Source organism: Artibeus jamaicensis, unplaced genomic scaffold, assembly GCF_021234435.1.
Source record: "Artibeus jamaicensis isolate MK-2021 breed Jamaican fruit bat unplaced genomic scaffold, CSHL_Jam_final scaffold_1964, whole genome shotgun sequence".
Lineage (NCBI taxonomy): Eukaryota > Metazoa > Chordata > Mammalia > Chiroptera > Phyllostomidae > Artibeus > Artibeus jamaicensis.
This window is the reverse complement of record NW_026522030.1, coordinates 3,817,458-4,105,815: the sequence shown is the minus strand read 5'-3', so window position 1 is coordinate 4,105,815 and position 288,358 is coordinate 3,817,458. Positions and strand designations below refer to the sequence as shown.

At 40.7% G+C, this 288,358-nt stretch overlaps 1 protein-coding gene, 1 long non-coding RNA gene and 2 pseudogenes across 5 annotated transcripts; all 4 read left to right on the top strand.

The window, feature by feature from the left end:
* The first annotated feature begins 51,248 nt into the window (after positions 1–51,248).
* TLR4 (toll like receptor 4) lies at positions 51,249–66,977 on the top strand. Of its 4 annotated transcripts, none has more exons than XM_053656337.1 (4): positions 51,249–51,634; positions 54,591–54,649; positions 56,000–56,166; positions 59,376–66,977. In XM_053656337.1, the coding sequence occupies exons 1-4, from the start codon at positions 51,538–51,540 to the stop codon at positions 61,636–61,638; spliced, it is 2,586 nt and encodes an 861-aa protein (XP_053512312.1). In that variant the 5' UTR covers positions 51,249–51,537; the 3' UTR covers positions 61,639–66,977. The 4 variants fall into 4 exon arrangements, with proteins under 4 accessions (XP_053512312.1, XP_037010600.2, XP_037010602.2 ...); XM_037154706.2 differs by having other exon boundaries at positions 51,543–51,630; XM_037154705.2 differs by lacking the exon at positions 54,591–54,649 and having other exon boundaries at positions 51,249–51,630.
* A 28,260-nt stretch (positions 66,978–95,237) lies between these two features.
* On the top strand, positions 95,238–136,224 carry LOC119056323 (germ cell-less protein-like 1; annotated as a pseudogene).
* An 18,237-nt stretch (positions 136,225–154,461) lies between these two features.
* On the top strand, positions 154,462–155,017 carry LOC119056319 (ferritin light chain-like; annotated as a pseudogene).
* Positions 155,018–161,827: 6,810 nt separating this feature from the next.
* On the top strand, positions 161,828–239,490 carry LOC119056320 (uncharacterized). Its single transcript, XR_005083863.2, has 5 exons — positions 161,828–161,911; positions 171,788–171,870; positions 176,170–176,231; positions 235,385–235,419; positions 239,358–239,490. It is a non-coding gene; the product is annotated as an uncharacterized LOC119056320 (long non-coding RNA).
* The last annotated feature ends 48,868 nt before the right edge of the window (positions 239,491–288,358 follow it).

Sequence of the window (288,358 nt, the reverse complement as noted above, 5' to 3'; positions counted from 1 at the left end):
GCCTGTATTCAATCCCTGAATGACCGCATTGTTAGAATTTCATGCAGTCGAGTAGCACTTGGGGCCGGGTCCCCAGGCAGAGGAAACTCAGCCACAGAGCTGGGGAGGGGAGTTCAGATGCTACGGCTCTCTACGGAAATAACTGGAGATGTGCATTTGTCTGTTGATCACAGTGTTGTTTCAGTATTAAAAAGTCATTAAAACCCACAATCTACCAGCAGAGAACTGTAAATTAAATTGTGAAATATCTACATAATTAAATCTTATACAGCCAATAAAAAGCATTTCATGTCGGATGTTTGGCAAACTTGTCTGATCATGGGAGTCTCTGGGGCAATTTATAATTGCGTAGGCCCCACCCTAGACTTAATGAATCAAAATCTCCAGGAAAGCAGACTAGAAAGATGTGTTTTTATTGGGTGCCCCGGGTGATTTTTATAATCAGACAAATTTATGAAATTCTGTTAGAGAAAATGTATTTTTAATGTGAAAGGAAAAATATTATCAAATGATACGTTCCACTCTTTAACATTTTTATAAAAAAATTAAAGCAAAATAAAAGCTCTTTCTCAGTATTGCGATGACTTCTGCAGTGTTAAGAGCATGGCATTTAATGTTAGAAGACCAGGTCCAAATCTCAGGACTGCTATTGACTAGCTATGTATATCTCTAGGTAAGTACTGAAACCCACTGCGCCTCGGTGTCCTTGTCTTTAACTCAGGAAACCCCACCAGTCTGCGCTTGGTGTCTTTCTCCACCTTCATGTTCCACTACCATACCGTGGGAGAGCTGGTGGAAGGCAGGGACAAGTTCTAAGGAATGGTGCCGGCACCTGAGAGAACCTGAATCGTGGTTGCCTCCCTCCCTGGGGAAAGTCTGGAGCAGTGATAGGCAGGGAGAGTCAAGGAGGAACAGTGTGAGGATGGAAGAACCTTTGGGAAGAGGTCAGAGGCAGCAACATGAGAAGGGGGGCACTGAGCAGAGAAGGTGAAAATGCCGAGAGGCGCTATCGAAGCCACATCCCCAGGAGAGCGGAGCAGAGTATGCCTGCCATGGACAAGGAAGGTGGGCCCCTTTGGGAGTGTGTGTGTATGTGTGTAAAGGATGCTGAAGGTTCTGCAAATTTATTGATAAAGCACATGTCATCCCTTCAGCATCCCAAACCTCCAGCCTGGTGAAAGCCCATCTCTACATTCTGCAGAGAGCTTTTGTGGACCTTGGGATACTGACCCCATAGCTCCAAGCCTGCATTATCCTTCCAGCTTGAAATCCTAGGCAAAGAAAACATTTCTGTAGGTAATTCTGAAAAAGCCCTAGGGAGTGCTCTCATTAGCTGGGCTTGGGTCTTGTGCTTATCTTTGAACCAATCATAGTAGCCGGGGGGTAAGAGCTAGGGTGTCTCTAATTGGCCCAGCCTTATGGGAAGATGTTCAGCCCCCATGTTCAAGTTACATGCCCAACATTACCCAATAGGCCTCGATCACAATCTTTGCACCATTCTTTTGTATGCATCCAGGCTCACAAAGGTCCGTGAGAGAATTTAGAACTTTAGAATTAAGTCTGAAAGCGCCTTGGGCAGCTCTGAGAAAGACCCAGGTAAGTGCAAACCAATAACTAACAAATGCATTCACTCTGTACCATCTCATACACTAATAAACGGCCTCCTTTGGTCTGTCCATCCCCTCAGGGTCTGAGGGAGTTTGATTTGTATTGACTTTGTTTCCCACCACCCCCACCCCACCCCACCCCCGTAATTCTCCTCTCATTCAGAGCCAGGAATATTACAGACAGGTAGCCAAGTGCCAGAACAGCCTTAGGGAGACCTGCTGATTGAAGGGACCTTCTCAGGCCTCATAGCTGCACATGGAGTGTTGGGTGATCTTGGGCCAGTTGCTTAATCTCTCTGGTTTACTTGCTCCCTGCTTCTGAGGAAAAACTAACCCAATTTTTCCTTCTGCCTGCATGTAAGAGTCCAGAGGAGAGAACTCTTAGGTGGCAGGGGGTCTAGCTTTATGCCAGATGGACGATTCACCTACTCTTCAATGACAGTGGTTTTTTTTTTTTACCTATACTTACCTAGTTCTCTGATTCTCCCTTCCTTCTGCTGTCCTTGGGTAAGGAGCTGCTGGTTTGGGCTCATGAAATGTTTAGTGAAATAAATTTTCTCTGGGCTTATATATGTGGGTGGGAGTAGAAGGGTGAGAGAAAATTCATGAAAACCGAAGTAAAGGGAAATGCAATAAAGTCTTTGAAAAGTGTTCAAGCTTCATTTCAGACAGCAGGTTTAACCCCAGCACCAACAAGAGAGTTTATTTATGTCCAGGACTGCTAAGAAGATCTTCCTGTGATTGGATTGAGCATCTACTCTGTCATTCTCTGCTTAAAGAGACAAATTAACAGAGATAAGGCTCACATGAGAAAGAATCTTTCCGGATGTTCTACCACTTGAATAATTTATCCCAAGGTTACCGAAAACAAGTTTGATTTAAAATTTAAACAGTAAGTTGCTGCTTCCTAGAAACTGTGATTAGCTAATTCATTCACCAGGCGTTAACAGAGCAACCAGATGAAATCATTTACTCATTGAACAAACGTGTATGTATTGAGTGCCTTGCATGAGCACCCTTCTAGCCCCTGGGAACATGGGGAGGAACAAAATGAAGATGTGCCGTCCTTAAGGTGCTTGAATTCTAGTGAGAGTAGGTAAGTGTAAGCACTGAACAGATAATTGAAAGGATACTTTCACACAGCGGTAAGTGGTTTGCAGAAAATAAAACAGGTTAAAAGTGCCTGGATTTGGTGCTGGTGTAGCCATGGTGGTCATCTGATACCTTGCCAAAGAGATGGCTTTGAAATGAGAGTTGAAAGCTAAGGCATATTGAATTCTGAGAAAGAGCTGGGCAAGTGCAACCAAAAACTAATAAGTCATCTCAGTTTCTAGTCTATCTCTGTCATTAAAATAATATTCTCTCCTGGCCTGTCCTTCTCCCCAGAGCCTGGGTGAATTTGATTTTTATTAACTTTTTCTTTCATATCTAACCTCTCATTCAGAGCTAGATCAACATCTATCTATTGGTTTTTGTGGAAATCTGGGGCACAGCTTTCCGATCAGGGGGAAGCGTCAAAACAACAAGTGCAAAGCCCTACGATGGAAAGAAGTTTGCTTTCAGGAACAAAAGGAAGCCCAATGTGTGAGGGTACAGGTGAGAAGGGGTGAGGCTGGAGGCCGGAAAGGGGCCAGACTGTGCAGGACCCGATGATGCCTGACGCTGCGGCAGGGAGTGAGGATCTCATTGCAAGCTTGGGATGTTTCGCATGGGAGAGTAGAGTAATCTGATTTAGAAGCAGATTAGGCTGCTATGTGGGTACTGACTGCAAGACGAGAAGGACAGGAGTCTTGCACTTTAGAAAGCTCATTCTCTCATAGGGGAGATCAACATTTGAACAGATGATTGTTACAGTGGGATCATTCAAAATATGCTAAATGAATTTTCCAGAACAGAAAAAGGGGTGCACAATCCGATCCAATCTGTTTCCTGATAACTGGACCCTGCAAGGGGTCCAAACTTAAGTGGAACACCTGGACAGAGTGTGAGTGTGCAAAGTGATGGAGTAGCACAGGGGTAGGGGTGACAAGTTCTGCCTAGGGGGATGGACAATGGGACCCTAACAGACATGACATTCCTACTTTATCCTAAATAATAAATGGACTTTTGCCAGTTAGAGAGGAAAGGATGGACATGTCAGTCAGAGAAGGCAATGCTAACACAGACCCAGAGCCATGAAACGTTGGAACATCAGAAAAGGTGATGAGAAGGATCTTTCTACAAAACTAAATGAGTACAGAATGGCTGGAAGTGAGTCTGGGAGATAAACAGAGGTTGCTGTGTAGCAGGCTCCTTTGCCAGCTCCTGGACCTTATTTGAAGGCACTGGAGCACAACTGAAGATTTTTGAACCGACGAGTAACAGGTACTATATTGTATTTTTGAAGGATCATTCAGATGGTTCTGTGAACGCTAATTCAGTGGGATCATAGTAGAAAAGGGGAGCCTCATTTAAAATAGCTCAAAATAGGATGTGAGGGTGATCTGGCTATAACATCTGTCACCCCATTGATCGCCAGGGTTGATTTGGCTGATCTGGCTGGCTAGGCGGGTGTCCCCTTCCTCCCTCACCGATCCATGTGTGTTCCTCCCAAACCTGTGCTCTCGGTCCAAGAGGATGGCCTTCCCAACTAGAGGAGATGACCAGTCTTCGGTCAAGGGTATACAAGTAGCTGCTTTCCCCTGCTAGAACCTCCAAACAAGCTCTCAGAATAGCTTAGAAGAGAGGTAAGGAAACCATGAACTAGGACCCAGTCAAGGAAACTAGTGAAAGAGAGAGAATGCAGAAAATTTCATCTGGTACAAGTGCCATTGGTTAATAACCAGTGAGACATAAGTATTTTGCAGTGAGTAAGACCAGTGAGAAGACAATTGCTTTCTAGACTGAATGGCCTTTGCTCCCTAAAAGAGTCCAGGTTAATGGATATATGATTGCCAAATGTGAATAGTTCTCAGATGAGAGGTCAATCTTAGATGAAGAAGCATGCTTGAATACCTAAGTGCCCCTGCAGCTTTGGCTAATAGCATGTATTTGAAATTGGAGTTTCTGTTTCCCCTTAATAAATTATCACTGAGGTCAGTGTTCTCTGGGAACATCACATGTTTATACATTATTTTATGGTTTGTTAAATATTTTCATATTTTATTATTCTCAACCATCATGAGACTGGCAAGTTAAGGAGAGAAAGAACTGCCATGCTAATCTCATAAACAATGAAACTAAACCTCCAAGAGAGCGAGATTCGAATAAACGTATACAACCGTGTTGTGGTGGAGCAGTCCAATTCAGCACTGTAGATCATCCACTCTGTTATGCAGGCTTTCACAAGCAGGGAGGGGACTTGATCCCTGACAGCCTTAGAGGCATACATTTTGTACTTCCTCCTCTCTCACTCCCGACAGACTTCACAAACCCAATACAATACTCTTTCCTACTGAACTTGAGCCTGAGTCGCATAAAAGATGTTGCTCCAGACAGCCACTGGCAACTAATTAGGATTAGTTTTAAACTTATTCCCCCTCGTGGATCACACATCTCTAAGGTACCTTCTAGCTTTAAGTTCTGTGATTGTACCTTTATTATGATGATTTTAGGGACTCTATTTAATCCAACTAAAATTCATCGGAAGCTTGTATTACACTGAGCACCCTCTAGTTGTTGTACAAATAAAATATTTTCTAGAGTTTTGTACTCACAGTCTGATGGAAATGATAGGTAAATACATGAGTAACTTGGGTGAAGTCTAGTTCAGGAGCATAACAAAATGTTATGTGAGAACAAAGGAGGCAGAAGTTAATTTTCACTGGGGATAAAGATGGTTCTGTACAAAGACTAACCTGGAATCCCTAGGTATAGCGTGGCACCTGAGCAGAGCTTCAGGTAGAAGAAGTGAAAGAGGTGTTTTTAGTGCTGACCGCCACTTGAGAAATGGCAGTGAGGCATAGAGTGGAATGTGTCAGACTGGTAACTTCCTGAAGGCAGAGTATGGAAATCAGCTCTAGACCCCACTATGGGTAGGCAGATAACCTTGTATTGATTGAATCTTTTAAAATCTCAAGTTAAAAAAAGAAAATGATGCTCCTCCCCAGGAAGCTTGCAACTGAAAGAGAAAGGGAAGAAATATTTCAGATATTACAAAATCTGAGTCTAGTTCTGATCCTAACTGCAAACAAGATCTCTGGGTCAGAAGTTAAAAATAGGTTGCATTTTCCTAAGTGTCCATCAATAAACAAATAGATAAAGAAAATGTGGTATAAATCAACAATAGAATATCAGCCATAAAAAGGAATGAAGCCTTGCCATTTCCAACAACATGGGTAGACCTAGAGGTTATTATGCTAAGTGAAATCAGGCAAAGAAAGACAAATACCCTACGTGGAATCTAAAAAACAAAAACGGAAACAAACTCATAGGTACAGAGAACATTTTGGTGGTTACCAGATGAGAGGGAAGTTGGCGGGATGAGTGAAAACGGGAAGGAATTAAGAATTACAAATTGCCAGTCAACAAAACCAGTCATGGGGATGTAAAGTACAGCATCGGGAATATAGTCGATAATCTTGTGATAGCTATGTATGGTGTCAGGTGGGTACTAGACTTATCAGGGTGATCACTTTCTAGGTTATGTATAAATGTCTAATCACTAAGTTGCACAGCTAAAACTATAATAGTGTATAGTCAACTGTGATTGAAAAAAAAGTTTGCATCTTAACTGCCAGCTCTGTCCAGTGTGGAACAGTGTGTTGAGGAGATGCTTCAAGATATAAATGGCTTGATGGGCTTGCAAGTCGGCTGCGAGCAGAAGCTGAGAACATGGCAGTACCGGTGCCATATGTTTGCCATCCCCTGATGAGTCATCTCCTCGGTCCCTGTGAACTCCACGCTCCTAGGAGTCTACCACAACTTCTGCCCTCTAACTTGACCCAGAGACAGCAGGGCAATGAGATGAGGTAATCCATCTCATTTCAACAGGAAAAGAAGTGCATACAATATTGGCGAGAAGAAAGGAAAACTCCTGGCTACTCTCTTGTATTTGGAAATACATTTTGAAAAATGCATGGCCTTAGTACCCTCAGTTCCTGGCCATCGGCCATGGCAAAATCAGTTCCTTCTGGTCCATTACAAATTAAATAATCATAACCCTGTTTACCAGAAATACATATGCATAAGCCAGTGATTAGTATTACGGCTCTAAGCCTTTCACTAACTCTGAAGGCTTCACGGTGACTATTTCTCTTGAGACCATGAATATCCACGCTTCTGGCTCTGTGCTTCCAGGGTAATGATTCCTCAAGTGGTTGCACTGGGAATAGATATCGGTCTAACCTCATTCCCAGCTGATACTAGAATGTCTGATAGTATTTGTGGAGGGAAGAGTGCCAATAGGCCATTGTACTGAGCTACTCACTAAGCACACCAAACATGCTTTGGCCACTTCTAGGCACAGGACGAGGTCTCTCTGGATACCACTTGTGCTTTCCTGCTTTATTTTCCTGTGAAAATAAGAGGTTAGACTGGACTCTGTCTAACAATCTATGAAATAGGATGTGACCAACCACAGAATCGTGTTCGGGTTCCTGGCCACAGGAACAGGGTGATTGTGTCAGGTGGTATCCATTTGCATTACAGCTTGAGAGAGGCTTCTGAAGTCAGGCTGAGAGTCGGTGGCTAGTACTTGCTGTTCACTGCTCATGTCCGCCTTGTCATGCCTTCCCTGGCCGACCCTTGTTGTGTCCCGAGGGCCATCCTCCCCTTGTATCAGAGCTGGATTCTATTAGCTGGTAGTGTGACTTGCCCTTTAAGAGGCTTTGTCTGAAAGGTCTTCCACAGTTTACATCAGCCATCGACACATTTGGTTGCAGCCAGCTTGTGTCAGCAGGTAGAAAAGGCCAGTGCGATTGTGAATGAGGTTAGGTGATATTGGCCGAGCGCATCCATTCTGTGGCCATTTTGCTTGTCTCATTGCAATGTGTTTTGTTTCCAAATACGTTCTTCCAGGTATTTTTTGTGTGCCAAATCTGTGGAACCAAGTCCTGTGCCTGAGGGATAGTGGGGAAAGACTGAAACCATGGTGCATCTTGTCTCGCTTTGCACTCACTGGGTTGGCCAAAAACTCTGTTCAGTTTTTTTCCATGAAATAAAAGACATGTTTTTCATTTCAACAATAACTTTATTGATTTGCATATTTTGAGTATGTTGGCTATCTCCTGCATGGTATAATGCTGGTTGTTCTCAGTTAATGTCTCGGGTTGATCGCTATCAACTTCAACTGGTCCACCTGACCGTGGAGCATTGTCCAGAGAGAAATCTCCAGCATGAAACTTCGAGAACCACTTTCGATGCATTTGATCAGTCACAGCATCTTCTCCATACACTGCACAAATCTTTTTATTTACGTTTCATTTGCATTTTTATATTCTTGAAAAAATAAAGCATAGCATGCTGGAAATGTTGCATATTTTCTTCTATGTTCAATATTAAAATGGCCACACAAAAATTCACCAATTTTGATTAAAAAAGAAATAATGCAAGCTGGTATGACAGCTGTCCCAATTCAATCAAATAAAATCGATTCGAATGAAATTCAAGACAACTAAGCACTAGTAGAGCCATCGTATGAAAAAAAACCACACAGACTTTCTGGCCAACCCAATACACTTAAAGACACTAGTTATGCCACAGGTTTGTTTAAAACTATCCTGTCTTCTGCCTGAATAAGACCTCAGTGGTTTGTCTGAGCCAATCCTCCCTGAGCAGCTGGAAAAACCAAGGCCGAGAGAGAGAGGGAAAGTGATGTGCCCAAGGACACAAAGCTCATACAGGCAAAACCGGGCTCTGACTTCCGATGCAGGGCTTCTTAGCTGTATCCTCCATGGCCCTTGCATGGTGCTGGGAAGAGTAAAGACAAGGTCAGCAGGCAAGTCAGTGTGGGGTAGAGAAGGAATTAGCGCATCATTTATTTACAGTATTTCCCCCTGCGTTTGGTGTGCATTTAAAGACTTCCTACTATTTGCAAAGTGTGAAAAAACATGGACACTGCCATCTGCCAGTTCACTGCCTGGCAGGGGAAAGAGATGCACGCACATTTAATCTCCACGCAGTTTAGAATTTCGGTAAGTGCTGCGATCACAGGAAGTGAAACGAAACAGGTGCCTGACAGCTGGAGAAGTGAATTGTGCCTGGAGGCATGAGCACGTTTCTTGTGTGCCAGTGAGGGCTCCCACTCCCTGTGACCCTACAAATGACTGCCGACCACCACGTCCTGTCCTCCGCAGCCCTGCTCACCCACTGCAGACTCCTGCCTATGGCTTCTTCCGTGGAGTCGACTCACCCATCCCTGCCCTTCTTCCTTCCCCGCTGCCCCCCTTTCTCCCGGCCTTATTGTGTTTTCCCACAGAACCTCTGCCTTCTCAGGACCTGCCCAACACAGGGCAGCTTCACTCTTGTCATCTGTGCTTCCAGCCATGACTCAGGCTGAATTCGCATTAGGACCCACGTCTTCACCGTTTTGGCAGTTAGGGTCTCCACAGAGCCCCCACCCCAACGCTGCATCTAAATAAATCAAGCCTTTTATCCTCCCAGGCTTCTTGACCGTCCATCTGCCACATCCATAGTGATTGGGAACACGAAGGTGAGGCTGATCTTAGCCTTGGCCTCTAAGGACACATCTTTGCTCTTAATGATCTCCTCTAATTGTGCACTGCTGCCCTTCTGAGTCTCAGCCTTCTCTTGATTTCTTGGTTGTAGTTTCCATTAGCAAATTCTTTGAACAATTTTGGTATCTTCATTGTCTGTTATAGTATACATAGTACTTAGAGGAGATTGGGGGAGGCAGCCCATGGAGAGACTAGCAGATGGAGAGACGTGTAAAAGCCATCTAAATACCTTTTTCAGAATATGCCAGAACTCCTTACAGGAACAGGAAGGTATCCCATGTAGCATCTGTTAGAGGTCAGCCCTGGTTTTCCTCCACATCACAGACCCACTCAAGCCGTCAGTAGTGTTTCCAGTTTAAGTAGGTGCAGTGCTACCTTAGGCCACGCGATGGCAGTGCAGGGCCACAAAAGGGTTGAGCAGCCTCCAGCACTTTCAAAGGGCAGGTTTGAAAAAAGGCCAGGAAACAAGCGAGCCCCAGACCAGAGGCCAGGGCTGCTGGAATGGGCTTCTAGGGGACGGCAGCAGCCTTCAGAGCTGGGAAGGCGGGTGCCATCATTCTGAATCTCTGGTCTGCTTGGAATCCTTAGAAATAATGTGGATGCTTTCTGAGGTGTAGCCGGTGAAGAAAGAAGCCCCTTTGAGTTATACCCATATTTAAAAATAAGAGGATTGACTTATCATACTCCACCCTCAGTGTCTCCAAATGTTTTCTCCTCTGTGCAGATTGTGTCTGCGGTGGCTGAGTGGCAGTGGCTCGTTGCCACCACGGGTGAAGAAGGAACAGGATGATGGTGGCTGCCAGAGCCCCTGGGGAAACACGTGGTGGGGGAAGAGCACCGGCCGGCCCCCACCCTTTGGTCTGGGCTTGCCTCACTGGGGGCTCCTCCTCAGTGGTCTGCTCCTCTATGAGGGGAGTGTGTGATCGTGTGTGTGGGAGACGGCGTATGTGGCTGTGCGTGTGCGTATGTGACTGTATGTGAGGCTGTGTGCGTGAGATTGTGAGTGAGAGTTGTGGGTTCGATACTGTGAGGGTGTGTGTGCGTGTGTCCAGAGGTGATGGTACTAAAGGTGGCGATGCTGGCACAGGCCGAAGCTCAGGTCACTTCTTTGTGTGTGGAGTGTGGGACAGAGAAAGGGGGAGAGAATCAGAGGGAGATAGAGGGAGGGGGGCGAACAGATTCCCAGAGTATTCCCAGGCTTAGGGAAATGCTTTCATTAGACTCATCGGTAGAAAGTGAGTTTCCAATTAGATTCGTTAAAGCCTTGTTTTTCTCCGACTCCTAAACATCCACACCCCCCCATAGTCTCCCTGCATGTCTGGCTTGCTCTTTCCCTGTCTGAAGAGCCCCCTTCTCTCCTCAACTTCCATTACCCTCAGTTTCCCTCATCACTATCACTCTCCATTACTCTCGCACAGAAACTTGGTGGGAGAGTGAGGGAGTAGGGTTCGAACGTGCAGTCCTCCCAAGAAGGAAAAGAAAAGCATGCCGGGAGGGTCTGTGCTTCTGTGCGTGTGCTGTTGGGGGCAGAGGAGCGCACAGCAGTGTTGGCACAGCGGTGGCGGAAAGGCTAGACCTGCCCAAGCCCAGGACGCTGCCATCCAGGGGAGAGCCCGCCTTCCGGCTGCAGAGCAGAGAGCAGGGGTCCAGGTGCTGGACACAGGAGTGGGGGGGGGCTGACGAGATGGGTGTTCCCAGTGTGTGTGTGTGTGTGTGGAAATTGGAGCTATTCTTTTTTATTTTAAAAGAGCAGACGCTCTCATTTTTTGAAGTCACAATCAATTTCCAGACATCATTTATTTCTAAACATTACCAGTCAAATTCCCCCATTCCTTTCTGCTTTTAGAGTTTGAGTGAAATTGATTTGTGTTTTTAATGTGGAAGAAAAATAAATAACATGTCCCTTTGGCTTGGAAATTCCGGGCATGGGTTTTCTCCCTCCTTCTCTCTTTCTTTCTCTCCCCTCCGGTCTCTGGCTGTCTACCAGGGAGGGTCCCAGAGGTAGGGAGCCAAGGTAACCATTTCGATTTACTTTATTTTTCTTTTTACTATTGGTGATGCAACATGAGAAACATTTTCTCCAGATGCTGGTATTCATAAGTAGCATTTTCAAAGAGACGCAAGTAGGAGAGGCTGTGTGGGTGGGATTTGAGAGTGTGTGGTGGGTGTGTTTTTTTATTAGCTTTATTATTTACTAATCCTTTATTCAAGGACTGTGATGGGAGATCGACAAAACAACTCTCATCCCATAATCAATTATGGCCAGAAGATAATAAGCAGCTATTCAACGTTTCTTTGGTATCTGGGAGAGGAGGATGGCACCCACTGTCTCTGAAGCCAGGACCTTCCCTGGGTGGGCTGTTATAATTGGCTCTTTCAGTACAATAACCTCTGTGAGCTTGGCATAGATCCAGATAACAATAACAACGATAAAAACAATAATTTACTTGGGTGCTAGCTACTAGAATGTATGAAACAATGGCCTAAGCACGCCGAAACTGAATTCTCTGAAACTCTCTGCGAAGCACTTGTCACCACCCTCATTTCACTGAGGCTCAGACAGCCTGGGTTGAGCGCCCAGCCCTCCCACACGGTCCAGCCAGGTCCCGGGGCTGCCTCTCCCATTCTCCTCCCGCAGATGTGGAGGCCAAGGCCAAGTGAGATGGAACTCCCTCAGCCAGGAACGTGTTGGGATAGACACAGAGTGTCTAGAGATGATAGTAAGCAGACCCAAAGCACAGCATTTTTTAAAAAAATGTAGTAAGAACATGTCACATGAGATCTAGCCTTTTAACAAATTTTCAAGTGTAAGGTACTGTTTTGTTCACGACAGGCGCAGTGTGGTCCAGCAGGGTCTCTAGGACTTACCGTCTTCTATTAACTGAAACTTTACACTCACTGAACAGAAACTCCCGAACTTCCCCAGCCCCAGGCACACGCCACTGTACTCTCTTCTTTTACGGGGCTGATGATTTTGGGAATCTCACAGAACTAGAACCCAACAGTTTCTGTCCTGGGACTAGCCTATTTCCGCTAGTGTATCGTCATCAAGGACCCATCCATGTTGTGCCATGTGGCAGGGTCTCCTTCTTTTCTAAGACCTCACAGAATTAACAATAGAACTACCATATAACCCAGCAACTCTCACTCCTGGGTATTTATCCACAATAATTGAAACCAGGCTCTCAAAGAGGGGCCCACATTCTCACGTTTATTGCAGCACTGGTCACAACAACCGAGGCACAGAAAGGTCCTGAATGTCCATGGGCAGATGGGTGGATACAGAAGAATGCGGTGTTAACATGCAGTGAAATAGTACTCAGCTTTACAAATAGAATCCCGTTGGAAGCAATGTGTTTCCTCATGCTCTGACTTCACTCATATTAAATCAGAGGCCAAGGACCTACTACTCGACTTCTCTTAACCTTAGGTTCTTTGTCTAAGAAAAGGGAATGGTGGTGTCTGTCTCCTGAAAACATGATGTGAAACTATACCTGTAAGTGCTCCGCATGCGTGCAAATGGGCTGGTGGGGATTATGCCCGTGAGAACCTGTGGGGACCCCCATTCCCAGGTGCCCTTTAAACCATTATCAGACACAGGTGAGAGAGACTGGCTATTTATCTATTGCCACATAACAACTTATCTCAAAATGTAGCGGCTTGAACAATAACTCTAAGTTTCTATGGATCAGAATTTCAGGGACAGGGTTATCAGGGTGGCCCTGGCTCAGGCCTCGCAGGAGGTTGTAATCAAGGCATTGGCCTGGGTGCTGCCACTGTAGGGCCTGGCTGGAGCCTGGTTGGAGCCTCTTGGAGGGTCTGACACCACGAGGGCTCCGCTGGCGTGCCGGTGCTGACTGTTGCAGGAGACCTCAGCTCCCAGCCACGCGGATTTCTCCATGGGGCGCACGGAGTTCCCTCACAGCACGGTGGCTGCCTTCCCCTAGAGAGAGCGATTCAATGATGCCAGACAGCAAGGTGAAGGCCGAGGTGTCACTCACGGCTGGTCTTAGAAATCACACTTTGCTGTTTCCACAATCGCGGCTTCTCTACTAAGGAAGGAGCCCATGCAGAAGCACAAATGCAGGCAGGTAGGACCATGAGAGCCCACCCTGAAAACTGGCCCTGAAAACAGTTTTGCGCTGGAACCATTTTTAGGAAGGTTTCAGCCCTTGTCATTAGGTGGGCATGAGGAGGCAGCTACTGGCAAACAACCCTTCGGGACCCAGGGGTTCAACTTCCGAAAGCACTGCATGCAGCTCCCAGAGAAGGTGTGAAGCTGGCAAGGAAACTTTCACAGACTGATGCAGCAACAACCCAAAGAGGTTAAGTGACCCGCTGTTCTCCTAGTTTCGAATCTCGTTTCCTTCCGCTACCTTCCCCTGACCAACATTCAGGCTGGACGTTGCACCCCAACCTGTTACAAACTAGGAATTCAGCGTCCATCACCCGAGGTAGTGTTTCCCTGTCTGGGCTGGTCCTCGGCCACAAGGGAGCACTTGACAAATTGAAAGATGCTCGGGTGCATCGTGGAGAGATTTTGACTCAGGCTGGGGATGTAGGCTGGGAATCCAGGTGTTTAGTAATCATCCCAGGTGATTTTTAATAGCAAGGTGGCAAGGTCTCAGGTGCTTTATGCTCAAGAGCTGATGGAGTCATAAGAGACGAAGTCCCTCCCCCGTCACACCAGGAGCATGGGAAATTGCTCACAGCCCTGGGTCTTTGGACACACACCTTTGGTAGCTTCACACACACTTCAATTGCAGGCTCCCCTGCCTCTTGTCTTGCCTATGAGCCTTTCTGGACTTTGAATACTTCCCCCTCCTCTGCCAGCAGCAAATTAACAACCCACAGAAACATACAGAATGTTTGTAGGTTGTGTCTGTTTGGACAGGCTGGGTGTTCCCCAGGCGTTTGAAGATAATTTCTTGGTTAAATTATACTCTTTTTATTTTCATGTAAAAAAAAACCCCACAAATTGGCTTCTTTTCAGTTTCCTCCTCTCCTCCTCCTTATTTCCTGCTGTGGAAACAAATCTCCTACTTTTTTTTAAGCCCCCAATACACACATAATCAGTCTGCTTATAAACCAACATTTCTAGTCTAAATATTGCATAGAAGAAATGAGAGGCAGAAGCCTTTGTTTAAGCACGGAATATTTCCCTGGATTTATGCTGTTTAAGAGCGACCTCTGGAACATAAAGATGAGTCCTATCCACTCTGCAGAAAAATTGTAAATTTTGGTTCTGGCTCGCCATTCAATGCTTTATATTTACTGAGTCCCTACTGTCTATACTTTAAAAATTAAACAGATAAAACTGATGTAGATTTGGCCCTCATCTAGTCTAGCAGGGGAAAGGGAAGACAGACGTAATTTCAGAATAACGGAGAATAACAACAGTGTCTTAGGAGATGTGAATGTAAGTGTCAAAGAAGGTCCAAGGGCAGGAGAACATTCTAGGGGCAATTACAGGAGGCTCTGGAGCATGAGACTCTGGGGTCCCATCCTTGGGTTCAAATGCAAGCTCCACCTCATATTGGCTGTTTGATATGGAGCTAGTCCATCAACCTCTCATCCAATTGTCTCATCCATTAAGTGGGGATAATAATAGGACTCCCTCAGGGTTGATGTGACAATTCAGTAAGTGTAAAGCAGCCAGTCAGTGTCTGGTATGTAGCACGGACTCAAAAAAAGTTAATGGATACTAAGCCGGGCCTTGAAGGATGGGTGAGATTTGGACATGTATAGATGGAGGAAGGCAGGGAGAGCATTGTAGACTAAGGCAACGATAAGAGAAAAACAAAAGTTGGGGCAATTGTGAGGCATTTATGGGATTAAGGGAGGGGCCCCTCAGCTGAAAAACGGGGTGAGTGAGGAATGGAGGACGATGGAGCGGAAGGATGCCCCTCCCTTAGGTCTTGCCCGCTCCCCTGTGACGCTAATGTAGGAGAATGTTAATTGCACGGTTCTGGTGAAGAGTAATTGGTGGTAAGTGCAATTATTTCAACTTTTCTTTCGGGAAGAAATAGTTATACTAAGACAGTCATCGCTTATATCGTTCCATTTCATTTTGCTAAATATTTCATCTCAGCCGCTGTTTCTGGTAAAATGCCCTCCAGCCCGACAACAAAAATAGTTCAGCGCTACAAGGCATCGTTACCCCAGCAGCGTAGAGACTGCTTTTTACAGCATCTCGTGAGATTCACATTTGGTAAGGAAGGCCGTCTAATTCTTTTTTTCCGTCCTCATTTAGTTACGAGAAAATTGTCTCTCCACATGAAACAGATCATATCCAGTGAAAGTTTATCAAGCCTATCTTTTCCCAAATCAAGTCTGGTCCATCCCATGCAAATGGGCAAGGTCTCGGCCTGGGGGACTAGGATATTTCAAGGATCCCTCAGCCCAGGTGTGACCTAGAAAGCTAAGGAATTTCTTTCTGAGATGAAAAACATGGAAGGCCGGGATGAGAGCAACCAGCTGAGGACTGCAGAGAACAGAGAAGCCGCATCTGGTGGGACAGAGCAGGTGGGAGAGAACCCAGGGAAACAAAGATTTCTGATAAAGATGTTAAGTAAGGGCATATTGCTATGTATGGAACAAGTAGTAATGATGCTTCACTCTGTTTTCACAGGAAAACCTAAGGCGTTGTAAAGTCTTAACAAAGAGAAAATAGAGTAATATTGAGTGTGATTGAATATTGGGAGGAGACACAAAGCAGGGCGCAAAGACTGGTCCTGTGCGGGCAAGGAGGCACAAACATTGGCACTAAACAAAAACCCTTGGCATAGGTGTAGGTTCTTCCCTGAAAGAGATGAGGAGACTGGGGATTAGAGGGTTAAAGTGACTTGCCTGTGATCACATAGCTGATAAATCCCTCCGGGCTGTGGGATGCTAAAATCTGTGCCTTAGAAGTCTGTGTAACCCTGATCCCCAGCACAGAGGCCCTGGCACTCCAACTTTGTATTCTCTAAGCTGAGTACGAAGTCTGGCACAGACTAGATTTTCAGTGCTTGCTTATTGAGAGAATGTTTCAAGGACTCCCTTGTCTCCTACATGCAGCCTATACATGGGTGGTTTAATGAGAAAGCAATGAACTATTAATTAACACGAACTCTGATTGGTGGACTGTTGGGGCCATTGATGCTCAGAGGGTGCATGATTCTAAGGAAAATCTCATGAGTGAGTGGTCCCTCCCCAAGGTATGGCAGTGGCCTTCACAAGCAGTTGAAGGGGTCATAGTAATGAGGTCTAGCCATCTGCTCTAAAGCTGTTTCCATGTGTCAAGTGCACATGTGGTGTCGGTTGCCAGACCCTGGAACATACCAGACCAGAACATACCCTGGAACGTACGTCATAGTTGCACCTTCCAGGCAACTGGCTATCTTCACAAGCTGTGCACCTAATTAGACTCTGATAATCTGTATAAATTACCATTTGCTAGCGGTAAATATCACACACCAAGCCTTAAATAATACATTAGACTTAATTGAATAAATGCATATCTTATGGCCTTGATGCATATTTGCCATAATGAGATATCTTTTATACATAAACAGTATTTCTCATTAATCAAGTCAGGTAATTGTGCTATTGAAGCCCCAGGTTCTCTGAGAAAGGTTTCAGTGTTGGTCAGGTGACAGAAAAAAAAATGTTTTTCTTGACTGGATAAATGTCCCATCCTTAGGAATTCTCCCATCTTTGAATCCCTAGGTTTTTGCAGTGACATCAAGGTCTACACTCCTTTCCCACTCCCCAAATTTGGGTTTGAACCTCAAGTCTGCTATTTACTAACCCTGTGGCCTTGGATAAATCACTTTAATTGCTTATGCATAATTGTCCCTATTGGTCAGAGGTAAATAGTAGCATTCCTTGATGTGTTACAGGCAGAGTCTCCTACCAGGGGCGAGCACGTAGAAGGTGCTTGGTAAATGGAAGCTATTATCATTATGAAACATTCAGTAACAAACTGACCATCCATCACCTTGTTCAGTCATGACAAGAAATATGTGGAGAAGGCAGAACAGATATTATTTTGTCCAATTTCAAAAATGAGAGATACCTTTCTAGAGATTAATTGACTTATTTGCTTATCCATTCGACCACTATTGATCACACCATGCCAAGAGTTGCAGATACAAAGATTTAAAAAACAAAACTAAACAAAAACTAAAAATACCTGGCCCCAACTTGCCTTGATGCACTTACGGTGTAGTGGAGGTGGAAGAGTAGATATTAGGAAACTACCAATAATTATAATATCCCCATAATGAAAGTATACACAAAGTGGCAAAATCCAGGAAACAGCACCCAAGTCATTCTGTGAAAGGTCTTGAAAGATGGTCAGAGGTGGTGGAAATGTGGAGGGATGATTATTTGATGGTTGCTTGGGACTGAGGAATGCTTCAAAGTAGGCATTATTACAGTCCTAGCAGAGAGTTGGAGATGCCCGGCCAAGTATGGCTGGAGTAATGACCAGCAATTCAGTGTATCTGGAGTCCCGTTTCTCCCCGACAGAGCTGCTGGCCTGTGGGCTATTTGTGGGGTCTGCCCTCTGGAGGTTGTGCTGTGTATTGCAGGGTGTTTAGCCACATCCCTGACCTCTACTTACTAAATGCAGGTATATGCTCCACTCTCCCCGACCAGCTGTGACAACCAAATGGGTTTCCACACATTGCCAAAAACCCCTGAGGAGCAAACATCTCTTGTATCTGAGAACCGCAGACCTAGCATGCAGACTACAAAGGAAGGAGTCATGAAAGATGAGGCTGAAGTGACAGCCAAATCACTGCATGCTTCCCATGCCCTGATAAAGTAATTTCTCTGTTGCTTTCAGGTGATCAGGGACAATCACATTGTAAATATGTGGGGGGACCCTCTTGTTATAATTTACACAGAATGCACATTTCCCTACCTTCCCAGCCTGTGAATTTACTAACAGCAATAATTCACCCTGCAGCAGCTCCTGCATCCACCTGCTACCACACAATCTGCAAAATTTTTCTCCTCCGGAAAAAAAATCTCTCCTTCCCTCCTCTGTTAAATGTTTTGGTGCAGCTTTTGAGTCTCTGGAAATTTCTCACACACACTCATGAACACATTTTCTGCAGCCTCCACTGCTCTATGAGGAACTGTGGCTCCGCTGGACAGCAGAATCACACTCAGAAGGTCAAAAAGGGCATTGCTGGGATGACACCGTTGAAACCATGCCCTTCCTGGTCCAATCTTCAAGCACCACAGGGGACAGCAGGGTCCTGCCCCGCAAAACACATACCATCATCTTTACTTGCAATCCTCAAACACCATGATAGCAAAGCTATACATAGACCACGCCCACACATTAAAATTCCCTCTTTCTTGGCCACCTCTCTTACATCCTATTCACCATCACATAAAACCCTTCTCCATCCTATTTCTGTGCAGCGTCGCTTTGTGCTTCAGGAGAACATGTCTCCAGGGCAGCCCACGACCTCTTGTTCTTCTTTTCTGCACCTCTCTTGTTTCTGTGGTTCTTTCTCTATTTTCCATATCATAAAAATAAGAAGGACCCATAAAGCAATGACAAAGCAGTCCTTTGAGGGCAAGAATAAAGGGGTGAGCAAAGCCTGGATCTATTTGTGGGCAGCTGGGAGGGCAAGGCTAAGAAGTCTGGCCCCTCACAGATCTGTGGTAGCCTACAGGACCACACTGTGACTGATCGAGTGGGCACTGGTGGCTGTCCCCTTGATCACCATCTTCTGTGTGCCCCCTCCCCCCACTGTCTTTTCCAAGCAGCAGGGCTCTTCTGGGAGGAATTCCTGCTCCTCTGTACACCATGCACCACAGTCTCTCCTGATGATCTTCAGTTTCCTACTCATGGTTACAGTTGACCTGCCTGCCGAGTGTCACCATGCCACGACACTTGAGTCATCACAGAGCAAAAGCTTCTTGGCAGCGTGAGGTGAGTTCAAGGGGATATTTAACTCCCCTCCCTCTTTGTGGTATATGGTGTCAGGGAGGTCCTACAGCAGCGCACACTGTTCTGCCAGGCTTAACAGAATTAGCTGAATGAGAATCTGTATTGTTCACTTACAGCACTCACACCTTGCCAGCTGGCTGGCTAGGTGTGAGAAACAACCATAGTACTGTAACTAAAATCGTCATTCCCTTTGATGATTAGATTTCACTCTTGGGTCAGTTGACTCAGGTGTCCCTATCTTTCTGTAGAACAAATACACTGCCCACTGTCTCCCTCCCCTACCACCACCCCGTCCCTCCCATAGTGCTTCTTAGCACTTCGGTTACATTTGGGCCACCTGTTTGCCAGATGTGCCCACCAGGACTGGCCCCTGCCTGCAAGCACGTATTTTCACTGAAATATATTTTCTGATCTTCATTTTTATATCTCACTATCAGCTTGTGTGTTTTTCCTGGAACCCTTTGTGGAATGAGTTAGGCAATAAATAAAGACATGAATATACCCACACATTAGAGGACTGCATGAGGTGATATGGAAAGGAGATAAAAACCAAGTGTAAATAGCACCCTGAGTGAAAAGCTTGGCTGACCTGCTGGTCGGGAAAATAGGTGACGTGGGATTAGAGACATAGAACCTCTAATCAAATGTGAAAGTAGTCCACCATGGGGAACACACACAGGACCTTTACTGTTGATCTGACATTCCCAGAAAACGGGGCATCTTACTTCAGCGGTGGTTTTCAAAGCCTGAAGCTTAGTCCTTCTAGAGAACATGCTCTCCTTTTTAATCATTTTTATGGGAATCTCTCCAACCGGATGATTACAATCTTTCTGAGAGCTTCGGTGGCAATGGACAGATTTCCTTTTATCTCTGTGTGATGATTGGAATCCGGCTTGTGAGCACGCACTCTGACACCACGCCCCACCCACAGCCGGGCCACCATTTCCTCACTTGCAGCGCCTTCCGGAGGTTCCACGTGGTGAGTGCTTACAGGGCACCTGGCAGTACGCTTGATGGTCCCATCCGTTATCTCACTGGATTCTCACAAGGGACGTGCTGTTGAGACATGCAGAGTTTCTGCCCTTTCACCGAGTAGCTCCATGTATGGAGCTTCTTAAATCCCCGTGCCTGCATTTTATGACTTGTCTGTCTCCTTGCTTACTGTGTGCAAATCACCTTTTCCTCAGCTTCTAATTTTCTGCTTTTAATCTTCTACCTGTTAGGATACCTGAAAGCCACATTGCATGGGATTGCATATTAAGAAAGTTGGGGTCTAAATGAGAGTCTTTTGGTTGGATTGAATTAAAATGGGACACATGTCTTCAGATCGTACATGTATTGGGAGACCCCGCTGAGCTACTGAGGGGGGCCAGGATGAGAAGGCCCAGAGCCCCCAGCCAGCCATCTCTTTGTACTTACAGAGTTTATCTGGATGGGCTTTTATTTGATACCCTTTGCATGCACAGACTTCCAGTTACCGCAGGGAAAAATGCTCTTATTTTATATACGTTGATAAGGACAGATGGTGGGAAGGTAGTCATTGCTTATTAGAATTAAATGTTTGAGCATTTAATGAATCTTCTGGAAATTAATTTTAAACTTTCAACAACGTGCAACTCTAAGCACATGTCATTTGTTTGAACTTAATATAGTGGCCGAAAAAAATTTCTATGGATTTTTTTATATCTCTGCATGTATCTTAATAAGAGACTTTTGTTAGAATTTGCTTAAATCTTATGAAAACTGTACTTAGCTATAGCCTGATATGAATTGTTTATTGGATTCATTAGGGATTATAACTGAGAATAAGGTTTATTGGACTTAAATGTATATGTGAAGAAATAAAATATTAATGCTTCCTAATATCCATTAGGATCTCCTAGAATGACACCTGCTACATGGATGTGGCTGTTAGGTTAGGACACTGAGTTTTTGGTTTCAGCTTCTTTTGCACAGTTCTGTCCTTCCAGGTTGGCAGACATCATGGTGAACCAAAGAGAAAGAACTGTGATTGTTTTTATAGAGGCTTTGAGGATGGCAAAAGAACATTCACGCCATAGTGTGGCGGACCCTGGCCAGCAGAGTCCACCTGTTGTGACTGACGGTGAGAGTGAATGCACAGGCGACAACAATCCTGTGGAGAAAAAGGGGAAACAGCATGGCTACTCTCTCAAAGGGAGAGTGACTATGGATGACTCGGCCACTCCCTCAAGCAGAGAGCACCTCGACCCTTGCCTAGACAGGCTTTTATTGTTTTCCTCGGGTCTTACATCAGGGAAAGATTTATTATCTACCACATAGAATATTATTGTCTATGTTTTAGGTACAATCAAGAAAAGGAAAATAACATGCAGAGGGGAATGGCGATGAGCTGATTAGCTCTGTCTTTGAGAGAACTCATACAGGCTTTGGAAATTACCTTGAAGATAGACAATACGCATTTGTTGCTTTAGACCAGGGTGATGGAGTTTTAGCAATAGCAAGCCATGACAGTCTGTATGCATTTTCTAGTCCTGATTCCCACAGGAAAACTCGGTTTGAAGGTCTGGCTCCTGCCCACCACTTCGCTTCTGTAGGTTTTCCATACAGAGCTGAGTCACATTTGCCAGACCATAACAAACCGGCCCCCTACACAATAGTGTTATATGTGATGTTTACAGGTAAGGGCATATAAAATCATAAGACTTAGATGCTAGGATCTGGGTCATCTTTTTCTATTTGGACCTTAACCTGAAAACACTGTTCCCTCAATAAGCTATGACGCAGACACAATAATGTGATATTAAAAATACAGCTCTATTTTCAGTGTGGTGTCTTATCCTATACCTCTGGGGGATGGAAAACTCAGCATGTTATAAAAATAACAAAACATTGAGGAGGGGGGTCCACGGGTCAGGTCCAGTCTCTGCCTCTGTCACTGACTAACTTCACAGTTTCTATCAAGTGACTTCCAGTTCCATCTCCACCTTGGGGGGCGGGGGGTAGAAATGCCTGCCTCCCAGCACTGGGAGAGCTCCATGCGATGATATGTGTCTGAGAAAAGCATTTTGGAAACTTCAAAGTGCCGTGTGTGCTTTTTCTTCATATCACTTAGGATTCTTTCCCCCAAATGTCCTCTCTTTTCCCATTTGCACCTGGATGCAGGTTAGAGTTAAGCTATGAATCTCTGAAGGGAATGAGGAGTCCCCTACAGAATTCAGTGAGCCTTTAATGGGGCCTCTCTGGACTGAGCCGTCCACTTGCTTTTGTGTTTCTGGGTTGTCCTCAAGTAGATCATCTACAATCGCATGGATCCTCCCCGGCCATAAGTGAGAAGACTTTGTTTCTGCTTCCTCTCTTTGAAATAACCCAGTGCATGCAGTCTCTCAGACCTGCTAGCAGGGAGTCCGCCTTTTGGTCCTGTCCACCATGGGCCTACATCGCTGTTTCCACGGTTTCTCAGAATCTTTCTCTCTGTCCCTGGTGTGGTCACACTACACAGTAAGCACATTCTTCAGGAGGAAGGCAAAAAAGAACAGATCTATAAGTCTCTATATAGATATAGATGATACAGCTAGTTTGCTCAACATGTGCAAGGGTATTTCATGCTCCATCATAATTAGTCCTCAAAACTGACCTTGGAAAGAAGAGAGTACCATCCCATATCATAGCTGAGGGAGTTAAGGTTCCTAAATTATTTACTTAAACCTATGCTGATATAAGGGTCAGAGATGCACCTGAACTTTTCTCTCTGGTATCACAGTAGTGCTGGCTTTACTAGACCACAGAATTGCTAGGAGGCAGAGGGAAACTGCCTCATGTTTAGGATGGGACAGAATATCCCACTGAGGGCACACAAGACATGTATTACAGTATTTTCCATGCACTTGAGGAAATCAGATAATTTCTCTGGACCTCTTTTACCCATGTGTGCATTCTCCCAGCTTGCTGAGGATCAGATGGAATCATGAAAGCAAAGTGCTTGCCGGGCTGTCGAGTGCTATATCAGTATTATCCTGAGACCTTCCCACATTTGTCTGATGCTTAAGAGGGTACAGATGAGAACATTACTCAGCTATTACTTCCCAAAGGAGAACCAGCTACTTGTGTTCTTGGCAATAACTGGAACCAGTCAAATCTCTGTTAAAGTGGCCCCTCATTTATCAGACTTTCACTGGATTCATGGTATAACCCAGCTTCAGTGGCAGCCCTTCCTCCACTTTTAGTGCCCGTGTGTAGGAAGACGGGGCTCCGGCTTCCCATTTGTTAACTTCTTAGTCTGGGCTGGCCACCATGAGATGCCTCTTATACTTCCTTCAGGGCTACTATGAAGAGGAAACAAGATGGAATGGCTTAGCATGGAAGTATTATTACCCTCAAGATCATTCAAATCATGTGCAGTAATAATGTTAGAACTGGAAGGAAGAAGATGCAGATCCACTAGCCATTGTTTTGCTAATGTGTTTCCTTTTAAACTTTGTAAGAACCTCTGTGTGGCAGGCACAGGGCTAGGGGAGGCAAAAGTGGAACAGCAGAGTTCCTGCTCTTCAAGGGCTCAAAGTCTCGGGAAATAGCACATATTTAATATGTTTCATAAGTTGTTTAGTAAACCCTGAATAATTTTTAGAGGCCAGATCAAAGAAAACCAACTGGAGCATTCTAAGTTAGAAAAGCTTGTAGGTAGATTTTCTCCTCACTAACTCTGCACGCAGTTGAATAAACTCTTCTAAGGCGTGTATCCATGGTTAAGATTTTAGGCCAAGGTGTATGGTTACCTGTTGGCGTTATAATTGATGGTTTGTTGTGCATGTGTGTTTTGTGTACGTGTTGGGAGAAGACATGATGTGTAGTGTAGTGATGAGTATCTTGGCTTTGGAGTCAGCTTCATCTGCCTGTATCAAATATTTATATGGAGACTTGGGGAATTATTTAGTCCTGTAAAACTCTGTTTTCCTTCTCTGTAAATGGGAGTACAGATGGTCTCCAACTTACAGTGATCTTACCTAATGATTTTTCAACCTTACGATGGTGCAAAAGTGATACTAATAAATTCGTAGATGTCCAACACTTTATCATAAAGTAGGCTTTGTGTTGGGTGACTTTGCCCAACTGTAGGCTAATGTATGTGTTCTGAGCATGTTTAAGGCAGGCTAGGCTAAGCTATGGTGTTTGGTAGGTGACATGTGTTAAATGCATTTTTGACTCAAATGATATTTTCAACGTAGGATGGGTTTATTGGGATGCAACCCCCATCATCAGCAGAGGACCATCTGTACTGGTACCTACCTTATATGAAACTGAGAGGAGGATGAGAGGAAATAAAATGTATAAAACTGGTAGTGAGTATCCAGCACAAGGTAAGTGTTCAAAATCCTAGTTGTCGTGACCGTCTGCACATGTATACATGTCCCTGCAATAGCCTGGGAAGCCATCTGGCCCCATGCTGATTCCGACACATGGTATCTGTTTGATCCCAAGAAAGATGCTTTGTTTCTCCCAGTCTCTGTTACTTTCTCCATATAATGAAAATAATAATAACTATCCTTTGGGACTAGGGAGAGAATTGTCATTTATTTATACACTTTTTCATATATCTATGTCAAGCCCTTATTATGCACCAGGAAATGTTCTAGCTACTGGAAAATCAGCAGTAAGTAAGGTCATAACACACAAAATGTCTGGCAGATATCAGATGCAGTAAATAGAAGCTAGCCACATGCTACCAATAATTATAGCAGATCATCCATTGGTGTTCAGTGGAACTTGGTTATAATTATAGTTAGCATTGATATTACATAGGAAAAATTACCAAAATATATATGTCCTCCATTAGATATATTTATCAGCTTGTGCATATGTAATTTTCAAATACTGACAGTCTGAACAGCCCTTTTCAGGTTGGAGGGGCCACTGGGACCAGACATTTGAATTTTTAGACATTGGCATGTATTTCATCTTCCATGGGACCTTGCATTTGACCTCCACTTCAGCCTCTAATTTCCATTCAATATGAAGCCGAGTGGAAAATCAAGCCTTCGTCCCTGGAAATCCTTTTACTTCCACCTGCATTTACAAAAATGATAATGCCTTGTGATGAACTCCCTCTTCTCCCTGACTTCTCAAAATGTGTCTGAGGGACCAGCAATGATAATTTGGTTCTAAGCCCAACTCCCTCAATTTAAATGATTGTACAAGCAATTGTGAGTTTCATTTCCTTCCTAGGTCCATCTGCTTCCTGGTGTACTAGGTCTGTGTAATAGGTCTTGAGAAGCACTTCATTAGGCACTGAGGGGATGTATTGCTTGGTCTGTCTCAGTTGTCCATGAATGCCCTCATGCTTTAGCAGAGTGCTGGAACCACCCACAGGTCTGCTGTGTCCGAGTGTAAAGTGGCCTGCAAGTCACATGGCGTGAACATTCATTCCTTGACCCCTAAACTAGGTGCAAGTGCACAGAACACCCTGATCTGTTAATGATTTGTTCACTTGGTTCAGCTCAGGACAAGAGTCAAGTTCAAGCCCCTCCCACCAGCCTCACACCCCAACTGACCCGTGAAAGCAAGTGCATCTAGGCCAGTGGTTTTCCAACTACCCCTCTGTGGAGGTGACTGCAGGTTGGACTGCGTAGAGTCCTGAAGTTCTTTGTGCTATTTCAGGCTGAACAGCTGTGCTTATATGTGATATATATTTTGGTTCTCTGTAACTTTTTAAAGTATTTGTGGGTCCACTTTTTTTAATTTTGGGAAACAACATTTTAAGGTAATTGTTTCAATTCCTCCCCCTCTGAATTGTGTACTTCCCCTCTTAAATACAGTGATTTTAGGGACTCTCCAGAGCTCTTTGGTGTATTGTTTCTAACACAGAGTTAATGTCCACAGTGACTTGGATGAGGGTGGTATCCCTTGCCCTTAAGCTCTGTTATTGCCCTTCCAAGCAACTCTGTTACATAAAGCTTGACCCAGGGCTCGTTCAATTTTAATGTGCACACACCTCAGTTGGTTAGTTCATTAAAATGCCTATTCTGATTCTATAGATCCAGGGCAAGACCTGAGATTCCTTATTTCTGCCAATCACCCTGGTGATGTCGATGTTGCTGTTCTGTGGACCACCCTCAGTAGGCAGGGCCTAATAATTCTGATGCGTTCAGTATATGAATACAGCCTGGAGGGAGACAGATCCCTCCTTACTCCATCACTAGTTGATGAATCTCATCTCTGAGTTCAGGTTCAGATTCAGAGGACTGAGGAGAGCCAGGACAAGAGGGACAATTTGTCCTCTGGGTGGGATGGAGCTGACAGTGTAAAATTTTGTCACACTACTCAGGATGATACTCCAAACTTAGGGATTATTTATTTCTGGAATTGTCTATTCAATATTTCTGGATGAAAGTTGAAACCAGAAAGCAGAACCTTGGATCAAGGGAAACTACTGTGTAGCCATTTGGGGGGTCAGGGCTTTCCAATATGAGTTTTGGGGTGACACATTTAGTCCATAACAGAATCTTTGGTTTACTTTGTCTAATGAGGATACATGGATCAACAACTCCTAGACCTGTTCCCTGGATGTGGGTGAAGAAATTCTCAGTGAAAGTCACACTTTCAAGGCACTTTATTCAGTCAGTTTTCAGAGTATTATCTCAGCAAGCCCTGGGCAAGTGACTTAATCTCTCTGTGCCTCAGTTTTCTTATCTGTAACATGGGAATGGTACCATCTCGTATTGTAAGAAATAAGTATGTTAATATATATAAGGCACTTAGTCCTTGATATATAGTAACTACTCAAAGCTTTTAACTGGTATTATTATTATTGGCATATGGTTCCAAATGTTAAAATAGGGAACTGTGTTCTGCCTGTCTATGTAATTTCAGCAAGGACATAAAATTGAGTAAATGATTCCTCCATCAACTCACCCCCTAAAGATCTTGGGTTTCAACACCTGTGGCCCTCCAGGTGCTCTCTTTCTCTGCGTGTTACTGTAAGGTTAATTCCTAGAAGTAAGCACGCTCTGTTTTTATTTTCTCTCCTTCTTTTTTTTTTGGAAAAAGTATTACATTTAGTATGTTTTCCCTAACAGAAGTACATTCTATACCCAGCACTGGGTAATGATGTATAATATGGCTTGTTTGGGGCTTATTCAACTCAAGCATCTGCTACTGAGCTTTCAGGAATATCCTTTACATAATTAACAAAGTATTTGCAGTGTAATTCATTGAAATCATATCAAGGTAAGCAGACTTTAAGTTTTAATGAAGTTGATATTTCTCATTGTTGAAGTGAATGCAGTTGAGCAGCTCTCAAATTGCTACACTTTTCAGAGCTGGGGGAAATATGGCTTATTTACACAGAATGATTTTGATCAAGTTTAAAAGGTGAGGTTATAAACTCATGCAATTCTTGGTTTTAGGCTCCATCTTTCCTGTGGACTATTCTTCGCTTATCCAGGATTACTTCATATCTCTTTTAGATACTTCCTCGTACAAAAGCTCCCCTTTGTGTTTGTTAAATGAGTCGGGTCAGAACATTATTTCAAATCCTTGAACAGAGGCCCAGCTTCTCCTCTCCCCTCCATGTGTCTGCCTAGAAACACTTATTGTGACCTTGGAAGTTCAGGCATGTGTGGAATATCCTGACATATCTTTAAATTGAATGACCTCTGGGAAGCAAAATCACCTAAGACATTTAAAATCACAAAGTAAAAAAGGGGACTGGTTTACCATGGCATCAAGAGAGAAGCATTCAGGGTAAAATAACTTCTTATATACTATTAGAGGCAAAAGAGAAAATACGGACACCTTTCTTTAATTTTTTGCAAAGTGATCGTGTTTATCTTAGAGGGCATTATTTGGAGCACTGATTCTATAAGCTACATAACTCCATTCGTTCCACTGTCTGTTATTAGTGTGTGTATCATTATTAATAATAATAATTGCTATGGACTGCAGTGCATTCTGACACCAGTTCATGTATTTAAGCCTTAATCCCAAATGTGATGATATTTGGAGATGGGACCTTTGGGAGATAATTAGTTTAGATGAGGTCATCAGGACGGGGCTCTGCTTGCGGAGTCAGTGTGCCTCTAGGAAGATGCACTAGAAGGCTCTCTGTGTCTGTTTTTCTGTCCTCCATCAGGTGAGAACAGAGCAAGACAGTGGCCCTCTGCAACCCGAGGAGACAGTCTGTACCAGAAACCAATTGTGCTGAAAACCTGAATCTTGAACTTGCAGTGTCCACAACTCTGACAAAATTGATGTTGATTGTTTAAGCCATTCTATCTATGGCCTGTTCTGTGACAGGCTGAATTATTAAGACAGTATTGGTAGTAATTATCTTAATTTCCAGTACCCACTACATCAGTTTTCTCCTTCATTATATTTATTTTCCTTCCTCGGATTTTCTCCAATTTCTTTCTTGTCTCTTCCCCTTTTCACTTCAATATCCGTATTATTTCCCATCTGTGTCATTTTCTTCATTTATTCATTCACCTTTTATTCATTTTACTATTCCCTTAGTCTTCCTTTCATCAATTTCATTTCCATTCCCCCCTTTCCCATTATTATTTATTTATTTTTAAAGATTATTTATTTATTTATTTTTAGAGAGGGGAAGGGAGGGAGAAAGAGAGGGAGAGAAACATCACTGTGTGCTTGCCTCTTATGTGGCCTGCCCTGGGGACCTCGCCAGCAACCCAGGCATGTGCCCTGACTGGGAAATGAACCAGCGACCCTTTGGTTTGCAGCCCGTGTTCAATCCACTAAGTTACACCAGCCAGGGTGCATATTTATTTTTATTATTCCAATTTTTCCTCTCCACTTTTCTCTTTCCTATGATTTATTTTTTGGCTCACAGTCTTTCTCTTTTTTTACTTTTTCATTTTCCTCTCTTTTCTATTTCCTCTTTCTTTACTTTCTTCCGACTTTTCTTTCTCTTTTCCCCCTTTTCCTTTCATCCTCTCCTGCAAAGATACATCCAGGACTAGACGTGCTTTAAGTATAAGATGCAGCAGAGCAGGACGACAGGTGGTGAGCACCCAGCTCTGGGGAAAGCTCTTGTGACAACCTGACCCCCTTCCCTTACTTTTTTCCTTTATTTTTTTCCTCTTTGCATAAAGGTACCGGCATTATATATAATTTTTTTCTTTCCTTCAAGGAAGCTTTGCTGACATCCCTCAGGGGGAATGATAACAAGCCCAGGGTATTTTCCAGCCTGGCATTGAAAATTGTAGAGGCCAAAGGAAGTCATGGAAAACACAAAAGTCCCTGGATATAATCACCAATTATTTTATTGTTGTTGTCATGATAAAATAAAAGAATCTCCAATTTATTGAATCCTCATCTGTGCCAGTGGCATGCATCGTTTTATTTAATTTCTATGACAATCCTGTGAAGTAGGTGCTATTGGTATTCCTATTTTGCAAATGAGGAGTCTCATGGGCTCAGAATTGGGCCAAGGTAGCAGAGTGGGTGCACAGCATATCTGGGAACAGCACTTTCTTTGTTACAGGCATAGTTTTCATGCACACAATCCTAGGGGAAGGTTGGGAACAGGGGGCTTTTCTGGAGCTTCTAATCTTTGTGAGGCAGCATGATACAATAGAATTAATTATGCAGACCTAGTTTCAATCCTGGCTCCACCAGTTACTCATCATGGGCTCCAAATGTAAATTTTACTAACTGAATTGATGTGTGTTTTAAGGATTTATGTAATTTCTTAGGCAGAAAGGCAGAGAGGGAATTCTCCACACACAGAAGGAGATTGTAGGCAGAATTTAAAAGCAGGGAAGACACGAACATGGCATTTATAGGACGTGGAAAAGATTGCACTTTCCAGGCCGATTCCCACTTGCTGACTTAAGTCACTTATCTTTGTGAGCTGAAATTCTGTTATATGTGAAGTGTAGATCGTAGTTCTCTACACAGTGGGTACATATGTCCAACTTGGTGTCAGACGAAGTAAATTGAAAATGCAACATGTAAAATAAAAGAGAAACACTAGCAAAATTATGTCACATGTTGCAACACATGCCAGACTAGAGTGGATCGAAGAGTGTTTTTATTTTACTTTTTTTGTTGTTTCATTTTATTTGTTCTAGGGAGAGGGGAAAAGAGGGAAAAAGCAAGGGAGAAAATCGTTGATGTGAGAGAGAAACATTGATCAGTTGCTTCTTGCACAAGCCCCAACTAGTGACCGAACCCATAATCTGGGCATGTGTCCTGACCAGGAATTGAATCCACAACCTTTTAGTTTGTTGGATGATGATCCAACCAACTGAGACAAACAAGCCAGGGCCAAAGAGGGTTTTTTTTTAAAATTTTAATGTTTATTTTTACTTCATTATTTTTCAGTTTTTCTAGGTGGCCATATATTCCTATTTTATAGTGAGAAAATATTTTTATTTTAAAATATTAATGTCGCTTTAGAGATATTTGAAAAACATGATGGGTACTATATAAAATATTGATACTGGTATTACTCTGCTCTTCTTAGTCATCTCTATTCATAAAAAGACTAGAATGTGCCATGACTGATTGAAGATTAATTTTTCTTCAAAGTACTTAACATTTTATATTTTAATTCTTCTGAAAAACCATAATTGTATGTATAGCCACACATATGGAAATTTCTCCATCTTAATTTCACTACTAACTGCATTCTCAGACTTTTGGGGGACATTTACTGTGGAGAGGCATTCATTGCTTACACACTAAGAGGATGGGCCTGCATGAATTGGGGCGAAGCAGAGGTTCTTGAAGAAATGCTGTCTCACTGAGGAGAAAACTGGAGGCAGTTATGGTTGGGCATATGATAAAGATAGACACATGCAGAGAGAAATGAACACGATACATAGATAGGTTCTGGACAGGATGAACCAGAGGGGACAGACTACGAAATTTAAGGCATAAGGTTGGAATATTAGAGAGGAGAGGAAAATCGTTTAGTAGAGGGTTTAAGGATCAGAAGTAATCAATACACTAGGGACGGTTGAAATCCTGGAGACCAAATTCCAAGGCCTAATTTTGCTCCCTAGTTGATTTATTGAAAGCCAGCTCAACATATTTGAGAGTAAGAAATGAACGAGAACTTCAGAGGGGGAAGAAGAGAAAAAGGCTTTAGACTTTCTTAGAGACACAGGGGCCCTGGAAGCCAGCTTGTTAAGGACTTTTATATTCATTTTTTAAACAAATATTTTCCCAAGAGTCTATTTATAAACCAGTTCTTTCCATTTAAGCTCTGACACAGCTACTTAGGAGATTTCATTCTGAATCCTTTATAGCTTTATGTTTTTTATCATTAAAATTTGAGTATTACCACTTGACCTTTTTTCCTTAGAGAGTTATCCTTAGGATATTATTTTAAAAATAATTAAAGCACTTTGAATCTAGTAATATACTATCTAGAATGAGAGGTAATAGTTACATCTTCCTGTTAGAAAGAATTAGAGGCACCCACGCATTTCAAGCACACTCACATATACCTAATTAAAACATAAGGTAGGTTTAAAACCATGCACCAGCTCTGAAATGTTATCAATGATGAGGATGATGGTCATGATGACATTGATAACCAAGCTACTGGACTTCTTACTATTTTACAGGACTGGTTTGAGTTTGTTTGTTTGTTTGTTTGTTTTGCCATTTTATATCTATGAATGAACTTTATCTTGCCCAGAACTTAGCACAGTAGATATTACTGTCATTCCCACTCATCTGTAAGAAAGCAAAGACACTACAGGTTAAGAAACTTGTCTAAGACCTCAGAGCTAGTAAGGGTTGAAGAAAGATTTTAAGTCTAGGTAACCTGGATCTAGTGTTGCAAAAGTAGCATTAATAGAAAATATGAAAATGATAATATTGTATACAGAGTCACTTTAAAACTATCTTTTAAATTTCTAATTAAGTTTACTGTAGTTCTCTTTATTTGATAACACTGTATCAGCAGGACTTATTCATATTTTTTAATCATGGTTAGAGACTCCTGGGGAAAAAAACTGAAGGAAGAAAGTAGATTCACTGAAGGTAACTGAGTAAGACTTGGGAGTGGAAGTTGAGGGGAGCAAATGAGTTAATTAGCATGCTTATGGACATATAATCATGTATTAGGTAGGCAGTACTGCAATAATGCTGCATACAAACTATGCCCCAAATCTCACTGGTTTATAACAAATAAACATTCATTTCTTCCTCACATGTCTGCATGTCAAGTGGGATGCCCTGGTTCAGGCTATGAGTTGGTTCAGGTTCGCCCCATCTGTCTTTTATCCCAGTGCTTATGCTTAGGAAGTAGTACCTACAAGGGTATGATTTTCTTAGGGTGCAAAGCTGGAGTGCAGGAGACAAAGTAGAACAGGACACACTGATACAAAGCTCTGGTTGCTCTGCTGCCCTTGACATTCATACTTGTTTCCATGGTTAAGAAAGTCGCCTGGTCAAGCCCCCAGTCATTGGGGTAGAGAAGTATAATTTGTCCTCAGTGAATAATGACAGAGGTTGGGAGGGAAGGGAAACCATGATCCTGTATTACAACCATGATCCTAATAACAGAGAGGTCCTCTGAGGTCAAAACAACTAAACTCTACTTAGTAAGAGGCAATATGACTATCCCTACCGGATTGTGTGTGGAGATATCTTGGAAGTCAAACACCTTTCAGGCTAAGCGGGGGTAAGGAGAATGTTAAGAGAAAAGAAGTACGCTTAATGCACAAACACATCACTACTGGGTGGTACTTTTATTCCAGGATAGCTTTCTGCAGGATGGGTGTATATTTGAGTGGTCAAAAGAGGACATTTTCAATAGGACATTTACAAGTCAAGTTTTTATAACTCAAGCTGTGAATACATTTTTATTTCTACTTCCTGATGCTAATATGTGTAAAGCAGTGCCTGAAAGAGAAGGATGCTGTGAGAGTTTTGCTATGGTGATGATGGTGATGATAAAGATAACATCAAAATGGGGAGGCATGTCTGTTCTTTGTGTATATACTTTCTCCTGCTTTAACTCATAACGGGTTCTGGAGAATAACTCAGAATGCTTAGATCCTAATGAAGACTTTTCCTAGGTTGCAGGTCTTATAACCAGGAGAAAAAAGTAATAAATTCTGGTAATGCTGGACATTTTTAGTAATATAATTTTGCCTGAAGCATTAAGGGTGATTTACAAAGAGGTTTTGGGGATTTAATAAGAAGTGCGCAAGAAAGATTTGTTTATTCTCGACCCAGTTTTAACTGCCAAATATGGAAGAGCTTTTACTTAAAGGGACAAAGTTTGGGCGAAATTTGGCTTTTGTAATGTTAGCAAAAAAATACATCCAAGAGTGGCTCTATCTGGGAAGAGTGTTTCATGTGCAGTTACATAACAGGTAATCTTTGAATTAATTTATTCAAGCAGGGTGAAATCTGAAAAATGTGTACAAATCTTATAAATAATCAAATTAAGCAGCCACTGTCCCAAAATATTTAGCAAAGTACCTTTTCCTCTGAAACGTCTTCACATATTAAGAAAACAGAAGTTTTTTTTAGTGTTATTGCCTGTTATTTGTTTGTTTATTTATTTTATTGTTGTTCATGCACAGCTGTCTCTATTTTGTCAACACTACTTTTACCTCTACCCCCATCCCTCCATCCCTCCATCCCTCCATCCCTCCATCCTTCCCTGCTTTGGCCTTGTCCATGGGTCCTTTATACATGTTCCCTGATGACCATTTCTCTTCTTTCCCCTATTACATACTTTCTCTAAATTTTTTTAAAGGTCAAAGACCTAATAGTATCAGGGAAAATAATCCTGAGATGACAGGGATCTGTTCATCACGACCCCCTCCTTCTGTTTGGAACACTAGTGGAGAATCTGTTTGGAAAGAGAAAAATCCTTCTGACTTCCTATTGTCATTGGTTTGGGATTAAAGACAATATGTTCTGTTCTTCATGAGTGTGTTAATCACAAAAGAGTCCCAGAACTCTAGAATTCCATACTGACAACCCTTGAAGACCACCAGATACAGTGAGAGCTTATGTCACTTTCTCAAATTCATAGTGACAGAGTAGGGACCAAGGTCCCAGATGTTTTTATTCTGAGTCCAGTTTTCAGTGTTGGGCTAGATTTAACATAGTTTCCTTCAACTTACTTCTCTTTAACAAAAATCAAATTAATGTTTTCATTTTCCCTGTAAGCAAATTGGAAGGACTACATTAGTGGCTTTGCCAAAGGTGTCGTTGTCACACAATTACTTAGATCCACATTTTTAAGCAGTGTTTCATTTTTCCTTTCTGTTCTTTTGTGTATCAGATTCAAAGAATTAGAAGTCAAAGAAATCAAGGAAAATATAAGGAAAAAACTTTTGAGAATTCCACATATAACATGTTAAAAAACAGAGTCAGATTTCTCATTGGTCTCCATTCCACTTAAGAATAGTTATTTTTTGGAAGAGAAATTATTGCTGAATATTTTAGAAGATTAAGCTTTGAAAAATGTCCTATTTAAGAAGATGGAGTCATGTTCATTCTGATAAATACAAATCAATGAGGTTAGCAGAGAGGTATTCAACACATGCTTTCTGGTACATGAGTCAGCACTTTGAAGTTTGAATCTTAGAGATTCTTGATTTCAAATGTTGGCAAATATTCAACATTTGCTTCTCTTAATCTTTAGGATAAAACTTTTTGACATATTCTTTCTCCAGTCTCTCGCCCAATATGTTCATTATCTGAAACTAGACACTTAAAGAGTTCAGTTATAATCAGCCTTTCGACAAAGCTAGAAAAGGCCAGAGATATCATCTTGTTGCATCTTCAGATGGGTACATTGAACAGAGTGGTTAAACGACTTACTCAATAATTTGTTTCCAAGCTTCTGTTTTTGGTTTTTCCCTGGTTTTCTCAATGCCACAGAACCCTCTTAGTGACAGCTATTGCTAAAGACAAACTCATCGGTCCTCCCTCCTCCTTCCTTCAAAGATCAAAGAGAGTTTTGTTATCATTTATATATTATCTCTACATTGCCTGCCTCTTTATTAATCACCTGCATGGAATTTATTACTATTAATCATCAGATGTGTGCCTGAGTATTATCGGTAATTATCTTTGAATGTTCATTACCTGTCAGTTTAATTAGTTGTTTTCCCCTAGGAGTACAGACTGCTTTAGGTCCCTGACTCTCAGGTGTGTGTGTGAATGTGTTGATGTTGTACTTGAATCTCTCTGTGTGTACATTAATTATAGATGCCAATTACCATTGCATGAAATAAACTATATTTCAAACAAGTATTCCTAACCCTTGATCACTTATGAAATCACATACTTCTGTTGAACATGAAGGCTGAAAGTCAGGTATAATCTATGATCCTCTTTCATTTAATCTTATGTCTTCTACAATTCACTGGAGTCTTCTATAAAGTAATTGGTCTTACTTCTCCAGGAATAATCACTGGATGTACCTACAGGGGGTTGTTTGTTTGCTTATTTGTTTCATTTGATTCTTAAAGTATTAGAAGAGAATGAAACCAAAATGTTAATCCATTCCACTCTTCTCAGCTAATACCTGTCTACTCTTTTAAGGGTTAACTTCATAACAGAGGGCTATATACCTCATTTTTGCTTGGGTGGGAGTAGAAAGATAGTTTCTGTGTCTTAAGGATATTCAACACTGCAAAGGATGCTCAGAGTGTACCTGGAGGAGGAGAACAATTTAAATAAATGCTCAGCCTTCTCTGAGAAAGGTGTTTCACTGTCACAAAGAGTGCCTACTATCAAGGAACACACAGTCATATGGTTAGGAGAAGAAGAAGGGGATGAAAAGAAAGAAATGAACATTGGTTGAATGTCTACATGTACTGTTTTATTTTATCCTCCCAACAGTGGCTCTTATGTGTAATTCCCATTAACTCAGGCAATTTGCCCAAGGATGCTCAGATGATAAGTGATGGAATTGGAATTTAAACCAAGATCTGCTTGATTCTGAAATTCATACTCTTGTTACTACACATGCTGCCTTGAGATAAGACATGTGCATAAATAACATCAGATAATGAAAGAAATGCAAAACTTAGGAGAAAGAGAGGTAGTGTTCTTCTCAGGTGAGAAGAAGGTTCAGATACTTCTACATGGGTGGTGAGAAATCTCTGTGGAGATGACATGGGAACTCAAAATCATGAAGAATGGAAAAGACTATGCAAACCCAGGGTATGCTCTTGAAGTCTCATTCCTTAATGGAGTCTTAGGAGCCCAAAAAGGTGTCCCTTTTCAGTGGATTTCATGAAGGCCATGGCTCATTTCAGCATGAGTGCTTCAGACAACAGATGCATAGGCTTCTGCACAGATTTGCTGTCTTTCTGTTAGCTGGACATGTAGTGGAGGAAGTGCCCACACTTGCATACACACAGAGAACAGCCCCCAGCCCCAGCCGCATGATTATTTAATCTATTTGTTGTTCTAGGAAGATCATTCTCTCTTCCTTACTCCTGAAGACCTCTACTATTGACTATTTGAAAAGCGTTTAGCTTCCAAGGTTATCTCTATAAACAATTTATTCATTTAGTTAGCATTGATTTTTAGATGCATCCCCTCTATACCCAGGTCTGTCCTACTACTTTGGGATTTGCAGAAGAGTGTTTTGGGAGCTATAAGACATGGCCTCTCTTACCAAAGATCTTACAATTGACTTAAAGTATAAGTATAAGTTATATTTATTAACCTCACTATGTGTCTGGAACTATTCTAAGTACATTTTGTATGTGTCTCATTTCTTAGTTCATTGAAAATGTTCAGGTGTCTGATTCAAGTGAAAAGCTCCTTGCATCACAGTGCCAGGCAGATGAATTACTTGGTGGGGCTTATTATGAGTCAATGAATGTGGAAGCACTTTCTAAATATGAAATGCTATACAGACTTAAGAGAAGGGCTGGGAATTTCATATAGGGTAGATGTGTACTTTGGGAAACAGCTGCAGGTTAATGAAGACTTAAAAAGCAAGACAGCAGAGTACATCATTTTGATGGTAAGTCCTTATTTACAGATGAGATCATTCATTTTCTGAAAGGCCGAGTGATGTATTTGAGATCACAGTGTGAATGAATTAGGGAACCAATGTAAGTCTCCTGACACTAGATCTAATGCCCTTTCCTCTATCCCTAATGCCACTGGCTTAGTATACATCCAAGATAAAGAGAGTGCCAAACAGGAAGCGGTGGGGTGGACTAGACAGTCTCGGTTGTGGGTCACCATGAACATTTGATCTAACCCCCACCAACCATATCCAGAGAAAAAATTAGGGGCATGGACTACTTTAAGTTATAAATGAATAAAATAACCATGAACGGATAGTATCTTGCACATCTAGCTTACCTACTATATTCCAGGCATTAACTAGATGTTTTGCATATCATTTTGTTATCCTTTTGATGATTTCATAAGAAAAGTACTTTTATCCCCATTTTACAGATGGAGACAGACTGAGGCCCCAAAGTTACACAATTAGTAAATGTGAAGCAGGGATTCAAATTCAGATCCTCCTATATCCAAAAATGTGCTCTGTTTCCATTCTGCCACTATGCTTTTACTCAAGCAGAATAAATCTGCTATATGAATTGTTCTCCATTCCTCACCATTTATCAGCCCCAAATTTGACCCAAACCACTTATCTAAGGGGTAAGGAATGTTTCTCAACTGTTTGGGAATGAATCGTTTTCAGTGCAAGATGAAAACTTCCTTCCCTTCTCCTTAGAAGTAGATTCTTTTTTCAGTAGATAATGCCACATGACTTCCAAGCAGAGAAGCAATTCTAGATGAAACTTTCTGAAGGTCAGAAATTGACATGATGAGTCTATAACCGTGTCACATCTGTAGGAAGTATCTTCTCTTCTTGAGGGCAGTAGGATTCTGCTATCTTATTGGCATTTGGCAGAGACAGCTGCTGGCAAACTGTCATTAAGAAGCCTGGCTTCATTTGGAGGCGTCTTTATTGTAAACCCAGGAGTGATGCATTCTGCGATCTGTGAAAAATCCAATATGCTTCAATTTCTCTTGGATAGTTGGATATTAAAATTTTAATTCCCCATGAAGAAATTGGATGTCTTTTGTTGAATTATTTGTTACTGTAGTGTTATGTTTGTATTTGGAGCTGATCGTAGCTGACAACCTGTGATTCAATGAGGATAATATTTTGTGCAGTGAAGAAACTGAATTCCCTTCCTCCCAGAATTATCCAGTTCACCTTCTCATTTTCCTCTCTTCTTGTGCTGATATCAGCTGTTTAATTGTGATGTCGAGGTCCCTCACAACTCTGAGCGGCAATTGGAAACCAGATTTCTCCGTGGGGATGGGAAGTAGCAGCATTTGTGAGAGAGGCTAATCCAATTATCTAGGCTGAAATCTCTGGAGAGACAAGATTTTCTAAATTGTGATATTATGGCCAGTGTTCTCTCTTTGTTAAAAAAAAATAAACATTTGTAGTTATAGGCTCTTTGTTTGAGTTGGTTGTGTAATTGAAGAAGGAGGAGGAAAATGTCCTTTTGGAAGCTGAAGTAAAGTATGTAATATCTTATAGCTACATCTTCTCTTTAAATTTTTTCATTTAAAATAAAAATGGTCTTGCTTATATTAACTGGGAATCTTGACATTTATTAGCCTTTCTATTTTGTTTCATTATAGTCCTCTTTGCATAGCATACCAGAAACACTGAATGAGGCAGGGGGGACCCCCACCAATGAAATAATCGACATAGGTGCTTTGCTCCAGATGACACAGAAGGTTTCAGTGACGACACTGGGAAGAATAGAATCCCTGCCTCCCTGTGCTGCCTTTGCTTCATTCTCCACAAGGTTACTGAGTTGCTTTCTTCAGCTTGCCAACCTGGTAATGTGCTCATCTCATCACTTCTGACATTCATTTGTTGAATTCATTCATTCAATGTTATTTATTCTTTTGATGGAGCGAAGCCTGATTATGAGCATACTTTGTGACAATCTTACTCCATAACTTAAAAAAAATTATATATCTGTACTAAGGTCATTAATTGTTAGTTTGCCCTGGTTTACATAACAAGATAGAAACACATTGGAAGGATCTCTGTCAGAGAAGTAGATTGGGGAATAAGCAGGAGCCAAGATAGTCTGGAGGGAAGGAAAAAATGGTCATTTCCCCAAAGGGAGACAGGTAAGTTATTCAGAAAAATCAGAGAATGGAGAGAACAGGCCTCATGGCCGCTCTGGGAGGTAAGGGGTACATGGTGGAAGAGGTGACCTCTGAGCTTACCCTTCAAGGATAGGGAGGGATTCCATATTGAAATAGAAGTGGGGTAGGGCATATTTTTTTAATAAAAATTTAAGATCTTTTTTAGGACACTTGACACATGAACACATAAACTAGTTGGGTGGTGCTGGACGGTGAGTCAGTGGGTGACGAAGGGCTGAGTGAGTGATGTCAGCTGCTCCACACCCAGACTCATTAGGGCCCAGCCTGGGTCAGATGGGGCTGTTTGCCCTGTGCTTTTTCTATCCATTTTCCTGACTTCTTGCTGTCATTTTTCTCTCCACTATGTGCCTTTCTTACATCTCTTTCCTAGTTTTTATGCTCTAGTTACTCCCTCTCCATTGTTCTTCTGTTTGCCCGTTGCTCATGCTATGATAATTGGCCTTATTTTTAGAGTATTAACTTCAGTGTAAAAATTACCTACTTTTAAGTTCGCCTTCTGGCCTGACAGTATGAGGAGGTCTGCAGACATACTTCCCTTAGAAAGTGGTGAAAATTATTTTTTGAAAAATTTATTTTCTAGAAGTGGTCCAAAGAGCATAGAGCCTATAAGAAAATATTTACTTAAGAAAATGAAGGAATAGTGAGAATTTATATTACCTAAACCAAGGCTCCCTCACTTTCCACTCCCACCTCGGTGAGACAGAAATGGACCCCGGGTTGATGCTATCAATAATACAGGACTGCACCTTCCCCAAGCACCCAGTGGAGAAGCCATCTTTCCATGAGGAGCTGTGTGTCAGCATTACTCATCGTGTCCCCACCTATCTATTCTGAGGCTATGTGCTGTGTGTGTGTAGCCAAGTGGTGACTGCTCTTTTCTTTTGCTCAGCCTCTGTGAACAGGATGGAGGCGACTTTAGGCATGCCCCACTGAGAGTACTGAGAGGCTGGTCTCCCTTGTGCCAGCTTGTAAGGCAGTGCTTCCAAGCTGGGAGAAGCAAGACAAGGAGACCTGATGCTACTGTCACCACCATCCACTGGGCACTCTGCTCCCACATCTGGGAGCATCATTCAGAGAGAAGCTTGGCAACCTCCAGTTTCAGAGCCCTGGCTCAGAGTCTTGTGTAGGAGAAAGGTAAACCTTAAACAGATAACTACTAATCTCTTCCTAAAAGAGCTGACTTCATTTACAAAGGAGGGTGGAGAATTTCTCAAGAGCTATCTTAAAAAACAATAGAGTTTGTGACAAGCATGAATGACAATTGGGAACATATTGGTAAAATAATTATAAAAATGAACCAAATGGAAAATCTAGAGTTGAAAAGTATAATAACTGAAATGGGATAATCACTAGATTTCTGGTTGGATTGAAATGCTTAAAATTGATAAGATGACAATAACATCCAAATTGATCTATAGATTCAGTCCAATCCCAGACAGCATCCTATACAATTCTTACAAGGAAACTAGTGATCGATCCTCATGCCCTCAGATTTGGCAATGGATTCTTAGATGTAACATCAAAAGCACAAGCAAAAAAAAAAAAAAAGAAATCATAACTTTAACTTAAAGCATTGTGTTTCAAATAATACTATTAAGTGAAGAAAACCCAAAGAATGGGAGAAAATATTTGCAAATTATGTATCTGATGAAAGACTAGCACCCAGAATATATAGAGATCACTTCTATCTCTATAATACAAAGACAAATAATGTAATTAAAACATGGGTAAAGACCTTGAGTAGATATTTCTCTAGAGAAGATATATAAATGGCCAATAAGTACTTGAAAGGATGCCTGACATAATTAGTCACCAGGGAAATACAAGTCAAAACCACAAGGAGATACCACTTCACACTCGCTAGGATGAATATAATAAAAGAGACAGATGATAGCAGGTGTTGGTGAGGATGTGCAGGACCATCCTAGACTACTGGCAGGAGTGTTCAATGGTCACTTTAGACTACAGCTGGCAGTTCTCCAAAGATTAATAATACAGTTACCATATTACTCAGCAATTTCATGCCTACATATGTACCTAAGAAAACGGAAAACAATGTTCATCCAAAAACTTGTTCACAAATGTATACCAAGCTTAGTAAATATAGCCAAAAGATGTAAACAGACCAAATGTTTATCAACTAATAGACACATAACCAAATTGTGGTACATCCAACAATAGAACTTTACTGGACGATACAGAAAGAATACGCTTAACGCTGTTGACTGCACACTTTAAATGGGTGAGTTGTGTGCTGAATTTCAATAAAGCTATTTAGGCTCTGGTTATGGTTCAGTTAGCAGAGCTGTTCTCTGAAACATGAACTGGACCTCGATAATGCAATGGTGGTGACGGCAAGAATCACATCGATTTGTTGTTTTCAGAATTCCAAAACCCATTCTCTCTCCTTGTCTGTCTGTCTTTCCCGGGGTGTTCTGGGATGATTCTTCCTTCTTCCGTATTGAAGGATTTATTTCCCCATTGTCCAGTTTGCTGGTTTGTTAGGTAATATATGAACCTGAAATTTTTAAACAATCTGGATTTGAGTTCTGCCTCTGCCAGATTTCATTGTATGAAAGAGTATATTTGTATAACTAAGTTGTTTTTTAATTTAAAATTTTCAATTATAGTTTTTATTCAGTATTATTTTGTATGAGGTTCCAGTGTACAGCATAATGGTTAGACAATCATATACTTTACAAGGAGTTCCCTCTGATATTTCTAGCACCCAGCTTGCATGGATAATTAAGTTTTGGTTTTCACTTATAAAAGTGTAATTACTCATGGAAACAAGAGGTTTTCTCCTTGGAAACTTGACTAAAAAGAGACAAATGGTGGGGCATAGTCAAACCACTAGCAATTAGCCCAGTCAGACTCTCTGGAACCTGACTCAATTAGGACAGTATTCTTTGTCCTCACAATATGGATGGCATGGGTAGTGAAGTGAGGTGAGAGAAACAGACTTGCCCAGCATTCTCAGAGACAGACCCTGAATTGTGTACTTCCTTCTTTCTCTTTGATTCCTTGTAGCTCATTTTCCACTTTTCCTCTGTACCCCCCTTTTTTTCAGATCTTTTAGTTTGTTAAAGAAATTGGCTTCCATGCTTTGGCCACAGAACTCATCTCTTCATTTGCCATCTCGTTGGATTAACTGTCAAGCAGGAAGTCTCTTGTTTCCATGGGATTGATCTGCAGTGTATGGTGGCAGGTGAGACATAGCTACATTGACTTAAAGTCACATTTTAATTGGACTGCCCATAGTTCAAGTGCGCAGACTGAATCTCTACCCCTAACAATTTATTTCCCATTAATATTTCTCTGTACTCTACCCACACCATGACCAAGAAAGCTAAAACAGGCTTTCACATGGATGCCAGTCTCATTTCCCCACATGAAGGACAGAGCAATTCAATATACAGAACTCTGACTGTATCACTGCCTCCTGTGTAAAGAGAGCTTAAAGATGCTATAGATCAGCCCTGAGCAATCTACAACCATATGCTGGCCCTCGGCTTGGCCATATGGTTCTGAGTCTAATTCAAACTTATTTTAAGCACATTTAAAGGTAAAGGAGTTACATGGAAATGAGGGAACATCATGGAAATCAGCTACCAAGAGTAGAAGAAATTCTGGAATGGCCCATCTTCTAGCATGTGTTCTCCAGCTGGACTGGGGCAGAGGCAGAAGCAGAGAGGCTGGCGGGTGGTGTAAACAAAGCAAATGTCTGTTGAGAGGCCCCGGGCAGCTGGGCCAGTGAGCTTCACTGTGCAGCCCTGACTGCGGTCCCAGACGCTTTTAATATATGAAAATGGAGAGTGTATTCACTCCATTTAGCAGAGAATGAGAATTTTATTTTCTTAGCTGCATAATTTTTGAACTTCACATTGTGCTATATTGTCATGTCAAATAATTTTACTTTGGGGGAGTTATGCATCGTTTTTTTAATTTTTACTTTTAAAAACTTACCCTCCCTTCCTCCCTTCTTCCTTCCATCCCTTCCTCTTTCCTTGTCTTTCTCTCTCTGTACCTTCATTTCTACCAGTAGTTAACTTTTACTGCGGGCTGAAGTGCTATGCAGAATGCATATATGTGCAAAGTAAGGTTCCTGTCCTGGGGGAGTTCCTGGAGGGATATGAGTTATGATAAGATGCCTTTCCATAAAGATAAATATGTATAAAGACCAGGACAATATTCCTAAAGAAATTCGGAGAAAGACGAGGTAGATCACTGTGACCTGGTATGTGTGAGAATGTTGGCTTGGAGTAGGCGGCGCTGAAGAAGGAGCCAGACAACCACAGGCACAGCAGTTTTGAATGAAGCCGGAAGCCTTGGAAGACAAGATTTTCCCCCAAACATACTGACTCACCACCTCTTTTTCATACTCTGCTTCCAGTAGTCCTGGCTAAGGCGGTATGTGCTCCTTTAGTGAAGAAAATAGTTTGTGGGAATTAAACTGCAACATAGAAAGTAATAAGCGCTCCATCAACCAATTGCTTTGTATCTTTTCAAATAGCGGGAAATATAAATTAACTCAAAGATGTAAGATACTAAGAAATCAACGCAGAATAAGCTATCTGTGATTAGAAGCATACATTGGATGTTATTCTTCCTTGAACAACGAGAACTCCCCAGTGAGTATTAAGATAAATAAAACAATGGAAGTTGTCATGGTCTGAGCCTATGTTATCTTATTTTCTCCTTAAAAGAAGCATTGTATATAGAAGAAACTAAGGGCTTTCAAAGTTAAGTGACTTGGCTGAAGTCACAAAGCTAGACAGTGATAGAGTATTAAAAGTGGAGATTGCCAATTGAATGCTTAGCCCGTGCATTTCAGTTAATATTCCATATCTCATCACTGAGATTATTCTTTTATCATGCCATTCAGGAAGCATTCGACAGATATTTACTCTGAGCAGCCCTCAGGGCTGGGCAATATGGGAAACAAAGATGAGGAAGGTGTGGTCCCTTTAGCATGGGTCAAAAGGGCAGAGTCGAAATAGAAGCCTATTTATGTTTAGAATGCTAAACACACTTCTATGTTATCCAAAGCCCAATTCCTTTCCACAATGTCACAGTGAGCCTTTTGTTCTCTCTCTCTCTGCATCTTCCAGCTCCCTGGAGCCTAAACCTTCTAAGATCAAGGTGCTAGAAAATGTTTTTCTTTTCTTTTTCCAACTTTGATTCAAAGCAGGAAGGAGGCAAGTATTTATAGGAACATAAAATATAATATAATTGGCTGAAAAGACTTTCTCCTTCACCATGCAAGTATTAGTTCTCTTGGTCTACGTTTTTAATTTAATTTTTTTTTATTTTTTATCCCACAATGGTCACTCCACAAGGGTTTATTTGTCCCACATTCCTCTCCTTAGGGTTGGTAGATTACCCTTTCTTTTACCCATTGGCCAAGCAGGAAAAAATGAACAACTTATATTGCATCCTGTAGCTGACAGAGTGCCTGGACTTTGGAAGGAAGAGAAGCGTGAAGAACCCAGGGTCCACGGGGGTGGCAGAGCATGCAAGGACCAGTTTGGAGATGACACTGTCTGTGGTGGAAGGGGGGGGGCACATATGCAGGGCTTCTGTAGAGGCCGGGGATAAGGCTGGGGATCTGTGGAGGGTCTGTAGGTAAGCCAACCCCTCTGGGAATGGTGGTCTGGGGCCTGCATCTCCTCCAGCACTCTGTATTGGTTAAATTATGTCTCTTGAACCTGAAGGTGTTCACCGCATACTATTCAGAGCTCGGTGTCTGTTTGCCCAGTTTGCATATTTGTTCATCACTTTCCCATCTGATCATCTCTAGATTCCTGGATTCCTCCACTGTGGGAGACAGGAGAGGAGAGATACTCATAGAATTCTTAACCAGCCAGCTGACAAATGATATGTATTTACTCTTGTCCTTCCCCGCTTCCTTCCAGAGCTATGTGCCCTGGATTACACAAGCCTGTGCTGTCCAGAGGGATGTGCTGTGGTACGATCTGCAAGTCTGGCGCAGGATTGTATCAGATACGAGCTCTGAGTGCTTTGTCATAGGTTGCTGTCTATGAAAAAGGGCAGAGAGTCTTTTTCAACTTATTCTTCATCTTCTACAAAAGAATTTACAAAGAAGAGGAGAAATCTGGCTGACCAACAACCAAGGGAAAGGCTGATTATATGTTACTTACTTGTTCTTTATTATTCAATCAGTGTTCACGGAGCACAAGTTTATACCTGGTACTGACTAGGCACTGGAGCTACAGCTATAAATGTGACAAGTACGATCTGTCTTCGCTTGGATCTTATTAGACTATGAAATTATCAGTTGCTATTATCATCCAAAGTTATTGCCAGAGTCATGGATGTAAACTAACATGCTTTTCCCTCTTACCAGTTCCAAGCACTGTAATAGATGCAGAGTCTATTAGAGATAAACCTTATTTGGCTGCTGCCATCAAGGAGCTAAAAGCCTGGTGGGAGAGGCAGACAATCCCTCTCAGGCGTGGCAGGTGGTCACTGTGTGGACACTGAGGACAGAGTGACAATGTCAGTCTGGGAAAGGCTGGGGCAGGTGTCAAGAAGATGCAAAGTCTCTCCAATGGCCCACAATGCAGTTAGTGATGGAGACGGTCACCCGTGCCGGCTCCCACAGTGGCTTCCTTATCGGTTCTGCTAATCTCTGCTTCATGGTTAAGGAAACTCAGTGACGTTAACAATAAGTCACATCAGGAAATAATGATGCTCGGAAGTAAATAAAATAATTCAATGTTTTAAACATACCACTCTCTACATTACAGCATGCTTTTCCTGGATCTGAATGAACAAAGAATCACTGGGAAATTGGGGAAGTACAGAGACAGAAGAGAGGCAAGAGTCTCTTGGCCGTAACAAACCAGCCTCTGCCTCAGGGTCATGACTAAAGGGGACAAAGAGGTTTTTGTGCCCCAGGAAAAGGGTGGTGTTACTGCAACAAGGGCCTTCATCCTAATGCACTTGCTATGAGTCTCTGCTTCTCTATGTAGCTTAACTTGGGGCACAGGCAATCCCGAGGACTATTAGGAGGCACAGAAGGAAAAGAGAAGCCCTAGAATGATCACTTATCTTATGAGAGACTTACATTACTTATTACGGAAAGATGACGAGTGCTGTAAAGTACCAGCTACACGGTGAAAACAAATGCAGATATTTGTGGATTCATTCATCAACTATTTACTAAGCACCTATCCATGCACTCAATACCTGTGAACACTGAACAAACCCTCTACCCTCAAGGAGTTTCAATTCTACTGGTAAGAACAGACAATACGGACACGGCGAATTCAACATAACTTTAAATTAACACAGGAAATATCACACACATTTTGGGCTGGGAAGGAGTAGGCATTGCGTAGTCTGTTAGTCCCCGAGGGGGGCACTCACTTGCCCCAGGTACTAGGGGTATTAGGGAGAAAATTTCTGAGATGCACAGGGCAGTGTTTAACACGAGGACCCAGCCCCGGAGACAGGAAGTCTGGTCACATGGATTAGGAGAACCCTGTACCCTTTATGCCTCTGTTTGAGAGCAGCAATTCTACACTAGAGACCACAGGAGCATCAGTCCACGGCATGTTAATAGACACAACTGATAATGGGTATCCAAGGATCCAGGAGACTCACACTGGTCAAAACAGGCACCACTGAGATTCTATTTCCCTTTCTAGATGCAAAATGCACAGTAGCTGAGTCCATGCCCTACGGTGTCCTTAGGAAACGGATCTCTTTATTCTCTAACTGTTTGTTTTCCTTTTGTTTTTGAACAGAGCCTGTGCTTCCTCTTCCTCTTAGTGACATACTTTTCTTCACTGATTATAAGATGCCATTGCCTGTAAAAAGTGCCATTACTTAATTTGCCACTATTAATAAAAAAACAACCTCTGCCAATTATAATGGTAATATATTGTCATCTACAAGACACGTTAACATGTGAAAAAATGTGAGACTTAGAATTGGTGGATAGAATCAGACTTGGTTTTTAGATATGCCAGACTAAGGGGCCTCATCTCACTGAGCCAGGCTGTGTTGTGTTTGCATCCGCGTTACTTCCTTTTCATCATTTCATACATACTCCAGCCTACCTGGTCTGTGACGCAGAAAACCCACCGATTGATAAAAAGACTCGTGTTTCCTTCCGTCATATGAAATATAATTGGTGTTGTGAGGTGTTACCCATCAGTGACTCTGTGCTTTCATGCATGCATGTGTGTGCATATGTGTGTGCATGATTTTGGGGTGGGGGTAAGAGGCTTGAAACTCAGGATAGAGAGAGAGAGTGCCCTTGCTACTGGGCGTGGTCTTAGGACTAGCTCTGGCCAGTGGAGTGGGAGCACAGATGAGGCGTGCCAGTTCTGGACAGAGGTAGTTAATGTCTGTGTGTCTTGCCCATGCTCTTCTCCCACACAGTGCAGCAAACTTGGAGGCTGTGTGCTGAATGTGGCAGCAGAATGAAAGCAAAGGAGCCCTGGCTGGTGTAGCTTAGTGGTTTGACTGCCGGCCTGTGAACCAGAGGATCGGGGTTCAATTCCCAGTTGGGGCACATGCCTGGGTTGCAGGCCACTTCCCAGCAGGGGGTGCATGAGAGGCAACCATACATTGATATTTCTCTCCCTCTCTCCCTCCCTTCTCCTCTAAAGATAATAAAATAAAATCTTAGAAAGCAAAGGAGCCTAGACCCCTGAGTCCTTGTCAGAGCACCTCTAACATATCCTCACTGAGAATTTCATGAGCAACAAATAAAATTTTATTACATAAGTCACTCAAGTTTGGGGGTTGATACAGCAATTAGCCTAATCTAACACAGGTCAGTTTTGTTCTTTCATACTTTGTTACTGTACCTGCAGTACCTGCCAAATAATATTGAATACGTTTTCCAGAATGCTGGGGAAGGCAGGATTCTTCCACTGACTCAAGATGATTGGCCCTGAGTCGACCTTGCTCCACATGAAGAGGGTTTCTAGAAAATCAAGTTGCTTTCCATGCTCCCGGCCGAGTCTCTACACTGCCCCCAAGGTGTCATTGTGACTATAGTGCAGTGGACATTATGGGCTCAGGATGGTAGCCAATCCCTGGCGTCTTATCTCACTGTAACACTGCAGTGCTGGGTCCATCCACCAAAGCAAATAACAGGGCTGGAAGTTTCTCTTCTGTATGTGATACACAGCCCATCTTCTGGAAGAGGTACACAGAGCCAAGATATCTTTGATTCAGGTCAGTGAAAGACAGTGTGGTAATCCCATAGAAAAGGAACCCTCGTTACAAGGTACGAGCAGAAATTCTTTAATCCTGTACTACTATCTCATAAAACCCAGTGTAGGAGATTGTCTTAAACCCCTTGTCTTAGGTCTCATCTTGACTGTCAAAGGGTTTTCTTTCAAATTCAAGAAGAAAGAGGATTTGCACCATTACACATGTATATTACTCTATTCATTTAAGTGCTGTGTCCTCGTCACAAAGGCTAGTTATGTCTGGCCTGAAATAACACACTTTCTTCTTATGAAGTGGAGTGGGGTGTGTGTGTGTGTGTGTGTGTGTGTGTGTGTGTGTGTGTGTGTGTAGTGGGTTGGAGGTAGGCCAAGAAGCTTGAGGTATGGGCAGTGCACGGCCTCAGAATACTATTATGATATTATTATTATGGTAAGTCAGTGTGTGTTTTAGAAAGATTGCTTTAGTTTTAGGATAAAGGTGGATTGCTAGAGTTGAGACCCTGGAAGAGGTGAGTCTGGTCCCTGGGCAATCCATTAACAACAATGTAGTGCGCTAATCTAAGACAAGGAAGGGGTGTAATAAAAACAGAAATAAAGATGGGCCTTTTAGAATTGTCTTATAGAAAAAAATCTCTATAAAAAACATTCTTGGTAGAATGTTTTGTTTTAAAATGAAGGTCTTACTATCCGGGTGTGGTAAGATCTATAGCTCAAGTAATGATTAGAAATGAAAAGTTTGTTACTCGCAGTTCCCAAGAGGAGGGGGCACACCACACCCTGCAGAGCCACAGGGGGAAGCACCAGGGGTCCTCAGGAGGCAGAAGGAGAGAAGGTGAGGCCTGGGCAGGAGCCTGTGTTGTGGCTTTTGTGGGGAAGGCAAGGAAAGACAGAGTAAGCAGGTCTAAGATGCTACTTTGAATAATTTTAGCAGGCTCTGTGGTGGGGGTGGGGGCAGTTTAGGAGCTTTCTGTATTTGTCTGGGACCTGGCCCTCTGATGATAAGGGCAGAAGAATATTGCCTCCTAGAGCATTAAAGCCAAATAGAGGAAGTGGCTCAGCCATGGGCTTTGGATTGGTTAGTTTGCATATGAAAGCTGCACTCCAGGGAAATCACTGGCTATCTCTATGAACTTGCCAGCCCTGGGAGGGGCAGTCTATGCTCAGCAAACCCATGCCAGAGTATCAAGAATACAGAAAATAAGAGAAATAGAGTTAATGTAAATGTGATGAGAGAAAGGAGGAAGCCAAAGAGGTTTCCATCTTGGGTGACTATGTGGACGTGACATGGCATGACCTTTTCCAACAACTAAACTTTATTGAGCACCTACTGTGGGCCAGGCACTACTCTGAGACCCTAACGTGGTCTCAATGAACCCCTAAAGCAAAGTTTTGACATGGGGGCTCTTTTAGCTTAATTGTACAGCTGTGTTGAAGAAGCCTACAAGAGCTGGTGCTCAGTCCCCTATGACATGCTCCCTCGCAGCCTGATTTCAGATATTTGGAAGTGGGGTACCTGCAGGACATCTTGATAGAATTATCTAGAACACAATACCAGTAACGTCCCCATTTTAAATTGTGTTCTCATTTAATGGAGATCTACATTGTACTGCAACATCCCAGGCACTATCCTAAAAGCATGACAAATACATTTATTTAATCCCGTAACAGTCCTTGGAGGGACATATTTATTCCCATTTTATTCATATTTTTAATCATCACAATAGCTACCAATTTATGGGATATACAAATGAACCATGCCCTAGATTGGACATTTTATGTAAATTAACTTTATGCGATCATTGAAAACAAATATGATTACCTCCATTTTAAAGACCAAAAAACTAAGGCTTAGTGGCTTCTATCATTTGACTCCCGTCACATGGCTTTAAGTCGATGGATGAATTTCATAGATTTCAGCTTCTGTTGTGATTAAAACTATTATTCCATTGTTCAGACCAGAAATTAAGACTTGGTACTTCCCATGCCTTGTCCAATGACATAGGCCATAAATCACCCATCTTGGATTTGCCTTCCAGGACATTTGATTCTTCGATCTAATTGTGTCCCACCATTTGTGTACTTTCCCAACTCCGTTTCTCTGGAGCTTCACTTTGCATCAGTTTCACAAACAGGAATCCCGTCCCCAGGCTGGATGGACCTGTAGGCTGAACTCTGCACCCCCTTCCATTCATATGCTGAAGACTTAACCTCAGATGGTGGGTGTCTTTCCAGAGAGGGTCTTTAAAAAGGCAATTAAGGTACAGTAAGGTCATGTGGGTGGCCCTAATCCAGTAGGACTGGTGTGCTTATGGGAAGAGAAAATTAGAACACAGGAATGCACAGAGGGAAGACTGTGTGTTGGCTGTCTGTCTGTCTATCTATAAGCCAAGGAGCAAGCCTGAAAAGTAATCAACCTCTCTGACACCTCCGACTTCTTGCTGCCAGATCTTCGTGGAAACAATAAATTTCTGCTGTTTAATGTGCCGTCCTCCCAGTTTGTGATACTTTGTTAAGGCAGCCCTAGAAAAGGAATTCAGAAAGTCTCCACTCTTGAAACATTATAAGAAAGCCACCATCCTAAATAGTTACACAGACCGACCAGTCTGACTGCTTTCCTAGGTTCACTAATGCTGAGAAATCAGGTGATTTACTGGGATAACAGCCAGCTTCCTCTTGCTGTTCGTCCTGCCACTGGTCTGCAGACACTTGCTTCTTTTTCTAACTTCCCCTCCTGAGAAAGGGGAGAGAAATACTAGAGAAACAAAAGTCCAGACTGCTAAGGTTGCCACTCTCACTTCCTCTTGCCCCTAGCGCAGCGCTGCTTTGAATACAGGAATCGCTGTGGGGCACCAGAGTGAGGGAAAGAAGAGCCGCGAGGCTGAGGCTGCAGGGGGAAGGCAGTTACAGCTCATCGGGCTTTCGCAGAGCCGGTTCTGGTTGCAGAAAATGCCAGGATGATGTCTCCCACCCGCCTGGCTGGGACTCTGATCCCAGCCATGGCCTTTCTCTCCTGCCTGAGACCTGAGAGCTGGGACCCTCACGTGCAGGTACGTGTTCGGGGTTAGTTCATCTCCTGTGCACTTTGTCTTGTTTCTGAAAAACTGCCCTTTGCCCAGAACTTCTCCCTAGGTGAGTTTCATTTCTAAAAAGGAGTCAAATTACCTGAAAGATGCTAGAAGCCGCAGGACCAGATCATTCTGGTTGTAAGGCACTAACAGGCAGTACATACCCTGTCTTAGCTAAGATTTAAGGTCAGATAGGCCTGCTTAAATCACTGTTCTTAGGTTTCTGGGCTGTGTAACCTTGAAAAAGTTATAAAACCTCTCTGAGATGAGTTCTCCCATCTCTTCAAGAATGGTAATAATACCTACTTCAGCAGAGACTTGTCAGATGCCTGCTTCCTGTCATTTCTTTCTGCTGGTGGTCTGTGCTCAGCTTTAAGCAGTCACTTTGACTCTTTCAATGTCCGGGAGATTTTTTTTTTTGTATTTTAATAGAAAGAAACTTCCTAAGTGGATTTCATACTGAATCTAGTCATAGTTCTATCCAAAGGATGAAATGAAAGAGATTTAGAAAAGAAGAGAGATAAATAGAGAAAGGGAGAAATAAAGAGAGCATGGGGGAAAAAAGAAAAAGACATAAAATGTCAGCCAATGCAATGTTTTCTTTCTTTGTGAAACATCAATGAGCTGTTTTGCAATCACATTCACGATGGATCTTTTCTGTTTTCACAACCACTTTGGAATCAGTAACACGCAAAGAGTCAAAGGACTTGGGGTGTTGGTGGGGTCAGAAACTCAACAGAAGTATAACCAGCCAGAGTCCTGAAATGAAGGGCCTGGGGGACATAGTAGACTTTACTATGTAACGGAGGTGAATCTGTTATCTTGGAGTCCTCTGCTTCCCCAATTCCCTGCCCACAGCTCTATGCCTTGTCCCTCCTCTCTGTGACTCTCTTGCTGTTAGGCTGAGACCCTTCAGTCAGGGTCACCCCTGGATAAAATCACACCGATTTCTGGATACTCCCTTTTCTTCTGCCTTATCGTCTTTCTGTCTCCAAAGCCTGCCCATCCCCTCAGTGCCAACCTCAGTCTCGACTCCAACTGAGTCCTCAGTGTCCCTGGCCTGGACTCTTGAATGGTGTCTAGTCTCCTGAGTCCGTAGCCCCTTTCTCTAATCTACTCTGCATATTTTCTTTTGTCATTTATTTGTTGCTGTTATTTTTTCCTGACGCTTGGTTCTAACAAATTACCCTCTTTAAAAACACAATAACTCTCCATTGCTATCAGGGCACTTTTAAGTGGCTATCTTCTCCAGCTAGAAGGCTTTTCCCCTGCATCAGTGCTGCCCAATGGTGATATAGCCTGTGGGCCACATGATATTACTTAATTCAAATAATACGTTGAACTAAAACATAGTTTTTAAACCCCATATATTCAAACTATTTCGACATGTAATAGAAACTGTGAGTATTAATAAGATATTTTACGTTCTTTCTTTGGTACTTCCCTTAGTATATATTTTACATTTACCATCTCAGTTTAGACTATTCACGTTTCTCATGCTCAGTAGCCTTGGGTGACGGGCTAGTAGCTACCATGTAGGACAGGGCAGCCCTAGAAATTTTCATGACTCAATCCTTACTTCATTCAGATCTCTGTTCCGTGTCACCACCTCTGGGCAGTCCTCCTTGGTCACTGCATCTATGGCTCTCCACAACAATATTTGCCTCTAAACTTTCTAGCTGCTTTGTTTTTTATAATTTTATATACATATACATATATATGTGTATATATATGTATAGGTGTTTTATATATATGTATATGTATATATATAAATATATATATATATAAAATGGTGTGTGTACACACACATACACACACACAATGGTGCATATAAAGATACACACACACAGGGTCTGGCAGAAGTAACACCTGCTTGAGTGTGGTTTTATTACTGAGTTATTATTTACTATTATCAAAGACAGCAATTTGAACATTTCCCCCAAAATGTCATATGGTGTGCTTGAGTATGATATTGTTATGTTACAGAATTACATGCCTATGATTTTGTAATAAAAAGGGGCATTATTTGTGTTATATATATTTGCTCATTTGTTGATTTCTTTCCCTTTGAAATAGAATCTGTAAGAGGGCAAGGTTGTTGCTGGTTTTATTTATCACTACATCTCGGTTCTTAGCACACAGTAGTTGCACAATTTGTGTCAAAAGATTAAAAAGTATTTCCACAAGACAAAGTAAAAGGACCTCCTTATCCAGCCCTGGATTCCCCTCAGGAAGCCTGAGGGGGAGTCTAAGGGGGAGCCCTTCCCTCCACATGCCAGCTGGTATAAACCAGTTTTGCACTCCTCCTTTCTCACACTACTCTCCCTTCTCCCTCTTTTTGTGTATCCAAATCTTGCTCATCCTTTTAAGGCCCACCTTGAAATCATCTTTCTCAAAAGCCTTCTACTATCCCTGGATGCAAAGTTGGTCTCCCTTATTTTCTGAACCAGAATTCATCTCTATGTTTTCGGAGACAGAGGAAATATATTTTTTCTTTTTTTTTTAAGATTTTATTTATTTATCTTTAGAGGGGAAGGGAAGGAAAGAGGGAGAGAAATATCAATGTGTGGTTGCCTCTCGTGTGTCCCCTGCTGGGAACTGGCCTGCAACCCAGGCATGTGCCCTGACTGGGGAATCGAACCTCGATACTCTGGTTTGCAGGCCCTCACTCAATCCACTGAGCTACACCAGCCAGGGCCAGAGGAAATATTTTTCAAGCCTGGTTTATTGGTCCCTCCCAGTAGTGTGACTTGTGCTCCTGCCTTAACCCTTACTCCAGACTGTGAGTTCACTGAGGTCTGGAGCCATGTCACGTGGGTCTTCGTACTGCTCCAAACACTAAACACAAAATGCCTACAACTGGGATTTAAACAAACTTCCATTCAATCGGTTATTCATTCACTTACTGAACAAATATTTACTAAGCATCTACCACTTTCCAGGCACCATTCTGAGTGCTGAGGACATAGCAGAGAGCAAGACCATCAAACCTTACAACCGGGTAAGGGAGATGAACCACACATCTGGAACAATCCCGTGGACCACATAATGTTAGATGGTGGTATTTCCTATGAAGGAGGGTGAAAGAGGGTAAGAGAAGCGTGCCTGGCACCACCCTCTATGAGACAGTATAGTCTGGGAAGCTCTGATTAACAGTTAAACAGATGTGAATAAAGCAAGGACCTGCCCATGGGCCCTGTGAGACTTCATGCATATTCTCTTATCTCTCTGAATTCTTCTTTTAAAAGTTTGTTTGAAAATTAAGTTAAATCACATAACAACAAATACACTGGTATATAGTAAAGAATTAATAACAACTAATAATAGTAAATGTTCACATTTACTATCATTTACGCTGTAATTGGCTTTGAGATAATCTCTGTAAATACCTTATCTCATGTAATCCTTTTAATAGATTCTGTTGGCGTTAACAACAGAAAGTCAGAATTAGTTGGCTTAAGCAAGACATTTTGTTGGAGTAGCAATTCTCAACCTCTGTCCTCTTATAAACTAATTACTAAACTTCTGTGGCACACTGAAAAACACTTTTTGCTGATCGGTCAAAAATAGGTATAATTTTGATTCATTCACACTGGATGACTATTATGTTCTGTTGCCTTTTTTTTTTAAATTTGAGAATCTAAGGGAAAAGAAGTCAGTGCCCCCGACTAAATAGTCAGGTGTTGCCTGTTCAGAGAATTCAGAAATTAAATGGGACTTTAGAGAACAAGGCTTACAAAGTATTTGAGAAAATATAATAGAAACCAACACAGGAACCAAGGCAGCGTAAAGCACTTGACATTATTTACTAGGTTCTACCACTGGAGTCCACACACTCCAAAGAATTCTTTCCCATTTTTGTATCACCTGCTCAAATGTCACTAAGCCAAGGGACAGAAGCAATTGACAAAAATTGGGCTATGACTAAGGCCAGTCTGGACACTTTGACTGGCAGTCTCCCCAGACTGCATAAAATGGGGTGTTACTTAGAAAACAAAGTCTTGCCCTAAACCACATGGAGGAGCTGAGGTGAAATCCCATGCTTTTGGACTCCAGAGCCTCAGCTCTTCATCACTAGATTCTCTTGCTTCTTGCTAAATGCTGCTATTGTTGCAGCAGGGGTTAGAATATTGGATATATGGTAGGTGCTCTTCTTAGTCCAGAGTAAGATGTTTTATAAGTATGAAGTGAGTAGATAAATGGATGGATGGATGAGGAATGAATGAAAGAAGACTGACTGGATTAACTAGAGGCTTGTACTAGAGGCCTCTCAGACTATGGCCTAGGCGAGGGGAAAGTTCTGTTGCAGTGCATACTCTAAGATACTGCTTCTGATGTATGGTCATTGCAGGTGGCTCCTAACATCACTTACCAGTGCATGGAGCTGAAGTTCTACAAAATCCTTGATAACATCTCCACATCAGCCAAGACACTGGACCTGAGCTTTACCACCCTGAGGTGTTTAGGCAACTATAGCTTCTCTAGATTCCCAGAACTGCAGGTGCTGGATTTATCCAGGTAATGAATGAGTGTTTAGACACTGTACAAGGTAAAATGTTCGTTGTTCTATCATTTCATTCACTTATTCATTTATTTAATGGATGTCTTAATTGCTATACAACTTTGGGCAAGCTACCTGCTAACTACTCATTTTCACAGATTTTATCTGTGAAAATGAGTAGTTAAACCAGAGAGTTTCTAAGGATAAGCCTATCTTTGAATTTTCCTTTAAGTCAAGAGAGAAAATTGACTCAAACTCTTTCATCAGCAACTATTATGGACCACTTGCTATATGTTGAACACTCTGCTAGGAAACAAGAGTACACTGATATATAATTAACCCCAGCTATCAAAAAGGGCATATCCACTTGGAAGAGTTAATATGTTAAAATCCTGAGCATCATGCTGGGCACATGAGAGACATTCGACAAATATCACTGATTTTGAACCTTAGATAAGTGTGGCGATGTACAACAGTAGGTGATAAGCTATGTGTGAACTAGAGGCAACACAATGTGTTTTTCAGAAAGGGGTCTTTTTTGCACTGATTAGTCAAGACCAGTTTCATGAACTGAGTAGGATTAAAATAATGTCAGGAATATTGAAAGTGAAGTAGAGGATAGTGAATTAGGAAGTTACCAGTGACCCAAGGAGAAAGATGACAAGATCAAAGGAAAACATCTGCTGTTGGCAGTGAACAGTGACTAAGATTTTCTTTTCTGATGCAGGGACTCTATCATTCATTAGGACAGGTTCAGTTATTATCATTATTTGGGAAAGGGGGACTGAATCTTAAAATTGGTTAGCAGCCTTATTAAAAATAGTGAACTTCGTTTAGCTAGTGGACGAGATAATTGAACCATATTCTCTGTTAACAGTGTGTGAAAAAACAGAGAAGCATTTCATATACATCTTTTTATTATAGAAAGTCCTAATAAAAACTAACAGCATAGTATGAAAATACTCTTCTAGAGTAGATGCTCAAGAATGAGCATCTGATGTTTCATATTCCAACTTAATGATAAGTACATTGAAGGACACACTGGGCATTTTAAAGGCAGTGGTGTAGTTTATAGAGCCCTGTGGCGTCCGAAGACCTGAGCTAGGTCCTCGCTAACATTTACAGCCACGTGGCCTGAGGCACGTCACTTCACTTCCCTGAGTCTTAGTTTTCATATCGGTGGAGTAGGAATGATGAAACTTGCCCCATGGGATTAAATGTGATAATGAATGTTAATATGCTACACATATTAAAAACCTTAATAAAGGAGACTTTGTAAGTATAAAGCATTATTATCATTATAGCATTTCATTACTTTTTAAACTTCAGCTTTCTCACTAAGAATCTTGTTAAGAACTAACTGTACTGAGGTCAACAAACCAACCCTCCTCTTTTTTAAAATAAGTAGATTTTATCAAATTATGTCCCTTATAATTCATCTTTGATCCATCACCTACCCAAGAAATTTCCCTCAAAGCTTTAAATATGTGCTCAGAGAGAGACCAGCTTCCCCTCTGGCTAGCCGGTAAGATATTCTGAATTAAGGCAAGGACAAACAATACTGTAATAGATATTCTTCACCTATTCCTATTGCTTTACAACATTCACATACAGTAACTCAACTAGTTCTCTAAGGATGCTTTGCAATGGACCAAGAAGTCATTTTTTCTATCCTATTGACATATATTTTTCTTTTTATAGACTAGGAAACTGAGGCTTGGAGAGTTTAAGTAATTTATCTATGTTCATGTATCTTGTTGGCTGCAGAGCAGAGATTCAAGTTCACATCTCCTGCTTCCAAGTTCAATGCTTTCTTCATCTTAGTACTCTACTTCTCTAAAGTGGTGAGCACCCTGTGATGAGACAGAGACACAGCAGGATTCTGCTAGTCTTGTCTGATGCATAGAGTGATAACATACATAAGATTGTGGGCTATGAAATCATATAACTAAAACCAACTTGAGAAACAGTCGTGCTATTTGCCTCATTTTGAAATGTGGCAGAAGGGAAAAGGAACTCCCAAGCTCATGCAATCTGAAAGGACGAGCAGAGACACCAGAACCTACATTTCTCGGACCTGTCTTCCATCGTCCTTTCTACTGCACTCACTACACTCTATCCCGTCACCAAGCAATAATAAAAGCTTGAACTGAAATGCTTTTATTACCCATGAACCTCTTGAAGGGGACAGGGCAAGCAGGAACATTACAAATGTAATTTGGTTGGAATTGGAAAGGACTCATTTGCAAACCGTAACTAGCAGGCACTTGCTGGGCCAGGAAGAGTTGACCATAAGCTCCTCGTTTGCTGGCTGGACAACAGCTTTATGTCTTGGACACCTCGATGAACATTGTTTATAGCATGGCTTCCATCTCACTTGGGGTATATTCAAAATCCATTTTCTGGTTTGAAAGCCTTGGGCCTTATTGAAACCTCCTTTCTCCATAAGCCCATCTCATACCCCTCCCCATTTTTCTCTGTACTCCAGACAAAGAAGCAGTTTCTCATGGCTGCTCCCTGTATGGTGGCTGCCACCTAAGTCGAGGCTTTTGCATCTGCTCTTCTGTTTGCTTCCTCTCCTTCTTAACCCCGAGTCATCTCGCACATTTCCACTGAAGTGTTCTCAGAGAAGCCCGCTTTGATCCCCTTTGTCTGAGTCTGCTCTCTGGATGTAGCCTCTCTTAGCAGACTTTTCTTCCACAAAACTCACCCCATCACCTGTGATAACTACAACCTTTCATCAACACTGAGGGTATCTGTGGCACTTAGGTATATACCTTCTTATATCTTTGAAATGGACATTCATCAGTCATTTATTCTGCCTAATAAGTAACAACTATCTGTATCATCTGTACTGATCAGATGTGTGATCGGTAACCTGTGATAGGGAATACCTAAAAGCAATCCAAAGACTATTACGGACTCTATCAGCCATATGTTCTTTATGTGCTCCAGTTATTGATCTTTAACTGATTTCCTACTAACGGATGTGGTGTTTCTGCTTAACATGTGTACCTAGTGTGACAAAAAACAGATTGTCATTGTGGCTAGTATGATAATACCAAGGCTGTGAAGCTTCTTCTTTGTTCGTGCCCTCATTGGTTTGTTTGATGTCTTCGCCTACCACAGTCATATGTCATGTCAAACGTAGATGACTGGGGCTGTTTTTCCATTTGGGGCTTTCTAGTCATCATAAACATATTATCTGTATCTGTTTTTCCTGTAGGTGTGATATTGAGATGATTGCAGATAATGCATATCAAGGCCTAAACCATCTCTCCACCTTGATATTGACGGGAAACCCTATACGGAGTTTAGCCATGGGAGCCTTTTCTGGACTATCAAGTTTACAGACACTGGTGGCTGTGGAGACAAACCTGGCATCCCTAGAGGTCTTCCCCATTGGACACCTGAAAACTCTGAAGGAGCTTAATGTGGCTCACAATCATATCAATTCCTTCAAGTTACCTGAGTATTTTTCTAACCTGACTAACCTGGAGAACTTGGACCTTTCTAATAACAACATCCAAAATATTCATCATGAAGATGTGCAGGTTCTACATCAAATTCCCCCATTCAAACTCTCTCTAGATCTGTCCCTCAACCCTTTAGACTTTATCCAACCAGGTGCCTTTGAAAAAATTGAGCTCCGTGAACTGACTTTGAGAAGTAATTTTAATAGTACCAATGTAATGAAAACTTGTATTCAAGGTCTGGCTGGTTTAAAAGTCGATCGGTTGGTTCTGGGAGAATTTAAAAATGAAAGGATGATACCAGAGTTTGACAAATCTGCCCTGAAGGGACTATGCAATTTGACTATTGAAGAATTCCGAATAGCATTCTTCGATAATTTCCCAGAGGATGACCTTGGCTTTTTAAATTGTTTGGCAAATGTTTCTACAGTTTCTCTGGTGAATCTGCGTTTAGACAGGTTAGGAACTCCTCCTAAAGATTTCAAATGGAAAAACTTAAAATTGGCTAATTGTCATTTGAAACATTTTCCCATACTGGAGCTTGACTTTCTCAAAGAGTTTGTTTTCACTGACAACAAAGGTATATCCCTTTTTACTGATGTTCATCTACCAATCCTGGAGTTTCTAGATCTCAGTAGAAATGGCTTGAGCTTCAAGGGTTGCTGTCATCACAATGATTTTGGGACAACCAGACTGAAACACTTAGATTTGAGCTTCAACGATGTTATTACCATGAGTTCAAACTTCTTGGGCCTAGAGCAACTAGAATATCTGGATTTCCAGCATTCCAACTTGAAACAGGCCAGTGATTTTTCAGTATTCCTATCGCTCAGAAAACTCCTTTACCTTGATATTTCTTATACTAATACGCAAGTTGTCTTCCGTGGAATCTTTGATGGCTTGGTCAGCCTCCGAGTCTTGAAAATGGCTGGCAATAATTTTGAGAATTACTTCCTTCCAAACATCTTCACAGACTTGACAAACTTGACCTTCCTGGACCTCTCTAATTGTCAACTAGAACGAGTGTCCCAGGAGGCATTTGGCTCACTCCCTAAACTTCAGTTGCTAAATATGAGCCACAACAACTTCTTTTCCTTGGATGTACTTCCTTATAAACATCTCCCTCTCCAGATTCTGGATTACAGTTTTAATCATATAGTGGCTGCCAAGAGTCAAGAACTACAGTATTTACCAAGTAGCCTAGTTTCCTTAAATCTTACTCAGAATGAGTTTGCTTGTGTTTGTGAACACATGAGTTTCCTACAGTGGGTCTGGGACCGCAGAATTCTCTTGGGGGGAGCTGAGCAAATGATGTGTGTGAAGCCTTTAGAGATGCAGGGTATGTCTGTGCTCAGTTTTAGAAATGACACCTGTCAGATGAATAAGACTATTATTAGTGTGTCAGTTCTCTCTGTACTGGTGGTATCTGTTGTAGCAGTTCTGATCTATAAGTTCTATTTCCACCTGATGCTTCTGGTTGGCTGCAAGAAGTACAGCCGAGGTGAATGCACCTATGATGCCTTTGTTATCTACTCAAGCCAGGATGAGGACTGGGTGAGGAATGAGTTGGTCAAAAACTTGGAGGAGGGGGTGCCCCCCTTTCAGCTCTGCCTTCACTACAGAGACTTTATTCCTGGTGTAGCCATTGCCGCCAACATCATCCAGGAGGGTTTCCACAAAAGCCGCAAGGTTATCGTTGTTGTGTCCCAGCATTTCATCCAGAGCCGATGGTGCATCTTTGAGTATGAGATTGCCCAGACCTGGCAGTTTCTGAGCAGTCATGCCGGCATCATCTTCATTGTCCTGCAGAAGTTGGAGAAGTCCTTGCTCCGGCAGCAGGTGGAGCTATATCGCCTTCTCAGCAGGAACACTTACCTGGAGTGGGAGGACAGTGTCCTGGGGCGGCACATCTTCTGGAGACGACTCAGAAAAGCCTTGCTGGATGGTAAATCATGGAATCCAGAAGGAACGGAGGATGCAGAAAGCAGCCAACATGAAGCAACAACCTCCACTTGAGGAGCAAACGCTCCTCAGGTGCTTCTTGCCTGGGTGGACCCACTACTTGTTCAGCTGCAACATGGCAGGTGTTGCACTCAGGGCAGGTGATTCAGTGGTACACAAGATACACAGGCCTGCTGATCTCATGGGGTTCACAGTGCCAAGGGAATAAATACTGTGCTGAAATACAGACCCTCCAGGTGAATGTTTTAACCACCTCAGTTAAGGTGTTCATGATAGAGAAAGTCAACTCAACTCTTACCCCACATAACTGAATTATAACTAAGAGACTGGCCCCCATGACATCAGAAAAGGATGTAATTCTTCCCCTGAGCCTTTGGAATGGAAAGCACCTTATATTTTACACTGTGGCTACCTTAAAACACAGCAGTGGAGGTAGTTTCAACTAAGCTGGGCCTTTGCTCACTTTTCCCTTTTCTACTGAATACAATTTAAATAATATACGCTGATGATTCAGATCCTCCTTCCACTTCAAGTCAGTTTCCTTACAAAGGTTAAAACCTTGCACCAGTTCCCTAAGGAAATCCGAGTGACACATATTCACAAACATCCTGGTCAATTTTTTAGCATGTTCTATTTATTAACTAATAGTCCAGGGTATATTAGGTTTTTATAAATTCAGTTCTCATTTTACATGTCTTCCCTATAAACCTTGAATTTAATAAGGTTGTTAGAGACATGCTGGAAATAAACATTATTGAACCACTGTCTTTCAAGCAAATGTGTAAAATGCACTTTGTCATTTGATGTCATTCTAAATATATTACCTACTAAGGTATGACTGTCAGAAAGGTAGCATTAAAATAATTTGGTTGAAAGTGGCACTTATTGTAATGGGGGAGAGATGTCCGTCTTCCTGGTGTCATAATGAGCAATCTGGGCTGTCAGAAGGGCAGGATGGCCTCTGGAGCTCAGTGCTTCTGGTCAATCCCAGAAAAGCACGCACTGATGCAGCCAGGGTGACCACATGACAAGAGCTGAAGCCAAGGTTTCTTCTGCATCAAATGAGTATTGTTTGATGAGACAGTGAATCCCTCAGGGGACTGTGAGATGATTCAAGGTGGGAGCACACACTGTTCTTCCTGCTGGGTATCACTCTGTGACCACATTTATGAAAGAGTAGATATTCTCACCGAGACAATATGTTCCTGGGATTAAGGTGGGTCATGGTAAGGTGAGTTCTCAGAAGAGCTCTCACTCAGCTTTCTCAGAATGGTGCATCAAAGAAAGCAATGAGGACATTTGGAAAATACAGCTGTCAAAACTGGAAATATGGCCACATGCAGAAATGTGTCTGTCACTGAGTGTTTCAGTGTATATTTTGGTCTGAGCATGGCTGGAGTTGCTGAACATGCCTGGGTGTGTTTCTAGGTCTTAATGTGCTAGTGAAAGTAGTTGCATGTATTCATGCACATGCCTCTGTGTGTTCTTGGCTGTGTCTGTGTGTATGAAGAGGATCTGTGTTTGTGTGATCATGTCCGCGTGGACAAGAATGCTTATGTTGTAAGGGGGATATGCACACTGATGTGGAATTCTATAGCTGTTTGAGTTCTGTACTCCTGTGTGTGTGTGTGTGTGTGATTTGCTTAAACAGGTACCAGCGTTAGATTATGAGTAGCTTGAAGGCCTGTCTTTGTGTATGTCCAGGCCATACATGACATGTGCTCAGGCTCATATCAAAGTATATGTCTGCATATGTGTTTTAGTTTAAGCAAATATACGAGACTGCAAGGAGGAAAATCAAAATATGACTGGTATGTAGGTGTCTTTCCCATAAGCCCCTTCTCCCAGCTGGGAATTCTGAAAACTCAGAGTGAAGTTAGATGAGAAAGGAAAGAAATGATATGATAGAAACAGAAGGGGGAGAAAGAGGAAAGGTAGGCCCAGGGTCAGGCTTTTGAATTTATTTAAATTCTCTAGATTAAAGAGACATGAAGGGTAGAACAGAGAAATTAATATAATTAGGAAGCCTTAAATGTATATAATACCCTACAAAGTAGAACATATCTACACAGTTGTAACCACATTTGAATCTCTTATTATCCAGGTGAAATAGCAGGCTAAGAAGTAGTTTCCCCATTTTACTGATTTGAAACCTGATGTTCAAGGGAGTAAACGTACTGTCATTAGGCCACAGAATAAACGAGTGGCCGAGCCTGCACATGGGACTCTGGGTTTCTTGGGGCCATGCAATTTCCACTGCACCTTACTGCTTCACGCTTAATGCTGGCAAGTGAGAAGTGAAACCCTGGCCGTTCTCTGTGTGGTTGACACTTGTCAAGTGTTTTTCACCAAAACCATGAATCATTAGGCAAATGCATATGCATATATATATTATATAGACTGTATGATTTGTTTATAACACATTTCTTTCCATGAAGGACATGAAGGAGATTCAACCACAGTATACATGAACAATAAGTTTAATCAATAATAACTCAAAAATCTGGGTGAAGAACAAAAAGAGGAAAGAAAGACACCAAGAGTAAGCCTTTAGCATACTGTTTCCCATCCAAACTCCAGAGAGATAGTTTTAAACAGTGTGGCTTTTGGAGGAAGACAAAAGTCACATTTACTGTTTCCTACATGTGCTTTGGGCTTCTCTTCTCTGAAAATCTACTTAACTTAAATATACAAAGAGGGTAGGTAGACTATTACTCTGTAAAGCTGTTGTAAGTATTTAAAATAATATATGCATAATATAAGGTACATGATTTGTATGGGTGAGTGACCCTCTGGGACTTTACAAAGATTACATAAGGAAAATCACTAAGTGCTCTTTCCAATAACAGCATTTTAGCAATTGCTGTTTTCCCAACCTGTGTAACCACAGGAGGCCTGTGACTGTAATCGGACAGTTTCTTTCTGACTTGGCTTATACCCCTGGGGTTGTCAGAACCCCAGCCTCCTTGGGGACTATATAGCCTTTCTAGAAATAACCAACAGGATTCCGGAGGGTCTTACGAGAACTCAGAAGAATCCTCATAAGAATCGTAGAGCTCTGGGGGGACAGAGAACATGTCTGTTCATCCTTTGCTTTCCCAGCCCTAAGCTCGATGGTCTGTGGTCAGCATCTGTTTATTTGAAGAATTGATGAGTTAATGAAGAACCATATTTATAGGGAATGCTGTCCTCTCTGCTTCCCAGAAAAGTTCCCCAACTCCTACACCATTCTAGTTTTGGGGCTCTTGACTTCCTCTGCTGTTCCTTATTTCTGTTGTTATCTACCATTTTCTCAGTCACTTCTTCCATGTGGTTCCTTAATTCCAAGTATTTCAAAAGTTACTTTGCAGAGTGGAGAAGAGGACCTGCCTTATAATAGTTATCTTTAATGGTTATTTTTAGGTCCTCTTCTCCTGCTTTATGTAGGCCATCTAATTTAAATTCCCACACCATGCCTATGAGATGGGCACTAGTAATATCAGCACTTTTATCCAGTAGGAAACTGGGGTCTGGAGCTGTAAGTAACTTATTCAAAGTCACACAGGTAATAAATTTTAGAGTTTGCATTTAAACCCAGTACCTGATATTAAAGGCCAACTAACTATGTCAAAAAGTTTCTCTAATGCCTTCCCTCTATTTCATATACAGATTGGAATGTTACTTCTCCTTAGTTTTATTTTCTCATCATTATAGCCAGGGTTCAACATTAGAACCAGGTATGATGGTTAAACTGAAGGATGGGTGTAAGGCTAAAGGATGGCTGTAAGAGGCATTAGGTACTTGAAACCAACCATTTTCTCCAACAGTGATGGACTAAGCCTCTTCTACTTCAACTCTCTTTTCTGATGGAGTAAATTCTTTCTCCATGAGGCTCCAGTGCCGACAGGTCCATCCAGATAGTCCCAGCTCTTTTCTGTATATATACCAATGACCCACTGCTTTCATCTGGGATTCATTATTTTGTTAAAATTAGATCAATGTAATTCTTATTAAAATACAAATGAAATATTTCACAGATTTAGAACAAACATTTAAAAAAATTATATGGAACCATAAACAACCCCGAATAGCCACAGCAATTTTGAGAAAGAAGAACAAAGTCGGAGGTATCACAATACCTCATATCAAACTATATTACAAGGCCACAATAATCAAAACAGTCTGGCATTGGTATAAGAACAGATGCATAGACCAATGCAACAGAATAGAGAGCCCAGAAATAAACCCAAATCTCTATGGTCAATTTATATTTGAAAAAGGGGCAGGGGCATAAAGTGGAGTAAAAATAGCCTTTTCTACAAATGGTGTTGGGAGATCTGGACAACTTAATGTAAAAAAATGAAACTCCACCACCAACTTATACCATGTGCAAATATAAACTCGAGATAGATAAAAGGCTTAAATATAAGTCATGACATCATAAAAAGCCTTGAGGAGAACACAAGCAGGAAAATCTCAGATAATCCATGCAGCAATAGTATTACTGATATGTCCCTTAGAGCAAGGGGCATAAAAAAGAGAATAAACAAATAGGACTTTATCAAAAAATGTTCTGCATGTCTAAAGAAAACAGTAGTGAAGTGAAAAGGGAACCCACCATATGGGAAAATATATTTGCCAATGATACCTCAGACAAGGGTTTGATCTCCAAAATATATAAAGAACTCACAGGACTCTACTCTAGGAAGACAAACAACCCAATTAAAAAATGGGCAGAGGACCTGAACAGACACTTCTTCAAGGAGGACATACAGAAGGTCCAGTGACATACGAAAGGATGATCAATATCACTAGCCATCAGAGAGATGCTAATTAACACCACAATGAGACACCACTTCACACCAATGAGAATGGCCATCATAGACAAATCAACAAACAAGAAGTGCTGGCAAGATTGTGGAGAAAAGGGAACCCTAGTGCACTGTTGGTGGGAATGCAGACTGGTGCAGCCACTGTGGAAAACAGTATGAAACTTCCTCAGAAAACTAAAAATGGAACTGTGTTTTGACCCAGCAATTTCACTTCTGGGATTATACTCTAAGAACACTCAAACACCAATTCAAAAGAACCTGTGCACCCCAATGTTAATAAGAGCACAATTTACAATAGCCAAGTGCTGGAAGCAACCTAAGTGTTCATCAGTAAATAAGTGGATCAAAAAACTATGGTACATTTACATAATGGAATTCTATGCAGCAGAAAGAAAAAAGGAGCTCCTACCCTTCATGACAGCATGGATGGATCTGGAGAGCATTATGCTAAGTGAAATAAGCCAAGCAGTGAAAGACAAATACCATATGATCTCACCTCTAAGTGGAATCTAATCAACAAAAAAACCAAGCAAACAAAATATAACAAGAGACTTCGAAATAAAGAACAAACTGACAGTAACCAGAGAGGAGGTGCGAGGGGATAGTGGGGGGGAAGGGGGTAGGGTCCATTGAAGGAACATGTATAAAGGACCCATGGACGGAGCCAAAGTGGGGTAGGATTGAGGGTGGGAGGTAAGGATGGGTGGGGTGGGGGAAAGTGGTGAAGGAAAAATGGAGACAATAGTACTTGAACAACGCTTTTTGAAAAAAGAAAAAATTAGATTGGCGAGTATTGGTAGCTATGCCATTTTGCAGATGAAGAAACTGAGGGGCAAAGAGTGAAATCCCCAGTTGGAAGGGAGAGAGTTAGGATGTGAAGCCAAGCTGGCCCGATTCCCAGGGGTGCATTCTTTGCACCACAATAACAGCTGCCTTGGTGTCCTGGTTGCTCTACGAGGGATAGTCAGAGAAGTGACTGGAAAATAATCTAAACAATGTCAGTAACCCCCATGCCATTTAGAAATTGAAGGTTTAAAAGGCAATGTCTGCTATCTCCTTGATTTCTACAGAAATAGAGATGATACCTCCCTGTGACAGTGCTAAGTGACAATTCTGAGTGTAAATGGGCTTTTTGGCACAAATTGTCCTGTCCTAATAGTCTTGATTATAATTATAAAATAATGGGTTCTGAAAGACTGCAAGCAGTTCTGGGAATGGCAATAAGGGTTTAGAAACGACATGTTGTTTATGCGAGAAGTGTTTTGTTGAACATTAAACCCACGTTTAGTAGAAGGGAATGTGTTGTATGCTCTTAAGAAACTATTGCACTATATAATTAAATCAAAACCAGTCAGCTGCCAATTTGAGCTCTTGTCTCTCACTAACAACACCCCATCTCCCCTGAGCCATGCAAGACAGAGCTGACCTAAAATAACCCAGCCTGTTTCTTACTCCCTGCTCCTGAGAACTTTCTCCCTCCACCTTTCCAAGGCCCTGCTTGGAGACACATGCACAGGGCCCAAGTTCTTCCTAAGACTCAGTCTAATCTTTCTCTATAACTCTTTCTTGGTGGTCTTCCCACCTTCACAAAAAGGAATGAACAGTCTTTCTATTTAAGGGATTTCCTGGGATGCACTTTATAGAAAAAAGGAGTTAAAAAAAGAATTCTGTGACACAGTTTGAGATGCTCTGAACTTCTCACAAAATCCCCAGAGAAACTGTCTTGAACTTCATTTCTTAGATGGGTAACAAGTCCCTCTCCAAAGGTTAGAGAGTCATCTCTGTTTCAAGATCCTGAAGTTACTGCCTAATTTCTCTCTCTCTCTCTCTCTGTCTCATATATTCTATCTTCTTCTAGCCTCTTTCCTCAGCCTTCATTTGTACTCAGTCTTTTTTACCGAGGACTTCAGGCAGCTTGCATTTGAGATGGTTTCCATAAAACCATTAAAAGTGGAAATAATATATCAAGATGATAAAGCTTACCAACTCTGATTTTTAAAAAAGTGCTGGGCTTAAGAATCACTTGAGGACTTCAATTATACTGTATATGTCTGTCTGTCTTTTAAGATCAGTTTATGATCCTTATTGTTGGAAAATCTGATTTGGAATCAAAGGTTGAGTTTGAGGAATTTGTATTTTAAAATATTCCCCAAGTCATTTCAATGTACGGACAGACCTGGGAATGACAATTATAATAGAAAATAGAGGATAATACCCCACATTTGTTATGGTTACTAGTTTTGTCCTTGAGATTTATTGCTAAGAATCATAACAGATAAGACAAGGTCAACAGAATGGAATAGATAATCCTTATTGTGAAAGGAATGAAGAGACCCCATTGGTCAGATAATTTCTCTTTCTTTCACACTGTAAATTGCTTCTCAATCCCACTAGCTCAGACTCATTGGGATATCAGAGCTGGCCTGTGTGATGCTGAGCTTACAATATCCATTTATATGTTGTGACCATGGCAATTGTTTAGTTCTCCTAGTTCCTCCTAGTATGTTGCCAATTTCCCTTCTTCATGCTCCAGGATAGCTGAGACCTAGCATCAGTTTGTACCAGAGAAATGTCCTGGTCTGCCCTGGACTCCCTGTGAGGCATCTGCTGCCAAGGTTATATTTCTGATTTTCCATTTCAAAATAAAACCCGGCTGCATCTCTTTTGCAAACTGATTATGCAGCTTGCCATTGGCTATCAAGATTCCAATAACGGTTTTCTCTGGGAAACACCAGCATCTCCTGTGCAAAGGCGTCCTCGTCAGTCTCATCCCAGGGAACTATTTTTCAACATTGCTGGGGGGAGTTTGGGCAGTGAGCATTCGAAGTTGATATTCCGTGGCTCTGACCTCTAAGTCTGATGGGTCTTCTGGGGGTGTCTACTGCTCCCCAGTGGGAAACCCTGCCGTAGGAACTTTCTGCCTGCAAAGAACACTCATGGTAGTGGATGGCAGGCTGGTGAATCTAGCTGTTCTGCTCTCTGCTGGGTCTTGCTCAGTCCTCTGCACACATCATCTTTGGCTAGATGGGCTGCAGGCTCAGTGTCTTACCAGGTAGGAGAATTGAGCGTCGTCACTGTTACTGGAATATTAGCTGCTGAGATCAGGTGAGTGAGCAGAGGTGGTGGCCCTGTGTTCAGATCTTCTCTCTGAACTTAAGTCTCTTACTAAAAAATGGGACACTTGGACTGGATTGGCATCTTCCAAAATGTGGTATGTTGGTAAATGAGATGATCTATGTGGCTAACAGGGGAGCACATTAACATTAATAATTATGTATATATTTTATGGTTAATTTCTATTTATAACAGGTTTTATGAATCACAAGGAATAGGATTCCTTAAAATATGTATTTAAGTTTAAAATGTGGGCCTTTAAAAAAGCAGAGAACAAAATAAATAATCTAGGAAGTATGCAGATGTAAGGGTTTCAAAATGCCATGGGAAAAGGTTGCCTATTGAAAAGCAGTGGATCAAACAGCCACTGAGAGCCAGGCAAGCTCTGACGGTCTAGCACATCTGCCTCTCCAGGGCTGTTTCCTTATCTATAAATGTCCTTCTTGGCAACTGTAGTCTGTGCCACCTCTATCATTCAGATATTCCACCATCCTTAACACCTGGTTCTATCATCTAAAAACTCCTGTTACTGTGTGAAAATACAAGACTCAATAATTTAGAAGTGGTTTATTCGTTTATTTATAATTGCCCCAGTTCTCCCTCATTTCTGGAAGAGATTCAGCCATCAACCAAACTGAGTGGTAGGTGAAAGACCATGGAAGTAGGGGGTTAAGATCATTGGGTGGTGACGTGGCCACACCACTCTCAGTTTAGCTCCCTGATCTCTTGTCCCTCGGCCTCTGTGTCTTTGTTCAGGGGTGAATGGTTTATGGAGTCACTTCAATGACAGCTAGGGAAAGCAAATGGAGCAGAGGATTCAGCACAATTCACAAAAGTGCTGCATAAATGGGAGAAATTAATATGTACTGGATTGAAAATTACTTGAAGGAAGGGCCCCTCTCCCATTTCGCTATATAATCCCAAGCATGCCTCCTATTTTGCCTCCACATTTAAAAAACGTTTTCATTAATCCACACGTCATCTCTGTATGACTCCCTATATTCCAGCAATGTGTTACTTGGCTAATTTGAATTATCTTAAGGAGAAAACTACAGTGTGTATACATTCAAACACTTTCTTACACTATGTAATGCTTGCCCTTCTTCCCTACACTTCACATTTAAAGTAGTATCTCACGGGCCCCTGAAGAGTTCACTGTGGAGGCACTGTCCAAGCCCAGTTGCCTCTTGCCATCTGCGAATTCTTGCCAGTTGAGAGTGAATACTCTGCATAAATTTCACAATTGGCGATTGGTAATAGCAGAGACCTCTGCTTCCTTCTTTCTTCCTGCTCTCTTTCTTAAAATGCCATCTGCAATGATCCCTTCCATCACTGTGGGGCTGCTATCATCCCTCATCCATATGCCACCGCAAACAGCTACCAAAGACATACTCAGTGGCCAGGCTGCCAGACCTCCAGGCACTTCCCTTCTCAAGTGGCAAGGTCAAGTGCTCCCTTCCTGAGCTGTGGCATCTGCCTCTCAATCATTCTTCCTCCTTTGCCTGCTGCAGGGCCCTGTCTTTGCCCTTCACCCTTTTCTGGCTCCTGACACACTTTTGAAGTATACTCATCCAATTATCTGGGGTTCCATTCTGGTGCCATTCTAACCTGTCCAAATGTTGCTGAAATCTTCCCTTCTTCTGCACTTTCCTATTGGCACTACACTGGTTCTTGCTTAGGATGTTGTGTCCTTGTTTCTGCCTTGAACTGTCAGTATTCCACCATCCTTAGTTTTTGATGTTCTTTCTCGCTTTGCTCCTTTCCTTCCCTTCTTATCTGTAAACTCCATTAACTGCTTCTTCTGCATGTGGCAATGCCTATTGCATTCCCCAAAGAATGTGCCTTTTCTTCCAATGTATTGGGAAGAACACAAGCTTGGGAATCAGTCAGATCTGTGTTTTGATGCTAAGTTTTATAGTACCTGTCTTGTTTGCCTTGGCTGTAAAATGAGGACACTAATTGTCTACTTCTCAGATTGTTGGCAGTTTAATTAGTTGAAGTAAAGCTCTGGCCTTACTTTTTCTCCTTGTAAGTTCTCATCATTTTAATCCTTCTTCCATCCCACATTTATGGAAAAGCCACCCTGTTTTTAGCACACTGCATGATACATGAGGTTGCAAACACAAATAACAAAGATACGCTCCTAGATTCAATTTGGTGAGGGATGTGTCAACAAATAATCGGCACGCACGCGCGCGCGCGCACACACACACACACACACACACACACACACACACACAGTTATGTCAACATGAGATAGGGTTTGTTCTGCCCAGAAGCAGTCAAGGAAGGCTTTACGGAGGAGGTGCTATTTGAGCCAGAAATTTAAAAGAATAGCTCTGCAGGTGGACTGTGGTGGAGTATGAGGAAGAGAAATTCTTAGAAAAGGGAGTGGCATGAATGTAAAGGATAAATCTGGGAAACCATGGGCAGAAGTGTGCGGCCACAGCACAAGGTGTAGAAAGAGACAATATAGGAGAAGTAGCTATATGCCAAGAGTTCATTGGCATCAGTTGACCCTGGCAAAGTCATTTATCAAAACTGTCTCAGTTGGCTCAACTTTCAGTTAAGAATCACATATTTAATGAATTAATACAAGCAAAGTGCAAGGCATTTAGCAATCACTCAATCATCTCTTTTGTTAAGAGATGGGGAGGATACAATCAAAATAAAAACCCAGGTAACTTTTTTTCAAAAGAAATTTTAAATTTACTTTATTATTATTTTCCATCATCATTTAGTCCCTTTTGACCCCCTCCCCCCAGTAATCTCCACACTGTTGTCCATGTCCACAAGTCCTTTTTCCTTTTTGCTCAATCCCTGTACCCGCTAACCTCCCCTCCCAATGTCTGTCATGTGCCCTCCATCTGTGAGTCTGTCCCCATTTTCCTTGTTAGTTCAGTTTGTTAATCAGATTCTACATATGAATGAAAACATATGGTATTTGTCTTTCTCTGACTGGTTTATTTCCTTAGCATAATGTTTTCCAGGTCCATCCATACTGTTGCAAAGTGCAAAATTTTTCTTCTTTTTTATAGTCAAGTAGTATTCCATTGTGTGAATGTCCCATAGCTGTCTCATCCATTCATCTATTGGTGAACACTTGGGCTGCTTCCATATCTTGGTGACTGTATACCACTGCAATGAACATAGGGGTGCTTATGTTCTTTCTAATTAGTGTTTGGGGTTCCTTTTGATATATTTCCAGAAATGGGATTCCTGGGTCAAAAGGCAGATCCATTTTTAATTTTTTGTATCTACATACTGCTTTCCACAGAGGCTGCACCATTCTGCATTTCCACTAACAGTGCAAAGGGGTTCCCCTTTCTCCACAACCGTGTCAGCACTTGTTGTTTGTTGATTTATTGATGATGGCCATTCTGACGGGTATGAGATGGTATCTCATTGTGGTTCTGATTTGCATTTCTCTGATGAATAGTGACATCAGCATCTTTTCATATGTCTACTGGCTGTAAGTCCTCTTTGGAGGAGTGTCTATTCTTAGCCCATTTTTTTATTGGTTTTTCTTTTTTTTTGGTGTTGAGTTTTGTAAGTGCTTTATAAATTTTGAATATTAACTCCTTATCAGATGTATTGGCAAATATGTTCTCCCATTCTGTGGGTTGTCTTTTTATTTTGTTGATGTTTTCCTTTGCTGTGCAAAAATTTTTAGTTTGACATAGTCCCACCTTTTTAATTTTTTCTTTTGTTTCCTTTGGCTTGGGAAATATATCTGATAAACAATTTCTATGAGCCATATCTAACATTTTGCTGCCTATGTTTTCTTCTAGGATTTTTATGGTTCCAGAATGAATTGGGCCTTTAAGTCTGATTCATTTTGAATTTATTCTTGTGTGTGGCATAAGAAGGTGGTCTAGTTTCATTTTTCTGCATGTATCTGTCCAATGTTCCCAACACCATTTATTGAATAAATTCTCTTTAGCCTTTTGAATGTGCTTCTTTCCTCCAGCTAATATTGACCGACTATAAAGGTGTGGGTTTATTTCTGGGCTCTCTACTCTGTTCCACTGATCTATGTGTCTGTTTTTATGCCAGTGCCAGGCCATTTTGATGACTATGGCCTTGTAGTATAGTTTGATATTAGATAACATGATTCCTCCAACTTTGCTCTTCTTTCTCAGGATCGCTGTTGCAATGCGGGGCCTTTCGTGGCTCCATATACATTTTTGAAACATTTGTTCTAGTTCTGTGAAATACATCATTGGTATCTTTATAGGAAATGTGTTGAATCTGTAGATTGCTTTGGGTAGCATGGACATTTTAATGATGTTAATTCTTTCTATCTATAAATACAGTCTGTACTCCATTTATTTGTATCTTCTTCAGTTTCTTTCTTCAGTGCCTTATAATTGTCTGAGTACAGGTCTTTTATATCCTTGGTTAGGTTTATTCCTAGGTATTTCATTCTTTTTGAAGCAATTGTGAATGGGATTGTTTTCTTAATTTCTCTTCCTCAAAATCTGTTATTGGTATATAAAGATCCAACAGATTTCTGGATATTAATTTTGTTTTCTGCTACTTTGCTGAATTCATTGATCAGTTCTAGTAGTTCCTTGGTAAGGTCTTTGGAGTTTTCTATTTATGGTATCATGTCGTCTGCAAATAAAGACACTTTTACTTCTTCATTTTCAATTTGAATACCTTTTATTTCTCCCTCTTGCCTGATTGCTGTGACTAGGTCTTCCAGCACTATGTTGAATAAGAAAGGTAAAAGCAGACATCTCTGTCTTGTGCCTGATTTTAAGGGGAACACTGGTAATTTTTGCCAGTTGAGAATAATGTTGGCAGTGGGTTTGTTATATATGGCCTTTATTACGCTGAGGTATGTTCCCTCTATTCCCACTTTGTTGAGATTTTTTTTTATCATAAATGGGTGCTGGATTTTATCAAAAGCTTTTTCTGAATTTATTGATATGATTGTGTGGTTTTTATCCTTTATTTTGTCTATGTGGTAAATTACATTTATTGATTTGTGAATATTATATCACCCTTGCATTCCCAGAATAAATCCCACTTGATCTTCATATATGATCTTTTTAATGCATTGCTATATTCGGTTTGCTAATATTTTGTTGAGGATTTTAGTGTGTATGTTCATCAGGGATACTGGCCTATAATTTTCTTTCTTTGTAGTGTCTTTATCTGGCTTTGGGATTAGGATAATGCTGGCTTCATATAATAAATTTAGGGGCCTTTCCTCTTTTTGAATTTTATGAAATAGTTTGAGAAGGAGAAGTGTTAGTTCTTTTTGGAATGTTTAGTAAAATACAACTGTGAAACCACCCAGTCCAGAGCATTTGTTTGCTGGGTGTTTTTGATGACCGACTGCTTCAATTTCATTAGGTATAATCTGTCTATTCAGATTCTCTGATTCTTCCTGATTTAGTTTTGGAAGATTGCATGGTCCTGGGAATTTATCCATTTTATCCAGTTTGATGGCATGTAATTGTTCATGATATTTATTCACAACCCTCTGCATTTCTTTGGTGTCAGTTATTTTTCCTCTTTCATTTCTGAATTTATTTATTTGGGTCCTTCTCTTTTTTTCTTGATGAGTCTGGTTAGAATTTTGTCAGTCTTGTTTATTTTTTCAAAGAATAAGCTCTTGGATTCACTGATATTTTGTATCTTTTTTAGACTTTATTTCAGTTATTCCTGCTCTGATCTTACTTATTTCCTTCCTTCTACTCACTTTGGGCTTTGTTTGTTGTCCCTTTTCAAGTTCCTTTACATGTGAAGTTAGATTGTTTATTTGAGCTTTCTATCTTTTTTTTTCCAGTAAACCTCTAATGCTATGAATTTCCCTCTTAGGATTGCTTTCCCAGTGTCCTCATTTTCATTTGTTTCAAGGTATCTTTTGACTTCTTAGCTCATTGTTGACCCATTCATTGTTTAATTAAACATTATGTAGCTTTTATGTCTGTGTGTTTTTCAGTGTTCTTGTGATTGATTTCTGGTTTCATAGCATTGTGGTCAGAGAAGATGCTTGATATAATTTTAATCTTCTTAAATTTATTGAGACTTATTTTGTGTCCCAACATATGGTCTGTTCTAGAAAATGTTCTATGTGCACTTGAAAAGTATGTATATTCTTCTGCTTTGGGGTGAAATACCCTGAAGATATCAATCAAAGCCATTTGATCCAGTGGGTCATTTAAGGCTGCTATCTTCTTGTTGATTTTCTGCCTGGAAGATTTATCTATTGAAGTCAATGGGGTGTTAAAATCCCCAACTATGGCTGTATTCCTGTCAGTGTCTCTTTTTATGCCCATCAAGATTTGCTTTACATATTAGGTGCTCCTATGTTTGAGTGTATAAATGTTTACTAAGGTTATACCTTCTTGTTGGATTGTTCCCTTTATCATTATATCATGTTCTTTTTTGTCTCTTACTATAGCTTTGGTTTTAAAGTCTATTTTGTTGGATTTAAGTACTGCTATCCCAGCTTTTTTATCTTTCCCATTTGTATGAAATATCTTTTCCATCTCTTTACTTTTAGTCTGTGTGTATCTTTTGGTCTGAGATAGGTCTCTTGGAGGCAGCATATGTACGGATCTTGTTCTCTTATCCAGTTGCTACCCTAGGTCTTTTGGTCGGAGCATTTATGCCATTTACTTTTATGGTGATCATTGATAGATATGTATGTAGTGACATTTCATTGTTGGACTGCATTACTCTTGTTTTTGTTATTGTTGTTCTTTCTCTTTTTCTTCTTCTTCTAAAAGCAAGTCCTTCAACATTTGTTGCAGTGCTGGTTTGGTGTTAACAGACTCCTTTAACATTTTCTTGTCTGGGAAGCTCCTTATTTTTCCTTCGATTTTAAATGATAACCTGTCTGGGTAAAGTAACCTTAGTTGTAGGTGCATGCTTTTCATTGCCTTGAATATTTTACTCCACTCCCTTTTGGCCTGAAATGTTCCTGCTGAGTCATCAGATGACAGTCTATTTGTCGCTCATTTGTAGGTAACTACCTGTTTTTTCTTGCAGCTTTTAGGATTCTCTCGTCTTTAAGCCTTGTCATTTTAATTATGATGTGTCTCAGTACAGGCCTCTTTGGGTCCAACTTGTTTGGACCTTCCTGGATTTGTGTGGCTTTTCTTTCACCAGATTAGGGAAGTTTTTCGTCATTTCTTCAAATATGTTCTTCAAATCCCTTGCTCATTCTCTTCTTTTTCTGGTATTCCCAGGATGCAGATGTTGTTACACTTCATGTTGTCCAAAATGTTTCTTAAGCTCTTCTCATTTTTTTAATTCTTTTTTTTCTACTCTTCTTGGGTGTTTTTATCTATCTTGTCTTCTAAAACACTGATTCTAACCTACTGTTTATTCCTTCCAGTGTATTATTTATCTCATATATTGCATTTTTATTTCTGAATGATCCTTTTTTATGGTTTATATGTATTTTTCATGCTGTTGAGTATCTTTTTTTTCATGCTGTTGAGTACTCTAAACTCTATTTGATAAATAGCTTGCCTCCATTTCATCTAGTTCTTCTGAAGAATTCCCTTGTTCTTTCTCTTGGGGTCTGTTTTTTTGTCTTCTCCTTTGGCTGCTTTGAATATTTTGCCTCAGATGTTAAACTAATCAGCTGCTAAAACGGGTCAGTTGCTAATATAATCAAGTTGTGACCAGCAGCGGGGCTTAAGCATCCCAGGGTGGGGCAGAGTAATTCCTGTGGGGGTTGGTGCTCTGGACTCCCCTCAGGCCGCTGCCACTTGGAGGGATTTGCTCTGCCTGAGAAAGATGGCCCCTGCAGTTTGGGGAGTGACTCAGCACAGGGATCCTGATAGCTGTTCCTTCAGTTCTCTCCCCAGAGCCACCAATCCCAGATTCTCCTCAAGCATCTCTAGTCCTCTCTGCTTTCCCTCTGCTGGTGCCCAGGGCTGGTATCTGCAAATGAAATTTTGTGCATTGGCCCTTTAAGAGGCTTCTGTATCTCTGGCTATCTCTCCCTGGCAGACAGAAACCTTGCTGCTTTTCATAGCTGGATGTTATCTGGGTTTCTTTCCACTTCTGGTGCTACAGGCTGGGGAGGCCAGCTTGAGGTTTAGACCCCACACTTCTCAGAGGAAACCCCTGGCCACTGAAATATCCCTCTGGATCTTCAGCTGCCACTGAAATATCCCTCTGGATCTTCAGCTGCCACTGATGGGAGTCCAGCCAGCACTCTAGCGCCTGTTCTGTACTTCCTACCAATCACCTTGTGGTAGAGTGATTTCTTCCATCTGTCTGTGGTTCAGATAGTGTTCAGTTGGATATTCTGGATGATTTCTCTACAATTTAGTGGTAATTCCAGGTTGGTCCTGGGAGAAGGTTAGTGTAGCTTCCATTTACTCCTTCACCACCTTGGATCGACCCCAGGTAATTTTGTTGCAAAGGTGTTATGCATGCAGCCCAGGATGGCTATGAATGTGGCCCAACACAAAAATCATAAATTTACTTAAAATAAGATTTTGTTTTATTACATGTCACAATGTATTTCATGTGTGGCCCAAGACAACTCTTCTTCTTCCAGTGTAGCCCAGAGGCACCAAAAGGTTGGACATCCTTGCTTAAGACCATGGGGTGGTGGTACCTTAGGGGGACTTAAGAGGCCCAAGTTCTCATCCTCATGTTGCTATGAACTTGCTGTTATGCTGGGGAAGTTATAACTCAGACTCGAAGTAATGTGATTTGTTATTTGTTTTGCTTTGAAAACTTTCCGGGAATTGAAGTGACCCCACCCTCCCTTTCAAGAAGTAGGGAGGCATTCTGGCATATTACGACATCAGGGATGGAAAGTCACCCTGGTGGAGGGAATGCATCACTGACTGTAGAATGGCCATCAGTTGCATAACAGAGTTATGTAATTTTTCCTTCCCCTATTATTATGCCAAAGTGTCAACAGTTCATGACAGGGCAGTTTTGCTTTCCTGGAGTAGACATTTCAGTTCAATGGAATCCATCACCTAGCAATTAGCAGCTACAGAGACAGCAGCCAGAGGGCATTTATAGAATGCAAAGTTTTGTAACAGATGATGAAAGGTACACAGAGAAGAGATGACTGCCTCCTGCCCTCAAGGGGATGCCAGTTAAGCAGTAGAGACAGAATGTGAAGCACCAGAAAAAACACATCTTCGGAAGAACTCTGTATGACAGGCACGTTGGTCTGGCAGACTCGGGCCTGGGCTCCCCTGTGTCCCTCGGCTAGCTTCCTGTGATGACCAAAGTCACAGCATCAGTGAGAGGCCTGACATGGGTTTGAGCCAGATCTGACTGTCCCCACTACACACGGCTGCTGTGTATAAACAAGACACCACTGGAGTAGTGGTGGTAGTAGCAGTAGTGAGGTGCTGTGAATACTTCTACTGTTAATAATAATAGGAAAGGGCAGAGATGGAGGAAAGAGGGTAGGGAAACAAGGGAAGGATTAACTGGAGCAGCTCCACTTGAATCTTTCTTATTTGGGGGGTTTCTTGTTAAGTATTTAGCACTTGTGGTCATTGTGTTTGTGGGTGGTAATTTTAGAGGCTTTTGATCAACATTCTGTATCCAATGTAGGACTTCCTTCTATTACAATAAGACAATAAGAATAAAACCTATACTAATGAAAAATATTAATTCCATTGATACTAAACAAAGAAGTCTTTGAGCAGTTACCAGGTGCACTATGCTGGGTGTTTTACATGCACCAGTCACCCCGTTTAATGCACCCCAAAACCGTGGGAGGTAGAGGTCATCATCATCACTGGCAGAGAAGGAAACTGATGCTGAGGGAGATTGAACTGATTCTTTCAAATTGCTTTGCTAGTAATTTTCAGTTAATGAGATAGATGCAAGGCTGGAACCCATGCGTGTTTGATCCCAAAGGCTGGGCTCCCACAGTTTGCCCTCAAATATCTTTTATACATGACTGTTCAGATTATGCTCAAGACTCCAACAATAGGACTCATTACTCCCCCAAGGGTTTCATTTTACTGTTTGACAGTTTGTCAGCTCTGTTGACAGACAGATAGAAATATTTAAATGTAGCCCAAATCAGCCAAGTATGCGTGAGAGTTGGTTCATCATTTTTATGTGTGATATGGAAGAAGCATTGAGAGTTGTTGCTTCATAGGTGTTTGGCTGGGAAATAAAGGCTTATCCAGGAGGGCAGTTAGAGCCAGATTCTGCCCTTGACTCATCAGGAGCTCCGGGTCAGGCTGCAGCAGAAAGCCTGTGTTCTGGGGAAGGGGCACCGTTCTGGGAGGAGCCCCCTGTAGAGGCTTTTTTTTCTTGGCTTGGCTATTTGACCCTCCACAGGCACTGACTGAGCTTCTGGGAGGTAGGAAATGCTTAATGAAAAGACATAGAATTCCTTCCTCTGTGTTCATCTGTGGGAATGCGGTTCCATGGGAGTGTAGTTCATCTGTGTTGTTCACCAGTTTCTCTCTAATGCCATGGATGTGATGGAATGTGTTTACACGAAATGGGGTGAGGCGTGTAACACACTCAGCATAATGCCTGGCACATGGTTTCTGCACGGTCAGCTTCAGTAACTAGCTGCTGAGCAAATGCCGAGTGGGGCACCAGGAAGAAGTAGAATGCTGTTCTGACAGGCCTGGAAAGCTGGAGGGGGTAACTGAGAATCCCCATCTGCTAGCCTTTTGTCTTGTACAGTCTAATTGGTAAAATAGACATAATTCCAGAATCCTGCGAGTACTCATCTAAAAACCTTGCCAGGCCCTGACGGGGGGAGTGATATAAAAACCTTAACAAAGCATGGCCTCCACACTCAGGAGTGTCAAGGTCTAGCAGCGTCAACAGAGGAGAGCAGTGTGATGGGTACATTCCTAAAGCGTATGCAAAGTGTTCTGGGTCATCAGGTAGCCAACTGATAGGGCTTTCAAACTAATAGATGTGATTAATACATTTACTTCTTACGCAAACCCCATTTTGTAGGTAGGAAAGGAAAGGACAGAGCAGCTGACAACTCAGCCCTAGTTCATTACAAACCTGGGCACAGAGCATGATTTGAACTGGTCTGGAGCTAGACCCTAGCTCTCATCATGTCTCTACCTACCACTAGGAGATAGACTATAATATAATACTACTTGGAAAACATTTCCTGAGTGCCTGCCATGTTTTTGTTCCTGCTAGGGTTGAAAACAATGTTGGGGGGGGGGCGGAGCACTGTTCTTTCTTTCTTAAAAAAAATCCTCAACTGACTATTTATTGATTTTTAGGGAGAGAGAAAGGGCTGGGGGAGAGATGTAACAGTGAAACAGCAATTGGTTGCCTCCCATAAGTGCCCTGACTGGGGATCAATCCCACAACCTAGGTATGAGGTATGTGCCCTGACCGGGGTCAGATTGCAACCTTTTACTGTATGGGATGACATTCCATACAACTGAGCCATCTGGCCAGGGGGGAGAAAATTCACCATTTTTAATCTGTCAGAGTTAATTATTTAGCTGAAAGAGAGACATGTGATCTTGTGGGTATGATACATAGGAGATAAAGATCTCTGACTAATTGCGTGGAGTTTGGTGACAGACCTAAATGCTACATCTACTACTCAGAAGCTGTGTGACCAGGCAAGTTGCTTAACTTCTCTATTCTTAACTTTTATCACTGTGCCTGGTTAAATGATCATTATGCAGATACTTGCCTAAGAGAATTACAATGGGATAAAATAAATGGAACAGGATGTAATAAGCACACTCTCACATAGTAAGCCCTCGGTAAGTGATACCTATTATTATAATTATTTTCAATGATAAAAATATAATGAGATAAAGCAGAGAAAATGGTGAAAGGCAACAGAGGACCAGATCCTGAAGGACTTTGAAATTTCTTAAGGTTTTGGGAAATGGTAAAGCTTTTTACTGATATGAGATCGGGGATGAGATCAGGGATGAGGTCAGATATGAGCTTTGGCTCTGTTACTCAGGGGACAGTGTGGTGGATGGACCAAAGAGAGAAATACTGGAGTCAAAGAACAGGAAGTAGAACACGGAGGCCATACTCTCAACTGCTTCGATGGCTGTCAAAGAGATTCCTGATCTTGTCTCAGAAGAACCTAAGAGATCAAGGAACCTTAGAAAACTTGGCTCATTATAGCTCCACCCCAAAAAGCATGGAGTAGGACCTTCAGGACCAAAAGATAATCTGTTCATCTAGAGAGGGTAGCAACTGCGATGTCTCTTGTGGACTGACCCAACCACGTGGGCTCCACTCATTCATCTTAACAGCTCAGGTACTACATACTTAGAGAACTGTGGCTGACAACAGGCAGATGGTAATTTAATCTGAGCAAAGGCCCCAAGTGGAAGAGACAGGAAACCCGTCCGAATGTAAATATGCATGGCTTTGTTTTTTATTATTTTTCATCCCCTAGCAAAGGTTCATGTTCATCATGTCTCCAGTTGTGTTTGGCCAAACAGAGAGGGAAAAGAGACAATCTAGGCCAGTGCTTATAAAAGGAAAAAAAAAACCCTTTTCTGAAAAAAAATAAAAACCTATATATATAGTAGTCGCTTGGAGGGTTTGAAGAGGAGAGTGGTATTATCTGTAATTCCCATGCTATTGTTCACTTCCCAAAAGGTGACGAGTCATTCTCTCTTAGATCCTCTAAGGCTACTCTAGGATATATTAGCCAGAGGACAGTGGAACAGGCCTGCTTAGATTGTAATAAGTACTGGTGGGCTCTCGTGTGTGTGTGTGTGAGTGTGTGGGTGTGTGCGTGCGTGTGTGTTTCTTTCTCTTTTTTCCAACCTCTTCCTCTTCTTTATCTACATATTCTCTTTGCGTGTGTGTATGTTTCTCTTTTTTCTAACCCCTTCCTCTTCTTTATCCAACCATTCTCTTCACTTCCTCTGCAAATGACTGCTTTGCCACATTTTGCTTTGTGTTTCTGGGGTTTAATCAGATGCTTCAAGACTCCGGAGATTTAAAGATAGGCCAACTTTGGTCCGAATCCTGATTTGTACTACTTCCTAAGTCCAAGGCATTGAAATAGTCATAGAATCTTTCTTATCTTCAATGTGTTCCCATGTAAAGTGAGGATAAGAATACTTACCTTTTCAGGTTGGGGTGGGGGTGGTTAGGTAATTGAGGTAAATGGGGCATATACTAGGGTCTCTAGAAATGCCCCCACGGCTCTCACGGCCTTCAAATTCTCCCACTTTCCCGTGCCATGGGTTTCTCCCTGCATGCAAAGCTCTTGCAGGAGAGATTTCTTGCCTCCATTATTCTCATCTGCAATCCACCCACCACCCCGTCCCATGAGTGACAAACGAAAACTCATTTCTGATCTTGTCCCTTCCTAGAATAAGGAGTTTTAGGGTTCCCTAATACCCAATTTCTAGCTCCTCAAAACCCTTCTTCTTTTCAAGAGCCAGCTGAAACTCCATTTCTTTTTTTTTTAAAATATTTTATTTATTTATTTTTCGAGAGAGGGAAGGGAAGGAGAAAGAGTGGGAGAGAAATATCAATGTATGGTTGCCTCTCATGCATCCCCTGTTGGGAACTGGCCTGCAACCCAGGCATGTGCCCTGACTGGGAATCGAACCTCGATACTCTGGTTCACAGGCCCGCGCTCAATCCACTGAGCTATGCCAGCCAGGCTGAAACTCCATTTCTTTTGGGAAGACTTCTCTGACCACAGCAGTTCTCACTGACTGTCAATATTGAACTCCAGTAAGATTCCTGGCTTATAAGGCTCCCCCAGATATTCCCAAGCACATCCAAGATGCAAGGCTATGTGCTTACTAACACTTTATGTAGACTCTGCCTGACTCTGAGAGATCAGATGAAGGTGACAGATGGATGCTATTGGTGGACATAGATTCAGTATGAGACAACATTCTTGTGGGAACCTGATCTGATCCATGCTGGAAGGAACTTCCCTGTGAGCAGTGTGCCCGAGACCATGCTCAGCCTTGATTGTCAGAGGCCCTAAGTGCCAGTGCTGGGGTTGGTACGAGACAAACTTCCAAAGGTGTGGCCAGGCCTGCAACTGGATACAAAATGAACTTAGCTTTGACTTATAGACACAGAGCTAAGACGTAGTTCAACAGTCACCAATCCTGGCTGGTTGCAAACATCCTGAGGAGAAGGTGCCTTGGAAAGAAGAGAGGTGTATGAACTCCAGTCTCTAAGGACTTAGTGACACTTTTCTGAGTTAGGGACAGGGAATATATATTTAAATCTCCCTGGGCAATTTTGATAATCAAGCAGATTTAAGAAGCACTAACAGAGACCATCTGCCTTATCCCATGGGGAGAAAACGGAAAACTTCTTAATTCATTTTCAGTCTTCTACTCTGAGAGAAGTTGAAGCATCTCCTACACCTTGTGGTCAAATATTCCAGCATCTGAGAGAATAATTTCAGCTATTACCTAAAATGATCAGGAAAGGAGCACTGTTGCCATCCATCATTTCTATTCTCACCTGCATGTGAGTCGTACCAATTTTCCAGGCCCTGTCTCTGGCTCAGTATGGTCCTGGAAGCCAGCACGTAGCTAGTGATCTCCGTGTCCCCAGCATTGTGGGACTCGCTTGACCTACATCACTTCACAGAGTCCTGCTGACTTCCTCGGAGGAATATTGTTACCCTCGTTTTATAGGAAATTGCAACCGAGAAGTTAATCAACTGGCCTAAGATCCCACAGCTAGTAACTGGCAAAGCCAAAGTTTAAATCCCGAGGCATTTATTCTAGAAGCTACTCTCTTAAATATCACTATTGTGCTTCAGAATTTTAACATGTGTCTGAATATCTGTTGTCCAATTCCAGTTTTAAACATCTAGCTTCATACTTAAAAATCTTCCAAATAAATCTGTTACACTGTTTGAAGAAAATCATCTTGTCTCCACAAGTATGCTTTTGTTTGTCTCTTTGGGGGAAAGGAAAATTTATGAAAAAAACCTTATGTTTGTTCTTTTCTTATAAATGGCAACCATGCTTCTTCCCACCTAGATGAGGAACATTCCTGGCTGGTGCGTGCTGGTGCGTGTTTAGCGACCAGCCCCCCAGCGGCAGCGGGAGGGGAGTGGAAAGCTGGGCCAAGGCTTGCCGATTTGTGTGGCGTAAAGACATCCACTGTGGCTAGTTTCCAGACACCAGCGTGGTGTCGCTAAACATGCAGTTGTGAAGAGATGCTTATGATCAGCTCTCAGTTGCCAAAGCTCAGAAGTCATAACAGTTTTTTCCCCTCTAAATTTTAAAATGTCTTTCCTGCTCACACAAAAATCACATTGATTTCCCGGGTCCAGTTGATGTCTAAGTAAAATTGTAAAACCTGACATTTATGGAGAGATCTTTGTGTTCCAGGGACTATGAAGACAGTTTATATTATCTAACATTTCCATTGGCTGCGTTTTATTATTATTTAAAAAAATTTATTTACTTCTTTTTACTGTTGTTCAAGTACAGTTGTCTCTATTTCCCCCCTCACTTCCCCCCACCCCAGCCACTCCTACCTCCCGCCCTCAATCCTACCCCCTTTGGCTTTGTCCATGGGTCCTTTATACTTGCTCCTTTACTTGACCTTCCACCTTTGACCCCCATTATCCCCTCCTCCCTCTTCTTTAGTTACTGTGTCTCTGGTTATATTTTGCTTACTTGTTTATTTTGTTGATTAGGTTCCACTCAGAGGTGAAATCATACAGTATTTGTTTTTTACCACCTGGCTTATTTCACTTAGCATAATGCTCTCCAGTTCTATCCATGCTGTCATGAAGGGTAGGAGCTCCTTCTTTCTTTCTGCTGTGTAGTATTCCATCATGTAAATTTACCACAGTTTTTTGATCCACTCATTTACTGATGAGCACTTGGGTTGCTTCCAGCACTTGGCTATTTTAAATTGTGCTGCTATAAACATTGGGGTGCATAGGTTCTTCTGAACTGGTGTTTGAGTGTTCTTATAGTATAGTCCCAGCAGTGGAATTGCTGGGTCAAAAGGCAGTTACAGTTTTAATTTTCCAAGGAAATTCCATACTGTTTTCCACAGTGGCTGTACCAGGCTGCATTCCCACCAACAGTGCACTAGGGTTCCCTTTTCTCCACAACCTTGCCAGCTCTTCTTGTTTGTTGATTTGTTTATGATGGCCATTCTCATTGGTGTGAAGTGGTGTCTCATTGTGGTGTTAATCTGCATCTCTCTGATGGCTAGTGATGCTGAGCATCTTTTCATGTGTCTCTGGGCCCTCTGTATGTCCTTCTTAGAGAAATGTCTGTCCATTGGTTGTATTTTAACAGAAAAGTGTACATTAAGTAGAATTTCCAAACTTGTGTGGCTCTGCCCTGGTGACCAGTGCATCACCCACCAATCCTGATGGAAGCCGGCTGAAATAAGGGAAAAGCAGTGCATCCAGACAGAGAGACATCTCAATTGTAGTCCCAACTCTAGCACCACTAGAGGTGTGAGCTCAGTCAAGACACAATTTCTACCAGATCTGGACTATATAGCTAAATATGCTGACAAGGTAAGGCTGTTAAGAGAATTAAATAACAGACCATATGTAAAATACTGAGCACATTACAGGTGATCAATAAACGTTAGCTACTGACCTTTGCTCTTTTCATGAATTATTTATATTTTCTCAATCTAATCTACATTGCTTTCTTTCCTACGCTCAAATGATCTCCGCTTGTTTGTCACTCAGAGTCTACCCACTTTGTTTCCTATTTGTGTTATATGCCCTTTACCTTAAGTTGTGATTTCTGTGTATCTGCAATTCTATTTTCATCCTTCAGAGCTTCTTTTCTAAGCCTCTTAGCTTTTCCCCTTTGCGTTAATACATTGTTTCTCAGGCAGTAACTTCCTCAGTCATGCATTTCTCCTCCTAGTGGGATGTGCGTTGCATCACCAGCGGGACTCTTAGTCTCAACTCTTTTCTTTTTCCTCCATTAATTTCTCACAATTCCCCTCCCCATTCCTCCTCTGTGGATTTCAGACCAAGCCATTTTTACTGATGTGTGCTGTTTGCTTTCCTACGCAAGAGCAGCCTTCACTGTCCTCTTTATTTCTTACATCTCGTACATCCTTTGCTCCTGCCCACCCTTTCCCCAACTCCCAAGTGCTTTCTCTGCCTCAACCTCACATCCTTTGCCTTTATCATTCCCATTTCTTCCCAGAGGACCTCCAAATCCTTCTTCCATCCGCCCATTATTTGTCTTTGTCATTCATTTTCCCCTGAAACTCTTCTAGCTGGGTACTTTTTTTTCTTTCATGTTGCAAAGGACTCAGAGCAATTTGCATTGATACAAGTGTTATGCACCATAAGTGCAACACCGACTTTAGGGGCTGAGAGGCTGGATTCTTGTCCCTAACTTGGATGGAGAGGATGCGCCTGTCTCTACACTGAAAGCTCTTTAATAAATCTCGCACAGAGTGACAGGTTAGGTGGTGGAAAGAACACGGACCCGGACCTAGTTTCAGATTCCACGTGCCACCACGTCATCCATGTCATCCTCAGCAAAGGAATTCACCTCTCTAGGCTCCACTCTCCCATCAACAAAGTGGGGGAGCTGCACAGTATAGGGTCTAAGAATGAGGCTTTGGAGATTGACAGATGGATGTGCAGTTACTGGTTCATCTTGCTAGCTATGCATCTTAAGTCACCAACTTCCTCACCATGGCAAGCCCTTCTTTATTTATGAAACACATAATCTCAGAATGGAAGGGATGACTCAATAAGATCATGTGTGCAAACTACTTAACTCATTGCCTATGCCATTATACACACTCAGTACCGAGAGTCAACATTATGGGGACACTTCTACCTGTCTCAGAAGTGACAGGGCCTCTCACGCATGTCTGACTTTTCTCCTGCTGTTCCCTCCACTTGGAATGTGTCGTCCATGACTCTTTTGTTTTGCATCTTTTGATTCTGAACAGAATCAGTTACCCCCTCACTCTCTGTTCTCAGAGGACTTTGTCCATAGTTTCTTTGTAGGTCTAATCACCTTATTTTGTAGTTGTCAATTTACTTTCAGGTAAATATACTTCTTACACATTGGTTCAGACTGTGAGCTGCTAGAGAACTGTCTTTTTTTTTAATCTTTTTTTCAGCACCAGACACAATGCCTAGCAAATAGTAGGTATTCTCTCTATAATTATTAATAACTTGAAGAATGAAGACAGATGGCAGGTGTTCACGTTAAGTTTGTGATGAATGAATGAATGAATGAATGAATGAATACAAAGACCCAGTGTCCATAATCAGGCAATAGGCAGGGGCTTACGCCTGGGCCATCCAGGCTTTAACTTCGGCATGTAGGACCAGGTCCAACTTGGCCCAGCAGGCTGACTGACTGGCTGCTGAGGCCCTGAGGTGCTGAGTTGGACTTTTCACATTTCTATAGGCCAGGCTCAGAGCTTGTTCCCAAGTGTGCGGTAGGCTGAGGTGTCAGTACAGGGTTAAATGGCCCCAGACCAGAGCAAACAGGGCAGAAAGACAAGCAAGTCAGTAGAGTAATCTGGTAAATTTGGCTCTCTCTAGTAGTAATTCCCAGGCAATTTGGAGTTTTGACAACTTATAATGTTTCATTCTATTTCCTTGCACTTATTTTTGCATAGTTATGAAAATGACAGAGAGGAAAAAAAAGTAAAAATATAATGGTATTTTTTTAAACAAAAGTGAACTCGAATTGCAATACCTCTCCATCCACCATGCTTTGCTGACACTTTTGTGAATAATACCAACATTTTTCTGATTATTATGTATCAGTCATTTACCAAGTGGGCTGTGTCCTTCTGGGAGCATGATTTAATCTATGGAATAGAATGGCTCAACTATTCATTTAATAAGCATTTATTGAATACAAAGTACGATGGGGACACCGTGTGACATATCAAGAATAATGAAAAATGATGGCTTGGAAGAGAGTCTTGAAACAAAAGTCAAGGGCTTAGAATTCAGTTCTGTGACTCCACTCCTTATAGCTGTTGGGTGTACATTCCCTGAGCACCAGTTTCCACATTTCAGAAAACCGCAAGATAGGAGTTGCTTTCTAACACTCGCACAGAAGGGCATTCATGGCTGGGTTGTTTGTTTTTTTCCCCCCAGCAAGCAACATAAGCTTCATTCGGAGGAAATTAGTATAAATCAAGTGTAACATTCAAAAGTGGAAGCTGGGAATTATGAACCCTAAGACCATCCCCTCGTTCTGACTCTAGTACAAATTAGCTGTGTGATTGTAGTCAGTTCACCTCCCTTGTCTGGGCCTCGATTGCCTTATCTTGTAAAATGGGTTGGGCAGATGGGAGGAGGAGCTGTAAAGACCTGTTTGGCTCTGACAGCATTCTCCTGTGATGCCCTAAAAACCTGTGTCTCCCCCGCTGTATGACCATTCCTTCCACAGTGGAGTGTTCATGTGTCTCTTCCTGGAGGCATATCTGTTTGTGCCCCTCTGGTCCCCTTTTGTCCCTGGGCTGCCTGGAGCAGCAGAGGGGAAAACTGCATGTTTGGGTTTCACAGAGCTGATTCTTCACTTCCTGTAGCTGTTCAGTCATGAAAAGAAATGATTCAAAAGAGACTTGAAAGAGCAAGATCTTGCCATCCCATGAGCACGAACAATGACAGTGTCTGGAATTATTCAGCCCTGGAGCTGCTGAATAGAAGGGACAAACCAGGCAGTTATCATGACCTCGTCTCCAAGCCGACTAGGGAGATGTGGCCAACGAGTCACTGCAACCAGGGCTGGCATGTGGGGACAACAGGAGCCCGGGTCTCGCTGAAGAGACAGCTCTTGCTGACCCACTTTGAGCACAGCATCTCCTGACGCAGCACTGCAATCCGCAGCTTTAATAACTTGGTGACATATGAAGCAGTTTTGATGCAAAGTGGAGCTGACAGAACAGCGGAGGGGAGGCTCTGCTCCTCACTGAGCTGCGTGGGGAATCCACTCAAGGTGACTGCAACCTTTGCAACCCAGATGACAGTCCGAGCCGGCTCTTGCAAACAAGGGAGGCTGGTTTATTTTGCAGGATGGAAAACAAGGGAGTGGCAGACGGCGAGTGGGGCCAGTGTAAGAGAACTGGCTGGTACCGCCTGTCTCTTTTGCTTTGATATAAGCCTCTACTACTCCTGATAATCTCCCTAATCCCCTGCCTTAATCCAGGCCTCCTGGATTATTGTACTGCTGTGTAACATTCTTGGGGCACGTCCTGGCCACCCTTCTTGTTCACAGCCAATAGAGCAATCTTCTCTAAGCATATCAATGATCATGTCACTTTCTACTCAAACTCTTCCATGGGTCCTTATTCCTGCAACAGTATTGTTAACCCAAAATACAGTTCTTTGTGCTCAATCTGTGAGCTGCATTTTTAGCTTTTTCCACCCAGTTCTGCACATTTCTCATCACTGTTTACCACCACTACCTCTATCTTTCCAGATTCTACTTTCCTTTTTATAATTTATTAAATACGTGGCACTTTTCCTGTATTTAATACATTATTCCTCAATGTCATCATGTATACAGTCCATGTCCACTTGAATGCCTCCTGTGCTGGGGAACTCACTACGTCACAGGATAACCTTTTCTAATGTTGAACACCTTTAAAGCTCTGTAAGTCCTTCCTTGAGAAACACAAATTCTGGCCCATACCTTTCACTTGTTGCCCCTGTGCCTGCACTCTGAAGTCCCACAGAATATGTACTGTCCCAAGTCTCGCTTCTGAGAACTGAACTCAGTGAAACACCTCTTTTGAGCATCTTTTCTGTGTCCAAGTTCCAGAGTCCTTTACCTGTTTTTCGTACACTAAGGATTCTCCCACCCCAACCTCTTTTGTCTGGCCTTTTTGCACCTTTCTCATATATTCAAGTTTCCCCTTGAAATCAACAGGGAAATGTCATTGTGCATTTAAAGATTGGTAACAACAACAATAATAATAACTAGCAACTGTTCTCGGCATATGAAAATGGGTGCTTTGACCTAGGTCTTGCGTGGTTAATTATTCATTCTAATATTAATCAACTCATTATATATACAGGGCTCAGCACAAACAACACCTCTTTTTTATCACCCCAAAAATCTACTACTACAAAATCTATTATTGTGTTTCTGTAACAAAACAATATCACACTGAAGCGCACCACGTGACATTTTACGTGAAATGTTCAAATTGCTGTTCATCTCATGCAAGATTCATGTACCCTACCAACCACACTGAATGGTATTACTTCTACTGGACTATATATATATATATATATATATATATATATATATTTAATGACCTCAAATGTTCTTATGATTTCTTACCAGGGCAGTATATATGTAGAGGTCAAGTCTTGTGTACAGACTGCAGTTCAGATGTGGTTCCAAGAAGAGAGAGATTAGCGGGGCTTGAAATTGTCAGGACCATTTCCCTGGAGGTGGGGGGTCCTGAAGTGGGCCTGGGAGGAAGAACAGAACACATTATGGGTAGCAGAGAGGAGGGGAGATGGATATCTATATGCAAATGTGTCCACACACATACATCTGCTTCATATGCATTTAAACCTGAAATTGACTTTCACTTGCCTTCTATGTTGGTTTCCATGGTAACCCTGACCACTTATTTTTCTTTTAACCTCCTTTTCATTGTTTCAGGATGAGGTGAGCTGCGTGTGGGCTAACCAGTCAGGGGAAGACAGGAGATGTTAAAGCAATTATTTGGATTATTTTTTAAAAAAGAAAACCGCCAACTTTGCAATTTCATGCAAAGTGTCTCTGGTATATTTGCCCTGAAGGATGCTGTAGGGAGAAACTGGAGCCAGAATCTTTTTTGTTCCCTCCTCCCTGACTTCCATTATTACCGTGCGCTTACTGCTAATACAGCATCTAAACTTGCAATCTCGGTAACTATAGCAATAAAATGGGTGAGATTCCTTTCCATTAATGACTTGAATTGTTAGGACCTTGAGAGGAGCACAAGCGTTTGCTTGGGGTGGGGGGCGGGGCAACACATTCTGGGGAAAATAGTTATTTCAACTCCCTGTAGCTAATTGAAGACCTAGGTCTATCAGCCCACATTCCCACGAAGAATTGTTGCCATTCCTGTGAAAAAGGATGTAAACGCTGTACCTGGGGGTCACCACATCCCTCCAGAGCTTGCAAAACTGCCCTGTGCCCAGCCCGTGTAGCCAGGAGGGCAGGGCTGCACTGAGCTTAAAAGAGATGGCAGGCAAGAGGCACAGCAGGGGAATCTAATCCAGAGGCCGAGAAAGCAAACTTCCTCAGTAAAGGACCTAAAGTAGGTATTGCAGGCTTCGTGGGCCACAGTGTTGCAATCTCAGTAACAACTATTCAACGCTGCCTTTGCAGCTCAAAAGCAGACACTGACAAAGCATAAAGGAACGGACAGGTGTATTCCAATATGAGTTTATTTATGGACACTGAAAACTAAATTTTGAATGCTTTTTATAGGTCAGGGAATGGTATTTTTCTTTCAAGCTTTTCCTCCCACCATTAAAATGTCTAAAAACCAATCATGGTTCCCAGGGTCTGCAAAACCAGGTGGTGAGCTGAATTGCTCCCATAGATCTCAGTTCGCCATTTCTTATTTAATGCGTGCCACAAACAATGCATTCCACCCCAGGGGATTTTACTATGCCTACCAGTTTTAGTTTATCACTATTGTTATATGTAGCAGTAAATACTATTGTGATTTTTACCATTAATTGTGTCAAGTCCCATATTAAGTACTGTAAATATTTTATTCTATTTAATCATTACTAAAACCCACTTTAGAGCTGAGGGAAAAAAGGGCTCAGTAACTGAGTTCTTTAAGGTCATGTCACTCAGAAGAACAGTCGACAATGACATCCAGGGTCTGTGTTGCTCTTGGAGACACAATGTGGCTTTCTTCTCCTAGACACACTAGCCCTCTGACCTCGGAGAGTCTCTGGTCTACCAGGTTGTATCACACCCTACTCTCAGAGGGTGGGACCATTAAATCTATTAGAAGCACACCTTTGGGAACAAGGCCCAGGGACTTTCAAGAGCCATCTCACTGCAATGATACAGTATCCACGAGCATTCGCAGGGAATGGCCTTATACACTCTGGTTCCCCTGGTATCTCTTGAATGCCCTAGTCTCTGATTTGCTCTTTGCCTTGACATGTAAGGCCATGTCCACATGCACTGCCTCCTGACCCTTGCTGCACCCCTGAAAGAGTCCTTAGCATTCCAGAAAGCCTCCATCCACCCTTTCCATCTGTGCTTCCTACTTGTCTTCGCTGGCCTACCTCGGGGCTGACAGTTTAGCCCCATGGCCCATAGACTTCCCTCACTAGCCTGCTGTTCTCAAGCCCCCCAACCCATCCCCTCCAGGTCCTTTCAGAAGAGGTCTGGGAGTGTGGGAGGCTCAATAAGGAGAGAAGTGCCTGCCTAGGACGGGGTCATTGTTTTCTAATCCCCAAAGAAACAGGAGATTTTAATTACTTAGGACAGTCCTAGAGAGAAAAACTAGGAACAGTGAGTGGAATTTACAAAGTGGCCAAATTCTCTCTTGCAGATCTTGTTCTATGTAGCTGAACACATCCACTGCCATGGGGGGCTGCAGTGCAGGACTGGACTGGTGGGATGCAGATTTCTAGGCTTGAGTCTCTTTAATTGTCATCATCAGACCTAGCTGTCTCAGCCCTCCTTTGCAGCTGGAACAAAAGGACTCAATGACTTTGGGAAATGTATAGCTCAGCAACAGCTGGCCTTGATTTGTTGGCAGGTTGTGTGACCTTGGGAAAACTCAGTGCCCTTCTCCGAGTCCCAGTTTCCCATCTGTGCCATGTGAGTAGGAATCCTCGCTGGCTCCAGAGACTGCCGATCACAGCCCTTTCTGCTCTGCTCCCAAGGAACGGGCACATCTGTTTTTGGATCCATTACTTTGCAAACTTTTAAGGGATTCCCCCTGCTACCACCCTACCCCCTGCATCCCTAGGAACCTGCTGCAGCTTGTTCTTTGGAAAGAACATTAGCCAGGCCCTGTGCTGAGCAAATGCACTCAACTTCCCCCTATCTGATTTCTCTCTCTCTCTCTCTTTTCTTTTTTTTTCATTTGTCAGCAAAGGAGAAACCTCCCAGCCATTAATCAAACTCCTGGCTGCGGATAGCTTTAATTGCAGAAACCATTGCTGGACGAGGGATGCTCAACTTTTCCAGAGAAGACCTGCTGCCGAGCCCAGAAGAGAAACAATTAATTACCTGCTCCTCCTGTCCCCAGCAGAGATGCAGATGAACTAACAATATTGCTGCTGGCACCAAAGCCTCCCCTCCCAAGGTGGAGGAAAGCTAATGCAAACTCAGACAGCACGGAGAAAAGTAAAACGCCAAATAGAAGTTTAGTTACAAAGCTCTCGTGGAACCAGAATTTTGCCCCTTTGGGGTGGATGGTGACAAGTTGTAGACCCTGTTCAGGAGAGTGATTGGAGATGTTGATATGCCTGAAAATCATGTACCCTGAGGAAGGACCTAGTATATTGGAGAGGCCAATTTCAAAGAATAAAAAATTAAGGTGAGGAAGGGACAGGTGCACCTTAAAAAATAGCCAGGGTAAGAGCAATCACACTAATTTGGTATATTCATTCCAACGGATTGACTAGAATTGTAGGTGGAATTTACAGCTTCACACTAGAACATCCTTGGGACTTGGAACTGTTTGCCTATAGAAAGGGATCGCCTCCAAAGGTAGTTATTCTCTTGTCTCTAGAAGTTTCCAGAAACCATGGGGATGTTGTAAGACAATCTTTGTATTGGATGAGAGGTTTATTACATCTTCTTGTGATAGTTAACTGCCCTTTCTTTGGGTCATGCTTTACTGATACCTTGAGTTTCAAAATTTTCAATCTTATATTGTAGACAGAGTGGGCTAGTGGGGAGAGAACTAAGCTTGAGACGAGAGTCTGTTTGAAGTAAAGGCTTGCATTGGAGAGCTGTGGGAGCTAGCACTGGAATACTTAAAAAAAACAAGCAAACAAACTTCAGTTGCCACAGGGATATGACAGGGCGTTCTTTTTGGAACGTGGATCTTTCTCTGCATTCCCAATACTTAGCCAATGACTAGCACAGGGAAAATGTTGAAATCATGTTTAAAAACCCCTGGCTGAGTCAGGGTTAAATGTGCACTCCTGGTATAAGTTCAGGCTGGCAACATTGAGCAGTTATGGAAAGAATAAACCTGAGTAGACTGACCAGGGTCTAGAGCTTCGTTCTTATTTACTAGGTGAGTGAATTTGGGTGGGTTGCAGAAACTCTGAATGCCTCAGTTTCCTCACCTGTAGAATAAGGACACGTTCTTATACCTCATGGCACTGTCATAAACACTTAACAAGCCTATAAATGCAAAAGGCGTGTACCAGGGCTTGGAAGAAGTAGCAGAATTCAAAATTTAAGACGGTTAAAACAGAGTACGCACTGTTTTATGCACTTTGTATATGCTATTTATTTTACAATTTATAATAACTCTATTGCTTATGATACTAAGGAACAGAGAGGTTAAATGATGCACCCAAGGCAACACGGGGAGGAGGCCGTAGCACCGGGATTCTCAGCCAATGGTCTTGATCGCTTTTGGCCTCTGCTTCATAGGCACCAACCATCACTCTGAGCAACCTTTCTCCCAGTAAAGGGTACTTCCTGTTCTTTCCCCTCCTTGCTACCTCTGCTACCTGTACGTGCAAATACTACTTCTCTACTAAAGAATGAAATTTCAGAGCACGGAGACCTTGTTTGATTTCTTATTCCTTCTTCCGCTGAGGCTTGCATGGCCTTTGCGCTCACGGAGGCTGTTTACCCAGTTGGGCATCTACATCGAGGTTCGAATCTCTTTAGAGTATTGGGTTGGACTCCTATCTCAGCCAGTGTTTCCCCTGTTTCCTTCCTTATTTCATGTACGTATTTATGGTTCTATTGAATTATTTACTTGCAGGAAGAATGATGGGTTGAGAAACAGGGGCCCTGTGTGGATCCAGGCCTTGGCGCTAGAGGCTGTGTTACCTTGGGTAAATGACCCTAACCTGACCTCTCTGGGCTTCGATTTCCCATGTGATGGGAGCAAAGTGAAATCCATGTTTGAAGATTCATCGGTAATATGGGGAAGTGATTAACAGGACAGTTTTCACACTTACTTGGCTGTACATTCAAGAGGAAATATGTGGTTTATGGTAAGAAGCCACTGCAGTTCTCATTGGTGACATGCCCTTTTCATTCCCCTGGACTGGGCAGTTACCTCGATTGCTGGAAGCCCAAGGCTCCCATCTTTCACCCAAGTCTCTCTCACTGTTGTTAGAAGGTAATGGGTCAAGTATGGGGGTGGAGGGACACCTCTTAATGTCTTCAGTGTTTCCATCTCAATTACTTGAGATTTTTTTTAAAAAATTATCTTTCTTTTTCTTTGCTTGAAGTATTTTTCAGATGTTTTGGGATTTTGAAAAATTATTTCTTTTTTAAAATCTTGCTGCCCCTTCTTCTCTTGACGTCTATCAGGCTTTCTCAACAGCTTCACACGTGAAACTTTCAAGGAAGTGACCTTGAAAGAAGAACTGAAAACTGAGCCTGATACCCGGAAGTCCCAAGGGCAGCCTTGCCACAGGAACTACTCTTGGTGGACCTCATTAGTGCGGGCTCTTCCCGGCGGCGCCGTGCGGGCGGGCAAGGCCCGGGATCCTGGCTTGGAGGGCGCCTGGAGCCTGGTGCCTCGGTGGGGCAGCGCAGAACGGAGGGAGCGGAGCTGCAAGGGGACAGGGCGCGCTCACAGGGTCCCGGCTGCAGCTGGCACACTGCCTATTGTGCAGTTCGAACCAATAAGCAAATTCCACCTGAGCCTCCTTTCAAGACGCAGGCCGCTTTCAAAACAGGGCTTTGATAGGCTGGGTTCCCTTGGCTCTGCACTGGAGAACAGTTTCGGCTTGTCAGGGAGGCCGGGTGGCCCCCACGGGCCTGCCTCTGAGGCTCTCGCCTGCGTTTAGAGAAAGAATAAAAGGAAGAAGTCTGTCTGGTGGGTGTTCCTGTGCACCGTTCCCATCCCTTTATTTACCAAGGAAACATCGGACTCCTGCAGTTCCCACTGGTCATGGGGGGATGAATGGACTCTTTGAAGTGAGCACATTGAAAGTCTTTCTTTAGGATATATATAATTTCCTGTCTCTGACTCTCAGTCTCCGAACTCAGTGATACCGTTTGAGTTAAGCATCCATTTGGAGAAGGCAACGGTATACAGATTGCTGCAGAGTTAAATAGGATGGTTCAAACCCCGCTGGAGGTTTGGAAATCCAGTATGTGGTGGAGACGGGAGAGTCTTGACAGCCAAGCCCCTTTTCCTGTGTTGATCCCAGGCCTTTTGTCCTCCCGTTTGAGCCGTCTTCCCCATAACTGGGTGTGGTGGGGGAGGGGGGGAACGGGGGTGGGGGCGGTGGGAGGGGAGAATACAGTGGTGAAATGCAGTGAGAAAATGCCTGACACACTGTAGCCATCAGCCTGTTCCTCAGCAGCAGAAGGTAGCCCTTTGCCTTGTAGCTTATGTCAGTTCTTCCTGAAACAAAGGTCGAGATCTGGGGAGGGAGTTTGTTTGTTGTGTGTGTATGTTTCTCAGTGCACAGATCTACAGTGCTTTCCTTTGAACCAGATTGTTTCTGTGACGCCCTTCCTCAGTGTAAGTGCTTTAATAGTCTTCAAGGCTCTTTGATAAACCCAACTCGTTCGAACTCAGCCCTGTCCTAAGCAACATGCAGTTCTCGGCGTGAGGAGCGCGGTTCCAGCCCAGGACACCCAAAGCCATTCAGCAGATCGTGCTGGATTAAAAAAGAAGTGTTAGTTCTCCGCTCCAGGATACTTCTCTGTCTGAAGGACAATTACTTTCTCGGGGTTTCGCAGGAAGTGTATCAGTGAATCGCTGTAAACCTGGAAGAGCAGGCTGAAATCAACTTTCCCAGAAAAAACAACAATATCGATTCAATGCAACAGTCCCTGGGGCAGCCTTGTTATCTCCTTCTCACCGGAAAGCAGGAATTAAGAATCTCTGTGAATTCCCAAGGCAATCCAGAAAGTGGCAATTCCAGTACACAGCTAAAAAAAGGCTTGCTGACTCTGAGTGGATGTTCTTTCTGCACGTGGCGAATCACCATTCTCTTTACCCCGCCCCCTGTCCTCGCTCTTCCTGGTTAGAACTCTTATCTCTTAATTCCTTGCCTCAAACTTGTTGTGCCTGGGATGCTTTATCACCCTCTGACAGACGGTCCTGGGCAGACAGCCCACTCAGTACCCCGTGAATTGAACAGTTTCCATTCTTACACACAGGCTATGCTGTAGACCAAAACCCCGTTCCCTGTTTAGGAGGAGGAAACTGCTAATTATAGACACGCATGGCTTTGTGTTCCAAACAGACCCTGCACATGTCTTTATGTCTCGCCCAGCCCAGTAAAGAAAGGCTAGATTGTGTTTGAACGCCTTAAAAGGGAAACACTAATTGAGGCATAAAAGCGGGTGTCTTTGATCTTCCCGGGCCCTGTGGTTCTTCCATTACCTGGCTCCTGCTCCTGATGACACAGGTTGGAATGAAGCCTGCAGTGAGACTCGTGCCTCAGGCACCAAGCGGACGTCTCAGCTCTTCTACACCATTGAAAGCTCTGCCTGTGTGTCTGTTTACCTGTCACATTCATCCAAAGCAGCCCCACAGCTGGTGTCTGCAGTCATCACCCTGTTCGGTAATACGAGCCTGTGTCCTCTGCTCTCAAATATCCTGGTGAGAATTTTTGGGCCTCCTGTCTGTAACCCCTTTCTCATCATATGATTCTCCCATTTCCATCCTGAATTCTAGCCTCGACTGTATGATTCATTGACTCAACAGCTGGATTTCCCTCTTTTGCAGGATGCTTGACTCATTCATCATTCACTCTCTCAATTTCTCCTTTCCTCACTCACCCATGCATTTCTTCAAGTATTCACTCCTTTTTTTTTTTTTTCCCATTTTCAGTATTTAGCTGATTATGCCCAAGGAGACTAAATGCCTCATACACTGACAAGAATCACTGTAGAAATCTAAGGACCCCTGCATTGCAGGTACCAGTTTGAGTCAGTGAAAGGGATTGGAAGGGGCTGAAGCCGTAGCCTGAAATCCACGTGACACTGCATTTCTCAGAGAAGTGGTCATCAGGGTTGTTTGATGTTCTAACACCGTGTTTAATGAGAAAGTCAGCTTAGTATAATATAAAAATGTTAGGTTTGGGAGTGAAAGAAAGATCTGAGTTCAAATGTCAGTGTTGCTACTGAACAGCATATGACTCTGGGCAAGGTACCTAACTGCTCTGAGTCACTGTTCTCATGTATAAAAGGGAGGGTGCTGATATCTATCTTGCAGGGACATCATGGGGAAAGGGACAGCACAGGGAAGTACTCAGCACAGAGCCTGGCACGCCACTGTTGTGGGTGGTGGTGTTGTCACTGCTGGTGCTCATTTGTGGAGGGAGAGGTGGGTTTGGGCGCAGCTGGACAGCATTGTTTACGTTATCCTGTGTCTTCTGGGGAATCACAGAGATTCCAAAGCTGTCCTAATAGAAAACCTAGAAAATGGGCTTTCCTTGAGGATGCTGGTGCTTTTGATCTCCTTTCCACCAGCTCCTGTGGGGGTACAGGAAACCCACATGCGCAGGACAGCGACAGTGACACCTGGGAGAGTGGGAAACACAGGTGATGTGTATGTGTGATGGCAGCAAGACACTCTCAGATTGGTAATGTCTGAACTGCCTGCCTCCACTGTGGGCCCATCCCCTGTTTCAAACACTCATTCAATCGCTGTTCATTCATCTTCCTACTTTTAACTTCTTTCCCTTGGGTATGCTAAGCTCTGGACGAGCTTCTGGAGAGACCTGCCCTAAGTTGTCCCCTCACTACCATTGCATTTCCAAGGTAGTTTTCAAATAGTGTCATTTCCCCCCTCGCACCAACTCTGTACTACTCAGAAGCCATCCTGCTAGGAATTGCATATGTAAGACAAGTGAGGGGTCTGTTCTAGTTGAAGTGGGGGTCAGGTCATGGAGCCTGTCCATTCAGTCTTTCCCAGTGCTGTTCTCTCATCCTATGTAGATGTGCATGATTCTGGAAAACCCCTTTTAGTTCTGGAACAAAGAATTAAGACATACCTGGTGGTCAACAATGTGCAACTGTGTTTTATCCGAAGGGTGAAAAATTCACCATTTGTGCCAACATGGTCAAGTGCCTGGACTGCTAGGTAAATTTATCAACCACACAGACAGGTCAGTTTTGATGGAACGACTGGGTTACAGTTCACAGGGATGGTATTATGGCAGCACAGGGAAAGCACAGTGGAGGTTGCTTTTATACCTCTCACATCACTGAATGGTCAGACCGATGTGTAATGTTAGGAAAGCAACATCACCACGCAGTGCCATTCCCATTTCATGGACCAGAAACTGAAGCTCAGAGAGATTGCCCAGCTGAGAAGGGGCTGAGGTGTGAGTTCAGCTCTTCTGACTCTTTCCAGGTGTCCTGTGGTGTTTCCCTCCACCTCCATGAGAGTTGTATAAGCTGTGCTTTCTCAAGCATGGGGAGGATGCCAAGACCCCCAGAATGTACTCCCTGCTCATCAGATTGGATGCATTCTCTTCCTTTTCTGCTCATTATCTCCTTATCTTCATCTGTGGCTGACAGATGAGTGTGTCAGAAAGATAAATGTCCCCTCAGATCTTCTGAAAGAGATGCCTCATCTTGGGAGAAGAGCTTACAATATCCTTCCTGGATCCAACCGGACAGGAGGATGCAGAGGCTGCACCCTTCCCCTTTCTCAGCCTTCAAGGGTGAGGTTGCAAAAGGCAAAGCCAGCAGTGGCTGAGGGAAGAGCTCCCAGGGCCAGAGAAGTCACTTCCTTAGCCATCTACAACTTGAGTCAGGCAAGTGGGGGCAAGGAGAGGGGTTTGTTACCTGAGGCCACTTTCCTTACCTCTGCCTTGAAACTCACCTTTTGTTGGAAACCAGCCTGCCTGGTTTTAGGAGTTGTAACCACCCACCATGGATAAGGCTGAGTGAGCGACCTCCGGACTGTGAGCCACTAAGGAGACAAAGCTTATCTCTCTGGCAGAAATGCTGCTTCTGCTTCACCTATCTCTGGCCCCCAACGCTTGGTCGGTTAGTCAATGACAAGAATGACCCCTGAGAGGAGGGGCAACCTAAGCCCGATACAATCACTTGGGAGACCCTCAAGGAAGGACTCAGGGGGCTGCAGCAAAGAGGGGGTGATGGACCCTCGTCCCCTCCTCCCCCTGTCCCCAGCTTTGACGAAGCCTGAGTCCTCAGTCTGTCTGCATGAAGTCTCTGAGAATTTGTTGGCTACCCACCTCCACTGCCTGACTTAAGCCTGAAACAATGGCAGAAGGCAGTGCAGCCCTGTGCTGGAAAGGGCAGAGTCCCGGGGTGATTAGAGCTGAGAAAGGACAGGTAAAATCCTGTGAAGCCTACTTTGCTAAGAATGCTTTTAATTAAATGATAAAGGCCTGAGCAGAAAATGAGTTTGTTTTCCCAAAGTTCTGTAGCCTTTTAGCTGATAGACCCTGACTTAGAAGAAGCCCTAATAGTTCTTTGTATACTGTCTACTGTTACTGCCTAACAATGATTAATAAGTTGCACCTGAACTCCTGTGCAAAAAGAAAAACAAAAAACAATAAAAGCCTGTCTAGGCAAGGGTCAGGGTGCTCTCCTCTAGAGAGTGGCCTGCCCCTTTTCTTCCACAGGACTTGGTAGTCCATGTGAATTTGTCTTGATTCTTATCCATAACACCGTAGGCACTGCAGACCAGTGCACATGTCAACCTTTCAAGTGGGAAAAAATTGGTACCAGGAGGAGAGGATGATTATGGTTTCTCTGTGGTCTGCAAGGTCAGCCAGCACATCCAATGTTTGTAAGTATACACTGTGTGGATCGAGGCTTCTCCTTTGGTCTTGAACATACATGGAAACTCCCAAAGAAAAGGAGCCACTGGTGATGGAATTGCTTCTTGTCATTTGAGCAGCATTTTGCAGTTTTGAAAAAAGGCTTTCTTGTGTGTTATGTCATTTGATCATTGCAATAATTCTCTCAGGCAAGGCAGAGCTATTCATCCCATTTCAAAAAGGCAGAAACTGAGGCTCAAAGTAGCTATATGACTTGTATAAAATCACATGCTACAAAGAGGCAGAGGCAACATTTAAACCCAGATCTTCTGACTCGAATGCAGGAATATTACTATACTCATTGGGAATCCTGAGAAAAAAAGACATCTACTAAGAAAGGCTCCTGGTGACTAACTGGGCTCCAATGAAAACAAACAAACAACAACCAAAAAAAGTACCCCAGAGCTTCGCAGCCATTTTTACACAGGGCCCTCTCATGCAAACTGCACTTCAGGGAGAAGCTTGCACTGAACCACCTGCCTCTGCACTGAACTGCCTGTTTGCACCATGTTTCTGTCATCTGAGCCAACCCTTATAAAGGAGTTACTGGAGTTCTCTTGTATCCAACAGGATCAAGGCTTTCACCATCCAACCGGAGCTGTGCAGCACCAACCAATCAGAGCAGCTCCATTCTGATTAATCAGGAAAGTGCTGTTTGGACCAATAAAACTGCAAGGATTTGAAGTCCTCATTTGCATGAAGATAGATGAATCAGGGACCAGGAGCTATGCCTTCTTTCTATACATAAAAGTGAGCTCCCTTCTGGCCCTGAGAGTACACTTTCTTTTTCCACCAAAAATTGCATTTTCCCAGTGGAGCTTAAAAATGCCGGAACAGAGCAGAGCTCTCTAACATGAGAGGGGCCTGTTCCTGGGGCTGCCTCATGGCCATGCCATTTTCACAATTGAGGCATTTGGCACTGAATAAAGTTTCCTCCTTCACTGCACCCCATATTGGGGATTCCTGTTGGCATTGAATTGATGCCAACAATCATCTGTTGACATCATGAATGCTTGATTTTTTTTTAGCATATTTATCTCCATAGTGATGACATCTAAGTATGCCAAGGATAGAGCTCTGAGGTCAAGTTGCTTCCGTGTTATTTCATTGAAATGGTAATAGGACATTTCATGTAGCAATTTAGAAGAAATAAAAGGGCTCCTTGTCAAACTAATAACCATATTGCCAATATTTTGTTTTAGTTTAAGAGAGAAAAACACAGAAAACTGGTGTATGCATTTTGCAAAAGACCATGGTCACATTACACAGCACAGAACTTAAAATTTTGAGGGAAACTGTAAGACAGTCAAACTTGCTAATGCATTAGTTTCTCATATAACAATCAGATAAAAGAAAGAAGGCTTTCAAGAAAGTAATAGGTGGATTGAGACAGAGGAAGGATATATGAGAAGAGCCAAAGAGCTTAAAATAGTGAGGAATGGGGCTCATCAAGCTCACATGCTGTTTTCCTTACTTTTTAGAAGTGCACTCTGCCCTGGCTGGTGTAGCTCAGTGGATTGAGCGCAGGCCTGGGAACCGAAGTATCACTGGTTCAATTCCCAGTCAGGGCACATGCCTGGGTTACAGGCCATGTCCCTAGCAGGGGTTGCAGTGCTTGAGAAGCAACCACACATTGATGTTTCACTCCCCCTCTTTCTCCCTCCCTTCCCCTCTCTCTAAAAATGAATAAAAATATTTTTAAAAAATAAAAAAAAAGAAGTGCTCTCTGATCCTGTGGCGCTGCTTGAGTTCTGTAAGAATGCACGGCCCCCAGCTCCTCTCCTGTGCAGTCCCATGTATGTGTATTGGTACCAGATTAGTCTCAGAGCATGGCTCTGGGCACATCACTAATGTACTTGTACACTCTTATTGCTCCCCACCCATACTTTTCCATTGTCTGCTATATAAAGTCAAAGCATCTTAGCTAGGTATCTAAAGCATTTAACATCTTGTACTTAACTAACCTTTCTAACTTTATCTCCTAGAATGGCCACTCTTCTTTGAGCAAAACTGCTATGCATCTTTCCCCTGCTCTTCCCTGCTTCTGCCCTGCTTTGTTCACTCAGTCATTCCTATCTCCACATCACCACACCCTAGCCTACTCCTGCTTTTGCCTGCTTTCTTTACAAACCTATGCAGCCTCAGCCCCAACCTATCTGACACATCACAAAGTATGGAGATGCCAAACAGAGGTGAAAGCACTCTACATCCAAGTGGGTTGCCCCCTGTAGCCTAGCTATTGGGCTTCCGCATTTTCTTAAGAAGGAAACCCTCACTGTGGGCCCCAGATATCCTTGAGTCCCTTTCTAAATGATCTGTGCAGCTTGTCCTTACTGTAGGACTGATTTTTGCTTGGTATGTTATGGTGTTGCTTCTTCTTTCAGGAGAAAAGATTCCTTTTCTGAAATATCGGACTGCTGATTGATTAGTAATAATTGCTTGCTGACTCTCCCAATACCAACTTCTGTCTGAAAACCCTAGTAGCTAAGAAGGATACTGCACCTCTACACATTGCCTCTCCCTCATTTTTGCTTCTCTACCACTTGTTGGTTGCTAACCAACTCTCTGAATTCAGTGTCCCAAACTGCTGGACTGGAATTTTGCTCACAGTTATCATTAGCCCAAATGCTATCTCTTCCAAGAAGCCTTCTTTGATTTCCTCAATTTCAGCTGACTGTCTCTCCAAGGTAATTCTTTGGCAGGATTATCTCTTTAAAATATAATCACATGCAGTGGCGAGCTGGTAAATGCTTGTGGAGGAAATAAAGAGTCCTGCATGTACAGTGTTTGTCGGTTCCCGTGATGTACATATCCCCATGATGGTTGATTTCCAGCTACTTCCGCAGCTGGAAGAGATGTGTGCAGCAGGCTCTTGCCAGCTGGCATGAGCTGACCCTGACTGACAAACTCGGGTTTTGTGTGTCCTGGTCTACTTTCTCATTCTGTCCTTTATTCTGTCACAACCACTGGATGTCTCTGACTCTTGAATATAACATGTTCTCTTACACCTCTGGGCATTTGCTAATGCTATTTCTCTGCTAGTCACATGCCCTTGCCCAATGACCAGTGCCACCGAGTCCTTATTCTTTACTTGCTTAACTAATATGCATTGTCCCACCTCTGCTTAAGTATAATTTCGGCCTCTAGTTAAATATCACTTCCACCAGAAAGTCTTTCCTGCTCCCCTCAGACAGAGTCAGGTAATTCTATGTATCAACACCTCTCTGCATAGTTGAAATTTCCATTGTGCTTATTTTAGAGCTATCTTGCCACTAGACTGTAGGCTGTAAGTAGCAGATGTCATGCCTGTTTAGTTTCTCACAGCATACCCAGTCCCTAGCTCTATGACAGACATGTAGTAAACTCTCAGTGCATGGTTGTTGATTATGCCATCATCTTTTACTGGGTGATAAACTTTTATCAGCATGTTTCCACTGATGAGTTGGGGTATTTCTTTATACATATTAGACATCAAGGAACCAATTGTGTTTTCCTTTTTGCTTCATCAGACAAGGTACTCAAACTAATTTTGCGGCTTACGTTTAATAACCTTTATATGTTGCACATCTATATCTGGCTTCCAGTATCTTTTTACTCTGGCCAGGTTCCTCTATTTTTGCCTGTATTTATAGTTTTCAATTTCATTGCAAGTATTTTTGAAAGCTGCTTCAAATTTCCTGGGTTACAAAGTAGGATATTGACAAACACATAATTCCTCACTGTGGTCTGTTTCATCACTGACGAGAAACCCTCACTCTGCCCTGCAGCACAGCCTCACTTGAGGCCTTGCAATAGAAAGGAGCAGAGTGAAAGCTTTAGAAGGAAGGCTTTGAACAGACTGATGGTTGCCAGGAGGGAGGCAGGTTGGGGGACTGGGTGAAAAAGGTGAAGGGATTGAAAAGTACAAAGTGGTAAGTTACAAAATAGCCATGGGGATACAAACTTTAGCATAGGAAATACAGTAAATGATATTTTAATGATTATGTATGATACCAAGTAGGTACTTGTAATATTGGGGGACCACTTTGTAAAGTACTTGACTGTCCAATCACTATACTGTACACCTGAGATGAATACAAAATAACATCAAATGCAAAGGGTAATTGAAAAATAAAACTTGTTGATTTACATAAAAAGAAAATATAAATGTGCTGTTTTGTTAAATATGAGTTTATATATGATGGTTAATAAATAAAGAAAAAGAACTGAGGCGCTGGAATCATAGGGACCAGTGTTAGAATCCCAGTTCATCACCGTTTTGCAATGTGACACCAGGCAAATTAATTGGCCTACCTGATTTCAAGTTTCTCTATCTGTTACCTGGAGTTGATTCCTCACAAGGCAGTTTTGGAGATTAACTTAAATGACGTGTGTAAAGTGCTTACTACAGTTCATAGCATTTGTCCAGTGCTCCATGAATGACAGGTCTAATGACAAACAATGCTATTGTAGAAGACACGAGTCAGAGCAGAATCACAGCAGAGGTTTGGCGAGAGCCAGCTTATTTGCTTATCTTCTCCCATCCTTCAGAAATGCCGCCATCCCTTGCTTGTCTCCAAACATTACAAAAAATTCCAACGTTCCGACTCAGATCTACTAAGAGTGCATTACTGGTTCCCCCACGGATAGTGCCTGGTTGAAATCCCTCTTGTTCCATGTGCTGGTAGAGAAATTTTAATTTAGCACACTGAAGAAAATGCAATTTGGTGCACCTCATCAATTTATTGCCACCTCCATTTGTTCAATTTGTACAGAGAAAGAGAATTAAAGACACAGAAAGCACACTACAGTGTGTTTCAGATTGTACAGGACCCAAATGCAGTCTTATTTCGGCAGCAACCCTTGCACATTTATTTGCTTCATTACTGCCTGGCACGGGCCTCCGATAGTGGCCTCCACTATTTACCTGGAACACTATGTCAGCCTCTTGGGGGCCCTGGGAAATGGCACAAAGTGAACCCATTTTGCAACTTTCCCAACCTACACTTCTGATTGAATTCTGGAAAGTTGCTCTGGTCACCTAAAACTTTCTCATCAGTTTGGTGTGACTATTTTCAGCCTCATTTATCAAACATGTATTGAAGATATGCTCCATATGATATGTTATAATAAATAACATCTCACTGATGAGTGATGTGTATGAATCTTATATTTCAAGTACATTGATTTTTCTACATTCCCTTAAAATGCCTTGGCTTCCCACGCTCACTTGCCATTGCCTGTAAACTTTCTTTAGGTTGAAATGTCTTTCATCCTTCTCCAAGTCCAAAGCCGCAACTCCTTTTTTGTTCTGACTTAGCCAGTAATCAGAAACTGCCATTTGTTCATTTTCCCATTCATTCTTTTTTAGTGGACGTGTATTAAATGTTTACTATGTGCCATACACTGTGTTAAATGCTTGGATCACTAAATCCATTCAAGAGAGTGGTCCCGGACTTGAGGGCTTATGTTCTACTGGGTAGGAGAGATATTAGTAAATAAAATATTAAAGTATTTAATGTTTATGGAGGATCCACTATACATTAAACACATTACAAGTTCCTTGTGTTATTTAATCCTCAAAAAAGTTTGGAAAGTAAATACGATAATTCTCTTTTTATACCAAAAAATGAATTTTATAGGAGCTCTGTCATTTGACCAATGTTTAATCGATTGTAATGGCAAAACTGCAATATGTTTTTAAATCTCATGCTTTTCTCGATGCACTACCTTACACCCTGCAAGGCCAATCTGTATATATCATCTATTGCTGTGACAATCACTTTACTCAGGGGACTTCATGAAGTGTCAAAGGCCCGACATACACCACGCATTCACAGACAAGGCCTGGAGTTTTGGGAAACATAGGAGGCAGAAATATAACACCATCATCCAGTGGTAGAAGGAGAACTCACTTCAAGGATGGCCTGGGGTCAGATACTGGCTCAGATGCAGAAGTCAAGGCCAGGTAAGGGTAGGCACCAGACTCTGAAGACCTGCTCATGCCCCACTTAACCTTTGTAAGATGGAAACAGACATGAAGTAGGGAGACTGCATGGCAGTTCTGGAAGGAACTTATGTGGATGATGTCCTTTAGTCATAGGAGCTTTTTGGAAGTTCTGTGGCCTGCCTCTCACCACCCTGTGTCCTTGCCACAATCTTCTTTCAGCTCTTTGTGAGTTTGCAAGGTGCACTGCTCCTAAGCCTGCATCTACCAACCTTAAGGTTGCCAGACCAGTCTGTTGAGCCAGGCAAGGCCATTCAAGGTTTCTCCCAACAAGAAAGCTTAGCTGTATGGGAACCATAGTGACCTCCGTTATCATCATTTCATCCTGTGACTCTGGGCAACTCAATGTTTTCTCTCCCTCCTGAATTTTACTTTTTTCATTTAAAAATATGTGCATATAAATATGAAATATTTGAAAGTGATGGCTAACAGCAGTTGTCTCTTGAGAGAATACCTTGAGGGCTGGGGAATGAAAAATTCTTTCCCTTTTAATTGCATTTCAAATGATTTGCAGCTTAGCAAATTTGCATGTATGTGTATCGTATGTGTGCATGTGTGTGTATAGTTTGATCGCATTGTAGTTACCACATACTATGTCCTAGACACTTACTATAGGGTGTTGACTTATTAATCCAAGAATCTGTGTCCCCAGGAGCCAGTGGCTCTCAGAGGGCAAGGAGGGAGTCTTGTGTTTTCTTAGAGCCTAACACAGGGTCTGGCACATGGTTAAGTGTTAAATAAATGTTTGTCAAACTGCTTACTTTTAAAAATAAATAAATCTGTAAATAAAATACTGCACTAGACAAGACTCTTCTGAGGTAGGTCTCCAAAGTTAGGACTCTGTATGTTAAACACACACCCAAGGAGTTTCACATGCTGAGATGAGATTGTGTATCTGACCATCTTGCTCCTTAGTGTGGACTGTCAGAGGCTGTGGTCTGGGACCCGCAGCAATGAGAGTCAGTTTGGATCCTGGGTAGAAACAATTTTCTCCACCTCTCTGATTTTTGCTATGGGTCAGGTCTTCTAGGTTGAGGGCTCTCAGATGTTTGACCAATGATACAGGCAAAGTCAGGGGTGCATCTTGTTCTGGGAGAAGGCGAGCAGCACATGTGAAAGGGTAATGACTTCAGGGAAATTCTTACCCACTAAAGCCTTCCCTTTGGGTGCAGTGTGGGCGTTAGTGCTGTGGCGGGTGGCTTCCACCAAGCAGGCAGGCTGTCAGCTTCCAGGCCTTCTTCTCGTGACATCTACTCTGGCAGCCAGGAGCTGCGTCAGCATCTTCTCTTCTCTCTTGCATCTGTGCCGTGCAGTCTGAGGCAATGAGGAAGTGGAACGAGGGAGTGTATGCTGAGTTTAAGTGATGTCTTCGGGGCTTGAGCAAATGCAATTCTGTTTGAGCAGTTTGCTGGCAGTTTTGCAGCTTGTCCCCTTGAATTCAGGACCGAACGAAGTCATTAGGCCCTAATCAAAAGCAGCTAATCAGGAGTCAGTGGGAGATCTTCCAATTAATCGCGGCTGGAACCCAACAAGCTGAAGTACCCAAGGCTGGATGAATAAAAGTAATGAAATTAAATATCAGTGCTGTGCAGTGCTGCTCAACTTCGGGAACGAGATATGGGCTGCTCAGCCCTTCTGGCCATATGAGAAATAGAGACTCAATGCCCAAACATGGGTACGATGGGAAGGGGCTTTGGAGGTTGCCTGGAGTTCATGAGGGGTCAAGATGTGAGTGAGAAGAAGTGGGGGATATGAAAATGAAAGTGCAGGTGGATTTTTGTAAATGTGAGAACATGGTAATAATATGGTAGCATATAATATAATGACATGGGTTGAAATTACATGTGATAATATCTCTTTCATAGCACTTCAATAATTTACACTCAGGTTCTTTGTTGATGGATCACTCTCCCAGTCTGAACCGTAAAGACAGAGGGGTCGTTTCATGCAGTCTTTGTCTCATGTCCAGTATATCACCCGGCGCAGGGTAGCTACTAAATAAACACTTCAGAGAGTAATTTAAGGAATTCAAGGCAGAACAAAGATGTGAATGCAGGTTTTTCTTCCAGATTTTGTACTCTTTTTCCTACCCCACTCAGGCAGAAGGGTTCAGTGCCCTTATTCGAAATAAGAGTTGTTATGTGCTAGCAGTTTCTGACTCAGAAATGTTCAAATATTTCAAATTACACCTTTAGGGATTTTATAAAGAAAACTGTCAGGTGCACACTTCTAAGGTCACCGGTGGAGGAACCAGGGCCAGAGAGTGACAGGAACTTGCCTCAGGTCTCCAGCATTAAATTCACGGCGGATAAATGCCTGGAACTGAGGCCCTGACTGCAAGTGCAGTCCTTCCCCTCAGCGCTAGGGCCTTTGCTTCCATTCTTGACTGTCATCCTCCTTCTGTGAAAATCCTTTGTCCTCTGAGGTTCCTCATGCCCTTAGTCTGTCCAGATTGGGACCAATGAAAGATTTGCAAAAGTGTTTCTGGAATTCATGCTGGTGGCCAGGGCAGTGAGCCTGAGTGACGAGGCGGGTAGGAGCCAGCTCAGGCTGAGGGACTGTCTGCACTAGAAGGTCTGTCTGTCTGTGTCCCACTGATTTGTTTAGGGGAATTCCTGAGCTGATGCTCATCTGACTGAAGTCTGGGCTGTAAGACCAAGTGGGGGGAAAGTGTGGGCAGGAGAAAATTGTGGTCAGAAGTGTGTGTATGCGTGTGTTGAAGTGTGTATGTTTGTGCACAGGTGCATTTCTTTTGTTATATGCTATACCTAATTTTGTATGTACAAGTCGATGCTTGATTCTACCTTATTTTTTAAAAGTACATGCCTGGATTTGTCTGCAGAATGTGTATGTGTGAGGGATTCCTTTGGGTATGTATGTGTTTGTGAGGTGACTACAGCTTTCTGGAAGTTGCCATTGGTGTAGGGAACATTGAGGGGGGTGTTAGCATGTCTATATGTATTTTATTTTCATTTCTTTATACAACATTTTTCTAGATTTCTGTCTTACAGGTTTGGAGGTCTGAGAATCTGTAAGTGCCTAGGTGAATGGGTGTGTGTTCTTAGTGTGAGAAGGATGATTTATGTAAGAGTTTGAAAGTGTGCATTTAGAATTCGACAGCATCTGTGCCTTTGGGGTGTGTGTGTACATTTTAGAACTGTTGAATGTTTTTATGGGTGCTCACAGGGAGAAGGGGAATTCAGTGTGTTGCTATGTATTTGCATGTCTGTAGGTGTGTCTCCACGTGTGTTTGTTTGCATGACGTGTTTTGTTGGGGAGTGTATACTTAAAAGTGAAGGCAACTATAATTTATCACCCACATGGGACATGTTTGAGAATGAACATGTTTGACATGTGTGAGTGTGCATGTGTTTGAGTGATAATTACACCTAAAGAAGGGCAAATCCATGACTGGCTCTGATAATCCAGGATGTATGGACAGCCCATATGTATGTGTTTATGTGTGTGAGTATGAGAAAGTATGTCTCTGAATGGATACTGTGCCCATTTACTTACCTATGTTATTGGTGTCAGGAATTTATAAGAATAACAGAACAGTAGAAATCATTGAATTACTTAGGTCTTTCTCAGGTTGTAAACTTGTAATAGCAGCATTAATAGAATAAAGAGATAAGAGCAAGTCAGGGCCCCAAAAGTTTTTTTTAACCGGATCAATGAACTGAAAAGAGGCCATGCATATCTTGTGGTAACAAAAACCTACATGGTTAAAAAAGTGAGCAGTCAGTAGGGAGAAGAAACTGAACCACAATGTGCTAGCAAGTGTCTTTTATGTACAACATCCACTTTGCTGTGTCCTCTTTATGTCTCCTGCTTTGTTCCCCATGAGTAACTGTAGCTTGTGATAGCTAAGATAGCTGGGACCTTTTATCCTCTTACCTCGACAGTTTGGAAAAATAACCCAGTGTGACCTCCATCATGTAAGAGACAGAAAAAGGCTGGAAAGAGTCTCCTGCTTCATTTCAGGTGATTCAGAAAAGAAATCCCACGGATGCTCTTAGCATCCTCACTTCTATTCAGAGAGTGCTGTCCCTGAGTCCCTGGTTTATACATGCACCCCCCGGGGCTAGGAAATCCACTTGCTTAGTTCTCACTGGCTTTGCAGGGTGTAGTGGAGAGGATGAAATAGTGCTATTCCTTCAGTTCTACCACGTTGGTGTAGTAGTTTCTCAGCAGTTCTATGTCCCTTTTCCATGCACGTTCTATATTTTCATAGAAATGAAGAGAGCTCTTGCTTCTAAATGTTATAATCGCTCCTGTAGTGCTATTTGTGTGGTAGGTTAAACATGGCTATACATTCTTTGTCACCCTTCCATTGAAAGTGGAGTTTAATTGCCTCCGTTTGACTGTGGGCTGGCCTTAATGACTTAGTTGACCAAGAGAATGTGTCAGAAGTGACACTGTACAACTTCTGAGGCTACCTCATTAGAGCCTTGGCTCTGCTCAGCTCTCTTTCCTGTCTAGGAAACAAATCGCAACTCTGAGAAGCCCAAGCCAATGGAGAGGCCACTCTCTGTCTGGTCTGGTCAACAGCCTGAGCTGAGCATCTGGCCAACAGCCAGCATTCTTTCCCTGCACAAACACCACCCCAGCCTCAGCGCCAAACATTGAGTGCAGAAGCCATCCTATGTATGGATGCTCCAGTCAACGCCATGTGGCTCACAGACAACTGTCTGGCTGAACTCTGCCTGCAGTCCTGATGCACAGAGCAAAATGGTTGGCAGCACTAATTTTGAAGCATTTTCTCTCACAACAATAGAAAATTGGAAGCATAAATTGAGCCATTGCCATTTGTCAGAGAATGTTCTTAGGGATTCATATACCTTTACTTTATTTTATCTACTGAATAATCTAAGGACTTTGGAGCTTTTATTATTCCCATTATACATATGAGAAAGTTGAGGCAAAGAAACTGGCTTAGATCACAGACAGTAGGAGATGCATTCAGACAGAACGCTTTCTTAAATAACTCCCTCCTTTTTAGCTCTGTGCCTATGTTGTTATCAACCTGTAGGAATATATTCTTTGTTTTCCTTGGAGTAATTTCCCAACCACCACACTTCAACTGACAGATTTCTTCTTATTCTTCCAGGTCTAGCTCTATAATTATAACCACTTTGTACTCAAATCCATGTCAATTTCCCCTGGTGAATACACATGCATTACGCTTCCTTGTGCTAATGGCATGAAAACAAGAAAGTTACTCAACCTCCCTGAGGATCAATTTTCTTGTCTGTAAAATTGGTTACAATTATTTCCTTATAGGGTTGTTGTAAAGATCAAGTGGGGTGAGAGGTGCTAAAATGTATCATATATGGAGGACCAGAATACACACACTAACCATGATCTACTAACCTGAGCTTACAAGCCTAAAAGATGAGCTCTATAGTTAATCACCTTTCACTGTGTGTGTCTCTGGTACAGCAAGTGCATAAGGCTCTATTGTGCCCTTAAGGAGGTCATAGTTCAGTGGGGCAAAAGACAAGTAAAAGAACCAATATGTTAATGAGATTCATGGTAGGATAGATGGGGGCACAGAATCTTTGAACCTCAGGAAGGGGCCCTTAATCCCTTTGGGATGGCATGTCATAATAATTTTCTTGGAAATTAAGAGCCCTGCAGAATGAGAAGGTATTACTGAGGTTAAGAAAGATGAAAATTAAATATTCCACATAAAAAGGAGCTTGAGCAAAAATGTAAGAAAATCCGAGAGTAGGATGTAGAGGGGAACATGCAAGTAACTTGGTAACTTAGGGGCATTAAAGGGTCAGGGGGAGGCGACCTGGGATAGAGAGGCATGGGAGGCAGTTACAGAAAACCTCGAGTTCCTACATGAGAACTTTATACCAGAGTCTGTGAGAAGCTATCAAAGGCTTGGGGACAATGAGTGCAGATGGACCCATCTGCATTTTAGAACAATGACTGGGGGGGGGGGCGGTATTAGCCAGGGCAGGGCTTAAGACACAGAGACTGATGTGGAGGGTTTTACAATATTCTCAAAAAGGGCGATGATGATGTACTCCAGGGGCCTGGTAGTGGGCACTGGGCAGAGGCCAAAGCAACAGAAAGAAAGGGAGCTTAGTGACAGGTTATCCAAGCGGTGTGAATGGAATCTGAGTTAATACCTTGTTTTGGAGCTTGGGTGACTTCGTTTGTGGAGGCACCCCACAATCAGATAGAATTAAATGCAGGGGGGAAAGTTTCTTCCCACCCCCTGGGGAGGTGCTGTACGGTGGGCAGGGCAATGGGTGCCACGGTCTCCCTGGGTGAGTCCCAAGCCTGCAAGAGCAGAGATCTAAGCAGGCCATTCCAGTGTATCAACATCCGTGATGAAAACTGAACTCTAATTGTGCCAGACCTGCTCTGGCATAATAAGTGGGATTTTTAACATAATGCACTGCTGGAGTGAAGTTGTCAGAAAAGCTGGAGGTGAAGGAGGTAATCTGCGAGGATTCAGAGAAGAGAAGATTGAAGCCATTTTATGTGGCTGGAAATGAGTCATTTGTCAGCATTGCCACTGTGCTGTCAGCTCCTCAGGGAGAGATGACTGGGCACCCTAGGGGAGGGCTGGTGAAGGTGTCAACCTCCAGTCAGCAGGGGCCATGTGTGGGGTGAGAAGTGTCAGTCACATCACATCCTTGTCCTGACCTCGGTCAGAGGGGAACCAAGGTCATATCGGAGCATTTAACATCCTAACCAAGGAAACTTGCAACCTGCTTCTGTCAGGAGCAAACTGATATGCTCAGCATTATTAAAGACAGTTCAGAGCTTTAATTCCCCACAAGATTCGTACTTTAAAAGAACAGTGAGAGGGCAACACTTGAGGTGGGGGTGGGGGGAGGACTAAACTAACCAGTAAGAGTAGATTGTGACACATGGGATGAGACTTCTGAGAACAGTGAGATGAGGCTAGGTTCACTGAAAGAGGTCCATGTAGGTGAACACCCTTCTCTCTATTCAGCTGGCAAGTCTGGGGGCAAATCTCGGAGTTGAACAGCTTGACAGCCATTCCAATGAGTGACAGCCTGCTCCTGATATAGCAACTCTGCTTGTTAGGCCATTGTATCACATGTTAGACCCCCTTCCCCCATTGTGCCATTCTCTTGGGCATTATACTTGGGAACTTGAGCAGCAGTCTTCTCCAAGGTGGTCTTCCTGAGCTCACTTTTCTATTCTAATCCATTTTCCTTTATGCCGCCATAATGATCATTTCAATTGAATCTTCTTCCTGCTCATGGTGTCCTCCCAGGTGGTATGCTCTGTTCTCTACCAACCTATACAGTTTCAATCTCAAGACAGACACCTCCTGCACTCTAGCTGCGCTTGCTCTTTTTAATTTCTTGAACACGCTGAGGTAGTTCTTGCTCCCAAATTCTTTGCACAGCCTAGTCTTTCTTCTTGGATAATGTCTATTCATCCTTCATCTCAGCATAAACATTGCTTCTTCAGAGAGGTACTTACTGACTGTCCAGTTCGGCTGTGCCCAACCCTAAGCACATATTGTCTCTTCTATCTCATAACAGTTTTTCTTTCATAATGTTTATGGTTATTTCATTGTTATTGTTTATAGTGTGAGATCTCATCTTGATCCTGAACTCCAGAAGAGCAAGGGTAATACTTGCCTTTTTTGCTATTGCATCTACATGCCTGGAACAGTGCTTAACGGAAATGTTCCACAAGTATTTGTAGGGTGAATAAATGAAGGAAAGAATAAATATGGAGCCATTCAGTAATTCTTTAGGGGAAAAATTTTGGGACTCTAGGTATAAGGCAACATCACAAAAGAACCAAATGATGTATTGGCCAAGAGACAAGCAAGAAACCAAGGGACCTTGTCAAGAACTTTTGTGCCACTTTAGGCTCTGCCTCCTATCCACACTTTTTGTACCAGCCTCACTTTGAAGGACTGGAATTTCCAGAAGAGCTTATTAAAATGCAGATTACTGGCCCCACCCCATATTTCTTGAAACATCTTGGGTGGGATTTGAGAATTTGCACTTCTTAGATGTTACTGATGCTTTTGGTCTGGGAATCACACTTTTAGCAAGAGTGCATTAGACTATAAACTCTAAGGGGCAAGGGCTCTGCTCTTCGCATTTACTATCATTGCATATAGATTCTGTTATATAAAGGTGTGTATATATATATGTGTGTGTGTGCGTGTGTGTGATATAATATTTACATAGCACATGCTAAAATATTTATTAAATAAATGAATGAAAGAAACTTGGTGGGCACCTGTGCCCAATATCTGGTTCTAACCCAACTCTCTTTTCTTACCTATATCTAACCCATTTCAAATGATCAGCACCATCCCAGCCTCCACTCCAAACAACCACTTGACCATTTGACTTTCTCTAGGTAGCTCTTACGTTCTACCCATCCTCCCAGAGAAACAGAATTATTATTATTATTTTTTTCTTCTCCTTCTTCTTCTTCTTCTTCTTCTTCTTCTCCTTCTCCTTCTCCTTCTCCTTCTCCTTCTTCTTCTTCTTCTTCTTCTTCTTCCTTCTTCTTCTTCCTCCTTCTTCTTCCTCCTTCTTCTTCCTCCTCCTTCTTCTTCCTCCTCCTTCTTCTTCTTCTTCCTTCTTCTTCCTCCTCCTTCTTCTTCCTCCTCCTTCTTCCTCCTCCTCCTCCTCCTCCTTCTTCTTCTTCTTCTTCTTCTTCTTCTTCTTCTTCTTCTTCTTCTTTCTCCTTCTCCTCCTCCTCCTCCTCCTCCTCCTCCTTCTTCTTCTTCTTCTTTTTCTTTTTTTTGGTTTCTAAAACCCTGATGATACCCAATAAGCCACCAAAATTATAATAATGGCAGACCAATGTGTTACTTCTCCAAAGAGAAATTTTATTCTAATACCTGATTGAACATTTGTACCCAAGGAGCACTGATTAATAGTGGCAATTTATAAAATTATAGCTTGCCAGCTGAAATAAGCCTTCATATGTACTATTAAAAATATTTTATTTAGCAAACCATACAGCATTAAAAAGATTGTGGGGTAGGCAGTGGTAAGACAGCTTAACAGTAGAAATGAGTTCTTTGTACTTTAGAAATATCCATGTGTACTGCATTAAATGGTGTGTTAATTATTATAACATCTTATCTATCCTGCAAGGATTTTTATTGAAAAATATTTTGATATAGGAAGTAGATGTGTCCTTTATATCTGAAAAAAAGTGCATCCATACTTACATAAGCATGGATCTAGGTAAAGATACATGTTTATATCTTTTGTTTCCTCATAACATTGAAAAATTCCAGTTTTTCTTGCCTAACTACATTGAGTTCATATTAAATTTTAAGAATAATAATAAGAATTAAGTTTCATAGACACAGATAACAGTGTGGTGATTACCAGGGGGAAGGGGAATAGGAGAAGGTAGAAGCTGGTAAAGGGGGGATAAATAGTGATGGAAAGAGACTTGACTTGGGGTGGTGGATACACAATACAATATACAGGTGATGTATGATAGAATTGTACATCTGATACTTGTATAATTTTATTAACCAATGTTGCCCCAATAAATTCAATAAAAAATTTAAAAAATAATTGTTTTATTCAATGAAATAAAACCTATTACGGCAGCATTATCTGTTCTCATACATATTATATGTGTGATTTGCCTTATACTGATTAAATAAATATTTAGTAACATTTCTAAAGAATGACTTCTGCCAGAGCAAGCAGATATAAAGTGACTTTTTTTCATGGTTAAACAATTTCCCAGGTTGACTGAATTTAGAGTTATTTCCATGCTTTTCTCTAGATCTACCTACGTTTCCAGTTGAATAGTGTTAGAAATTGATGAAATGTTCTCCCCTATGTCACATATGCACACAAAGTTCAGTATCAGCACTGATACTCTCATCTACAGGCTCGGTTCTACTCAGGGAAAATCAAATATTTTCTCTCCTTTTCAGCCAGATAGACATCTCGCACAATGAGAAACAAGAAAGAAAACTAATGCACTGAACACATGGTATCCGCCAGGTGCTCTTTTTATATCAGTAATGATCCTCACACCAACACTGGGAAATAGACATCCTTGTTCTTTCCAGGATAATTAAGCAAAAGGCAAGGGAAAAGTGGAGGGAGGGGGGAGGAAGGGTCTAGGAGTGAAATCATATGCTAAAGGTAGCACATCTAGCAAATAGTAAAGAATGAATTCATTAAAGAAACAGATCCGTTTGTCATTAAAAACTTTCTGCTGTGTTTGAGCAGAGTCACTGCCTACAGTAGAACTTCTTTCGACTGCTGCCTGCCCATTTTGAAAATAACAACCAAGAAACTTGAGGAGGCAGACATAGTCTTCCATTTGTTTAACTCCAAGGGGGCTGTGTGGTATCATTTTCTCTACTGTAGTTCAAGTTAAGAATTTTATGCCACTTTCCCGAAACTTCTCTGGGGTCGTTTTATATAATTTTGAGAAGCAATGTGAGTCCCCTCTAATCCATGCATTCTATGATTCCACCAGCAGAAGTAAATGTCTTCATTCAGTTATTATGGAATTCTGAGACTTTCATCTAGCATTTAATATTTTAGAACCTGATATTTGATATTTTGCAACCAGGGATATTAGAATTGTTGGGAGAGATGTAGGAGGCTGACATTTTGTAACAAATTAGTGTCATTAGTTTGTTCGATCTCTGCTTTCCTCGCAAAATGAGAGACAGAGAGAGGAATTATTTAATTGGTATTTCCAACCAGTTATCTCTGAAGCTCAATTTCTCCTTTGTTAAAGAGGAATAAAACTGAATAAAACCACATTTGATGCCTCTTTCATATACTTGACCCTCTAATATGAAGATCAAATGAGAATGTAAAGACGAGTGCTTTAAAAAAAGTCCTCTAGTTAATATTACTGTTAGGGAAACAACAAAAACTGTAACAAAACTCTACAAATCCTTGAACTACTTGAAAAACATCTCTTTAGGTTAAAGCTCTTGTAAGACTATTATGAATATCATTTATGCTTTTCTTTTTTATGTTTATTGCTAACTTCCTAGTAAAGTCTAATTTATTTAGACATCTTCATATTTTAGAATCAGTACAGATTTTAACAAGTATCAGACTATTTTATAGGTATTATAGGCAATAAAAATTGAAAACAAAGCTACCAAAGGGAGTGGAAAAAAGATGGTTTAAACTATTCAAGAAATCAGAGATTATTTAAGAGTTCATAAAATCTATTTAGCCATATCAAATTCCTTGCCAAAAATACACAATCAAAAATATAAATCATTCTTATTTATATTCATTTCTTTATATCTCAGTAAATTTGCATGTGTCGAAATGGCATTTAAAAATGAACATAGTCTAAACCTCTCTTTTTCCAATATAAGGAGTTCGAAAACATCAGCAGACTATTTAGTTTTCCCATTTGTAAAAAAATGTAGGATTAGATCGGGAATAGAAAGACCACAGCAAGTTGGATCCAACACCAACTCCTTCCCCATGGCAGACATCACTAATGGATTACAGCACTTTCCCACTGAGCTAGGTAGTAGTCTCAGAATCATTCTCTCTTTACTGATCCCAGTAGTTGCCATCAATCAATTGGAACTGTGCCATTGTAAGATTAGATGATTTCTAAGATTTGTTGTTTAACTCCGATATATATAAATGCAATGAGTTTGTCTAATGCCTAAAACTCGTTGTTAAAACTCTGTTCATATGCTATGGAAAGTGATGACAAATTTAAATTGGCATTTCTCATTTACTTGTCTATCTTCCCTGTTCCCCGTTCTGTGAATGGTACCAGTGTCTCTCAGTAGGAGATGCCAACTAAATGAAACGACCCAGCAGGAAACCCTGTTTGGCAATTCTAACAAGGCTTGAAGAATTGGTTTCTTTATTAGAAACAACAAAAGTCTCCTTTCTGGTGAATATTGCAAGTTCCGGGCACTTGCATATTCTTACGGGATGCTTTACCTGAACAAAATATTGAAGCATAAGGAAAATACAAATGAAGAGCAAATACTTGGTAATGATGGGATTATCATTCACCTTGAGTATAGGAGATAAAAATTCCATTTCCTTCCAGTGTGTTATCTGCATTAATAGACTTTAGCTTTAGGAGTGGAAAGACTTTATCTTAAAAACGATGAGCTCCTACTATGTGCCTAGGTCTTTCATGTTTATTGTTTCACTTAAATTGCAATAATACTAGTTAACATATATTAAAACTTTCATATGTGTCAGGGACTGTTCTAAGCACTTTACATGAATTAACTCATTTAATTCCCACAAGAGCTCTATGCAGTAGGTACTATTAGTTTCTCTAACAAATGAGGAAATAAAACAAGGAGAGGTTAAGTAACTTGCCCAGTCATATAGTAGTAAGTGGTATAGCTTGTATTCAAATCCACAAAGTCTGGCTACAGAGACTGAGCTTATAACCACTGTATTATTCTGATTCATGATGTTCCAAAAAGTGGTTGTACTTATTTTTCTAATTAATAGGGGAACTCAAGAGTTAGAGATCTTAGCCTTAGTTGACAGGCTTAAGTAATTTATGCTTTTGGAATGCTATTATTTTAGGCATGGGAAAGCACAGCCAGGAGGTCCACAGGCAATTTAGCCTTTGTGCCCCAGGGGGTCTGCAAGTGATGGAGCTGGTATCTGAGCCTTTGTGTTATAGAGAGGGGCTGCAGATAAAGAATTGCTGATCAACAGGTAAAGAGGTACTAGGAAAATCACTGCTGGACTGCAACTCATCCAATTAACCTCTTTTCTAAACCCCTTACCTACTCTTTCTTCTCCTTATAAAAGGGTTGGCTTGAAATGAGATGTTAGGATGATTTTTGAGGGTACATAGCTTGCCATCTTCTCAGACCACCAGCCACCTGAATAAAGTACCCATAAAGATTCAATCCTTGTCTCTGCTTATTGGTTCTGGTAGTGACAGGCAACAGGAACACCAACTTTTCTGGTTTCACGATGAGTAAAACATACTCTAGAACCTCTTGCTTCTTGGTCAGAGAGTGGCATAGAATTGGACAACAGGGCAGGACCACCACTTTTAATCTGTGGTATCGCGTAATCTTTGCTACAATCCCACAACGTGGATGGAATTTCCCCCATTTAGCAGGTGTTCCCAGAGGATTGTAACTTGCAGCTGATCACACAGCTAGTAAATGATAGTTCCAAGCTTTGGACAAGGCAGCCTAACTCAAGAATGTACATGATCCCAAGTTCTCAAAGAACTGACAATCAAATCTAAAAGATGAAACCTGTCTTTCAGGTCTGGTGGACCAAAAATGTTGTGGGTCAGACAGCATGAACAGAGGGTAGGGGCCTCAAGGAAGCATCAGACTGGTGGGGCAGTTTTAAGAATGAAGTCGGACAGCTGGCTCTCTAAGAGCAAGTGGAGGGCAGGTTGAGGGGTTTTCAGTGAATGGTGACTGTTAACACCTGCTGTGAGGTGGGGAGGGATATTTGTATGTATCTGAGTCCTAGTTAACAATGGCTAGTAAGGAAATGGGCATTCAGTAGTCAGTCCCCTAAGAAGTGCTAATACTTGCTAGATAACAGAAAGAGGAATTGGTTGAAGATATATCTGATTAATAACTGCTTCATCAAATGCAATGACAATGTTCCTCAGGCAGAAACATCCTAGAATTTGTGTTTCCCTAACTCATTCTCATTTTCCTTTCCCTTCACTTCCCCTCCCTTCTATTCTCTCTGCCTCACTTTACTATCTCATAGTATTCTTGGAACCACTTTTTAGCCCTTCAAACTTTTTGTTCTTTAAGCAAAGCTTTTAAGAATTGTAATCCTTAGTTTATTTTTATTTCATCTCAGCCTTTTGACACCTTGGCAGTAAATTGCCCCTAAGTTTATTTCTGCCAAACTCCCCATCCCTGTAATTGGATTTATACTTGTCTGCTTTTCTGATACATTTAGCCACAGATAAAATGTATACATATATAGGTATACACATTCACTGCTTGCTCACAGTTTTGGGGTTTGGGGGTTGTTGGGTTTTGTTTCCCAATCATAAACATTGTTTCTATTCTACTGCCATCCTCTAGAGAAGACCAATAAAATTTGACTCATGAAGAGAGAAAGGAAAAAAAAATTCCAGGAGGCGAAAGTAATATGGGGAGAAAATGAAAGAGATTTAGTGCAGCTATCAACTGACTGTTGTGCTGTCTTTAAGAGTCTGTTGAAACAACATAATAAAAGGTAATAAAGGCTGGATTTATAGCTTACCTGGTGGAAATGGCTGCCTATTTGAAACTTGCCCACTCATAGCCCACTGTGGCTCTTTGTCTTGGGAGTGGGATAGATCTTTTTCCCCTGAAGTCATTTTTCCCCTTGGACTTAAGCAGCACAGGGTAACCCAGGGAGCATCCAGATCAGGTTGGCAGGTAAATGAAACATCCCTCTGGTCTTTTCCCTTTCCTTCTTTGTCCTAGAATTTAATGACTCAGCTTTGTTTCTTTTTAAAGCTATATTTGGTTCACATTGCCCTCAGTGATTCACTAAAATAGGCAAAGGGAACTTCGAACCTTGGAAATAGTCATGTCTGTTCCCAGGGGATCAGAGGCTTATTGCTTCCACTACCAGTTCAAATAAATCCCCATAAACTTCTAAATCAACACTAATCAGGCTCTTGAGAGAAGGTGGCACAGATTCCCTAGGTAGTTTGAGAAAATCAAGGATCAGGAGGACAATAGGAAGAGTAATGTCTGCTCACAGAAGAGTTGGGACCAAGTTCTAGGAGGCAGTTAAGAAAGGGGTTAGTCTTTTGAATCTGTAGTGCTCTCTGATGCTTGCTGGGTTATCAGAAGATTGAAGCTTATTCATTCATTCATCAAATATTTACTCAGTATTTACTTTGTTCCAGTGCCTGGCATATACAAATGAATAAGACCAGGACTCCTTCTCGAAGATCCCAGTCTAAGGAAGGAGATGCACTCACCTCAAGTGAAAGAGTACAACTGCATCGTTAAACCCCATAGTGTTGGTAAATATGTGCAAGTTTCAGGAAGTGCAAAAGGTAGGTAAGGACCACGTGAACTTGAAGAGTCTTGAAAGTTTTCTAAGAGTCTTGTCTGGCCCTTGACACCTGATTCATGTGTTTGCTTGGATGGATAAATGAATTAATAAACAAAGAGAGTAGGGAGGAAAGAAGAATCAAAAGTTACAAGTTTAAGATCTAACTACCACTCATCGTGTGATCTGGGATCCGTCTCCTTCCCACTCTGGGCCTCTGTGTCCTGAGACATTTCTCAGTCTCTAAGTTCTCTTCCACCTCTGACACTCTAAATTACAGTGAGAAGGGTTATACACACTCTTCCAGATCTGGGTTTGTGGTAGCAGGCCCAAGACTCCCTCTTGTCTCTCTAGAAAATAAGCCCCATCTTCTTCAGAATATGATTTTCTCACAACTTGTTTCTAGACTTGGTGTAGCTACGTGACTCTGAAGTTCTGACTCTCTGCAAGGTAGAAATGACAGACACCCCAGAATGGTAGCTGAGACTAAGAGGGAAACTAGAAAATTCTGGGGGGAAACACAGACACAGAGTCACTGGTGGGGGGGGGGGGGGGGGAGTGAGGGGAAGGGTGCCAGCAGCAATGCACTGAACCCTTGGAAGAGAGACTTCATTACTAAAGTATGAGTCGTGGTAATAGGCTGAATAAATCCCCAGAAGATCGGGACTAATGGTGTCTACTGGAGCCTGCTTCCTTCCATAAACACAGAGCTAATCATCAGGCCCAAACAGAGGGGCTGGGGAGCATGGACTAAAGGATCATTTAGTTCAGGGGTGTGTGTGCCCAGCCTCTCTGGGGACCTTGGCTCTGCCTCTTTGCTGGCTAGAGCTCCTCTGTCAGAGGCTGGCCAAGGCAAGGACAATCAGTCAGAGGGGAAAATATTCTTACAGGTGGGTCCACAGTCAGCATTCTGGAGGCAGGGAGTGACCACTGAGCCCTGACTTCACAGTGGGATTCCTGGGATCCTTCTTCTCCCATCTCTTTCTTCCCTGTCTCTCCTAATTATCTTCTTCCTCTTCAATCTTCTCTGACATTTTTTTCCTTCCAGTTTTCTCTTTTTCTTTCTCTTTCTTTTGTTTTGTCCTCTTTTCTTGCTGCTATCACTGCATTGTTCCCCCACCTTCTTATATAATTCTTTCTCATTTCCCTCCCCAGCCTTTCTCTCTTCTATCCCTTTTTCTCCCCATTTTTGACTTCTTCCTCGCCTCTCCCCCCCTTCGTAGTCATATTTCTTTTCTCTCTTCTACTCTCATTTTAGTTTTCATTTGTATATATTTCTTTTCCTATCTCCTGGCCCCTTTCTCTCACTTATCTTCCTGTTTCCTCCGTTTTTTTTTCCCCTCATTGCTTCTTCTTTCTTCGTTCTCCTTTTCATTTTCCTTTCCTTATCCAAGCTTGGCAGCAGATAACATGGGGCTTGGCAGACCAGATGACAGAGCCCCCTGCCTCATTGTCACCTTCCATGAACCTTCATGGCTAGATCCTCACAAAGACCTTCTGATGAAAATACATTTGAGGACATGAAAGCTCAAGAAAGCTACATGGTGGGCTAAGGTCACACAGCTAAGCAGATTTAGAATTTCATCCCAAATATGTCTGAAGTCATGTTTTTTTAACATAGAATTTGGAATTGGGGTGTGGATGGCAAGAAAACCAGTCTGAACTCATTGACAAGGTTACAGGTATCCTCCCAAGACCAAGGGGAAGGTTGTAGCAGTAAGCCTGTCAGCCCCACCTTCCTCCTCCCCAGGGACTGATTTATTTAACAGACATTAAGTGGCCACCATATGAAGGCATTATCCCTGGTGCTGAGGATACAGAACCAAGCGATGCTCCACATGGCACTTACATTCTCATGGGGGTGATAGTTGATAAACAAGTAATAAGGTACATGTATCACATAATGGGCTCTGATGTGGGTGTCAGTGGCTATTGGAATGTACTGGAAAGATTATGGAATTGATGAAAACAGACGGTGGAAATTGGAACAATTTTTGGAGCTCATAAAATCTTTGTGAAGGTTTTGTCTATGATTTAACTTGAACCTGATTTTTGCCTCACTCCCTCAGTATGGGGTACCATCAGCCCACAAAATTCTCATGCCAAATGCTCTCTGAGATATTCTTAGTTACTCGGAGACTCAAGAGGCTACTACTGCATGGCAATGGGCTGTAGTTGCTGTCACGCTCTGCCTTGTCATGGAGAATTTCAGCCCTCCCTGAGCATCACAAATAGAGCTGAGTTTTTCCCCCTTTCATTCAGCCCTGTTCTCTGTCTGCTGGTAGCTGGGTAGTGTCACAGGCTCAGTTAACCGTGTAATGGGCAGTAGCCATCTAGGGACCCTGCCATCTGGCAAAGAATGCCAGCTTTTAGTCACAATACCTTCAAAATGCCTAGGGCCCTGGTTCACTGTTAGGGGAGGGTAATTATGCCTGTTTCTTGGTTTGGCACAGAAAAGGGCCCAGAGAGGGGAGAGGAAGTATATGATGGCTGCCCCTGTGACTTTTGTCATACTTTACTCCGTGTCTAGGATGCCTATTGTCTCCATGTGCAAATCTCTCCTCTCTTTCAAAGCCCATTCCAAATGACATTTTCTTCTCCATGAAGCCTTCTTTAATAACACAATGATCTATCTACTCACCTTCTAAAACCTCATAGCAAAACAAGGCTATGAACAAGGTTGACCCGCCAGAACAAGGTTGATCTGGACTCACACCTAAGCTTTTGCCAAGCACTTCCCTAAAACTTAAACTTTGAGTATTTGTCACAGTTGTGTCTCCCATCCCACAGCCTCTTCTACAGTATGACTTTGCCATTTCTCCATTATAACCTGGAGTCTAATTTCTAAGTTAGTTGATGTTTGCTTTATAGACACCAAAAGATTACAGCAGAGTGGCATTGCCTGACTTCCAATGCTATGTCAGTAGAGCTCAGCTGCCATCAGAAGCTTAAGCTTCTGATGGAGAGGTCACAAGTAGGTGTCTCTGACAGACAGTCCCATCTGAGCCCAACCTCAGCTTACCCCAGCTCGGGCTCCAAACCTGTAGATAAAGAAATCTCTTGACAATTTTAGCCTCTAGCCATCTGACTCTTCTGTACTGCTCCAGACATCATGGAGCAGAGACCAGTGATCTCTGTCCTAATTCCTGACCCACAGGATCCATGAACAGAATAAAAGTGTTTTATGCTAGTATGATTGGGTGATCAGTTAGGCAGCGACAGAAAACAAGAACAAGGTTTCACTTTTCAAATCAGTAAGATGGGGTGATACTACCAACCTTAGAATGTATAGTAGCCCTCTTATCCACAGTTTTGCTTTCCATAGTTTCAGTTACCCAAGGGCAACGTGGACCAAAAACATCATCTGCAAAACACAGAAATACAATTCATGAGTTTTAAGTCTTGTGCTGGTCTGAGGAGCATGATTAAATCTGATATCCTACTCCAGTCCACTGACATCAGGAATCATTCCTTCATCCTCCACAGTGCATGCTACATGGCTCATAGCATATCCATACTACATGCTACATGGCTCTAAGTCACTTAGTAGCCATCTCAGTTACTAGATCAGTTATCAGAGAGGGAACACATTCTAATAACCTTTATTGCAGTATATTGTTATAATGTCCTATTTCATTGTTAGTTATTATTATGAATCTCTTTTTATGTCTAATCTATAAATTAATCTTCATCACAGGTATATACGTATAGAAAAAACCAAAGTATATATATGGTTTACATATGTATAGTATGTATATGCAGCTTCTGGCACCCACTGGGGGTCTTGGAATGTATCTCCTGTGGATAAAGGTAAAGAACTACAGTAGTTAAAAATTAGGTGAAATAATATATAAGAAGTACCTGTTGATGCATGACATGTACAAGACACATCATAAATATAATCTATCCTGCCTCCTTCTAACTATAGAATTTTCAACTGTCTACTTGCCTTACTAGAATTTTTGCTCCTCCATGGCAGAGGTTGAATCACACTCAAATTGTAAGCCATGTATTACTCTGCATTATACTGTTATGTATATATTCTGCATTTTAAGTGTACAGTTTTGGGCTAACAGATGAATAAATAAATGCAAATGACCTTGGATTAGGAGTGAGAAGCTTCATTTATATCTGTGTGATTTTGGTTGTATTTGCCTCCCTCTGGGGGTTATTTTCTTACATGTAAAATGAGAAGGTTTAGGGTGAAATGGGCATACAGTGGCCAATTAACAAAGATATGGTAACTTTCCTCCAATTCTTAAGAAGTTAGTATGGGGAAGAAGAGCATATTTCTTTGTTTGACTCTCAAATGGCGTGGTCAGGACCCCGGATGGAAAATATAGGCACAACAGAACGAAGAGCTACCTAAAGAGTCAGAAATGCTCAAAGGTTAAAGAGACGTCTCATGAACTGGGAACGCCCTGTCCCTGAAGGTGTTAGTGTGGGAAGTGACGTTTTCTTGCAGCCCTGCCATAGGCAGGAGACAAGCACTGGACTCACTGGATTTCATCTCCCACCTTCTTAACTATACAGGATAACTTCTCCAGCTGCAGAGGTGTTCAAATTTACAACACATCTTCTAAGTTTACGTTTTTTTTTTTCCTGTTTTTCCTAACTCGGTGGGTCTGTACTTGCTATAGCTGGGGATCTGGCAGGTAGAGCAGCCTGGAGTGTAGGTCACCTGGGGATAGCCTAGCTTGTTTATTTCAGTGATTCACGGGAAGGGAGTAGGAGTGGGGAAGCCAGGGGAGGAATACAGATCAGGGACTGAATTTTAAGTTCACTTCCAGAGATGATTACAGGGCCATGATTAATGGTCTATAAGAGCTCACCAAGGGAGTACTGAATGTAGAAAACTGGAAAAAAAAGAACTCTGGAAAGTGTGGGTACAGCGACTATTATCTAAGGGGTGTTGCTTAGAGGCCAGAAGTTGGGTTTGCTGTTCTTCACGGGTGCATCTACGTTTATCAGGTGAGAATGGGTTATGAAGCACAAACAGAGAACCTCCAAAGATTTTAGGATTAACACCACTAAAGTTTAATTCTCACTATGTGAAGTCCATGCTAATCTCTGGAGGAGATTAGCTCAGATACCCAGGCAGCTCTGGTTTTGTGACTCTATTTTCTCAACCTGAGGCTTTGACAAGGGAAGAAGGGAGAATGAGACTTTGACAGGGGAAAGGGGTACCAGAAGAGCTTACACCAGCAATGAAACGCTTTATGTCCTCAGAGGGCACATGTTATGTGCCTCATCTAATGGTAAAGGCCCAGGAAGGGCACAGAGGAGAGAAGGACCAGATATGTGTGTGCACTAGTAGTTTCTAATATAGGAGGGAAGAGAATGAAGAAAGAGGAAACTCACGAAGCATGAGGATGAAAGCAAAGTAAGTGATCTCACTGAGTTTCAGTTTACTCATCTCTTCAAGAAAGATAATCTTATCTACTCTACTAAGGATATTGTGAAGATTAAATAAGAAAGTGCACATATCTTTAACTGTAACTCTTTGCCAATGGCACAATAAAAAAAGACATAATACTGTTTTTATAATTGGTGGTTGTATTACTATGAAACCATAAAATGCCAGATTTTAAGGGTTATAAAAGACTGTCTGGTATCACTTTCTCTCCAGTATAAGAATTTTTGTTATAGTCGAAGATCCAAAACACGACTGACAATCAGAATCAGCTGAGAAGAAACACACATGCACAGTCGGACTGAAAAGGATTGGAGCAGTTATTCGCTCTTGTCCACCTCGGGGGCCTGCAGCTTTTACATGAGCCTCAAAGGAAGCACCAGGTAAGAAACTGGCAGGATGGCTGGACAGTTTCAATGCACCAGGTCAATTACAAGAAACAGCAGGCTAATAATAGTCATGGTTTTCCTGGATGTGGCTTTATTTTGATGTTGATCTTGTTGACCTGGTTTTGCCATCTCTGCTCCATTCCAGTTGTTTTTACCTCCTTTCATCCTCTGTATCTGCAGCATTCAGAGCTGTATCAGAAACACTCAAGCTGTCCATCAATGATGGTTTAGTTCACATATTCATTTAGGCACTCATCCATTTACTTATCCATTTATCCTTTTCTTTCCATTAAGTCATCCAGTCTCTTCTTCAGAAAACAAACATTTTTATCGGGCACCTGCTATTTCCTGGTCACTGTTTTGGGCACCAGAAATTTCAAGAAAAAAACTTTTAAATGTGCACAGTGTAGTAAGGGGCACAGGAAAGCAAATAAGTAATTATGTGATATAGTACAATGGGAGTAGAGAATTGAGAGTCTCAGCTAACCTGAGAATGGGGGCGGGTGGGTGGTGAAAGGAGGTATTTTGGAGCAGGTGGCAGTGAAACCAAGTTTTGGAGGAGAATGTGCTCAAGTGGGGAACACAAAAAGGGTATTCTAAGTAAAGGAAGAGCAAATACATAGGAAGCCCAGGATGGAAGAGCCAGGCACATTGCAACCTGCAGATACTCCAGGAGACTCTTGGTGAATGACTACATGATGCATTGAGTCAGCTCACCTAGCCTGGTGACCATCAGTGAACTAATTAATTTCTACATTGCAAATTAATTGCAACAATGAAATGCAATGATTTAAATAAAGAATCTAGCAGAGTACTTGACATACAATAGGCACTAGGAAAACAGGAATGCAACTCTCATTTCTTTACCACCGCATTATTTGCCTTCCTAGCCCCACAGGGTCCAGCAAAAAGTTTCTAGACTGCTCAGTTGAGCTTCCTTAAATTTAATTCAATTGCTTGCCAGTCTCTGGTTTAACTTCCTTTTCTTCCTATGAGGACACCGAAGGCCATTAACAGCAGTCTTTTCACAAAGCCTCCCTGTCTTCTGCTTGGGGAAACAGCTCCAGCTGTCTGCACTGCAGCCTATTTCTCTGCCTCCGGGGAAACCTCAACTCCTGTAACTGCTGCAATTAGAGGCTCCCACCCCCTCCACCAGAGGCACACCGCACCCTTAATTTGTACCCTCTTGGTTGTGAAGAGATGATCTTAGCAGCCTCTACAGCCACAGCTTGGTGAAGACAGAAGGGGGTTTGGAATATACTTTTGGTTTCGATAGCAGGGATCCCCCTATTACATCATAGCCCTGCTTCTTGTCTGCATGCATACTTGGGTTCAAGGCACAAAATCTTCCTTACTTGTTTTTCAGAAATCATGTGAATTGGGCAAGAAATAGAAATGTGCCTTTTTTGATTGATGAATATTGTGAGATTTAGAGAGAGGAAGCATTTGACTTTTATCAGGGGGTTGACCAGTAATACTGTCTCTCATAGCCATTGGATTCTTTCACAACCTGATTTTATTGCCTCCATGGGGAAAACAAGAGAAAGTAAAAGAAAAAAGATTTTCTTTCAAGATTACCTGTGTGTGTGTGTGTGTGTGTATGTATGTGCAAATGTGTTATTGATTCAAATTATATATTCAAATTAACTTTTAAAAATATTAGAAATATATGCATATTATAAAAAATGTATAAAACACAGGAAAGCATAAGGAAGAATATCACCATCCAAAGATATTTTTGGTTTATTCATCATGGACACATGTGTCTATATAAAACTCTTACAAAATCAGGATTCTAATGCTACACATATGCATGCATAGTTCTTATTTCACTTTGTAGTGTAAACATTTTCCTAAGTCATTACATATTCTTCAGACCCACAATTTGGTTTGACTCCATTCGGATTTGGATCTATATCACCTGCTCTCCTCCTTGCTATTCCACCTGAGGGAAAACAGGAAACCAAATAGGAACTGGGTTGAGAGGGATGCTCTATGTTCCAGCCCTAGTTCTGCCACTTAATAAGCTTCTCCCCTTAGCCGATATATGAAATGAGGATGATGTTGGCTTTTTACCAGCCACCAGCCTTGTTTGGAGGGTCATGTGAAACCATATGATGAGTTAGCCCAGGACTGCAGGATGCCTAGTGCTGCCTTAATTATTCTAAGGGTAAGAATTCCTATTGGCATTCTGAAACAGGGAAAACAGAACAAGTGATCTCCCAAACCCCCACAGCCCTTGGTTGGGGGATAAGGCGAGAGGACAATACAGTATTTAAGGTACTTTGCATACCTATGGCAAGCTGATGGTTAGCTGATAGCTGTGCTACTGCCCCCAGGCTATAGGTGTGTAGTGATTTTCACAATGTTTGGTGACTCCTGGGGTTTTGTCTTGTGCCTGCACTAGAGTCAGGGAGGTGGTTACCCCTATATCACTGAGTCACTCTTACCCTGACTAAAGGCAGCAGCCAAGAGAATATAAATCATACAGTAAACTGGCTAATGTGGATCACTGGGGAGAAGCTGCATAGAAGGTCACATAGGAAGCTCTGGGTCAGGATGTAAGCTGAGGGTGGGCAGATGGAAAGAGCCTGGTCTGCCATAAGGGTGGAGAGAATAAGTAGCAACCATGCTGGCCTGCAGTGAAGAGGGCAGCCATGTGAGGAAGATTCAATCACGCTGCTGGTAGTGAGAAAGGAGCCATCGAGGCAGAGTGAGTATAGAGAAGAAAGGGCCATCATGTAGCAGCTAGGCAGTCGGCAGTCAGGACTCCGTATGGTAAGGGAGAGAATGGCACACCGCTGCTCTGGCTGACTCCGAAGCAACCCAGGACCCTGCCTCGCAAGATGCTGACTTGCTGCTTCACAGCTCTGGATCCCCTCTGGACTCTTTGGACTTGGGATGTATAGAGAGACCATTATTTTGGGGCTTGTGCCTTTCCTGGACTTCGCCATGATGCAGTGTAACATGGCACAGGTATTCCTGGACTATATAGCATGGAGGCTGAGGACGACGTACCCCAGACCCTGAAGGAGAGAGCTGCTGTGAGAGGATGCAGACTTTGAAACCCACAGTGCACATTCCAGAGAGGATGGAGATCTGCTTTCACAGCCGGCATAAGCACAGATGAGGATATGAGGAACTGTTGGCCTTGGTTTTGGCTTGCAGCCTTTTGGGGCGCTGGGGAAGTGCTGGTCTCATGGGACAGCAGGGCTCTGAGCAGCAGTGCTCTCGGCAAATCCAATATTTTACCTCAGTAAATAAAAACCTGTTTCTCTCCACACTAATTGTTGGGTCATGCCTCAAGGCACCATGTGGATGGGCCCCTGTTTGCTCTGTTACAGTTTTACGTGGGCACATGCACAGAAACCTCCCAGGAGGGAGGTGTGTATCTTTTCTCCAGGCAGCTCTTGCATAGGCTCCAATTGTCCTCCTATATTGTCTGTCTTGATGAAAAATGACCAGTTATTATTTCCTACCTTTGGGTCTGGAAGGCCTAAAAGAAATCAGTAGCCATATAGAGTAGCTGCTGTTATAGTAACAGCCTTTTCATTGATGGGCTTCAAGTGTGAGGTGTTTGGTATTGATTGCTAGCATCTGTCCTTAGAGGCTGTGCCGTGGGAAAGCTATGATAACAACAGTGGGAATGGCACCACCAGGGGCTACAGCATCCTGAACCGTTTCCCTGAACCTGGCGGAAAGAATGTATCTGGGCTATAGAGGCATCTTGCTTTGCAGGATAAACATTCACCTACAAAAGGTGTTTGCAAAGGCGTAGCACTGCAAAGCAAGTGCTGCTTTCATACTGAATTGCTTTCTGACTTGAGAAATTTGAAACTGTCTTTCCAAATTTGATAGTCACTTGGCTCCTAATTCCCCTTCTTTTCATATTTTTGGTCATCTTTCTCTGCAATCAGCATTTAAATGCAAAAAGTACACTAATAATGAAGCATGTTTTATGTCTTAAATGCATCCTGTAATAAAAATACAACACATTTTTTATATTTATCTTCCCTTCTTTCCTTCTTTTCTGTATATGTCCCGCTTCCCCTCTTTCTTGCTTGCATTGTTTCTCCTTAGTTTTTCTTTTTTTAAAATATATTTTATTGATTATGCCATTATATTTGTTCTATTTCCCCCTTCATTCTCCTCCATCCTGCACGCCCCTCCCCCACCATTCCCCTTTAGTTTATGACCACATGTCTCACATTCTTTAGATTCTAGATTTCCCATACTATTCTTGCCCTTCCCCCTGTCTATTTTCTATCTACCATCTATGCTTCTTATTTTCTGTACCTTCTCCCCACTTCTCCTCCTCCCACTCCCCTGTTGCTAACCCTCCATATGATCTTCATTTCTATGGTTTGCTCCTGATCTAGTTGTCATCTTAGTTTGCTTTTGTTTTAGGTGTGGTTCTTAATAACTGTGAGTTTGTTGTCCTTTCACTGTTCATATTTTTTATCTCATTTTTCTTAGATAAGTCCCTTTAACATTTCATATAATAAGGGCTTGGTGATGATGAACTCCTTGAATATGACATTATCTGAGAAGCACTTTATCAGTCCTTCCATTCTAAATGAAAGCTTTGCTGGATAGAGCAATCTTGGGTGTAGGTCTTTGGATTTCATGACTTGGAATACCTCTTTCCAGCCCCTTCTTGCCTGTAAGGTCTCTTTTGAGAAATCCGCTGACAGTCTGATGGGAACTCCTTTGTAGGTGACAGTCTCCTTATCTCTTGCTGCTTCTAGGATTCTCTCCTTCATTTTAATCTTGGCTAATGTAATGATGATGTGCCTTGGTGTGTACCTTCTTGGGTCCAAGTTCTTTGGTACTCTCTGAGCTTCCTGGATTTCTTGGAAGTCTATTTCCTTTGTCAGACTGGGGAAGTTGTCCTTTATTATTTGTTCAAATAAGTTTTGCACTTGTGGCTGCTTCTCTTCCCCTTCTGGTACCCCTATAATTCAGATGTTGGAGCATTTAAAGATGTCCTAGAGGTTCCTAAGACTCTCCTCATTTTTTTGAATTCTTGTTTCTTCATATTTTTCTGTTTGGTTATTTTTTTCTTCTTTCTGGTCTACTCCCTTGGTTTGAGTCCCAGTTTCCTTTCCATTTCTATTGGTTTCCTGTGCATTTCCCTTCATTTCAATTAGTTTAGCCTTCATATGTTTCTCTAATTTGTGACTAAAATCAACCAGTTCTGTTAGCATCCTGATCACATGTTTTGAACTGTGCATCTGATAGGTTGGCTATTTCTCGGTCACGTAGAGTTATTGGCTCTGGGGCTTTGAGTTCTTTTTGAGCCATGTCTTGATCTGTATTCACTTGTAATGTATGAGGAGTGGAGCCTTAGGTGTTCACCAGGGCAGGGCCACCCAGCTCACTTGGTTGTGACGCTGTATGTGGGGGTGGGGTCAGAGATGGGCAATAGTGGTGCCCTCTGCTGCTTCCCACCACTGGGTCCTTCAGGGTTTGTCTCACTGCTCACTCCTTCACTAGTTTATCTGTGCCTGAATGTGTGACTGAGGTCAGCCTGCCACCTTGCGCCCTCACTGGGTCCGCCCGTTGCTACCCCACACCTGGGATCCTCCCACAGCTGCCTGTGTGCCTGGGTCAGGGAATCTTTCCTGCCCGACCCCGCTCCACTGCTGACTTCACCCCTCTTATTGGTCTGGCTGAATGGTTCATTATTGTCGGACTTCCGTATAGTTCAATTTTCTGTGGTTTGGCCAAATTTTTGTTGCTAAAACTTCCCCCTCCCTTAGTTTTTCTACCTTCAGAAAACAAAAATAAAAACAAAAACAGTATCTAGCACGTTTAAAATGACAAGATGTTAATCACTGTGGGAAATCAACCATTGATTATAAGCTTTGTTGTGAAAACAAGAGGCAAGGACCTGTGGTCTGGACATGTGGTGCAGAGTTGCACAGGGCGGGGATGGAGGTGGTAGTCTCAGCTGCAGTGGTTGGGCTGCACATGACAAAGTGGCCATGTATACACCTGGGCTGGGTGGGGACCAGTGGCCAGTCCATGGTGGGAGGCAGTTTGCATTCCCTGAAATTCCAAGGAGCCATGGCCCGTGGGCTCCCTGAATAGCCCTCCCATCAGGGTACTGCTCGGGGAATCCCAAGCCCAGCAGGAGCCAGGTTTAGGTGGTGGGGTTGCTTAGTCCACAGGCTAGAACCTGGTGGCTGCATAGCTGGGCTGGCCAGGGCTTCTGTTACTGCCTGGCAGCTGCAAGTGCAAGCAGAGCCCTGGGCCCCTCTGCTGTTGTCATCCCAACTCTCAGACAGACAAAAATGAGGAAGGGAATGAGCAACGGTGGCTCCTCAACACCCCACAAAGAAAAAAATCAAAGAGTACTTCCAAATATATTTATCAAACATTATTTTTGAATGATGAAAATAGTGACATTGAGATTTGCAAGCAAAATGAGCTAATAGATAAAATAGAAACAGACTCATAGGTACAGAGGACAGACTGATAGCTGTTAGCTGGGAGGGAGGTGGGAGGGCTGGGTGAAAAAAGTGAAAGGACTAAGCAAAAATAAACAAACAAGCAAGCAAAGAAGTAAATAAAACAAGCAAGCAAGAATGAAACGAAAAGCAACTCATAGACACAAACAGCAGTATGATGATTACCAGAGGGAGAGGAGGTGGAGGAAGGTGGAAGAGGGTAAAGCGGGGTACATGGTGATGGAGGGAGACTTGACTTTGGGTGTTGAACACACAACACAATACACAGATGATGTATGATAGAGTTGTACACCTGAAACCTGTATACTTCTATTAAACAATGTCACCCTAGTAAATTCAACAAAAATTAGTAAAATAAAATGAGTTGTGCTCTAGAAAAGTGGAGCTTACATGAAATGTATTCATGTCATTATGGTAACTTGTGTAGTATGTTCAGTGGTTTTTGGAAAGAATCCAGCATGGGTGTTATCAAACTGGAGATTCCTGACCAGAATATTGATGTTGAGGAATTGCAGGTTGCGTTTGGGTCACTGTATTGAGCTGATATCTTAATGAAGCCCAGGTGAGTTATTGCCATTTTGGTAGCAGCTTGGATGCTATAGTTGGATGGTTTGATACCAATGTGGGGAGATAATGAAGGAAACAATTAATGTGAAAATTGTAATATGTGGCTATTGCACATCAGAAGGGACCTATGCATTAGATTCTGTAAAGAAAAACATCTTAAATGGCTTCTAAACAATTTTATTACTCATCAGGATGTTGAACTTTTTAAAGAGGTCAGTATAAATGTCATGAGACAGCTCATTGGTTCATCTAACCTATTTGTGATGCAAGTGACGATGGATGTATCCACAGTTCTTAAGAAGTGGATATTCCTTCAATTCATGCCTTCTTGGAGTGGATTTTTAAAGTGTCTTCTGGCTGAAACAGATGTCTGGTTTTGTAAGAGGAGAGAAGATTTTGAAGGTATGGCCTCCCTTGAAGCTGAGCAAGGAAAACCATTTGTGTCAGTGTTCAGACATTTAAGGTTACAGTATATTATCTGTGATTTGGCATCTGCAAGAATTATTGAACACAATTCTCTAGGACCTTTAGAATGGCTGCCTTCTGTGTATAAATAGCAGTGGCTTGCTGTGCTCCCAGTAGAACAAGACAGCAAGGTGGGGCCTCAAGAAGTCAATAAAGAAGAACTAGTAGGAAGACACATGAGGTATGGTAGCAAGCCTTGACAAAGATGGTGAATACTGCAAGCGGTGGACAGATTTTAACTTCAGCTTTGCCCTGCTTGTAATGTCTACTAATCAATACATCACTTTCGAATGCAATACAATGAATCAGCCATGTAGTAGATCTGTCCCTTATAACCTGGAAGGAGCATAGCATTTAGATTATGTTGAGCCTCTTTTGATAGCAGTGGAAAACTAATATGTGGTAGAACAACTGGCTATCGAATACACTTGAAAAGGATCAGGAACAAGTAGTGACAAACTCGGACAGCAGGCTTCTGACCTTCTTTTTTATGTATCTGCTATAATTTCCTGTCTATAGCCCCAGAAAAGAAAAAAGGACAGAAAAGACTCATCACCCAGAAAATCAAGAAAACTGAAGCTCTTATCAGTTGGAAACTAGCACTTGGAAAAGTTTTTCAGCCAGCTCTCATTTAATGGTGCTGTGATGGTCACGTCTAAGGTGGCTAACAGTGGCAAAAGCCTTGTGAACTGTACATATGATACAGAAGACTGTTGCTATCATTATTACATTTTTTATGCATATACAAAAACAGATTTTTAGATGGATAATCTTTATTATTTTTTCCATTACCATTTAGTCCCCTTATACCCACCTTGCCCCAGCAATCACCACCCTGTATGTCCAGGAGTCCTTTCTCTTTTTTGCTCAATCCTTCCACCCCTAACCTCTCCCTCCACCACTAGCTGTCATCTGTTTTCTGAGTCTGTCTCCGAAAAACACATTTTTAAAGCCAAGAATATATCTGTCAATCCATTTCTGTTACAAAGATGTCAGTTCATGCTTTTAATTTAGCATCAGTAGAAAACTGCTATAGGTAAATTTCACATTTCTCTGCAACCAAAGTTAGATTTAATTTTTAGTTTACACTTTGATCCTACCTACTAGTAATGTATCTTAGAAAAGGTAGTGAGTGATAGACAGAAAGACAGAACCTTAATGTGTTACGACTTGATGAGACACTAGAACACCAGAAGGTGAGTTTCTCTCATCTTCCAGATGGAGGAACTTCAGCCCAGGGAAGCAGAGAGTTTGGTCCAAGGTCTCCTCATGACTCGCCTGTGTTTTTGATTCACTTTCCTGAGTTTCTGCACCTAAGCTTTAAACCCTCCCTCAGACTTACTGTCAACTTAACTAATCTCCGTGAAGCTCAGTTTTCTTATCCTAAAATAACACCTTTCAGGATGATTGTGAGCATTATGGGAAAACCAGGTGTTCAATGCACCTGATACCATCATGTTGGATACACACTCTCCTGTGCTACCCCCAAGGTAGCAATTTCCTTTGGGAAGCCACGGGGACTATTACGAATCACATGCCCTTCCTTAACTGTGTAGGTTCTCCTTTCTCTAAACCCAGATAGGTGAAGATACACTTTGGTTGGGTTGTTTGGGTGTTTGTCTCAAATGCTAATGATGACTCGCTCTGGCAGATAAACAAACAAACTCAGTGGTTGTCTCGGAATACTAGTCCTGTTAGTTAGCAAAAGGTCCTGTATGTCAACAGGACCTCCTGAGCAGGCACCTCATCCAGAGGACCCCAGAGGCACAGGTGTGACAAGTATTGGCCTCTCAAAGCCCAAGAATCAAGAACCATAGCTCCCTTCTCTAATCTATCAGATGGCCCACGGTCTTCTGATACTCATTCCCTTCCCAACTTTGGCCCCTGACTACCCATACATGTTTAAAACATGATGCTCAGAAAGAGAAAATAATTGTCCAGTGTCATAGAGCAAATCAGTGGTGAAGGCCGCAGAAGAAATCTAACTTTCTAGAACCCAAGGAAAGTGATTTGCTTTTCAGTCACAGACACTTCCGTGAAAAGAGCTAACCACCCCCGCTGTTCGGTGAGGTTGACCACCTCCCTGTTAAACTGTCTTAGGACTGTGTGGGTAAGATTTCATGTGTTTCTCTGTGAAAGTAAACATTCCACCAAAGAACGGATGAGGGTGTGTGACAGAAGCTGTGCGTCTGAAACAGAGCAAGACAGGAAGGCAGGGATGTAAGATGGGGACTGAGATGTAGGTTGAGTCAGAAAGAATACAATGAGAAACTGAAGTTTAGAGGAGGAGAGAGGTGGAAAGATGCGGAAACACAGATGCAGGAGTCAGAGAAGTGGCACAGAAAATTGTGAGGAAATAGAGCCAGACGCGTAGAGAACATGAGAGAAAAATGTACTATGTATGACTAGAGAAAGAACTAGCACAGATGATGTGGAGGCAGAAGACACGGAGAATGGGAGAAGCCAGCAGCCAGCAGCAGGGGGCATCAGAACTCCACGGATGTTCAAAGATAATCTAGGGAAAGAGTGCTGGAAGAGAGTGTGAGGAGCATGAGAAACAGGAGAGAGAAAAGGGATGAGAAACCCCTTTTGTAACTTTGACATTAGAACAGTGAATGGCTCTTCTTCAAGGATCCTGTGTGCAGCAGAATGGTTAACTACCCCAGGCATCTTTCTGCTTCATATTGGCACTACGAGTGTAGAAGTGGTTGTTATAACTGAATATCACAGCCTTCCCTGCCCCCCCCCCCCGGAAAAAAAAAATGTGTCAAAGGGACTAGGCCTCTTGTTGGGTCACCTGATTTGCATATTCATTTATAAATGGGATATCCAACTGGAACTAGCTAATCAAAACATTCCCCTCTAACTCACCTCCCTCAAAAAGAGAGTTAGTAAGAGCATACTTGGAAAGCTCACAGATAAGAAAGTGATTTTTTTAAAAAGTGAGCCTTGGGGAGAAAAATCCGAGGGATCAAAACACTGTTTTTTTGGTTTTGTCTCCCCTCTTGCCCAGTTCTTGTCTAAGTAGGTCTTATTTTTCCAGCCTTCTCTCTGCAGACCTCTCTTATCTGAGGTATCTTTCTCAATCTCTGACTACTTTCAATTTCAGTTTTAAAAAATTCCAGAGAAGGTTTCTGATTGCCTCAGAGATTGATCATGTATCCACCCTTTGAGCCAATCAGAGTCATCAAAGGAGGGGCACATTCGGATTGGCCCAAGCCTGAGTGACACACCCACACTTATGTAGGGCTGGAGATAAGGGAAGATGCACGGGGTAAAAGAATCTGCTGTAGAAGAAGGGATTGGAATCATGAACCCTGAAGCCCCACCAATGAAGGTCTACTAAGTACATCTTGAAGAAGTAGGTTGACTGTGTTAGCTCCTTTTCACCATCTGTCAAATGAAATCTGTCACCTGCCCTGCCCACCTCCAGGAGTCATTATGGTGGTCTGATTGAAATACAGACCAAATCATAACTCCTCCTACTGACAGGTGTGCAGATTAGGGTGCCAAGTAAAACAGATTGAATATGAGTCAGGAGACTTGGGTGGTAATTTGACTGACATAAATATAATAAGCAATATGAATATGAGTAAGTTCCTTATCTTGATGCATTTAAATATACCTAACTGTTAAATGTAGGGGTTTCCTGAGTCAGTGCATTTATTTTAACCTTTTTGTGGTTGTTAAACACCTCTGACTTTCACATCAAAGATAGGTGCCTTTACCGTCCCACTGCCTCAGTGTCAGAAAGTTTATGAATCCTCTACAAGCTTATCCTTAGGCCCCCACTATAAGAACCCCTAAATTATATCATGTTCAAGGTGACATCTGACTCTATTCAACTGAGTGAAAAAGGGGGCTTCATTCTTAGTGGAAAAGACAATTCTGCAAATCCAACAGATGTACATCCCTTTTGGGTTTAAATCCTGTTACCGGAAATATCATGTATATTTCTCATTATCTCCTTCCCCTGGATTACTCCTTCTCTTCCTTTTTTGCCTTTACCACCTCATCTTTCCTTCTCTACAGGTAGTCAAGTGTTGGTGTGATTGAAGTTTCTTTTCCATCTGTGTTAGCAGCAGAAAGTGTTGCTATCAGGGAAGTGGATAGGACATATATCATCTCTTATCTCCATCTCCAAGAACTTAAGTGATTTTGTTCCCCTAACCAAAATAAATCAAAGGCGAGGAGGAATTTTAATTGTAGTCACCAGGTGGTGAATTTAATACTTCCACGAGTCTCTGTGCTGACAGCATTGTCAGAGCTGCTCGCCTCTCTGGGCTGGAGGATAATGGGATTGCGAGAGTAGGGACAGAGGGAGAACTCTGCAGATTATAACAGCAGCTCCCTAATGGATGGAGACTGTCAGTCTGGGCCTGTTAAACATAAAGGCCAGAGAAACATTGCCTGTGTCAGGGTTGCTCCATCATGAACAGTTTCACCAGGGGACTCCTGGGGGCTGTTCACACAGGCATTGCCCACACAAGTCTGAGGCAGATGCTATGCATCAATAATTTTCCTCTGTTTTATCAGTCAGTTTGGAGGAGTGGACAGAACTCAAACTTGGACCTCAGAGAGATCTGGATTTACAGCTGCTCTCACTATTAATTGTTGAAGCTTTTCAATTAGTAAACATCTATCTATCTATCTAGTACCGATTACATGTCTGATGTCCTCTAGATAGTGGGGATTCGGCAGCAAAAAATAGTGATTCAGAGACAAGTTAAACTTAGCCTAGCAATCTGACTCCAGAGTATTTACCTAAGAAAGAGAAAACAGATTCACAAAGACTTGCACATGGATGGTCATAGCAGATTCATTCGTAATAGTCTGGAACTGACTGCAACCCAGATATCCATCCTAGGTCCATAGATAAACAAATGGTGGTATATTCATTACAGTGGAATACTATTTAGTAACACTAATATTCAGAAAAACATGAATGGAACTTAAAAACATGATTTTGAGCAAAGGAAAACAGATGCAAAAGAGCACATACTGTGTGATTCCATTTATATGAATTGTAGAAAAGGCAAGATTAGTCTATAGTTCTAGAAACTAGATCAGTCTGTTGCCTGGGATGGGGAAGGGGAAACAGAGAAATTTGGGGGACAGTAAAAATGTTCTACATCTGATTATAGTAGATTTGTCAAAACTCATCTAACTATACTTTAAAGAAAATACATTTAATTTCATGTGAAGTGTAATTCTGTAAGTTTGGGTAACAGAAATCTATTCCTAGTCCTCACAGAGCTGTGTTCTAGTATTGCAAAAAAGTAAATACATTGAAAATGTACCTGATAGCATAGCGAGTGGCAGTAGGCATTGAGTTGAAAAACGAAAGGACTTGGTGAGTGGCAGGAGAGGGAGGGTTGCTTTTTCTGTGGAGTGATCAGAGGAGACCTCTCTGGTAAGCTGACATCTGAGAAGACCTGGATGAAATGAAAATGTGAGCCATGTGAGGAAAGGTGTTTGGACCAAGAGAGGAGCAAGTGCAAAGGCCCTGCTACAGAGACATGTGTGTCCTAACCAATGAAAGGCAAAAACATGAAGTAGTTGGGTTGAGCAGAGTGGGCCGGATGGAGAGTAGTGAGGCTTGACTCAAGATCTTGGAGGTAGAAAATAATCAGGCACATCAGACCTTTGGGACCATTGTTTGACTTTAGCTTCCTTACTGTGATATAAAACCATGAGGATGTTTTGACTGGAGGACTGACCCAAGTTCACTGAAGTTCCAAAAGCTGCATAAGAGATGTGGTTAGGGAGACCATGTGGAAGGCCAGGCAAGTAATAATGGGACTTAAATGGAGGTGATGGGATATAGTCAGACTCTAGATGTATTATGAGGGTAGAACTAACTATAATTTTTAGAATAACTTGATATGGGGGGGTGAGATAGAGAGCCATCATGGGTGCCTTCTACAATGACCTAAACAACTGGAAGGATAGAGCAAGATTGTGTGACATTTGTCAAGACACTTGATTATTGTCATCTTCAGCTCTGCTTCACAGAGCTCCACAGTGGGGTCAGAGAGAATATAAGTGGAGTGACTAAGACAGGACGACTTCAATGTCTTCATATGTATTTGTGCTCCATTACTGAGTTGGAAGTGTCCTATTTTGTAGAGAACTTCCAATTGTATTGTTTCATGATTATAATTCCCAAATATCTGAGAGCATCATTGTATCCATTTTGCAGGACTAATTGGCACTTAGTGAGATGAAGTAACTTAATGTCAAATATTGTTGACTAGTGCTAGACCCTAGTGCAGGTCTCCTAAGGTCACATAAAGTAAACTCTGGTGTTCTGACTCCAAACTAGCTGCCTTGTCTGAATTTCCAAGGGCTTCTGTAGATGTTTAGTTGAATTTAAACAAACATTTCTCGAACATCAAACTTATCAAATATCAATACTAGGGAGAAAATAAATAAACTATTGTCATTGAACTCCATGCATCTCTCTTTATTTACTCTTCTTCAGAGGAAAATCATACAGATAGTAACTAAAAACACACTTAATATCTCTTGACCAAATAAATTAACATCCTCCATTTTTTCTGGCATAATATCATCTAATACTCACAGCCTCCCTATGAAGCAGATTTTATTATCCTTGTTTTATAAATGAGAACAAGGTTTTGAAAATTTAAGTAACATATAAGGTTAAACATCCAGTTATCAGAAGGATTGTTAGATTTGTTTGCTGGAAAACTGTTTACCTATCACACAGTGTTGCCTCTATCTATTCCCTGATTATCTTGTTACAAAGAGAGAAGAAAGAGGCTGTCCATGGCATCCTTAGGTGAAATGCCAGCCCAAGAATGCTGAAGAACTCAGTGGGTGATGAGTGTCTGAATCCCAAGAAGTTGTCAGGTCTGTGGCTGACCACAACCAGGTCAAGCTTTGGAGAAATGGGACATCCCGTGAATTCTGAGCCTGCAACACAGAGGCCGAGGGAGTTCCCATGGCCCGCCAAAAGTGAGAAGTTGCTGAGCTCAGATTTGGAGCTTTCTGCTGCCTTTGTGGAGACACCATTAGGCAAATGAGTTGGTCTGAGGGAGGCTGATAAGGCTCATGGACAGAACATGTGAGTCTTTCCAGAGAAGGTCTTTTGAGGCATTTACAGAACACTATAGCTGCTGGCGTGAGATAGAAAAGGCCTTGTAAAATAACCAAATGAGGGCCTCTTCCTTAATTCCTTAGAGCTGAATTTTATCAGGAAGGCCACTTGGGCTTAGAGAAGGCTGTAATCACTCATGGTAGGACATACATTCTCAGAGAGACTGCAGTTTGCTGAGCTGGTCTAAATATTCAGGATCTTGTATGAAGACATATTTCTCACTGTGCAGCCTAGCCTGCCTGTTCTGTTCTCACAGCTTCTTTTAAGTTTCATAAGCACCTGGACCACCTGAGAATTGTGCCTGCCAAAGACTATTCCTTTGTTCCAGATGGTTTGAACTTTAAGTGATCTCTGGAAATGATAACATTAGCTACTCCTGTCTCCATCATGCTAGCATTAACAAGTATGTAGCAAAGGCACATGATTACCTGCCCACCCTGACCTCTCAAGCCTGGTGGTTGAAAACCTTGGTGTCAAGAGGACTGACTCCTCAAACTTGTTCCTCTTTCTGAGCTCTTCTCTTGATCAGTGGAAGAACAATGGTTTTGGGACCAGAATACTCAAGTTCCAAACCTGGATCTTTTATTTAAACTTTAGGTAAGTCATGGTCTTTAATTAGGATTCAGTTTTCTTATTCTTGAAATGAAGACAGTGGCCTTATACAGAAGGGTCCATTAAAATAATAATTTTAAGGAGCTTCATGTAGTTCCTGGCATATACTTGTAACCCTAATAATATTGGATTCCTTTTAATTCTCAGATTTGCCAGATGCTCTCTCATTCTAAGGGAGAGCATCTCCCTTAGATGCTCTCCCCTTACTTCTGCACCATTGCTTCCTCTCTGCACCCTCAACACATCTCTTCATCTGGCTCTCATTTGTTCATCTTGCCTATATAAATTTAGACATTGTTTTCTGTGGAATATCTTGCTTGATTGTTCCCCTAAGTTTGGTTGAGAAGCTGCCAAAGTATTGTGATCTTCCTTATATAACTTTTATTAAAATGACAATATTCTTGGTCATCTTCTGTACTAGATATGAATCCATGAGAGCAAGGACTACTGTATCTGTTGTAAACTTATATTAAATGTATGTGTTTTCCAGAACTCTTTCCCATGTTTTATCAACTTTTGACTCTTCCAATTAAAAGAGCATCCCTATGGAGTTGTATTAAACTGATCATAAAAATAAAGAATTATGTTAAAAAAAGGTTAAGAAACTCACTCAAATTATACTAGCTATTAGATGCTTTGATTACCTAACACCAGCTATAATTCCATCCCACTTATGGGTAATTCCAAATAATAAAAGTAAGCATTCATTAAGAACATTTTTGAAGTGCCACACATTGTGTTAAGGGTTTATACTACAACCATACTATACAGGTATCATCACAATTTGTATATTACGGACACAGCTATTTAAAAAAAGTCACACGAGGGTACTTGGATAACAATAGGACCAGATTAAACTTGGTTCTATCAGACCCTGGAGCTCAAGTTCCCCGTCAGCAACTCACACTCTTTCAAAGCCTCAGTAAGTTCCACTGCAGCAACAGAGGTTTTGATTTTTACTCTTAGAAATGAACTCATTTTCTCTTATTTCACTCTCAACAGATAACAATTTCCTGTTCAATATCCTTATAAATAAAATCTATGACACTTGAATGTGGCTGCCAAGAAATTTGAAAGTTTTACTAGGAATTCCATGAAATGGGAAGGTTCTGAGTAATGAATGAATCACAGAGAATGACTTAGGTATCCAAACTTTTGGCATCCCTGGGCCACACTGGAAGAAGAAAAGTTGTCTTGGGCCACACATTAAATATACAAACACTAATGAAAACTGATGAAAAAAAGAAAGGTTTAAGTAAACTTATGATTTTGTGTTCAGCCGCAATCATAGCCATCCTGAGCTGCATATGACCTGTGGGCCAAGGGTTGAGTACCCCTCTCAAAGGCTAATTCTCACATTTTATTGCAAGTCTATATTCAAAGAAGGGGATAGCAAAGCATAACCAAGAATTCTTCAACTCTTGCACTCAAGAGATGTTTGGAGTGTTTGGAACTTGTGACCCAGGGGACAAAATCACTGGTTGTATGTGTGTGTCTATGTGTGTGTGCATTCTTATGTGAGGTATGTGAGTTGAGTTTAGTGATGGGAGAGAAGTTAGTCATGATAGCTGTCTTCACATATTAGAGACTGATAGATGGAGGATATGAAAAAGCAGGTCTTTTCTTAATATAAGGAAATACTTTAAATCAGTTGGAGCACCTACTTCACAATGGAATGGGTAGGATTCTGAAGTCGTGGTCATCCTATGGCTAGAAGTATTCAAGCAGAAATTACTAGAGATTCTCTATAGAGTGATCATATGTTACCAACCTGGGCTTCTTTTTACCTGAGAAGGTGTCACTTTGTGAATGCTAAGGGACCAAAAGTCACCCTATGCACACACTTAGTGACTTCTCAGGTTCCTTTAAATTTTAATATTCTGCTATTATATTAAGTTACTGACTTTGAATGATATTGTGGGTAAAAAAAAAATTTGAGGAAGAGTTGGCTAGATAGAAGTGAGAAATGACCTAAATTAAGAGTTTCATTGACCTTTAAACACATATTTGATTGACTGGTGCACTGGTAGGTTGATTGGGGGGTGTTTCATGACCTCACTCATGTCTAGCAGTCCTTTGGGGCCGTTAACCTAGGCACCTCGATTCTCCTCCATGAAACCTCCCCACCTGGCTACTTTAGGCTTCTGCACATGGAGGTTGGGTTATAAGAGATTGTGAGAGAAAGCTGAAAGCCTTCTTGAGACCTTCTTCAAAAATCACACAACATCTAGTCTTTTGGTCCAAGCATGTCACAGACTAGTGCATATTTAAAGGAGTTCAACATTCCCAAGTGACAGAGAAACAAACTCCACCTCCTGACGGGTAGATGGGCAGTGTCTCACTGCAAAGGTACATGTGTAGAGGGATTTGCACTGTATTTTTAAACACCCACACTGGAAAAGGGGACATTTCTTTTGCATGTTACCTATATTCCTGCTGATCTTGTACCAAAGTAATTATCACTATAATAGACCACTGATGTGTTTTTCCCCAGTTCCCAGAGTTCTTTAGTATCTACCATTTCTTTTTGATTGACATAGCATTATACCTTATTAAATGCTGACTTAGGGTGAATTGTTTCATACATTTGATCTTCAGGTTCCTCATTTATAAAATAGAGAAGTTAATCAGGATATGTTTTATGGTTATTGTATTGTTGTATGATTCTTGCTATGCCCAGTATGGCCAGTGTGATGAGATTTTAGTGACCTTTTATGTACCAACCATCAGGAAAGGAAAGTGCAGGTGATCATATCTCCTGAACCTCCAATCCTCAAAATAAGTATTAAGAACTATTTCAATGTATGAGTTGTGAATATAGTTTAGACTTTGAAATACTGGTTTTTAAAGAATATTGTGTTGGTTTATTATAAAAGAGTGGATTCTTAAGTTAAGATTATCCCAGAAAATCTAGCTGGTCTAATTACCATGTTGATTTTGGTGTCAATCAAAATCAGTCTGAGAACGCTGAGCTGCTGTTTAAATCTTAAAGCGTGCTTTCATGGTTTGTCTACTCACCTAGCACTAAAATTATTTAAAGAAATTTAAAATCCCTTAGGGAACTTGTTTAAATTTCTTAGGGACAGCAAAGAGTGGTGGGAGAGAATTATTATTTATCATACTGCTCCTCTGTCCCCAACATCTTACTTTATACAGTGGCTCACTAAATCTTCTCAGTGAAGCTGTTACAAATGCCTAGGCTTGTCACCACTTGCTCAAGAGTTCAGGTAGTTGGTATCAGATCACTGATTCAGACTTAGACTCCCTAACACCAAAGCCCTACATTCCCAGTAGTCAATGCTACTTCTCAGAAAAACAAAGGGCTTCAAGATGTTACTTTCTTGTAGAAGAGAAATCCTGGGAAATTGAGTATCAGGTGATGACTGTTAGGAGGTGGTAGACTGAAACCTTTGAAATCTACAGGAAGAAAAAAGTGAGTACCTAGTGATACATTCTGTTCTTCAACAGCTGAAGTAAGAGCAGGAAAGATAACAATAAAAGATCCCTTGAATTTTTTGCAGTGGCCTCATGGTATCTGCCACATTTTTTCCTTCTCTCTGCATCTTAGGAAAACAGAAGAGAAAGATCTTTTTGAACAGAGAGCTCCCCCAATTCTATTATTGGTCACATACATATTTCACTTCTTAAAACCTGCCGACAAACAGCGAGATGCGTTTTAGTGCCAGCCTACCATAAATTTATTTGCTTGTTAATGCAGCCTTCTCAGTTCATGTTTTTGCTAACTAGGAGCATTGAAATGTCAATCTGCCCTCAGGGATGTATCAAGCTCATGATCTGAAGTCGGTAACAAGATTAGAGTATGGACTGCTCAGGAACGCACGCTGCCTCCAGAGTCGAGGCATGCTGAAATGTTAATATCATAGAATCCTACACTAATAGAACAAGATTTGCAGAACCACAGACTGATAGAATCTGAGAGGTAGATGGAAACTTAGGGTTTATCCTGCCTTGTTTTGTGTTTTTTTCACACCCCCCACAGCTTTAATTTCCTTTTATATGGACAGATGAACCCCAAATCTGGCATTGACTTAACATAATAGCAAACGTCCTAGTTCACTGAAAGACAGAAAGAGGAGATTGGGTTAAGTGGCAGGATTCAATTTAACACTGAGAGGCTGTTGGTGCAAAACAAAGACATAAATATTTTTTGTTTGTGTCTGTAAGTGTATGTTTGCTTTTCTCTTCCTTATTTTGGCAGAAGGATCTTTCTTGCTTTTTATTTGGAGAATCATCCCTCCTCAACTCTCTGAGGATATTATATAGGAGAGCGAATCCAGTTTCCTGGTTCCCATCTGACAATTGTCTTATTTCATCTCTTTGGTCGTAGTATATGAGTAATTATGGCACCCTAGTTAGTCAAATGAGAGTGAACATTGGGCTTTGATAAAACATGTAAGAAAAAAAAAGTATTTTCTTTTCTCTGAAGATGCTGATCTAGTGAAATATTAGCCTGATATTGTAGTGACCTTCTGGTCACCTTGTAATGAAAGCCTGACTAAGGATGAAGCCTGACTACCAGAGAGGAAAGCAGAACTGAGATGCTAAGAGAAAAAAGCCTGATGAGGAGGAGACCCCCATACTCTGCAGCCCTCCGTAGTGAGGCAGGGATGTGTGACTAGTCAGGTTGACACTCTGTGAGCAGAAGTGACATACCCTCCAAGGAAGTGATGATTTGCATACCCAAAAGAGGAGGTAACTGAAAGTTAACATACAAACACCATGTAACCCCGCCACTCAAATTCCAGGTATCACGCAATACAAATGAAAGCATATGTCCATACAAAGACTTCTATGCAAATATTCATAACAGTAAAAAACTGGAAGCAACCCAAATGTTTATCGGTAAGTGAATAGATTAAAATTTTATACTCGGTTTATAAAATGGAACACTATCCAGCATTTAAAGGAATAAATAATTGATACACAATATGGGAGTGAATCTAAAAATAATTATGCTGATTTAGAGAATCTGGACAGAAAAGAATACCAGATGAATGATTCTATTTATAAAAAGTTCTACACAAGGCAAACCAAACAGTAGTAATAGAAAGTAAGGTTCATGGTCGTCTGAGGACAGAGGTGAGGGGCAAGGATTGAGTTAGGAAGACATTACAGAGATGTATGATTAACCTTTGGGAGGCAATGGACGATTACTGTCTTGATTGTGGCAATGGCAATTGTGGAGATGCATATGCCAAGATGTATCAAATTGTACAATTTAAATATGTGCAGTTTGCTGTAAGTCTATTACACTGCAATAAAACGGTTAGACAGAGGAGATGGAGCCTTTGTTAGCCTGAGTCCCCTAGCAGAGCAGAGGGCCCCTCCCACCAACAGCTAAGCCATATTTGCTATGTGTCTTCCTGCAATAAAGCTACATAACAAATCATTCCAAAATTCAGTGGATTGAACACTGACCACTTATAGTCACATTTAAAGATCTGTGGATTAATCACAACTTAGTTGGGTTAGACTGGACTCCAGGATCCAGGCTGAAGATTGGGTTTCAGTCTGTTCCATGTGCCTCTTATTCTCCTTACCGCAGCAGCTATTCAGGCCATGAGACGTGTTCTGTGAATCCCAGTCGGGAGCCAGCTACATGGGCAATAGCTCCTCAGCCATATTCCTTTCATGGTGCCTCACAGGAGTGTGAGAGCCCACGCTGAACTATGTGTGTGTGGCCTCTGCTCATGTGCTGTCTGCCAGTGTTGCACTGGCCAAACAAGTCATGGTTGAACCCAACTTCAGTGGGGTGGAGAATACACTCAATCGCAGTGGGAGGGGAAGGAAAGTGACTATTAATGGAATGATAATTGAAGCTATCACTGTTTGCTCGGTAAGCCAAAAAGCAATCCACTGAATGCTAAACCACTGAGCTATCTGGGGGTTCATTATCACATGAATTCCTTTCTATCCTCTGAATAACACCAGATGTGCCCTGTAATCCAATGCTGAATGGAAGTTTTAACTTTTACAGCCAATAAATGTATTTACTTGATTCCCTTTTGAGTTAGTTTTTTTTTAATTTGAGCCCAAAGTCTCTTAAGTATTATAGTTGCATAAAACAGTAACTAAGGAAGGAGCAGAGTTCAATAAAATAAATCACATGTGTCATTTATTTGAGCACCTGCTATGTGCCAGTCACTCCCCATAAATTATTTTATTTAAGCCTCATTATATGCAGCAAGGTTGGTATTATACACTAGTTTTTTGTTGAGAGGACTGAGATTCAACAGCTCAAAAAAAAAAAAAAAAGATGGAGTTGAGAAGTAAACGCAGGTCTGTCAAAACCAGGACATATTCTCTATCCAATTTACCATGATTTTTGCTCATGAGATGAAACAAAACATAGCACCCAAAGGCATTTACAATATTTCTCTGTCTCCAGACAAAACTGTAGCTAGTTTCTTTCCGAGAGATCAACATCTTTTCTTCGTTTAACTTTCTCCTACCACCTTTCTCAATTGTTATTGTCAGTGCTTAACTACCCTTGGACCTGAAAATGCTTTCTCGGTGTAAACAGTGTGCTTGTGCAGTGAATGGGCTTGCTGTTCAGTCTTCGAGCCCGATCTTCCATGTAGTGGCTGTGAGACACCGGAAAACCACATACACATTCAGTGTCTCAGTTGTTTGTTTTATAAAATCAGAGTACAGGCAGAGTTGATCTCCTGCCTGTCTGGTTTGACAGTTGAATATAATAAACTGAAAGTAGTTTCTAAATTGTAAAGTGCTTTAAAATATTATGTAGGATTAATATTGTCATCTTAATTAAAGTTACTAATAATGATTCAAAGAAACTAATGTGTCTTGGTAGACTTTTAATTGTTAGGACAGCTGGTTTTGTTCAGGGGGCACTTACGGATATAAGATGGCATTCTTGCCAAACAGTTCTTACTTTAGATAAGGATGCACACCGTCTCTGCCTTAATATACGACAGTAACTTCTGCTGTACCTGGTAGACTCGATACTGTATCTAGCCCTAAGGTCTCTAATTACCCGCAGCTCTCTCCAGCAATCTGTAGCCACTCCATGGTCACTAAAAGGTCTCCCCATAATGGCTGTGATGCTTTTTCTTTTCTGTAAGAGGTCTTTATTAACTCCTCTCCCTCTGCTGGGTCCTGAAGGCCAGGTAGGTGATTAATGGCCCCTGAATTATGATCTAGCTAGAAAGGCTGTTGGTGGAAATTTATACTCAGAGTGGTGAGCTAGAGTTCTTTCAACCCAGGTACTCCACATTCATTGCACAATTTAATTGTGAAGAGTAGTAGTTAATGAGAGCACAGGGGGAGAGGGTAAGACAGGAGCTGAGAGTCTGGGCTGAAGGCCAGTGCTCCCAGCAGTCAAGTTACATCTGGGAGGGATGAATCACAGAGTGGACAAATTGCAGCATTCCAAGGGGGTTTTCATCATCATTGTGTTTTATCAATAAGGAAACTAAGGAGCAAAGAGACTAATGAGTAAAGACAGTGGTAACGCCACCACCAACTGCCTTTTTGTTTTAGTGTGTTTCGTGAATCAAGCTCTAGATAGGAATCTTTACAAGCATTAAAGCACATGAAACTGACCTCAAAAATAATATGGGAAAATTAGATACTATCATCTTTATTTTACAGATGAGAAATTTGAGGCTCAGGAAGATCAAGTGAGTTGCCCAAGAATATGGAGCAGATCTTGGTTTTGGGATTATAAGCAGGGTCTGTCTAGACTTCAGTATCTCTGCTCCTTCCAGTGTATCCAGACATGCTTTTCCTATTACTCTTTTCTGCTACCACCAATATAGAGTTTGATGCATTCCAGGCACTATGTATACATCTTATCACTATTGTGCCCATTCTATGGATGAGGAAACTGAGATTTGGTATGGGTAAGCAATATTCCTCTTGCTGTCCTGTGGGGAGCAAGAGGCAGACCTGGGATGCTAACACAAGTCTGTCTGGCTCCAGGGATATTTATCTTAGCCCCTGCCATACCTAGCTCCAGCTGCCGCTAATATACAATATTATTACCATATACCCAATACTATGATTGAAAACTCATCTTTTAAGACCCAAGACTATTGAAATGCTGCCTGAAGATATTAGGATGAGATGAGTTGGGGGCAACAAGGGCAGCACATAAAAGGATGTCCATGCCTCTGTTACCACTGTGCCGATATACACAATTCAATGTCATGACAGAAAACTTATTTTGATAATTGACCATAACATTTATCAATTCATGGAATACACAGAAATCAACAGTTCAGAGTAAACTCACTTCCTGCATTGGATGAATCCTGGTGCTCAATAAAACCACATTGTCCTTCTAGCTGATTGGAAAATTGGATGAACCAGGCTGCCAAAATGCATGCAAACCTCTGAGCCTTGTTAAGCTACCATGAGTAAATTGCAAAAATAAAGTGTCTTTTTTACTTGCATATGAAAACAAGAAAATGAATGTATTTTGCATAATTGCTACAAAGGGCCCCAACTAGCCATTTCCATTTGCAATTTCATATTTCTATAAAGTTTTATTCATTTTCATCTGCAAATAAATTTCCTGTTTGTGAAGAGAACACTCATTGCTCTGACTGGTGCCAGATTGTTAGGAGGAGCCTCTACTCCCAGCAATGGCCTTTATGCTGACCAGGAGACCTCTGAGCTTGTCCGCTTGTGTTCTCTTTCCTAGCTGCCCCTGCCTATTATTGTAGCTATAATATTCTTTCTTCCCAATTGCCCAATTGCCTTACTTCCTCAATAGACACTACAAATGTGCTAACATTTATCTATTCAACAAATATGTCAGGAATACCTAGTACGTGCCAATAACTGTTCTAAATACCAAAAGTACAGCAATCACAGATCAGACAAGAATACTTGCATTACTGAATGAAAGATCCAGACGAATATTTGTGTTTGTTTAGAGTAGATGTTTGGGAGAAGCATAAGTAGTGTTAATACTCCATGACAGTGGAAAAAGCAAGCACGCAGGTCCTGATGTGAAAAACATCATGGAGCACTAATGAATTAGGGAGATGCATGGCTGGAATACAGTGGGCAAAGGAAGAGTGGTGGGAGGTGGGTTTGGACAGGCAGCAGGAACCAGAGACCTTGTGGCTCTTGTAAACTCTATCAGGTATATGAGAGACAGCATGTTTGCATGAAACAAACTAACTGAAAACTAAAGATCCATAGAACATTTCTTTGACAGGCAAGGGAGACCAAATTCCTTTGAAAGGTGTTTGGACATTAACTGGATTTCTAAATTCATATCACTTATACTGTTTATTCTCCAGTGTCTGTAAACTGTGGTGGGGATTTATGTGACTCAGGGTCTGTGAATGATCAAATCTGATCTTGAGCCAGTCAATGCTCATTAAAGGTCCAGGGAAAAGATACTTTTTTTCCCTGAGAGTAAAGAGAGGGAGCAAAGTGCACTCCTGATATTCTTCATTTAAAATCCCAAGGTGGTTCTAGGTGACTACTTTGCTTATGCCAAGAAATCACTACTGTGGTAAGAAAAGGAAATCCCAAGGAGAATATCAAGAAAGGGTACATATCAGAGCTAAAGTATTTTCTCCCTCAGACCAAGACCTCAGGTGTTTGAACTTATCAGCATATGAGATTTCCTTGGTTCTGTCAATTCTCCAGGTAGATGAAGATCAGGAAATCTTAACTGAGGCTTTTTATAAGAAAAGTAGATAGAAAAAAATGGAGGGGAGAAGAAAGAGGATAGATTAAAAAAACAATATTTGCTCTCAAGATCACAGAGAAAGGTACTTATCCTAGGCCTCAAAGGATGAAGTTAATCCAATAACTTTTTGGAAGGAGCTCTGGGTCCATTTTATACCTTGGTCTAACTTGCCCCTTTGCGATACTTGGACCTCACAGTTTTGGTTAAATCAGTAGATGAGGGAAGTTTCAAGTAGTAGATGATCATTTTCTAATGATTCACTCAAGCTTTCACCTGCCTTGATAACATAAATTCCCAGCGGTAGATACTGAGAATTTATGTTACTGAGGCAGTTGAAAGCTTGAGTGAATCATTAGAAAAATTAAAGATGAAGTCTTTATTTACACTCAGTTTTGTAGATCAATCCATTACAAAAAAAAAAGGTATCCAATTGTAGTATTGGTAAGACCAAGTACCATTTCTTTATTTTATTCTATTCTATTCTAATTTTATTTTATTTTATTTTTTAATATGGTATTCCACTGAGCCTTTTTTAAAAACAATTGTTCATTTATTTATTTTCAGAGAGAGGGGAAGGGAGGGAGAAAGAGAGGGAAAGAAACACTGGTGTGCAATAGATACATCAATTGTTTGACTTGTGCAAGCCCCCAGCTAAGGACCTGGCCTACAACCCAGGCATGTGCCATGACCAGGAATTGAACCAGTAACCTTTCTGTTCTCAGGCCAAGATTCAATCCACTGAGCCACACCAGCCAGGACATCATTTCTTTAACAACAGAATTGTTAGTTGATCATATCACTAAACACTGTAATGAGATAAGAAAACCTTTTTAATTTAATTTATTTTTAGAGAGAGGGGAAGGGAGACAGAAAGAGAAGAAGAGAAACATCAATGTGAGAGAGAGAAATCTATTGACCAGGGACTGAACCCACAACCCATCATGTGCCCTGACTGGGGATCAGACTAGTATCCCTTTGCTTTGTAGGATGACATCTAATCAACTGAGTCACACTGGTCAGGGTGGGAACAGAGAAACTTTTAACCAGTCTTGGGGCCTAAGATTTATGGAGTGCTGGAAGGGACATCAAGATAAAGTTTAATTAGCACCACCCTAGGTGGTACCCAAGTCTGTTTCTTGCTTCAATAGTGTTTGGACAGAACAGATCCAGCGACAATTCTTTCTTTAGCCTCTGGATACCCTTTAACCTCTTTTCCAATGGCCACCTTTGGAAGCATCTCAGCCATCCATTCTTGGCCTCTGATACCAGCCAACACAATATTTCTGAGCCTAACTCCTCATTCTCTAGCAACCATGAGCTCTCAATTTCTTCAGAATTATTCCACCAAGATGGAGGCCACCATCAACCACCTGGTCAACCTGCATCTGCAGGCCTTCTACACTTACCTCTGTCTGAACTTCTATTTTGACCAAGGCAATGTGATTCTGGAGGGCATGGGCTACTTATTCCTCCAGTTGGCTGAGGAGAAGCATGAGGGTGCTGAGCATCTCTTGAAGATGCAAAATCAGTGTGGTGGCCATGCCCTCTTTCAGGATGTGCTGAAGCCTTCCCAAGATGAGTGAGGTGAAACTCGGGGAACTATGGAAGCTGCTATGGGGTCCTGGACAGAACCTGAACCAGGCCTTTTAAAATCTGCATGCCCTGGGTTCTACCACCATGGATGCCCATCTCTGTGACTTCCTGGAGAACCACTTCCTGGATGAGCAGGTGAAACTCATCAAGAAAATGCGTGACCACCTGATTAACCTCCACAGGCTGGCCAGCCCTCAGGCTGGGCTGGGCAAGTATCTCTTCCAGAGGCTCACCTTCAGGCATGACTGGGAGCCTTTGGAGCCCAGAGGCCTTTGAGAGGCCCCTCTGCCTTCTCTTGGTGCCAGGCTTCTTCCTGAGCCTCTCCCTAGAACCACTAGGCATCCTTTTAACCACCCTGCAACCTAACCCATGCCGTGGACCCAATGGAAACTATAAAGCTTTTGGCAGAGAAAAAAAGATAATTTCTTTGAGTCCCCAAATCCTTTTAGCAGATTAATGTGTCAGAAGTGAATTATAACCTCACTGCTTCAGATTCCCTGGTCAGCGTTGTCTCAAAAGCACCATGTCCCTCCTTCCAAGAACGACTAGGACAGGAGGCATGTGGCATAGCATTTGGACATTTTCCAAATGGTTGGAAGCTTGGACAAGCTACATCAGTATGGAGCTGCTTACCTGGTGATGAATGTTGTTATTAGCATTCATGGCACTTACCATTGCTTGCTTATAAAGAAGGACAGTAATTTATGGCTGTGTTATGTGTCTGGATGGAACAGAGGAGGAAAACAAGTCCTGAAGATTTTGTTTTCTTTGGCTGTAGCTAATAGTAAAATTTCTCACTTCCATAGCTACCATTAGATTTCCCTCTAACTCATTTCTACTCTTTGCTCATTGCCCTTCTTCTCTCCCTCTCTCTCTCTGCCCTCCCCCTTATCAGCCTTGCTGGCTCTTTACCAGAGAGAAGATAAGGGAATAAGAAAGGAGAGTAATATTATTTAAGTATCTTTAATATACTAGGCACTGGGCTAAATACTTTTGTGCTTGTCTTTCCATTTAAGCTGCATAATAATGCTGATATGGGTAATTTACCCCTACTTAGAAATGAAGAAACTTGCCCAGAGTTCAGAGAGTTGGTGGGTAATAAAGCTAGAATTCAAATTTAGCTCTATCTGACTTCCAAAGTGGGCTCTTTCCATGTATCTTCATTGATATCACTCTTCTCCATCTGCCCAACTTTGTTCTTGCTTCTTGTCTTGGGTAATTCAAGCACATTCATGTAATAAACACTGAGATTCTATTATGTGCTAAAAAAACCAACAACTGAAGAACCCAATATATGAAAACAGAGTGCCCACTTTCAAGCAACTCACAGTTGGTATATACATGTATGCTTGAGGCTTGGGACTGATAAAGAATGTACATACATTAGTAAGCACCTCTTAAGAAAGAATGTTTGTTCATTCATTTATTCATTCATTCTGCAAATATTCACTAAATACCTATTCTACGCCAAGCATTATTCTGTGCCAGTGTTTATCAATCCTGCCTGCATATTGAAATAACCTAGTACATTTAGAAATCAAACAAACAAAGAAGTCAAAAAAACTCTCCCAAAAGCCAACAACAACAACAAAGTCAAAACCAAAGCTAATCCCTGGCCCATTCAACTTATATTTAAATGACACAAACTGGGGCCCTGCATCAGTACAATTTCGAAACCTTCTAGGGAATTGCAATGTGCAGCCAGGGTTGTGAAAACATTCTCCCAGGCCCTAGAGAGACAGCAGCAAACAAGCTGAAGAAGAAGCGCTCAGGGCACTCACGAGATATTTATCTCTCTACCCAGACGGAAGATGTGGTAGACAAATGGGAAGAGAGGAAGGTGAGGCTGGAATGTTCAGCTTGTACCTAAATCATCTTTCAGCCTTAAATTCAAGGCAGTTCAGATGATGTGAAGCAGGGAAATGACATACAGCCTGAGGCACCTTCATGTTCTACATTTTTGTGACATGGACTACATTTCTATGGACTAGATAGACGGATCTACCTTCCTAAGATTTTTGATTGGACTGACTGATGCAGAGATTGCTAGCCTTAACAGACTAACTTTTCTGAGACTAGGGGTGATTCATTTATTTAAGGTCAGTTCACCTGTAGGGAGGAGAAAAAATATCTCTCATAAGTTTATTAAGTGGTTGGGTTTCACACTAGACCAAGACAACGAAAGGACTGAATGAATGTATTTAAATGTCTTTCAGTTTTGTTTTTATTTGTACCATGAGTTTGTACCATGAGTCATGGCTTTGGAATCAGACACATGTTGATGTGAGTTCCAACTTCATCTTGACAAACTGGGCAACCCTGGACAAATGTCATTTCTCAGGGCCTCAGCAGCCTTATCTGTAAAGTGGGGTTTAAAGTAGTATGTACTTTCTGAAACTTCTGAGAAGGTGGAACGAGATAGTGTACCTACTACATTTCTGGCTTAGAGCAAATACCTACTTAATGCCGGCTGTCATTCTTATTATCTCAACTTTTGTTCTTACTGCACAACGTTGCATATAAGCAAATGTGTACAATAGGAGTGTGACCAAGTCTGTAAAAACAAGTGACTATGACAATGTGAAGAAACGAGACATATGCACTTAATATAGCTCAGTACCATTTACTACATGGGAAGCACTCTGCACATGCTAGACATACTAACCTCTCATAACTCTGAGAGGGTGCCTGCTTACATTTCATTACAGAAAAAATTTCAGAGAAAAATTTATAATTTATAATGAACCTTCATGTACACATCTCTCATCTTTATCAATTACCAACATTTTGTGACTATTTTTCTGGAATGTTTTAAGACTAATCCAGATTGTTATATCATTTTCCTTACAAATATTTTAGCATGCATTTCTACTGGATAAATGTGTGTATCTAGCTGTCTATCTGCCTACCTACCTACCACTGTGCTGTCGTTACACGTACCAAAATGAACAATAATTCCTTAATATCAAAGACTTATTTCATATTGAAAAGTCCTCAGTTGCTTCCAAGATATATTTTTATAGATACCAAGTGGTATGGATTTTATCTTCGATCTGTCTGTAGCTTCCTACACAATGTGACACAAATTCTCCATTTTTCAGCTCTTACATATCTGGAGCCAGCTCACTCCAAAGGGTGAGGGAGAAGAAGCTGATGTAAGATTTGTCTTCAGATCTTTGGAGGTGTGGTGGTACATGTGAAGTTTAAAAAAATACACACCCTTAGATCTAGGCCTTTTCATTCATTCATTCATTCATTCATTCATTCATTCATTCATTCATTCATTCCAGGCATTCTCTGGGCTGTCCCTGTGGGTTTCATTCAGCACTGCCCTGTGAGCTCTGAGTACAGAAGTGAATAAGCAAGTGCCTGTCCTCAAGGAATTTCTAGTGCAGTGTGTATACTGGGGGTGGGGAAGGAGTAAGAACAGTTCTAGCACAGTAAGAAGCACTGAGTTAGGGGGGATGTGGGGTGTTGTCAGAACATCTGCTCTGTCACAGGAAACTTCTAAGAGCCAGTTCTGCAGAGTCGCCACAGGTCCGTGGTAACTGGACAGGAAGAGGAGTGGAGGAAGGACCGTACAGGCAGAGGAGACCACATTTGCAAAATGTAGAGGAAGGAGAAACATGGGCTGACACAGTTTCCTGAAGTGGTTCAGTCCAGCTGGAACATCCAGGTGAGGAGGGAGAAAAGTGGAGGTTCAAGGCCAAAGAGGGTGGCAGGGCATAATGGGCCCCACAGGACATGTCTTAGAGTCCCTTCTTTTGAAGGCAATTGTTTGAAAGGCTATAAGGTGATATGGTCATGTCTGTACTAGAAAGCTTCCTCTGGTTGCTCTGTGGATCATGATGGCTGTTGAAGGAGGCTGGAAGCCGGGAAGTTAGGCAGTGGCCTTGACTGTGGCGACAAGCAGATGGAAAACCTCATCAAGTAGAGCACAGGGACTGAAGGTGTGGCCTTTGGGGCTCTAGAAACTTACCCTGCCTCCACTCCCGAGAGCAATGGGGTTCTGGAGGAATCATGGGATGGTGAACGCCTATTCGACAAGGGGGCAGAAGGTCTGGGCTTTGGGCCTGCCATCCTCACCCCGCTTTCTGAATGTGCCTTTGTGGGTATATCTCTTTACTTTGCTGCCCTTATTTGTTAAGTTGGACCATGATAGATAGCTCCGTTCCTTTCCAGAGAGTCCATGGGAGGGTTAAATGAGTCATACCACACTGAAGCAATTTGCAAACTCTACAGAACTTGGCAGTTTGGTATCACATTCCCGGGTCTCTGAACCCGCCTCAAAACACGAGTCGTATCTCTGTGGACCGCATATAGGATTGGGGCTCTGGCAGATTCCATTTCTAGAAGAAACTTTAACATTCCTCGAAGGAGCTTTAACTGCGCTAGCAAATTTAATCTCAAAATATTCTCGCAGGCGACACGTTGGTCTCCGCAGTTTTGCGGGCACATCGGTTTCTGATTAGAGTTACAGTCTGAGCGGGGAAGTGACTTTGGAAGAGACGTGCGTGCTGGCAGCGGATGGGGAAAAGGGTTAAGAGACAGGGAGGGTTTGCTGTAACTCACCCCTGCTCCGGTTGGGATTCTGAGTGAATATGAAAAGTAAGCAGAAACTCAATTAGTAACCCCTGAACTCGCCCCGTGTTATCTCTGAGAACACCCCTTCCTCCCATCCTATGCCTCCGAGTGAGAGCAGGCTTTCTGTCAAGCTATTGCAGAGAAGGATGCAGACCCAGAGGAAACAGGATGAAGCAACTCGAGGCTGCTTCTGCTTCCTCCAGCATCTTGAATTCAGGGTTTTCTGTGAGGATTAGGAAGTTCTAAATTCTGAGAGCTTAAAAGAAGATAATTATTTCTATTAAGTTCCTACTATGTGCCACACAGGCATTCCTTTAAAGGTCTTATTTATTTAAAAATTTTTTAATCCTCACCCAAGGACATTTTTTTTTCATTGGTTTTAGAGAGAGAGAGAGGGAGAGAGAGAGCAATATGGAAGCAAGGGGGAAATATCGGCCAGCTGCCTCCTGTATGCAACCAGACAGGGAATCACAATCACTGGGGACTGAACCCCAAACACTGGCATGTGCCCTGACTGGGAATCCAACCTGCAACCATTAGGCTATGGGATGACACTCCAAGCAACGGAGCCACCGGGGCCAGGGCTCAAAGTTGTATTAAGTGCTGGTATTATTGTCCCCATTTTATAAATAAGGAAACGGAAGTTCAGAAAGGTGAGCAAAGTATCAAGGACTTCTTGTGCTTTAAGTCATTCAGTTCTCAAACAATAATGTGAGGCAGCTACTACCTATCATTTTTTTCCTCGTCAAGTGCATTGCCGCTCTTCCCTGTGTCTCTTTCTGCAGTGTTTCTCCCTGCAGTGGGAGAAAACACTGTGGGAGGACTGTGTTTCTTCTTCATCGAAGGCAGGCTTGGCCATGTGGAAGGTGAGTGGAACTGACAGGTGTCATTGTTGAGTAGAAGCTTGAAGATTCGGAGTCTGCGTTGTCATTATCTCTTTTTTTCTGTGCTATTAGAAAAAGAGGGTCTTGGATTGAAACTGCCCAGTCGACCCAGGTCTTAAAGTAAAGGTAATACAGGGGGAAGTCAGCCATGTGTGGACATATTAAGAAGAATCCAGAGGGTTTAGGATCATTCGTTATACAGTGTAGCCTAGCTTAGAACAACTTAAGTACCATCTGAAGAAAATGAAGTTAAGGGAGGTTATCGAAGTGTGTAGCTATTAAGTGGTAAAGCTGAAACTTGAGGTCAATTATGTCCTATTCTAAATTGTCCACTTTTGACCACTGTATTACTCTTCCTTGACAGTTCTGTTTTCCTGAGATTTTCCTATATTTTATAGTGACTGCTTTAGAACAACAACAGGAGCAGCTAGCTTCAATAGACTGAAGAGTGGGAAGGTCCTTGGTGAGAAAGGGAAGTGAGTGAGAGCCATGATTAGTAATTTCAGAGAACAAACAATTCATCTGGGGATTTTGTTAAAATGCAGATACTGAGCTAGTATGTCTGGGCAGGACCTAAGATTCTGTATTTCAAACAAGGTTCCAGACGAAGATTATACTGCAGGTGCCTGCACCATTCTTTGAGTAGCAAGCCTTGGGGGTGCCAGTTATTCACTGCGTTGATGCTAGAAAGGTAAAATAAAATGGTATTACACAGTGGCTAAGAATGTGTAAACAGGACTGGGACTAGATTCAAGCAAGCTGGGTGATGAGGGGACAGAATTTAAGGAAGCAAAGGAGAGCAAGTGCCGAGTGTGGACTCTCAGGGCCCTGAGGGTGGGTTTAATCTGCCACGATTTGTTTCTAGGTTGATTCTAATAGTTGAACTTGAAACCTCAGTTAGCATGGAGCCAAAGAGTATGTTCATATGCTTGATTTTCACCTACACATAGGTTCTGATGTCATTGATTATTATAAGGCCATTCCAAGGAGGATGCTCTTCTGCTAGTACAAATATACTCTTTTCTAATCAGAAAAAGGCTCAAAATCATGTCATGCTTTGGGTAGCTTCTTTCTTGAAACAAATTATTAATTTTTGGTTTATGTGTTTATTTTCAGATTATCTTTTGTTCTTATGTTCTGTTCCTTTATTATTTTTTCAAGTTTTTCCAAGCTGGCAGTTATAGTATAGTATCTATGAAGTCAATGTCTTCTACCATCAATATCCCTCAACAATTTTATCCTAAAAAATTTGGCACTATTTTTCTAAACTGGATTGGACATTTCTGTAGTAAGATGTTTAATAAAACAATTATTTTTTTTCCTCTAAGTTGTAGCTAGATCTGAAAGCTAAGGTTAAACTATCCTGAGTCACTTATATTCTAAAGAGAAACCTAATAGAATGTGCACCAGCTTTGGGCACATTCTATTCCAGTGACCCCTAGCTCTTCCCTAGAAGCAGCAACCAATTCTACTATCAGACACCAGCAGCCCTTCTCCTTACCTCCACGTCTATAAAAGTGGGGTAGGCAAAGGGGATGGGGATCATAAGTTACCTGAGCCATCACTGGCCTTGTGAAAAGTCTGTCCTGATGAGTGGTTTTTCCTTTTCAGAAGGCAGGAAAAAGGAAATTCCCAACATCCCCCAAGCCAAGTAATGGGAACATGAAGAAAATAACCCATAAAGATTTGGAATACCTACAAGGTAAGACTGACATATTCCTTCCCTGATAGATAACACAGAACTTGCAGGAACACCTGGAGGTGGGAGAGGTTGTGAGGGACTCATGTCTGTAACACACTGGGCAGGTCAGTTCCTTCTTCAGCGGAAGGCTGCTGCATGCACACCCTAGGATGTGGCTTTCTTATTTCGTCTCATTAGTCAACAGACGCTTCTGATCCTGAAAGTTTTTCACTTCTCTCATCCCACACCGTTACTGTTCCCCCTTTCACTTCTCTTTCTTCCTTACATGTTAAGTTTTCTCTTTTAAACATTCTTTTACATTTATTATAATAGAAATCTCAGGGGAAGATGCCATGGACTAAATGCTTGGGTGTTCCCACATTTCACGTCTTGAAACCCTACCCACAAATGTAATGGTTTTTGGACGTGGAGCCTTTGGGAGATAATTAGGGTTAGATTAGGTCATGAGGTGGGGTCTCTAATGATGGAATTAATCCCCTCATAAAAGAGGAGGAGTCACAGGTTCTTTCTCTCTGTGTGCATAAACCAGGGAAAGACCACAGGAGGACATACCCAGCAAAAAGGCCCTCACCAAGAACCCAAACTTTCTGTCTCCCTGACCTCACAATCTTGGATGCACAGCCTCCAGAACTGTGAGAAATAAATATTTTCTGTCTAAGTCACCTAAGAGTTGATGATTTGTTATAGCAGTTGAAGCTGGTTGAAACAGAGAGGAGATTGGTGCAGGCTTTCTGTCCCCCATTTTCAATGGCATGTCTCTCGTAACATTAGGTTATGCATCTATCTTTTGAAGTTTACTTACACTACACATCAGTATTTGTGCATTGTTTACAAGAGAAGGAAAAGAATGGGCACACGCAGTTTACAGACCTGGTTTAAATCCTGGTTCTGTCACTTACTGGCTACACGATCCTGGGCCAATTTAACTGTTTTGCTTATCTGTGGTATGTCAATGACAACAGCAAGAAACATAATGGTGATAACAATGATAAACTCAACAACACCAGCATCTCAGCTGTTTTTTTTTTTTTATCATGAATAGGTATTGCATATTTACCACACCTAGTTCCGGCATTAATGAATTTCATGAGTGTATATGAAGCACCCACTGTGTGCCTGGCACTATCATGGGTACTGGAGATGCTACAATGAATAAGAGAGATATTGTCTGTGTCCTGATAGAGCTTATGGTCCAGCGCAGAAGGTGGCCAGCTTACAGCGCAGCCCATGGCCCAAATCTTGCCCTTGGTCTGTTTCTGCACAGTCTTTGAGCTAAGATTGGTGTTATGTTTTTAAAGTGTTGTTAAAAAAATTAAATGTGATAAAGACTTGTATGTGGCTTGCAAAACTTAAATTACTTACTACCTGGCCTTTTCTAAAAGACTTTTCCTATTCCTGGCCCAATGGAATATACATGAAGTATTCAGTACATGCTTTTCATATATCAGTTCTTAGTCAGACATTCCTTGTGTGAATTTCTGCGTAATCTATCTGTCCCTTCAATTCACCATATTCTTACTGCTGCCCTTGAAGTAAAACTCAACATTTTTCACACAGTTACAGGTCCTGAATGGGTGACCCATGTCCCTCTGCAGCCTTTTCTAATTATATCCTGTTTATACTCCTGCCACCCTGGATTTCTTTCTTTTTAGCAAACATTGCACATTTGCCTCAGCGCAGGGGACTGTTACTCTCCACTCCCCCCTATTCAGCTAGTTTACTTGCCACTTATTCTTCAGAATTTACCTTTAAAGTCATTCTTTTTGGGAAAATTTCCTTGACCTCTTCTTGGTAGATCAGCCTCCCCACTCCCTTTACTTGTTTTCATGGTTCCTGATGCTTATGGTATCTTTATATCAATATTTATGGTTGTTATTATTATTGCCATCCCCTCCACAAGTCAGTTTCATGAGGGCAGGGGTTACCTCTCTTTTGTTTACTGATTCATCTCCAGCAACTACCGTTCTCGTCTGGGGCCCAATAACGATTAGGTAAATACATGAAAGAAAGAATGAATGATTTGGTTTCATTTTTGTTGAAAAGAAATAGATCAGAAAGCTTACAGAATTCTTGCAACATGGGAGTGCTTTCTTTTCCCAGGGAAATTCACCCCCAAATGGAATTTCTGTGGCTCCATCTCATTCCTCCCATGTAATTAATGGAGGCCCAGTGAGCTGTTTGTGCTGATACATCATCTGCACTGCACAGCAAATGCATTTGTTACTGAGCTATCTGGGCCAAAGCTAATGAAACATTTGCAAATGTCCTGATTTACAAAGAGAAAATTGGTTCACCTGAATGACAAGCTTTGCACGCAAGGGAAGTGTTCTTTGCAATTTTCTAGTTGTGTTCTGGGAAGCCTCAGACTCCTAAGGAAACACACATCAGCAGTTTCCTCTAGAAGTCAAAAGCTAGAGGTCACCTTGGAGGCACTCCAATGTCCTGAGATCCACATTGTTCCATGCGATCCTCATGTGAGCTTCAGGATGCCTGGGAGCCCTCTGAAATTGTACACAAACTGCGTATTTGCATGTGTGCACTGTTCTAGAAAAATATTTTTTTAAGATTTTATTTATTTATTTTTAGAAAGAGGAGAAGGGAAGGAGAAAGAGAGTTAGAGAAACATCAGTGTGTGGTTGCCTCTCACACGCCCTCTACTGGGGTCCTTGGCCTGCAACCCAGACATGTGCTCTGACTGGGAATTGAACCAGCGACCCTTTGGTTTACAGGCCAGCACTCAATCCACTGAGCCACACCAGCCAGGGCTATAAAAAGATTTTTAAAGATTTAATAAGTTTTCAATGAAGCCTGTGTCAGACAAATAGTTAAGAGCTAGTGATCTAAGAAAACCCAGGGTTTCCTTAACTTTGATTTTTAATTTTTTTCAGAATATAAAGAATAGGGAGCAGAGATATAGCCGACCATAAATTCTAATGGGATCCTTTGTACCTCTAGTCCCAAACTTTCCTGATCCACTGTGCAGATAAGGAGACTGATTTGGATCAGGCTAAAGAGATGGCTTGCCCTGGCTTCACAGCAAGTGAGACACAAAACCAGGATAAATGCTCCGTCAGTCCAATGTTCTTTATACCACCATCCGCTTTCCACTAATATGTTAACCTTTCCATCCTGGTTTTATCTGTTTCCCTGCTCAACACCCAATTTTGTTCCCACTCAGTTATTCTTTCTCTCGGTCCCCTACCATCATTTTCTCAACACGAACTTTTAAAACTATTTATCAGTTGTGACCAGATTATCTCTAAGAAGAATTTTGGCTTCAATAAATGGTTGTTCAACAGGGTTGATGAATTAGAAATTGAAATACAATAGGGTAATATATTTATCGTTTCCTTTCCAAATGTATCTCTCAAGTGATAGTAAAGAAATAAATTATATAAATCAAGAACCGAAAGAATTGATGATAAGAAACAAGAGAATCGAAGAGGAATGAGTATTACATGGGAGACTTCAAATTTTAGAAATTGAAAATGGATACTAATTGAAATAAGCCTGTCTGAAAAGGCTGTATTTTGTATAATTCCAAGTAAGGGACACTATTTGGAAGAGGAAAAACTTTGGAGACAGTAAAAAGGTACATGGTTGCCAGGAACTGGGGGAGGGGAGGAAAGTGATAGGCAGAACATATTTTTAAGGCAGTAAAAACACTCTGCATGATACTCTAATGCATGATGTCATTGTGCATTTGCTTAAGCCCATAGGATGTATAACACCAAGAGTGAGCCCTCATATAATCTGTGGACTCTGGATGATAATGATGTGCCAATAAAGGTTCACCGATTTAAAAATTACAAGTGTCACTCCAGTGGGGGTTGTTGAAAATGGGGGAGGCTATGGATGTGTGGGGGCCGGGAATATATAAAATCCCTGTAACTACTGCTCAATTTTTCTGTAAACCTAAAACTGCTCTAAAAACTAAAGTTAAAAAAAGTGTGCCAACCATTTATGCATATACTGCTTGTCAGCTCCAAATGCGTCCATCCCAGCCTCCTCTGAGATAAGGAAGATGTGGGTCTTATAAATATTTCTCCTTTGCCAGTTGACATGATATTACATGTTGCCAGTACAGGAATCTGGAGAGACACTGGAGAATGAAGGGTTTTTCTTTCAGGTTCTAGTGCATGCCTTTCTCCCACCTCCCCACACGGTTTCTGCAGCACCCAGTTCTTGTAGAGCTTGGTAGTCAGTAAGGTCCAGCAGTACCTGGAACGTCCCCATGCCCCTCTTCTGTGGTTTTGTGCCATGTTCATAGGCAGAGAAACCCCTCTGCAGAGGGCTTCCCCCCTCCAGAGAACAGACTGCAGTGTGTGACCCCGATGAAGTGCCTCAGTGAACTTCTCTACTATCCACTGAACCACAGCACACCCTCTCCAGTAAGACCTGGATCTCACCCAGGGCCTAGAGGGGGGATTCTTCCTTGGTGGGCTGTCATAGCACTGGGGGTAGTGGTTTCTACCTACACCAGCTATTCCCACATACTCTAGAGTTATTTATACTTCTCACTAACCCATTCTCATTACTCCAATGCCATATTGTAATTTATAATTCTTTATATTAAACTTTCACTGTTAAAATTATTATGTCATTTCTGGCTCTTGATTGGATCTAATGGTTATGATTAAAGATAAAAGACAAGAAAATTAAAGAACCAATTCAGGTAGAATAATATATAGCTCATAGAAATTCTATTTTAAAAAAATTAAAATTTTTTGAATTAAAAGGCAAAAGAGTTTCTATATTGAAAGTTCCTAATAAGTGATCAGATATTTTAAGCTATAAAAGATCCCCCATAAGCCACATAATCATAAACTTTCACAACATGATCTTTGTCAAAGGCAAAAAGAAGATTCTAAAAATCTCCTCTTTGGCTGAAAAAGATCATCTATTTAAAAAAAACAATAAAAATCGGAACAATGATGTTCAGTTTATAGAATGTTGTAACAATAAAGCTAGGCCATTACTAACTCTAGTAACAATACAGTCCAGAAATATTCAAGAAAAGCAAGTTCCATGTTCATTTATATAAACAGAAAATGACAAATATTTTACTTAAATAAAAATTATATCATAAATATGTTTTATATAAGTGTAGAGATGCTAATGTCTTAAGCTGAGAAAACAATATTATTAGGAACAAAATCCTTAGATATCTTTCTACATACTACAAAATCATGCTAATGATTTTAAGAAATGAGGTTCCTTCGAGTATCAGGAATAGGGAGAAAATAGGGTGTGGAACTCTGGTCATCTTATGGTCATGAAATGTTTTGGTCATCTTTTCCAACTATGGGCATGTATATATTTTCACTGAATTGTAAAGTAAGAGGCAAAAATAAAACTTTCATTGGGGAGACAAATGAGATAACAAATAGAAGAAATCAGCCAAGTCTTTAGCAGGCAGTTATTATTTAATAAGATTGGTGAGTTGAAGAAGCAAGTTTTTGGGAAAATATCTATGACTTAGCATTAACTTACGACTATCATAACTTCAAGGAAGGTGGTAAAAGAACAGGTAAAATTTTGCTTGACATAAGGAACCATACCCATTCTTGAGGTTACACAAACTTTTTCTGGTATTCAATTTTAGATAGATGTTATGACATGGATGGTTCAAAAAGTCAATGAACAACACTTTAAATGATGTCTTAGACAAGATTTTGACTGGAAGAGGAAAATCAATCTTTGCAGGAGTATATTTCTCTTATATACTTGACTCACTACTAACAAATGCAACAGCAAATATCCCCCCTGGCATCCACATAATTACACAGATAATGCCATTAAAATCTTAATAAATATATACATATTTTAAAAGCTGTAAAAAACTATATTATGTGGATTAGTGTATATGGTTCTAAATTTAAAAATATTCTGAAAGTCTAATTAATAAAAGATTCAAAGATAGAATATTTGGAAGACTGGATCAATAACAGACTTTTCAACTATCTCCATTCCAGGACTGAGGTCAGTTGAAAGCATTTCGACATCATTTGCAGTCAGGTAATTGGCCTCTTTTCAACAGAGGCAAGGCATGGGCTGACCACATAACCACAAGCATGCCCAGGAATTCAGAGGTTGGATCGCCCAGAAACAAATGGCTCACCAAACCTTTAAAATATGCTATTGCTAAAACCAGTTTCATGCACCTACATTTCAAACAGAGCTCATACCCAAAGTCAGTGTGATATAATGTGATCAAGTTGCAGCAGCCAGTTCCAATGTGAGGCTGGCAGGAGTCTTATTATGAAGTAGCATTTGCATAGGAACCTATCCAGAGGACTCTGATCAAAACCCCCACATATATTTTTTTAGTGAGAGAGAGGGGACAGAGAGATGGACAGATAGAGAGATTAAACTCACAGATGGACAACAATGTTGAAGGACTGAGTGGACTCCATCCTCACTTGCGGTCCACAGCAAAGCAGAACATTGTATGACAGGTTTCGCATGGCCGATTAGCATCAGGAATGAAACTTCAAAGTGTGGCCTGGTAATCAGACCTCAGGATGACTCTGGTGAGAACTCTGCCCTAAATCTCAGAGACTTTAATCTCTCTCTCAGCTTCAACCACAATTAACTTGCCCAACCTCAGCTGCATCATTCCTCTTCCAATTTCAGTTTTTTTCCTCAGGTGGAATTATAATATAATACTGACTGATCTCACAGCAGTGTCTTGAGAGGCATACAAGATAATGTCAACAAAATGGTTTTGAAACAGTTGACAATTCTGTGCATATTTAGAATAATAGAATGGGTGTATAAAGTGTTTGTATAAAAATTTCAAATGTGGAGCAAAAATGAGAGTTTATTGGCTCATGTAACTGGGAAATTCAAGGGTACAGATGGCCCCAGGGAGCACTAGATACTTTAAAATTACCCAGAATCTGTTTATTCTTTATCTGTATTACCTGCATTACCCAAAAGTTTGACTTATTTTTTTATACCAGTGAGGTTTTCCATGCAATGGGTATTACCCTTTCATTTCCACTGCCTTAAGTACAAATTTAATTTCAGAGTGGAGGGGCCAAACAGCATGTATCTCTTGGCTTATGTTAAGCGAGTTTAGTTATGTAGAGGAAGAGAGATTTCTTGTTGGCATTTGCTTATAAATTTCAAGACAAGAACTCTAGTTAGACCAACTGGAATCACATAGCCATATTTGAGTCAGCAATTATGACCAAGAAGAGGGCTTCATAATTAGTCAGACCTGGTCATGTGACTGTCATGGACTATGCAGAGTAATAGATCTTCAGCTTTTCAAAGTAAGGAGGTGCTATTACCAGTGGAAGCAGCAAAGAGATATTGGGGGACAAATATCAGGTATCTATTATCTCAGTACTGCCAAAGGTCCCTGTGTACCCCCCTCTTATCTTGGTGATTATCACAAAAGAATGGAATTCTGTCTTTTCCAGATTGCATATGAGTATCTAATTTACTTTTGTATTCCCAGCACACAGGATTTAACATAGATCAGTTGCTCACTGATTGAAGGAATGAATAACTATTTTTTTGTTAAAACTGCAGAGGACTCTGCTATGCCAGTTCTTCTATGCATATGGGGAATCAACTCCTGTTTGTCTCCACCCCCAAATTCTCCCAGGCTCAAGAGTGCCACTTGGGAACTCCTTCTCTATACAATTTGTCAAATATTTAGTTGGGATCAATTATGAGCAAAGCCCTGTGCAAAGTTCTTCAGATGATTCAGAAGAGTGGTTTCCAGAATTACTTCTTGGTTTCCTAAATGGTGAATAAGAATCTCTGCCTCAAGAATCTTGCAGCCAAATTACAGCATTTGGTCATATAGATAATTCTTGGAAACAGGTGGCAGATACTGAAACAACCCATTTACATGATATATGCTATTGAAGTTCAGAGATGAGATAAACTAAGACCAACTGGAATCCATGGAAAAGCTAGAAGGTCAGGAGGGAGAGCAAGGTTCTTTTGAGAATGAGCAGGAAGGACCAATTACATTGGGTCTACTCTGATACAGACACTATGCTCAGTATCTTACAAACACTATCTTATTCTATCTTTATGAGCCCTTAAAAGTAGATATTGGTATCTGTACTTGGCAAGGCATAAAACTGAGGCTTGGGGAAGTTAACTAAATCAGTGAAACAATGCAAAAATTTCAGGGTTTATAACCATGCACTGATGTTTACAGTGGTGCAGCATTTCCTCCTATGATGTAGTTAATCATACACACATCACACCAGTCAGTGTTTCCAAGTAAAGATGACCCAACAGGATGTACAAATGATAAATTAGACATACATTAATACAGATAATTATAAAAATGTTAATAGGTGATGGGAATCGATTGTAGGTAATAGAGTACAAAGATGCATGGAAAATGAAGACACATGAAAATATAACTTAGATGGATAGATATGTACATATTCATATGGGGACAGTATCAGCCCTGTTTTTGTGAAAAGTCTGTTTGGCCATGTGTAATGTGCTCTGGTGCAGAGACAACTGAGTAGTTATGGGGAAGCCATGATCTGCTCCCATCTTCTCCACAGCTTCTCTGGCCCTGTGTCCTCATCTTTTCTAATCCTCAGTTTCATTGTCTGTAGAATGAGAATCATAAATGAAGCCCAGACTCCTCTCACAGGGTAGCTTTGAGAATCCTAAAAGGAGATTGTTGGGGAAGAACCTCAGAAATTGTAACATGCTCCATTTCCTTTTTGGGTTTGGCCTGAGGTGTTCTGCAGCTTCCTTTGAAAAGACAGTCACTCTCATCTCACATCTGGGAATAGGTTATTTTTGGAGAGGATGCGTATGCTTGGCTGCTGCCTGCCCATCACTGGATACGTGTTTTATAAGGTTTCACATTGCCTCTACCTTGCAGCTCAGCTTGTATAATCAAAAACCACTCTGATGCTTTCCATGTCAGCAAATGATTCTGTTCAATCTCTTGCACAATCTCCAAAGCTAAGCTCAGTAACAGACTGGTTTTTGATTTCAGATGATCTGCAGGCAAGATGAAAAATCAGTAGACTGTTTTCCACTCAAGATCAATACTTCTTTAACTTTCCTTTCCTCTGTCCTAGGGGACACATCTCTTCTCACCTCACTGGCTTCTGCCTTCCCACACTCCTTTTTGATTCTCCCCTCTCCCTACTACCTTACCTTTGGCACGGCTTGGTTACAATTCGGCATGTCTTCCTTTGGAGCTCCCCTGTTAATACCCATCACACCAGGTTCTGCTGGATGGCTTTACCCAAACACAGAGGCCCTTAAAACCAAGGATTTACTCTCCTACAGCCAGGAGACGAAGATTTGCGTCTTGCTGTGATGATGACCACCATGACCCAGAGAACTGATTTCACCCAAGTATTGATTTCCTTTTTTGCAAATTGGAGGCAACAATACCCACCCTGCTTTTATCCCCTGCAAACATGAAGCACTGAGAATGAAAAGGCCTTAGTTGTTAAATCCTATATTTGAAATTTTTAGTAGCAAGCAGTTTATTTAACTTTTTAATTTAAAAATGCATATGGAGTGCTTTTAACATGCTAAAAAGTAGTCTAAATTTTAAAAATACTATTCTAATAATTTAATCATAATGATAGCCTTTTAAGGTATATACTAGCAATATCCCCATATTATAGATGAAAAATTAGAGACAAAGAAGGTAAGGAAATTTGTCCCAAATTATGTATTTGGCAAGTTGTGGCACTTGGGTTCAGAAACTGTGATTTAATCACTTTGCTATGTTATGTAAGCAATTCAGTGATCCATTCATTATATGTCCTCTTTTGGATTACATCATGGTGTACTAATACAAGGATAGGCTAGGTTATTCCATGGTAATAAATGAGCACTAACAGAAGTTTATTTTTCACTCAGGCAGAGTGCAGTAAATGTCTAGACAAATTCTTCAGGGCAGCCATTGATTGTCTGATGACCCGGAGAACAAGAACCTGATGTTGGTGAGTTACTTACATCTGCCACCCCCACCATGGACTGCTATTCATTAGTTAAAAATAGTGAAATGGATGGGTAGATTACAATAAAAAATCCTGGTAAAGACAGAGTACTACTCAAAGGGGGAAAAAAGAACATGATATAAAATTTAGTTTTATTTAAAGTTAAAATATGTGCAATAAGACAAAACACATTATGCAAGAATATGCACACAGAAAAATATGCATTGAATATATTAAAATAGATGTACCTGTATTCATTTTCTATCTATCTACCTGGTGAAATGGAAGAGGAGAATAGATCCATAAGGAGTGTATATATGAGGTCTGTCTAGGAGATGTCTAGCCGTGTACTATGAAAAATAGAGACATTTATTGAAGAAGATACAAGATACAAGAAACATTGTATATAGGACAATGGCACCTCGGTCCCCTTCAAAGTAGGCACTTTAGGACCTCACACAGTTCTCCCAGTTACCATTAAGCTGCCCTGATATATTTTCCTGAATCTCATCAACAGTCTGAAATCTCTTCCCTTTCAAAGGTGATTTTAGTTCTGGGAAAAGCCAGAAGTCTTGGGGCAGTAAATCTGTGCTGTGGGGGGGGGGGCAAGTCACCTGGATGACTGACTGTTTTGCAAAAATACTGTGCATGAGACATAACACGTTAGCAGGCATGTTGTTGTGATGAAGCTGCCAATCACTAGTTGCCCATAGCTGCAGCCTTCTGAATCATCTGAATAGTTTCCGTGGAGGAATGTTCAAGCTTAATGCAAAATTTGATACAGATTTGTGGCTTTATGTCCTTATTCATTTTAAATGTAACAGTCACACAGTACACATGCTCATTCATTGGCGTCTACCGCTCCCACTGACTGGTACAGTGAAGTCATCATTGTTCATGCATGGACATTCCAGTCCACTGTCCTTGATTGCCAGGTTATATCAATGTCACACAAACCATTCTGGTTATATTAACAATTGCTAGACTTTTTAGGACAGACCTTGTATGTTACAAAAAATACAAGCAAAGGACTTGCATAGATAGATGGTGACCATCAGTCATGAAATGAGAAGTAGGTTAGCTTAATTCTCTAAAGCAGAGTGTGGCACACTGTAGCCCCTGGGCCAAATCTCACCCGCCCCTTTGTTTTACAAATAATGCTATACTGGAACATTCACTTGTTCTCATATTTTGTATGGCTGCTTTTGCAATACAATAGCAGACCTGACTAGTTGCAGCAGGTACAGACTACCTCACAAAGCCAAAAATATTTACTGTCTGTTTACAGAAAAAAAATTTGCACTCTAGAGAACAGTGAAGAAAGAACATATCTTTATCCTTATGAGTTTAGTCAAGTTCAGAGTTCAGTCAAGAAAATGGCACCCACTCTGTGTATTTTATGTAAGAATGACTGACTATGAAAATTGAGGGTTTACCCAGCCACTGAGAGCTAAGGGAACAAAGGTGAAGGAGTCATCCCAGAAGAACTCCTCCTGAAATGCAGAAGTGGTTGTTCTCAAACATTTTTCAGGATGCTACTGTGGTTTGCAAAAATCTCTGGGAAGCTCCTGCCCTCCCTCCTAGTATGCATTAGTGAGAGCACATGGCTTCCGAGAGCCTTTTGGCGAGCCACCATAAACCTCATGACATCCCCACGTACCTGCATGCAACTATCCCAGATGGTAATATCTTCCTTTTGCATTCTGCTTTCCAAATTTAGTGTCTCTCCCACTCCCATCGTCAAAGTTCAAGTGAGAATCATGTTGTGCAAGGGAGTCCTAGGAAATGCAGTTTGGCTTTTCCTCCTCAATGCAAAGGAGACTTAGAAGGAGGGGGTGGTAGTTATTGACAGTCAGTGGAACCTTGCTCTTTCATTTCCACTACCCTGAGTTTGGCAGGAGGACAAGAAATAGTTATTTGTTCTAATGATCCTTTGTTCCAGAATACTTTAACTCGAGACTTACAGACTTCGAGGAAGACAATGCTTAGTCTTAAGAGGGTTAGAATAGATTCTCATATCCTGCCCCCATCAGTGTAAGCGTGTGTGTGTCAGTGTGTTCTGTGTGTGTGTGTGTGTGTTTCTAGGAAGACATACTCATCATTATTAGTGCCAATTGAAAAGTTCCAGGATCCCTCAGAGGGGTTTAGACCATTGTGACCACTGGCTGCTCCTTATATGCAGAGGGCTTTGTGTTTTTCATGTACTTCAGAACTCTGCACAGTGTCTGTTACAGAGTAAGCTTTCCATGAATGTTGGTGAAATCAGTAATTAACAAACACATAAAACACTCTTCTCAGTGAAAATAGACAATATGTACCACTAATTAATTTTTAATCCAGTACCCATAGTTAATAACATACTCAAGTGTGACATCAAACCCTTTCAAATGTGTTTCAGCCAAATTTATCTCAGCACCTGGTGCTGAGAGAGATTTGGCTATTGTATAGATAACACAAGTAATGCTGTCATTCCCGATAGGAAAATGCAAGAGCCAACAATAGGAAGGAGGAAGGGAGCAAGCCAGGGGAGCAGGCTCTGGCCCCTGTGCTCTGCTCACAGGGTCATGTTTTCATAGCTTCATTCCATCTGGCCAATGGGAGCTTTTTCTCCCATTGGCATCCTGACCCCTGGCTACATCTCCCCTCCCTCTGGGTCGAGATGCCTCTGCTACTTCAATACCTGGCGAATCCTAAAAACTGAGAAATGACTATCAATGCATGATCTCCTTAAGCCACACCATGCTAAAAGAATCCCCTTAGCATTACTAGAATTTAGAACGTAGGGGCTCAAGTCCTAACACCGACCTTCCTATTTGTGTCAGCTTTGGAGAATCACTTGACATGTCTGCATTTTAGTTTCCCACTCTCTAAGATGGGAGTGATGACGGGTATTCTAGCAAATAGGCAGACAGATACAAAATCATCCTGTATAGTATTACATGTCAATAAAATGTAGACTGTTAATAAGTTTATTTATCACGCACACAACAGGATCCTCAGACTTGCCAGAGCCTTTTAACTCTGGGCTTAAATGAGTTAGTCAACAGCTAATTCTGAGACCCAAAATGTCAATAGTTACTAAATAGTAAGCCGAAACTAACATCTCCCCCACAAGACTGTAACTCACGCCAACATTTTTTCATGAGTTCAATAGCCTCTGATTAGCTGGCTTTGCCTCTATTTTTTTCTCCTTATTTCCTGGGTTTATGCAACTTCCATTGCCAGCTAAAACCGAAATCCCTGAAAATCTGAATTGAGTGTGCCAAGCACAATTCTGACAGCCCTAAACAAACTCAGGGTTTAGTTAAGGCCCCTCTGAGCTAAGTGCTCATCCTCTGGGATTCCAAAAAGTCCCTAGACAATCATTTCCTCTGCCTCCTGGGTTCTCCAAATCTGCTGTCCTTGAAATATAATTAGATAGTCAGCCAGGCCAGAGAGTATGCAGAGAGCCCATGGCTATTCAAAGAGGTAATTTGCTCATTCTTCCTGCTTAGTCCATCTCTTTCCAGATCTCAGTTTTCTCTTCTATTAAATGGGGATGATGGTTACCAAGCTGATGACCTTGGAGGCAATTAAGAAAAAAATGAGTAGCTTTGTCTGGGGCACTAGAAAATGCTTCATAAATATTCCACTTCAGTTGGAATTTAAGAGATAAGAAAGAAATGACCACTAGTGAAGGTGGGAAAGATTTTGCCATATTTTTATATTCTGCTAAAGGTAGATCAAATAACACTACCTGAGAAGGTCAACAAAAGAAATAGCAGAAATCAAGGCATGAGAAGGTGAACATTTAAAGCACATTCAAAGAAGAGAGAAGACTTTGATATGCTTGCGTTTTCTAGTGATACAAGAAGGCAATGGGAAATAAGACTGGAATATTGTGAACACTCTAAACTATAAAGGGTCTTGAATATCATGGTAGGGGGATGGATTTTATACTGACCCAGAGAACTCTTTTTAAAGAGCCTTAAAGACTTTGACTTTTTTTTAAAGCTTTTTTAGAGCTTAAACATATTTGTATATGTAAGTATATCTAGTCTTTAGAAAATTACTTCATCAGCTGTGTGAAAGATGCAATATAACAGCATCCCGCAAAGTGCATTCTGAAGGCACAAACTCAACTGGTTGTTAAAAGCTGTCACACATATATAACTAGACACTCAAGTCCACAGATATCACACATAGGAATCCTACAACACATGTTGAAAGAACAAATGAGTTGGGATTAACAAATTTTAGGTTCGAGCAAACTAATTAAGGTTTTTGTTATCAATTTTGTTTCCTTTGCCCATTTAACCATAGAGCTTCCTAGGACATCTGATACACTGATATGCTTCATGTATCTCCAGAAGGAGAAAGAATAGGTGAGTTTTCATAATTTTATTTGTTATAAAACTTCTTTCATCATGCAAGCCATGGGGACCAGCGCTCTAATATGGAAAACACTGTGGGGAGCATTAGATTAAAAAGAGAGATTGTAGGCAGTGAGCCCTTGCAAGGAGCGATTTAGATAACTCAAGAAAGCAGGCACAGCACCTGAACTACAATAGTGCCAGATGGGTTGGAGAGGAAGAAAGGCTTAGGGGACGCACTGTGAAAGAAACATGGACAAGACTTAATGATTAAACTGATGTCAGGAAAGAAGAAGATGAAGAATCAAAATGATTTCTGGGTTTTTAATCAGGGAAATTGTGGCCCTCTGCTATTTATATAACTTGACCCTGAAGTAATTTATGAAAATCCATTAGAATTGAGGTGTTGCTTTTATCTTTGCTTTCAAGAGGTACCCCAAAGTGGGAAAAGTGAAAATTCTTTGAAATTGTCACTCGCCTGCATGATTTGGTATAGGTATGTATGTGTGCATCTGTCTACCTATCTTATATATTTATATGTATATAGTTAAAGATCTATGTATATGTTAGACATTTTAACACAAATATTTTCTACAATATGCACACAAATGAATAAAGTCATTGTGACATCTTTGTTTATAATTTAAATAAATGTTAGAAAAAATTGTTAATAAATGCCAGGAAAATTGTTAAACACATCTGAATATATTAATACAACATAATACTGTGTGAAGCCATCATAAGTCATGTCTTAAAGAAGAAAAACCTCCCACTGTATAACATAAGTGTCAAAAAGAAGGGAGGTTATAAAGCAGAATATACTGGCAATTTTGTTAAGAAAAATTTGTTGGCCTTACATGCATAGAAAAACAATCATATAGAAACATAGCAATATTTTAACAGTAGTTTTATTCAGACAGGGGAATTAATGGTAACTTGGTTTTGCCTACATATATTAAATTTCCCAAATGCCTATGTGGTACTGATTAAATAAAAAATATTTGTATTTTCAGTGAGATATATTTTTAGCAGAATATAATCATGATTATTATTATTGCAGAAATGATACAGTAGTTTTGCCACTCACTTTTCTATCCTTCTTTCTGTTGGAAGAAGTTATTGAGAGGATGTGACCGCTGGTTATACTGTGAGCTGGACCTGGGCAATTGGAGGCTATTTGTGTCCTCACCTGCCCTTGGAATGTTCATTCTGTCCACTGTTCCCATAGCAGGAGCCATTTCAAGGACACAACCTTGAAAGAGCAATGTGCTATTGGAACCACCTAGTTGGTATACGTGGCTGAATCCTGTTAAGGCCTCTATATAAACTTTTAGGGTTCTGGTGGGTGGATGCAGAGATCTACTAGTCTTGTGGCTGCTCAAGACAAGCCTAGTGTATAAGTTCACTTTCTTATTAAAACTTTTACCTACAAATCTGGAACAGTCTTCCTCTTTCTTTGGTCTCTCCTTGCACTCCATGTATGGAGGCCAGTTTTCCTCAGAAAACTCCTAATGTTGCAAAACAATTTGTTTCATTCATCCTTCCACCCTTTCCATCCATCTACCCATCTCTGTAATCCAGAAACACTGAGGATATGCAGCATGTGCCAAGTTATTTTCTAGGCTGCTGGGTTAGACCATGTCCTATAGACACGCCAGCCACAAAGTCAGTGGGGGAGGGCCAGCATCAACCAGTTCAGTATATTTTTGGTCCCCAGTCTTTGCTGAAGGCAGGAAGCATATCAAGTGCAAAAGAAGAGCCATTTGTTTCTCAAGATACTTGTCAAAATCAGAGCTAACTATGCAGAGCGAGGAAATACCCATGGATAAATCCTTCACATGCATCTGGAGTAGCTGGGGAAGGGTTGGGAAGGGTGAAACCTAATGTCTTTAGGAAGTTGAGAAGTGACATATGGACAGTCACAAGAAATTGGGATAAATAACAAAACTGAGGGCTGTGGGAACCTAAGAGAAATGACTACAACTTGAAAAGTCAATAAAGTCTTTAGAAATTGAAACTCTCCAAAGGTGAAGAAAATATGATGATTTGAAAATAGGGGGCTGTAGATGGAGCTAGCAACATGGCTGTGGAACTCTTCTTCTGTGTGCAGGCAAGTTTGTGTGTAGGTATGTGCCTTTGAGATGGGGTCGTGGGGAGACATTGTGGACAGCTTCAAATTAATGGGTTAGAAGCTACTAATCTGGGTATGGTGAGGTCATATAGAGATATCATAAATCACGAAGGCACTGAGTAAAACTTGTTTTGAAGGGCCCTGAGATCTTGGGGAATTTGAAACTTGGAAGTATATCATTTTGAAAGATTAGCATTCCTTTTTCTTTCTTCTATGAAACGTTGAAGAAGTTTATTCTCTTAGACTATTCCCTTGTTCCAAGTTATTAGACAAAAGGGCTTTATTATGACACACACAGAGCAAACCCCACCTCTACCCCTTTAAATTGGGGGATTTGTAGAGCTACTCCACGACAGCACATCCGACAATAAGCTTTGAGCTTAGTTGAGAATGGTGCGGGCCATGCCGAAGCAGAGATTCAACTTCAGTCCTTCAATACACACACACACACACACACACACACACACACACACACACACACACAGCCAGACCCTTATCTGGGTCTAAGCCTTGATGGTTAGAGGGGTTTTGCCAGAAATGAATGCAATGTCTTAACAAAATATTAGTGAACCAAGTGATCTAGGCTTAAGCAGAGATGTTCAAAGACATAGTTTTCACAGAGTAGAAGGTAGCTACTATTCAGCTCCACCCAGAGGATAAGACTCTTTAGAGAAACATTGGGTATTAGCACCCTAGGCCTGGGCTTAGTGGCTTCTAAGGGGCATGACAAATATGGCAGATTCATAGGCTATAGGCACTAACAAGAGAGAAAAGATATGGGCCTCTTTGTGGTGATGGTGGCTGCCAGACTGATTTGTGAACACATGTTAAGTCCTCTGAGAACTCCCCAAAATTATTAAGAAAGGGTGAAGGGCAATCAGAGTAGGTAGCATGAGTCACTGAGAAGGCAACTGAGCCCCTGTAATTTGAGCATAAATGTCAGTGCAATTACTATTGTCCTCCTAGGCTAAGGAAGACCCTGATTTATGAGCTCTGTATCTAGAGAAGGAACAAAACCAAAGCTGAACTTCTGTTCATTATTTGCCCCCACAGATGCATGCATTCCCACATCCTAAATATGGCTCTTTTTCTACCATCTGCTCCTTTGCACTTGACAATAAGGCCAAGTTAGGGGAGATCACAGAATATTAATTCTCTTTTCTTTCCACAACCAAGCCTTTTTATTATCCTAGCAAGTAAGACTAGTTCTTTTACTTTTTAAAATTAGTTTCTCATTCAGCTTTGCATAGGCCTTGGGGATTGAGAAATGGAAAAAAAAGAAGTGGGATTAAAATATAGGTCAGCTAGTAAGTTATTTACAAACACCTGTTACAGAACAGGGGGATGCTCAGCGGAATCCTTGGAGAGGGCCTAAAAGATAGACATAAAGAAGGACAATTACTTTCTGTGCGAGAGTCTCCTCTTTGGGGGTCAAAGCTACACTCCCGAGATGCTGAAGCAGATCTTTATTTTTTCCTAAAACTCAACAGACAGCATCTTCAGAACCTAATTTGATTTTGATTGATTTTTGAAACTTGAAACACTTCTAAACTAATTTTCAGTATATTACTCTTGTCAACGCTTAAAGATTTTGTCAGGAAGAATTTGCTGAACAGACACAGTAATTTTGTTTCTCACTCTGGCATATCACCCCTAAAGAGGAAACCCGGGGAGGGGGTGGCTCTGTTACTACAGCTGCTGCTATTAGAATATCCATTGCAATTACTTTGCTGCTATTTGGGGGGACTTCTCAAGTAGTTCATGCTGTACCCATGAGAGCTGCAAGTATTTAAATAAGAATTACATGGAACCATTGACTCCTCTTAGGTCAGACCTGGGATATAGATGAGGGAATCGAGGGCTGAGGAGAAGAGATTCATCCAAGGTCACAGAGCAATTTAGTGGCCGACTTGTGATCGAAGAGCGTCTTCACCTCTTTAGCCTGTTTCTGTCCCTGTTCTATCAAGAAGCACAGAAGTCAGGTCCGCTCTGCATTGGTCATTGTTAGGAGATTTTAGTGAATAAATACATCAGCAATAACTTCAATGGCAGAAGGGGTATCAAACTGAGGTCAAGTCACCAATCAATAGGCAGTAAAAGCCACTCTGAAAGCCCAGCACAATGCTCCTTTACAAAGTGCTGTGTTAACAGTGTCTTCCTTTTTGGTCAAGGCAGTAAGCAGATCTATCGGGGGCCACTGGAAATAGCAGCAGCATTACAAAATAATAACCTCTGCTCATGTCAACATTATGCCGGAAGGGGTGTCAAAGAGTGGTTTTCTTTTATTGCTTTTGCCACCCAGGGCATGTGGATGTGGACAGATGGACGAGCTCATTCTAACAAATAAGCAGCGGGGACAAACTGTGCGGGCTCAAGCTGGTGATCTTTGTTTGACAAGCAGGCACCTGTGATTGTCTGCGTAAAAATATCAGCAGAGGCAAAGCAAAGCATTATTCAGGAGGGGAGAGGAATTAATAGTGATTCCCCCCAAATATAAACATGCTAAGCCTCAGCCTCATAGGAATGACAGCAAAGTGTCTGTGTGGTAGCATTTGGGGAAACGTGAGAGATTTCTGGGGTGGAATTCATTGCAGAAGCATTTTGGAAAATGTGGGAAATGAATTGAACATTACAATGTAGAGTTTAGGTGAAACAGGGGTCCTCTGAGCATTGTCCAGGGACCTGGATCAACAGCATCATCAAGGAACTTGCTAGAACTGTACATCCTTGGGCCACACCCTCTCTGTCCTACTGGATCAGGAATTCCGGGTCTGGGTCCCAGTCATCTGCATTTTAAAAAGCCCAATAGGTGATGGTGATGGCCATTCAAGTGTGAGGACAATGGAAGCAGGGAATACGGTGTAAAGAAGGTTAACAGAAGTTTGGGTCAGTTCTTCTGCCAGCAACTCTGCTGTGGCTGTGAGAATCCAGCAGCTAAGATGTAGTGATTATTACACTGCACTTTCCTGTCACAAGGCTCCCAAGTACTTGTCAGCTACTGCCTTTTGTCATTGTTATCCCTTGCAAAGTATTACTGGTGCACAAATAGTTCACTTTTATAGTCAAAACAACTAAGGATTAAAGAGGTATATGCTTGTCCAAACCACAGGAGAGGAAATAGAAGCCCCAGTTTCTGAGATTTAATCAATACTCTTTCACCCACACCACACTGTCATTACATTTCTTTCCTGTTGATGAGAAGTATTTTGGAATCTTCTAAATGTTCAGGGTTTCTCTAGCATGTAGCTGGTACCTTGCAGGCCATTTCTGAAGACTGATAGTGACATCTGGAATCCTCTTTTGAGAATAATTCTGAGCATGCTTCTGGAGTCAGTGTGGAAGAGCGCTGTGGCGGAGTAAAGATGTCTGCTGTGGGCATCAAACGGAAGATGGAAGCTTATGTGCAATACCTATGAACATCCCCTGCTTTCAAAATGGTCTTGGTCTGGCTCTTACTCTATTCTTCACTTGCGTTACGACCCAAGAAGTACAACCTACAAAGTAGTCAGATTTGCTTAGGAGAATTATTAAACAGGGAGGACCTGATGAAGAAAGAAATGCTTATTCTTATTCACCTCCCTATCATTTCAATAGTCATTGTGGTTCATGCTAATTCCAACCAGCATTCTCCAGTTTAAAGAGAAACTATCAAAATAGTTGGCCTTGGCTGTGTGGCTCGGTGGCTTGAGCACTGGCCTGCGAATCAAAGGGTCACTGGTTCAATTCCCAGTCAGGGCTCAGGCCTGGGTTGCATGCCAGGTCCCCAGTAGAAGACATGTGAAAAGCAACCACACATTGATGTTTCTCTTTCTCTCTTTCTCCCTCCCCTCTCCTCTCTAAAAATAAATATAATACATTTTTAAGTAAAAAAAAAAAGCTCACACTCTGCCTTCATTATAAATACACACCACTGCCCTAGAAATCCATGCCTCTAAACTGCTGGACATGTTCTTAATGGCACATTTTTTTTTTCATGGTAAGTTTCTTGGAAAGATTTCTCTGTGCTTGGTCTGCCAATCCTCTCAAATTTCCCTGATACTGTTCTCTTAGGAATGAAGGGAAGCTTTCCATTTTTCTGGCTTTGTCCTCTTAACCTCTGTTGACCCCTCTAAAAAAAATCCAACCACAAAGCAAACAAGCAGACAAAGACCATACAATCAACCAACCAAACATTTCTAAAGCATCAAGTGCTTGGAAACATCTGATTTTACTGCTGGGTGTGAGTCACTTGCAAGGTCAGGCTCCATTCTTAATTGCTCCCAGTTGCCGCTTCGTGCTGAACCCACAGACCAAACCTTTGTCCAAATCCTGTGTGATGGAGCAATATTTTCATTTCCTATAATGCTAGCAATGAACATTAGCTTTCCCTTTGGCTCTTGCTGATTTCTAGGGATTTCAACAGCAATTTGGAGAGAGGCCTCTCCCCTTGGTTTCCAGCCCCAGTTGGCTTCCTTGGCACTGCTCTCCAATGGTCCCCCTACCCTTTGCTAATATCATATCTACAATCATTACACATTTTGCTGTGATTTTAATTAGAGGACATGTGGTATCTTTTAATATTCTTCTGCACATTGAGGCTCCTGAGCACTTGTTACTAACCAATGCCTCAATATAATTTAGAAGCTGTGGCTTCATAAGCAAGTCCTCCAATCTTTTGATATTAAATTTGCAAATTAATCTCTGCTGTATGCATCACTGGTGATTATCTTGGCCTAAATTATGCATCCTTCTTAAAGTTGGAAAACAACAACCCTTCCCATCTGACAGTGGATCTATATTCATCTATCCTTATCTCTAAGGAGAGGTTTGTTTTTAACCCTCTGTAGTCAGAAACGGGGATCTCTGGGACTCCTGCCTTTTTGCCATCCCACACAAGGTTATAAAAAGAGCAAAACTAATCCTGCAGGTCTCCACTTAGTCCCTCTGGTGGCTTCCCATTGTCTCTAGGAAAAACCCAACCACCCATTTAGCTTTCCAAAAATAGTTTAAATACCAAGTGAGAGTTATGTAATTATAACTCTATTATTAGAAAATATGTTTAGGATTATCTCATAATTTCATCCTGTGTTAGTCCTCAAAGGGGGACTGTATGGTATAGTGGGATGTACACAGTCCCTGAAATCTCAGGGACTCTGATGCAATTCCAGGACTCAATATTTACTGCTTGTCACATTCCTAGAAAACTTCTTCCCTTTCCTATACCTCAAATTTCATTGTCGGTACTCATGGAGTTGCTATGATAGCACATACTAGGTTCTCAAAAGGCAAACTTCCATTCCCCTACTTTTCAGGGCAATCCTCAAGTCTTAAAGGACTAAATTTAAGTATGGACTACCAGGCAATGTAAGTTAAGATAGTGGGAGTATTTGCAGTTTTATTTTTGGAAGTGGGGTTGGAAGGAGCAAATAATCTTTGTAGACTGAGCGTGAAGAAAGAAATCATGAAATTAGATCATATATCCAGTATTTCCATATGTGGTTCTGTGGGCTCTTCTTATTGGGAATGGGATCTGTTCTCTTCATTTAATTTGAACCCCTTGGCTCTGGCTTAAAAGTGGGCTGCACAAGTTAATTATGATTCTTCTCTCAGCACTTGTGCTAAAGTGGTCAAATGAAGCCAGTGACCCACCAAATGATCTGGCAATCTTCCAGCAAAAAAAAAAATATCTAATATTTGATGTTGGAAACTATCTATGACAGCACAACAATCAATAAATGGTGGAAATCTGGATCAATCAAGTCTCCAGAAAATTATGGTCTGTCTGCCTTGGCCGATGTGGCTTAGTTGGTTGGGCATCATCCTGCACAGCAAAAGGTCACTGGTTCGATTCCCAGTCAGAGCACATGCCAGGGCTGTGGATTCAGTCTCCAGTTGGGGTGCATTCAAAAAGCAACAGATCGATGTTTTTTTGCTTACATTGCTATTTCTGCTCCTGTCTTTCTCCCTACCTACCCCTCTCTCTATAAATAAATAAAATCTTTAAAAATATATGGTTTATCCTAAAGCTCAGAAAACTCAGACTGAACTATAACCACAAGGTGGGGACTAAGAATTCAAACTAAAATAATGCCTTGTCTCGGTGTTTGACATTACTGGGAACAGGCATACTTTCATCTTTCTGGGCTAAACTACTCTAGGTGAATGCATACATACCTGTTTTCTTTGCTAAATAATGCTGATGATAAACAAACATAATTTAACTGCTCTAGGAAATACCTGCTCCTGGAAGATAAGACTTTGAACCAACTGACAGCTTACTTATCAAGATTAATATCCTAACCATGAAGAATTACTTTAAGACCCTCACCTCACTATGCCCATCAGTATGGGACTATTATGTCACAATCTCTGCCCAATCCCAACTAATTTCCATTTTACAGCACTTACCTTAAATTCACTCACTACAACCATATATATATATGGTTGGGTGTATAATATATATATAAAATTTGGAAACATTACTGAGACCTGCAGTAAACATAATAATAAACTTAGCTTTGCTTGACTCTTTGGTTGTCTTTTGGAGAATCTGCAGTGGACTCCATTAAGTATTTTATTACAAGACTAATTATGTTTAACTCTTTAAAACTTTGTTTTCTACTTTTTCATCTTTTTAGTTATTTCCCCAGGAAAAAAATGAATTGTTGAACACTAGGAACTATCCTAAGTACTGAAAACAGACTGTCCTGGTCTTCATGGAATATCTGTTCCAGTAAGGAAAGGAATATATATATATATATATTAAGATGACAAAAGTAATGATACCATTACAGTTGTAATAAGTGTGTTACAGGGAAGTTTTTGAGTGTTGAGATAGTATGTTGAGGGGGATTTCTTTAAGCTTTGTGTGGGGGTATGTTTTGAAGAGCAGGAACAGCAATCCTGAGCAGGTGGCATTTGAAACAAAAAGAAATTCAAGTGGAGAAATGCCACTGACAGAAATGATAGCATGTCCAATGACTCAGTGTCATAAGGACCTTTATTTAGGGTAGGGACACAGTGAAGGTCAGTCCAGTGAAACCATAGGTAGCAGCAAGGAGGTTCACTAGAGTTAGGCTGGTATTCATCAGACTTGTCATATATGAGAAGTATTTACATTTGTAAGTTAGTTGGTGTAAGCTGTTTCATCAATTCCAGCAAGTCTCTGACTCTAAGACATGCAGCATCTCACATCTAACATCTGAAGATTTGTCCATGTTAACATCTTTTTCTGTTCTCTCTTCTGCAGCCATCTGCTTCCTCTCACTACTTTTACCTTCTCTTATTTTACTAAACTTTTCACCCCCCCTTCTGTGCTTTTTCTGTTCCCCTTGCTATGCTTTATCTAGGACAGGGCACCTGCAGCCAATATTCTATGGTATTTGGGGCCTCTTAAGGGCTGGAAGAGTTCTTGCCTCCCTGGCATTAAGTCCCTTGAAAATAGGTCTTAAAAAGACATAGTCAATAAAGTCTTTCTATGCCTTAAGTAACATAATGCATTATTGACTCCTCCAGACATAGAGTCCCCACTGCTGCCAGCTGTAATGAAGGAACTTTTCCTAGTTCACCAGAGTTAATGGGCCTCTGGCCTTGCTCAACTTATTTCTGGAGCAGTTTACTTCCTGGGGAAGTGTGATTGCCTCAACTGCATCCCAAGTTGGGAGGTGTGGTTTTTGCCCCAGGACCACAAAGAGAGTGTATGTTTGTTCATAGAATGATTGTTGCAGTTTGGAATTTGTTAGATGTTCATGCCATTGGGCAATACAATTCATGTTCTTCATACCATACCTCCGTGTTTTCTATTACAAAATGTAATGTAGGATTCAAAATGTTATTAAACCCATATATGCAACTAATTCTCATTCATAATCCCAGTGTAAACAGATAAAAGCAAAGCAGCTCTGCTGGAAGCAGGGGTGGGACGGAGAGCCAACATACTGGACACCAACAGTGCTGCTCACTCCCCAAAATCAATGAAGGACGGTAGGACGAAACAAACCAGCTTGACTGGGGGTTGGGGCAACATGGTCAACAATGGAAGCCAAAAGCAATAAACTCTTAGACATTATCAACAAAATAATGCAGACTTTCTTCTAGAGGCACATCCCAGCTTGTCAGAACAAAAGGCAAGTCTCCCATGGCCATGAATTAGAAAGGAACTACAATTGAGGGTAGAAATGCATGGGCTTAACGCTGTACCTGAGAGTGAGGGTAGTCCCTAAACCAGACACTGAAGGGTTTAACACACATTTAGACAGATGACCTTGAGCTCACCAGGAGGCAAGATGAGAACTGTTTCTTGGACCCATTAAAGTGGAGCTCCCCCATGGAAAGAAGAGAGTATGTAAAACAATTGTTCACATAGTATAAATTCATAATGTATGAAAACATGTAAAGTTTAAAAACTTGTGCCTCTGTCTCTAGTCTCTGGGTGAAAAAAAATTCTTGAGGAATCTGTGAAATCAAAATCATAACCCTACTTCATTTTTAGTTGTAGGGTTTTAATTTATATATATCATTATGATTTGTGAGGTAATGAGCTTTGCTATTAACATACTAATGACCCCAGGTCAATGGTCCTTTTTTGGGGCACCTGAAAAATTTCACACATTTCCTCCATAGAAAGATATGCTCTCAATTCAGGCTGTACAGGAAGAGGAGCTTAAAATCACAAATCAGAAAACATGAAAGGAAATGATCCAGAATGAGCAAGAGGCAACAGATGAGGGGAACAGCTGATATCACTACCATTTCAATTAATAGAACCATATGATGTTGTAAACTATAAAATATTTTTAAATAAAGACATACAGAGTGAATTAAACCATAAAACATCACTCAAATACAATGGAAATTAGCAGGTAGATAAAAATAAATGTTAATATAGTAATTGGATAGCAAATCCTTGTCACAGTGGCAGGAGAGCAGTTTAGACTAGCCAAAGGGAGACTTGACCATGACCTGGGCTCCTCGTCTATAAGCTATGAACCAAGCTTTGTTATGCAGTCTCAGTTTCTCCCACGTGCTTGAAAATAACTGGGGCCAAGGAGACCAAGATGAGAACAAGCACTACTTACTGCATACATTCTTGTAGACCTGCTCTAAATTATCCTCTTAACAGAACAGTCTGCAAATTTTTTGATGTTAGAAGGTGTCCATAACTTCACAGAAACAAATGCCCACATGCTAATAAACTCTGAAATGGCAAGATGTGTCCTAGATCAAGTAAGACTTGGTCTTTTGTTTTAGTATTTCTCACTTTGGAACAAAACATCTTCTTGTTTATAACCTGTTCTGTCACCTCTTTAATGGACAGAAGGTGAATTAACATCAGGATGGACAAACTCCATGGACAAACCCCAAATTTCCCATTCTAGGATAGCAATGTGATCATGAAAAAACTACTAAACTCTGCCGAATTTCATACTTTCCTGAAAACTAAGTCTCCTAAGCCAACAGAATAACAAATATTCTGCATTATTTTATTTAATCTTAATAATCTTCATAATTTAGCACCTTTTCTTTTTTGCTTTATAGATAAGAAAAGCTAGGCCTGTAGAGGCCAAGTGAATTATCCAAATATGAGCAGATTTAGAAAAAAATGCAACACAGATTAAATTTAAAAATTAAATTAAATTTAAAAAACAAATATGAGCAAATTTTAGGCTTTAACACCAACATCAAAACTCATGTGCTCAATCATTATACTACTTTATATGTCTTTCCTTGAATTTTGAATCATGATTAATGCTTTGCTCAGATTTAAGGTTGAAATTCTGAGCACCTGCATTGGAGTTATAAGACCAGCTGCCAAATAAATTTGATGATGTGTGTCTTTGCTTTGTTTTATTTTTACCTAATCTAGTAGTAAAGAACAGAAACTAACAGGAAAATCCAAACCTACCAACTCCTACTAGGGTCAGCTGTTCTGCTAAAACACAGCTGTTTGAAACTCTCAATTCAAATGTAAACCAAGGTTCAACTTATGGCAAGAATGTATCTCTCTCCAGACTCATCCGAGACAGCCTCAGCTACACAAAACAGTGGCTGTGATGAAGGACACTGAGAGTTCATCACTGATATAGGAACAATAGGACAAGAAGGACATGGGGATTATAGACAGCAACTTAATAGTCAGTGTAAATATAAGGGTAAGTAGCAGAGAGAAAACAGAAAGCATTGTGGAGTGTTGTATGGAAGGCATACTGGGTGCAGAGAGTGCTCCACTGAAGGGGAAATAATGAAAACAAACTCCGAGGAATCTCCCCCCCTCTCCCTACCTCCCTTCTTCTCTCTCTTTCTCTCTACCCCCTTCCCCTGCCCCCCGGCCCCAGCAAACCTTTTCAGGATCTCTGTCTTCACTCTACTATATCTCTAGGACTGAATCCAGGAAGAATAAAACATCCACGACTTTACCACTCTATAGTCTTCCAGGTCTTTCTTTTGAAAAAATTTTTCGTTGTTAGCCCTGGCTGGTGTGGCTCAGTGGATTGAGCACTGGCCTGTGAACCAAAGGGCCCCCAGTTTGATTTCCAGTCAGGGCACATGCTTAGGTTGCAGGCCAAGTCCCCAGTTGGGGGCATGCAAGAGGCAATCACACATCAATGTTCTCTATCTCTTTCTCCCTCTCTTCCTTGCTCTCTAAAAATAAAAAAAATCTTTAAAAATTCTTAAAAAAATAAAAATTTCCATGATTACCACTAATTTCATCATGATAATCACTGCTTATTTCATTCAGCTACTTGCCTTCTGTACTTGTCTGGTATGGAGCTCATTTCTTTAGATGCATTAGTATATGTGAACCTAATAATTCTACAAAGGTAACTGTTATTGTTTTCCTTTTACAAATAAGAAAAGTGCATTGAAAGATGTTACCTTACAAGTGGAAGGACAAGAATTGGAAAATGCGTCCTTCTTTCTATGGCTCGTGCTATTAACCAATAGGCTATACCACCTGTCTACATCAATAGATATCAAATAACCTTACAAAGATAAGCTTACAAAGATAACAAAAAGGGTGCTATGGTAAATCATTTTGAGAAATGCCAGGCTAATACAATTAAACTGCTGAATATCATAATATGCATGTTAAATTTCCCAAAGAAAGATTGCATATAAAAAGTACTACCCCAATTTTTAATTTGACTAGTGGGTCTTTTTTCATAGCACATCTCATAAGACAAGTGCTCTGCAAACACAGATTGGAAGATGCCTTCATAGACTGATATTTCATTGCAGTAAATTCCACTTAATTGTAATTACCAAAATGTAGGTGCTCATAGTGGGCAAAATCAAGCAATCAGCCCCTTTATAGAATATTATTTTGGCCAGACTTCTTTCTGTCTGCATATGTTGTAAGTTTCACTGAACATCTGGAAGAGATGTGTCTCGTGTCACTCCACGTTGTGTGGGGAATGTTAATGACACTCACACTCTTCTTTCCAAGAAACTTCATGACTCTTTCTCACTTTTTTTCCTTGAACGCCACAGGAACATTTTATTTAACCAGAGACATTTAACAGAGCCACTCATTCAGAGTCCTTTTCTTGAACTCAACTTTCAAAACTAAAATGTGTGAAAAAGTTACTAAAAAAAAAAAGAACAAAATTTAACTCAATAACTTTTATCAAAAATGAGAAAAAATTACCAAGCCTCTCACAAGTGTCTAGCCATTTGTAAAGTAGTTTTCCTGATCTGAACAATTGATATTTATAATTTCTTTCTGTCTGCACTCCTCTCAGTCTATCAGCAATTATCATCATGGAGATAATCAATAATGAAATGAAATGGGAGAAAGATTGATTGAATGTGGAAAATGGAGAGATGTTCCTTGACAGGTATGGAGAAATGTTGGGAACTGCCCTGCCTGGTTTCAGGAGCTGTAACTCCGCCATGGCTAAGGCTGAGTGAGCGACCTTTGGACCATAAGCCACTAAGGAGACAAAGCTTATCTCCCTGGCAGGAGCACCGCTTTTGATCTTTTTTTTCATAACTGGCCTCCAGTGCTTGGTTGGTTAGCCAATGACGGGTAAGATTCCTCAAGAGAGAATTGACCTAAGACAGGCATGATCACATGGAAGCCCGAGGGAAGGATTTGGGGGACTATGGAGAAAGGGGGTGATGGACCTTTGCCCCTCGGCTTTGATGAAGCCTGACTCCCCCTGAGTCCATAGGAAGTCTCAGAAAATTCCTTGGCTATCTGCCTCCTCTGCCTGACTTAAGCCTGAAAACAATGACAGAGGGTGGTGCAGCCCTGTGCTGGAAAGGGCAGGCTCCCCAGGTAATCAAGCCTGAGAAAGGATATATAAAATCCTGTGAAACCTGCTTTGCTAAGAATGTTCTTAGTTAAATGATAAAGGCCTGAGCAGAAAATGAGTTTGTTTCCCAAAGTTTTGTAGCCTTTTAACTGATAGACCCTAACTCAGAAGAATCCCTAATAGTTTGTATGCTATCTATCTGCCTGGCAATGATTAATAAGCTATACCTGTATTTCTGAGCAAATTAAACCCAATAAAAGCCTATCTGGGCAAGGAGCAGCATGGTGTCCCCTTGGAAGGGTGGCCAAGACGCTCTGAAGTTCTCCACCCTTGAGGGAGTAGCCGTGAGGTCTCTTTTCCTCCACAGGACTCGGTAGTCCATGTGAATTTGTCTTATATTCATCCATGATGCTGCAGGCACCTCGAGCCAGTGCATGCATCAGAGAAAGAGGTCCAAAATATTAAAGAGAAGTGAAGGTGTAATCTTTGTTTAACATTAAACCCAGGATATAGCCCTTGGGATTTCCCAGCTTTATAATAGTATATGTTTGTGGACTAGAATGGAAAAAGGGAGAATTCTAGTCACACTGCCTTTTGAGGCTTCAAAGTTCTTACAAATAACACAGTGAATCCTGGACCCTAAGATCACAAAACACATGAGTGAAAGTGTGCCTGAAGATTACCCAAATACAATGATTTTACACATGATGTTCCTTGGAGCAATAGGAGAAAAGCAAAAGAACCTATAGAGATAAAAGCTTCAAGCCCACATCCTTTACGTCAATGAAAGCAGCCCCATGTTTTTTATTGGGGGAAAGTTAGCATTTAATGAAGGTGAGACTTCTAGTCATCACAGTGTTTGGAGTTCTTTCTATTATCTCCATGATCTATATCTAACACCTGAAATAATAAAAAATAATTCTTTATTTTGGTGAGTACAGAGACGTGGTCTAAACAGAGGCTGAGGGAGAATGAAAGAGAGACTCAGAGGAGGTGGGGTTTGGCCACAGGAAGCAGAAGCTCCAGAGACTCACCGGCAACTATGCATTGCACTAGCAGGTACAGGGGCAGCACAGTGGGCATTTTAACTCTTGGGTGTGGATGCCACGTACACACTGGAGAGAAGGGAATTGATATGGGTTGAGGAGTCACCAGGTTCTGTGAACCCTCCTCTCTCCAGGCTTTAGAACCAGCAGTAATGATCAGGGGGACCATTTTTTCCAGGTGGGAGACAAGGCAGAACTTTCTGGAGAGATCAGTGGAAGAAGCCCTTCTCCTGCTACTACATTTCACCTATTTCTTAATCTTGTTGGGAAGAGCCAAGGAAAGACCTTAGTAAATGTTTCTACCCTTAGAAGAGTCTGCTATTGTCCTGAAGTTACACTCAACTGTAAAATAAGCTTAGAGACAAGAATGATAAGATATGTGAACACTAGCCCTAAGGTGGGGAAACAATAAAAAGAGAAAGACAGAGCTAATAAAAAAGTAGAAAAATTGTAATAAGCATAAGTAACATTCCAATGAAAAAGGAAGGTGGGGATTTCCTGATGCAAGAGAATATGTAAAAGAAGAAAATCTTAGTATTGAAATGGGAATCATTATATAATGGAAATAATAATAGGAACAATGGAACGAAGGGACTCAACAGTAGAATAGACAGGGTCAAGGAGCAATTGGTGACCGGACAGATCAAGCTGTAGAAATCTCCAGGAACTGTATCTCTGTCACACGAGATGCACCCCTACCTACACCCTTTTGAGAAAAGGCTCAAAGTCCAGGTGCTGGGGTGTACTTGCCTGACAGTCTTCAGGTGTTGGCTTTATTAGTGGCTATCTTGGCTTTTAAGTCAAGGTCATATTATTTTCAGGGGAGCCCCCAGCCAATGATCTAGCAAAACAAGTGAGGTGGACTCTTGTAATAAGCCATCTTTGTTCTGCAGTTCTCATTTGAGCTGGTAGGGACTTCAGGTAATTTTAGTATTCTGACAGCTCCCCACAACCCAATCCTGCCACTCCCTTTTGAGATCAGTAAATATTTGTACTCCTGATTTCAGCACAACATGTGATTCCTGGGAAGCCAAAGCTGCCACAGCACCAGAAAGGTAGAAAGAGATACAATGTGTAAAAGAGAAGTTAAATAGCATGGAGTATGGACACGCAGGTGTGGTAGTCAGAAAATGTAAATATGGTACAAAATATATTTAAAAATAAGAATTGTATATACAACTAAATTATAATTTGAATCTGAGAGGAAATAACACTTAGAGGGAAGACTTAGGAAGTCACTAGCAAAAATGTTCTAAAGAATCATTAACACCTGTATGTAAAGAATATTGAATACAGAAGGAAATAATGCTAGGTGATATGAGTAAAGAAAATAACACCTTGGTGTCTGGATTAAATGTGAAAAATATACGTATTTACATATTTTGTGTAACAATCTGGAGTTAATATTCCAATGTTACCAACCAAGTGGTGGGGGTTGGAGACGAGAGAACAATTACGTTCCATGTCTCAAATACATGGGAGCTATAGATGCTGATTAGCCTTGGATGTTGCTAGGAAAAAAGTAAAATGTCTAGTAAAAACTTAGGAAAACCATTAAAACAGTAGAAACACAACATGCAACTTCCAAACTAAAAGAGGGAAAAGTAAAAAGAATACATTGTCAATTTAACAGAAGCAGAAAAGGGAGAATTAAAAACAGAAGTGGATAAAGAAAGAAGATAAACAAATGCACTGAAATAGAGAACAGGGGGACAGCGACCAGAGGGGAGAGGGGAGGGAATTTAAGGGGAAAAATGGGAGGGATTTAAAGGAACAAATATAAAGGACACAGGGGCAATAACTAAGGGGGGTGGAAATGGGAGGGAGGTGGGGTGCATGGGGGAGGGGTGGGCTGGGATGGGAGAAATAAATAGAAAACTGTACTTGAAAAGTAACTAAATAAAAATTAAATAAAAGAGAACAATCTAACAATAGCCAGAGGGGAGGGGGGAGGGGACAGTGGGGAGAAGGGTTTTCAGGAACTACTATAAAGGACACATGGATAAAACCAAGGGGGAGGGTGGAAGCAAGGGAGGGAGGTGGGTTTGGGGGGGGGAGGGGGGAGAAAATATAGATAACTGTAATTGAACAACGATAGAATAATTTAAATTAAAAAAGAAAAATAAAAAATAAGGAAAATAATAATAATAATAGCCAATAATATGCTACTTACAAAAGATAGTTCTTTTAAAATAATAAGGAAAAATATATGCAGGACATATAAGTTGAAAAAATTTGAACTGAAGTGTTAAAACCAGATATATAAAAATGTAAGGCTAAAAATGGGGAAAAGAGAATGTCTCATATTAACAAACCTAACAATACATCAAGAAGGTGAAACATTTATGAACTTTGTCTTCACCTTACAATATGGACAGTTAAGGTCCAAATGTAGTTTCAGCAAATTCCATATAATTGTACGTTAAAGTGACCGTATTCTCTGATAAAAGAAATAAAATTAGAAATAAAAGAAAAAGGTTGGTTGGTAAAAATCTCAGTATCATGAACAAATATTCTAGTTATAGAAAAAAATGACTGTTCTTCGGGAACTTTCAAGAGCAATGATCTGACTGTATGTCAGGGCAATTTTAGAACTCTAGACACTAACGTGGTTTAGACAAGGCCGTGTGATGAAGATCGGAACCCAGGTGTGCAGCCCCAAACAAGGCAGCAAAGTCCAGCTGCTGGCATCTTTGTCAGCAAAAGGCAACTGGAGAAAATGATTTTTAAAACTATACATTATATATGGTAAAACATAAAATGGCATTACCTGTATTTTGCTGTGTATAATGTGCACTCTTTTGCCCAAATTTTTGAGGGAAAAATAAGGATGCACATTATACATGGGTTAGACTAATTCTGTGTCTATATAAATGTTTTTAATTCTTTTACTTATGCTTCTGTGTTAAAAGTATAACTATAGAAAGCAATAATGGTATCTGTATGCAAAATAATACCCTGAGATACAATAATCATTTTTGTTTCTAAATATAAATAAATAAATAATTGAATTAAAAATTAAAATGAAAGGTTTTTTTTCCCTGAAAGTTTGGGCCAAAAACATGGGTGCACATCATACACAGCAAAATATGGTAAACAAGCAAATAAAACCCAAACAGAGAAGATCCAATTTAGCCATCAGTGCTGTGTTTCTAACATAGAATAAGGGTCTCTGATTTCAAACTGAGTGTCAAGAAGGCTGGAAGGAAATTAAACCCTGTGGTAAAAAAAATCACCGAATTTTGTGGGATAATCCCAGATACCAGAGAGTGGCTATGAAACTGGAATGCTCACATTTAAGTTAAAGGACCATGGTACTGGTATGCAATGCTGCAGAAGCAGACTTTTTTCTGTTAGGTTTCTTCTTGGTAAGTCATACCAGTAAATTCTCATTCTACTTTTTTCCTTCATGGATACCTTTTTGTCATATAAGGCTTGAATTTGTAGAGCTGTGGCCTAGGGTGGTCAACAGTGCCACATGTTCTAAAAGGCAAAATAAATAAAGGATACAAAAAAATGACCAGTGGGGAACTACTGTTATCTCGGAGAGGGAATCAGCATCATAAGCCATGCCTTGGGGCATTAGAGGAAGTAGGTGCAGAGAATGTACAGGCAACTTGCTATATTCTTTGTTGGAAAAGTTACCCTGAAGAGGGGATAAGTAGATAGGATAATAAGTTATAATGAAGTCAGAGGGAGCCTTTTGAAAGGAATGAAATGACTTCTGTATCTCTGAAGGATGAGGAAAAAATATACTAGGTAGATCAGTTTAATGTGGAAGCATCTGAAGAAGGGAGGCGCCGGTAAAGCTGTAGAGAGGCCCTATGAGAATGTGCGAGACGAGACATAAGAGAGAACCATGTGTGGGAATCAATAACAGCATGGCCACGCCAATTGTTGACTAAGGCCGAGAGAACCTGGCTGCCTGTAGGGTTGGGTAGTAAAGCAACTATGAACACCAGGTACTTATAGGACCTCACCATCCACCATGATCATCACTGACACTGATAACTGAGGATATGGGGGGACATGACGACTCGCTGGTTGTTGCTGACGTCCTACACTAGTATCACCGGGAGGGGATCTGAACACTGTGCATGTGTGTGCACATGTGGACACACACACAAAGAATAAAAACACAGTGGTGTTTTGATTTTCTGGAAGTGGAAAACATGAAAACTACCCTAACATTTTCTTCCTGTCTTGGGGAAAAAATAGAAATAAACAAACAAAAAACAGAAGGAGTTTTATTTCTAAAACAGCAGCCCACTAGCCTCTGTGTATGGAGTGAGAATAAGTGGACGGCAGACAAGTGGAACTCTGGGAAAAGGGGTGTTAAATGAGATGATACTGCATGAGATTTTAAGATGTTTAGTAGTCTAGTCTCATTACACCCACTAGCTTTGACAAGTTGCTTATTGTCTCTGTACTTCAGTTTCCTCACTTGAAATACAGGAGATGGGCCAGACTCATCTCTGAAGTCCCTTGAAGCTCATTCTAATTCCTGCTGTACTTCGTCATAATTATGTAGCTTTGGATGCATTTAGACCTATTATGAAACCATTTTGCACTTCACATTACACACACACACACACACATGCACACACATTTTATTTTGGGTCAATTCAGCATCAATATCTGATGAAGATGTCTTTTTGTCAATCAATTAATGAGTGTATTTTATGCCAGGCACTGTGCTAAGAACTTTACCTACATTTTTAGCTCCTCTTTTATTCTGACGATAACCCCATGAGACCTTTTAAGATTGATATTACTATGCTTCTTGTTAAGGATGAAAAACTAAAGCTCAGTTGCAATCTGCTGTGTAGGGAAGACCCAAAATTCAAAAACTGGGTCCTCCTGGTCCCAAAATTCATCTTCCGAACTGCTCGCTGTGTTAGTCAGTCAGGTCACAAAACTGGGCGAAATGCAATTCTTTTTGGTGGCTTATGTTACAGCTCTAACTTAAGACAACTCAGTAACCCAGACCTTTTCCTTACTCAATTATAAAAGTCTTGTGGTGGTGTGTTAGTGAAGGTGAATAGAAAAAAAATATGGAAATCCTCATTGAAACATTTTACTGACAATCCAGTTTGAAGTGTGTTTTCCAGACACCTGTAGTAGATAAACATATCCATTCCTCTTAAATGAGAATATCTATTGAAAAAATAGCGTGAATGTGATCATTGAACGGGATGAAAATTGTGCACCAAATGGGCTCAAATTTATATAGATAAACACATTCAGCAATTTCATGGAAAATTGCTTCCAAAATTACATCACTAGAAGGGACCTCAATTAATAATGCTCCTTGAGGCCACATAGATTCCTTCAGAACCTTTTGCTACGTGCAATTATATGCACTAGAAAGCATCCGGCTTTCTAGAGGTAGGCTTAGTTAATGAAAACATAGGGGAATTTTTTAATAATGACTCTAAGATTGCCATGGCCACAGTAGATACTTCCAACAAACCAAGGAAGATAAGTTTCCAGTGAGAGAATGTGACCCAAATCTATAAAATTATGATAGGGATAATGAATATAAATATTTAAACAGCCTTTTACTGTTTACCAAATGTACCCAATTCCATAAACTCTTGAAATCTTCAAAGCAACTCTGAGAGGTGGAAGAAATGTCTTTATCCTTAGTTTGTGGCAATAAGAAAGAAAATCAAGTCTCAGAGATGGTGATTGATTTGGTCAAGGGCAGGGCCCTTGATAGGGCCCATAGTGTTGCTGGGACTAAAACTTTTCTAATTATGAGAGGAAGGGAAATAGGCTTTTTAAAATATTTATTGTGGATTATGAGCTGGATCAGGATTTTACATGTTATTTCATCCAATGCTTTAAATTATAATACTAATGAACTCTTGCCATGAGGAGAGAAAGACAGAGAGAAAAAGAGTGTGAAAAGGAGAGCAAGAGAGAGAGAGAGTTTTCCAAGGTCACACATTCATTATCTAATGAATATTTATGAATTGCCATGAGGTATTCTTGGCTCACTGATTATGGTGGTGGATGAGATAGACAAGGGTTAGTAAATGTAGAGACAGAATTTGAACCCAATTCATGTGAACACCCAGCCTTTTTCTTTTTCCCTCATTGACCCACAGAGATTTTTACTATCTTCCATTAACTTTGTTAAATAAAATTACATCATATACTGTGAAGGAGCACAGATAGATATCCGCTTTTCTATTGTTTACTGTCTCCAGGTTGATGGCATTCTTCCTGGGCCTGGGAAGCCTACTTGTGCTTTCTTCCCTTTGGATTAATTGAGGGAACATACCACCTGCACCCTGCACAGTTCAAGTGGGAGACACATGCAACAAAGATGGAGCAAGAACACTGCTATCCAGAAAGAACTAGGAAGAAAGAGACCTTGGGGTTAGACTGGGTGTCGGTCTCCTTGAACTTCCTTGATGATAATGTGCCTTTTTCCAGTCAGAGCCCTCCAAATCTTAAGGTACCATTAGAAACAGAATTCAAGAAACTTAAGGGGGAAAAAAGAGTCTTGTATATTTCTGCCTCATTGACTCTCCATCTCATTTCCAATCTCATCTAAAAACGTCTTTTTCTCTCCTGACCGCATCTCCTAATTGCCCTCTCCCACAGCTATTATTTAACTGAAATATATGTGATCACTTTTAACAAGGGTATTTAACTTCATGGGGTTCTTGAGATGTTGTTCTTAATAGGTTTAGGTTGAAAATGTAAGTGGCTGAGGTTCTTAAGCGGGAAAGGTTCTTACAAAAGCCCCTGTCAATCTCTTATCTAGGAAAGAGTTCCCTAGTCTTTTAAATCTGTGACCATGAGGAGATGAGCTGAATTTTTATTTTCTTATTTTATTTCGATTGTGTTTTTTTTTCATTGACATTTAGTCCCTTTACTTCCTCCTCTGTCCAGCAATCACCACACTGTGATGGCTGGGGAGAGTGGGGTGTAGCTTATATCATGAAATAAAGTTGTTTTATTTGAGTTTCCAAATGTACATTTGTAATATTTAGTATTTATTTTCAACCTAAACTGTGTTTTTATGCCCTTTATCCCCTCAACAGTATATTTATAGCCCCCTCCAAACCCAGTTTCAAGTCTTGGCTTTAGTGCTTTGCACCGCTGTGAACCTTCAGATGCTACTTGGATACTTGCACTTTCAGTTTCCTCATCTTCAAAATGGGTATTGTGTACTTATCTTGAGGGGTCTCCCAGCATTAAATAAAATTCTGTCTAGAACACTGCGTGCATAATAAAAAGAATCAGCTCATGACAGCTTTTACTGAGTGGAGGGGCATGTGTCATTCTGGGCTGACTTGAAATCAGAGAGGCTCTTGTCACAACAGAATGCAAACTCCATGAACAAGAAGCTGTCTAATGAATGCTCTATCCCCAGCACCTAGAATAGTGCCAGGCAATCAAACCATCTGTGAATAAATAAATGTTTTTTTACCATTACACAGTTGCTTCACAACATACAAAATGTTTGCAAATCTGTGATCTCATTTGACCCCCTCAACAGTATTATGCGCCCGTATGGTAAAATATTCTATTAATACCTGGACAATCAAAAAAGTTTATAAAAAGGACTTGGGAACATGGACAACAGTGTGGTGATTGCTGGGTGGAATATAAGGGAACTAAATGGTAATGGAAAAAATACAATAAAGATTAAATTAAAAACTGAGTTTATTTACTACAAATCTTGTTGCCTTAAGATTCTGCCTAGAGATCCATGCATGAGGTTGTCGTCCTTTTTCTCACTACCCACAGACAGTGAGTGATCAAATCCTAGTAGTTCTGCCTCCAAGTTTTCTATCTTACAATATCACTGTTGCCGCTGACATAGGTCAAATGGTTGGTATTCATCTCAACTGCTATAGCAGGTTTTGTTGTTTGCCTTCTAGATACCACTGCCATTCACTCACTGGCTCATTCTGCAAATATGTGTAGAGTATCCACACTGAGAAAGCCATTCAGTTAGGTCCCCACAGGAAGTGCTAAACCAGATATGCCCTTTGTATTTATGCATCTTCTTATATTTACTGGATCTTCTTAGGACACCAAACTGGCTCTTTCTATTGTTGAGTGACTACACCATCCCATTCAGGTGTGTCCAGTCTGCAGCCTGTGGGCTGCATGCAGCCCAGGATGGCCATGAATGTAGCCCAACACAATATTGTAAATTTACTTAAAATATTATGAGATTTATTTTTGTGATTACATGACACAGTGTATTTAATGTGTGGCCCAAGACAACTCTTCTTCTAGGGTGGCACAAAGACATCAAAAGGTTAGATACCCCTGGCAGGATTCCTTCACATGGCATTCATAGTCCTTCACTCTCAACTATCACTTCCTCTCTCCAACCTCATCTCCTTAACAATCTATTAGACTTTCCACCATGTATCTTGACACAGAACACTCAATGCCCTATTCAGATTTGAGTTTTTTTAATTGCAAGAATATGCTATGCTTTTCCGTGCTCCTAAACTTAGTGTTTTCTCTACCTGGAGTGTTCTGCTCAAGCCACTCTTGCCACTTCTCTATCAAAAGTAACCTTAATGCTAATATCCACACTGAGGATTTCTCTCTGAAAAGCACAGTGCTAAGCATTGTACTGTGTGTGGGTGTATTGACATACAGCCACACAGATAATTTCATCTTGTTTAATTCTTAAAAGACCATTTTATGTATGAGATAATTAAATGGAAAATAGGAAGTTAATTAACTCACCCAAGGTCACAGTGCTAGCCAGTGGCAGAGTATCATTCCAAACCCTGTCTGATTCTATAGCTCATGTTCTTAACTGCTCTGCTTTGTAAGTCAGCTTCTAGTGATTCTTCAAGACCTAGTCTAAAAGCACTTAATCTATGAACTAGATCCTGACTTGTGTAATGGGAGAAGAGGGCAATTATGTCCTTGATATTTATTTTACACATATCTCTATGGTGGCAACTTTTGAATTTATTTTCTATAAACAGCCCCCCTCATTATGTTTAGAAGTCTACCTTTGCTGTTAGCTCCTTTAACATCACTGATTTAGACTTATTTATTCTTATATTTCCTGAGTTTATTATAGTATCCAGTCAATAATAGGTACTCAATAAGTGTATGATAAATAAAAGATTGAGCACTTGTAGGAGCATAGTGTCAATAATAGAGAAATAAGTGGGAGAGGTAGGTGGCAGTAGTTAATGAAGGTTCTGCCCACCAGATAGGTCATCATGCATAGGTTTGTCTTGATTTGAGAGAAAAACCAATAAAAAATTATTAAGATAGTACAGATGAAACATAAAAACAAACCCCCAAATTGTGCTTTCTGCATTTTACATTTTTCATCCAACTGTTTTGGTATTGGCATGAACCCTCAGAGCTGCAGGTCAGGGCTAAGTTCACTGGGGTTTAACTGAAAAGTGCATAGGCTTATTTTGGGAATGCTCTAGGGAGCAGCTAACCAAGAGACCTCTGCCATGAACTTAAAAGATAGCTGTATAAGGATATAAAAAATAAAACCCACTGTGTTTTGTAGCAATGTGCCTTTCATTTTCCTTGACTGGATTCGATATGTGTGTGTGTATATGTATGTATGTATGTATGTATGTATGTGTGTGTATATATATGTTAGTTTAAGATATATATATGTATATATATATTAGTTTAAGATGAAGAATGAATATGGCATACACTGATTTGATCTAAAGGCTGGTTTAGGAGCAATATGAAAAATACACAGTCCATCAGCAGTAGACTGATGATACTATTGGCCCCAACTCTTTGGTCGTCAAATCTGTACCTTTGCCCTATAGCTTTATAGGGCCTTCCACTCTGATTCTGGAGCAGACCACATGACTGGGCAGGTCATTAATTATTATGGTTTGCTCTGGGTTGTCTTGGCTTTAGTATTAAAGATCTTGCATTTTGGGAAGCTACTCAGTCTCAGGGAAATTCCTTAGTCAGATAAACCAGGACAGCTGGTCACCCTACGGGTCAACAGGATGTGACACATGCAGAGGCTAGGAGAGAACATGCCAGGTGGGCTGGACCTCTCTTTCGTGCCTCCTCTATCACCATGGAAACACTCTGTGCACCCATAGGAAGTACCAAACCAGATATACTCTTTGCATTTATGCATCTTCTTATACTCTACTGGATTTCCTTAGGACACCTAACTGACTCTTTCTATTGTCAAGTGATTACAGCATCCCATTCAGGGGTGCCCAGGATAACCTGATAACATGACAAAGAATGAGAAACAAATGAGGGAAAGCCAGGTCATTGCAATTAGCCCCAACTGTGATAGCCTAGGTCTGCACCAACCAAAGGACTCTTTAGCCCTGCGAATAGCACAGAGATATACCAAACGTGGGTCCAAGGCACAGAGACACTTAAACATGTGAATATAAGCAGAATAATGAGTGTAAGAATTCTGACTTCACATACCTGAAGGGTGTCATTAGAAAAGAGAGTAGGTTCCTTTTTTTTCTATGCTAAATGTATGAAATTTGACCAGTGTGTAGATTCTATGGGAAGATAAATGTAGATAAAATTACATTTCTTTATGAGGAAGAAACTTTTAGCAATTACAGCTGTTTAAAGCTGTCCCAAGTTGGCTCCCTGGTGAAATAATGAGTTGACCATCAGTCGCTGATGCTGAGGCTGGAAAGTGAAGTGACAAGGCTGTCGTAAATTATTCAACTCAGCTGATACTTATTGAAGGTCTCAAGTATGCTGAGCATTAAACCAACCTCTGGGTTCTCAGCACAGGGCCCTGTGCTCACATCACAGGCCCATAATGCTGGCCCTGGTTGGGGGTAAGATATTCCAGAGGGAGGAACTAGTATATGCAAAAGCACGGAGATGCAGAGGCCTGATGTGTTTGGGGTCTTATTAGACTGTGGTGTGTGTACCTGGTTATGGCGTTTGCATGGGTTTGTAGGTGTTACCAAGGGGATGAGCAACAAAACTGAAGTGGTAGTGTGTGGGCTTGTGTTATGTCAGTTTAGCTAGGCTAGTACTGACTCTCTGTGGGTTCCCTTTCCTGACTAGTTCAGTGTTACTGTGGGCAATAGCAGTCATTTCAGATAACACGTGAGAGGAGGAAGTGAGTAGGAACCATAGTCTGTATAGACTTGGAAGGTCTGTGCAGGATACCAGAGGCTGTCGCAGGTCATCCACATTGTTGCTTATCTCCCAGTTTACCCTGAGCGGCAGCCCTGCAGCTCCTTCAGCTGCTATTATATGTCTTTCTTAAGCATCTTCAGAAGCTTAAGGATACCAGGATCTCCTGGTGCCATCAAATTTGGAAGACTGGAGGCACTGAGAGCACAACACAGATTCCACTTCTTCCCTGTGGATTCCAGTTTGTCTTGGTGGTTTCAGTTTGTCCTCTCTCTACTTATCTTTCTCGGCTACCTGACACACAAAGAGCACTTTAGACCACAGCACCAGATTTCAAAGAAACAGCCATCCACAGATGTTACAGCCAGAGCCCAGAACTGTGCTAGGTCAACTTCCTGTAATAAATCCCTGATTCACAATTATCCCCAGTGCATCTTCTTCTCTGCTCAAACCCTGATGGGTACTGAGGGGCCCTACAAGGTAAACTGTATAAACAGGCCTTTCAGGAAGTAGCCAACACATGGTGAGAAGCCTGGGCTATGGATTCAGACATAACTTGAGTGTGTTATGTCTGAGTGTGTGAAATCCAGTTCCTTGCTGCCACTTTAGTGGTTGTATACCCTTAGTTTGTGTGATAGGAAGCCTCCAAGCTAGCCTCATTGGACTCCACCTGCTGGTACATATGCCCTGATGCAGTCCCCTCCCATATCACATCAGTGCGTATGAGCAACAGAATACTGCACAAGTGATGGTAAGGCACATCTAAGTCAAGGTCATGTAAGACACTGCAGGTTCTGCCTCTTTTTCCTGGTTTACTCACTGTAGAGGTAGCCTGCCACCATGTGAAGAAATACCCATATGGTGAAGTCAGTCTCTTGCTAGCAACCACATGACTGAATTTCCAAGTCAATCCTCCAGTTCCAACTGAGTGTTCAGATGGCTTCAGTCCTGAGCAATAATTTCATTGCAAACTCGTAAGACATTCTGAGCCTGAATCACCCACCTAAGCTGCTCCTAGATTCCTGACCCTGAGAAACTGTTTGAGACCATATTTATTATTTTAAACTGCTAAATGCGGGGGTAATTTGTTATGTAGTAATGAGTAAGCAATACAATAAATAACCATTTAATTTCCTCAAAAGTAAAATGAGGATAACAATAATACCTACCACATTGGGCTGTTGTCAAGATCAAGGGCAAAAATATACATAAAGCATTTAGTGCTTTCGTTTTGCATGTGATAAATGCATAACTAAATGCTGTTCCTGCTGCTCCTGCTGTTCGTGTTATTGTTGTTACTGTGATCTCCTCCAGACTTGGCATTCTGTGAGTTCTTCACTTCAGGCAACAGTGGCAGGTACAACGTTCAGCGAGGAGGTGATATTGGATTTAAAAACCTACCCCTGAATAAATTAACAGTATCTGCCACACAAAAATGACTGGGGCTGGGTAGTATAGCAGGGGTGTGCATGGTGGAAAACAGCTCTCTACTGGGGCTCTGTCAGTGCTGGTTTTCTGAGTGCAGGGAGGACAGACTCTTACCCCAAAGGAAGAGTCATCCCTTGGATTTAGAGAGCAGCTGACTACATGAGCTTATGCAGGTCCACCAGAGGCCCAAGGGCTGGATAATATTAAAGGTTGGGAATTAAAATCTGATGCCTGCCTGCTTGGGAAATTAACTCAGTTGGTGATGGAGAGTTATTGGAAAATTACAAGAAGCATGGACACCTTCCCAAGACTTGATGGTGCAAACAAATTGAGTGGCATTTAACATAACTAATTGTTAATGAAATGGAGTATTAATTGTGTTATGTTAATCCCTTCCCTTCAGCAGTAGCTGCTTGCTTCCACTAAGAGTATTTGCATAGGAATAATAAAACACTAGGGCTTAAAGGGTTTTTCTAGGTGAGTGCAGCCCTCTACTTGTATAAATGAGTAAACAGAATGGGGAAAGGTTATAGGTATACAGAAAAATAATAGTACTGAATTTCTATCTTATTCTTTCCTGAAGGTGTCCTGAGGTGGGGGGAGGGGAGAAGAAAAGTGGAGTTTCTTTGATTTCCTAAACAGTGTCATTCAGTAGTAATGAGCACAAATGATGAAATCATGCAGGACTGGATCAAATTTCACCTTCAGTGCTTGCTTACTGTGTGACTTTGGATGAGCTGACTTGCACTGAATGAATTATTGATTTTCTCTAATCCTCAGTTTTCCCGTCTGTAAAATGAAAATATCAACATGCATTTTTGTCTTAGGCATGAGGATTCAAGAAATGCTTTGCCCATGGGATGTGCCCCCTGAACTGCCATTTTAACATTCTTTATTTTTATGCAGATTCTGAATGTTATGGTCTGTCTGTAACACCAGGCAGAAATAGAGTAGGTGCATATGGTTGAGGATGTCTACCCAAATTACGAGCTTTTCTTTACAAAATGCTTAAAATTTTTCAGTGGATTAATTCTAATTGCAAGATATCAAGTAACAACTTTTGCTACAATGGATGTCATATTCTCACTTTACAATCCCTGCGGGCAAGGCCACCTTAATTGTTTTCTCCTGGTTGATTTAACAAACACCCCCTACCAGGAAAATCCTTAGCAGGAAAGGGGTATCCATTAATAGAGATCAAAGGCCACCCCCTATAATTAGTAACATGCATCCTGAATGTTATTTTGAGCATATGATCCTAAATAATATGAGCATTAACTCCCCCTTGGTTTTCTGAGTCCCACCACCTTTACTTTGCTTTTAGACATTTGGTGACAGAACTTCCCCCTCAAGAGCTGGGGTACCTTCACCCCATTAATGTTCCCCCATTTGGATTTTTTCTTTGGGAAATAACTAAAACTCAGGCTTGGTCAGCTTGTGAAGACCGGAGGTATCTAGTAAAATGGAATAAGAAATGCCACAGAAGGCAGGCAGAACATGAAATGAGGCAGACAGTATTACAGAGGGGAGCTGGATCATAGGGAAAATTTAAGCCACTTGGAAGGGTTAGTGAGAAGTCTGGATGCAGTGCAAAGCAACCGAGTCCTGGATTCTTTGCTAAAGCAGGAGCTCTAAAACTGGGAAGCAAATGAGATAGTGCATGGGAATATGGACAATTCACGTAATGGTCCAAAATAGGGTTAGCCATGACTGTCTTACACCATTGCTTTTAGCTACTCCTCTTGAGAAAAAGACTCAAGCTGACATTGTTGAAGTGCAATATATATTAGGAATATTATTTACATGACCTCAGTTTATTCACCAGACAACTTGAAATAGGCATTGCTCTTCGCATCATCTGGTAAATAAAATTAAAGCTCAAAATGCAACCAGACAATCGTGGTTTGATTCCCAGTCAGGGCACATGCCTGGGTTGCAGGCCGGTTTCCTGCAGGCCAGCTCCCAGCAGGAGACGCAGGAAAGGCAACCACACATTGATGTTTCCCTCCCTCTCTCCTTCCCTTCCCCTCTAAAGATAAATAAATAAAATCTTTTAAAAAAAAGCTCAAAATGCTTGGTTCCCCATAGTTCCATAATGAGTAAATATGGAAGCAAGATTTGACTGTTGGACCTCTATCTGCATAAGTATAAAGCCTGGACTCTATCCACTATGCAAGACTAGGCTTGGAGTGAAACTAGAATTGCAGATAAGAATTGAGTAGCTCTACTCTAATACCCACGTATAGTTGGTGAATCGAATGAGATCCAGGAGAGTCATCTTGTAGCATGTTAACAAGCCTGTCTTTAGATGGAAGATGACAATGCCATTCTTCTTTGGTTAATCCTCTAATACTGTGATGGCCAGACTCTCCATCATCACTCTGCAACTTGGTAAATCATATTTGAAATGAAAGCTCCAAGTGCATGCAAGATTTGTACTTTTGAGGAAAAATGGACTACCTTCATTTGAGTAGGATCCATACATTTTTTGTCCACACACTTTTCCCATGAAGATAATGAAGTGGTGAAGAGTATTTAGAAAGATTTTGAACATAGATCATGTGAGGACAGTTTAACTTTAATCTCATCTGGCAAGTGGCTAGACAGATACTTGATCATTTTCAATAGGCCTGAGATTGAATCCTGGTTTTTCTGCTACCCATCATTGAGATTTGGGGCCCAGTCTCATTTCCCTCTACTTTCTCACCTTCTTCTTTAAAAGGTGGCACATACTTTCTTTGCTTCATACCCTAGAGTCACTGTGATATAGAATGAGGTATGTACCAAGTAATGTAAACTCCCTCTGCACATGTAGAGGCAGACAAATTTCCTTTAGGAATAATGGCCAAGGTCACCATTTGCCTAGAACTAGAGGATGCCTACAAAAAGGGAAATCAGTTTTGACACTACATCTTTAGTCAAGAGAACAGCGACGCTGGCCTGTGAGCAAAGCAGCACGCTGAAGTCAAGGTCTCTGGGCTGCTTCTCATCTCTCGTACTCTTCAGCAATGTGACCCTAGGCAATTATTCCTTCACCTCTCTGGGGGAGATAATCTAAAATCTAGTAGACTGGTTTTCATCCTTGGCTGCAAATTAGACTCTCCTGGGCGCTTAAAAAACCTGATACTCTGGAGGCACCTCAGATTAATTAAACCAGAATCCCTGAAGATAGGCACAAGCATTGGCATTTGTAAAACTCTCTGGGTGATTCCACAACATAACTATATTTGAGAACCATTAATCACCTGATGGTTTTAAGTCAGGCTTTTCAGCATTGAATATTATAGTATTTTGAGAGAACCTCTGGTCACCTCCAGGTTGGTCCCTCTCCAGTTCCTTCATAGTTAGGTTAGGTCATCAAGAATCACACATACCAGGTGCATTCATTTCCTGGGGCCACTATAACAAACTACCACAGACCGAGTGGCTTAAACAACAGAAGTGTATTTTCTTACAGATCTGGAAGCTAGATGTCTGAGATTAAAGTGTCAGCATGTTTGATTTTTTTCAGAGGACTGTGAGGGAGAATCTGTCCCAGACCCTTCCCTTAGCTCCTGATGGCTGGTTGGCAATCCTTCATGTTCCTTAACTTGGAGAACAATTGCCCCAATCTATGCCTTCCTCTTCATATGGCATTATCCTTATGCATATACCAGGGGTGACCCACCCAACCCAGAATTTATTTATAAAAATTGTATATTTATTCTTATATGTTTAAACTTCCATCACCTTCAAAGTACTCTCCATTTGATGCAATACACCTATTGAGACTTTTTTCCACTGTTCAAAACAGTTTTTGAACACATCAATTTTGATGCCTTTTAGTGCTTCTGCTGGTTTTTGTTTCCTCTTCCACATGGGCAAAATGTTTTCCTTTGAGGAATTCTTTCATCCAAAAAAACAAACAAAATTTGCTGGAGTGAGATCAGGTGAATAAGGAGGGTGAAGCACAGGGGTCATGCCATTTGGGTCAAAAACTGCTGAATACTCAATGCGGTGTGGGCAGGTATGCTCATAAATCACCCATAATGAAATGGAAAAATATGTTTATTCTTAAAAAAATTCACTGAAGCTGAAAGCAGCCTCTTACAACAATGCCTGTTGGTACATTGATTCAGATAGGTGCCTAGAACACTAACCTAATGGGGGAAGCCTATATGTACCACAAGGGGCCTTCCCTCCAGGTTTTTGGGGCCCCACCTCATATATCTGTGCCCAAATTTCCCCTTTTTATAAGGATGTCAGTAATTAAATTAAGGGCTCACCCTACTTCAGTATGACCACATCTTAAAGTTTACAGTGACTCTATTTCAAAATAAGTTCACAAGATGAGAGCTTCTGAAAGTGATAACTTTAGCGTGCTTATTTTAGAAGGACACCATTTAATCCAAAACACCAGTATCTGGATTTCAGCAATTAGGAAAGACATGGTTTGTGGCCTGTTCTGAAGGAGGACTCATCATCAAGCACAACACAGAACATTCTTACTCTCTTTCTGAGCTCCAACCCCCACCCTTGCGAAGTTCTTAGAATTCTATGCTCCTAACTGTCCCCTCATATGTCCTCCAATGACCCCTCACCAACCAGGGAGACCCTGGCCCCTTCATTTGCCAGCTTAAGAATTTTCCTTTAAGCATCTCAGCCTCCTGCCAACCACCTCTAGTTATTAAAATGCAGCTCAAGATGTCTCACTCTGGCTGTTACATTATCATTTCTCGTTAGAGACTCCTCCAGGGCTGAGACATCCCTGCACTAACTTTATAATTACAAAGTCAATTTCTAAACAGACATTTGCAAATAAGTCAATTTAAATACCGAGATTTGCAAACAATAATTAAGCAGTAGCTTCTTTTTTAATATCTCTATATATAATTAATGCCTGTGGGCTTTTCATTTCACCTTGCAAGTGGGTAGTTTGCAATTGTTTGTTGAGCTAAAAGTGTTCTCTGAAAGCAAATCAAAGCACTGGGGAGATTTTGAAAGTGATTGAAGAAAGGGTTTTTCTTCTTCCTCCTTCATCCCTGTATCACCTGATTGGCTGTACTTTTCATCAGCTGGGATTATGATAGGGGAGGGAAGCTGGAGAGGAATCATTTTCTGCAGTCAAAACAATAATACAGGGTACTGGTCCAGCGACCCAGTAGCTAACATGGCTTCTTAAGCTGCGTAGTCAGGAAGTGTCTCCATGTGAGAATCCTCACTACCTGTGACTTCAGACCTTCTACACAGAGAGCTTTCTGTGGCTCAGTTTTCATAGTGCTTCTTTCTGGTTTAAGAAATATGCAATGGATCCCTGGCACCCGTATGATATGTCTTGACCCTTGCATTCACAGTCATTCACAATATGGCCTAGTCTCTCTTTTAACTAGTTTTTAAGGTTTATGAAACCCTACTAGATGCTAGGAAAAATTCTAGGTAATGAGGTCACACTGGTAAATAAGATGTGGTCTATTTCTCATTCCAATGGGGGCCACAACACTAAAAAATAAAATTTATGGATGATCAATGTTACAAATGGGAAACTAGGAAAGCTAGACTGGTCTGGAGACTCATGAAAGCCATTTTAAGAAAGTGATATCTTGCTATCTCAAGGATGAGTAGGCATTGACGATAGTAGGTTGAGGAGGAAGGTTATTCTAGGTAAAGTAAAAGTCTGGTAGATCTCATAAATATGAGAGAACTCAAGGACTCACTGAAAAACAAAAGGTGGGCCTGAGTGGTAGCTAAGTAAGGAGAGGTAGGGAATGAGGTGTAAGATGAGTATAGACAGAGAAGTGTAAACTAGAATCTTGAAGGCCTCGTAGACCAGATTAGGAAGTTCTGGCTTTGCCCTAAGGATCACAGAGAGCCACAGAAGCATTTGAACAAGTGATAGAACCAGTTTGGCTTATGCTGACCTGGCTGTGTCCTCAAATTGTACCAGAAAAGGCTTCATTAATAGTTGGGTAACTCAGAAACTCTTCATTTGAGTCTGTCTTCCCAAACTGTCCTTTGATGAAGATGTTCTTCCCAATATTCCCAATGCAGTTAAATACCTCAATTTCAAAATCTCATTCAGAAGTCACAGGTTCTGGGAAATGTCTTAAATCCCACTATCACTGACAACTTTTATCAATGATATGCATATATTGACGCAACTCTGTAGTTCATCTCATCATATGCATATAAGTAATAAAAGTTTTTTAAAAGGTTTTATGTATTTATTTTTTTGAGAGAGAGGGGAAGGCAATGAGAAAGAGAGGGAGAGAAACATTGCTCCGTGTGAGATACATCAATTGGTTGCCTCTTGCAAACCCCCAGCTGAGGCCCTGGCCCACAACTGAGGCATGTGCCCTGACTGGGAATCGAACCAGAGACCTTTTGTTTCACACACTAGAGGCTCAATCCATTGAGCCACACCAGCCAGCTTTTTTTAAAAAAATTGTATTCAAGTTAGTGTATATATATCAGCAAGATATTAGCAAATATAAACACAAATAGCTTCAGAGTTTCATCCTCAATTTGGCCAATATCACAAGAACTTTTTAGTGAGAGTCTCCCAAGTTGCTGTAGCAAGTGCTACGGTGTTTTGCCTTCAGAATGTTCTCAAGCATAGTCATGATTTCCCTCAGTCTGTTGGCAATCCCAGTCAATTTACGGGAAAAGAAGTTCTGTAGAGCTTCTCCTGAGGTAGAGGGCAGCTGACTAGATCAGCATTCTCCAGAAAAGCAGACCAGACTTAAGATTCCAGAGTTTATGAGGGGGTCAGAATCCCTGATAGCTTCTACCAAGGTTCTGACAGTCTCACCTTAAACTACAAAGAGAAGAACCCTACTGTCCCTTAAGGCCTGTTTCATAGTCTGCCTCAGAAAGAAATGCCTTTCTCTTTTTCCAAGTCCACTTAATAGTAGAAAAGCAGATTCAGATCAGGCCCAGAGTGTGGGCCCTGCAGAAGTCAGCTGTACTCCACTAAGTGCAAAGCCAACTTGGGGATATTAAGGGTATGTCCAATTGAGGGACCTCCACTTCCTCTTCGAGTCTTCTTTTTGATCAAACCAGTTACCACCAGTAGTAAGTGACCTCCGGTGGCTGCATATTTCCCAATTCAGAATATTAACTAACAGATTATGAATAATCCATATGGTCCTTTCAAATGAGGACTTTGTCTTTTTAGGTGATATGTTTTGGAGCTTTGGTATTTTTTTCTCATGGTCTTTCATCTTAGGAGACCCATCATCTTGCTGACATGGATGGATTGAACAGACTGTGGACAAATAGTTCCCTAAAATCCTTAACTTTCCAGTGTGGCAGTGAATGTTGGGTGTTCTTCCCCAGTTTCGATCCTCATACCCATTAATTTCAACTGATGTCTCCTGTTGTAGGTACAACTGTCTATATGGTAATCACACATTGGTTCTGATTAAAATTATTCTGAAGTTTATTTTATAATCTGGGTAAACTTAAAAAAAAAAACAGTAATCTTATTACTACCTCAGACCAATTAAATCAGGCTCTTTGGGAGTAAGCACTGGCCTGAGTATTTTTTACATCTCCTAAGATGATTCAATGTTCAGAATGGGAACTACTGCTCTAGATCACCATTCATTGAAAACTAGCTTGATTCTAATTCAAGCTCCTGTGATTAATCCAAATGAGGATCTAATGGAGACAGAAGCAGACAGACAAACTAAAGACCTAACTTTGGTGACCTCTTGTCTTGGTCAACCAATAAAAGATTAAAAGAAGCACTCAACACAACAAGGGAAGGGCAGAAATACCTATCACTCCAGTTTGCTATTGTTTTTGGCAGCTTTGATCCAACCCTCCTGCATCTGAAGAGCAGAGACTTATGTAATCCTTCTGGCATAGTTCCTGGTCTTCCTCCCCTCATCTTTCTCTTTCCTCATGGTCATTCTTTTCCATCTACTTTTCTGGTTTCCTTCCCCTGCTTCCATAGAGTCCAACAGTGCCAGAAAGGGGACAGAAAGTATGGGTAGGTCACTGTGGTCATGGTATGCCATAGGAAGGGTCACTTTATTTTTCTGGGTTTCTTTATTTCCCTACTTAGTTGGTCAGTTTAGAAAGGATGATTGCTCCTTCCCAATACTAACATTTTATGTCACATTCTCTTACATCTCTGATGTTCTTCTCTATTCTTCTTCCTTATTCTTTACTTCCTTTTTTCTATGAGCTTTTGGAAGTTAAATTTTGAATAAATAGAAGATAGTCATTTCAGTTCCCTTTGTATCTGCTGTTGATCCAACTGTAAAGGCTTTGAACAAAGCAGAAAGCTGTGGTGAAGAAAAGTCAACACTCATAGCTAAGCGAAAACGTTCCCATTCAGTTTGTTTCCTGGGGCTCCATTTATACTGCCTTCCCCATTGGGTGTGGACTTCCATTTTTCTACACCTTTGAATTCCTCTCACCCGCCATCTGCCAGCTCTGATTTCTCTTATACCATGAACATTTTTTTGATCATGACATTTGAACCTTATACTATTTAAATAGTTCCTTAACTCTTTGTTTGGCATTGTGTGTTTGTGACACTATCTGAGCCTTGTGAATATTGATTATAAGATAAAAGGAGAATAAAATTCCCTTTTCCCTCCTCTTTTCACTCCTTGGGGTATCAAGCTCAGTTTTAAGCACAGATTGTGCACTTAAAATAAAATTTGAGAACACTACACATTTTTCAACTGAGAAATAATCCATTCCAACCCCCAGAATTTACATACAGGGATACTAAGTCTCACAGACAAGAAAATGACCTCCAGTGGATTAATGGTGGAGCCTGGCTAAAAGCTAGGCCTCCTCAGTCTGTTTCATTTTCTATATTGTTTGTTGTTTGATTTATTTCTTCAGTACCTAAGCATTCCCAAGATCCTCAAAAGTATGGGTCACCTAACCTATTGTACTTCCACTTTTGTATAGCTTTGAAAATGTGTATGTTTTCAAGACATATTCCTGATGCCCTTTTACAGGTCAGTTTTAAATTACTGTTAGTTTATTTGTCCACATAGGTGTGTGTCTCCTTTGTTCAGGAGGCAATAATAATATAAGAGAAGACACTTTCGGGCTGAAGCCTGAAGATCTGCTTTCATTTCCCTGTTCATTTTTCACTACTTCACTTCTCTGAACATACATTTCCTCATCCATAAAGGACAGCATAAATATCCCTGTTTAACTAATACTGTATGGTTTGGGTAAGGTAATGTTTGCCCTTTTTTAACTGTGGTGAGCTACAGGAATATCAAATATGGCTTTTCCCAGTATTGTTAATAAACAACAATAAAGTATAAAAATATGAACACCAGTTAGGGGATAGCAGCATCCTAATTTTGCTACTTTAGACTTTACTAAGCAGGCAAAAAGCCATCATCGATATTGGTGACAATTACATATACCTTCTTTCTTCTTATGTGTGTGTGAGACCCATAACTTAAAACACTTGCTGTTCAGCACAAAAACAAATAGCAAAGCAACACTGGCTGTGATGTATTTCAACAGCATAACTTAGACTTGCTGCCATTCTGTTAAATTATGAATATCTATCACTAGATGAAGTCAATGCTTTTATTGAGAACTGCAAACAGGTTGGGGTTGCTGAAGAAAAGTAATCAATGGAAGATGCAGTTGTTATGGCGATTAACAATGGGTATCCTTAATACAGGTTTAGGGATGCTGATGCAGCTAAAATGTTTGTGTTTGGTCACGGTGGAGACGGTGACGGATTGTGGAGCCTTGGCCTTGAGCCTTGATGTAATCCAATTCTAAATAAATCATAAATCTAAGTGCAGACTGGTAAAGCAGAAAGAATACCAATTCAGGCAAAGCAGTAACACGCAGGCAGTGGTGGACAGGATTGATTATGGGGTGTGAAGTAGGGATGGATGACAGGAGGAGGACCGTGACCGGCCTGCAGGGATGCACTTCTTCCCTTCTATCCTTAGCCAACCCCCCACTGAGCTGCCAGACCTCAGTGGTGCGAATGAGAGGTCACTGCTAAGTTAGCCACAAGGCCAGGCATTGTGCTGCCTCCTAAATTTTCCCAGATGACAAGATTTTTTGTTATTATGAAAGGTGCTGAATTGCTAATGTTTGGGCTAGTTTCATGAGTCCCTCACTTGGAATAACCCAAAAGTCAGCTTGAACATTGCTGATATGCCTGAAGTTTGCTCAGAATGAGAAGATGCTATAGTTAAAGAACTTGGAAATGAAATAACCATTTACTTGTGTGGAGGCATATAGGGAACAAAGGCAATTATAAATAGGATATGTTGACATTCTTCCTCATTCTCTGCTTTCCAAGAGAAAGAGGCAATGTGTGAAGGGTGAAATGGAGAATAAGAATGCTAGTTTTATGTACAATGGAAAGGACAAGATTACTTTTTTTTCAGGAAAAAAAGGATCTAGAAGGGTGTAGGGATTGAGAACAATTTAAACATCGTGGGTTGGGTGAGTATGAAAGAAGATTTAAGTTAAGTTCAGTGAGAGGAGGAATATTTAGCAATTGTTGAAAAGTCAGAGGATTATATCTCAATCAATTTTGTTTTATTTTATAAATCAAGTTCCCCATTTGAAGAATTGTAAGTGGCTGCACTATAAAACATAAATTTCTTTTCAAATTTCTTGGATGTCAGACTGGAATCCCTTACAAATACAGCCCTATACTGAAGTGGAGTAGCCTAACATTATTTCATTTTACCCTGGAGGGCACATTGGGATTTGAAATAAAAGGCACAATATTCAGATTCAACTCAGATTACATGATTGCCCTGCAACTGAGCAAAGAGTGTACTTTCTCCATGGCTGCCTAACTAAAGAACCTAGGGAACACGGGATCGATGTCATCCAATATGAGCAACCGTGGTACTGGGGATGTCTCCTCATTGCCAGCAGGATACTGTGGATGCCTCTTTGAGATCATTATTTTGGCATTTTTGGAATGTAAGTTAAAAGAGGGTGTTCCCTAAACTGGGTGAATCTAAAAAAGATTATTGTGCAGCACCAGGTACAAAGACAGAATTAGACATGCAAAAGATTTATTGGGAGAGAAATACCTACACAAGATAAAGGGGAGGGGACAGGGGAAGGCAGATGTGATGCCAGGAGAGAGGAAGGAAAGCAAATTATGTAATAACAGTCTCAGACTGCAGTTGTTTAAGGAGGTGTCAGGAAGGACCAAAGTCACCCATTAAAGGTATCCTCCATCCCACAGGAATGGACTGGCAGCATACTTTCATTGTGCTCAGTCATTGGCTGCAAGCATCCCACAGGAAGTGTGGTCTCAGAGGTGATGGGTACAGTGGGGCCATTACTGGGGATTTCAGTCAACTAGGGTCCTCATGGCAAGAGATTTGGGTCATACATTTCCATGGCTACCACAGTGAATTTTTGGCTAGATGCAATCGTTGTTTTAACCTGGCTCCTATGAATGTTTAATACCGTAAAGAATTATGAACTTATTACAAAAGGGAGAGGTAGTCAGTGGCAGACATAATGGACTAATTCAAGCCTTTATCCTCAGCCAAATTTTTAAGATAAAATCCCTGAGAATTAAGTGCCAGCTCTGGGGCATTCCATCAAGCACGCTTTGGAACCAATATTACAAGCCACAATATGATAATATTTTATGTGAATTTGAATTCTGCAAATTAGAAATACCATCATATAAAATATCAATAAGTCTCACTTTATGCACAATACTTAACACTATGTGATTCGCTTAAATTAAAAACAATTCATCAAGAATTTCATAATTTTAAAGTGGGCTCAGTGAATTATAAACTGTGTCTTTGGTAGGGCCACAGGACAGCATGATTGCGGCTGTTAAACAGGGCCACTGGCCACCGTGTGTCAGGGTCCGTCTTTAATTACATGGTGGTTATCCAGTTATGGTCCTCGTACAAAAAAATTTATGAATCTTCTTTTACTCCAAGAAATTTGACAATGTGCAGGGATAACTAGAATCGCAATGAGAAATGAAGAAACACAAGTGAAACATCAAGTTGTGGATAAAACTTGCAGTGAACTAAGAGGGGAAGGAAGGAGAAATGGTGGCAATTAAGTGAGTCTATAGGGTCCAGAATTAAGATTTATTTATGCACTCTGTGCACTCTCTTTTGATGGTGGATTGCCTGACTAAGCCTCCTAGGAAGAGTGAAGAGGTGCTGGAATGTTTGTGTCTAGTGGACAGGTGACTGTTGACAGGGAAGAGACTGAGGACCCGCAAACTCTTTCAGACAGGAGAGACTTCTACTGCTGATAATTGGGCAGCAGGTGGTGGAAGGCTGCCTGTAGGATTAGAAACTCCTAGATTAGATCAGTGCAGTAGCAAGTTATAGCCAAGAGTTACAAAATTATTTCAGACTTCACCACCTATACGAGATGGTTGAACTCTTGCTGTTAGTCAATCTAATTAGAGGAAAGGTGTAAAGAGGAAGGAGGAAAATGGTGGTCACTGTGTCTTCCTGGGAACAAATCAGATAGCAGAACTCAGACCCGAACTCCAGATAATGTATAAGACTCCAGAGGCACTAGTACCCCCTGAATTTAAACACCCCCAAAGTGTGACCCAAGTAGGCATGGATAAGTGGTTTCAATTCCATCAGCTGATGCTTCAGAAATAGCCAGAAGCTGCATTTCCTAAATTTCTTCCACTATGAAAAAAATGATCCCAGTGGAAAATGTTCATTAGCATACCACAGACCCAAGAATGGAAGAGAAATGGTCAGAGACAAACCGAAGATTAACACCAACTGACCCACTAAAACTATGGGACAACAAACTTGATGGATAGTCTCTTCTTGGGATGAATAGAATCACAACTGGGAGGTAACTGCATCCCCAAACCATATGATTACTACTCTGCCCTTGACCAAGATCCTCACCTCTAGATTTGTTAGACAAATTAAATGGATATGGTCAGTGTTTGGCCCTCAAAAGATCCCACTGGATCTTCTAGGAGAATGAGAAGAAAGATCGGAATAGAGGGATTCAGGCTGTGGATGAGAATGTTCTATGGGTGGTACATAGAGACATGTTTCTTTCTTTGAGGAGGTTCCTAAAAATTTCACTGATGTTTGTAATAAAATGTGAGTATTTGGAGCCTCCCTTATTTTCTGCCTTCTTAGAGAGTGATGCTCAAGGTTAATGGGTGAAATGAAGAACTTGGGGACGAGGAGAGATCAAAGGGCAGAATTTGAAACAGCAAAGGGCAGAGAGGTATTCCTAGGATAAAATGAGAGAGCCATGGGAGAGGGGCAAAGTTTAGCATGGGTTAGAGTTTGAGGCTTTTGAAAAGAGAGAACCTTTAGGGGCAGCTGTCATTCATGGTAAATACAAAAAAATACATTACAAAAAATTAGTTTAAGTTGTTTTTCTTTCTTTGATATTGTGCTTTGCATCTATTTTTGTTTATTAAATATTTAAACATCCTTTTAAATTTTCAAATATTTGCCCATGTGAAATCAGAGTTTCTTCTGAATGGGATACTGCAGCGAGTCAGGCCCTAGAATATTGCTGCTTTATCTTGGTTATTCTAGGATAGTGTATAGTTGAGCATCTATCTTTTTTCCAATGAGAATCACTTAAAGTATAAATTATCCAAATGCCATCCTTAACTGGAAATGTTCATTCTAAATTAAGGGAGAGTCAAAATATTAGAAAAGCAAGTCAGCTGTATAAAGATTTAGAAACAGGATTAAAATGGAAATAACAGGGGTTACCAGGGACTTAAAATCAGAGCCTCAGGATTAGAAAGGGCATTGTAAAATCATTCGGTTCAACCACCCAGCCAGTCACAATTCGCCTCTGTAGTGAGTGTGACAGATGGCCACCAAGCCTTTGCTGGAACCCTTCCAGAGGGGGAGACATGTGCACCACGGCAGCCAATTCTATGTTTGGACAGATCTTATTATTATAATGTTTCTTGTATTTAACCCAAATTTGCTCTTGTGACATAATTATTGGTCTTTGTTCTACCCTCTGGGTGCAATAGAACATGGCTGAGAAGACAGGCCCTACTGTTTACTAGCTATTACTAGTAGCTATTACTAGCTATTACTTTGGGCATATTCTTAACATGAATAATAATCAATTTCTTCACTTACATGACAGACAGGCTAACTCCTAAATTGTAGGTTTAGTTTGAGGATTGACATGATAGCATGTAGAGTGGATTCAATACAGTGCCTTATACATAATATGTTCCAAAAATATTTTTTAAAAACTATATCAATGTTACTAATTAAAATGTTACCAGAAAGTCAATATTTATGTCACAGGATCCCTATGTAAAGGAAAATTTACCTTTCTGGCCTTATGTTGCTTCAAGTAATGATTCTCTAACTTGGAATGAGTCTCTGACCCTTTAAGTCCTGATTGTGTCTATGGCCTTGGCTTAGCAATCTGGTTCTGACCACAGGAGTTTGAGACTTCTTTTCTTTGTTTTGCATATTCTGCCACTCCAATTCTAATTTCTGTGCACCTAATTCAAGCCTAGTAAATGGACAACTCTTGTTTTGCTTCACACTGTGTTTGTTGGGGCATGAACAGTTCTGGGGTGATCAATGAGAAGGACTGAGGCCTTTCATTTGATGTACACATCAAGAATGCTATACCAGGGGTGTCCAACCCATGGCCCATGGGCTGCACGCAGCCTGGGATGGCTATGTATGTGGCCTAACAGATAATCATAAATTTACTTAAAACATTACTTCATTTTATTGCTAAGTTTTTTACTAAGTATTGTTACTTAGATGTGTACATTTTCTATATTAGTGATCACAAAATTGGGACCTGCTCAACAATTTTAAGAGATTATTGAAAGGTCCACTGCATAATTAGGGTTAATATGTGAAGACTTTTTTGTATCTGTGATGGTGGATATCACAAAAATTATGCATGAACATTTTGGGGCTCATCAGTTTTTGTTAATGTTTGTATGTTTAATATGTGGCTCAAGACAACTCTTTTTCCAGTTTGGCCCAGAGACACCAAAAGGTTGGACACCCCTACTACATTCTTTATGTTCTGCACAGCTCAAAATTGTGCATATTTAAATCCAGTGAGGGCACTGGCTTGTTTTCCTGGGTGGCAGCTAGGGCTTAGATGCTTCTGGGAAAAAAAATTAGACGTCATCCGTATGGCCCATGCATTTATTTCCACCTAAACAACTACCTGAGGTGATTTTGTCACGTAATAGACAAAGCTCAGATTCCTCTGCAATAAAGGAGTCCCTGAGACTCTTGCAGGAAGTATTGCCATTAAACAGCCTCCAACTTTCTATTTCTTTAGAGTCTGCCTCAACTGCAGACAGCCACCTTACTAAGGCCATGCCCTTCGTAGGGCAGCCAACATGTAGTGACTGACCTAGATCAGGGTGTAAAGGCCTTGCCATTTTAACCCAATGTGGGCAAAGCTTGCTCCAAGATTCCCTGCCATGATACAGACACTTGGTTAGACCTGCATCATAATGTACCTTCTTCCTCTGCCCCATTCTGCTTCCACGCTTTTTCTTTCACAGGTGTTATTGTGTAAGATCATGTTCCCCAAACTCTGTCTTAGCATCTTTAGTGACAAGGGTTAAATAAATAGATGAGGTTGGCTGTTTAAAGTTTTGTTTCTTTTAGAATTTATCCAGAAGAAGGAGGGGGCAAGAGAGATGGCACATGTTCCTTTCATCTTGTGAAAGAAGGGGATATGAACTAAGGGAAAGAGTTAAAATTGGAAGCTGTGGCACTCGAGCAAAACTCGGAAAGCTCTGGGGTAGCTCTGCTTTGAAGCTCATCTGATGAACTCTGAGTTGTGGATGGGTCCTTTTGCCCTTAGCCCACACTTGACCAAGGTCCAGCTCAGATAATCACCAGGTCAGGATAGCTATACCAACTGAAGTGGGGGCACTCAGAAGACACCTTCAAAAAAAGGGAGAATAAGTGGACATTCTCTTAAGCCCATGTGAAACATCACCTCTCCAGTAATGAAGGGGCTGGAGAATACAGCAGAATAGGCTCAGAATAATCGGGATCTCAGTACCAAGATTCATGCTGTCATATATGTACACATTGATTGGTGAGGTGTGCGGTATTTGGGTTGCAATTATAGGAATTGATGTGCTGTGTAAATAAGCTGCATAAACAAAAGCAAGTAAGAATAAGAACAAGAACAAACCAATAGGCAGAATAAGTATATAAATGCCAAGAATTTAATTGTTTTAATTCACTCCAGGGGTTAGCAGTTTTCAACAACTCCCTGACATTTTTCTGAGATCATCCTACCTTCCAGAAATCTTTACAGCTCTGTACATATTGCTTCAAATTGACTTACCTGAGGCTTAGAATAAGGCAAAAATGAAGTTCAAAAGAAGACATCTATGAGACTCAGAAGAATGAAATTAAAGATCTATGGATTTCCAATCATTACATACAGATTCTCTGGTGTGATATAAATTGTCAGCGTTACCACGTGTAGTCTTATTTCAAGCATTACGAAACAATTTCTCCTCTGGAGTCAGGAATCATTACTAAATACTACAATAATGGCACAGACACTGAAGAAAATGGTACATATATTTTGCAAAGCCTGCTTAAGTAAGCTTCAAGGACATAGAAATAAATGCATTGTGATCTTTTCTCTGCACAGGGCCTAATATATTTAGATTTTCATTAAGATGGGTTGAAACACAAAATGTCTTCAGTTGTCCAGGAATTGTAATTAAGCACTTCCAAAGATTCCTACTTAATCAATGCTATTGCCCCCCATATTTGGTTAATTAAACTGTCAGCCTCTTCTGTGATCTGGGGTATGTGGATACTTTGGGCCAGCAACATCAGAGCACTCAAACTCAAGGTCATGTTCCCTCTACAATAGCCTCCTCATTTTAGCTGTAAACTCTCATATTCTCTGTGAAATGCACATTTAGCCAAGAGCCACACTTTAAAATATACACCTTGAAATTAAAGGTAAAGAATGCTTAAGTAGTAATATGCTTATTTTTAAAAAATAAAGTTTTTGGAATTAGAAAGACCTAACTTTGAATTACTTCTCTATCAGGTGAGAGCTAACCTTGGGGTTATTTCTCAGTTTTTTCCTCCATCACATAGATCTACTTTTAATTGAAACTTCAAGTATTGTTGTGGGAAATTATAGCTGATGTTTGTGTAGCACCAGATACCTAGTAGATGTGTAATAATTAGTTGTAATCGTTTTCATTTTCATTATTGCTCTTTTTGTTATTTTCATCTAGATTGCAGTCAAATATCAAAAGGGTCTCCTAATTCCATGAATATGATGTGATCTCATGATACTCAAAGAATTGACATGTCTATGTTTTTTAAGTGTGTTATCAAGGTGGAAATCACATGATTTGTCTGGCCAAGATAGACAGGGTGGTCTGCAAAGCTCTTTCTGTTCTGCTGCTCAGCCTCTCCTTGAATAGAAATACATGGATACTGCCTGACTACCTTCACTGTAAGGACCCTGGACCTTTGAGCCACTTCGGGAGGTGCTATCATTTGCACATCTACCCAGGTGGTGACAGTGGTACAAGCAAGCTTTCCTTTCTATCTGCCACTACTCCTATCACTGAGTGGGGAAAAAGCAGTTCATTTGACCATTTCTTCATTCATTATATTTCCTGGGGCCTTTAACTGCTCAGTACCCTGTTAGTTTGGGAGCGGGGATGCACCCATTATCAAGACATAGTACTCACCCTCGAAGACCAGACAAATAAAGGTGGGAGACAACAGGATTTGACAAACAAGAATGTGTTTAAGAGATTTGAAATTATAAACACCTGCCATCTAATTCTGATTTTGCTTTGCTTTGTTTGACTTAGCTCCTTAATTTGGGTAGGTCATTTGATGGCCACCATATTTACACTTCCTTTCTCTGAAATGGGAAGAGCACTTACCAGTCAGTGGTCACCAGGAAGACCTCCTGAACTAATATAAAGAAATGCTTAGGGCAGTGTTTTTACATGTATAAGAGGGTCGAATGTGTTGATATCAGTAGTAATCAAGAGAAGGGATTATGATCAGAGTAATTATTATTTGTATTATTATCCATTCAAAGTGTCTGAAGCAGACAGCACAGGGATGGGGCAGCGTATTGAAAACGGAGGTAGGAAAAGTTTGCAAAGTCCAGATTATGAAGGGTTCTGCAGAGCAAGAGGTTGGCAATGGAGGCTCATTTCAGAATTTTGTAAAGAGAAGTTTGAAACAAGAGAAAACAACTCAGCCCTTCACTTCTGAAAGATTGCTTGCCCCTGGGGTGGAATTTTAAGTGTCTACAAGGCCAGGATTGGTCCATTTGTGTGAGCCACAGGTGCCCCCTCCTTCATGTGTCATGAAAAATTAAAATGTGGACAGTTCAGTCAACAGAGTGTCTGTGAAATTAATGAACCCCTTCACCTTCAACACCTGGTAATTATATCTTTCAATTAAACCAACTCTCTAGCTGTCTATGATGTTATAAATTAATGCACAGCCTTACAGCTTTCTAGGCAGCCAGATTTTTTTCAGGCCACAAACTTAACAGGCCAGAGATAAAGGGTGAGGTAAGGAGAGGCAAGTGAAGGGCCTCATTCAGTTCTCTTTGCTTGTTACAGAGAGACTCCAGTCTCTCCCTTCTCAGCTTGGCTACCAGAACCAAAAATGTGCTTTTTTGTAAAATCCATAATCAGTTTGGACTGTATGTATCTCATGAGTCACTGAAAAGGGAGAATTGAACTAATGAAGCATGTTGTAGAATCTAGTTCATATAAATTCATTCCTTCATCAAATTTCTGAAAGCAAGGAAATTTCTAGAGTAAGAAGATATGTTCTTTGAGGCATGAGTCATTTCTGTCATAAAAAATAGACTATGGTTTCAAAAACATTCAGTTCACATATATATATTCGTTAATTGTTTCTTTAGCAGACAATTTAGCAGTTTTAAATATGTGCAGAGTACTGAACATTATGATAAGGATGATATGGGAAGATTTAAGAGGATATAGTAGAGGTTTTTCAACTGAGCTGGGGCTCAATGACTCACTCCAAGAAGCGACATTTGCACCAGAACCCACAGCACTGAGAGATCGAGGGCAAAGGTATTAGGAAGAGGATTCAGTTGTTAGGCAGGGGAACATGAGAAACTCATGCAACAGAGTTCAGTAGAGCTGAAGCAGAGAGTAAGACAGAGAAGTGACATGATAAAAGAAGAAAGTGCCGCGCTATGTACTGTCTTGTAATGATGCTTAGGAGTTTTGGATTTTGTCTTAAAAGCTAAGAGAAGTCATGTATATTTTTCAAAGTGTTCTCATGACCATGGGTCATGATATTTTTCATTATCTCTACATGATCACTCTAGTTCCAACCTAAGGAAGTGTCTCAAAAGCAATGAGAAGTAAATAGGAAGACAAGTTTGAAGATTCTTGTGGAAATCCAAGAGGACAAGAATAGGGACAATGGAGCTTAGAAATGTAGAAACTGATAAAATAGGTAATTAATTGGATGTGTGTGGTAAGAAAAGGGAAATTTCAAAAATTAAAATAAGTCAGACAAAGAATGACAAATGCTATATGATCTCACTTGTATGTAAAATCTTAAAAAATGAACTTAGAGAAACAGAGAATAGATTGGTGGTTGCTAGAGGCAGGGATTTGGGCTAGGGAAATGCGTAATAGCTGTCAAAAAGTACAAATTTCCGGGAATAAGATAACGAGTCCTGGTAACGTAATGTACATCATGGTGACTATAGTTAACAATACTGCGTTGTACGTTTGAAATTTGCAGAGAGTAAATTGTAACAGTTCTCATCACAAGAAAACAATTCTAACTATTCGAGGTGAATGACATTAACCAAACCTATTGTGCTAATAATTTTACAATATACTATATACATACCAAATCATGATATTGCTTAAACTTAAGCAATGCTATATGACAGTTATATCTGAATAAAACTGGACATTATTTTTAAATTCATTTTCTTCAAATTTCTTAACTGATTATTGTTTATTTGGGGACACTAAAACAGACACCTAGCCACAGGCATTAATTAGCATGGATTCTATGAGCTTGTACATGAGCTTCCTTACATATGAGGGACTCTATTGTCAAAGGACCTATTAATAAAATAATAGGGAGGAAGATACAAAAAAAAAAGACAGAACTCCTTATTAGCTCAGTCACTAGGGGCTGAGCACATTGACTTCTACAGTTTTGTAGCACAAAGATGCCATTCTTCTGAACAGGGAACACTAGAGTTATATGTTGGTGTACTTATATCTAGTATACACGGGAGCAGGAAAAAAAATTAAGTGTTTTCTTCCCCCATTCTCTGACAAAGGCCTACTTACCGCCCCTAGGCAGAATGGCTTTGGAAGATGCTGAACAGGCCACTCAGATGTCCTCGCATCACTTATTACAGCCTCCTCAAAGTCACCATAGCCATAGGGGCTGCCTAGGAAACTTGTCCCATGGAGGACCCCCTGGCCCTCTCCCAAGCCACCATACCACCTGACCTATAGATGATCACTGTGCAGTGTCCCACTTTTCTATTTAAATCAACTTCTAGGTTTTCCATCCTAGATTCACAGCTTTCCTCACAGCTTTCCTTATCCCCATATGGTGTGTGTATATTCCCTCACACATCCTTACTTTCTACCTTTCCCCAAACACCTAAACCCTTCATTGTAATTTGTAAATTTTGACTGTAGATTGAAATTTATGATCAGTTTCCCACAGATGCCCTATGTCCTCAGCCTCTTCTTGTTCTGACTAAAACTTGGCTTTGCCTCAAAGAGACTGCTTCTCCAGAGGCTTTCTCTAGTGACAGCTGTTTTTCCTCCCACAGCCCATGAACCCCTGAGTTAAAGGTTTTTGTTCCCTATCTACCAAGACATTTCCTCTCCTCCTCTTCTCCTCTGTTCCTCTAATGTCCATGACACACAGCTCTATCACCAGTCACTTGCTGATGTCATCTACTGACCTTTCAGTCACTTCCGTTTATTTGGGAAAGACCCCAACACCTGCCTTGCTGTGTTTCTCTCTAACATACTCTTTCGACATTCTTGGGGATCTCAGTATCCATGTTTGTGGGCTTCCTGTATTTTCATCTCTCAGTCCCTCGACTTTCTTACTCTCGATAATCTATTCAACATCTTATTCATTCATTCTAGACCTAGCCATCACATCACTCATTTTTATTGTTATTCGGTTACAGTTGTTCCCACCCCCATTACTCTCCCCTGCTTTACTCTGCCCCCCCCCACCTTTCCACATTAAATTTAAATTAATTGAACATAATGACTATTAACTTGCTGGCTTGAGTTACTGAGTAGTTGCACATTTTAGCTCCTGTTCCTGAAAAGGGGTCCCAAAAGTAGAGGTAATGGAGCTCCTTAAAAGGCAGGTGGCTGTCACTTACTGCAGGTTTTTCAAATGGATCATGGGGGCAAAGTTCCTGGATATCCTTCAAATTGAACCCAAGCATCAGAACCTCTTTAGTCTTCTGTCTAGGAATATAGAAATATGTGAATAACCCAATGGGCTGATACAGAAAATATAAATAGTATTTTCATAATCCTTAGTTCTTTCTCCTACTCTGAACAATGCCCTAAATTCTGATTTAGAGATAAGAAAATAGAGGTTAAAGAGTTAAAGGGAATTGATATAAACAATCTGGGTCTTCTTAATTTCACTCTCCTACTTCTTCCACATAAACATGGAATTTTATCATTGGCGTAGATATTTAGGGAGCACCTACTATGTGTGTTGTTCTGCTATGACCTGTAAAGTATAGTCTTGTCAAAGGCATGATTTCATCTATTGATTAGTCTTCAAAGCTCTGGTGGACAAATGTGCCCTCGAGAGGGAATACATTGGAACAATTGATTGTTTCTTTCTTACCCCCCAGTAAAGTGGAACAAGCAGGTCTTCATGGATTGAGACTTTTCAGAAAGCAAGATGTATGGCCCTACAATTCTATCTGCAGGGCACAGTGACACGATTTGCTCTTATTGCTGGGACACTCCAGTGGCTGTGTTTTTTTCTGGAATTTATGGACTGGCACAGTGATCTCTAGGTTATTGACTCCCAACATCATTCTCGCTGTCTCCAGACTCCCTTTTTCATTACCACTTACTCTCCAGCACTGTCTGAGCCCTAGGTTCTATATCTGGCCTCTGGCTCAGAAAAAGACTGCACTGACCCAAGGACTATGATCTCTTGAATGTCCCTGTCAATTTAAATGGAAAACTCAATAGAAGTTTTCACTGGGCATTTTCTAACCCAACACTTACCGGAGCAAAGTGTGGTCATCCAGATCCAGGACCTATGTTCTAACTACTTAATCAAGATTAAATATGATGAAAAGAAACAGAAAGTGATCTGGATAAATGAGAACATGTGAAAAATCTTCAATATTCTTTAAACTCAAAGGCTTTGAAGTCAGCTATATTTGGGTTCAAATTCCACTTCTTAACCTGAAGACTATAGAAAATTTATCTCATTTCTCTAACTTTCAGCTTTCCTCTATAAAATAGAATTGATAAAGGAGACTGATTACAATAAGGTATTAGAAACATCTGACATAATATCTAGCTCATACCTAGCATAACGAAGGGAAGTTGTTCTTTTCCTGTTTACCCACACGTTAACTTAATGATCTCTGTTATCCAATGTTAACTCCTATTTACTCTTAAAAATCACTTTATGGATTATAGTAATTACAATGGTTTAATTATAACCTCCTATTGACTTTTCTATAGTTTAACAATAAAAATATAATTGGCTAACATTTATAATGCACGAGCTCTGGGCCTTACACTGCAGTACATGTATCCCATGCATTCATCACTAGTAATGATTACAACAATCAGAGGATGGTAACTGCTATTATCCCCCACCCATCTTTTAAAAGATGAGGAAACTGGGTCTTGGAGACGGCCAGCAAATTAACCAAGGTTTAAAAAATCCAGAAAATGAGATTGAAAACTATAGCTGTTTGACTGAGCAAATTTATACTATACATACTTATTAGTTTTTTAATGCACTTCACAACAATATGCTTTTCTATAACATTTTCCTATGACTAGTACTTTTCCCTTAATTCAGACTTTTTTTTTAAGATGGAGATTCCACATCCTTCAGTGCAAATCAATAAGCATTCTGGAGAACACCTTGACGAGATTATTTGAGGGCACAACTTCTCTATCTTTCATAAGCTGGAGGAAATGCCTATATGAAAGGATTATGGTTACTTTTTCTGTCGCCCCTAAGAAAAGACTAGATCTGTATTTATTTGAGGATGATATTAGAACCTAGTTACCTTGCAGGACACGTGTTGCGTGCAGCCACAGGTTTCAGAAGCAGATGGCATGTGCTAAACTGTGTATGTAGGAATTAGCTCTGGGAATAGCTTCTGTTGAGGGTATAAAGAAATTAGGAGTTGAGTCAAATTAAAACTGGGCAGAAGGCCTATGCAAAGTGGTGTTCTTATGCCTCCTTTTCCTGCTGTTTGTGAATGTGTGTGTGTACTGAATACACATGTGCAGACACACACACACCGGCACATAACATCTCTATCCATATGTCTCACAAATCCACTCTGTACTCAGACAAGTCAAAACCAGTTTTCCTTGGCGTTGAAGACACTAGACAAATAGACAGATCTGTAGGGTCTCGGTCCCATTTGAATATACCTGATAAATGTAAGACCTTGAGAAATTCATTTAACATTTCCCATTCTTAAGACTGTACTCTCTGAAAGCAAACCACTGTACAGCCCACACTTGAGGAGTTGGGGGGTATGTTCTACCACCTCAAAAGCAGAGTATTTACATACATTATTTTAAATTCTTCTGCATATAAGAGTTGTCTATTATCTCCTATTTATTTATCTATTCAGTCATTTATTTATATTGGTATGAGTTCAGGAACATCTATTTTGTACTTTGGGTTGTACTCCAGTATTACTTAACTTGGTTGTTGTTCAGGTGGTTCCAGCTCTGATCTTTGGGAGTTTTTCAGTTAGTTCCTGCATCCTTTTGACATAGACCCAACAACCCAACATTTTTTTTTTTTTTGGAGGTAAAGATGTCCATACTTTCTGGTAGTATATTTGCCTTCATTTCTTTTTTCAATAATGCTTTCTTTTTCTTTCTGTAGATCCAATTTTCTGACCAACCTTTTCTTTCTCTCTGAAGAACTTATTTTAACTTTACTTGGAGTGTTAGTCCACTGGCACTCAATTCTCTGTTTTTATTTATCTAGGAATACCTTCATTTCTTTTTCACTCTTGAAGGAGAATTTATAGATATACAAACCTAAGTACCTGCTATTGTTGTTGTCTTTTCTTTAAGCACTTTAAGTATTTCACTCTGCTCTTCCTGCTTGCATGGTTTCTGACAAGCAGTTTATGATAATTGTTATCTTTGTAACTCTATGGTGCTTTTTTCCTCTGGCTTCTTTGAGGATTTTCTCTTTGTCTTTGATTTTCTGCAGGTTGAGTATTGCATCATTTACAATTAGAAATATCTATTAGTATTACATTGTTGTCTTAATTGCTGACACAGTGCTCCTAAGATATTTGAAATTTCCTAAATGATGAGAGTGGTAAAAGCATCTTTCTTATGTAAATGAGGTAATTTTGAATATCCTTTGGTTACCTAAAGGTGGGGGCTAGTTGCCAGGAGAGACAACAATGTGATTAGAGGGTTGGAACTTCCCATCCCACCCCTGGACTTTCAGGGACACCAGAGGGACTTGAGATTGAGTTTAGTCACCAAAGGCCTGTGATTTAATCAATCATGCCTATGTAATGACGCCTCCATAAAAACCAAAAGGATAGGATTCAGACAGCTTCCAGGATGACGAACACAGAGGATTTTGGGAAGAGCGATGTGTTCAGAGAGGGCATGGGAGTTCCATGCCCCTCCCCCATACCATGCCCCATGCATCTCTTCCATCTGGCTGTTCCTGAGTTATATACCCTTTAATAATAAACTGGTAATTTATTAAGTACAATGCTTCTTAGAGTTCTGTGAGCTGCTCTAGCAAATTAATCAGCTGAAGGTGGAGGTCATGAGAGCCTCTGATTTATAATCAGTCAGTCAGCAAGCTTGAAACTGAAGTCTGAAGTCTAAAGGAGCAGTGTGGGGACCTCCAATCTCTAGCTAGTTGATCAAAAGCACAGGAGGCCACAGTTTGCAATTCACATCTGAAGTAGTGGGTAGGCGGTGGTCTTCTATGACTGAGCTGTTATCTGTGGAATCTGATGCTATCTCAGAGTAGGTAGTGAGAACTGAGCTGAGTTATAGAATACCTGGCTTGTGTCCCCAAATTGCTTGGTGGCAGGGGCAGGGGGGACACATTGGAATTGGTACCAGAATCTCTCTCTAAATATGCTATATCTAGAGGTGTGGGTGTTTGGATATTTATTCCACTTTGTTTTCTCTGAGCTTCCTGAATGTGTAGTTTCCTACCTATAATGAATTTCAAAAATTTCTCAGACACCATTACTTCGAATAGTTTTTGTACTTTGTTCTCCTTATTTTTTTCTTTCTGCTAATCTAATTATCCATGTTACAGTCCTTTTGAAATTGTCTGAGTTCTGTGAGCTCCTCTGTGTCCTGTTAGGGTTGTTTTTGTTGCTATTGTTTTGGTTTTCTTTGTCCTATTTGCTATTCAGTTTGGGAAGGGTTTTTTTTTTTTTTCCAACCAGATTCAAACTTATTGATTCTTTCCTCAGCTATACTGAGTGTATTAATGAATCCATCACAGACATTCTCCATTTATGTTACAATGTTTTTTGATTTCTAGCATTTTTTTAGATTCTTTCTTAGAGTTTTTACTTTTTTATTCCATTACATACTTGATCTTGCATTTTGTCTACTCTTGTTATTAGAACTCTTAAAATATTAATTGTAGTTATTTTAAAATCCCTACCTGATAATTCTAATATCTGTATTATACTTGAGTTTAATTACAATGCTTGCTACATCTCTTCAGAACTGTGTTCATTCTTGACTTTTAACCAGACCTTTAACTTTTGTTTAAAGCTGAACATGTATCAGATAAAAGAAACTTAGGTCAGTAGACCTTTCACGTGAAGATTTATGACAAGTGAAATTAGGCTCTGTTTAAGGTTTTCTGTAGGTATAGTCCCTGGAGGTTTCCAATTCTTTTATTGTCTTTTTTATTTTCATTTTTTGTTTCCCCTGAAGACGTTTGGCTCCTCCACATACTTTTCCTCTGAGAAAACCTTTGTCTTGTCGCTCTTTCTGCTGTACTCCATGGATACTAGTCTGGAGACCTGCTTGAGTGATTTTAGGGTATAGATGAGGGAAAGTTTTATATAATCTTCTGATTAAAACTCCATATTTTAGTAAGACCGTACATTGGACACATGACCTTCACAAGTGTGTGTCCACAGGTATAGCTTTTTCTTCCCCTCCATTGCTCCATATTGTCTACTCCAGGAGAAGCATTTCCAATAGATTTTCATGAGGCCTTGCCCCCTGACAATGTTTTTTATTTCACCATCTTATGAGACAGAAAGGCTACAGAGGCATGGGTGGGAGCGTTAGCATAGGTAGCTAGATATTAATACAGAAAGGGAGCAAAGGGAAAGACATTAAGATGCCTAATCTACTAGGAATCTGCAGCTTCACACACTCCCCAGGGGATTGTAGCACTGCCCAGTCAAGGGAATTAACACCCCTCTCTTCCCAGTGTAGGGAGGAAGGACCAGCTTTCCAGTCTTCCCAGAGAACTGGGAAGTACTGGACCAGAGTAACTGGTCCATTGGCCTAGACCGTGGGGGAAAGGAATACACAGCCAGAGAAATTCCTCTGCTGGACACATTCACAGTAGGAGCCAAGATGGCAAAGGAGCAGGTGCTTCTACTGTGAGGCATGCACAGTAACAGATAAGATGGTGATCTTAAAGGCCTGTCTGTCTAGTCTGGGAACAGAATCAGATTGGCTAAGGGACACAGAACCCTGAAGATCTAGGAAATGAATTGGTTAGGAGGAGAAACCAGCAGAAATCTGTGAAAGATTAAGTTGATTGATTAGTTTGAAAAAGTGCCTGGTCCTTCCCAAGCTCGAGATTCTCTCTCTCTCTTGGCAACATGTGCTCACCCTGTTTGTTCTCACACTCTCTCTCCATAGCAGCCATATGGCCCTAGCAACCACATGGCCAAGCAGCCCCATGGACTCCAAGTGCAGGCTCCAAGCCTGAGCCTGGGTACAGCAATGCAGCACCAGCCACAGTGCAGCCGAGAGCAGAAGCTAAGCCAGCCAGACAGGGACAGAAACATGGACTGAACCAGTGGCACGAAAAGTCTGGACATTGGCCCTGTTTCTGGGCCCGATGAAGACCAGGCTGAACTTCTCTCTCCACCGAACCTGGGGCAGTCCTTTGATTTTGCTCCCACAAGAAACCTCACCATTAAACGTTATCCTTCCATAGGTGGGTCCCTGGATTGCTCTCCCGTGCCAACTCCACGAAAAAGCTTCATTTCCACCAGCAATAGGAGGAATACTTTTCCCCCAACTGTGGTCAGGTTCTCACAAAAATTTTTTCTTCTTTTCCAAGACTGGGTCTTTGTTGTGGAGAAAACTTATTGTATTTCACAGTGTTTAATCTTCCTCCCCACCCGTTGGAGCCTTGAGGGACTCTCCAATTTTCACCCAGAGAACCGGATGGGGTTCACAAAGAAGAAGACTGAATGGGGCGGGGGGATGACCCTAACTATAGTAATCACCTTCTCGTACTTGTGCTCAACCGCACTGTTTTCAGATGCTCATCAAAATGACCACCTAGGTGTTCCTGCCAGCTTGTGGCTCCAGCAGCTTCTGCTCCAAGTAAGCAAGCCTGGGTTACCTCTCTCTGTATATAGACTCATTCCCTCCAGTTTTCAGGACCGAGATTTACCCTGCAACCTTCATTCTCTGCTGATTCCAAGTAATCAAAGTGTTTGATTTTTAGTGTGTCCAGGTTTATTGTATTATAATAAGAGGGTTGTGTTCAAACAAACTTTCATGGATAAAAGCTTTTCTGAAAGAAAGGATTTATTGTGCCAAATGCCAGCCGGAAAAGGACCAGGTCCTGGGGCAGGAGGTCTGAACCTTGAACAGCAGGGCTAGATGGAAAAGACAAACATATTCACAGTGTCCGGGGTTTGATGAGGGTCTTTTATACATACAGTTTGGCAAAGAATGATGCAAGTTGTTTTGGAAGAACTTACATTGGACAAAGGGGGTGGGAGAAGGTGAAGGAATCCTTGCTCTGGTATAGGGGCGTGGCCAAAGGAAGAAGTGTTTGCTGCTTTGGACTGGTGCTGGGCAAGAGTTTAGAACGTTCACACGTAAGCAGGAAGCAGAGGTCCCTGAGGACTGGGGGTGCTTGATGGTCAGCTACTCAGCTATTCTCTATAGCTAATCACAGAAATAACCACCAGAAAGTTAATTCAAATTTTCAACACACTTTCAGGAGTGTAAGCAGTCTTTGTTGGTTTTTCCCTGCAGTTATTAACTGATTAACCTCTCTTGTCTCTTCCTTCCACCCTCTTCTGGGCTGTAGCAACTTAATGTAGGACATCTCAGAATTCTCTCCCTGTCAGTGGACTTTCAAGCTCTTTATGCGCAGGAGTTAAAATCAAACGTCTCCTCTTATTAGGGTTTTAAATTACATGTTAGGGAAGGGAACTTTTATATTTTTAAGGAGGTGCTGTGTTGGGTCTGTGACTTCATTATTGCTGTTATTTATCCCTGTCCCTGTCTGTTGCTACCAATGGTGTGTAATTTCAATGAGGTTTGATTAGAAGAAGAGTATTTTAATTGCATATCTATCCCTGATATCGAACATGAAACTTAGTGCATGCTTGATAAATGAATGAACTAGATCCAGAGAAAGAAAAGTATTATTAAACTAAAACTCCTGACTTTTCTTGTCAGGAAAATGCAAATCTTTAGCATCAAAAAGCTTTCAGTGAGATACTGACTGGAGTACTAATAACAATGATGCAAATAGTTGCCCTTTCTGAGCATTTACTATGTGAAAATCATAGTACAAGTGTTGTAACACATTAACTCAATTAGTACTAACAAAACCCTCATCACACACTTGAGGAAAGTGAAGTCCAGAGAAGTTAATTGAACTGCCTTATATTTTACAGCCAGTTAAATAACAGAGCCAGATTTCAATCCCAGCTCTGACTTTCTTACAAACTCTGTCCTTAACCATTAACCTTTACAACAGTTTTTCTGCTACCAGTTGGTAGTGGTAAATGCATAATAATAAGCCACTGAAAGAATAATAATTGGACCAGCCGAAGACTTTATGACCAAAGAACTAGATTAGAATTAGGCTGTACCCTGTAACAGATCTGTAAAACTACAAAGTACGCTTCAACTTGTTGACTCTCAAAGTTTCATCAGGGGAAAAAAATAAAGAAAATAACACTTTTTATGTTCTTACTAGGGTTAAATGTAATTTCTTGCATTCAATTGGTGGCTGTTTTCTTTTCTTCTTTGCAGTGGCTTAAAGAAAATTGAACTCAGTGAGACTGTCTGACTTCTCTTTAAATATTTCATGTCCTTATTTTTTTCCCATGAACTTTGTTTAGTCTCTGGATTGAACAAACTCTATTGGGTTGGCTAAAGGATAAAGAAATTAAATTTTTTATGCTAAACCTATATTGATCCAATATCTTCATCAGCTAATCTGGAAGCAACTTCCTGGCCCTTGAGGCCCATAATTATGAGCCACAGGGTTTGTTCTTAATTAGAACATTGTGATCATAGAACCAGCTCTGACTGGCCCTGTTTATAACAAGATACTTAGTTGTGTTCCAGAGGCAACAGGACAAACCCACAAGTCCTGTAGCTGAAGCAAGTGCAGAGGAGAGAATTTCTACCTGCATCTGTACCCAGAGCCAAAGTCTGTCACCCGCCCCCCCCATGAAACCAAAGGACTGGAACATACTGGAAGCTGGATGCCAGAACCATTTCAGGATGATCCAGTGCTGAAGCCCCTCACCACATCTTACCATAAGTGGCCAAGTCTCAGAGCCATTCTCTGGGAACTGGCCCTGACAACCTTGAATGTCACCCTGGGTCAGGGATTGGAGCTCTGCCTTCGGTTTCCTTGCCAGTCAGCCTCACAATAAAGCTTCTTCTTTTCTGAAAAGCCAGTGGTATTGGCTTCCTATGTATGCATGTTGAACAGACAGCCCTTGGCAATAAAATCTTGATAACAGAATGTGGATATTCTTTCCTCATTGTGCAGAAAGGGTAAAGATTTTTAAGGAACTTTAATAAATAGGCAGGATAATTAATGCTAGCTTTTATAATAAACAGTTCCAAACCTTTAGGAACTTAACACAACAAAAGTTTTATTTCCTGCTCACAGTACGTCCAGCATGTCAGGTTAGCATAGGGACTTAGGGGAGGGGGCTCTGATCCATAGCATCGCTTAGAAACCGAGGGCTGACAGAGGGACTGTGCCCTTCAGTTATCTTCTGCACTTGGCACCAGGGACTGACCTGGGCACTCACAGCCATCCAGCTGCTGGGGAACGAGACAAAGCTGGGGCCATGCAGAATCTTCTCCTTTTATGGGTAAACCTGAGTAGGTCCATATTTAATCACAAGGCCTCAATTAACCACAGGCAAAGTTGGGAAATGTAGTTTTGCATGTGGCCAAAAGGAAAATGAAGCAGGTTTGGTAAACTCCTAGCATTGTCTGTATGTACCTCAAGAATCAAATGGGATAATCTCTATAAAACACCTTGCATTGCCTGGCACATAATAAAACTTCAAAAAATGGTTGCTATTACCACCACTCAGATTTTAATTTGCTAGAATATAACACACATTCATGGAATTCAGGTAATTACAGAATGGAACATTTTGTTCTGTGTCGACCCATTTGATTATAAGAACAGCAATGCCATATTACATTTGTATTACATTTTATTGTTTATGAAGCAGTTATACAGATATGAACTCATATTGTTTTCATTTGTTCTTCTCAGTATTCTATGAAATAGATAAATAATATTTCTATTTTAAATATGATAAAATGTGCTCAGAGAGTGGCATTATTGCCAAGATACTACAGCTAATAAGTGATAGAGACAGGATTCAAATCAGGAGTTTTATTTCTCTAAGGTCAAGGTTTATTTCATTAAACATGCTCCCCAAATCACTAAAATCTAAAACTGTTTTCTATTGTTGCAGGTTTGAATATGATGCCACCAAAATCTGGGCTGTCTGTAAGTTCCCAAGTTTGTCCTTTCTTGTGATCATGAAGTTCTTAATAGTACATTTCTTATTTCAAGAGAATGCAAAGTTCTAACAAAATTAACTGCTCATTTACCTTTCAAATCTGGGCTACTTTGAAAAGATCATGTCCAGAAAGGAAAAAAAAAAAAGAACATGAGAGGAACTGGGAACAGTGGTAACTAACTTGTGGTATACTGTGTATTTGTACGGAGTAGAATAAAAGATCAAGAAAAGACTTTGATATTGCATTTAAGTAATTTGAAGGTCTTCGGGAAGGGTGCAGTTCTGCCCTCCCCATAGTTACAATCAATTTTACATCCCAGATCTATGAATCATTTAGGAATGTGTTTTCCTCCTCTAAATCCCACTGCTTAGTACAGTGCCTGGCACGAACCAGAGACTCAGAAACTATTGGCAGATGGGCTGAGTTACTTCCAATGTATGGAATTTGTTGGACTTGGCCCACCTGCAAATGCCAGCTCCATGTAAAGAAGAGCAAAAGGTGCTTCATGTTAATGGGAAAGAGTAGCTTATGAGGCAGTGAGCTCTCCTCCGAAAGTAAGTAAATGCATGTCCATTATTCCTGCATGAAGTGGGGAATTGCTAATGAATTTGTATGACCCTTTCAACTATACGATTCTCTCAGCACTTGACACAAACAGTGTCATTTTATGAAAGACACATGGATGGCAACGTGGAGTGTGATCTTTCATGTACCCACACCTGAAGTGCTCAGTACAATATCCGACAAACTTCTCTTGAGGAAAGCAGATCTTCCATCAGATCTTCCCAGCCTGTCTTATTAGCTTACATTCTATCTTTGGGCTCCATTTCCTCTTTCTCACCATATATGGTCTCATTTCCCCCAGGAAGTTATCTAATTATTTTTTTATGTCTCAAGTGTTTCTCTATATATTTCTTGGTCTTAAAGTTATCTTCCGTTAGGTCTTCCCACATCAAAATGCTGTGTGACAAAATGATTTTACATTCAATTTTGAATTAATATTTTCTAATTTCTCATGTTCACACTCTCAGTACTCCTACTACTGCATTCTCACATAGATGAAAATAAAATTTTCTTTTGATATAGCTAAATCATTGCCAAATAACATGCACTTTCCCTGGCCACATATCACCATTAATAATAATCTACAGGGGTCCGATTGTAGTTATGTAACATTTTCCAAATAGCTTCCACATGTATTACTTCCTCTCAGTAGTCCTGTGAGTTTTAATAGCATTTTAATTAGTTCCATTTGACAGACAAGAAGACTGGAGCAGAGTGAGGTTAAACGACCAACCCAAAGTCACCTTGCTAATTACGGGAAATTGCAGGAATAGAATCCACTCATTATTTCTGTCCCTGTGCTTTCTCCAGACGCATGCCACTTTGCTTTCTTTTTATCTCCAGGCTACCTGGTGACATGACTTGTCTCTGCTTACTCTCTCGTAAAGATTTTCCTGTATTTTCTTTCCGCTGTCATCCTTTGAGTTGGGAAACATTACATATTGACAGCATAATGACAGGTGAATGGAAACACAGAGACAAACTTGACGCCCTGCATAAGAATCTGTGCATTTCTATTACAAAGCTTGGCTTTAGTGAAAACAGTTTTTCCGTCCTCACTAAATGGTGGGTGAAATTTCCAGCCTAGGGATCTGGACTACTGCCTCAGAGTGGTGGGAAGAGATAAAATGGGCAGGCCCTAGACAACGAAGGGCCCGTTGGGGAAGATGATCCTCAGATGTGCCCCACAGTTAGCTCTTACCTGTGTCCTGGACTTCTCAAGCTAACATAGGTACCTACCCTTAGTGTATAGCTGTAACTCAGGCTGTGTATCCTTAGAAGGATGCAAACACCTATACTGAAGAACAGGATCTAACCCCAAAATACACAGGTTCTTTAGTGTCCAGGGATGGCGCTGGTGATCAGACCACCAGCTGTAATATGTAATAAATAACACAGCTGACAAAAGGTTTGTTCTCAGTAAGACCCACTGCACTGTCCACGGAGCTGGTGGAACATCAGCCCTGCCCTTTGACCTGTGGTCTTGAATTCTATTCATTGATGAAACCACAACTAACTTCTCTACTGATTCTGTCCTGACACTTGCTTATAACGGTTCCTGAAATGTACAAATAAATTAAACCCTTTGTGATTCCACCAACTGTGACAAAACCATTAATTTAGTTTCTGATTCAAATCTTCTCTGTCTAGACATGCCCTTTGTTGTAAACTTGAGGTACTTTACACGCCACTTCAGACTCAATTTAAGCCTATCTCTTAATTGAGACATTTTCTCATTTGGAGAACAATCACCGGGTATCTAGGTATCTACTGTGAGTCAAACATCCTGCCAGGGGCTGGAGGGCTCAGCCCCACCCACCCCGTCTGTATGCAAAGCAGAGCACAGCACAATCCAGGTTAGCTTTTGTTGTGCTGCCTAAGATTCTCCCCAATGGCTTATACTTGGAAATTCAAAACTAAACTTCTCTAGGCTGAGAGAAGCTTTTATGGGACTTCTCTGGCCTCTTCTCTGTACTTCCACATAAGGTTCTCTTTTGAAATTAGCATGAGGTGGGACCATGGAGATGAGAACACAGAACATGGACTCACACAAATAGTGACCTAGGTATTGGTTCTGGATCGGCCCCTCATTATCCTTGTAACCTTTGGCAATTTTGGGTTCTGGTGCTTCAATTTCCTCCTTTGTAAAATAGCTATGTAATACTCACTCTGAAATGTTTCGTGACAGTTTCATGTGGTAATTAATGGAAATGGCACAGTGCAAAGTCTGGCATATAGTAAGTGCTCAACAAATGCTAAAACGTTATATATGACTCCTTTATTATTTTTCTCTTTACTTCAGGTAGCCACAGCCACTCTAATATTTATGGTATACATTCATCATGTATATTATTATTTCCCCTGCATTTTACAATTATAATCGTATTTCCCTCTTCTGATGGGGGACCCATAAATTTTCTATTCAAGCATTTCCTTCCAATATACTTTCATATATTTATTTACCTATATGCAATTCTGAAACAAATATATGGTTTGCAGAGTGGCTACATGACATTTAAATTAAGGCAAATCATATTATGCTTTAAATATTGTTTTCACTTTTTCCCTTATTTTGGGGAACAAACTACATCTATTATATGTGTATTTCATTGCATAATACACTGCATAGTATAAATCTTAGATATTTGTTTTATTTAATTAATTTGCTTTCTTATTAATAGACCATAGATCGTACCCAACTTTCTACTCCCAAATGTGAAAGAGGCAGTGTACAATGGAATACATAGCTCTTTGTGTACTTATAAAAGCTTTACGGCTGCACAATTGGTGCATTTTAGAGTATGGACAAACTAATGGGGCACATGGAACATGACCTTTTTCTCCAAAATGACTTATTATGCTGTCCTGTCATCAGTTCATGACGGTTTCCATTTTGACTTATACTCATAAGCATATGGGATCACTTTGTATAATTATTGCCATTCTGATTGTGTAAAATCCTGTCTTATTACTGTTATAATTTACATTATTCTGACCAGTATGGGGGTGGAGCATCTTTTCCAAGAAAGTAGTCTTTCCATTTTTTCCTCATGTGCTATTCAAGTAATTAGTGCCTTTTTCTTTTGAGTTTCATAGCCTTTCCCTGCTCTTTTGTGGGAATTCTAATTAATTCTTTGTCAGTTATTAATTTGGCAATTATCTTCTCTGAGTTTAGCACCTGTCTGTTCACTTTGTCTATGCTATTTTTGGTTAAACAATTATATTTAATTTTGATGTATTAAAATCCATCAATGTTTTCTTTATGGTTTATGATTTTAGGTTTTAATTTTGGAAATTTTTCCTTAAAGTCATAAAGATATACACGTTTTGAACTTTTATTACTTTATCCTTCCCAATTAGGAATGCCATCCACCTAGAGGTCATCCTTGTATAGGGTGTGATACAGAGTCACACTGACTTTCTACATTGTTAACATCGTCAGCATTGTGCTCCCTGGTTGTGGAAGGAGGTACAGGGCAGACGGAATGGATGTACAGGCTACAGGTAAAGTTTCTTAGTTTGACTTAATCAGCTCTAACTGTAGATCAGTGATGATACCCAGATAGCTTTCATAATCCTGGAGGTGTTTTTATAATTTTTAGTACTTTTATATCCCTTACCCATCAGTTGGATTAAAAGTGCTTTGAACTGAAGCTCAAAAATCTGGTTTGCTGCATCATCCTGGCCGCTAGTTATTTTTTCTTTTCTTTTCCTTTTTTTTTCCCCCTCCCCTCCCCTCCCCTCCCCTCCCCTCCCCTCCCCTCCCCTCCCTCCCTCCCCTCCCCTCCCCTCCCCTCCCCTCCCCTCCCCTTTCCTTTTCTGTGTGTCCTAATTGAAAACACATTTATGATGCAGGATAATGGAGCAGATGAGAACACAGACTTTTAGAATCAGAAAAATAAGGACAAAGATTTTAATTCTGATTCAGTCCCTCATTATTTCTGTAAACTTTGCCAAGTATGTCTCTTAGGCCTCAATTTACTCATCTGCAAAGTAGCCATGAAATTATTATAATGGTTTTGGACAGCTGGATAGGCTTCATTTACTTATGATTGGACTTATACTTTTGTTATCTGGGGCCATATTAGAATTTTTAAAAATTATTATTTGCCTCAGCAGGCACCGCAATGCCTGGTTTACAGTAGGTTCACAAATATTTATTGAATCATAAGGAATAGGCCCAGATTCTAGATTATATTTCACTTTTTAAAATTTCAGATTTTCCATTTAGTACTAAGACCAGTGTACATGCATAAAACCTAAACTATGTATAACAGATACTGTTCCACATTCTTTCCATGATTATTCTCTTCTTAGAACAACCCTCAGACGCAGGTGTCAATAGTAGCTCCATTTGACAAACGAGGAAACTAAGGCAAAGAGCTTAGATAACTTGCCCAAAGTTTCATACCTAGTACATGGCAAAGCCCATAATCTACCTGACGCTTTGGCCCCCAAGTTGTATGTTCACAGTGATGGCATGTGGCTGCATTTTTTAGGGTCTTGAAAACATCTACAAGATTACTGAGAGCCTTTTCATTGAGTTTGGATACCAACTCTGTCTCCCACTAACTATAGGGTCATAAACAGGTGCATCAACATTACTAAGCCTTGGTTTTATTTTCTGCAAAACAGAAAAAGAAATCACCCAGTTTTATGTAGCTCTTGTGAAGGCTAAATAAGATAATCCACAGGAGGCCCTTAGTACAATGCTTGTATTGTAACGTACTAGCATTATTACACCAGCAAAATGCTAGTATTATTACTCTACATACATTTTATTTTGCCTCTCCTTGACAGGGCTAAGTAAACTACTTCACTTTTTGTACTTAAAAATTACAAGGTACATTCAAAATATAGCACAATAAATTAATTACTTTGTAGACATTTCAGATCTGCTAAATGATGTATTTCAAAAAATATTCCTATACCATCATCTCCACTCTGAACATATCGATAACTAATTTGTTGATATGTAAATATATTTGTACCGCTAAAACTTTGTAAAGAAGGGGAGTAAACTAGGTTCTCTTTTTGTGTTTTTCTGCCTCTGACCATCTGCAAGCCTGTAATGTGGACACCCAGATCAGGTGAGTTTGTAAGACATTTCCAGGGTTAAGTAGCACTGGTCGTGGGCTAGTTTTAATTCCGTTTTTATTGTTATAAGAGTAGATCTCAATATCTCTCCATCCTGCCTTTTCTCTTCTTCCCCTCAACCCGGACCAAGGGCATCTTGCCCTCTTTGGAGGCCCAGGCTTCCTGCGACTGGTTTAATGGCTTGGTGCAAGCAAAGAGCAAGTTATTGAATGTGAAGTGTCTGTCAGACACTAAAAGCCTGTGAATTAGTGTTGCCTGCCCCTGCCTGTCAGGCAGCATACTTTTATCAAGAAAATAGCTTATCCTTGTGAAAAGGGCTGACCTGCCACTAATCCGCTCTGCTACACTCAATGTCCTATCTGTCCCATGCAAGCCTTGCTCAGGTCCTGTGCCATAGTTCTGTTCCTCACAAGTGAGAGGAGGTTATGAAAGGGAAGGTTATACTTGATTTTTAAACTGATTTGTAGGAAAGAACATCCTTAGCATGCTTTTACTCAGGAATCGTGACCCTCCCCACCTCTCTGACCTCCTCCCTGCCTCCTTCATCAGCTCTGTGTCAGGACCTTGGCACCTCTGTGTTCTCCCTGGAGGGGCGGAGGAACACATTGGCTGTTATGCTTTGTGACATTCTATCTCCTTGAGATGGGAGGCTCTGCAAGTCATTTGTACTCAAAACTGTGACTTCAGCTCATCGCAGGATGAGATTTTTATTTTGTGTAAAGAAATTTCAGGGATTATTGAGTCCTTCGACAAGGTGCTATTTGGGGAGGAGAATATTGATTATTTGAGGGATGATCAGTTATCACACCATTGCCTGAAATCATGTAAATTGTAGAACAAGAGTTAGTGTTTTCCCAAGCATTATCCTATCATTTTTTCATTGTCATCTCACCCAATCTTTTTGTTTCCTGAGAAAAGCTTGAAAAAATGTGCTCTCTCTATTTTGTAGATTTATAAACTGAAGCTCAGAGAGGTGATGTGACTCGGTTCATGAATGACAGGTGCAAGGACCTGATGCCAAATCTTCAGCTACCCATCCTGGTGCTTTTTGCTTCTCCAGTGTGGCACACTTGACACATGTTTCTGCAAGTGTATGGTCCCTGTGCCCCTGAAGCTTCCTGTGTACCAGACCATTGCTCCAAGGGAAGTAGGAATCAGACCTGCTAGAAACAAATATCTTAAGCTTTCCCTCTGGAGGATGGTTTGTGCTTCTGGAGGCAGGATACCACATTTAAGAATTACCTATTTCCTAAGGAAGATCTCAAGTGTAGATGTTTCTCTTAAGTAGAAGAAACAGTAAGACTAGACATGAAAAAGTGTTATTGCTGGACAAGGTGACGGATTGGTCCATGGAGTTAGAGACCTCTAAAAGCAAAGTGGGCAGAGCCACCCACTCACAAAGGCCTGCAAGGTGCACCTTTAGTATAACAGGGAAGTGATGTAAAGGCAACAAACACCATGCATTGAACTCATGTTATGTTTCAGCAACAGCAAGCTACTCCTTAGTGTTAGGTCACACAGTGATGGCATAAATCCTTTTCACAAGACGCACCCCAGAAAGTCAGCAGGGCACTGAGGGAATCCATTCTAACATGGTCAAAGGCCAAGAGGGAGATTTTACTTCTTCTGATCTGCTTCTGTTACTAATATTAGACAAATGCTGGTAGGGCTGCTACATTTGAAGGGCTGCCAATCTTTGCCCTTTGTCAGAGAATTACTATAGTCTACTTCTCCTGCGTGCAAGAACTTAGCACTGGTTCTCACTCCTATTCAACAACACACTGGATGGACTTCCTGTTTAAAATGCAGACTTGGACCCCATTTCCAGACATTCTATTTCAGTTTTACACTGTATTTTTCACAAGTGGCCCAGGTGATTTTGATGCAGACAGTTCACATTCCACAGACTGAGAAAAAATGCTTTAGTATCTTGACCTTGAATAAAGTGACATATTTTAGTGGCAGGTGGGGAGAAGCTTAGTAAACATATGAAATATTATTATTTATCTAGCAGTTTACGAAGTACTTTTATACACATTATCTCATGTAATGCTCACATCAACTGCGTATGGTATGGTAAAATGGATAGTTTTATCTCTATTTTGTTTTCCCAGTGATAACTCAGAAAGATTAAATATTATGCCCAAAGCTACCCAACCACTGAGGACTGAAGATAAGACAAGAATGCAGGTGTTCTTTCTCTAAAGCCAGTCAGTGGTTCTCAATATTGGTTCTATGTTTAAAGTCACCTAGTGAGCCTTTAAAATATGCTTGTACTCAGGCTTAAACCAAAGCAGAATAACTGGATTAAGAACATGTTTTACTCAAGTTTGATGGTTTCTAAAAATCTTCCTCCAAATGATTTTACAACAGAGGTGAGAACCACTGGAGTTTTGGTGATAGCCCCACCCATGGGGATAATGTGTCCAATATTCCACAGCAGGGATCGCCTCCGAAAGGAGAGGCCAGATGAACAGACCTCAGCTCTGATTAACGCTCAGCATAATGAAGTGACTTGGAGCTCTGCAGACAGTTGTTGACACAGCCCTCCTCTGGGCTCTTTCTGAGAACTTTATTAGCTGTAATTAATGCAGCTGCTTCTCTGAATCAGAGAACTTCCCTGTCTCAGAAAAATTCCCTGCTAGTGAGTAGCAGTGAATATCCCCTTTTCTGGACCTTCTCTCTGTACCTATATAATGACCCCTGCACAGTAGAAGCTGGAGGGGCCTCTATCTTTTCACTTCTTGGGAAATTTGATCATCAGTGGCATTTCTATTCCTTGCCTTCTCTTCCAACCTTGTCAGAACAGAGCCATCATGGTGAAAGGTCCATGTGGCAGTGAGCTGTTCTTTCAACTTTTCTCCATACAAATCTGTCTTTTCTAATTATCAAAACAATATGTGTGAATATTTTAAAATATAGAAAATTCTGCCCTGGCTGGTTTAGCTCAGTGGATCGAGTGCAGGCCTGCCAACCAAAAGATTGTGGTTCAATTCCCAGTCAGGGCACATGCCTGGGTTGCAGGCCAGTTCCCAGCAGGGGACACACACAAGAAGCAACCATACATTGATATTTCTCTCCTTCTCTCTCCTTCCCTTCCCTTCTAAAGATAAGTAAATAAAAATTTAAAAATAATAATAAATAAAAAAATATAAAAAATTCTGACATAGAGAATTAAGGTAAAAATTGCTCCCCATAAACCCATACTTTTATATGTTATATACTGCTATATAAGCAGCCTTTTATAACTCCCTCTCATGGCGTGTATATAAAACAAAGTGCCACAAAGTACTGGTGACAACAGTTTTGATCCTGTCAACACTATGCTAGCCATTTAATCATTGCTCAGAAAACATTTATTGCATTCCTTAATACACATGCATACTTTCCAGTAGCCTATGTCTCCACTTATCAAAAATCCTTAAACAAATCTTCCTGCACTTACATATAGGTCTACATCATTCTCTAAAAACAAAACCTTATAAATCTATTGACAGGGACAGCCAGCGGACTTAAGGGTAAGTGGATTTTAAAAGCAATGTCTTCCTCTCCATTTGTCCCTTTAAGACGACCTTCCAGAAAGGTTCTACAGGAAGTTATTCCTGTTTCTTTAAAGTTCAGCTAGTGGCCACAAGTCTAGAGAATAAGAAAACTAAAACTTTAGGCATTTGTAACACCATTCTTTTTTAAATTTTTAAAATATATTTTATTCATTATGTTATTATATTTGTCCCATTTTCCCCTTCATTCCCTTCCACTCTGCACACCCCCTCCAACCCACATTCCCTCCCTTTATTTAGCTCATGTCCCTGTGTCATACATATAAGTTCTTTAGTTTCTACATTTCTCGTACTATTCTTACCCTCCCCCTGTGTATTTCTACCTACCATCTAGGCTACTTATTCTCTGTACCTTTTCCCTCTCTCTTCTCCTCCCACTCCCCTGTTGCCAACCCTCCATGGGATCTCTATTTCTGTGTTTCTGTTCCTGTTCTAGTTGTTTGCTTAGTTTATTTTTGTTTTTGCTTTAGGTGTGGTTGTTAATAATTATGAGTTTGCTGTCATTTTACTGTACATGCTTTTTATCTTCTTTTTCTTAGGTAAGTCCCTTTAAGATTTCATATAATAAGGGCTTAGTGATGATGAACTCCTTTAACTTGGCCTTATCTGGGAAGTACTTTATCTGCCCTTCCATTCTAAATGAAAGCTTTGCTGGATAGAGCAATCTTGGATGTAGGTCCTTGCCTTTCATGACTTGGAATACTTCTCTCCAGCCCCTTCTTGCCTATAAAATCTCTTTTGAGAAATCAGATGACAGTCTTATAGGCACTTCTTTGTAGATAACTGTCTCCTTTTCTCTTGCTGCTTTTAAGATTTTATCCTTATGTTTCATCTTGGGTAATGTACTTATGATGTACCTTGGTTTGTTCCTCCTTGGGTCCAACTTCTTTGGGACTCTCTGAGCTTCCTGGACTTTCTGGAAGTCTATTTCCTTTGCCGGAATGGGGAAGTTCTCCTTTATTATTTGTTCAGATAAGTTTTGCACTTCTTGCTCTTCCTCTTTGCGTTCTGGTATCTCTATAATTTGGTTGTTGGAATGTTTAAAGATGTCCTGGAGGTTCCTAAGCCTCTCCTCATTTCTTTGAATTTTTTTCTTCATTCTTTTCTGGTTGGATGTTCCTTTCTTCCTTTTGGTCCGCTCTATTAATTTGAGTTCTAGTTTTCTTCCCTGAACTATTGGTTCCCTGTACATTTTCCTTTATTTCACTTAGCATAGCCTTCATTTTTTCATCTAATTTGTGACCAAATACAACCAATTTTGTGAGCATCCTGATTACCAGTGTTTTGAACTGTGCATCTGATAGGTTGGCTATCTCTTCATCACTGAGTTGTATTTGTTCTGGAGCTTTGATCTGTTCTTTCATTTGGGCCATTTTTTTTTTTGTCTTGATGCACCTGTTATGTATAAGGGGCAGAGCCTTAGGTGTTTACCAGGGCAGGGCAACCCAGTCACTGGGTTGTGATGCTATATGTGGGGCAAAGGTCCAAGAGGGAACACTGACACTTGCTCTGCTCTCTGCTGGATTTCAGTCACTTCCCCCGCTTCCCCCAAGCAAACTGGGCCTTTCTGGTGCTGATTCCCGAGTGGGTGGGCTTGTGTTTGTTCTAAGACCCTGTTCTAAATCCCTGTGGGTCTCTTCAATGGCTGTGAGGCTGGGAGTTTCTCCCAGCACCTCAACCCCCACAGGTGTTTTCACTTGGTGTTTTGAGGATTTATTTCCCCACACTGGCACCCTGGGTTGTGCAATCTGTCTCACTCCCCAGTTTCACCTGGTTTATTTGTGTGGGAATGTGGGACCACCCGGTCTGCCAGCCATTTTGTGCACCATCTCATCCACAGTCCACTGCCTCACTGGGTCTGCCCACTGCCACCTTGTGCGCCCAGGGGTCTGCTAGCCACCACTTTGCTGAGACCACTCTCTGCCCTGCTGCCCAACTCTGCCCCTCCTACCAGTCTGGGTGAATATGTCTACTTTAACTTCTTGGTTGTCAGACTTCCATACAGTTCAATTTTCTGTTGGTACTGGGGTTTTTTTGTTTCTAAATTGTTGTTCTTATTTTGGTTTTGTGAGGAGGCACAGTTTGTCTACCTATGCCTCCATCTTGGCCAGAAGTCTTGTAACACCATTCTTAAAAAAAATATTTCCACTGCTCTGAATCCTCTCTGAGTATATGAAGGAAAGTATTCAGTGACAGGGAGATAAATACATTGCATTTTTTCATGAAAGTTAAATTCAGTTATTATGCCCATTAGATGATGGTTTCAATCTGAATAGACTGGAGAAGGGATCTACTAAGTGCTGTGTGACCTTAAACAACATACTTAAGTCTCAGAACAATTCATAAATGAAGCAGCAATCGTTTCAGTGGGGTATAAATATGAAAATCTCCCACGATGCAGTTCTCTAGTCTCTGTGTCTTCAGGCCTTGGGGCAGAGTGTTAGAGAAGTAACTTCTATAGTGTGATGACCTGTGCTCATATGCCTTCTTCTAAACCTTTTTCTGATAAGATTGAGTAATTTACTTTAATTCTCCAGATCTTTATTTTTTACTTATCAGGAAAATTGTGGCATGATAATACATACCTCTAAAGTGTGTTTCAAAGCTTCAATTGCTTGAGGCACCTAAAACCCTAAATGAGGGTAGAGCAGATTCTGAAGCTGTCAATAAATGGGAGGCATTTAATCCATGTGATAAAAAAAAATGTGCATCCTAGGGCATTGCACTTGAAACTAGAAGGGCTGAGTTGGAGTCAGAGTTTTATCACTTACCAGATGTGTGGTCTTCAGCAGGTTACTCTGTTGAGAACCAAAAAGAGCCGAGGAAAATTCTGAATCCTTATTTTTTCTCTTCTGTACAGTGGCATTAATAGAGTATGCTCTTTTTACTTGCAGATATAGTGGGGAAGCTCAGAACTGAAACACAAAATATATGCCAAAGTTGCTTGCACCTATCAGTCTTCCTGAATGTGAAGGATTTAGAATCATATTTCCAATACAACCATTGATGATTTATTCCAGATCTGCAGTTCCAGGATCCCCTGGTTCTAAGATGTAATGATGGAATATTTAAGCTCACCTGTGCTTATGTGTGTGAGAGCACCTGTGCATCAGGGAGCCCGAGGAGCTAGAAGGATATGGTGGCTACAGATGGGGCTAACTTCAGGATCCTGTCACTTGCTAGCTATATAAATGCAGACAATCATCTAAAATTCCTCAGTGTAAGTTTCTTCCTCTGGAAAGAAAATGATCATAGCAAATGGCTTCATGCTACTGTGTAAGGCTGTCATCATCCGAGTACCCAGCAAGCACTAAAAAGGTACCATTTATTGAGCACAAACTATTTGCCAGACACTAGGTTAAGTGCTTGTATATACTCTCATTTAATAACTCATAACACTCAATGAAGCAGGTTATATTTCACATTTTTCAGATGAGAACAGTGGGGCTGAAAAGAGAAATGACTTGTGCTGGTTCATAAAGCTGGTGAGCAGACATCGATGAGAGTAATCCCAGGCAAATCCCAGGAATCTCTGTCACTGTGCTTCTAAATAATGTTCTAAATGCAAATTCTCCTTTAACCACCCACTTGTAAAATAAAGCCTATTTCAAAACTCCTTTACCCATGTTCTTTTTCATGCTATAGACAGTATAATTCATGTGTATATATGTATTGCATGTATGTGTACATACATGTACACATACACAAAGATACACATTCACAAGGACAAGCCTACTCATAGTTAACTGCACATAATAAATAGCCATGTGCAGCAATGGATCGGACATAATATGTAATACCTAGAAATGGTTAGTCAGAACAAGAGTTGTCAGCCTATGAATAAAACATGATGACAAAGTCTATGGAATTACTGAAGATGATAAAGATAATAATTTCAATTAAGGAAGTTCTTACTGAGTTTCCTGCTCAGGACCTTGCTTAACATAGATTTTCCATAAATATTTATTTATTTAATTACTAGATTTTATATCTTGAATCACATTTAAGACTACTGAGCTTAAGGGCAGAGAAGCTATTGAAATAATTCTTGAAAAGAATTTATGATCTTTTATGACTTCCAGAATATTTATTTCATTTGTTCTTTCTCCCCCAAATCACTTAATTTCCATGATATAAAAGTTAACTTATGGTTGGGGAGGCAGGTAGAAGGGGGTAGTACATTCATTGGCCTTGGCCATTAGAGAGAAACTAAGTTTAAATAAGAAAAACCATAAATTCCCCAAACTTTAAAAGTATTTCAGTCATCTTCAGGTTAGAAAAACAAAATAAGTTTACTAAAATGTCACAGGATTGATAAACATGTAATTAGCCTTCAGAGTTCTGAAAACATCAACTTACTTAAACCCTCTTCTTGTAGGGTCCTTAAATATTCTTGAGTAATAGCTGTTATGATTGTAGAATGTTACAACTAGATGCTAGAATTGAAGGTAAGCTAACATACCCACCCATGTGTAAGAGGAAAAAAAAATAGGATGCATAAGCATCTAAAGGTTTTTTTCCACTAGGCAATAGAAAAATATGAGTTGATCAATATCTACCACTCTTTCAATATCATATTTGATTAAAAGGAGCCATTTTGACAGGAGCTGACCCCAAAACATAAGCAGAAGGCAGCTTATTTTTTCTCCACAGCCTATTTTAGTACATGAACACATACATTCCTCACTGCTTGTATGTAATTTGGAGCACATACATATTTTTCCTATATATTTTTTAAAGAATATAAAGTAGTCCTTTGGTAACTTTCACCTTCAGAAATAATCTTGTTTCTGTGATTAAAGTCTGGGGCTCAGTGCAATAATCCCAAAGCTGTCACCTCTTAGCTAACTTAGAGCTTCTCACCCTGCAGGCTGCCAGAGTTTTTATCCCAGATGTCTGTAGTGGGACAAGAGGATTGTGGTCAACTAAGTCCTTTTTCCTTCATCCCCTCTCCCACTTGAAGACCTTGGCTTCTGACACCTCTAAGGTGGGCTTCATTGAAGGAGGAGAAAGGTGAAAGCACAGACTTGGTGCCCAGTGCCATGGTCATCTGCATCTGCCTGATACTAAAAGCTGTGTTTTTCTTACATGGGGACTTTCAAGACCATTAACAAGAACTTCTTTCTACAGCTGACCCATAGTTTTGGGTTGAAGGGATTGGGAAGAGTAGGTACACAGACATTAAAATTTTTCTTCAGTAAATTTACCCTCCAAACTCTCTTTAATCCGGATCCTCGTAGAAGCAGAAATTGGTAACATTAGCTGGGAAACTGAGTTCTTAATCCTATAGCATTCATTCTAACTGATCTACTTACTCTCTTTAAAATGTGAGTTTCAGGTACCTGTAGGTATTTTTTGATCCTTGGCATTTTAGATGAAACTGAGATAAAGAACATCAAATTTTAACAACTACTGATAAGAATGGTTGTGTTGTGAGTGTTTTAAAGATGTATCGTAGACTATTGCAAAGCTTGTACCTGAATTTTAAGAACATCTAGGTTATCATCATTGTACTTTCTGATTAAATAATTATAAGCTCAGTGATTTTTAACTTACTAGGTTTCAGGTTTCTTTTTCTGAGAAAGTGATGAAAACTATGGATCTAAACCATGGGCAAGCAAACAAAAGGACTGATATTTTAGAAAATGTGAGGGATAAAGTATGTAATACAATGACAACCCACGGTCCGCCCATAGACTCTGTGCATAGACTCTGGACCCTGCCTTGGCTGCCTTCTTTCCTCTCAGCCTCCTCTCTCCCTTGCTTGCTGCTTCCTTAGCCCTCCCTTCCTTCTTTCCTTCCATATTTCCTTTCTTGATAATTTCATTTCAGAGCCATCGGTTGGGGCCATGCAAGGCAGACACTGGTATGGGATAATGATGGTGACTAGGGAGAGGAGAAAAGCCCCAGTGGGGAAGATGCCACACCAGGCAGTGTCCCAGTGGACTTGGGATGATGAAATAAGAATTTATATTGAGCCTAAGGGGAGCCAAGATTCTCAGTGCTGGAAAAGAGAGTCACATACATGAAAAAGGAAAAGCTAATAATAAATCCTGGGGTTTGAATTGGAAATTGTGGAATCAGTGTATGTGCATTATATTCATTGTCTGTTGTTGCTGTGACAAGGCACCATGACCTTAGTGGCTTTGAAAAAACACAGATTTGTTACTTTATATATGAGTAAAACTTCAGGCATTGACAGGATGAGAATCCTTTCTGGAGGCTCTAAGGGAGAACTGCTCCCCCTGACTTTTCGGTTACTAGAGGTCACCCACGTTCCTTGGCTTAGGGCCCTTTTACCCCATTTTCAAAGCCAGCATCTGTGAGTCAAGTCTTTTATACTGCATCACTCTGACCTTTTCGAATCACACCTCCTGATTTCCTTCTTCTGCCCACCTCTTCCATTTTCAAGGATTGTTGTTATTACTATGGGCCACGGGATAACCCAGGTTACCTTCCCTATTTTAAGAACAGCCAATCCAACAAAGTCTCCATAGGTACAGATATTGTTTTTGGTTGGGAGAGCATTTTCTCCCTAACACATTCAGGATGTTCAATATATAGAGAAATATATAGAGTTAAGAGTCTAGGCAGAAGTAAATGTATACATATATTTCTTAGTTCTGTCCATTGAGATGATCTGGGCATCATCTCCTAGGTTATATTCTTCACAAAGCAGACTTTGAGACAGAATGTGCAGTAAGAAATGCTTTGGAAAATTACACTTATAAGGAAAGGAAAGAGAACCAGTACTGGGGAAAGAGAAAAGTTAAGCTGGTATGCAAATCTGATGAAGGCCTCAAGTGACCCCGTAAGACTATCAGGAATTAGAACTGCAATTCAGAGCATTCCTGATTTGGAACAAGAAGCCCAAACCTGTAATAAGAAGTTACTTATTATGAGCATACCTCAGGCAAGGTAGATTTCTTAGTTGAAAGGGTCCCTGAAAGTATTTGACAGCCACAGACTACACAGGGCAGCAGTCTGGGAGCAGCTGGAATCTGTGTGGTATATCACAACCTCAACCAGAGTAATCACAACTTGTGCACCAGATCTTGGCTTCAAAATACCATCTCTACTCAAAGGAATTGAAGGGTCTTTGGAAATTGGTTGATTCCAATGCTGGGGCAAGAGACATATAAGATAAGCCTATAACACCTCATTGTGCCAATAGTAAAGGGGGACTGAGAGAATCATGTAAACAGCTTTTTGAAAATGGAGGATCAGTCTTCAAGGAAATACTCCTAGCCAAATCTAAGGTAATTGAAATAAGTAAAAATAACACTTTAGAGAAACAGAAATCCATGAGTTTATACTGATATAACTTAAATGAGTAAACAAATGGGAAGAAGAAAAACATCTCATTATAATACCATGCCAAGTAATAAATTTCAAACAAATGATGAAAATTTTAAAACACTACTTCAGCCCTCAGAGCAATAATTAAATCAGGCAAATAAAAAATAAATAGATGCCAAAACTAGTGGATAAATGTTTGAGGGTGAATGTGATGTTTATATACCTTAAAATATCTCTCGACAAAGTACTTATTTACTTCAAAGAGAAAAGGAATAACACTGTAAAAAATAAACTTGGCAGAAACTACTTTAATCAAGAGATTAACATCACCAGTAATGTTTCAAATTAAAATTGTGTACCACTCGAAAAGATGCAATAAAAAGAACACATCATTTCTGTCATATTTCTATCCCCCAAAATGCATAATTTGAACCTAATTATGAGAAAAGATCATACAAATCCAAATTGAGGGATATTTTATAAAACACTTTATTAAATTGGCTTTCATCTTCAAAAGTATTGAGGTTATGAAAGTGAAGGGAAGATGGAGAAGCTGTTCCAAATTAAAGGGGACTGAAGGGGCAGGAGGACTGAATGGAGCACATGATCCTAGATTGAATTTTGTGCTACAGAGAATATCTCTGGGGCAACTGGCAGAAATCAGATGTATTCTGGGGCTTAGACAGCAGAGAATAGATAGTATCAGTGGTAATTTCCTAGTTTTTATAGCCATACTATTACTACATAGGATAACAGGGGCCTGGTAGAAACACATCCTGAAGTACTTACTCAGGGGTAACAGGACAACACCTCTCCAACTTGTTCCCAAATTATTCACTGGGTGTGGGTGGAGCTCACTGTTTGTTCTGCTACTTTTCTGTATTTTTTAAACACTTCAAAATATAAAGTAACAAAGAAAACACTGTCCTAAATATTTCCAAATAAATAAAAAGCAGTCATTTCTGACACCTTTTGAAGAGATCATTAGAAATGTTAACATCCCTGTCTTAAAGAATTGGGAACTGAGTGACAAAGAAGGTCAGTAACTTTAAACTAAAGTCCCACAGCTAGTTCTTGGCAGACCAGGAATTATAACCCTGGTTACTAATACCTGCAGGAAGACTTCTTCTCTGTCAGACACTACACCCAGTTAAAAATAAGAATTAAAGAAAAGGAAAAGAAAAAAGTGAAAATGAAATATTTTCTCTACTGTTTTAACCTGATATTTAACTGGATCATTTTGTGATGGCTTTTGAGTATGCTCAAGTATGATGATAAAGAGAAAGCACTGATAAAATGTGAAAGTATTTAGTAACAGTGTTTGATTCCTGTATCACCCTTATCCCCCATGCTACAGATGGAAGGGTAATTACAGCCCATTACCAAATTACTTGCAGTTACCCCTTGATCTTGTAGTTATTACAGTGAACCTTCATTTGCATAAATGTTATTAGCATATTTTACACCACATTCTGAATTTTTTTTACAAGTGACTGTTGCCTAATTTAACAGATATCAACTTGGAATATTCTCTTTCTTCCTTCCAGCTATTCCTAGACAAAGTTTAACTTTCAGACCTGGTAGCAAATTTGGATGAGAAAGGTGCTATAGCAAAATGGGGGAGTATAAGTTGCTAAAGTATAAACTTTTTAACAAAGATTTATTTATTTATCTTTAGAGGGGAAGGGAAGGAGAGAGGGAGAGAAATATCAAGCTATGATTGCCTCTTGTATGTTCCCTGCTGGGAACTGGCCTGCAACCCAGGCATGTGCCCTGACTGGGAATCAAACTGTGATCCTTTAGTTTGCAGGCCTGCACTCAATCCACTGAGCTATGCCAACCAGGACACTATGAACTTTTGGGGGTTAAAAAGAGGCTCATATTTATCTCTGTATTCACAAAACCCACATAGGATTTGGCAGGTATTTGATGCATTATATTGATCATCTTTACCTCCAAATCTCAATGACACCTCAAATTTTACCTGTTCAGTATTGATTCATTACTTAATGACTCCAAAACCTTCTCTTATTTGTAGGGGCGCCATCTACCACCTGTATATTTAAGCCCAAATCCTGGAAGTTATCTTCAAAAGTATCACTTCTCTCTTACCAACCACCTACTGCCATATCCCATCAATCCAAACTCCTGGATCTCTCTCAAATCCATTCTTTTTCCCTAGTCCTCACATTCCAGTTTAGTCTGTGCTCCCATAATTTCACACATGAACAACTTTAATAATATTCCAGCCAGTATCGTTACATATGTATTTGTTTTCTTCAGTCTCTTCTTCATGTGACCATCCATGATCCTTTTGTTCTGCTCTAGGTGATCCATAGCTTAACTCCTCCTTAATTTCTTCTTAATATCTTTCAGATAAATATGAACCTTCAACCATTTCCCCCACATAATATGGTCCTAGCCTGTTTCTCCAACTTACACTTCTCTCCTCCTTATTCTCCTCACTCTTGCTGCACTTTGTTAATATTTTGAGGTTTTCCTGTGGCATTTGTGCTTCCTGCAATGTTCTTACCCACATTCCTTATACTTTAATTCATAGTCGTGAATCTTATTTATCCTTCAAATTCAGATTACCAATGACTCACATTTTCCCACCTACTTTAGGTCATCTACCGTATATTGTTCTTATCACAAACAGATCTTAATTTTCTAGAACTTACATCAATGAAAATTAATTAATTGATTACACAATTTATGTCTGTCATATACTCTGAAAGAAAGAAATCATATTTTCACTAATTATTTTCAGTGTCTAGAAGAGTTCTTGGCCAAGGAGTTTCAATAACAGTTTATAAAATAAATGTATGAATGAACTAAATATTAAAGATGTAATCATTGGAAGATTAAGGTTCTAGTCCTAAATGTGTCTCTCATTTACTGAATCATGTTGAGAAATCTTCCCCCCATCATTTAATGCAATCAGGTATATGATTATACTGGGATATAATCATGAAATTTGAGATATAGAAAGGCAGGTGACAATGTAAGAGTAAATTCTCCCTCTGTAAATACACTTACATGTCTGATTCTATAATCCACACGCTTTTTTTTATTTTCAGCTGTAGTAGATGAGTTGTCCACATTTCTATTTTAGGCCAACCCTTTTCACAGTACCAACTCAAGGACATCACTTCTCATTGTCAATTTTTCTCTCTCTACTGGACCATTCCCATCAGCATGCAGACATGCTATTGATATATGATAATATATGATTTATATATATTATATGATAATCATTATAATATATGATTTTTTCACAACCAAAAAATAAAGCAAGATAAAACTCCTTCATCATCATATGCCATATAATTCCTGCAGAATTTCCCTATTCCCCTGAAACTAAAAAACAAAATAAAATAAATTACTTTTCAAGAGAATTGTCTATACTTTACTTATCTCCTAGCTTTACAGTATTTCTCAAACCACTCCACTCAAACTTCATTCACTAAAACTCACTGTAATTACTCTTGTCAAGATTTCCAGTAATTTCCATATTGTCAAATGCAATGGAAATTTTCAGTCTTTGTCTTGTTCTGTAGTCTGGACATAGTTGATCACTTTCTGTTTTTGATACATTTTCTCCCTTTGGGTTAAGAAACACTGCTTTTCTTTTTTTTTTTTTTTGGTGTTTCCATATACCTCGCTGGCCATTTCTTTTCCAGATTCCTCTGCTGAATTCTCCTCTTTGCCCCTATCACTAAACACTGGAGTTTCCAGGGCTCAGTCCTTAAACCTTTTCTTTGTTCTATTTACACTTGATCTTAGCCAAAAGGCCGAGATGCAATCTCTGTTCTCTATTTAATTAACTGTGTAGATATGTGTATTTTTTAATGATTCCATTCTTTCAAATGTCTTCGATATGCTGTCAACTTCTAAATGTTTGTGTTTAAATTCAATATTTCCATGAACTTTGTCTCACATATCTGCATAAGTAATCTGCCTACATTTAAATATCTAATATCTCAAAATTAGTATGGCCAAAACCAAACTCTTAATTGTCTTTTCTTAATCTGCTCTTCTGCATTTGTTATTCCAAAAAGTTACTCATCCTTGTAATTGATCAAGCGCTAAACTTTAAAGTCAGAATTTTCCTTCCCATATGTCTTCCCCATACCTACTTAACCACCAAATTCACTTAGTTCTATCCTCAAATTATCCAGAAACCATCCACTTCTCCCCACTTGAACCACCACTACTCAACAGGCTTCTAATTGGTCTCCATGATTCTAACTTCATAAGGAAAGACTGATAATAAAACTAAGAACTAATAAAACTAAGACCTTTTAGTTTATTTGGACACTAATAAAATGAAGAATTTTTCTTTATTGTCAAAAGATATTTTAAAGCAAATTGGAAAGACTAGAGATGGGGATAGGTGGAGGTAGGCAAAGGAGGGGTAAATGGAGATAGAAAGAAACTTTCCTTTGCCCTGTGGGTCCTTGATGCAGTGTGCAAATGATGTTTTATTGAGTTGTACACTTGAAACCTATATGGTTTTTGTGAACCAATGTCATCACAATAAATTCAATTAAAAAAGAGAAGACTAGTACTTCTGCCAAGATGGAGGCATAGGTGGAAACACTTTGCTTCCTCACAGAACCAAATCTAAAAACAATAAAGTTTTAACAATAATAAACGCAACCAAACCACACAGAAAATCAAACAATAAGGAGTCCGAAAAAAGCGAACTGCTCAGCTAAACCAGTGAGAGGGGCGAAGCCAACAGTGGAGCAGGTGGGGTAAAAAAGATCCTCTGACCTGGGCAGTGCACAGGCAGCCGAGGGCGTGGATCCCAGGTTCTGGCTAGCTATAGGCAGACACAGGGAAGACACAGCACTGCTGGCTGTCTGTGGTTGGTTGTGCATTTGCGTGCAGATAAACCAGTGAAGAGGCGAGCATTAAGACAGATCGCACAGGCCCGAGCAGCACAGGGTGGCAGGCTCACACATTTGCGCTCAGATAAACAGGCAAGGGCAAGCCATGTGGCGGACTGGGTGAGCTGAGAGGACCGCCATTACTCCCTCTCTGACCATGCCCCCACATACAGTGTCACAAACCAGCGACCTGGGTGGCCCTGCCATGGTGAACAACTAAGGTGCCTCTCCTTGTACGTAACAGGCACAAACAGATCAAAACATGGCTCAAGAACAACTCAGAGCCCCAGAGCCAATAAATCTAAGCGATGAAGAAATAGCCAAACTTTCAGATGCACAGTTCAAAACACTGGTGATCAGGATTCTCACAGAACTGGTTGATTTTAGTCACATATTAGAGGAACATATGAAGGCTAAACTAATTGAAATGAATGGTAATGCACAGGAAACCAATAGTACTGGAAAGAAAAATGGGACTCAAATCAAGGGAGCAGACCAGAAGGAAGGAAAAAATGACCAAATAGAAAAATATAAAGGAACAATAATTTAAAAAAATGAGGAGAGGCTTAGGAACTTTCAGGACATCTTTAAATACTCCAACATCTGAATTATAGGGTACCAGAAGGGGAAGAGGAACAGTCATGAGTGGAAACCTTATTTGAACAAATAATAAAAGAGAACTTCCCCATTTTGGCAAAGGAAATAGACTTCCAGGAAATCCAGGAAGCTCAGAGAGTCCCAAAGAAGTTGGACCCAGGAAGGAACACACCAAGGCACATCATCATTACATTAGCCAAGATTCAAATGAAGGAGAGAATCCTAGAAGCAGCAAGAGATAAGGGGATAGTCACCTACAAAGGCGTTCCCATCAGACTGTCAGTGGATTTCTCAAAAGAGACCTCACGGGCAAGAAGGGGGCTGGAAAGAAGTATTCCAAGTGATGAAAACCAAAGACCTATAACTAAGATTGCTCTATCCAGCAAAGTTTTCATTTAGAATGGAAGGGCAGATAAAGTGCTTCTCAGATAAGATTAAATTCAAGGAGTTCATCATCACCAAGCCCTTATTAAATGATAAAGGGACTTACCTAAGAAAAAGAAGATAAAAAAGATGAACAGTGAAAGGACAGCAAACTCACAGTTATTAAGAACCACACCTAAAACAAAAGCAAATTAAGAGGACAGCTAGATCAGGAGTGAACCATAGAAATGAAGATCACATGGAGGGTTAGCAATAGGGGAGTGGGAGAAGGAGAGGGGGGGAGAAGGTACAGAGAATAAGTAGCATAGACAGTAGATAGAAAATATATAGGGGGAGGGTAAGAATAGTAGGGAAAATATAGAATCTAAAGAACTTGAGACACATGTTCATGAACTAAAGGGGGGGAATGGTGGGGGAGAGGTGTGCAGGGTGGAGGGGAATGGAGGGGGGAATAGAACAAATGTAATGGCATAATCAATAAATTAAAGAATATATTAAAAAACGAGAGAAGACTAGGGAAACTGGGAGAAGGTATTTATGATACATATAACTAAAGAAAAATTAGTGCCAAGAATATATAAATAGCTTCTATAAATTATTAACAAGAAGAAAAACTCAATAGAAAATAAAGGCAAGATAATATAAGCAGGAATTTCACAAAAGAATACATAAATGTGGCCAGTAAACATATAAAGGGATTTTCAATGTTGCTTCTAGGTTGAGTTTGGTCATAGCTTTTCTTTTTTTTTGGTCATAGCTTTTCTTATGAACATGGTAATTAGAAATAGTCCAATGGTGGCTGCTGCTTTCCTGGGGTCTTGAGTGACTGTGATGAGCGGGGCCTCTCCTCCTGTCATCAGCTGGAAATGAACCTTTAGGGTAAGCAAGACCTTAGAATAAATGATCTCTACTTACTGAAGTCACTGAGAATTTGGAATTTCTTGTTAACGTACAATGATTCAGCCTATGTCCAATGATAGTAGAAAAAAATGTAAAAGACAGTAGAAGGAATGAATATGGGGTGGTAAAATTAATAAATTCCAAGTGCAAACACAATGTTAGGTAGAAAAGTTACTAAAAGTATTCATTTGTAGTCATAGAAGACCTTCATGATAATAAATTTGATTAGATACCTTTTTGAAGTAAACAAGAAAATTATATGACTATTCGTAAGCAGAGTATTCTAGGATAAGAAAGGGTGAGAACAAAGGCCCTGAGGCCAGAACCAGCGTAGCCTATGTGAGGAAGAGCAAGGATGCGAGAGCGACTGTAGTAGCATGAGGGATGGTAAGGGGAGCCTGAGTTGAACGCAGACAGGCAGTCTGTGGTAGGCATATAACCCCTTAATGGGCAGGATTTTGGTGTTAGCTGTGAATGATTTGAAAAAGAATTAAAGAGTTTTAACCTGCTGTTATCTGAGTTACTTTTTAAAAAGTTACCACTAAGACTCCTTGGTTGAAATTAAACGTTGGGATCAAGGTGGAATCATGGGGACCAGTTAGGAAGCTATAGGTAATGGTGGTCAAAATGGGGAGAAACACTTCAATTCTGGATGTTTTAAATAAACCTTTCCATACCTAAATTCTGATGTATGTGAAGTGACAGAGATGTCCAACTTTATCCTTTCCTAAATAAATAACTAATTCATTAAGCTCAATTGGAAACAGTCTCTCCTTTCTCCACTGATCTTCACTTGCCATTCACATGCTGAACTGCCATACATTTGTATATTGTATGTTTGCAAGAGGCAGGAGTTGCAGGTAACCAGTGGGCCTGAGTGAACTCATGTACTAGTCAACTGTGGCTCAGTAAAATGCCTGGATTCTAATCATATCAGTGCTTCTTTTTTTCTTTGGAAAGGGAGCTGATGATTAGAAGGATGGAAGTAGCAAACCTGAGAAGAGGGACAGTGAGACACCCTCCTCATGGCAGTGGGGGTTCAGCACCAACAACCTTGGCACATGTGTGCACAATTCACTTCCATCAGGGAAATGAGGAAGGGAAAAAGGAAGGAAAAAAGGAGGAAAACAAAGTGGAGATGGGAAATAAAAAAAGAGAAATAGCAGAAACCTTGACTATCTGATGGGTCAAGATTCTGTGGGATTGTTAGAGAGGATTTTTTTTTTCTTTTTGGTTCTCAGATTGCAGGAGCCTGTAAAGAGCTTCCCCACGATTTGAACTTTTCTTGCTCCTATGGTTCTCTTTTTGATTAAAATTGTACTACCTGGGTTTCCTCATCCTCTTTAGAGTAACACGGTAAATTAGTTCATGCTAATATGTTAGTAATTGCAGTTGCCAAGCCTTAGAGTGAACAGTGTGTCCCTGGACCAGGAGTTAAGAGACCTAAGCTTTATGTTCTAACTCAGGATTGAAGTTAAGACTCATGACAGTCAAGTCATCAGATCTCTCTGAGCCTTAGTTTGCTCATGATTTAAATGGGAATAATATTCTTTGCTATTTGTATGAACACTAAATGAAATAATAACTAATTTTAAATTGCTTTGCACTTTAGAATGGTTCCTAACTCTAGCTACAAATAAGAAACATGTAGGAGGCTTTTAAAAAATACAGTTTTGAGTTACACCCCACACATTCTCTCTACAAATGCTATGTGGGAAACTATTTTTTTTTAAAACTTCCCAGGTTACTGAAGTGTGTAGTATATGTCAAATTTATTGTTGTTTAAAAGAGTTTTTAAAAATATATTATAAAGGTTGGAGAAATGAGGATACTGTACTAGAAGGTAATTGCAAGGACTTTTGTTCCTTTTCCAGCTGATATCTGTACATGGGATTCTTGAATTCAGGCGGTCTGTTTATATGTCAGAAGTGACACACCACAGCCTGCCGTCATTCCATGGGGTCATTCCGAAGGTCCTGGAGGCTGATCTTGAGACCTGGACTGAACACATCTGCTTTTCCTGAGAGTAGGGCAGGGCCACAGGATTGATGTTGTCTTTTATAGTTCCCAGCTTGGAGACGAGCTGTAAAACTTTTAATGGACTTAAAAGCTTGGCTCTGATAAAGTACCACTTAACACAAATTAACTGGACAGATGAATGATCTTGTAGAAATAGCCTCCTTACTTGGCTTTGATAGACCCAGAAGCTGAGTAACACAAACAAGGAACAGCAAGGGGGAGAGGTCAGCTGAGATAAGACTCTAATCCAGTTGTTCCTTTTTTAACTTGTCTCGCTGTTAATAATTCACAGTCATTCACTCAACAAACACTCAGGAAGACTCTAATCTAACCAAGGCATGCTTTTATTGACAACATTGAAAGCTTATTTCTTGTCCTCAAGTTGCTTAGAAGCTGTTTGGGGAGATGAGACATAAGAGATGAGACATAGTTGAACCAACCTTACTAAGGAGTAAATATTTTGAAAGGGTGGTGTTAAGTGAAAGATCACACCCATTTGAATAGGTGAAAATCAGGGAGTTCTTTGAAGGAGTAATAAGTTTTATAAAACTCCCAAATCTGGCTCAAGCAGAAAGCAAGGCTTATTTTAATGCAGAGGTAAAGAAACACGTTCCCTAAGGCAGAGAGAAAAGTACTGAAGCTCTTGCATAGAGGGTGATGGTGGTGGTGGTGGTGGTGGTGGCTGAGAGACGGAGGAACCTGAAGAAGATATAGAAAGAGTTTAAAAGGGAAAAAAGGATGTGATCTCATCTGGATCCAGGAATGGGAGTAAGATCAAAGCAGAAAAGATTTTATTCATTTTGGGAAAAGGGAAGAAAAATTAGAGATGAAGAAGAGATAGGTTATGTTGGTACTACTATAATTTTTCATAGTATAGAGTTTACAGTTTGAAGACTTCTATTCTGAAGTATACCTAAATAAGCAATTTTGCTTATCTTCATGATACAGAAATGTTTGTTTAAAAAAAAACAACAGGAAATACATGACTTTAACAAATGTGTCCCTTTGGGGAAAATCTCCTGCTGTTTCCCTCACTATCATAGAGTTGGTAGACTACAACAGAACAATTTTTCTCTCTTAATCAGTCTCCAAATAACTCTCTGTAAATGGCCCAGGGTAGACACATGAGTCAATGAGAAGAGTTGGCATGAGCGATGATGACCTGGTAATGGAAAGGGGAGGGTGCTTCCCCAGCAGGGCCGTGAGGCCGGGAAGAGTGAAAACCCTGCACCATTGATTGCGTGCAGGTTCTAGGGAGGCCAGTTACTTTTGGAGTGGCATTGGCAGAACGGGAAATTGAAAAAAAAAACAAATGAAGTTAAGTGAAGTGAGGGAGGCAACTGGATGGGCTAAGCATTGTAGACTCAAGCCATTTGGATGGACTTCAGAGATTATCCATTCCATATCCCACAGTTGTGACTCTTAGCATGAAACAAACTTAGAGTCACAGAGCCAGTTAACCATAACACCCTAAACCAGGACTGAGGGCTATAGTCTCTCAGTCCAGCATTCTTTCTATTCTGGCTTCTAGGAGAAGCATAAGATAGAGGAAAATGAGACCTTTTCTGGAGGCTTCAGCTGTCAAGGCCAGCTTCCTGGGCATGTGACCTGTGCAGGGGCACGGGACCCCACACTTAGAACACTCCTATGCTTGTTTTAAGGCTCCATTGTTGCTGTCTTGAAATGCTTAATAATTTTGAAACAAGGTGCCTAGTAGTTTTATTTTGCTTTAGAATCTGCAAATTATATAACTGGACCTGCTTGCTTTACCAATTTGATTTCGTGGAACACAGGATGCCGAATCCATGTGAGTCAGCTCCAGGATGTTGCTGGACACAGATGTGTGCACCTTGCCCTGCGGGTTAGGGAAGTGGAGAGGTTGCAAAGCTGAAGCTAAGCCGTAACCTAGAAAAATATTGTCCACCTTGTAAGATCTTGGACAGGCAATCATAGTAAAGCATTGCATTTTCCAAGCTTTAGGCCGGGATGCAAGAAGAGTGAAAACCGCTGAATAGTTTGTATAAAGTAATTTAACCCTCTGAGCCTGAGATTTTTGTTGTTTTTGTAGTTTCTTGGTTTTTTTTGTTGCTTTGTAAAAGGGAGAATTAAAAACAACAATAAAAAAATCTTCTGTGGTTGCAATAAGAATGTTAAAAGGCAATCATATTGTAAATCATTATCGATGGCAGCTCATTGCTAATATCTCTGTGGCAATATGGAACTTGGCAGGTCATATAGTCAGGATGTGGTTTTAAAGAAATGCAAGTTCAAGTCCAGTCTCTTGTCATCTGATGCTTGTTACCCTGGGATAATGACCTAAACAGTCTGAGTCTTATTTAGTTAACTCATCTGTAAAAATGAGGACACAATATACTACCAGAAAAATTATGTTAGAAATTAAAATGAGGTAATGTATGTAAAGTGCTTGGTGTGGCTCTAACGCATAGTAAAAATTATAGTCATAATACTAACAATAAACTAACACATTTAACTTTGATTCATCTCCTAAGTACTGGAATTTAGAAGCCCTTCATCCAAGATGCTTATTCCTGGGCTCTAAAATATTTCTCAGACTTCCTAGAAAGAGTGGTAAATATTTTGAGTAGAGGGCAGAGAGAGGAGGAAGACATTTGTTTCCACCAAGTGGGAGCCATCCTCCTTTCGGATCCAGGATTTTGCCCAGCAAGACCTGCTATGCATATTCATAACATCCAACAGCTTGTTCTGTCATGCCCAAAAGATGAATTATTGTACAGTCCCTCGACATTTTACTCACAAGCTGTCCATTCCAATACCAAAACCTCATTGGGACTGTGGCAGCAGGTATGGGGGATGTTTAGGATTGGAGGGAGGCTGGGATGAAAACAGATGGTGGTTTGGCAGAGTGATTACAACACTGGATATCTGTTTCAATGAATTGGCCACCCAGCAGTAAAATACTGCTACAGTGAGTCCCAGTCTTCTCAGGCAGTAATTGCAGTCTTATTCATCAGGCATGTTTGCCGGTAGTAAAGCCATGCATTTTCCTCTTGCCACGCATTATCCCCTCAAATGTCATGGTTTATAGAATCATAAGGGGAGAGAGAAGACACTTAGAAAAGCAAGAAGCAGCAGATTGACCAGTTCCTCCCAATGGTTGTATCAATCTGCAAGATCCAATGAACAGTCAATTTTTTGCGTGTGACCTCTGACGAGTCACTTAACCTCTCTAGGCTTCCTTTCCTATGTTAGAAAAGTGCAGCTGCAATCTGGCCTCCTAGCTGTCTCATGGTAAATAAAGAAAAAGAGATGAGTTTCAGACCGGAATCCACTTTGGAAGAAAGATACTATGGTAACCATTAAACTGTGTTGTAAAGTGACCAGCAGGAAACCAAAATAATCTAATATGCAACTGTTGACCTTCAGGCTGAGAATGATTTTTATGCATTTGGGAGCTAATATTTCCACCTGCAAATTAGGAACTATTATGTGTAATAATGATTTAATGTCCTCCACTTAGCAGGAGGACAAGAAGAAACCCGCTGACACTTCCCAGCCTGCAAAAGCTAATTTGGAGTTGTATATTAATTAACTGTATTGATGCAGAACAAACCAATTGGTATTAAGAATCCCAGGAAAACAGCATGGTACTGACATAAAAACAGACACATAGATCAATGGAACAGAATAGAGAGCTCAGATATAAACCCACACCTTTATGGTCAATTAATATTTGACAAAGGAAGCAAGAACATACAATGGAATAAAGATAGACTATTCAATGAATGGCTTTGGAAAAACTGGACAGATACATGGAAAAACTAGACCACTTTCTTACTCCATACAGAAGAATAAACTCAAAATGGCTTAAAGACTTAAATGTTAGATTCAAAACCATAAAAATCTTAGAAGAAAACATAAGCAGTAAAATCTCAAACATTTTTCATAGCAATATTTTTTCTGATATATATCCTCAGGCAAGGGAGACAAAACAAAAAGTAAACAAATGGGGCTATCAAACTAAAAAGTCTTTGCACAGCAAAAGAATCCATCAACAAAATGAAAAGGCAACCTGCTGAATGGGAGGACATATTTGGTGATACATCTGATAAGGGGTTAATATCCAAATTTTTTAAAGAACTTATACAACTCAAAACACACACACAAAAATAAACAACTCAATTAAAAAGTGGGCAAAGGACCTGAATAGACACTTATCTAAAGAGGACATACAGATGGCCAATAGGCATCTGAAAAGATGCTCAAAATCACAAATCATCAGAGAAATGTAAATTAAAACCACAGTAAAATATTTCATACCTGTTAGGATAACTATCATCAATAAATCAACAAAAAACACGTGTTAGCAAGGATATGAAGAAAGGGGAACCCTTGTGCACTGTTAGTGGGAATGCAAAATTGGTGCAGCCACTGTGGAAAGTGGTATGGAGTTACCTCAAAACATTGAAAATGGAATTGCCTTATAACCCAGTGATTCCACTTCTAGGAACATATCTGAAGAAACTCAAAACACTGGTTTAAAAGAAAATATGCACATTTATGTTTACTGCATCAGTATTTATAAATAGGCAAGATTTGGAAGTAGCTCAAGTGTCCATCAGTAGATGAGTGGCTAAAACAACTGTGGTACATTTACACAATGGAATACTACTCTGCCATAAAAAAGAAGGAAATCTTACCATTACAATAATATGAATGGACCTGGACAGTATGATGCTAAGTGAAATAAGCCAGTCAGAGAAGACAAGTACCATATGATTTCACATATATGTGGAATCTAATGAACCAAAATAAACAATGAACAAAACAGAAACATGGGAGTAAAAGGTAGAAAACTGTACTTGAACAACAATTAAAATGAAAAAAAAACCCCAAACAAACCAGAAACAGACTCAGATACAGAGAAGAGACTAACAGCTGTAAAAGGGGAGGGGACTTGGAGGGCTGGATAAAAGGGTGCGAAGAGATTAACCAAAACAGCAACAACAACAACTCATAGACACAGGCAACAGTATGGTGATTAACAAAGAGAAAGTGGGGTGGGAGAGGTAGAAGAGGGTATAGAAGGGATAAATGGTGAGGAAGCAGACTTGATGGGGCGGTGAACACACAATGTAACATAGAGATGATATATTATACAAATGTACACCTGAAGCCTATATAATTTTAATAACTAGTGTCACCCCAATTAATTACATTCAATAAAAAATTTAAAAAGTAAAAACAACAATCCCAGGTTAATGCTAGTCTTTTTGGTCAATTGTAATAAAGCATCTACCTAGGTCATAACAAATATTTTCACATATTTGTTCAACCAGATAATCGCTTCCTCTCCTATGTCATATTTCTAATATGTACTTGTTACAATATATTATAATTACCTATGAATGTAACTATCTTTGATAATAGACTATAAGCTCCTTGAGGCATGAGCTATAATTTAATTATTTTTCTTCAATGCCTACTATAGCACATGTCATATGATACTGAGATCTTATTTCATGAATGTGAATTTATGGGGCCCATCATTTGGTAGCTGTCACTCAGAAATCACTGGTATTTTGAGGCAGAGATTAGAGACCTAATGGGGAAAATTCAAACATTTAACATTGGCTGCAATGTCTTCTCCTTAAATTGAAAATAAAATTAGCTTGCTCTAGCCACAGATTTAAAAATTAATTAAAATTACTTTCCACTTTTTTAAGAAGACAAGCATAATCTTGCAAGCCATGTGTTCAAAACAATGTTCATTAAATATGTCAGGGAAAGCTATGAGATAAGAGTAATTGTTACATAAGAATTTACCAGCATTTGTTATCGAGTAAGATATAGTGAGAGAAATATTTTTTAAGAGAGCTCCCAGTCACATTTATTTGGGAAATGCTAAATACAGTAAATCAACCTCTTAGAACATCCCAGTGCACATTAAAGACCCAGCAAAGTCCATGAATTTCTTAAGCATTTTTTACTGCTAAATCAATTTTTTCAAGTAATAGACCAAGGAGCTTTACGAACCAAATTTAATAATGAGAAAATCAAGGCGACCATGAGCAAGTAATGTGCCCGTTGATATTCATGACAGTGAAGCAGAGAGATGATATGTGTGCGTCCTTGTGTGTGTGTGCATGAGCGCTGTGCTATGGAAAGTGTGACTCCTGAGTTAAATGAACTTGGGTGATTTATGATTTCTTTGTAAAAGCAATAAGGCTGATGAATAGAAACATTTCCACAATTCTAGCACGATGTTTCTGAATGTTATAAAAACAAGTTTTGGAAAAGCAGCATGCAACATATCTACACTCTCTACAGAGACAGAAGGCAAAATCCTCCAGAATGCCAACTCCATGAGTGTAAAGACCACCTCCATTCTAGCTTTGGGACCTACGACAGTGTTTGGCATGTAATGGCAACTCAAGAAATGTTTGTGGAACCCACGCAAACGTCCATTAGGGCCATCACATTCTCCGGTCATAAAGTTGCTCACTTAGCCACCAGACCCAAACTTCATTATCTCCCAAGGCCCAGATCCCAAATCACATTTCCTCTTTTACTGTGGTGGGAGGAACCAATAAATATCTTCTACACAGTGAAAAGAACAATAGAAATTATTAGGGGTAGCATGTATTGAGCCACCAATATGTGCCAGTCTTTCTAAAGAGTCACTCCAATTCTTACAACAGTCTTAACACACACTGTGTAGCTCCTGTTCCCAGGCAGGAAAGTGGACTCCCACAAAAAGGTACATAATAGGCCCAAAGTTCACATAGCGAATGATTAATCGATCCAGAATTAGAAAATGGTTTCTCTGCTTCCAGTCTGCGCTTTTCCAACTATGCCATGCTGCTTCCCCTACCTTAAGAAAGCCATGTTGTAGACTGTTTTAAATAGGCACCATTTGCATTATTGAGCAGCTGTGCGGCTCTCCAAATTGACTTGTCTTCCACACTGCATGGAAAATAGCATCTAATCCATATGAATCATAAATACATAACCCTATGTTCTAAATACCAGCTAGTGGATGGGTAGCACTGAGGTAATTTTTTAGTAAGTGATAAAGGTTAAAACCTTGACAGGCAATCATAACTTAGCGAAAAGCCCAATGTTAATACTGTGGTATTTAAAGTCTTGAAGAGACCTTAGGAATATTTGGTCCAGTATTTCTCAGTGGGAGTGCTGTTTGAATTTTGGGCAAGGGAGGACTTTGTTCTGCAGGCCTGAAAAGGGTTCAATATTTAGCACCCTTGCCTTTCCCCTGACCAAGGCCAGTGGCACAGCAGTTATTATGGCAACCAGAAATGCCTCTTCACATGAAAACAATTCCCCCGTGAATGTGAAATACCCACTTGGAGTGGTTACCCATGACTGTTCGAATCCATGAGGAGCCTGTGGGTGTAGAGATTATTGGCAATCTATGCAATATCACACAGTAAGTAAGGAGCAGAACCAGGACTTCCTAAGTAATCATAATATCTCTGTACTGAGGATTTGTGGGCTGGGTCCTATGTTCAGGGATTTACATTATCATCTTCTTTGTTCCTCAGGGCAACACAATAAGCACATACTGTACTTATAAATGCAATCAGTGTGCAAGCACTGCAGAGTGATTTAGAGTACAGGCTCTAAAGTTAGATGGTCCAGATTTGAGAACTAGCTCTACCACCTGCTTGCTGTGTAAACTTGATTTAGTTGATTTATTATTATCTGCATATTAGTTACTCTACAAAGTGAGGATAATAGTGGTGAGGACTTCCTGGGGTTGTCAGGAGGATTGTGTCAGTCAGTCATAGAAGGTGTCGGACTTAGATCCATCACAGAGTCAGGGCTCAGCATGTCTGGACTCTGATGACTCTCTGTTGTTTTCCTGGCACTGTGTTGGAAGAAACTGGGAAGAGGGAAGAAGGCGAAGAAAAATGTCCAATCCTGACTTTATATTCTATTTGGAAAAGCAGTACGAAAATAGTTTCTTACTAGAACTATGTAAGTGCTCACCTGATGAGACAGGTGATTTTGAGTCAGCTGTGTTGAGATGACTTAGCCACAGATGACTAGTGGCTAAGCAGGTCAGAGAAGGTTTTTTTTAGAAAAGAAAGAGAATCTTACCTTCCCTTGGAAATATGGGAAATGGGTACATTCATTTTTAAAAAAAGGAAAGAGGCTATAGTAATGAGAGCAAAGGTATTTAAAATGAGTGCGTTGAGGGTGAGGGGCATGTATGTATGTGTATGTGTGTGTGTGTGTGTGTGTGATGGAGTGTCCTGTGGAGGTAGGTAATACCTTTGCCATATCATGGATGGACCTGGACAGCATTATGCTAAGTGAAACAATCAAGGCAGTGAAAGACAAATACCATATGATCTCACCTATAAGTGGAACCTAATCAACAAAGCAACCAAGCGAGCAAAATATAACCAGAGGCATTGAAATTGAGAACAAACTGGCAGTAACCAGAGGGGAGGTGGGAGGGAATAATGGGGGGATAAAGGGAGAAGGGTTGTCAAAGAACATGAAGGACACATGGACAAAGCCAAAGGGGGTAGGATCAAGGGTGTGTGGGGTGTGTGGGGTGGGGGAAAATGGAGACAACTGTACTTGAACAACAATAAAAATAATGAGAGGAAAAAATAAAATAAAATTAGTGCATTGCAAGAGGGGTGAGTGTGCATGTGTGTTTGTGTGTGTGTGTGTGTGTGATGGAGTGGCCATTAGGGGCAGGTAATATCTATACCAAAGAGCAAAATATAATTAGAGATTGGAGCAATAGCAAATATTGGAATATTCAACAGATTTGGGACTGACTCAGGGGAGTTTCATTTGCCTCCTTGGAGGAGAGAGCTAATCCATTCACGGCCCTTTAAACGTAATCCCAAAAATGCTAAGCGAAGAGTGAAACTAATCCCAAGATACTGAAGAGGCATTAATTGTTTTAGTCACTGTAGCTGGTAATTTGGGGTATGTTCAAAGGGTTAGATTCCTTTGTCTCAGAAAATAGAAAATTAAAAAAGCAATGTTAGGCAGAGATGTGATGAAAGACTTGAAAAATTAATGTCATGAGAAAAATAAAAGGAATTTGGGTGAATCAGCCCAGAAGAAAAAGGCAACTTGGCATAAAGAAGGTAGGGAGGGGGAACGGGGCAGGGCTGATGAAACAGAGTGTTTGGGATGTATTGTGTTGTGCAGGACATGGTAGCACAGACCCTGGCTTTGTGGAATATGGAGAATGAGGTAGATATGGTCCCTATTCTTAAGAAGCTTATACTCTTGTAGAATCTAGGTAAAGAACGTGACTAAATCACTGAAATAAGAGGAAAGAAGTGAGCTCAGGTAGCTTTTTTGAGGGAGAAACTGCATCCAGCTGGAGGAAGCAGGGTGGGATTTCTGCCCATTGAAGGTAGGCGTGGCATTGCACTAGAATATATAAAATATGCATTTATAGCCTTGGTCTGTCTTCAGGAGCTTCTTCAGCAGATGCTGGGCAGTATTTCCTTTCTCTGTAGGCCAGTGGGTTGGGTTTTTTGTTTGTGGTTTTTTTTTCATTCTTCTGTGTGTTATTTTGTTTCATTTTAATCATGGGTTACACATTAGCATCACTTAAGGAGCCTTTAAAATGGACCAGTACTGAGCTTTGTCTCAGACCATTTGAATAAGGATGGCTGCATTCTGGACTTGAGCACAGGAAGTTTTATAAAAAGCGCCCCAAAAGTTAGTCTAATGAGAAGGAGATTTGTGAACCTCTTTGCTTTTGTTTGCTCCTGACAATGGCAAGGAAGTTAGGCTAACTGGTGTCTAAAGCTATTTCCAGTTCCTAAATTTTGTCCTTCTGTTCATTTTATTTTCTCGTTTACAGATGACTTTCTTCTCTAGTAGGCGAAGAGATTGAAATTTTAATAGCAAATGTGACTTCCCCAAAGGAAGCAAAGCACACAACTGAAGAATAACAGAGTCTGAATGGGGACCTGGCTCACTAACTCTGTCTTCCTCCTCTGTCACCGAGCCATTCATCCTCCGGGATAGATTTTGAGATGGTTACCAAGGGGAAGAGTTCTGTTAAGGGCTTGGACTTTGAGATTTTGGGAAAGTAAAATCTGTCTTGTCAGCTCTCTAGAGTTGGGATTTTGCATCAGTGATAGCCACCGTGTGAGGGTTAGCAAACCAATGATCCAAGCAGCAGTGTGATTCCCCTCTTCACCCCTCTCTGCTGTTTTGCCCTAATTTAAAGAGGCAATCAGGTGTAGGTCTAGGGAGCTGGGACTCCATGCGCAGGCCAGGGGAGAAATGCGTTGCTGCTCCTCTGGTTAAACAGTAGAGGGAGACAAACCTCAGCAATTGCCCTAATGGGCTTTTGACCACCGAGTTCTGCTTTTTTATTTTCCCTGAAATATTGTTTTTATGAACAATAACTATAAACGACCCTCACCTCAGAGCTGCAAAAAATATTAGATTAAAAGTGCTTGAGGGAAACTTGGGTGAGTCGTCTCTGAGTAACAAACTCCGGAAGGGAGGAGGAAGAGGAGGAGGAGCTGGGACGGAGCCACGGATGGGCATGTGTCAATATTTTCATCAATCCCCAGGAGTGAGCTTGAGAAGGTGTGTGTGCCCCTGTGCAAAGGGGTGAGAAGGATGTGAATGAGGGAGGAGAACTGGCCATTGGCAAGTATGTTGTAACATCTGACCTCATCTTTGGGGCTAAGAGTCCAGTTTTTCGTGGTCATTCAAAGTCACTTTTGCTCTCTAGCTTTTCTCAAAAAAAATTCCTTACAAAGTATGTGTGAAATACAAGGTAGTGAGTTCTCAGAGGGGAGGGCTCTGTCCAATAGGTCCACTCCTGAGTGACAAAAATCCAACAGTGCCTGATCCACAGCAAGAACACCCCATTTTTATCCTGTTAAATCGATGCACAGACAGCCTCTCCTTAATGGTGTCCTAAACCACCTAAATAGTTATAAGTCCCATCCTCAAAGGGAAGTAGATTACGCATTTGTGTGATATCAGAGCTTAGCTGCACGCAGTGCCAAGTTCTCCTAAGGTGCTTTTTGTTCCTAGTACTTGTCTGACGCCGATCTCTGCTCAGGGTGCCTCTCATCTGCTATGATGCTGCAGGTAGTGTTTTATCTAAAGGAATCACCTTCATTCCAGGCAAAAATGGGTCCCAGATATATTACCAGCTTGTGTTAATTTTCACAGCCTCTAAACAACTGGCAGAATAACTGCTGATGTAGCAGCTGCTGTGATGTCTACAGGCAATTCAGGTATCTTTGCCTGTGATTGGTGCATGAAAGATGTTTGGAGCTATAAGCTCTGGATACATAGCATACATGCATTCATTTACTCATTCGACAACCATTGACTGCCAGGTACATACTGAGATTTAAATTGACTTTTCCATTACTAAAAAGTGTGGGATTTTAAAAACACAAGTCATAAAATATACAGGGTCCAGCTGAAATAAGGCCTGCTTGAGTGTGCTTGGTAGGGTAATAAGACAGGTGTATTAATTTATAGTTTTTATTTGATAATTTCACCTAAAATGTCTCATGGTATGTTCGAGTGTGATATTGTTATGTTACACAATTACATGCTTATGATTTTGTCATAAAAGATTTTGTAATAAAAATGGGCATTATTTTTGTTGCACCCTGTGTAATGGTCACTAACAGAGAATTCTTCTCTGAACATTTGCAGAGGGTGAAGGACTGCCAGAGACCAGGCTTATGGAGGTTTTGCTTACGTATTGATTTGGTTTTGTTTTGTTTTGCTTTATTTCCCCCAGGAGAGAGCTGAGACAGAAAGTCAACATGGTCACATTTAGAAGAGTGAATTCCCTCTGAATTCGTGAAAGCAGCATTGTCCTGATCTCCCCGCAAAGAAGACCTTAAGAAAGATCTGAACAGCCCCTAGAAAAGTGGGTGGATTCTCATTACCTGAGAAAAGGGATGAAATAGGACTATCTGGATTTCAAAGGTTAGAACGGGCAGCTGAAGTCTTGGTGGATTCCTGGGAAAAAGGAGATGGTAGTTCTTATTCTGCAAGGGATGGAAGTATAAATAGAATGTAACTTAGAGTTGATGAGAAGACCAGCTTTCTGAGGCATGGCAGCGTATGGGAATGAAGGAGGCAAATACTATGATGTACAAATCTAGGAATTCTAGTAAGGGGCAAGTATGGCTAGTTTTGTCACTAAATGAATAAATAGAATAGAAGGAGCCTTCCTTCCTTGAGGGTCTAAGAACCTATTTTAGGAATTCCAGTTGACTGGCATCCTTCGAGAGTCTGAGTCTGTATTCTCACAAGATTCTGTGTCAATGATGGTAACTGGCAGTAGTTGATTCCTGTTGGACTTTCTTTTGAACTCTGTGGCCTCCATATTTCTTCTACAATTCAGGGCTAGTGCGAAGCTCTGAACGGAAAATGTTGCTGGGACTTATTGCCAATCTGTCTATGGTGGCCATAGTCTATTTTATTTGAAAATTAAAAGACTGATTTCTGTGCACTGGAATCCTGACTCTGTAGAAGTGTTCATATTGGATAAAGGCAAACTTTGAGGCAATTTAAGTAAATTCAACAAGTATCAATGAGCATGAGATCCCATCTCTGTCTCTTAGTTTTCTCAGAATTGCTAGAATCTTACTGTTAAGTATTACTGATTGTGTCTCCATTTTCTCTATGAGTCCTTATTTTATTTCACTACTCACTCTTCTTCATTGTTGTCAGTGGTGATACCCTTTATATTTTCACTTTTGAATCCCATTATATCAAGTTCTCTTGATTGTGATTTTTTTCTTTATTGCCTCTCCTCATGTTGCACATGATTCTTTTGCTGCTACCCAACTTTGAAGTTGTCTATGGCCATCTGACTTGATTTGGCCAATGGAATTGTGCATCTTCCTGGCAAGAGACCAGAAAAATCCAGGTGGCAGCTCCTTCCTCATGCTGGATCCTGGACTGAGGATGACTTGCAGCCAAGCCCTCAGCTGACATGAGGTGGACATGGAACATGACTCAAAGTAAGTTTCTTGGCATGATTCACTGAGAGAGTCTTATACTGTTTATGACTATAGTGTAGCCTCCCCTGTCCTGATGTAATAGAGAATACCTAGAAAGTGAGGACTACTGCAACAAAACTCTGAAGTATGTAGCATTGGCCTCATAATGGTCTGCCAGGTGGTAAGAGAGCTGATCAAAAGTTGAAAATATATTTTGGGAAGAAAAACAAATATTTTATGACCCTGTGGTTCCAGGAGACACAGGCATTGAAGAGAATCTAGTACTTCTGGCTCCATCTGACAATGTATTAATAAGGAAATGATTTCAAAATGTTGCCAAGTTTTTTTAAAAAAGGAAGGAAATAGAATTAATTCAGGGATTTTCAGAATTTGAAAAGACTTCTCAATACCAACTGGCAAAGAATAAAATTGAGGTGGCTTTTAAGTAGTAAAGGCTGATTAAAACTGAGACTCATAGCTAAGATAACAATGAAAGCTATGGTCTTTGTACCCATTGACATAGCCTCTGAAAGGAAGGACTGTTTGAAAATTATGAGACCAACTCACTATGTTATGCATAATAATCCATTTAACTATGTACACAAAACAGTCGAGGAAAAGAGTGTGACTCTAAGAGACCCAAAGGACATATGATTAAGTTGAGAGAGAAAGAAAAAGAGAGGAGGAAGAGGAGAAAAGAGAATATGGAGGAAGTAGATTATATTTAAGAAGTAAAGTATGTCAGGAAGAGAACTGTGTATGTTGCTATTGGCACACAGAACTGGCTAGAATTCAAATAGATTTTTAAAGACTAGTTTTTGAAGAAGTTCTACTAATGAACTAATGAACTAAAGACCTAGAAAATAATCCCTAATTATATTACTTAAAAAAATAGTTGAAGAACCTTGGAATATTTAGCTTAAAAAAGTGGGTATAATATTGTACGTATTTTGGACAGAGTCTGAACTGCAATTTAAAGAAAACATCTTATGTAGAAAAAGTCTAGGATCTACTGTCTGTAGAGTAGTGAGCATATTCGACCAGCAGCACCGTCTGAACCCAATGTGCAAAGGCCATTCCTGCTGAGCGCTCTCCAGCAATGAAGCAAGTTATCCTGAGAGAACTGAGCCATCTCTCATTGGCTTGGCCCAACCAATGCTGACTATGTATGTGGCTTTGAGAGGTGAAAGGAAGAAGTGTACAGTTGAATTCATTGGGAAAAACTTGAGCAAAGTTTCTTGTACCACTCATATATTGACACTAAATAGCTAGTCACTGAGCTAAATTACTTCACAAACATAATTATCATATCACACTGCAAAATACATGCAATTCCTATCTACTTCATAGGCTTCATACATAACCAGTAATATTTAGAGCTAGAATTTAAAGCTAGGCTTTTGAAATCTTCCAACTTATGACATCTATGAGTCCATTATCTATGGTTTCTGCTTGTTGATGTTTTCCTCTCCACCTAATGGTTGGTTTTAATGAAATGGCACACAGATTCATATTCCTCAATGAACAGTGATTTACAGCAAAAATGTGGGTGGATGTAGTAGAACCAATTTTGGAATCTAAACCAGAAGACTTATATTCTTGGACTAGCCACATTTTCCTGGATGGCCAAGGGTTAAAATTGGAACCTATTCTTTAGTTCTCTGTTTCTTAATTTGCAATAAAGGCGCTACCACATACCTCTGCCCTTCCTCACAAGTTTCCACAGAGGAATGATCATATTTCATGAGGGAGCTCCTTATAAAGAAAATGTAATCTGCTGGCAGATGCTTCAGTTAAAATTTTCATAGCTCACAATGAAAATATTTAACAAGACATGCTGTGATATAAATTCCATGTCTGTCATGCTTCAGCAGACCACTTCTTCCCTCGTTTCTTCTCTTAAGCAAAGCAAGATGCAGCCCCAAGACTTTTGAGCTTAGGGGGGAGGACCCTTTTGTTTCTCAGTATAATTCCTTTTCTTTGCATCTTCACTAAATCTATTAAGGTTTTCCCCTCTGCCAAGTTCCCGATCCACCTGGGAGAAGCCGGCACTAAAACACGTCATTACCATTGAGCAAATGAGTACTGGGCACTTTGCTAGATTTGAGCGCATTGTCCTGTAAATTAATCTTTACAACAAGTATATAAATTAGGATTTATTTTACAAATGAAGAAACCAACATTCAGAGAGATTAAATAACTTCTCCAGATTCCCACAACTAGTATTAATCTGAATCCAAAGCTTCAGTTATTTCCAGCATGGGTGTACCACTTTCCCTTCTCCCTCAGCCAACCCTCATCTGCAGCTCCGTTGTTTATGATCACTCTCAGAGTGATCACTCTCAGATCCCTGTATGGTACATGGTTGCCCTGGTTAGGAAAGTCTCCACTGGCCCCCATGGCCCTTTAAGAGCAGCATCAATAAACCATGACAAAATTAAAATGGCCTGGAATTAAAGGCCCTGCATTGTCCAGCTCCAATGTAATTTCACACAACTACCATTTCTTTAACGCTCTCTATTTGCTCTAGCCAAACTGAATTACAAGTCCTCTCCCAAACTAGAATGCAAATTCCATGTAAACAGAATTATGTTTGCCTGTCTTGTTCAATGCTGAATTCCTAGCCCCTAGAATAGTCACTGTCAGAGTAGACACTCAACTAATGGATGTTGGATGAGTAAATAAATCAATGAATACAGTGCTCTATTCTATATCTGATATCATTGGAAATGAATTACATCTGTCTATACCTATAGAACTCCAACTCAACATTCAAGGTCTAGTTCAAAGGCCATGTCTTTTATTCTTAAACTCTCAGCCTGAATCAATGTAGAGTTAATGTTTTGGTCTTTCTGGCCTACTCTGACAAAAACACCATAGACTGAAAGACTTCAATAACAAGTACTGATGTCTCACAGTTTCAGAGGTTCACAGATGGCTGTCTTTCATTGTGTCCTTACATGGCAGATGGGTGAGAGAGCCCTCTGGGTTTTTTTTCATAAGGTTGTGAATCCCACTCAAGATGGTTCATTCTACTATCATAACTTACTCACCTCCTGAGGGCTCCCCTTCCTAATGCCATCACACGGGGTATTATGGCTTCAATATATAGATATTGGAGAAGACAAATATTTAATCCAAAAGAGTTAGTGAATATATACTATTAGATTGGCCTCTTTGGGCTTGGACGTAAGAAGTAGCAGCACCATTGCTGCTTGTCCCCATTGAGTTCCTCTGTCTAACTTCATACATGGAAAACTTCCAGGGAAGAAGTGATCCTCCCATGGCCACACGGGTAGTAGCCAGTGTCTAGCATGTACAGAAAGAAACCCGGCTTCTGCCTCTAATCCAAATGTGGTGTCCTCATCACTTATCCGGGGAATAATGAACTATAAAACTTCAGCGCTCTCAAGCGGGAACAGCTAGTTATTATGTTCAGATGCATACAAAGACACCTCCATATCGTGTATTTCCATGGGGCACCATGTGAAAATGTGCAAGTGGGAAGGAGCTTAGACAGTTCATTGGAAAGACAGTCTGTCTGTATACGTGATAGGAATGGTAAGAGCGCAGCCAACAGTGAGTGTTGTCTTTTTTTCCCTGCATCGTCTAAAAATCATGACAGATGTGGGAGCTGATAAGGCTGAGGAACAGAGGGAGTCCTATCCAGCCTGTTTGAATAAAAGGATGAAACAAATGAAACAAACTTTTTTGAAGCCAAAGCAGCAGTAATCTCTCTTGTGTATGCTTTAGTGAATTTGGCCTCCCAAATATAGATTTGTAAAGAACAAAGTAGCGGTCGTAATGGAAAAACAGGCTTTGCAGGCAAAATCTCAGAAGGAAGGTGGGAAAAAGCAAGAGAAGGGAAGCAGCGTGGAGGATGAATTGTGGTATCTAGCTTTCATTACTTTGTTCCTTTACACATAATTCTATTGCTCACTAGATATATTTTTAGAAGGATGATTATATATTTCATATGAAAATGGTAGATTACAAAGTGCTGCTTTTGAAAATAATATGTATGAAACTGTAGAGGTTATAAAGTGCTGTTTTTAAAGTTACACTCATTGTCTCATTTGATTCTGACAACAATATCATGAGGAAGGTATTAGCTGGTTTTGGAGGAAGATGTTATAGGTATCCTGATTTGTGGAAGTGAAAACTGGAACAGGGGAGTGGCCATGGGGTGGTAGGGCAAGTGTAACAACACAAGTTCAAGTCTACTACTCTTTCACTTTACTGTGTTAAAAGGTGACAGCAACCTAATGGCGTTGAGATCTGATCCTAAAACAAGTAGGTGCTATATTGTTTCCAAAAATGTAAAATTGATTTTTGCCTCTGTCTCTTCTTCTATCCCTCATTTTCTGTCTTCCTACCCCTTTTCTCTTCCCCCCACATTCTCTTAATATGTGTTTTTTCTCTTGTTCTCACATTCTTTTCTTCGTCTCTCTCTCTCACTTGTTCTCCTTCTGACTTCCTCTCCATTTTCCTCTGTCTTCTTCACAGTCTGTGTTCACTGGACGATATTAAAGTATATGTTTTTCTTTGTTTCAGCCAACTTTAAAATGGTATGATTCTGAAATTTTAAAAGGTTAGTAGTGCTTCTTCTAGAAGTCCAGAAACAGAAAATATGGAAAAATCAAGATCTTCAGATTTTTGGGTTGTGTTGTATTTCTCCCACTGTAGGCTCCTAACGACACTTTGCTCAGTCAGAATGGCACCCAGGGGTAGATATAGTCCACAGTCCAGAAGTCCCTCCTCAAGGAGCACAAAAGTTTAAATAACACTGACCTGTACATACGGAATGGAAATAAAAACAAATGTGCTATGTGGTATCACTTAAATGTGGGATCTTTACAAAGTTAAATGCATAGAATCAGAGAACATAAAAGAAAAGTGCCAGGCCTGTGGGATGGGGGAGATAGAGACAGGTTGGCAAAAGTGCGCCAATATTCAGCTGGAAGGTGAGTAAAGTTGGGGGCCTAAAATGTATCATGGGGACCATACTTGATAACACCATATAATTGCAATTTTATCAGTGTATAAGTTGAATGTTTACACACATATAAACACATAAGCAAAAGATAAAATGTATGTACTGCAGATTTCTATTTCTGTCCCTTTTACTTTACTTTGGAAGCCAGACCAGCAGTGGAGGCAACTATCCTGGGCTTTAAAATTCAGTCATGCATTTGTACAAAGTCTCTGGCCTTAAACTACAAGGAAATAAAGTCTGTAATTCTTGGCTCATGAACAGGGAAATGTACTTTACTATGGGTAGCTGTGAAGCAGACAATTTAGGATTCTCTTCTGCCATCCTGCAACATATAGTTTCATGCTTCCCACCCAGAGAAAAGAAAAGGGAGCAGCAGAAGAGACTGCATCCCTAGTTGTGAGCCTAACTTCTGTCCATGCTATGCGCAAATTGAACCAGTGTATACCCAAACTCATGGTCACAAAGCTGTGTCTGCAAACCCAGGGGGTCACTACACAATTCCCAGGATGTGGCCAAAGAAGAGCAGATAAGAATCTGTTTGTTTAGGTTACAGAATGGATCCTCCAAAAGCAAAAAGAGATATTGTTGTTTCATGTCATCGCCAGATACAATAGCTGGAGAGCTGACACTCACATCACACGCTCAGTATCTGCTCATTTTCTCCATCAGCGACATGCAAGACACTTTGGGATGACGGTTTCACTCATGCTGATTTATGGGTTGTGCAGGCCAGCTCATTCTCCCTCCGTATATCATCCACCACTTGGAACAAGCACACTCAGCCTAAGGAAAGAGCTGTGGCTGGTTAGAAGTATGAGGACAAGATTGCAACCTGAACTTGGGGAGCTGTTTTTATTCCATAAGCTGCTATTGTCTTAAGTACTTATGATGTGGCCTTGAAAAGACAAATAGTCTTCTGAAAATATCTCCACAGGAAAAGCCTTCTCCCCAGTACCTATAAAACATTCATAACACCTTCATTGTGCTGTAAATCCTTAGCAGGAGTTGATAACAGTGTATGAATTTTTAATGTAACATTTATAAATGGTTATTAAAACTACCCTCAAAGTAAAGTGTCAGTTTATTTTTAATTAACTGTTGGCTATTTAAGCTCCCAGATGGCCTGGGGAAAGACCAATGGGCCCACATGTCAATTATCCTCCCTTCTTCCCCATCTTTAACCCCTCATTGCCCACTGTCATGCTGTCCAATGCATGTAAGTTGTAAAAACTTAAATTGATCGCAGATTTGGTCTCAGGAGCATTGTATCTCTTACAAAACAATCCTGAAATATCTGTCAGCTACCATGGCTGCCATAACACTGTGAGGTAAGCACTGACCATTCTGAATCCTCACAGCCCAAACCCACTTCCACAAACCTCTACCCTGCAAAAGAAAAAACTGGGGCAATCAAGAGCGATTGGTAGATTCTAGAACATAAGACCCGAGGTGTAGGATTCCAACTCAGGCTCAGTGGCATTGAACTTGTGTGATCCTGAGCAAATTTCAGCTCCCTGGAATGTATTGCTCTGTGCGTAAGTGTAGGGATTATGAAAACTGTTCTGTCTTTCTCAAGAGGTTATAAAGCCCCAAATTAAAAACTGGCTATGAAAATATTTCATAAATTATAATAAGCTGTCTACACCTAAGGTCTCCTCTTTTATCATCTTCCAACTATTGATCATTGTCTTCATGGTGTGAACTTCCCCAAATTCTTAGTGTGCTGGTTCTTTCTAGCACCAAGAAATCAGGGAAACCCATTTTGTTAATACAAGTATATATATTTTTAAAGGGATGCAATGTTAAGGTCAACAAAATCTCTTAGAATGCAAATAGAAAAACAGATACAAAGCAGGAGGTAAAAGATAATATAGAAGATTAATTCAGGAAGTCTAATACCTGACTAAACTAAGTTACAGATAACAGACAAAATGAGAAGAATATATTTACCAGAGAAATAATTTAATAAGGGCCCATGGCATACTCAGTATATCAAAAGCATATCATTATAAGATTTCAGAACATGACAAATAAATCAAATATTCTTAACACTTCCAAGAGATATGAAATAGATCATATACAAAGGACTGGGAGTCAGAATGCCATTAGGCTTCCTAAAAACAATATTGGAGCCTGCCAGACAGTTGAGCAGCAATTTTTAAATTCTGAAAGAATAACTTTCAAACCTAGAATTCCATACCATTGCTTAATGTTAATAACAATATTTCTGACATACAGGGAGGGACTCGAAACCTTAACCCCTATGTACATTTTGTCAGGAGGACAGAAAGTATATCACACCTAAATAAGAGAGTAATCTGAGAAGCAGGAAGACAAAAATTAGGACATAGACCACCCAACACAAAAGAGGTGAAGGCAAGGACCTGTATAATGGCTCGGCAGAGTCCTGGGTCAAAAGCTGTGAGCCACCTGTAAACCAGCAGTGCTGCTTAGAGATGAGGGAGGGCTGCCGGCAGAGGTCCCCAAGACAAAGTGAGGGGAAAGGAGCTGATGCATCAGTGCTACCTGGTGCCTTTCAGCACATTAAGGAAAATGTTTGAGACTGAGTTAGGGAGAAGGACATGGAAAAGTAAGAAAAGAACAAAAAAATGAGGCCAGTGTGAATTTCAAGCAAAGAAGTGTCTGTCTGTGTGAGCATGTGAGCACACACACACAGACACACACATCAGAATAAGCTACATGCCTCAGAGGCAAGCTGTACTTATGTTGTCATAATAAAATAAACTGAGTATAAATTTATTATAAATTGATGTAACTATTGAAAGGATGAAAAAAAGAATTTTAATTGGTAGATCAAATGAGAGAAACAAATTATTTTCTTTCAGAGTATGGTTTCAAGACAGCTAGTCATTTTTTATCAACAAAACAGCCTACCCTTATGTCGTAGAAACATAGAGATAAAAACTTGAAGAAACCACGTAGATCTGTTGAATGAAGTTAACTCCAGGGAAAAGTGGATCAGGGAACAACACTTTTTCTTAAAGCTTGATTTCTTAAACTATAAACATTTTGATTGAATACATTAAGTAAGAGAAGGTGGGGGCATTTGTGAAAATACATCTAGAAAGGTGAAGGAGTTACCAGAATAGGAAAATAAGGTCATAATTAATCTTTCTTATAATAAGGTGGGAGAGGATGGAATTTAAAAAAATGGTAGGAAGAGAGTGAAATTCAACAGTGAGAAATGTTTCAGAGATTCAAGTAGAGGTAAAGGATGAGTAAACATCATTCAATTTGACCAATAAAGGGCCATCGATAGCCATCAAGAGAGCCATTTCAGAAAGTCACCTGGGGCTGCTTTAGATTCCAGCCAGGGAAGGTTTTCAGATAAGTCAGATATAAGCTCTCCCACCCCAGACCCTTCTGCCCTGGGATTACTGCGTAAGCAATCCACCCAACAGTCAGTGTCTCATCAGAAGTTTTAGCTCTTGGAGGTAAACAAAAAGGAAGATAAGAATCCTTCCCACTCAGCCTGGCAGTGCTGTTTCACCCAGGGGTCAACCTATCAGCCAGTGTTTGTTTAGCTTTTCCTGTGATTTGCCTATGGGCTGTTTAAAAAAAAAAACAAAATAAACAAAACAACAAACAAAAACATTGTTTTTTTCCTCTTGGGACATACATCTATGTGGAACAGAAAGCCACCATCAGAGGAAATAGAAGAACTATAGATGGGCACGGAAGAGTCAAGTGGTAAAATATACAATTCAGACTTGAATGTCAATAAAGGCTTATTCGAGCTAAAATAGCTGGGGGTGGGGGTGGGGCGTCCTATAAAGGAAGCCTAGCCCTAACCTGAAACTTGAGGGTGGTAAGGGGTCCAAGATGGAAATGGTGATGAGGTGAGGGGGAGACGTGCTGTATGAGATAAGGTTGGCTGTACTTCTCCAGAAACATACACCAGTATTCGGAAAAGCAAAGCCCTTTTCTGGGTCACTGTGAACTTCTTCCTCTGCCCCAGCTCTGGCCACAAATAGTACAAGTTTGGACAAAGTCAACTTGCCTTAGTCTAAATGGCAATAATTATACCTGCCTGAGATGATGGCATTGAGGACTACATCATTTGGGACAGGGTGTTTCTGAATTATAATAAACTGGAGCAAAAAAGTAAGCAGTGATAGGACCTGGGGTTTTAGATTTTGTGTCATTCATTATTCACTTAATTACACTGATTTGTTCAGTGTATGTGTGTTTGATGTTCAGGTTTTAGAAGGGTATGTGATAGACATTGGATTAAGTAAGATAGACACAATTAAATGTTCACTTCTTTAACATGACCTCTCGGGGTTTGCAGGGTCTGATTTCCACCTCCTTCAACCTTTTGTGCCTTTGACCTCTTGGAAAATCAAAACACAGACCTTCTCTCATTCCATGTTCAGAGACTTTGTACGCTTCTCCCTCTTTCTCAGTCCTCTTCATTCCTCCCCCTTCCCTTCAGATCTTAGCTGAAACAGCCAGACCTTGCAGAAACACCCCGCTCTCACGGCATCTTATGACGCTCTGTTGTAGTAACCAAAAATGTAAGTACACAAAATATGTGACTTGTTTAAATTTTGTGGTTTCTTGCTAGAATGCAGGCCCCAAGAACAGAAGTCTTTTCTTTTTACCATTGTAACCTTAAGACTTAGTGCGGTGCTTTTCCATCATAAATTTTCAAGTCACATTTTCGAAATGACTGGTCAGACATACGTAAAAGCTATTTTCAGAATTCCGATCACGAGTGGCAATTTACCCTCATGAATCTCTAAGTTTCTTTAACAACCTGTTACAGGTCCATCTTCTCTGGGTTTAGCTAGCCTTCTCTGATTCTATTTTTATATACTTGCAAGTTCTTTAAGTTATAACTGTCAGACCCAAAGCCGAATTACATCTTCTCTGTCCACTGTCAGCAGGAATCAAAGGCTTTTCTTTATTTTTCAATTTACTTATGAAATCAGGGGGTGAAGAGGAAGGCTACTCTAATAGGAGCATTAATTGCAGTGTAGAAATAACTGGTAATTATGTTCTCTAAATAAACTTAACTCTATGGCTGGTGTCAGGTTTTGCTAAGTGCCCTGGGCCCAACTGAGACTAATTAGGTCTGCATTAAATATTAAAGCTTTCTGACACTCAGGTTTTGATGGTGACAGAAGAGAAGAAATCCTGTAACCTAATCTGCACTCAACAGGAGTAATTTATGCTCACTTCTTATAAGAAAAGAAAATCCAATTATGTAGCTGACTGGAAGATATATTTAAGGAGAAGTTGATGTAAAAAAAATTACATAAACACATACTCGCAGAGTACATAAAATAACAAAAATGTCAACAGATAGTTCCTGTTTGCCACCAACTACATGAAATTCCTGTTGATTGTTCTATAAACTTGTGTTTGTATAGAAAATAGTTTTTTACCTATAAATGTGTTTAATACAGTGTAGGGGCACAGAGTCAATATGAACTTTGGATGATAAAAATATAGTAAGCCCTTTTCACATAAGAAAGAGCTATTATATGTAGGCCTCGCTTACAATCCAACACAGGACCATAACTTTTTATTCCTATAATTACTGAACTTGTAAAGGAGCAACTGGCTTTGTCTCACAGAAGAGGAAGAGCTCAAGGTTCCGAAATCTGGTCTATGTCCCAGCTCGGTCTCTAGCTGAACGTGTGGCCGTAGGTAACTCACAGAGTCCCCTGGGCTCTTCCGTTTTCCTTTCCGTAAAACGTGGCACACACATCTCTGAGAGTCCTGACCTTAAACGAGGTAACATAGTGGTTTTCATCACCTACAAGTAGCGAAACTCCCAACAAATCTTACCAAGTGTTTGGGTGCTGAAACAAAGCAAAACAAAATAAAAACCAGTATTTTACTAGCATAAGTGTATGCTGCGTGCTTGTTTTGAAGCCTGTCAGTAAGAAAAAAACCAAAACTGTTTTTCATATGTTTTTTATAACAGAAAAGTTCAAATACATACAAAGATAGAAGAGGTGGGATGACAACCCCCCAGACACCATCACCTAGATTCAATAATTGCTAACTCATGGCCAGTTCCGTTTCATCGCTCCCCCCTAGAAACCCATCTTTTCTTGAAGCAGATTCCCCTCATTATGTTATGTCACTCTCAACATTTCATAAATACATGGAAAACGTGAGGACTCCTTTAAAATTGTGACATCAAAAGAAAAATGGACATTAATCTCTAAATAAAAATTGGGTAATTTTGGTGAACAAAAAATATAGGAAAGAGATTTTAAAGGTTATCATTGCTGGGTCAGCCTCAGAATCTTATTTTTTTAATTGTATTTTTATGGCAGAATATAAAATCCTGATAGCATAGAAAAGTACTTTCACATATTAGCAGCCTTTTGGCAATGCACCTGGCAATATCTGGAATGTTCTTCAAATAAACAGGATTTACAAAATAACTTGAATGCTACCTTTTACACTAACACAAATTAATTTAGCAACTAAAGTTAGGAATTACAGTTTTCTCATTTTATTAATACAGAGTGGAGCAAAAGTAGGTTTACAGTTGTTTGTATGGACAATACTACAATAATAAATAAATAACAATGTAAGGATAAACTCTGTGTTCTGCATACTCACAACTGTAAACCTACTTTTCCCCCACTATGTATGTGGCTTCCAACACTTGGGGTGTATATTATTATTTTATTATTTTGTCATGATTTTTACAATTTTTAATATATCACTGATGCTCCCCAAAGGCCTACTGTAGGACTGTGTACAGAGTATATCCTCAATAAGTATTTATTGAATAAAAAGTGAATAAATCAAAGGGATCCATAATCAAGTATTTGTGAAACAGTGAAACATCTATTTAAAACTCTTGGAAAGTAGTTCTTAAAACCACTGGAATCCTATAGAGCAAAAAAATATCTTAGGAAAATGAAATAAACAAATCCAAAGTATATCATTATTATTTTATTACTTTTATTAAAGCTAGTTTATTGGATGTACATACACCCCTCTCTCTGAACCTGTTATATTCACTGAAATTCGAATACAAGAAACTGTAAAAGAGGAAGCAAATGAGACTGTTGAGGAGAAAAGTATAAGAATACTATATTGCAAATCCGGAGACCTGGGGTCCAGACCCTCCTGGGCCACCACTGACCTTAGTTATCTTAGAACACCATGTTCATCCATGGGACCCCAATGATATAATATAACTAAGGGTTAATTAAGATAGTAGTCCTTGCCTCTTTCAGTTCTGGATTCTGTGATTCTCAACATATGTGGGGTGGGAACTAATTCAATAAGCTTAAAGAAGATACCTCATTGGCTAAAATGTGGGTAGAATGTGACTTTTCAGCAATATTCTAAGGACCTGTGTGAAAACTTAGGGGCAACTTAGGGTTGGTGGCAGCCTGTCTCTGCAAATTGGGCTGCCACACTCATGTTAAAAATAATTAGAATGTGGGTAATCCTAGATTTCATTGAGAGGACACAGTGAGGAGGGCCTCGCAGGATTTATTGGAAGAGAGAGTGATTTCCCTATGAAAGGGTAGCGTAATCAACTTGGAGACTATTACGACCCTCTTTCCCCAGTGTGAGTGAGGCCGCCTTCTGAGCCACACTTATTTATTTTCCCATTTTCTTCTCCCACCCCCTCCACTGAAGCACATTATGAAATTATGGAAAAGCCATTTTCTATCCAAAGGCAGCTGGTTGCCACGGGTTACAAGAGTGTTATCTCTCCCCAGGGTGATTTTACTGACAAAAACCACTGCAGGAGGAAGGGGCTGAAGAAAAGAGGGAGGCAGAAGGGACAAAATCTCCATCACTCCTCCCTCTTGTCTTGCAGAAATCGGGCTCTGCAGCATGGTTAGGATGCCACTCTGAGTAGGTCCTGGTGTCTTCTGCAGGCCTGGCCTGGAACATGAAATTGTCTGAAGCAAGACTGTTGGGGGAAAGATTGGGTAGGGAAATAGTCTATAAGGTTCCTGGAGAGATATTTCAGATGAAGAGATGACTAAAAATGTCACAGCATGTTGGAGGATGGAAGGCAGTTCATTAAAGATGGAATCTCTCTCCCCCTTTCTTTTCTCTCCCTACTATACTAACATTTTTAAACAGCAAATCAGAATTTGAAAGTCAGTGGTTTTCTATGTGATTTTGCATTTCTCCAGCATCCTCCTACCCCCAAAAGAACCCATTTAATGTGTTTGAATTCCTAGACTGAGAGATCACTACCTCCTAAGCATACTCATTCTAAGGTTATTTGCACTAATATTGATAATAATGTCTAATACTTATTGCATGATTGCTGCATCTTAGGCTCTAGACTAATTGTTTTCATTTTATCTTGACAACTAATTAATGAAGTTGATATATCTGATGTGTAGATGAGAAAACAGACATTTCATATATCAAGAAGCTAGCAGGCCTTGAATTTAAAATCAATGTCTAAAGGACTCCTAAGCTTTGCTCTTTCAACTGTGCTGTTCCACCTACTGCATGCTTCCTCTCTCTCTCTTTTAAGATATATATCTGTTATTCCAATTTTATGTTTTCATTCCCTAAGCTTCCTGGCAACCCGCTGTGTCTTCTTCCTTTGTAAATGTCTTCCTTAAATTATCATTTCCTGAACTGTTTATTTAGTCTAGGTTATCTGTTCTTCTATTTTCCATATTCTATTTCTATTAATTCATTTCAAAGCAAATATATTTTTCTGGTCTCCACATGCATTATATTCCTGAAACATATTGAGCAGCTGAGAGCCTCAAGCCTATTTTATCCTTGCTGAGTTTAACTTATGTTTTGCCCAAGCTCTCTATATTATAAGTAAATAGTGGCAGGTGTTTACATGTCTTCATATGAAATTTTATCTAATTGATTTAGCTTTGTCATTCAGGTTATGAAAACCTCTTTAGATACTAATTTTTTTCATGCAACATATTTAATTTGACCAACAAAGTATGACTTAATCCATGTCATAAGTGAAAATATAATGATACTTATCAATAACGTAAACAAGGATACGATTTCATGTAGAGAAACCTAAAACTGACATGAGTCACACATTTCTCCTTCCTGATTAACTAATCAAAGGATATTGGGACAGGACATGGAAGGAAGATGTACTTTGGGAAGAAGATGGGCTAAACATACAGTCTGTTCCTGCTGCACAACTGCTGTCAGTAAAAGGGTAGAGGAAGACATAGAGGCTTTGAATAAAAGCTGCACACATCAGAGACTCTGCTGATACTGACTCTGTTTATGTAATGCTAAGTATGGTTTTTAATTATGTTAAAAATCAGAAAAAAGATTAATTTAACTAGCAAACAGTTAATAGTACCTACTGGGTAGGTATCAAGAGATTTTTAAAAATCAGTTTATGTCCTGGCTGGAGTAGATCAGTGCATTGAGTGCGGGCCTGCAAACCAAAGGATCATGGTTCAGTTCCCAGTCAGGGCACACGCTTGGGTTGCAGGCCAGTTCCCAGCAGGGGACGCTCTAGAGGCAACCATATATTGATATTTCTTTCCCTCCCTCCTTCCCCTCCTCCCTAACGATAAATAAATAAAATCTTTTTAAAAATTAAAAATCAATTTATTCCACAATTTTTTTCATAGTTGTTGCCCTGACCTCATGGAACTTACAGTCTGGA

Coding starts and splice junctions, on each gene's coding strand:
- TLR4 (XM_053656337.1), top strand. CDS start 51,538: ATGATGTCTCCCACCCGCCTGGCTGGGACTCTGATCCCAGCCATGGCC. Junction 51,635..54,590: donor GGACCCTCACGTGCAGGTAC/GTGTTCGGGGTT, acceptor ACCACTTTCCAG/GCACCATTCTGAGTGCTGAG. Junction 56,167..59,375: donor CAGGTGCTGGATTTATCCAG/GTAATGAATGAG, acceptor TTTTTCCTGTAG/GTGTGATATTGAGATGATTG.